The 288,358-nt window shown below is 41.9% G+C and overlaps 9 protein-coding genes across 21 annotated transcripts; 6 read left to right on the plus strand and 3 right to left on the minus strand.

Annotated features, from left to right (window-relative positions):
* The first annotated feature begins 3,380 nt into the window (after positions 1-3,380).
* Positions 3,381-23,364, plus strand: mms22l (MMS22-like, DNA repair protein). The gene is made up of 26 exons (XM_080040215.1): positions 3,381-3,481; positions 4,229-4,426; positions 4,764-4,889; positions 5,116-5,168; positions 5,396-5,483; positions 5,623-5,800; positions 5,989-6,082; positions 6,378-6,508; positions 7,104-7,217; positions 7,334-7,510; positions 7,748-7,810; positions 8,105-8,224; positions 8,685-8,920; positions 11,462-11,678; positions 13,518-13,807; positions 17,049-17,230; positions 17,775-17,925; positions 19,013-19,152; positions 19,670-19,812; positions 20,121-20,277; positions 20,433-20,578; positions 20,722-20,933; positions 21,539-21,705; positions 22,334-22,424; positions 22,545-22,712; positions 22,948-23,364. Exons 2-26 carry the CDS (start codon positions 4,254-4,256, stop codon positions 23,021-23,023), a joined length of 3,693 nt encoding a protein of 1,230 aa, XP_079896341.1. The 5' UTR covers positions 3,381-3,481; positions 4,229-4,253; the 3' UTR covers positions 23,024-23,364.
* Positions 23,365-24,096: 732 nt separating this feature from the next.
* klhl32 (kelch-like family member 32) lies at positions 24,097-53,584 on the minus strand. 4 transcript variants are annotated; one of them, XM_080039292.1, is made up of 11 exons: positions 53,439-53,584; positions 51,710-51,837; positions 49,335-49,512; positions 42,103-42,210; positions 37,663-37,761; positions 34,786-35,001; positions 31,117-31,843; positions 30,858-30,916; positions 28,638-28,830; positions 27,485-27,579; positions 24,097-25,254 (listed from the first exon to the last, which is right to left on the minus strand). In XM_080039292.1, the coding sequence occupies exons 2-11, from the start codon at positions 51,730-51,732 to the stop codon at positions 25,093-25,095; spliced, it is 1,860 nt and encodes a 619-aa protein (XP_079895418.1). In that variant the 5' UTR covers positions 51,733-51,837; positions 53,439-53,584; the 3' UTR covers positions 24,097-25,092. The 4 variants fall into 4 exon arrangements, with proteins under 4 accessions (XP_079895418.1, XP_079895416.1, XP_079895417.1 ...); XM_080039290.1 differs by having other exon boundaries at positions 28,629-28,830; XM_080039291.1 differs by having other exon boundaries at positions 49,335-49,515.
* Positions 53,585-54,729: 1,145 nt separating this feature from the next.
* fzd6 (frizzled class receptor 6) lies at positions 54,730-67,812 on the plus strand. The gene is made up of 8 exons (XM_080039026.1): positions 54,730-54,867; positions 56,442-56,874; positions 62,438-62,634; positions 62,736-63,315; positions 63,882-64,301; positions 65,063-65,211; positions 65,309-65,710; positions 66,103-67,812. Exons 2-8 carry the CDS (start codon positions 56,689-56,691, stop codon positions 66,263-66,265), a joined length of 2,097 nt encoding a protein of 698 aa, XP_079895152.1. The 5' UTR covers positions 54,730-54,867; positions 56,442-56,688; the 3' UTR covers positions 66,266-67,812.
* Positions 67,813-68,837: 1,025 nt separating this feature from the next.
* LOC307259469 (collagen triple helix repeat-containing protein 1-like) lies at positions 68,838-74,899 on the plus strand. Of its 2 annotated transcripts, XM_080039327.1 has the most exons (5): positions 68,838-69,021; positions 70,081-70,158; positions 71,736-71,954; positions 72,071-72,287; positions 74,343-74,899. In XM_080039327.1, the coding sequence occupies exons 1-5, from the start codon at positions 68,908-68,910 to the stop codon at positions 74,483-74,485; spliced, it is 771 nt and encodes a 256-aa protein (XP_079895453.1). In that variant the 5' UTR covers positions 68,838-68,907; the 3' UTR covers positions 74,486-74,899. The 2 variants fall into 2 exon arrangements, with proteins under 2 accessions (XP_079895453.1, XP_079895454.1); XM_080039328.1 differs by lacking the exon at positions 70,081-70,158.
* A 67-nt stretch (positions 74,900-74,966) lies between these two features.
* LOC307260048 (solute carrier family 25 member 32-like) lies at positions 74,967-78,901 on the minus strand. Its single transcript, XM_080040173.1, has 7 exons — positions 78,440-78,901; positions 77,910-78,060; positions 77,350-77,435; positions 76,711-76,865; positions 76,261-76,374; positions 75,945-76,090; positions 74,967-75,813 (listed from the first exon to the last, which is right to left on the minus strand). Exons 1-7 carry the CDS (start codon positions 78,642-78,644, stop codon positions 75,687-75,689), a joined length of 984 nt encoding a protein of 327 aa, XP_079896299.1. The 5' UTR covers positions 78,645-78,901; the 3' UTR covers positions 74,967-75,686.
* Positions 78,902-79,691: 790 nt separating this feature from the next.
* On the plus strand, positions 79,692-89,323 carry dcaf13 (ddb1 and cul4 associated factor 13). Its single transcript, XM_080039309.1, has 11 exons — positions 79,692-79,867; positions 80,140-80,339; positions 80,422-80,529; positions 80,634-80,723; positions 80,898-81,053; positions 81,871-81,948; positions 82,049-82,131; positions 82,370-82,534; positions 83,271-83,406; positions 87,640-87,803; positions 88,366-89,323. The coding sequence occupies exons 1-11, from the start codon at positions 79,798-79,800 to the stop codon at positions 88,451-88,453; spliced, it is 1,338 nt and encodes a 445-aa protein (XP_079895435.1). The 5' UTR covers positions 79,692-79,797; the 3' UTR covers positions 88,454-89,323.
* Positions 89,324-91,171: 1,848 nt separating this feature from the next.
* Positions 91,172-235,605, plus strand: rims2a (regulating synaptic membrane exocytosis 2a; the record flags this gene model as incomplete). 9 transcript variants are annotated; one of them, XM_080039830.1, is made up of 32 exons in its annotated part: positions 91,172-91,353; positions 113,768-113,800; positions 114,850-114,936; positions 119,406-119,616; positions 132,357-132,622; positions 158,019-158,959; positions 167,560-167,771; positions 169,316-169,435; positions 170,949-171,048; positions 171,303-171,426; positions 172,930-172,976; positions 173,718-173,830; positions 174,979-175,026; positions 177,170-177,300; positions 177,675-177,867; positions 186,167-186,320; positions 187,320-187,346; positions 188,950-189,018; positions 191,084-191,222; positions 194,451-194,567; positions 197,671-197,856; positions 199,943-200,049; positions 200,425-200,457; positions 209,448-209,548; positions 212,658-212,824; positions 213,403-213,630; positions 220,401-220,618; positions 234,110-234,251; positions 234,653-234,765; positions 234,861-234,962; positions 235,142-235,281; positions 235,396-235,605. In XM_080039830.1, 32 exons carry the CDS (start codon positions 91,172-91,174, stop codon positions 235,597-235,599), a joined length of 5,055 nt encoding a protein of 1,684 aa, XP_079895956.1. In that variant the 3' UTR covers positions 235,600-235,605. The 9 variants fall into 9 exon arrangements, with proteins under 9 accessions (XP_079895956.1, XP_079895957.1, XP_079895960.1 ...); XM_080039831.1 differs by having other exon boundaries at positions 177,696-177,867; XM_080039834.1 differs by lacking the exon at positions 213,403-213,630 and having other exon boundaries at positions 177,696-177,867; positions 220,374-220,618.
* A 4,469-nt stretch (positions 235,606-240,074) lies between these two features.
* dcstamp (dendrocyte expressed seven transmembrane protein) lies at positions 240,075-244,497 on the plus strand (the record flags this gene model as incomplete). The annotated part of the gene is made up of 4 exons (XM_080038852.1): positions 240,075-241,121; positions 241,524-241,856; positions 241,949-242,004; positions 244,365-244,497. The coding sequence occupies 4 exons, from the start codon at positions 240,075-240,077 to the stop codon at positions 244,495-244,497; spliced, it is 1,569 nt and encodes a 522-aa protein (XP_079894978.1).
* A 420-nt stretch (positions 244,498-244,917) lies between these two features.
* Positions 244,918-257,792, minus strand: dpys (dihydropyrimidinase). Its single transcript, XM_080038903.1, has 9 exons — positions 257,452-257,792; positions 255,497-255,655; positions 255,053-255,232; positions 252,716-252,905; positions 251,971-252,127; positions 251,175-251,316; positions 250,253-250,395; positions 247,042-247,249; positions 244,918-245,866 (listed from the first exon to the last, which is right to left on the minus strand). The coding sequence occupies exons 1-9, from the start codon at positions 257,701-257,703 to the stop codon at positions 245,807-245,809; spliced, it is 1,491 nt and encodes a 496-aa protein (XP_079895029.1). The 5' UTR covers positions 257,704-257,792; the 3' UTR covers positions 244,918-245,806.
* Positions 257,793-288,358: the final 30,566 nt, after the last annotated feature.

A 288,358-nucleotide genomic window follows, 5' to 3' on the forward strand; every position in this document is an offset into this window, starting at 1 on the left:
ATAGATGGCTGTCTTGAAGTCAAACTTAAATACCTAACCAGACTACGGCTAAGTGTCGGGCAACGGTGAAATATCCTTATCATTACTGCGGTGCTCATAGGGCAACTTGGAAGGGCATTGGGGGCTGAGCAGTGTAGATCCTTCAACTTGAGTCGAAGTCTCTGTGTTAGCAAGCAATCAGTAGAGTACTTTATTGTCCCACCACAACGGAAAAGGTGCATTCGCCTCACCAATTAAAGGAATACTTCACCCATACGGAACCAGCGTTCTATCATTATAAAATAACTATTATAATATAATGAATGAGGTTTTTCTTCCCTCGGTCTTCCCTTAGTCTTCCCTTGGCCTAGCTGTCCTGTTAATCCTAACCCTTACTGTGATGTCACAAGAAGGAAACTGTAGGGTTAGACAGTGAGACCATAAAACACTCTTTCTGCCTTTTCTCAGGCTAAGATGATCCGATTTCAATTTTTTTTGCACATTTATACCAAATAGGATCTCCGAGTTCAATACACCTTCATATTCCAACCGCTGAAGTAGGCCTTTAAGACAATTAATTAACAGTGAAAACTATATATTGTGTATTGTTCTTCTCTTTGTGTTTATTTTCTGTAAAAATAATTGTCTCAACATGCATCATAAATCAGCTATACAGTATGAGCATTGATACAAAATAATTGAAATATCCCCAGCATGGTGATAATGTGTTGTTAATCATATGGTTTGCACATGACACTTATAATATGTATCTTTTTGTTTGTCTAAGGTGTTTCTTTGTGTTGTGGTTGCAAAAGTCAGTTTAACACACTAGACTGGGTTTAGGACAGTTGTTTAAGTGTCCTGGGTTTAGGACAGTTGTTTAAGTGTCCTTGAGCAAGGCACTAACGCTGCATCCTTGTCAGGAGAACAGTTCACATCAGTCTCCTATAATTTCCAGTTGGATGTATTGGGAGTTTCTGACAGCTAAGAGTTCTCCCACTTGGTGAAGAAAAACGTCAGAGGGTTCAACCAACTGGTTGGGAAATGGCTGCAAAGATAGTTACAGCTTTATCCAATCCAACATTATCATGACACTTATATAATCAATTCAAGTAATGTGTAAAGGAAATGTATTGTTAGTAGGTATCACACATGTTTGTTTGTGTGAGTGTGTGACTATACAATTAGCAGTGAGAGAACCATCTCACAATATAGCGTGAAGTTTGTTGCCCTAAGCAAATTATACAGCTCTCCACTCAGGAGATAAAAGAACTATAGCACTGACTGGTGTAGTTGTATGAAGGACATTAACTCCAGCTGTTTGCATATACCTGTAGATGAAATAACTGGGTTTAGCTGCCAGTGTTTTCAAGTAATCTAGCTAACCACACAGTCCACAGATTGCTCCACTGATGTGACACACATACAGAGAGAGAGAGAGAGAGAGAGAGAGAGAGAGAGAGAGAGAGAGAGAGAGAGAGAGAGAGAGAGAGAGAGAGAATCAGGTCTACTTAGTTCATTTTTGAGGTCTTTACATAGAATTACATTACTTTCTTGGAAACTTACATAACGTGTGTCCCCAATTGCACAATCTGCCTCAATCAACTGGTCTGACGTCTAGCGTGTGTCCCTGAAAGGAACTTAAACAAATGCAAACACACATGTACCCTGGACCAATCATGGATAAATATGCCACTCCATCTCACATCTTAACTGTGAACTTTCTTCAGGATAATGTTTAGTGTATAAAGATTTATGTCTTTGTCTTTCAAAACTTTTTTGATCATTGGGAGTATTTAATCATATTTGTGACTTGTCTGATGACCTCTATACCTTTTGGGAGTGTCTGGGCTCCATACAAAGCACAGGTGTAACTTTTTAAAATGGAAAATAGTAAGTTGTACCAGGCCCTGCTCTTGAGCATGCACCTGAGTGAGTGTGTGTCCTTGACTACCAATTGATTTTGCAGTGGTGCACCATTTTAACAGATGTTTCTTGTAGTTGCCTATATTGCTGTAAATTATTTTGATTATAGTATTCATTTGGACTCTTTGAGTTTATCAGAAAGCCTCAAAATGCTGCAGCCTAATAACAACACCAGGTTATTACCCTAACATAATAAAGTCCCATTCATTATAGGCATCAGATTATAAATAGGCGTGGGTGTATTATTAGAAATGTATGCCATGGTCTGAGTCAAGTGTTTTCACAGAAAAGAAACTCCAAACTGGTCCAGAGTATAACATCCTGAAAACGACACTGTAGCCTACATTTGAGGGCGAGGGGAGGGGGGAGAGAAAGGTTCAAATCCCACTCCCTCCATTTAGCCTGCTACGACACTGCCTAGAATGCAATGAATGGGTTTAGCGTAGGAAAAGACAAAAAGGCATACCTGTCCAATCCAGGCGTCAGGGGCTTCACACAGACGGACTGCCTCCTGTTGAAAGCAGAGCGGGATGTCGATGCATCGCAAAGAAAAAATATATCTCCCGACGCGTCCATTTTTATTGTCTCCACTGACTCCTGGTAATAAAACGTGCAAATTAGGGAATGCACCACATCGCATCCGTAGTGCATGTCATCACTTGACAAGTCATACGTGCAGGAATAACGAACTGCAAGTCGACAAACGACGAGCACATCCACGGTGTGTGGCGGAAGGGGGGATTTTGTAAAAGATGTGAGAATGCATTAGAATGCAAGAAATGGTGTGATGGCGAGGGGGACTGTTGGGAGAGACAGATCTGCATATGGAAATTAAGGTTAGCGTGGATAGAATTCTATTGAAACTGCTGCATTATTTTTGTATTAATTAGGGCTGGACCCCTGCAGTGAGACTCAAGGGGTCAAGAAGTGACTTTGACAGACTTCACACAGTCGGAAATAATGTCATGGCATGGAGCAGGTGCTCAGCTCTGGTTCAATGCATGAGCCTACATCATTTCAGTAGCAACTAAAGAGAATGTTTCATGACGTTTAATTGGTAATAATTTATTGGTCGTGTGTTTCTTCTAAGGACTATATCTGATAGCATTGGCGTGAATTTAACTTCGACTTGAACACCAAAGAAAAAAAAATAGCTTATACAAAGGCTATTAGAACTAATTATTTAGGCTAAAGTCTGGCCAGGGTGAACGTAGCTCATATAGCCTACTTTGCTCTTTTACAAACTTTTTTCTGAAACAGACGCTGAAACAAGCAAGAGGCTGCTGGACAAAAACAAGCAGTACAGCAACACACTTTACCTGGAGAACTAATGCGACGAAGGAAGTTCGCTGCAGTGAAACCTCTTGTTCTGTTTCAAGCGACACGACAAGACCACGCCCACCGCGAAACTTCCGACCAATCACTAGGCGCTCCGGTCAATTGTGCGCATGCGTGCAGTAGACGCGCGGGAGACACGGAAAACCTAAACAACAGAGTAATAATGACAGTGGTGTAACTTCGTTCTTTGCTTTAAATTTGACTGCATTTCACACTGGATAAGGGGCCGAATAACAAGGTTCGTAGTTGATTCAATACTATTTGGCGTTTGTGTCTTCGGGGGCTAGTTTCAAGTTACAAATCCTGCTATTTCACAAACAACTCTGCATTTAACACATAAAGCAGGTTACGTTACCACTAGTTTACCTAACACCAACCAAATCACGATGTCCCCTTATTTACCGACATACACAAACACATACACACATTGTAGAGATTATATGTTCTATTTGTACTCGCCGTAAGCTGCACCGTGAAGTAGCTTGCTATGTTGTCTATGCGCGCATTAATAGCTTGTTTTGAAGCAAGGCATTATCAAGTCAATAATGTCAGCTGCTGAGTGATTAAACTTAACTGGTCATACAGTACTCGCAAACGTTATTGTGTGTTGTCATGTTCTTCAATGTGTAACAATGTAGCACTAGTACCTACATATATTTAGTATTATCATCTGACAAAGTAGCTATGAGTGTCTAATGTGGACTAAACTATATTACGACCAAGGGGAGAAAGCAGGAAAATAACTAGCTTGGAAGATAACGCAAATGGAGTAGAAGCATACAAGCAGTAAGTACACAATTAGTAGTATAAGATTATTATATAGCTGTATTTAATACTGTATATTTGCTTTGAAAACACAGTATGCTCTTTTATAATCTGCTTTTATATTCTAAATCTTTTCTATAGTATTTCAATGCATGCTAGTGTAACATGTTACCTCTATTCAGTCTAACAATGTCTCCACACCATGTTTTTGTCCTTACAGGTGACCTCCATCCTGCACCGGCAGCATGGCAGAAGACTTCAGCCAGTCCCTGACCCCACCAGTGTCTCCCTTTGCAGGAGACAGCCTCTGTGAGCTGACTCCATCCCAGCCGCCATGTTTCCGCTGCTCTGAAACAAAGGAGGACCCCGCTGGAGCTCTCTGCACGGAGGGATACGCTACAAGAGGCTCCCTGAAACGGTACAGTCACTGATAGTTTTATCATTAAACCTAAACAACAAAGACATCTATCCACACTAAGGTCAACAGTGTACACTCCTAACCTATTCTGTCCCAGAGAAATGGTCCCTATGAGAACTGTTGACAGCACTGACTGACTGTGAATTATCCCGTGGAACTGGTTCATTTTTCTGAGAACACACACACACTGCTACATTTATTTTTTTCAAAGGTCAGAATTTGATGCTTTTGAGCACAACAATGGAACTCCCAGTCATATCCATTGTACTAGGCGTGACAGCAGAAGTCACAGCGGTAAACACAAGTCCTAAGCGGTGTGACTGTGTCCTCTCTGTAGGCTCCTGTTGCGTCTGGACCCGGCGCCTGCAGAGTATGAGACAGACACAGTGGAGATGTTTGGCTTCCCCTGGGTAACAGAGACGGCACTGGTGGAATCTACCAAGCTACTCTTTGGTCTGTTCAGGTAAGACCAGATGGATCTCTCAATTCATTTTGTGTGAAAGATACATTTTAACTGAGAAGTAATTTGTTCCAACCAGTCCACTTCTATGAGGGCATCAAAAGCCTAGGAAAAAAAAAACTTTCCTATAGCTTTTTTTTTGTTAACTTATGAAGTATTTTGTTTTGAAACAGTGTGTGTCCACCATGGTTTATTTATATACATGTCACTGGTCTTTGTTACATTCCAGACAAAAGGTTTACAGGCTGGAGACCTTGGTGCAATCCAGCTCACATGACTTCGGTAAGCGGGTGTAAATAATACGTATTCAACAGTCTACTCTACAATCAATAATTACACTGTTGGTTTGATTTCACATAACGCATAACATTTTGAAGTTGCATATACAGTATGTGTGTATCTGATTAACCCAAGAAGTGTTAAGTCATTTCTGATATGTGATAGAGTGGAATCTTGTACATAGGAATTAGGAGTTTACAACCCACAACAACACCCCTCATGTGTCGTAGGTCAAGCAGGCAACCTCCACTATGAAGCAGAGGACCTCAGACAACAGTGTGTTTCATTTCTTCAGTACGTCAAAGTCTTCTTGCACAGGTAACTCTACGTATTAATGTCAAAACTGCTACAAATGATTTTTTTTTTTCAATTATCTTTGTGTCATCATGATGTCATGTCTTCATCTGCTTTTTGTTTGGTTTTTTTGTTTATTTGGAAATGCATTGAAATGGTTTAGGTTTGTGGACCAGTCTTGCTCCCTAGACGCGGGTCCCTCTCACCCCTATGAGAAGCTGGAGGCTCAGCTCCCCTCTGCTCTGCTGGAGGAGGTGTTTGGTATCACTCTGCTCATAGGACGCCTCAAAGACCTGCCTGCCAACGTCCAGAGTGCCTTCACTATGTCTAACCAGGGAAAGGTGTGTGTGTGTGTGTGTGAAATAAATAGCCATCAGGTGCTGTTGTAAAGGAGACAGGGCGTGGAAACAGTGTGGAATGCGTATGTGTAATGTTGCTTTACAGACCAAAGAAAATAATATAAATATAAAACTTAAGAAATATTTATTCTTTTAATGTATAACTTGGTGCTCTGTAATTCCTGCCACAGATTTTCCCCCCCTCTTGGCACTTGTTACACCTCCATCTTGACGTCCACTGGTCAGTCTTGGAGATCCTTCACCTACTTGGTCACAAGATGCAAGGTATGTGTGCTGTCCAGACAGGAAATGGAAATAAGACATGGTGGCTTGGAATCCAATCCATTGGAACCACTTTCAAACCTATTATGGAAGGGAAAGTGTGTCATAACGCTAAAGTGTGAAATGATTGCATAGATACTGCTGCACAGGCTGTATATTCTCTCTTCCTAGAACCCACTTGTTATGCCACATCCAACAACCAGCACAGTGGGCAATAATCTCCTGGCTCACAGTTCATAGTGAGTCATTATAATGGAAACAGGCCTTTTGAGTCATTTTACCTGTTCTTTTCCTCCAGGCCAGGTGGTGTACGCCCACCAGTTTGTGAACCTGACGGGAGAGAACCTGACTGATAGCAGCCTGTTTGAAGAGCACCTGTGCAGTCTGCTGTGTGACCTCACTGGCCTGGCCATTGGCAAATACAGCAAGGTGGGCGGCTCGCCACCGATCATCTGCCTTTTACTGTTGTTATGTACCAGGGGTATCTCTAGGTGGTTATTTATCTGGAATAAAATGTAATTTGGGTCTGGCTTTGGCTTATCAGAATATTATTGTTTTAAGGGTGGAAAGGAACCCAGTATGCTTAACACCAGGACTGAATAATATTATTAAGCCTTATTTTTACATGTAGATTCAATCAAACTAATCATATAATCTGCCAGCGATAGATCCCATAGATTTATGTAGAATAGAGCTTACTATGTTTAAGGTGGCGTCAGCAATATTGGAGAATGCTTGTTGTCACATTCAGAGAATATCTCGAACCATTACCTATCGTACTGTGTGTGTGTGTGTTTTGAAAAAAAAATCTGGTGTTGATAGAGAGCCAAGGATCTGTGAACAGGCACGTTGCTTGCTACGGGGGGAGGGGGGGGGGCATTTGTTTACATAGGGGCCCAAGCAGTACACAGACAGGTAGCGGATCATGAGGAGATATCCACTGATTTTGACAAAAAGTGATATTGACAGCAAACAAGTCCAGAAATGGCTGACTTCACCTTTAATGTTTCCTGTTGAGTTGTAGGTGAGGCCCACAGAGGCTCTGAGCAGCCATCACTACCTCTGCTCCTGCACCAAGGAGCTGTGGGTCCTGCTCATGCACCTACTGGAACACAGGAATAAAGTGTCACACACACAGGTAAAGCAAACACACTCACACACACACACACACACACACACACACACACACACACACACACACACACACACACACACACATCTAAACTAACTTCACCAACATGTGTTTCCCTCTAGTCTTTCTGGAGCTACATGAACCTGTTGTTGAGGCCTTTGGTATCAGGGAAGCCAGCAGCAGAGCAGTTCAGTGGCCTCCCCGTGCACTGCAAGGACCCTCTGGGATTCACATGGTGGCTGCTCACTCATTTAGCAACGTTAGGACAGTACAGCCGAAATGGCACCATACAGAAAGAGGTAAGAGACTTGAGAGGCACCATATTGAAAATACTCAAGATATGTTAACTCTGTTTTTTTCTGTGTGAGACGTCAGAGAATTTGAAAGATTTTATTTTCACTTGAATGGTGACACACTGACTTTTCACCAGTTATGCCAATATCACGGTATGATTTATTAAAACTTAAAAAAAATAAAAAAATAAAAAAAATCAGTTTTGTTTTATAATGTTTCTTTTATTTTTTCCGCACTTACAGAAACATCTGGGAGATAATTGGACTTTTGTGGAAGAGTTGTTAAAGTTGACCTGTAACCCTAAGGTCAGTACTGCTTAGCTGAACATGACATTTTAATCTAAAATATTTGTTTTATTAGTAGCAATGTATTAAACAGTACGTGTGTGTGTGTGTGTGTGTGTGTGTGTGTGTGTGTGTGTGTGTGTGTGTGTGTGTGTGTGTGTGTGTGTGTGTGTGTGTGTGTGTGTGTGTGTGTGTGTGTGTGTGTGTGTGTGTGTGTGTGTGTGTGTGTGTGTGTGTGTGTGTGTGTGTGTGTGTGTGTGTGTGTGTGTGTGTGTGTGTGTGTGTGTGTGTGTGTGTGTGTGTGTGTAATGACAGGGAGGTCTAGCAGAGGAGCAGGTGAGGATGCATGTCCACTGCTGTCTCAGTCTGTGTCTGCTGTGGGAGCCCAGCACCAGCGCTGTGTCCACACTCTGGGAGTACTACAGCAAGAACCTGGTGAGCAAGAACCTTCAAAATGGATCTAGGACATTAAATGCTGTTGTGTCTATCTGTTGGTGTGAAACTTCCAGCCTGATGTGTTGCTTAATTTAAAGTATATGTACAGTACAAGAAACAGACTCTCCATCCAGAACCTTACCACCCCTTTCTTAAACTGAGCTGGCATGGTCTTTTCTTTGTCTTCCATATTCCCCTTTGCTTTTGTTGTTGTTTTTTAAAGATATATAATGGTGTAAGAAAGTTAGAGGTTATTGCTTATCTGTGGCCTTTTACATTGTTGCAAGTGGCATCATAAAGTTGCGTCATACTCGTTTCTTTTTACGACAACCTTAATGCTATTTTAAAGGTTTCTGTAATTTCATCGTGCTTCAATAGAGACAAATCATGTAGCACATCTTCCTCTATAGATGTATACCTGCCTGTACAGTTACATTATCTTCCATCTCTTCCACCCCAGAGTTCTTCCTTCACTGTACCCTGGTTGGGGATGTCTGGTGTGGGCACGTTGTACAAGACGCCCCTGGCTCTACTGGAGCAGGCCCGCAGCTGCTGCTCCCCCTCTCCCCTCCACTCCCCGGGACACACCCAGCTCTACCGCTCAGCCAACTCCTTCCACATCTTCCTCCGAGTGCTGGCCCTCTGCCTGGCACAGGACAGGGCAGGAGGCGTCCCACAGAGACAGATCAAAGGAAGGTAAGGACCAATCCATCCCTTCACTCAACACCGGATGTATAGCATACACAGTTTGTATAGGAAGAAGACAAGATAAAAGGGACATCGTAGAGTCCAAGCTGTGAGAAATGATTACTAATCAGAACTAGGCTTTGTAGGATCCCCCTTTTCCCCTTGATCTTTCTAATGTGTGATGTGTTCAGTGTGCCGTTTGGATTTGCGTGTGTGTGTAGGTGCATACTTGCATGAATACACAAACAGCATGTGTGTTTGCACACTAGCATGCATTTCGGTCTTGTTTGTGTGCGTGCCAGGTGCACAGCAATCTCCCAGTGCTTCTTTGATATTTACTCAGGCCCCCCAGTGGAGCAGGTGTCTCAGGAGTCAACCACCTGCTCTTCAGCACAGACCAGAGCCAAGGAGCCTCCTACTGATGCACACACACACACACACACACACACACTGCACCTGCTCCCCAGAGCAGTGACATGGTTTCACAATGTACTAGAGGCCGTTGGATGGAGGGAGTGTGTGTGTCTTTGTGAAGGAAAGTAAGAAATAAGAGAGGAAAGATCACAAGCTAATGTGCGCATGAGAAGAAGCGAGCGCTGGACCATCACCATCCTATATCCCTCTGCGGCTGTGCGCCAGAGAGAGGCAGCCATAGATAAATCCGCCTAATGACTTCCCTCTGTCTGGAATGTGCTCAGTAGCACCGCAGACATGGGGGCTAATTAGCTAACGAGCATGGCGGTTAATTCGCCTTAACGAAGCTGTGGTGGTTTCCAACACGGATAGCGAGGGGAGCTTTGGGTTGTGGGGGAGTGGAGGGGGGAGAGATGTGGGTGGTTGGCAAGTCTGGCAACAACCAGACTGGGCTGGGACAGGTCCAGATCCCCCCCCCCACACACACACTGCTTCCTCCTCCTCCCTCAGGAAGCTTACAGACTATATCGCTCCAACGTTTCAGCAGCGTTCCTACTCCTGGCCGGGCTCTGCAGGACAGCCCCGCGACAAAGCGCATTAATGGGATGGACCGCGGCATGTCGACCGCGGGAGTTAGGAGCATCTGCTCGCCTCAGGAAAAAAATAATAAAAATCTGTCCGGGATAAACAAACAGACAGACAGGTTGGGAGAACACAATAATCCCCACTGCTGCCTCCCTGTGCACTGCTTATATCCCTGTTACATATAACCCATTTATCTGTTTAAATCTCCCTCCCCTCTCAAACTGACTGCAAGCTTGGCCACTTTCTCCTTTCGTAGTCCTGTGTGGGTGTAACTAAGCTGATTCTGGTGTTAACCTGGCCTTTCTCAATTGCTGGGTTTGTCTTGGGATGCTCACTGTTGTGTGTTTTGAACCACACAGCTTCTCCACTCACCTATGTGTGTGTGCTGCATGTGTGTTTGAGAGGTGGGGGGTTTTACAGAAGACGGGTTGGGGGGTGGGGATAGGGGGGTTCCAGCCTTCTGTGTTTACCTGACAGTCGGGCAAACAGCAAGCTAGATGTGCAGCAAATCATGTGTGTTTGGGTTTTTTTATTGATCCCTCTCTGGTGTTGCAGTAAATTGGTTTGGCTGTAGAGAGAGGGACCGAGCGCCTACCGCTGTGTGTCTGAGTGTCTCTGACATTTAACATGATCTTTAAAGGCATTTCTCCACAGTGCCCGCAGGAGCTAACAGCGTGCTGGGTGGTTCTCTCACCCGCTTACTCCCTCGCCTGCTTTTTCTTTCTCTCTCAACACACACACACACACACACACACACACACACACACACACACACACACACACACACACACACACAGGCCAGCCCAGACCTCTCCCCGGTGCTGAGAGGGCGATGGAGGCAGGTGGTGTGGTGCACGGCGGGCGTCAAAGTTCAGTTAGTCAGCATTTTAAAGTCGGGGGTTTCAGAGGAACAAATCACATGATCTGAGAAAAAATGAAAGGTCACATAGTGTGCTCATTTTCAGGTTCCAATTTGTAATTTGGGTTTCTGCTAGAAACTGTTTTCATTCGAAGAATCCCTTTTATAATTCTTACAGTGCCATTGCTGAATCTCCTATTTCAGCCTATGTCTGAAACGCTCCATTTTTGACCATGTCTCTTTAAGCCCCATCTTGGAAAATGCCCAGTCTGCTCTGACTGGACCTGAATCTTACTGCCGGTTTCAATGCCACTGGCAGATGGATTCAGTGGTATCTAGGGATGTCGCTTATCACAGGTGGAGGTAGTGCTAGGTTAGGTCGGTATTGAGGGGGCATGACTTCTCCACTTATGATCTCATAAGGGGAGAGAAATCTTTCCTCAGGTTGTCAAAAAGGTGGTGGTGGATTCAAAAATTGTTTCTCTCATGCTTTGGGAGACACACCGGTGTCTAGTCACACTGGGGACCCATATTAGTGCTGAAAAAACATTCAAATGAAGAGTGCATTTTGCACAATAGGTGAATATAACCTTGAGCCAATATTTTCCTCTAGCGGACTCTCCTGTTTTTCCTCTAGCTGACTCTCCTGTCGCACATTTATATTAAAAAGAAAACATCTCTTGTGCTTCCAGGATTTACTCCAAGTTCTCCTCCAAGAAGATGCAGGAGCTGTCCGAGGCTGGGCTCATGAACTTCCTGCTGTTGTTCCTGGTGGTGGGCAGGCGGGTGGAGCTGGAGGATGTGTCCAGCAGAGCCTGTGAGCTGCTGGGCTTCATCCCCTCTACCTGCCCCCCTGGACACCGCACCCTGGTCTGGAGGGGGCAGCTTTCTCTGCTGCTCTTATTTCAGGTTTGTTCTTCATACCCTGGTGATACAGAATATTCTACATATATTCTGAAAATGTATTAGATTTTTCATATGTTATTATATATTGCATATACAGGGTTTTTCCTGGCTCAGAATGAGCCTTTGGGGGGTCAGTACGCGACCAACTTTTTTTGGAGTCGCGACTATGTGCAACAGTAAAGGCAAACGGTTTGTGTATTTTAAGAGGGGTGTGGGGTTGGGAGAGGGGAGTTTCTGTCCAGCTCAAGAGCATTTCAGTCTGCCTGTCAATCACTGCGTAACCATGGAGCTCACTGATGCTTATGAAATCACAATAAACAACCTGTAGATATGAAGTCAAAATACTAATAATGACTGGGCCTACCTATTTAATAGTTTAATTGTTTCTAATTTATCTAAACCATGGAAATTGCAAGAAGAAAGAAAGAATCATAATCATGATTATTTTTAGTAATCACATTGTGTTATCACGATTATTAAAAGACAGTTAATCATTGATTTAAGAACATTATGCATTTATTTTACTTTTAACAAGGTTTTTTTTTCTAATAACACCATGACTTTGGACTTAAAACAAAGGCCTAATTGAACTGAAAACAGGGAGAATAGAAATAGGCTAAATAAGTGAAACATATTTTTAATAATTGAATAAAATAAATATGTCAAAATAAAAATAACCCGTTGTAAATGGTGTTGATAGGGCACACCTTTTGATAGCATTAAATGTAAGGGCATGATTTATTTATGTCAAGGAGCTGGGTGGATAGGCAGTTGCACTGTAGTGTTGACAGTTGTGGTGGCAGGAGTCAGGAGCTTTAAACTTCCTGTGTTTTTTATTCAGTGATTGCTTGGTCATAGACCACTATGATTCGACTTAAAGTGAATAAACAAATTGGTCGGGATGTTTAGAGGTGCAGATCAGGTCGTATACCATTTTTTTTCTGTCTCTCGCTCTCTCTCTCGCGGTCGCGTATGTAACGTTACTCGCGTGTCCGCACGTGACAAATCTTGCACATTATTTTAGTTTGTTGTGAGTCTGAAGTGTTTTCAGACAACACAATTAGTTTTACCTTTTATTCTCGTCATCTAGAAGTTTTTCAAAACACCCGGCAATGTGCGACATCTCCCTCCTACTCTCTGCCGATAGCTAAATTATCAGGTGAGGGAGGGGCCGAGCGAGCGCACCGCTCGGCTGAAAGGGTTCGCTGCATTTAACAGCCTGCATGCCCCGGCGTGCGGAACAATGATAGTTTAATAACGATTATTTTGTTTTCATGATTGAGGGAAGCCGTAATAGTAATCGAAAATTAAATTCAAGTTATTGCCCAACCCCTCAAGAAGGATGACTTAAATTGGGCTGAATTTGGAGAGGTTTTAAATGGCTATATTTATTCTCAATCTTTATCATTTTGGCGCTCCTGATTTTCCTTTGGCGCTGGATAAATCCGCTTTGGCGGGCGCCAACATTTTCTCTATGCAGGAAAAACCCTGCATATATTTATTTGTGCATTATTTATGCGGGGTGAAATAGACAACATTATAGCTTACTATAGTAATTACAGTAGTCAAGTGGTTTAAGTAAAACCGTTACAGTCCATCACAAGTTAAGTCTCTGTGCAAAGTGCTTCTTTGAACTCAAAATGGAATATTATGCTCCAGCTTCCACTGTTTCTGTATCACATTCCATTTGAGGCATAAGAGGCAGAGAAGTTTTGCCCTTACACATGTATGTCCAAAACCATGTGTTTTGTTACATGCATATAAACAACAATGGTTATTTAGATTGAGAGATTCCACCTGTTTGAGATGTGTTAACATGACCTGATATTTCTTTTGTTCCAGGAGAGGGGTCTGGATGTTGGTGCACAGGCCGGCTGGCTGGCCTCCTCCTTCAACGAGACGGCCAAAGAGTTCTACAATAAGACCACGGAGATGTCTCGCAGGCTGGCCCTATGGGGGCCTTTGGGCTCATACCTGGAGGGCGTGGCTGAGGTGTTTGAGACCAGCACCAGTCTCAGCCTATCAGAGGAGAAGCTGCTCAACGAAGGCTTTGATTGGCTGCTGCCTGCTTGCCGCATGTCGGAGCTGAATTCTGCCCTGGGCTTCCTGCAGACTGCCCTCGCTCAACTCAGGTGAGACAGCTGTTGTAAATACCCAGCAGCTCTCAGATATCTCTCACTGTTTCTCACTTTGACTTATTCTTTTTATTTCATTGATGGCCTCTTCCTACCAAGATAGTGGACACACTAAGACAAATGTTTTCTGGCCAAGAAGACCAGGCTCAGCTTTTTTTTTATTAAAATCTGATATGTTACTACTGCAGAGGAGAGTGATCTTTTCTGCTCTTCCCAAACCCAGGCCCTAGAGTCCACTCACTGCTCATGCTGACAAAAGGCAGATTGTGCTGTCAGCAGGAATGAGTGTCTGTGAGAACCGCCATGGCTTTCAGCGTTGAGGTTTGAGGCCCCTCTGTTAAAGTCTCAGTAGACCTAGTGGCCCCCAGGTCACCCTCGCCAGGTGTGAGTAGAGTTACCGGCTCCAGGGACCCTCCATGGAGCCTCCTGTCGTCACGGTGACGGCAGGTTGAGAGACTATGGTCAGCGAGGGTTCAGTGGTAGGACACGGGTGTGGGTTACGCCATCGACCCCCAGACGAAGGTCACAGAGACACAGCTAGAACACTGTCTGTTTATGTGAGGAGAGAGAGAGAGAGACGGAAACACCGGCCACAGTAGAGACACACCATCAGGTGAGACTGGGGAGGAACCATGTGTGAGCTTTCCCTTGTAGATTCCCTTTTTAAATATGGTGTTAAAGAGCAGAGTGCTGGCTAGTCGTCAAGTTTGAAACAATCATTTACTTTCCAAGGAACCATCATTATGGCAAGCAAGAATTAGATATGCTTAGAATGAAGTAAAGAAAGGGCTTTACACTTTTAAAGCAATATAATGTCGTTGAAATCTCTCTTATTTCTGCGTTTCTGTAGCGACACATAAACAATACCTTTTTTGTTCCCTTGTTTTTTTCTTAATGATTTTTCTACAAAACCTTTATTTTATGAGCAAGACGTAAGTTAGACTTTCTATATACTGTACATCCCAGGTGTTGCTGCATTGTGCATGTGGCATCTTAAACCGTTTCTACAGCTTTTTAAACACACTGTTTTTCGTCCGGAGTTTTACTAAGCGCTGAGAGTATTACTTCCCATTTTTAAGCTTTCCCTCCTTATGAAAGATTAAGAAATACCATGTCATTTAGCAGACCCTTTTATCCAAAGTGACTTACAACTGCAGGTAAATGAGCTGAAAGACTAGAATAAGGACACTTTAAAGTTAAGTGCTAACAAGCCCTCTCACTGATTCATGTAGGTGTATGATTGCTTTAATTCTCCAGTGTATACATTCCACCCTCTCTCTCTCACACACACACACACACACACACACCTGCCCACACACCCAAAGTGAAACACTAACCTAAGTGTACTCCTCTCTCATTTCAGCACCGGGCTCCCATAACATGATATCTCGTTAGCTTAGCTAATTCCCAAACTTCCCATCTCAGATCTCGGAGGTTGAAGGGCAGACATTTGCACATTAATGGCTAAGGGGAGGGAGGGAGGGAGAGAGAGAGAGGGAAAGAGGGGAGAACTCCCAGAGGCCCCTCTGTGTTATGGCCCCGGACCACACTGACCCACTTAACCAAATTTAAAAAATATAAAAAACCACCCTGCTCTCTCTTTCAAATCCGTCCCGCCAAATTAAGCATAATTCTTCTGCCTGGCAATTCTCTGTATCTCTTTGTGATTAATGCACTTTCCTGTGACACAATTAATGGCCAATTATGAAGCCTGGCAAATTTAGCCCGTGCATCATTAAGTCTACTGAGAGCTGTGTGGAATCTGCACACATTAAGAGAATTATTCTGCCACTGGCTGAGACGATGGAGGGTGTCCGAACCTTCACTCTTGATAAGCCACGATACCCTGGCATAATTCCTCACTTTCATTCCTTCCCATGACCCTCTGCTGTGGGGGTGGGGGTCACTGGTGGATGAGGTGAGCCGTCGTTGGCACACCACGTTGACTGTGTTTTCGGTACAAACAATTAAGCGCCATCTCCTAGGTTTGAAAAAGATATGCCTCCCTGTGAAGCGTTTTCCTACTGAGCATTAGAGACCTTTAAACGGATATTGTGACTTTCTTTTCAAAGTCAAGGACTACCACTGTTAAGTTGAGAACATCTACACTTTACAGAAATCATTGGGTAAGTTGAGTTTGTGCTTGGGTGTGTTTGATGCGTGTCTGTCATTATTATGATATTACCATCCATTTTGTCATGTCTCCGTTTCATGTATGTTAGATGCAGCTGGGGGATGGATTAAACGGGGTTCCTAATTGTATGTGTGTGCGTGTGTGTGCGTGTCTGTGTGTGTGCGTGCGTGTGTCTGTGGAGGATTAAGTGGGGTCTCTGACGATGTCTTGTACAATGAGGCTTGATGGGTGTGAAAGGCCCATTCCGCAGTAGTAACGAGGCTAATGAATTCAGACTCTAATCGATTGTCTCAGCTCTCTCTGGATTAGATGCAACCTTGCTGGAAGGGAAGGCACCGCTGAGGTGTGTGTGCGTACGTGTGTGTGTGTGTGTGCCATAGTAGCAGAATTGTGCATGGTTGAGGATGGGATAGAAAGGTGGGGAGGGGTAACTAGTTCCTCTATTCTTTCCCTCCTCCCCGACACACCTAAAACCCCTCTTCCCCACACCCCCGTCCGGGAGAGAGAGGGGGACAGGAGGATCATCTCCAGTCTAAATGAGATTACAGCTCCTTCAGCTGCTTATCTGGGCTAATGCCAGCCACTGTGGGGCTGCTGTAGCGGCTGGGGCCAGGGCCAGGGATGAGCCACAAGAGCCAAAGTATAGTGTGTCTATGTGCGTGTGTGTGTGCGTGTGTGTGTGTGCGTGTGTGTGTGTGTGTGTGCGTGTGTGTGTGTGCGTGTGCGTGTGTGTGCGTGTGTGTGTGTGTGTGTGTGTGTGTGTGTGTGTGTGTGTGTGCAGAGGATCGGCATTAGGCTCCACTCTCTGCCTATAATATCCTCCTCTCCTCTCCTTCCCCACCTCTTGCCTCCACACTGCAGCGCACCGCCGCACCCAGTAATCCCCCCAGAGAGATGAGTGCAAAAACACATGAAGAAGAAGTGAAAGAGAGACACAGGGGAGCTAAAGGATTGGAGAAAAGTAGAGGGCGGAGCTGGAGTTTGAGTTGGAGGGGTGTGGGTGATGTACACAAGAGGGAGCGCTGTGTTTTGGATTTAGCGTGGGATAGATTTGTTTATCTGCCCTTTCTTTGTGTTTGTGTGTCTGTCTGTGTCCCCATCCAGACGGGTCCATCAGCGCAGTGTCCAGTCGGCCCCCTCCTCTGCCTGGGCTCCCGCTAGCAGCAGTGTGGTGAGAGAGCGCCACCTAGCGGTAGCAGCCGCTCTCTGGGCACACTTCTTCCCCTTCCTACGCAGCCTACGCCTCTCCCAGACCCCTCCTGCACAGCTGGCTGATGCTGCTGCAGGTCAGTAAAGGCTCCAAAGTGTTTTCTAAAGACAACCACAATGCTGATAACTTTTAAATGAATGCCACCACTTTACATGAAGGCAGTGAATTTGAATGGCAGTTTGGCAGACAGGAGAACAGTAGGAGGTCCATATCAAGGTTCAAGGTTCTTGATTGTCATTTTGCATAAATAAAGTAAAACGATATACACCGTTTCTTCCGTCCAACGCAGTGCAAAACAAACAAACATTAGACAAATAGTGCAGCACTAAGAAAGTTCAAGTGGAACACATAAAAAACATTTAATTTTTTTTTCTTTTTTTTTAGCGTCAGGATAAAATGAAATGAGCGACAAAACCGAACAGTTATGAATAATAAAAGGAGTAAAAACAATTATAAAGTGCCACAGATAGCGATGGTAAAAGTGTTAAGAAGTGGAGTGAATAATGTGTCAAAATAGCATCTAGACGAATAACTCCGGACACTTGCTCTCACATGAATCATGCATGCATCAACCTTTCTGGTGAATTCAAAGAAAACTGAAATCCTTTGGTCTTCCTCAGGCTTCACCCTGTTGGCCTTTGATCTGCCCGGCTCAGCCCCCCAAGACCTGCAGCCCAACCCGGTCCAGTCCATCATGCAATGCTTTGGCTGGGACGACATGGTTCACCCGCTACTGGTGACTCGCTACCTCCCCCATCTGCTCCAAAACAGGTACACTTCACCTTGAAGATCCAACCACGCTGCCTATACCACAATCATAAAAGAAAATGAAAAAAATCACTCCTTAAGAAAAAAAAACATGAGTTCATTTCAACACGGATGATGTATCATTGTCAGCCATCAAGCTTCATCAACAATGACTTGACAAAAAGGAGCGTCAAGTCCTTTAGCTGCAGTGTATTGGGTAGTGTCTAAATAATTCATTAGACAGCGAGTGTCCTTGGTGTCCTCAAAATAGCTTTTAATGAAGAAACTGCACTCAAGCCTCTGAAACAGAATACAAAATGTAGTGCATCTTCAAAACGACACTCAAGGGGTGTAAAACGACGTGACTATTCCACCCTGGGAGGTCCTCTTGAGACGCTGCCAAGTGATATTAAGTTGCTACACCTGAATATAAAGACAGAACAAGGACACTCTTGGTATTTATTGTTTAGAAGTACCAGCGTGCCAAGCCTCCAGTCACTGCTGTTTTGGCATTTATAAAATGAAGTAATGACTTCATTCTCGCAAACATGTAATTCATTTAACCACACCTTTTGATAGGCATTTTCACCTTCCCCCTCCCCTGCTGGACTCCTCATTAAAGACTGTTAGTCAAGTGACTGACAGTCGCCCATCAGAATACAAAGAAGTATGACCAGGTCTATGAGGCATATAAAGAGAATTTGAACATTGACATGAATGTTAAGGGTGTTTACAGAAATGGACGAGCTTGTGACAAACCCTGTTGTGCAGGAAGGCTCGCTATGACAAAAGCCTGGAGCCTGCAGCCATAGCAGCCCTCAACGAAAGGCCAAGATAAAACCACCCCCCGTCTCACCCTGTTTATTCTGTCTGAATGTTATTCTTGTGTCTTTGTTGTCCATGTGTTATTGTCTGTCGGCGTGCGGCCCATACCTGTTATGTGATGTGAACAAGAATGTCCCCTTGGAGATAACACAGTCTGAAGTCTAAACTTGCTGCACATGTAGTGAACGTTTGATACTTCATTGCAGTAAATCAAAACGTCGTTGGTCATAACTACACTCTAGTATGCACGTACTGTATGTGTGAAATCAATGTGTGTCTTTTGCAGTGAGCTGGTGTCGTCACTGAGCAGCGACCCAGCCGTGGTAGTGCCCGGTTCGGCCCAGAGCCTGTCAGTGAGAGCCTGGATCCGCTGTGTTCTCCAGCAGCACCTTCACAAGAACCCAGATGGCTCCGACAGCAGGACAGGTACAATCTACAGTGTGATGATGAATACACAAACATCCTCTGTACACAAAGGCAACATTTACCTAGATTCAGGAGTGTATGGAAGTTCTGGCATGTTGGTTGAATTCAGTGAGGTGTTATCCCAGGCAGTAAGAAACTACTTTGGGTGAGACAGGAGGGGCGAGACAAATTTAGTCTACTTACTTTCCGTTTAACAATACAGTTCAGCTCAGCAGTTTAGTACACTTTGAAGCAGGATTCCTTTAACTTCTTCATCCCAGAACAAATCGCAATAAATAGCCTGTGTCAAGGTTTTCGCACAAACAACAGATTTGATCAATGTTGCTGCATTCAATCACAGATACTAATCCTTCATGAGCTTAATTCTGTCTAGAATTGATTAGTTGTTGTCCTATCTTTTAGGGGAACAATCTGAGGCTTGTTATGTGTGTCTTGTGTTAAAGGTGATAAATGATACATTCTTACTGAAATACTTATTGTGTGTGTCTGTCTGTCTGTCTGTCTGTGTTGCTTCCAGCGCGGGCCGTGGAGGAGCAGTTGTGTGAGCTGACCCGGCTGGTCCTGAGGCTCAGTGAGGTGGACAGTCTTTTACAGAGAGCAGGCCTCCAGCCCACAGGCACCAAGCTGGAGCCCACTGCAGCCCTGGAGATGTTTGTCAAGGTAACACATGCTCACAGCCAGGTGTCAAATACACTGTGGTTTATTGATGGTGTCAACAAACGTAAACCCCTATGCCTTTGGGTTTTTGTAGAATTTAGTAATTGGATTTACTGTTAAAATAAATACTACAGCTAGAGTGAAATTTACACTTTTATGTTCCTCTTATGTGCTCCTTTCCTTAGTTTGTCAAGGCAAGACCTATAGCACTCAGTCAGCACACATCTTATTCATTTCATCCCCATGCCTTTACTCAAATATTCACATGGAAAAATGGCAATATTTTTTTTCTGTTTTTTTCATGTGGTCAGGCTGTGGGCAGTGTGTACAGTGGACTGCAGCTTTTGTCTGAGCGCTCGGCCATGCTGGCCAGAGCCCTGGACTACCTTGGTGACATCATGAAACACATTAAACCCTCTCTGGTCAGCAAGAACCAAGAGGGACTGCAGCTGGTCTACTGGGCTGTTGGTAGGTGCAAAGACCATGTATTTAGACCACAGTATACAATAGACAAAACTGCTAGAGTACGTTGTTTCTATATTTGAATTTTTCTATAGTTTTAGTAGTGAGTGCTTATCACAGTTGAGTATCTCAGTAGTATGGTTGTGTCTGTTTTGCTTCAGGTTGCATAGTGAAGCACTGGAGCCCCCTGCTGGCCACATCTAAAGCCCAGCAGCTGCTGTTCCGCATTGTGGACGGGCTGCTGCTTCCCCACAACCTCACACAGCAGGACAAAGCGCTGAGGGAAAGCCTGCCTCTGTATCTACAGGTTAGGACAAACATATGTGTCGTAAACACACACACTGACACACAGCAGGCCTTAGAAGGTGTTTGGTGTTATGAAACCCTAATGAAAACCCTTTCATCACCACGAATCACCATTCTGACACTTTTAATTTACCCCCCCTGTAGGGTCTGTCAGTGGCTTCCAGTGTGTCCCAGTCACGGGGTGCATACCTGAGGCAGCAGCTCCGCTCTGTTACCCGCAGATACCTGGAGCATTTCCTCCCTGCCTCTCCCTCCCTGGGCATCATAGCCAACCACCCCGTGCTGCTGAGCGCCTGTGAAGCTAACCCAACAGCCAGGGGGGCAGCACTGAGGAGGAACATCCTGGAGGTGCTCTGGTAGGTCTCTAGGACTGGGATGCTGAATGCCTGCCATGGGGCCTCTCACGCCCATGGCTTTGGTAGTAGTTTAATATCCACATTGGGTGTGGACATGACTCCTGTCCAGCAAATCAACATGTGCCATGTTTGTGTAGTATAAAGGCGTTTTCACATCTAAATGTCTGAATCTTTGAACAGCTTAGGTTTGGTTTCACATGGTTATATCATAACCATGTCAAACCAAACCTAAGCACATGTACCTAGGTCCTGTCGTCATCTCGTACGCGGGCTGTTTCTGTGTCTGCCTAAACTTGACATTGATTGGTTTGTAGATGAGCATGCGTCTGACGTTGTGCGCGTTTTATTTTTACCGGTAGTCTTCATCAGTTTGAAGGAATGAATGAAGAAAAATGTATGAACAGAATCGAGTTGCATTAAATAGTAAAACAGGGATCCCACAGCGCGTTATAGTCAAATGGAAAAGTCCGGTAGTCCGGACCAAACAAGGTAGGCGTGAAAGCCCCACTTAGTGTGAGTGGAATAGAAACAACTCCAAGCAGGAATGCCATGCGATTCTACTTGAGAACTGAGTTCACAGAAATGTCCCTTTGTCATTTTTGCAGTGAGAGCTTCCTGCAGTTTAAAGGTCACGCCCCTCCACCTCGGCTGGCTTCAGTCTTGATGTTCCTCCTGGAGCTACTCAGAAGAAACAGTGACTCAGACCCCGCCCTGCTCACTCTGCCCCTCCCCTCTCTGCTGCGCTGCGTCATGCTGGTCAACGAACCCAACGGTGAGATCACACTCGTGAATATTACAACACAAAATTGTCTGGAAGTTTTTTTTCTAAACTGTGTGTGACTGTCCTCCACATTCTGACACAGAGGGCGTCCTTTGACTCACACATACTGTGGTCAGATTGGTCTTCAGAATATGTCTAGCAATCAGAGTGAGCAGTTCCCAGTGGAAGAAACTAATTGAATGCTATACAAGTGAACTTTCAGTTATCTACGCAACCACGGCTATCGCAGTAATTTCTTTGAGTTCCTAATGTAATGGTTCAGTGTAAAAACCTGAAGTTATCTTAAACTCGGTGATGACTTGTCTTTCAAGGCTCACAGGCATACAGCTAGCTTGCCATTTACATTTTTTCACAGATAGTAATGTCCCCTTTTCTTATTAATACATCTGATACAGGACTGCATTTATTTATTGCGATTTGTACCTTTTACTACCAGCTCAAAGGGTGTTATAATCATGGTACTTACAGTCAGTGAGATGACTGCCAATGTTTCCACGCTGCGTACAATATTTTATCATTCTTCACCTCGGGGAAAATTACACAGAAAGAAACCTAGTTTGCAAATGGAGTTTGCGTTTCTAGTAATGACTGAAGGGCTGTTATGTTTTCCTGTTTGCAGTGAGGAAGACCAGTACAGACGCCTTACAGCTGGTGGTGGAGCGCTGTGCCGCTGCCTCTACAGAGTGTGACCAGACCATCACTGTCTTACGGTAAAGTGACCATAATGTCTAGCAATAAATATCTCCACCTGTATTAGTATAGAGCCCCCATTGCAGGCACACAGTAAAAAAAAAATATATTTACTGTTTGTGTAATCCCAATGCTGGCAGGTCGTTTGTGGAGGAGAACGAGGGAGTGTACGACAGGCAGGTATACTGTGTGCTGGAGACAGTGGCTGTTCTAGATCCCTCCGTGGTTAAGGCTCTCATCCCCAGCCTGTCTCTGAGTCTGAGAAACACAGAGCACAAGAGAGGACTGGGCAAGAACATCGCCTTGAGGTGAGTCGCCACCCGCCGCACACCATCATGAAGTTGTCTAGACAATAAACAGGTGTTACGCACTGAAGTGAATACATATTCTGTGTGTGTGTGTGTGTGTGTGTGTGTGTGTGTGTGTGTGTGTGTGTGTGTGTGTGTGTGTGTGTGTGTGTGTGTGTGTGTGTGTGTGTGTGTGTGTGTGTGTGTTATTTTACTGTGTCCACTAATGTGACTTCTCCATCTCTCTGTGTAACAGGACTGCGTATAGGAAGTTGCTGGGCCTCCTCGGGGAGAGTGGGCAGGCAGAAATGACCAGTCTGGAAGCAGACTGAAAAGTTTCTCCGGGGAAAAAGTCGCAAGCTCCAAGAATGTTACTGATAACATCCTTCTTTTTTCTTTTTTTTTTTTTTTATCTCCAAATGTCTTAATTTGGTCTAAAAGAAAAGAAAAGAAGATTCGCAGAGCTGCATTGTACATTGCATTATTTGGTAATGTAATGTTAAAATAAGCACATCTTACAAAATGTGAAGGTTTGGTGCATTTCATTAGCTGTGATATAAACCTTATCTGGCTGGTGTAGCATTCTGTGAAAACATAGATACATGTAACTGATTTTTTTTAAAAGGGACTTATCAGCTGTACTTTTCTCAATGAGTCTGATATGTTTCAAACCAGGTTGTACATGATGTATATATTGTAAAATAAATGTTGGCTGTGAAATAATGTAATGAAATAAAATGTGACGATAAATGTGAATGCGCCTCTCGTGTCTTTTCATGTCTGTTCTGTTATTTAGAAAAAGGGAGGAATGAATGCACTAAAGTGAAGCACAGACTATTTGTAAATATACCATCAGGTGTTGAATTTGTCCCTTCGGAGATGGTACTGCGAATTACAGATTTGATAGTGATAGATTTTGATAGAGATTTGCTCTGACAGTCGTGGACAAGCCAAAAGTGTTCACTTGGAAAGGGGGAAAAAGTGTACAGTACAGGACTGTTCCAATACTCTCTCTCTCTCTCCTTTCCCTCTCTCTCTCTCTCTCTCTCTCTCTCTCTCTCTCTCTCTCTCTCTCTCTCTCTCTCTCTCTCTCTCTCTCTCTCTCTCTCTCTCTCTCTCTCTCTTTTCCAAGTCTCAGCAATCTCTTGCAATCCGACTTCAGCATGCACCTAATCACGCAAAGTCTCCCTTCTGTCTACCACAATCACCAAGTCCCATTTTCTGTCATTGCCAGTCATTTTTTGCGGCCTCATCACACAGCGTCACTTCCCCTTCTTCTGAGCACCTTTCTGCTGTAGTGTTTTAAATTAGTGTTTACTTATCTATTGCTGCTATAAAAAAAACAATCCACATGTATACACTTATAAAATCACATCCCAGTGCCATTTCATTGATGTAGCTTCTTTATTATGAAAATGTTAATGTATTCTTCTGGAAAGTGCAGGAATGACTCTTTTCTCTTTTTTTTGGTCAAAGTAAACTCATTTTGATTTGAAAACCAGCATGAATGCATTGTTAATTATTATGTCATATACACACTTTGGATAAGATTTCACTTACTGACCAGACATTCATTTTGAATATAAACAGTCTTGATTCCTGGGTATAATAAAACGTGTGCAGGTCGATGACACACATACATGGTAGAAAAGTAATCTTTACCAATTACATTTTTTTTTTTAAATGACTGGGTCATTTATGCACTGCTGAGCTTCAGCCCCAGGCTCTTGACACTTGCCAAGTCATTTCAAAGTGCATGCGAGTCAAGGATAACAAGGGGTATGTCCCCTGTGTCATAAGTGATTATAAAGGTTTGATGGAAATGTAATGCAGTGATGTTAGTTGGAAAAATTACAGCCCTATAATGGGTTACAAAATAACTGTTTCTTTAAATTCCCATCGAAGATTGAGCAATTCTGTAATGTATGCTCATTGCTTACCACAAGTCACTTAGTTGGTAATAAGATTGGCATTTTCTTTCCGTCTTCTCAGGGACTTGTTATCCCTCCGGTGTTGTTTTTTACTTGTTCGTCCCGTTTTCTTTACTGAGCATCGTGCATGGTGCCTCGCCTCAGTCGTTGGGGAAATACAGCAGAATTGCCGTATTATAGACACAGCTGCTTGTCTTTATTTTCAGTTCCCTCCGAGAGTCTTGCAGAATAGCATATCTCTTGTAGATCAGGAAAAGTATTTCTATTACATTTGGGTCTCAGAGAAATCCCTGTGTGTGCGGAGATGGCAGCGTCCACAGTGATTGCTATGATGATTAGGTTCATTTTTGTCAGTCACGTTTTTTTTTTTTTTTTTGCAAATTTATGACGCTCCAGAGTTGAGTTGAAGCTCTTTCGGTCCGGACAAAGTTTTTAGCTTTTTTTTTTTACTTCTTTTGTTCATGTGTGGTTCAAACAGCACCTATCCTGTGATGGGGTACTTGTAGAGTCTGTAGGTTTGGACAGGTGAAGTACGGAGCGGGCAGGAAACACGTGGCTATCCCATTGGAGGCAAACGGCAGTGTGGGCCCGTAGAAAACTTCCTCTTTCCCCTCTGTGCTCAGATCCAGCACCTGGGAAGAGGACATGTACACATTGATATATATATAGTTTTCGACAGGTATATTAGCACATTATTAGACTGGAATATTGAATACTGTTGGTAAAGGCATTCATGAAACCTTTAGGGTAAATTCTAATCACTTTGGTGACTTCTCATGGAGTGCCATCAAAAGGTCAAAGTTTCAATTGGGCCAATGTTTAGCTTTATGACAAGCCTCATCAGTGACTCAGCTTACATTACACATAGCTAACTCTCAAAGCTACACCCTTCTGCAAATCTGTCATGGATTTTTCTACGAAAGGCTACTGATCTTCCCTACGTGTAGTAATCACACTACAAGGTACTTGCCGGGTTGCCAAGGTTGTTTTCTGTAAAATCAGGGGTCGCCATGTATTTAATATTGCATACTTTTCAATAACTTTTTTTTGTTCGCCAGATCCTGAAATTCCTCTCAAATCAAAGATGGCGCTGTCCATGTTGAACTTCCAGTCTACATGGACACAGCCATCTTTTTGAGAAGGAATGTCCTGTACAATCATCTTTAGGCTCGGCTTTGCTTTGTATTTTCCGCTCATTAGCAAACACACTAACTAACATATGAACATGGTAAGCATTATACACCCGCTTAGCATCAGCATGCTAGCATTGGCTATGTGATTATATTGAGTTAACCAGTATTCCAAAGTAAGAATTTAGTTATAAAGCACCTAAGGACAGACAAGGTGACCAGTGGTAATACATATGTTCATACATAACAGCACTGCTGGTCTTGTATGTTAATGGTCACTTTAGCATTTTCACAGAAAAAATATACATGTTATTTTAGCCTCTGCCACCTCAAACAAAGTCCCCAAACTCTTACAGTACATTTTTCAACCTCTTTTAAATAAATACAAAGTCAGGTTGGGCGTTCAATTAAGGACACTTTAAGTCCATTACAACGTCCAGTTACCAAGCGGGATTGAAAAGACAGAATAGCCCATGCCTACTGTTGCCAGCTATGCAAACAATCCCTACAACCGTCATTCATGCATTTACACAGTGGTGAAGGAGGAAATAAAGTGGTAAATGGACTGCACTTACAAAGCACTTTCCTACCATAACAGAGAAAGCGCTTTTTAATTTGCCTCTCGTTCAACTATTCACACAAGCGCCCACACACAGGTGCTGGACTGACCACAGGGAGAGACTTCAGAATCAGGAGCAGTGCCTTTCTTAAATTACACTTGAGCGTACAGCTACAATCTTGCACAAGAAAAGCGTGCAAGGACTATGACAAGTGGGGGATGAGGAAAGACATATACTTTACATGAGGGAAAGAGGTATTTCATTCTTCCCCATTATTTCTATTCCAAGGGAAAATCGATACCATATTTTACATTAAATACTTTACATTTCTTTTATCTTCAGTATTCAATTCTATTTTAATTGGAAGCTCTCTGACCATCCTCTTCTTAGCTATACATCCTTTGTTTTAATGCTAGAATTGATATTTGTCACACTATATAACTTTGGTTGGTACATTACCTAATACAAAAGGTTGTATGATAGAATCACCATTCTCCAAAACCAGTATTTTTGTCTGTTTCCAACCAATCAGGTTGGATTCTTGGACAATGCCAAAATATTTGAAAGTGATCGCTCTAACAATGTCCACATTCTGGTCTGCCATTTTAACAAATACTTGCTTCCCAGGAGAAATCCTTCCACTCACCAGAACTGAGAGCAGTGGATTGAATTGTATACATGTTCAACAGTGTTTCCTTTTAAGTAGTTATGTCTGCTTCCTTTTCAAATTGAACTTTACCATAACAAAGTTAGCGTTTGTATGCATGTTCACGTGCTTGATACCAATTCAGATGAGAGGAGGATGCCTTAGCATGTGTATGTTGGGAAATAGATCAGGCAGTTTACAGCAGAACACTATGTATTACTTTGCTCAAACACTTAAAGACAGCATTAAAGTAGTTAAACATTGTTATACACCTTACTTACTTACAGACATCTTCAATGCTGCTTTTTAAAATATTTGTATTTTATTCATCACGTTTATTCTTTATGTGTAGGTTTAGGCTGATAGAAATAAAAACAGTCTCAGCCCTGGCCCATTGTTTGAGTGTTCAAGATGTATGGTCTAATTCAATTCAAAGGCTATCTTTAATGTACTTCACTATACACACTGAGTTCTGAAGTGTCACAACTGTTTTCTGAGACTAAATCTATAATCTCTCTCCGCCCACCTGAATGCACGCCAGAGGCTCGTTGGTCCAAATGGAGTATCCTCCCACCACATAGATCCTGTCATCATGGACCGCAACACCGGACTCATTCTGACCTGGGGAGAACAGAGCAGACACAATGCTTCACTGTGCCAGGCAGAGCAGAGGGCATTCTGACATTATGACTCCCCCCCCCCTCAGGGAGGCAGGGGAGGGAGATAAATAGAGAAAAGTTGTGCCAAGGGCGGGAGGCAAGATTGAGCTTTGGTTCTCTTTCCCGTGACTTTGGATAGAAAAGATCCTAGAACAATAAAGGAAAGTCATACAGGAGTACAGAGGGAGGGAGGAAATAGCAAGGTCACTTGAACTTTAAACCCTGTAAGCCCTCTTTGAAGACTGCAAAGTGAAATGAGAGAATGTGAACACATCCTATAGTACGTAAAAGATCAATAGTGCATAAAGTATATACAGTAGGTCCATGATGGAGGAGGGGGTACTCCATCCCACCTCCACCAGCCTCTTGGCTTCACACTATGAAGCATGCCCGCAGGTCCATATATGGGTTTTCATTGTATATCATCATACCGCCTACTCAGGGAACACTTAAGCGTTATGTTTTTTATCTAATGAGAGGAGGTTAAAGCAGATTTACTCAGCCTATGATTGCATCACTGCAATTAAACATACAAGTCTCACCTATAGCCAACTATTTTCACTGTAATGTCCACCTACTTTTATTGTAGGCCTAATGTGCACCTATGTTTCTGTCTAGCAGCATTATAGGGAGAGTCAGTGATTCTGGTGAATGCTTGTTGGCAAAATCACTTTTTGTCAAAACCAGTGAATATCTCCTCACGATCTGCTACATATTGTCCCTACTGTGTGTGGGCATTTTGCTAGCTATGGTAGGCCCCACCCCTTTCTTTGTATACCAGTTTACAGAGCCTACGCTGTGTATTAACACCAGCTTTTTGAAGTGGTTTTGACAACAATCGTTCTCCAGAATCGCTAACTCCACCTTTAAAAGGAAAGAAGACAGTGTTGCACACTAGATGGTGGACCAGTCGGGTAGCCATACTTATCAACTGATCAATCATCTATCTCCAGTCCACATCTTGTAAGTGTATGCACCGTTATATACTGTATGTGTGTGTTTTTCTTTTACTTTGCCCACCCGTGAGCAGGCTGAAGGAGCAGCGTGTCCACTGGTCCAGATCCATGTTGTAGGAGTCTATGTGTCTGACTAGGATGCGGTCGTTGTTGTAGTCCAGGTCGTTCCCTCCCAGCACATACAGCTGGGCCCTCACCGCCGCCATCACATGGTACACCCTCCTCTGTAACATGGAACTGCGGGATAACCATTGGTCCTAGAGAGAGGTAGTACAGGGAGAGAGGGAGAAACAGAGGGGAGGGGGTGGGAGAGAGAAGGTAGGATGAATAAGAAGATTAATATTTAAGCATATCCATGCATGGGTAATTGATGTATGCTCAGTGCTAGATAAATAACGTGACACCGGAGCTCTGGTTTGTACTAATGACTTCCCTCCCTATTTTCTAATCATATGTTTCAGCCACTCCATTTTACACCGAGAATCTCCCTGCTCATTTCACTAAGTGTGTCGGAAGCTTATTTTGTGTCAGTGTGTGTGTCTGTGTGTATGTGTGTTTGATTGAGGCAAAGAATGAGAGAGAGTGTGTGTGTGTGTGTGTGTGTGTGTGTGTGTCTGTCTGCTGGGAGCTGACGGGTGGCCATCTGTTGAGGGTAGAGTGGGTGGGGGGTTGCTGTTGCTCTGGCAGGTGAATGTAGATTCATGGTGAATACAAATGAGACTCATTTCTCCTCCTCTCTTTTCGCTCGCTCCCTTCTTCGTTTCCCTCGCTTCCAAGCCTAGCCGACGTTGTAGAAACACAGACCCGTATGGATGTGCACCTTGGACATACACACACACACACACACACACACACACACACACACACACACACACACACACACACACACACACACACACACACAAGCTGCATACCTTCGTAACATATACGGCCTCGCCAAGAGCATGCATTCTTCAACAGCTGGCTCATATACATACACAAACAGAGACGGCTACCTCACTGCATTCCACCACAGTCAGCTCTGTGTGAGCAATGCAAATACAGAATTCACATTTAATTCAGTTCTTTCTGATGTAAGATGCACTAGAAAGGGCAACTAAATCAATGTATGTGTAACATATGATTGCTCACTTTGTATTTAGGATAACATATTGAAACCTTGTAGAGGCAATATCGGTATAATTGATTGTTGTTCTACCTACGAACATGGATCATTAACTAAGTATGTATAACATACTTAACTGCAGATCATTTTCTAAAGAATCGACTTTGGTCTGCTGTTTTCCTATTTCCCACCGTGCCATTGGTTTCCATTACCTTCCATATGGTGTGAAAATCAATTAGTGACACTTGACACCTGCCTGTTGTGTAATCCATCAGAGTGAACACAATGTCTGCATGACGTTATCTGAAAAAAAGCCATTAATTCAACCCTGGGGCTGCTCAAATGTCCATTCGTTTTCAGAGGTATTCACGGCGTCACCTCACAAGAATATGGTCACAGTATATTTACCGCAAAAATGAATGCAGAACAACCATTAACCGTCAAGTCAAGGCAGTTGTTTGCTTATAAAGCCCCAAACACAACTATGTCCAAGAAGGCTCTACAAGCTGATTTCTAGAGGAAACACTCTTTCCTTACCACCTTATAAAGATACTTCCACTTTCACAATGCAGAGATAGTTTTCCCACTATGGACAGACATGCAATCAGACACTTTGTACAGCACATAGCTGTGTGTACACAGTAGATTTGAAAAAACAGTGGTAAAATTACAATATGAAGAATCCTAAATTAAAGTAAAACATTTCTTTGGTTTTTAACATCAGTTACACAGCGCTTTAGGTCTGACCACTGACTGTGAGGAACCAAATTAACATGAAAGATTATGTGGAGGGGAAAGCAGCCTTAAAGACTCAACACTACAGAAAGCACACTTAACATCAAGCGTTGTCCTGCTCCACGTTTAGACCATGATTGAGGCCACTGTTCAAAACACCTTGGTTCTGATGATGACTTTTTTTTTCTTAGTGCAAAAAGTGTTACTAGAGTTGCTAACCCTTTCCGTATAGAAATGAATGAAAACCAAGCCCAACGAGCTGTAAGCACAACACTGACATTGATACAGTACTTTATAAAGCTGATGTGACAGACATGGTCGCAAACAGTTACCTGTACACATCCAGCAGACACCTTACAACATTAACCTTGATTTGAAGCCAAGGTTCTCAAGCATGTATGGTGTCACAATCACTATTTAATGGACACACAATATCTCAGTTACCTGTTCTGGGTCATACACCATCAGTCGGTTCTGGTACTGAGCTGTGTTTGTCACCCCACCTGTAACACAAAGGAACAGCACATTTCGCTAAGAGTAAAAGATTTTGGTACAAATGTGCATAAAGCCATGCCTATGTGAACTCCATGTCTATAGTGTGTCTGTGCATGTTGTGTAGAATCCCAGTAAGTGTAATGCATACAGTATGTTAGAGTCTGTGAATATCTTGACTAGTCCTTCATTATGTCTGTACAGTATATACCTGAGACCCAGAGCAGGTTGTCAGCCACACAGCCGGCGTGGCAGGACAGGGAGCGGTCGAAGGGCTGGACAAACATCCACTTGTTCCTCTTGGGGCAGTAGCGCTCCACAGAGGGCAGCACCTGCCTCAGCTCATTCCTACCCCCCACCGCGTACAGGTACTGGCCCAGAGCGCCCAGGACAAAGTGTTCTCTGCAGGCCTTCATGGGGGCGATCTCAGTCCAACAGTTGCCCCGGGGGTCGTATCGACACGCGGTCCTTACCGCACACGTCCTGCCGGTGGCGTGCTCCACCTCTCCTCCCACCACAAACAGAAAGTTGCCCATCACGGCCACACAGTGGTGGCTGCGCCCGGTGGACATGGGGGCCAGTTCACTCCAGTTTGATCCGCCAGCCACCCGTACGTGCTCCTGGGCTGCCGGGTTGAAGTAGCGTAGCTCCTTGACGCGGCTCACCTCCCTCTTCCTCCCTCCAGCGATGTAGAGGGTGAGCGACTGGAAGCGAGGCCTGGTGCGGCCCGACTGGCAGAGGGGCTGGGCGAAGGTGGCATGGTGGTAGTCCAGGGCCTCCTCCACCAGGGAGGCAGCAGTGGGGCTGGACTGGACCAGAGGGTGGCCCAGGGACAGGTGGTGCAGTGTGGGCACGTCCATCAGGCCGTAGCGCACGTGCTGGAGCAGATCCTCCGTGTACTGGTAGCGACAGTCGTGTTCCAGCCACAGGACCACCAACTACAGGCGGATGGAGCAGAAGTGTGAGAACTGTGTCAAATAAAGTCATATAGCCGATAATAAAAATTCACTATTACCGTATGGGGCCGGTTAACTCATAAGAATAATAAATGTCTGCTTAGGGGTTCATCATTGAAAAATACAATATTCACCATTTTGATTTGGCATAACATTGGTACATGCCTGTAAGTTATTGTAATTTATTTTGTCCCCTATTATGCAAAATGTTCTTGTTTATTTATTTCTAACATTACCATGGGTCTCCTGTGTGCCTAGAGACTCCGAAAGAATGAGAAAAAAGCAACTCTGTCTTTCACTCCAACTACACCTTTCTGAAATCTTGTGTTCAAAAACCCCCAGTCGAATTTCTCTCCCCATATGACGTCATAAAGTTTTTTGGACACTACACCATTAAAAGAGTTTCTAGTCGAATCCCAAATTACAATTTTGAACCTGAAAATTATTATGACATGTTACCTTTAATGTACAATTTAATGCCTGTATAAAAACCATTGTTTCAATGAAACATGGTTAAATTGGGGTACAGCGTTTTAAATTATATGTGCTTTGCTAATTCTCACAGTCCCTAAAAAGAGTAGTGAGATGCAGGAAGAAGAGGATGAGAACCCAGAGAAGAGAGAAGTGAAGAGAAAAGTGAGTGAGTGACAGAAAGCATTAGGAGAGCATGTGAGAAAAACTGCTGTAGGACTGCTAATCACAATTATGTCTCTAGACACCCACAGGCTGTCATGGCAAAACTGGGGCGAGTCGGCAATGCATCAATATTCGCCAACAGACACACACAAGTACTTATTAATCAGCGGCATTCAATACGCAGACTGTAAATATCCATGGGCACGCTCCTTTGTCTAACGCAGGCCGACTGCTGGGATCTAATTGAACTTGAGAGCGGTGGAAGGTTATTTAGTTGCGACGAGGTGTTGATGTGTGCGAGATGGCCCGAGATCAGCGATACCATTATCAGGAAAACAAAGTGTTTTTTTTTTTACCATTATAGGTGCATGGATGGAGAACATACTGCAGTAGGATAAAGGTAGCTGTCTGGGGCATTGGAGAACGGGAACATATTTTGAGACAAGGATGCCTGTGGATAAATCAGAAGTCTAAACATAGCTTTTTGTGTACGATTAATATAATACAAATACTCAGTGTGTATCAACCAGCCTATTTCCTTTATTATTTTACCGCTTTCAATCCACTCTGAAGGTGTGCATATGCAACCAACATTCATGCCTGGATTGTCTTTTTGTATTATCTGTGCCACTCTCCTGTCTCAACCTCCCTTTCTCTATCGTTCAACCCGCCTCTCTCCTCCTCATTGCTCTGAGGTGACAGTATGCATGTGTTCCTGCGTGTGTGTGTGTGTGTGTGTGTGCGTGTGTGTGTGTGTGCGCGTGTGTGTGTGTGTGTGTGTGTGTGTGTGCATGTGCATGTGCAGTTCGGCAGCCGACTGTGAAGGTCACGCTGCATCACACAACTTCCTCAGGGCACGGAATAAATCAACTCCTTCTCCCTTCTTCCCCTCCGCACTGAAAGGGAAAGTGTGTGTGTGTGTGTGTGTGTGTGTGTGTGTGTGTGTGTGTGTGTGTGTGTGTGTGTGTGTGTGTGCGTGCGTGCGTGTGTGAAAAGGAGAGAGAGGAAGATCACAAAAGGGGAGTTACAGAAAGGCAGAGCAAGGGATGGCAAGAAAGAAGAGAAGAGAGAGGAGGAAAAAAACTAAAAACAAAGGCAGGGAAAATGTGATTTCCAGAGCACGAGAGAAAACTCAGAGTGACAATGATTGACGGCCAAGCTATATCGGTCCACTATTGGGGCGCAGACACCCGTCAATCCCACCAACACCACCACCCTTTCGGACGACGGCCCCCGCTTTTGCCGCTAGCTTCCTTCTGATGCCCAAATTAACCTTCTGGGCGAAGTGAAGGAGGCCTAGAGCAGCCTAATCAGAGGCTGATTATGGCGGCGGCGGCTGGCTAAAGGGTCAGGGTAATTGTGCCATCAGAGGCCTGATTGTTTTCAATCAGACGGGCGGCCCGAGTGACAGCTGGGGGATTGGGAGCCCTGATGGAGCCGCGGTGGGCCTAATCAGAGAAGAGAAGGGGAAGAGAGAGACGGAGAGGGAGAGAGAGAGAGAGAGATCGGATAGGGGGGAGGGGGGGGCTGATTGGTGCAAATGAACAGTCAAAACAGTAAGTCCCAACCACGCGCTGCCGCTTTGCAGCAGTTCACACCGCAGTACGCATACTAACGTGCACACTCACATGAATGCACATCGCCCATGTGTACACAGTCAGAAACAATCCTTCCTATTGCATATCCCAATTAATATAGAAACACAGTAAGAGATGCAGATGGCATTGTTACATTTTGTTGTTTAGTAGTCTGTGTGTGTCTTGTATATGTGTGTGTGTGTGTGTGTGTGTGTGTGTGTGTGTGTGTGTGTGTGTGTGTGTGTGTGTGTGTGTGTGTGTGTGTGTGTGTGTGTGTGTGTGTGTGTGTGTGTGTGTGCATGGGTGCATGCGCGTGTGAGTGCCCGTGTGCGTGTTTTGTCTTATGCAGAATCCTTTGGTCCCAAGATGCAATGTGTTCACATTTACAAGCTGAGATGATTGTTGTTTTACTTTTCATCAAATTATTTAGCCTGGCAAGACCAACCTGATCCCCAGATCAGTCTGGCCTTAATCCAATCTCCGTTGGGAGGAGTCCAGTCACAAAATGACTGGGCCAATCTTGCTAAGCTAACAAATATAACCATTGCACTACACTTTGACATGTTCATACTGCATTCTGTGCCTCTACCTGCATGGGAAACCAATGGCCCAACACACACACACACACACACACACACACACACACACACACACACACACACACACACACACACACACACACACACACACACACACACACAGTTCCATCACCTTCCATATCTCCTCCTCACTGAGGGAGGTGAGGCGGTCGCTCTTGAGCACCTCCCTGAGGAGGCGGTAGGGTAGCTGCAGGGCCTCGTCCTGCCGGCTGTGGCTGAGCTCAGACAGATGCTCCACCAGGAAGCCCACCACAGCCTCCTCTAGGGCGGGCAGGTGGAACAGGTCGGCCACGCGGTAAAGCTCCAGATAGTTCACACTGCTCAGCTCCTGACGGGGTAGGATACATAGATATACAAATGTTTGAATGCACAAAGTCCCCAGCAATGTTCTCTAGGAACATACAAACAGCAAAACGATGACAACCTTCAGAAATTATAAATTTGTGAGAATTAAGGCTATTGTGAATTTATGAAAGATTCCATGATGTTTCTTATTTCACCCCATATCCATCATTTTCTTAGATTACACCATATTAACACATTATTTATGTTTCTTTTAGCTCATGTTTAACCGTTGGATATACTCACATGACTTATCTCTGTTACACATAGGATGTGTGTATGTAAACATAAGCCTAATTAACATTTTGTAAACATCACTGTAGGTTGATTTCAGTTTCATATTGAAATAACAACATTACAGATGCCCAATGCAAAGACAGAGAGAAGAAAGGGGTGGACAACAAATGAAAATGAGACCCGACTAGTGGAATTAGACTGCCATCTTCTGGCTGTCTTTCAGAACATACAGTACATGCAACTTGCTTCCTATTCGCCTGTTCAACCTGGAATAAAGTTATGGATGAACCAATCAGAGGTTTTAATTTAGATATTTTACACTGAAATTTCTGTTTCACTCTTACTATCGCTACTTTACCATGTGTGGTGTATGTAGGAGAAGTATGGAGTGTGTATTTAATTTTTTTAAATCTCAAAATGAGTTATCAGAATCAATACACAAATTAAAATAAAGGCAATCTTCACATTTTCAAGTTACATTTATACAAATAGCAACAGTGTATATGGCCGGTAAAGTGTGTCATTACTATGATTTCAAATGAAGGAATCACAGCGCCTCACACATCAAGTGTAATATCGATCAGCTATTCAATACTCTGAATACGGCAGAATCAATCATATTGGCAGTGGACTAGTATAGGCTATCGAATTAAGGTCATTTGTCCTCCTTCATGCAATCTAACCACAAACCAAATAAAACAGTTGGCTGACATGCGCCCTGCAAACAAGGAGGTTAGCAGGTTAGAATATGTAAAAACAGGAAACTCAATGACCCACTTGCTGCTCAATCTATAGTGAGACATGGGCTGGTCACTACAAATCAATGGAGATGAGGCAACCACCAGGTGGCACATTGGAGCTGAGTCTGCTATTAGTGATGTAGTGCTAAGGACTCAGTATGTATTCACATACATGTATAACCATGCTTTAAAGTACTATTATTTGAGGATAATTGCTTGATTAAGTCTCTGAAATGCTGTAAAAAAAAATTAAAATGTATGTCTGCATTTAATATGTACAATGTGTTAAAACTTGTCACTGGCTAAATTGTAATGAGATGAACTTTTTTGTAACATGATACTAATGTCTGTGTTTGTTTGTATATACGTATTGTTTTTTAATAAAGTTCTATAATAAAATATCTATATTATGTAATGAAGCATGAACACCCTTGTTGCGATACTGTGCTACAACAACCTCTAGCTGATGTGTCTTCTTGTCTAGGAGCTCTTTGGCTGCGTACCCAGAGGACAGTAAGGCTGGCTTTGCCTCTGTTCCAACAGATCCATCTTACTGTAGTGTAGAAGGTGACATACATGAAACAAGTAGCAGAGCGGCCCAGCTCTCAGGAGGTCTGCACACAGGCACCTTGACTGACAAGCAGCCAGCCCCACTGAAAGGTCCTGGAGTCAAATCAATACTGGCTCAAGGGTTTCTGTTGTCCAACTGACTCTTTGACCTTTAGCCTCCACGTGTAGGATACACACACTAGACTAGTGATTACAGGTAGACTGGACACTGTTAAATTTGATTGTTGAAGTCACTTTTCTTAGTGCAGGAATTTATTGTACATATATATAGTATAGTTGTTTGTGCAAAGTGCAAAGTCTCTATCTGTAGGCTAAATGTAAAGCTAGAGGGAGAATACATTTAGCTGAGCTCAGGATTTCCAGGATTTGTCTAAAGTTAAACAAGAAAATGAGAAATTGACCTCAGCTCCTTTGAAGCCTAGTCTTTTACTCTTCCAAGGGTAACACGATGAAGTCGCTGAGTCAGTATTTTTGCCATAGTAAAATTACACCACGTTCCATTACAGAGACAGAGCCAATTCAGAGACTCCTGGTCCATGCTGTTGTATTTTGTTTCTAGTGCGGCTGAGAATTGGATTCTGATATTAATAAAATGAAGGCGAGAAATAAGTAATACTATAAAAGATATGCCACTTCAAGTTAAGTTGCCCATTTGTAAATGTCCTTGCTATCCCCTAATCCAATCAGCTCGACACACCTTGAACAACTCCATGATATTACAGGATTTCTATTAACCTGACGGGATGTAGTGTGAAGGTGTCATTCCTCTGATTCCTGTTATTATGCCTCCAGCTCACAAAGTGCTGTGTGTGTGTGTGTGCGTGCATGTGTGCATGCATGCGTGCGTGTAATGTGTGTGTGTGTTTGTGTGTGCGTGCATGCGTGCGTGCGTGCGTGCTTGCGTGCGTGCGTGTAATGTGTGTGTGTGTGTGTGTTTGTGCGTGCTTGTGTGCGTGTAATGTGAGTGTGTGTGTGTGTGTGTGCGTGTGTGTGTGTGTGTGTGTGTGTGTGTGTGTGTGTGTGTGTGTGTGTGTGTGTGTGTGTGTGTGTGTGTGTGTGTGTGTGTGTGTGTGTGTGTGTGTGTGTGTGCATGTGTGTACCTGGATGAGGTAGTGGGAGCAGAGGCTGAGGAGCTCCAGCAGCTGAAGGTGGCTTCCTGCAGACAGGACGTCTTGGATCACGGCCGGCTCCAGCAGGATCTGTCCACAGGGGAAACACAAGGTCATTGGGTCAGATTTAGTTTACATTGTTTCACTGTTCCAGTTTCACTGTAGTTGGTTATCAGACTTACTGACTTAAAAGCACACAAGATGTCTTTAAAAAAAACTGCTTGTTGAGCTTGTTTTCCTAATGTTCATACTGTATGGTTTTATCTATTTTGGCGGGTCTTTCCATAACCATGTTAGTTCCAGTCTGATTATACAGTATGTATACTGTATATGTTTTCAATAAACCCCTCAACTCATTTCCGGAATGAAAATGAAGCTTTGTGTTTTTTTTAAATGTGTTTAGGGCCCGTAGAGACCACCTAGAGAAGTCAGTCAGTTGGGATGCAGCTTTGGTCCGGACTGAAATATCTATATCTATTAGATGGATTGACATGACATTCATGGCAGGTTCAAGTCAACTGACTTTGGTGATCCCGCTTGTCCTCTATTGCTACCAGGAGGATGTTGTTTATTTATGTATTTATTTAGTTAATTATTTTAGTGAAATGTCCCAGCAACTGTTGGATGGACTGAAATAACTAATATCTCTGGGGGTCGCTGTGGCTTTTCATCTCTATATCTAGGTCAACATTATAATTTGTTAATTAAGACTGTAAACATGGTTAACATTATACCTGCTTCATACAGCCTCAAAGAGCAGCTAGCTTGGTTGTCGGCTCTCAGTCCTGTTTATTCACTGTATGTATCAGCATAGCAGGTCCCCTTTCTTGTTTGGCCTCATGCTGAGAATGCAGCCTTCTCTCCAGCCTATTTAAGAGAGTTTTATGGTGATGATTCTGCCAAAATGTGTCCTGTAGAGCTGGAATGATCATACCCACCCACATGCTTACAACATAAAACTGTACAGCACAGCCAACTCACGCGGTGCTCTCAGGAGCAGAGCCAGGTATCATGTGCCGTATGGAGGGCAGACTGCTCCTTTGAGTGTCTATTCTGAGAACCATAACAAAAACCACATGGAGCTAAGTATTCCATTAATCATTGGAGTAATAGCCCAATCAGAAGAAGAAAAAATGCCCAGTGCCATCTCACCCACTCCAAATGCAATTTGGTTTGGTTTAAAAGGGCATGGAAAAAACCCTTTGATAATCCATCCAGCTGCACTGCCCTACATAGCCACAGAGGCGAGACTGCATCAGTACTGAAAGTGAGAAAAAGGTGACTTCACCATTTATCTCTTTTGCCTTGCGCTGTTGTTGATGCAGTCGTGGGCTGAGTATTATTCGGCAGCACTCATGGATGTCAGTCTTTCTACAATGTCTAAGATTTTTCAAATCCAGAAATCTCATCTGGATTTAACTGATCTAACTTGACATGTATTACCTTCTTCAGGTGCATATTTGTAGAAAAAATAAATTTTCCTCAGCATACACACATTAATTGACCACTTCAGCATGCATGTAAAACCTTCATTGGAAGTCATCGAGCAATTTGTTTACGATAGAATAATTTCACTGTAACTAACACCACAGGAAATCTCAGCAAGCTTTGCTGCTAGATTTGTTTTCTTCCTCTCTGTAATTAACTGCATCTGCACATCATTGATCACAGTAGGGTTTCCTGGCAGCCATGGGCAGGGGTCCAGTTTACCATCAGCACAATCTATGAGTTTCAATAAGCGTACAGCGTGCTCAAAAGCTGCAATTAGTCATTCTTTGCTTCCATCTTTTAAGATCTGGAAACACTGAGCCTCAGTAAGAGAACAACGAACAATCTAAGAGGAAAAGCCTAAAACACCTATTTCACCACTTATTACGTAAGCACACAATCAAAAGCCCTATTTGTTTTCTTGGTCTTTTGACTCATTGCCTGGCAGGGAACAGCTGCAGTAGAGGCAAGGGAGGCAACCCAAAATAATAACTGTAATAACTGAAAGTGAACGCTCTTCATATCCTGCTTTCCTCTCCACTCCAGAGGCAGACTGCAGTTAGAGCACTTTCAACCCCACACAGCACCAGTCACCTCTCTAAGGCGGGGGCTGGTTCAGTGTGGGAGTACGGACAGTTCCTGTACAAACCATCATTTATTGCAATTGTTGGTTGCAGGCCTTCACCTTGAGGAAAACAGAAAATGAAAGCCAATTTGCCCGTTGACATAGAAAAAGTACGTTTCCCAGTATTCGACCCTTGCAGGCTCACGTCCCTTCTCTCTCAACTCAGAAAAACAGAAGATTGATGGTGGAAAAATGTCATGACTGTGGGCGATTAAACAATGGAGGATGTTTCCAAAGTTTGATGCATTAAAACGCTATTAAAAAAATCAGATTGAAAATAAATGATCATTAATATTATAAAACTTAGTTAAAAACATACCATTTGACAGGAGTGTGCGGGCGTGGCAACAGTCATTATTTTTATAGAACATTCAGGATTGGTTCAAAATACTTGAACCAGAGCATAGCTCGCCTAATCTAAACCAAATTTCTATAAAGTTTATCAAACTAAAATGACAATATCTTTAATGTGGATTGATAAACATGCCTAACTCATTCCAGATGCTTATCATCGTGCAACTAACTCCCCTAATCACATAGTTGGAGGGATATTGTGGATTTGAGTTTACAGGGGCTTTACAATTCCATTTTAGCTCCAAACTGACTCCCAGTCCAAGAGCATCCTGTGTGGCAGCATGTGTCCTCACTCGGGCTGCTGGGCCTATGACATGTGGCGGAAGGATTTTTTAGTGGGTGATTATCTACGGTGTGGGGATAAGCATATTGCCCTCATCTCATCTGCTATCATCTCCTCTGGTGCAGACGGGAGCTGAGCCAACCAGAGCATGGACGGCTTGCGAGCCTGCTGTTGACCTACTTATGCGGACTAACCCACTCGCTCTTTGCTCATTTCCACTGTGGAAATAAAATTAGGAGTAATTACAAAGTTCCCGGCCCTCTCTGTGCACTGCGTAAGCCACCGGGGAGGCTTATTGGATCGAGCATCGACGCTGGAACTATGGCACTAACAAGGTCAAGGAGGGCTATTAGAAATGATCACACACCCGATGGAGTAAGAAGAGAACAACAAAGGCTCTGTAAACAGGCATGTTGCTAGCTATGGTGTGCACCTATGTTTACATACCCTTTGTTTACATGCCAGTTTACAGAGCCTATGCCGTGAATTAACACTGGATTTTCTTTGTTGGGGCACACACAGTACGGTCAGATAGACATCGTGAGGAGATATTCACTGATTCTGATAAAAAGGTAATTTTGACAACAAGCGTTCTCCAGAATCACTGACTCCACCTTTAATATGGAAACCTAAGACTGTGTTCTCTACTTCTGCTTTCTTGCATTTCATTCTGTTTCTTATTTAAATCCCACAGCAAGCAACTATCAGAGAGTGTGTCCGGTGTGGGTCAAATCTGACAAATGACCTGCACACTCCTGGATAACACTTTATCCAAGGGCATGCTGCAGTGCGCTGCTGCTGTTGAGATTAAAGTGGTAATCTGCAAATGCCCTGCTTTGATTTATTTTGGTGACATATTTGGCATGGGTGAAAACTAGCCTAACTCCTGTCTAAAAGTACGATTATGGTAAGTAGTAAGCTAAGTACTTGACTTTTTTTTTCAAGCAAGTTTATAATTACCTTCAACTGCATTTTAGAGGGATATGCAGGACTTTTTTTTTCTGCTAATACAATCTCTAGTCACTGGTTGGTAGATTGAGTTCTTACATGCACTACATTATAAAATATGAATCACTGTTCTATGAAACAACAGGCAATATACAGAGTAGTTCAAATTAGCCAGCATCTAGATTGCCATTATACTTACGCATGAATGCATCCACAATAATCGCATAATAGAATATGATGAAACACAGTGAGGGAAAGGGGCTATACTGCTCAAAGAGACTCGCTGCCAGTGCTGGAAAAAAGCGAGTTGGATTATCTTAGCTTGTTCTATGCTGAAGGTGCTTCTTTTTGTGTGATGCCCATTTCATCATGTGTATTGAAATAATTGTGCTCATATTACCTCTGTACTATTACCTTTCACAACATTTTGAATGCATGGCTCTGAGTAAGACAATTTGTACTTTCCTTTTACTCAAGTAAATAATAATAATAGTAAATTAGATTTATATAGCGCCTTCCATGAAATCCAAGGGTCTGAGTCATTCTTCCACCACTGCTATGAAGTGGTTTGTAGGCGTACTCCAGTGTTATTTCAACAGCCTGGGATGTAGGCTACTGCAAAGCCTTTTCCTAAGACTTTCTGTGGATCATGACATCTTAAAGTTTCCGTAAGCTATGCCTTTATTTCTTTTGACTTTTTCGACTGTAGTGGCTAAAGCTCACCGAGACTCACCTGTCCAGTGTAGGCGAAGTCCAGAGCGTGCTTCAGTCCAACGTCGGTCACTCCTTGCAGAGTCACTTCGTCTGCCTCACTCTCCACCATGCACAAGCTGAACATAGCCTTAAGACACACAGCAAGAACACAGTCATATTAGTCATATTCTAGCTGGCATTTTCTGCACTTGGTTCCAAACAGAAAAAAAAAACAATAACAAAGATGAGCAAAGGGGACACTGGTCATTAAAAAAAATGACCAATGATCACATATAGCACAGAAGTACAGCCGGGAGGTCGTTCTTTCTCTCCTTAACTGTGGACTCTGTTCCATCTGCAAGTTGTTACAGCATGTACAGACGTCATTTGTTTTTGTTTGTGACGTGTACATCCTCAAAAAAACAGCATCCTAGTTAATCAGAACCTGCCAGACAGGACAGTCCTTCTGTATTGATGTACCTGCTCCAGCCCCAGAGGTCAGCTGTAATAAATAGCCCAATCAGTACTTTCTGTTATGCAGCCTCTCTATCTTTACACTTCCTCTGTCACACGCACACACACACACACACAGACACACACACACACACACACACACACACACACACACACACACACACACACACACACACACACACACACAGGCAGCGTCTGAAGCCTGGCCCTGCTGTGCATGAGTCCAGCTTGCTGCCCGCTAATCAAAGCTATTGACTGCTGTCACACCATGAGGGGATGACAGAGCCATCGATCAGGGCCAACTAGCAGCACTGTGGAAGTTACAGTAAGCAGGAAAGGTGGGTGAAGGGTTAATGGTGATGGACATGTTTTTGCACTGTATATTTCTTCTGGACCATAAAGTGACCAACAGACAATACCAAATTGTGTTTGGGAAAGTAATCCCAGCTGCTGTAGACCATTTATTTCCCCACAGAGTTCCTTTGCATTGTGATCTAGCAGCTCAATTGTATTTCCCCATATCTTTTTAATCACAGCAGTGCAGTCACTCGGCACTCTCTCTGCTCAGAGATTGGTGGTGTGTCACAGCAGTCTGAGTCTGTTGGGCCCTCTGGCTGGTCAGTTAGCGTGACATCTCCTTCTGTTACGAAAGCAGGGTTCATTCCTCCCATAAACCGCATCCAGTTCTCCCTGATTCATTAGCGCCCATGATCTTTGACCAGGCACTGACCACTCCCCCCCCCCCTCCTCCTCTGGCAGACAGCCCCCTCTGTATTGGGATGTGGTGATGTATGACAGAGGGTGGACTTGAGGCCGAGCTGAGCTTTAACTAAGGCTTCTTGCACGTCCCTCCCCAGCACTCTGTCTTGTTGATTCACCAACCGCGCTAATTAAAAATCCACCGGTCCACTGAGCACAGGAAGACCTGTGGCTAAACATGTGGCGTCATGGAGGCTCAGCAGTGGTCAGTGTTAGGGCTGCACAATATACTATATCCAAAATGCATTGTTATCGCAATCTCAACATCTGAGGTATATATACGTACTGTATATCACAAAGACTGCTTGAATTGCAATAAATGGGAGCCTATTCCATGTGCCATGCACTCACACTCTGCAAGTCAATAGATTTGGCTAATTAAATGTAGCCTAACAGAACATTTTTCAAAGGGGGACATGAAGGGGGGCATGAATAGTTTTGTTTATGTGATCAATAAATAACCATGTTGTTGATATGGATTTATGTGTTTCATTATGCATATGCATAAGCTACTTACTGTCTAGGATCTATGATGTCAGCGAACTCAAAGCAGAAATACATTAACAATGTATATAAAAGTATTTGTGATACCATCATGGCAATATTTAATGTTATGGCATATATATCGCATGTTTTCCTGATATCATGGAGTCCTATTCAGTAGGTTCATGAGTGTAAAACACAGAACACTGAACACAGAGGCATGGGCAGAAAGTCAAAATGCAATACATGTTAAAGGGAAACTGCACACGTTGCATGTTTGCTTCCATGTTAGCGTGTGAGGTTGATTAAGGGCAGAGCTGTTAGCCTCCAGCGTTAATGCATGCTGACTTTGGTGGAAGAGCCGGGGGAGAGCTGCTGTTGACCGATGGCTCCTCTGACTTGGTTTATAGATCCAGTGTCGAGACGCATTGAGCCACCGAGCCACCGCTCACTGCAGTCCTTTAATACGACTGCTGCAGTGGGGGATGCAGCGCTGCAGTTAGCCTGACCTGCCAGCACAATTCATGTGTGTCTGCTGCTTGTTGTGATCACACCACAGAGGGCTTGTGACTCCCTCACACGCACCAAGTGAAACATTACAATGCTCACTTAGGTTGTTTACATGTCTGAGTGAACTGTCTCCGAGGGCCTGTATCTATATTCACAGGCAGTTATGTCACGGAAATCATGATATCTTACATGGAAAAGCTCCAGGCTCTGCTCTCTCCTATATTTAAAAGACAAGAGCAGATGGTTTTCGACTGTGGCTGCTGGCGTTTTGTGCCAATACGCTGAAATGTTCTTCCCAATTATCTTAATACTTGGTTGTCTTACAGGGGTGAATGGTTATTTTGTAGAAATGTTCTTAGAAAAACCACAGCTGGACTGTGACACAGCCTTCAGAGATGCTACTAGCTGAACCGATTATATTCTGGTATGTTTGTGTGTGGTCTTGATCATGATGTTGCATGATGTTGCATGAATTAGTTGAATTAAGTACTTTCAAAGGGGTACTTGAACTAAGGCTTCCCTTATTCAGGCTAAAATGTTATCAGGCTGGAATCACATTATGAAAATGTTCTCTTGTTTTGAATACAAGATGTGCAGAAAGACAAAATCATGATCATATGTTGGGCCGAGTGCTGCTCATTTGGTTGCACTTCTATGACTTTAGCGTTTCAGCACTGTTAGTGATATCACAGTACTGCACTCCATGCTTCATTGTTGTTGTTACACAGTTAGTAACACCAGCGGAACCAAGCCAATGATGTGTGCAAAATTAGTATATTAAGTTGTTGTGTATAAGGAGCCCTGCTTAATGGCAACAAGTGCTAGTTAACTTTCATTTGTTTTCCAAGTCCGTACCTAGTACCTTCATTATATCTAATTCTAGCCAGCAACATTATGTTAGCTGAATTATTCTACTTTAAAAATGAAGTTTGGCAAAAACATTCTCATAATGTAGATTACTGATGTGGTCATTTTGCACTCAATGGTTTTAATATATTCTAAGTGAATGCACTTATCTACCTACACTTACTGTATGTATCACTGGGCTATCCTTACTTTTTTTAGTGGGCCTATTCTAGTGACAGATAAACAACATAATGTCACAGTTAATTGTCATAATAATTGTATCAACATTTTTCATCATCCACCTGACAAAAGGAGTCTACGAGCCTTCACCATGATCAAGCTAACTCTGGGTAAGCCTGCCCGTATTTGAAGATTGATGCTCAGGGGATTTATTGCTATGACAACAGCTACAGATAACACAGGGCCCTTCATTTTAATCAGCTACTAGTGTATTCTGGACTAATTCTATATTACCCATATGTCTCATTTTAAACGCTAAAAATTAAAGTCAGTGAGATAAATGTGTAGGTTTTTATTCCTGCACATTTCCTAAAAAAAAATATTAATTTGAGATGTGGAACTGAATAACTTAAAGGGGAATGTAATACAGACAATTGTACACCAAATGTCCCTTTGTGGATAAATGTACTGTATGCCAATAAAGCTATATTAGAAGAAATAGAGGAGTGATCTTCTATAAGTCAGACGCTCAAAGCGCTGTACCTGTACGGTTCATCATAAACTAACATTGTCTTTTACAGAGGTTAAAGCAATAACAGAGTCATTTGTAGCAAGCACACGTTGTACAGTACATGGAGCGTGAAGTGCTTCTCTGAGACAATAACAGCTTTTGAAACGAGTTCTCGCCTGACTGCAGGGGCTAGCAGACATTATTTCTCGGTATACCAAAGAAAGCCAGGAGAGATTTACTGTGTGTGTGTGTGTGTGTGTGTGTGTGTGTGTGTGTGTGTGTGTGTGTGTGTGTGTGTGTGTGTGTGTGTGTGTGTGGAGGGGGGCTTTTTTGCCTAGGGTGTTGTGGCATGCTGGTGCGAATGAGCTGTCCAAAAGTCTCAGCGATTGTGAGGCCATTGGAAAAAGGCGGCTGACTCATTCAGGCCAAGTCTCAGGTATTTATTTAAACACAATGGCTCACGTCCGGCGATGCTAGATAATGTGTTATAATCGCTGCTACTTGTGACAGGGAGAGAGATAAAACTCAATCGCTTTTCTCTTCAAGTCATTCAGACAACAAAACCGAAGTTAAAGGAATAGGCTACTTAAAAAAAAATATTTTTACATTGTTGCCTCACTCTGGGGTTCAATACAAGACAACAGAAACGATTCCTGTGCGTGCATTATTGAAGAAGAAATGGGCAAAGCTTGCTCATCGCTAAAAAGCTCATCACAAATAATGGTAAGGCAAGGCAAGGCAATTTTATTTATAGAGCACATTTCAGGCACAGAAATACAATAGAAAGTATTGGCCCTTTCTCCACTGACAATCAAAAAATACACTTTACAACATCACTAAACGGTCCAGCGTGCTTGTCAGGACTTGTTCATTTACCATTTGTATGTGCACACCACTGCTGATGTGCTCGTCAACCAAACCAAACGTCTGTGTTTACGAGTAGATGCAAGCGCACTGTGCGGTTTCCTTCTGGTATGTATTTGAGTGTAAAAATAACATTACAGTTTTTTACGATTGCTAAACCACAGTGGGCACAACTGGAGCGACATGTGCAAAACTCTAACAACAGTATGCAGAGAAGCGGTTCATTCGGACCAAACTGTAGCTCGTTTTTCATTGCTTAAACACAATTTTCAAAACTCTAGACACCTATCTCATGGCTTAACCACAGCCTGCACAACACTGTGGATTTCCAGCACTTTTTTCAAATGCTAACACACTGCTGCCACAACTGTAGACCACACATTCAAAACAGAATGAATGCCTAGTGCATTTCAAACACTGCGTATTGCAATTTCAACTGAAACGCTACAGTAAGATGTCTTGTTTTAGACGTGTTAGTGAACATATATACAGTATAAAGGGAAATGGAACAATGAAGACATGTTGATGGAGGGAGAAGAGTGGCAGTGAGAGTGTGTATGTGTGGAGGAAGACCTAGAAGACATAGAGCTGTAATGTCTGATGAAATACAGTAAGGGCTACACTGATAGACCCTGTTGTGAATCATGGTTGCTCATTGAGAGAGGCAGGGTTGAGAGTGCAACCCAATCTGCAAAAATCGAAATTTGCATCTGTAATACGAATATTCCAGCAAACAAACAGCTTAGAGTTGCATCCTTACAGTAAATGACAACATTAGAGGAATTGATTTCTGTATTTACAATGATAGAATATTTACACAGATACATACTACATTTGGAAATGTTTTCAATAAAATATACAAAATGTGAAGCAAACTGCTGATTTAAATTTATTTTAGTTTTCCTAAAAAAACTGGTAAGTTATAAAATAAACAATTTCATGTAAAATAATTTCACCCTTTCATCAAAGAAAATATTACGTAATTTGTGTGAAATAACTCAAATTATTCAAACTGTAAATATTAAAAGTTTGTAATTTGTGTATTGGGGTTTGATGCTAGTGTTTATACTGTGAGCATGTTCTGAGTGACAGTGTGTGTTATCTCAATGAGGCTGGTTTATAGTGTTTGCTGCACTGAACCTGTTTTGCAGGTGAAGTGAACTGTTCAGCTCAAGTGACTGTTGGTAGTGCAGACTGTAGTTTGAGTTTTGCACATTGAGCTACAGTTGTGCCCACCGTGGGTTAGCAATAAAAAAAAACTGTAAGTGCAAAAAATATAGAGCGCAACATAAGGTGATGAATAAACAAGTCGCAACAAGCACACGGGACCCTTCAGTGATATTGATGTAGATATTAAAGTTTATCTCCTGACCGTCGGTGGCGGCTGGCTAATACTTCCCATTGACAACCAGTAGTTTGTGATAAGCTAATTAGCGATGAGAGACCTTTGCACATGTCTCCTTTAATAATGTGCACACAGTTCAAATGATTGTTTTTGACGCCTTGTCTTGAACATTAGAGTGAGGCAACAAGCTAAATATAAAAATAAACTATTCCTTTAAATTACTACTGAGGAAGAGGGAAGCGGAGTGCTATTTCTTCTTTACTGGAGTCTCTAGTAATCTGAGCGCTTGAACACCAGCGTTGCTCAACTCTGCTGGGACTGTGAAAGAGCGCCATGTGAAAACAGAGCCCGAACAACAACAAAGGGAGAGGTAAAGTGAAGAGGATGACCAAAAGGAGAAGAGGAGTGAGTGAGTCTCGCCCACCCTCGACTCTCTGCGGAGAGAAGTAAAAAATAACCTTCACACACACACACACACACACACACACACACACACACACACACACTCTCACGTAGCCTACACACGAAGAGTAATCCCTGGGCAACTTGGACGTATTTAATCTGCCTCTCAATTTCAAGTGGGATTAATTTCCGATTCCTAATCTGCTCAGTGCCCCTAGAATCAAATCTCATCAGTGGACCTTCTACCTAGAGTTACCTTTATGACTTATCTAGAATCAGACTGAAGACTTGGCAAGAGGCCGCACAGACGCTGAACACAGACGCTTCATCCAGGTGGGATGGTAAAGGATGATCTGCCATGGCACTATGTATCCATACCCACACTATCAGTGCTTCAGACACAATCTCTCTGTATGAAGCACTTCTTTATATTTAAAACTGAACGTTTTTCAGGTCTAGAAAAGAGCTTTTTTTTTGCTGCTGCTGCTGCATGCCCCTGAAACACAATTAAGACCATCGTGGGACCCTGTAACCATCCTTGAATAATCTGTGCTGATGCTGTTAGCAAAGTAAAACAGGTTGAAAGACAGTTTTAACACTGCAAGCCCTAAATGTGGTTACATAACGTGTTATTGTCACCTCAATCCCATCAGCAGCAGGAAACACTACCTGACTGATACAGGCATATTTGGCTGACCTTTTTTTTGATACTGACAAATATGATTTATATGATTTACATTTATATGACTCTAATGATTGTGTAAAAATACAAAACAAAGGAGATGTATGATTGATCTCGAATCCACAATCTTTCTGTTCAGCTACAAATGAGCGGCTTATAAAACATACTGTGCGCTTCATACATCATCAAGCTATCTTAACATGGTTGGGAACTCACCCTGAAGTAATCGCTGCAGGCTGCCAGCACGGCTTTGTGGGCGTAGAACTTCTGCTCACCGGCCACCAGGGTGATGTCACACAGCAGGCCATCCTTCCTCTGCTGGTTGAGGGCACAGAGCACAGAGTCCTGGTGGGACTTTGACTGACAGAGCTTCTGTCCTGTCAGCATCTCCCTACTGCTACACACACACACACACGCATGCACACACACACACACACACACACACACACACACACACACACACACACACACACACACACACACAAAATATTATTGCTACAAACACTTGAAGAACGCTCTCTGGCCATCAGTATGTGTCTCGCTGTTCTCAAATCAGAATCCTGACAGTGGGCGAGACTAATGTACACCAGCAAAACATGTCCATGCAGCGCCAAATGTAGCAAACCCAATTTCCTAAGCCATCCCTCAGCCCCTTTGCGTGTGACCCATCCATCAGCAGCCTCCCACCCTGTCCATCCAAATCCATCTCTGTCCACTTTACACTGGGCGGCGGTCACTCTAAATGCTGCTGCCTGCCAGGAGGTTTGCTCTGTCACCTTCACGCTGATGGGGTCTAAGACAGAGGAAATAATGGGATTGTGTGTGTGCGCGCGCGCGCGCGTGTGTGTGTGTGTGTGTGTGTGTGTGTGTGTGTGTGTGTGTGTGAGTTTGTGCTAAGGGTCCAGAGGTAGGATGAATGATGAGTCAGGCTGTCTGTTTGGATGTGGGACTCATGCCGGAGGGAAGAGCCATGGGAGAATGAGGACAAATTTGCTGGACTGGATGAAAGGGAAGGGAAATGATAGGATTTTATAGCTCGAAGAAAGAGAATCGGCATGGGGGATTTAAGAAAGGGATGTAAGCAGTGGATGCCCTTTATGATAATGAAAACATGAAGATATACAAGGATGAAAATATAATCGTATAACTTTGATGCTGTACAGTCGAATGCGATGCATATTGAAAGGGCTACTCAAGTGATTTCATATTTGAACTTTCATAGAACTGGTTGATTCACGAGAGGCATATTTTTGTTTAAAGAATGATCAGAATTGAAGGGGCAGAGGATGAAATAGTTTCCCCCTGAATGAAACTTAATGGCTAAATTCCTTGCCCACGTCTTTCAAGCTTCATGCCACCCAGTTTGAACCACAGGCTTACTGTTGCAAAAAAAAATGGTGTTCTCCAAGCTATAAAACCAAGACAACATCATCATAAGTGATTTTTTGTCAGCCACTGAAGATAGAATCCAACAGGCTGAGTAGCACCGCTCACGACTTGAAAGCTGACTTTGATCTATACAATTGGTGGATTTTCCCACTTTAAAGCCACGGAGTGATTACAGCATCTCCCAGCAGTCGAGCTATGCTGTCACAGTGCCTTTGTTGTATTTCCTTTGTTGGGGGCAAACAAGCCAGAGATGTTTAAAATCCTACACATGTTGGAGGTATAAAAAAAAAAAACTAAAGGCCAATTCTAGTTTACAAAGGAAATGATGGAAACATCAATTCTAGGTCAGGCAAAATATTCTATATGTTTCTTACTGTCAACAAATCTCATTAAAAAAAAGACCAAAACAAACAACTATAGTCGACCCAATTTGCACTTGTGTACCCAAAGCCTGATACATCTTATTCCTCTGTGCAATACAGCTTTCATTGGTTACAAAATCATAAATAAGCCACAGCATCGCAATGGGCTGACCAATACCTTATCACGACATGGGCAGTGTTATTTATTTCTAGTCATTTCCCACATACGCCTTTTACCGCTGCTGTAAATACTCACTTGCACACAACATCCACAGAGATTGGAGAAAACATTCCCCAATAAATACACAATTTACTGTTGTGCCAGTGAAGCTTGCTTAAACCTACAATGATCAGCTGCCTTTAGAAGTGATATATTATCATGACAATATATTTGTGACTTATTTGTCTCTAGAGATCTATGTCAGTGATAAGAACGTTCGGTACTAATAAATTCGCTGGAGGAGGAGAGCTAGACGGTGCTTACAACCAGTTTTGAGAACGTTATTAGTTTAGGTAATTTTACATTTGTCTAAACTCCCCTTTGTACACACAATACGTTGGATAACAAAGCCAGTGATGTCTACACTTTCAGAACGCCTTAATTCAAAATATTGATCTTACATGGATCTTCCTCAGGTTAAAATAATCGGGCTCTCAGTCCTATTAGCAACTGGCTCTTTATCTATCTACATTTGCTGAAGTAGTCAGCACATTTGCTTTGAGCGTATCCGGTAACAGCTATACTTAACGATTTATTTATTTTTTCTTTTGTGCTATATGCGCCTTGAGCATGCATGTGGATGTACAGTAAATGTATCGGACAGACAAGGCTGCACTTACCTGAGGCTGGGTTCAGAAGGCATGCCCCTGGACAGAGGGAGAGCAGCAGATAGTGGTGGAGGTGGACTGGAGGTGCTCTGTGGCTCCTGAGGACTGTAGTAGTCTCCTCACTGGGAACATACATCAGCCTGATAGGACAGAGCACAGCACGTCAGCTTCACTCAATCACATGCACTGTGACTGGACCCTGCCGCACTGTGACAAGCCTCCTGTGCCATGTGTGTGTAAAAAGGAGGGCAGGCCACCCGCCTGCATGTCAAGACTAATGCTGACTTCTCCCTTCTCTCGGCTACAACTGACATGGGCTGCCATGACGTTGACAATTATTTTTAACAGTTATTCCTTCAGGCCCTTTTTTATTTTACATCACAGCGGTTTAGAGAGCCACGTGTGGGCTGAGACTTCAGAGAGAGGAATAAACAAGCTCTGCAAACAAGCTCTGGGAGTCCAAATTACCCCTAAGTCCCTCTGGGTGTAGCTACAACCTTGACATAATGTGCTACACACCTAAATCTGATATCCCCTATGTCTGCTGAAATATAATACCCAGCAGCACAAGAGGGAAACAGAGGTCAGCACAGATGCACTCTGAAATTCAAGCTGCTCAGTATACTCCCGATTGGGGAAAAAATAATCACTCACATGTATAATAAATAAGTCATCCCAGGTCCTCTCATTATGGCTAGCCTATATGACAGACTTATAAGCCAGTGTGTATAGCCTACTGCTGGCTGCTCTGGAGTGTAGGATATACTTCCTCAGCAAAATATCTAACGGTCTGTTTGTCAGTGACCTTGAGACACACTGGCCACTGCTACTGGCTGATGATGAGGGAGAGAAGGAGCTTATCCTGTGGTCCTCCTGTGAGTCCAACACCAAACCAGGCCAACACATGCTGCACACATTTAACAGCTCTGGCTTAATAAGCTTTTGATAGAGTGTTTTTTTTCTGCACAGTTCATCACACCAGGAGTGCAAATCAGGATAAATATTCCATCTCTCTCTCTCTCTCTCTCTCTCTCTCTCTCTCTCTCTCTCTCTCTCTCTCTCTCTCTCTCTCTCTCTATTTGTCTATTTGATGATGGCCTATGTTCTGGGAATTTCTCCCATTTTCTCCATCAATGTCCTTAATAGAGATAGCTTCTGAGGTTTTCTTGACAATTACATTATTCAGTAATCTATCTCGTGCATTCTAACTTAGACTAATGCGCTCGCATCATTCTGGCTGGGAAAGAAATTAAACGTAGGTTATCTGGAATGTAGATATATTTAGGATGTGATCATCTCAACAAGTAGGCCATTGTTCCTTGCAGAACATTGGAATCTCCTGACTGAAAACAACCACAGTGGTACATTTCTTTTTACGCGCGAGGGGCAAATAGGATTCACCCACGACCGGAGCGCAATGAGCGGCTGAACTGGAGAGAAGGAGGAAGGTTTGAGTTGCCAGATGAGCAGAGAACCTTTAGTGCATTAACTGTCACTTTCCAAAAGCTCCCGGCTGTCAAAGAGTCTCCTAGCAACAGGCCAGCGCCTCGCTCCAGAAAACTATTGGGAAGAAGAAAAACCCTCCTCCGTAGAATAATCCTGTTGCATCCATCACAGTGCCCACTCGCACTAGGCTATAGGCTACTACCCGTAGGGCATTCTATTTAGAGCACCTTACGGCTTTAAAGGACATTGCTCTGTTCAGCTCCCCACTGACTTAATATGAAACGAGCTTACGAACCTCATATGAATGTGTTATGAGTCAGTCCCGTTCCCGTCTAGCGGCTCATCCGTGACAAATAGCATGTGATGTCCGAGGCTGGTCTCCGGTAGTCTACATCCGCGACGAGAGGGAAGAGGAGCGCAACGGCGAGCAGATGTGCTCAGTTATCACGGACACTTTGTTGGTACCACAGTAGCACCTAACTGTCACATTAGGCTATAACCCCGCCTCTACACGGCGGTCACATGTATATTATGGACATAGAGGGGAGACAGCGCCGCCAGGTGGATAATTGGGACACAGCAAATTGTGTGCGCCTGTAAGTTTATGGCTACAGTGGGATGAGCGTCGGTAGGGACCAGATAGGGACACCAGGGGTCCTCGTAGAGTTCCCAGGGACAGTCCAGCTAAATTAGGACTAGTCTAATTAGGTCTAGCACCCTTTAATTTAATTTAAGAACGCGCGCTGATCCATTGGCTGACAAGGAAACAAATTCCACAATGACTATTATGGACTATTAGTCTGTTTCGATGTTATTATACCCTAATAGCCTATTGCCAGCGACGGCTCTGTAATTGTTGTGCATATGACAATAAACCATCTTGTATATTTCTTGGATACTTCAATTGAGACATTCAATCTGTGTGCTATTGCTTTAGGCTAAAGCCTAAATGATTTATATTTGCATTGCCCCTATAGTCTAGATATTTGCCTATTTTTATTTTATATTTTTCATTATTTTTGTAGGCCCCTGTTGTTTTAATATTTGTTATGTGGGCCTAGTAGTCTATTCTTCTCTGAAAGGGTTTAGTTATTTTCTGGACTTAATTGATAAATATGGCCTATGACTTCTATGTAGGCTATTAAGGAAACTAAACCAACATCCTCACCCACCAATTACCAATCTCTTTATCTTTCCATGTAAAAGCGAAAGCACCTCCGGTTTCTTCTCTTGAACAAAGCCTTAAATCAAACTACTGTTAGCCTATGACACAGTTTGGAAATGGACCCTCTAACCTTGTAGTTTTAGCAATCATTGATGAGATCCTTCATCTGCCCATCTGCACAAATGCTGCGTTCAATGGCTCCGCTTCAGTGCTGCCGGTGCTTTTGGCCTAAATTGCTTACCACGTTGTTAAAACCTCATCAGACTTTCAACTTGTAAAAGGGCAGGCCTTAACACAACGCCACGTATGGGTGTAACGTTAAAAAAATATGTCTCTTGAGCGTTGCCTTTGACATCGGTTCCTAACAAATAAAAAAAGCATATCCACATTTACGACCGCATTTGAAGGCAGCTTCACTCCACAGCAGCCAGACGAGAATAGACCGAGGGACTTTGTGGTTGGAGTTTATCGCAGGAAACGGGCGACCGAATCCCCCACAGAATTTCTCCAACTAATGTGCATGTAGTCAGCTGTTACACGATCTCCTGGGCAGTTGGGGGTAAGTGTTAATGTTTCGTTTCCGACTTTTCTTTATTTAACTTTCTTGTGCCGAAGTTTTTCCGGGCCCCCGTCCCGTGGCAGCGACGGAAGCAGGGATGTTTACTGTAGTCTCTCCCCGCATTTGGTGACTAATTTACGGGGAAACGGCTTTCCCTGCCGATAGACCGACGTGGTCTGTTATTTCCTTAAGAGCGTATTCATATGTTCTTACTCGCTTGTAAATGTCTGCTTATTACATTGAAACGGTGTTGTTGTTGGTAACTGTGTCAAATATTTGCTTCGCCAGCTTGTGTTGTCTCTCTAATGGTTGCTGTGCTAACAGTAAAGTGTATGCTAATAATCAAAAGTAAATGCTTTACCTTGGTAGCCTACCAATATGATTTCACTGGAGTTGTAGTAACTAACAGGCATACATTATGTATGCACTGAGATTGCTTTACACATACAGTCGTGGTAATAGAGCCTATTAGATAAACTCTGACCACGACTGATAAGATAAGATCAGCATCATCCAGGCATTCAACCACACTATTCTCTTTACTCTTAAAACAGCATATCGTCATATAGGCTACATAATCTTCAAATACTACTTATTGATACACAAGTTCATATGTGTTATAGTCGAATATAATTATTATTATCCCAAACTAGACCTGTACAAGCCCTCATGCAAACGGAACCTGCTGATACTTTGCTATTGTATTCACAGGAAGACTGGTAGGCCATTACATTCTTTTAGGCATTCAAGACTCATGCACGTAGGCTACGTGATACTGTGACATTTTAATGTGAAGTTTAATGTGCATGCAACAAGCTGAGACTCATTCTGCTGAACCAGCAGCCTGGATCTTTTCTAGCATTCCCAAACCCTCTTTAAATGCACACACTTCAAGTCTGCACTGGGATTGACTCAATGCCTCTCAAACTGGAGCCTGAGGACCTCAAAGGACTTCAATTTGCCTAGCTTAATTTCAATCTCTGCTTGATGCTGCAATGATAGACTGATTTAAATGTTAGGGCTTTAATCTATCTCTGCCCCGCAATGCCATAATAATAAATATGGTAATAATAACCATCTCTTGAAGGTGCACTATACAGTTTATTTTGGAGGGGGATTTGTTTACATTTGCAGAGCCTGCTGTTAGTTTACAAACCATACTTACTCTACATGTAATTCTTAGAATTGAATAATTCTCAAATCAAAATTATTTTGATGGAACCTGGAACCAAAAGTAGGACTAGAATATGTTTGTAAAGCAAACTGTGGGCCCTGCTGCTGTAAACAATACCAGTGAAACAGGCACTAGTGTGGTAGCTTTCTAACTTCAAACAGTGTTCCAGGGATCCAATGTTCCCGTGAGGATAATTGGTTAAGTTCAGTTATGAACATTTACACTTCTCTGACACACCCAAAGTTAAATAGTGCATCTTTCTCTGTTTAGCTGAGGTTCCTGAAAACAAGTCTTAATGAAAAGTGGGCCGCGGTTCAAAACGAACCTCTGAAGATTTGATTTAATCGTTAAGGAGCTGAGAGTTTAATCCCATTTTCGCTGTAAATATTTTTATTTTCAGGGATCTTGGAGGCCTATCTGTGAGCCAGAGGCAGACGCTGACCAACGATGGGAACATGTTACCTGCTGCAATGCGTGACCCGCTCCACTAAGATGACCCCAGGTGGAGTGATATGTGGATAAGGGTGTGAGCCAGGAGAACTCATCATTTGGGCCAAGATATCCTTCCACTGAGCCAATAAAAAAAATCTGTTGTAGTTTAACACACAAAAAAAAAAGCATACACTCACTCCCAATCCACCGCTGCAATGCTGATGCCAGGACCGTTGTGGGCGTGCCTGGCTCTGGTATTGGTGGGAAGCTGCAGTGGTCACAGCCTGTTTACCTGCGAGCCCATCAAAGTGCATCGGTGCCTGGGGATGCCCTACAACATGACCTTCTTCCCCAACATGATGGAGCACTACGACCAGGATATCGCAGCCAGTAATATGGAGGTGGGTCCTCATTGAATGACATACTGTATACCCACGGTTTCTCCCCCATAAATGTTGTTCTGCATCGTGGCAAACTGGCAATAGCCGCGCTACACTATTTGGTAGTTTTGAAATGTGTTTAATTTAAAATTTAAAACATAAAAATAATAAGTAGTAGCATTGAAAATATAACAAAATAAAGCTTGTACACAGCCTACTGTTTTCAAAATTACGTAATAATAAAAAAATAAAACGTGTTTTTATTTCCCCTTGAAAATAAATGCATTCCTCCTGAGTGAAAAGACTGTAGCAGTTTGACACTTCTGTAAACGTATGCGGCGGAGCGGAGCCTTTACTCGCATGCGTTCATCATACTTTTCTCTTAAAAATCTTTGTGTCAATAATAGCCTGACCAATGTGTTTCAGAAGTATTCCAGACTTTTTATTTGTGGTATTGGGTGGGCCAATCGTATGAGTTTCAGTGACAGACTGGAACACATACAGACTACATCTGTGAAACTGTCACTGTGACAGACACACTCATTTAGGGAGAACACGTAATGTTAAGGGCTTTCACAGCTGCTTGACCCACCGTTAAGGATCTCATCAGTCTGGGTTTCCATGTGGAGTTGCCATTACATTGGCCTGTGATAGAAAATCAAGCTTTCTTAGCTTAGACATTTAAAAAAAAATGTAAACATTTATGGTTGTCAGTGGTATTATTATTGCTGCCAGTGGCTCCAGTCTATAAATGTCTGTGTCTGTCAGCCTTCAGAAGTGCATATTGATTAATCCATAATTACCATTCTGTAATGGTCATCAGCAGGCACAGTCACACACAATTTATCAGCCACAGTTTCTCCACACATCATGCCTTATTGGAATAGAACACCATCTAGTAAAAAAAAATACATCCTTTCCACATTGCAATTTAGTGTGGAACTCATGGAACTCATGTTGGGTTGTCTTTGATGGAACTATAGCCTATATAAGGTTGCTTTAACAAAACAATTGATTAAGAAAGAAGACATTTTTACTTACGTCAACAACTTCCTGTACGAGGGAGTAATTATTTATCTGCATCTGAAGTTGTCTCACAGTTCAGTTAAATGCGTGTTGTGAAACATATCAGCGAGTGCTAAGGCAACAGGACTTGTTGTTGCTCATCATTTTCCATCACTACAAGTGGACACATGAAATAGATGCAGCTAATACTTAACCCGTAGAATTAACACAATGCTGAGTGCGAGGAGTTGCCAGTGACCCGGCATGTTTGGAAATTTACCAAAAGCAAAGGTAAAGCTAGCTAGCCTAGATTGATGGTAAGTAAGCTAATTGCCTAGCATTCTGACTTCCAACGTCCATGTAGGGGAGAACGGGGTAAGTAGGCACACTTTTACTCTACTGAGAATTGCTCATCACCTAAACATCTTTCGATAGTCATTCCTACATTACATTGAAGCTTAAAGTGTTGGCTTGAAATGTGTACCCCACTTTTTCTATCTTATTGTAATAAAGAAGAAATTAATCATCAAAGACACCCTTACACATTGTGACAATCAACCCTATCAAGGGGTCGGTTGTCATACACTATGGGGTTGTTTGTCACAATGTTATCTTAATGGGAATAATCTTGAAAAGAAGGAAAGAAAGTAGAACTAAATTTGAAAATGCAATTGCATTGTCAAGTTGACAAATAGGCCTATATACACTCAACAAAAATATAAACGCAACACTTTTGTTTTTGCTCCCATTTTTCATGAGATGGACTTAAAGATCTAAAATTCATTCCAGATACACAATTGTACCATTTCTCTCAAACATTGTTCACAAATCTGTCTAAATGTGTGATAGTGAGCACTTCTGCTTTGCTGAGATAATCCATCCCACCTCACAGGTGTGCCACATCAAGATGCTGATCTGACATCATGATTAGTGCACAGGTGTGCCTTAGACTGTCCACAATAAAAGGCCACCCTGAAATGTGCAGTTTTGTCTCACAGCAAAATGCCACAGATGCCACAAGCATTGAGGGAGCGTGCAATTGGCATGCTGACAGCAGGAATGTCAACCAGATCTGTTGCTCGTGCATTGAATGTTCATTTCTTCACCATAAGCCGTCTCCAGCAACTTCGCACAGCCATTGAAGAGGAGTGGACCAACATTCCACAGGCCACAATTGACAATCTGATAAACTCTATGCGAAGAAGATGTGTTGCACTGCATGAGGCAAATGGTGGTCACACCAGATACTGACTGGTTCTGAGTCTCCAGACCCCCAATAAAGCAAAAAAATGCACATTTCAGTGTGGCCTTTTATTGTGGACAGTCTAAGGCACACCTGTGCACTAATCATGATGTCAGATCAGCATCTTTATGTGGCACACCTGTGAGGTGGGATGGATTATCTCAGCAAAGCAGAAGTGCTCACTATCACACATTTAGACAGATTTGTGAACAATGTTTGAGATAAATGGTACAATTGTGTATCTGGAATGAATTTTAGATCTCTAAGTCCATCTCATGAAAAATGGGAGCAAAAACAAAAGTGTTTATATTTTTGTTGAGTGTACCTTAATGTAGCCTTGGCAGCTTGTCTAGTTTGGGATGCACTGGGTTGTTTTGATTTTGTTGCCCTTTTTTCCTTTGCATGCTAGCTGCCTTTTCCTGCTCTATTCTTTCCTTCTGTGGGGTGTCAGTGAGGATACAGCTTGACAATTTATTTTGTTATTGGGTTCCTTTTCTGGCTGTAGCCTTTGGACAACTTGTGACAACCAACCCCCACAAAAATGTGACGACCATCCCCAACTTCAATTTTTTGCTAGCATCAAGGCCAACAACCATCTGACAACTAATTAGCTTGCTAACCACAATCTAAACTATAGTTTACCCTTCACACTTTTTATGGGTAACAAGTGTTTTGTTATAAACCCATTCTGTAAAAGCCTAGAAGAAAAATACTGAGGAGCTAAATATTTTCAATTTGACATGAAAAACACAAACAGTCCTCTCACCTCAAATTCAGCAGTCTAAGTCCAAGGAAGACTATGTAGGTGACCTCTGATCCCAATTCTGGATATTTACATACCAAAATTTCACAGACAGCGCCTTCTGGTTCCGAGATATAACGATTGTGACAACCAACCCGTGTGACAAATTACCCCGTTCTCCCCTACACTACAAATGTGATAAGTCATCCCAAAGGTAAAATGTTGCCAGGGTAAAGCAATGTAGCAGCCAAAAATGGCTTATAACGTAATAACTGCTCATAGCATAATAGTTTTTATTTTGCAATGTAAACAACTTAGAACTAACTTAGAACTGCTATGGGAATTGCTCATCCAGCAACTTGATGTTTAGACACTGTTTCCACATTCATGTCCAAAAAAAAAGATTGTTAAAAAAAAAGCACTAGTATCATGCAAACAGTATACTCATAATGTTATATTTTTCATACATGCAGTAAGTCATTGAGGAGGGGTAAACTTTACTTTTAGTTTTGTGTTAAGGCGAATCAGCAGTTCTCCCTGTAAAAAAAATTGTTCCCTAATGCATCTTTAGTCAGTGACTATGTTTGTATGGACCAAGTGTTGTCTTTTTGTCTCTCCTCACTGTGTGAACTCAGTGTCAGTAGCTGTGGCCTCCTGTGTCCTGGCATTCCTGTAGGCCAGGGTTTGGGTTACACATATGCTGTGTCAGAGGGTTGAGCGTGAACACTGATCTGTTGAAGGAGTCTTTTGTGTGGCATCTGGCAACGGTAGCAGGTATAGGGTTTTTGATTTCACAGCAAACTTGGCCACAGGCAACTTCATGGACTTTGTTGTAAGGGGGCCCTTTGATTTGTGGAGGAAAGAGGAGAGGCACACCCAGTCTCACACAAAGCCTTAACCCTACATACCACAAGCAGTATTCTCTCCCTGTTAATCACTCACTCATTTCCCCCCCCCCCCCCCCCCCCTGTACCCGGCCTTACCTACACACAACTGTCTCCCGGGTGACAGGCTCACACTCTTTGGCTTACATTCAACATGACACACACCTATGGCTCTCTTTTGAAAGTGTGTTGTGTTTTACAAAGCCCTGACATGGTAATCAAGCAGACCGTCGCTTCGGTATGAGTTCAGTCCGGCCTTTCAGTGGGATTTTTCCAGAGGAGGGCTAACCTTTTTCTGCCCTTGGTCCAAGATTCCACCCTTGTTTGCCAGCTTTAGAAATAACAAAGTCTGAAGTGTAAGAATAGAAAGATAACGGAAAGACTAATTGAGGTACTGTAAAAAACAGTTAAAGTGTTTGTGCAAAAGTTTTTTTTTTCTACTAATTCTCTTCCAATCATTTAATCCCCAAAGTGCTTTGCTATGGAATTCCCTGGCAGAGGATTTTTTTTGCCTTTTTAAGGGCAACCCAGCTGGACTTGTACCAACCAATCCTGGTGGAATGTTTGTGAAATGAGGGCAGTTTTTACAGTAACTCTGCCGTAAAGCAAATAACGCTGGGATTGTTGAGCAACGGGGAGCGCATAGAGAAGGAGTCCCAAGACCTCCGCGGGAGAGGAACAAGGACACTTACTGTCAGCCCCAAGCCCCAGAGACACGGGCCTACTGTCAGCCCCAAGCCCCAGAGACACGGGCCTACAGCCAGACTGGATTTCAGAAAAAAAAAACAACACAGAAGAGGAAATGTTGAATAGTGAACTGTGTTGGAATGTATGTGTTGTTTTCTATACAAATATTAGCACTATACTGTAGACTGATAAAAGTCTGTTAGTGCATTTTGGTCTGATAGAGATTGAAACAAAGAGTCCCGACAACTCTAAAAGTCCCCATGGTTTTAGTACAGGTCTGAGTGAACAAAGTGTGCAAGTTTGAAAAGTAAACACTCGCTCAAAATCCAAAGATTTAGAGGTATGAGCAGGGGCATAACGTGGACATAAATTGGAATTAAGTTGTCTTGAGTGTAAGCTGTATATGTATGCCCCTGATAAATCTCCCCGTGCTTTGATGTAGACGCGCTAATACTGTGGCTCATGAGCAGCCCAGCCTATCAACAGCGCCACACATTCCAGGCTTCCTCTGCCGGTCCTTGTGTGTTTCCAAACGTCCGTGCGCTCATTTCCTGCCACCTCAGCTCTTGACCAGTGTGTTGAAAAACGGAAGAATATGGTTCCAAGCCTGTGAATGGGCCCCTTTGTGTGGCGCTATAGATCTATGTTGATCTCAAAATGGAGTTCAAACTCTATCTAGGGCAGTGGTTCACAACCTTTTTGATTTGTGATCCCTTCAAATGGAGCCTAAGTCTATATGACCCACCTACAGTATACTGCTTATACTGTTTATGGGTCATTATTACCAGATCAAACAAAACGTATTTTTTTTCTCCTGTTTTATCCTTCTGGCCTAATGAGACAATAGTATCAAGAAATAACAAGAAAGTAAGCAAAGATTGTGGAATTGTGTAGTATGAATGCTTTTTGCCGGCTTTACTGAGCAAATTCATGTATTTTCAGATAAATGTCAAACATGGATCCCAACCTCTCCTGTTGACAAAGTCCTTCTCTATGTAACGTAACTTTTCTCTCTGCCTTCAGCCATTCATGCCCCTGGCGGCCCTGCACTGCTCTCCAGACGTCCACCACTTCCTGTGCCAGGCCTTCATCCCAGAATGCACTGAGGAGAACCAGGTGATCCGTCCATGCAGAGAGCAGTGTGAGACCGTTCTGTCCGACTGTGAAGAGAACATACGGATCTTTGGAGTCACGTGGCCTCCTGAGCTGCAGTGTGACAAGTAAGTAAAAAAAAACACACAACAACAGACAATCCACAAGAGCAGTTGTTGTTCTCGATCAATCCATTAAATCAAATTGATCTTTTCCCCCCCCCAACTAGACTGGACCCATGTGGCTCACCTGATGGTTCGGCACTTCCTGCCACCACCCCAGTGATCTCCTCGTCGGTCAAGAGAGAACTGGGCTTCTGGTGCCCACTGCAGCTGAAGACCAAGCCCGGCCCTGGGTCCTCATTCCTGGGCGCCAAGGACTGCGCTCCGCCTTGCTCCAACATGTACTTCAAACCCCACGACATTGAGTTTGCCAAAAGCTTCATCGGCGTGTGTTCCATCGTCTGCCTGGGTGCCACACTCTTCACCTTCCTCACGTTCCTCATAGACGTCAAGCGTTTCCGCTACCCCGAACGCCCCATCATCTTCTACGCAGTCTGCTACAGCTTGGTCTCGCTCATATACTTTGTGGGTTTCCTGCTGGGGAACAGTGCAGCCTGTACCAAAGCCTCTCACCCGGCCGGCGTGGACACAGTGGTGCTGGGCTCTCAGAGCAAAGGCTGCACTCTGATCTTCATGCTGCTCTACTTCTTCTCCATCGCCGGCCTGGTCTGGTGGGTCATTCTCACCATCACCTGGTTCCTGGCAGCAGGGCCCAAGTGGAGCTGTGAGGCCATAGAGAAGAAAGCGGTAAGCTTTTAAAGGTCACATAATATGCTAATTTTCAGGTAAAATCTGGTCATTTGGGCTTCTACTAGAAATTGTTTTCATGGTGTAGTGTCCAAAAAAAAACTATATTTGTCACAGTGCCATTGTTAAGGGTCCTTTTTCAGCCTCTGTCTGAAACGCTCAGTTCAAGGTTCTGTCTCTTGATTCTTGAATCTTGAATCAAACTGCCCATTGAATGTAACTGGCAGTAAGTAAGTAACTGGCAGCTATTTGGGGGTGTGCTTATCACCGGTGGAGGTAGTGCTAAGTTAGGCTGGTAATTGAGGGTGTGGCTTCCGCCTTGTAGTGTCATAAGGGGAGAGACATCTGAATGGGTTTTTTGAACACAGGTTTCAGAAATGTTGAGGAGGAGGAAAAAGAGAGAGGGTTGTTTTTTCTCATATTTTGGGAGTTTTAAAAAACATGTAAAAATGCATTTTGAATAACAGATTACCTTTTAAAACAAAATATAACAAGCAAAGAAATGTAGAATATAAGTATAAAATGAGCAAAGGCGAGCTGAATCCATGTGTCCTTTCTGTCCTTAGGTGTGGTTCCACTCTGTTGCCTGGGGGATCCCCGGGGCGCTGACGGTCCTGCTGCTGGCTCTGAACAAGGTTGAAGGGGACAACATCAGCGGAGTGTGCTTCGTGGGGCTGTATGACCTGGATGCCCTTCGTTACTTTGTCCTGGCCCCTCTGTGTGTGGGTGTCATGGTGGGCCTCATCTTCATCCTGGCCGGCATCATCTCCCTCAACCACGTGAGGCAGGTCATCCAGCACGACGTGGGCAACCAGGAGAAGCTCAAGAAGTTCATGATCCGCATCGGAGTGTTCAGCGGCCTCTACCTGGTCCCTCTGCTCACCCTGCTGGCCTGCTACACCTACGAGCAGAGCTACCGCAGCACCTGGGAGAAGACCTGGATCAACGACCGCTGTCAGGAGTACAGCATCCCCTGCTCCTACAAGGTAACTGGGGCGTATTCACTTGCTGGAGGCTATAAATAAAGGGCAAAATAAATTCAAAAGGCCTTAAATTATTTGCAAGCTGTAAACATTAAACTAAGATAATAAAAAAGTAATACAATGTAAAATTAAGCTCTAGATGAAGTCTGATCACATCAATTACCTAAAAATTGTCAATTATTCTACCTACATTAAAAATGTCTCTTACAGAACATACCACGGTGTTTAACTGAGAGGACATTTAGGGTTAAAACAATAACGGAAACCCTGCATTTAAAAAGTCTAAAAATTGGTAGCCAAGTGGTTTTTCGCGCATGCCATATAACCACAGGTTATAACTGCTGGTACTTCGCTGGTTCGACTCAGCCAGCTGCATTGGTTGCATGTCGCACCCCACTCTCTTTACCTTTCCTATCTGATTCTAACCTCTCTCTCTATCTAATTAGGCAAAAAATATTTAAAAAAAGTCTAACGATCCATGACAAAATTGGCTCTAAAGTCAAGAGCAAAATTATTTTAGCAGCACACATGCCTAATTACGTTTACACTTGTATAACAGTCCAGTCTAGCATTTCACAAAGTGAGCATAGTGTGTGTATTGTGTACTGTCAGTATAAAATGATATTTAACTTTTGTTAAATGTCAGTACCTTAGTCTAAAAGTTAAAAAGTCTCATTTTGTCCCACTCAGACACTTGTTTGTACTTTTATGCATATTAAATCCAGAGGATTCTATCATGGTGTGTGTATGTCTCTTTGTGTCAGACAACAGAGCTGGCCCGTCCTGACCTCTCCTTGTTTCTGGTGAAATACTTAATGACGCTGGTGGTGGGGATATCTGCAGTGTTCTGGGTCAGCAGCAAGAAGACCTGCTCTCAGTGGGCCTACTTCTTCAACCGGACCCGCAAGAGAGAGTAAGACCTTTTAACCCCATCCTGGTTCAGATGTTGTTTCCCTGAGGAGTAAATATTTAGTGTGACTCACTACCCTGTCATGTGATCTGCCCCACAGTCCCATCACTGAGAGCCGCCGGGTGCTCCAGGAGTCGTGCGAGTTCTTTCTGAAGCACAACAGCCGCGTCCAGCACAAGAAGAAGCACTACAAGCCCAACTCCCACAGGCTCAAGGTCATCTCCAAGTCCATGGGCACGAGCACCGGCGCTGCAACCACCAATGCCTCCGCCTCCGCCACCACCACCAATCAAGGAACCTCTGCGCTGGGCAATCACGAGCCCCACCTACAAGGTTCTCTGTCTGACACCCTGGCCAGGGAACACCTGGACCGCTGTGCCTCCAGCAGAAGCTCCAGGAGGGGCGAGAGAGAGAGGGAGGGGGGAGAGAGACGCAGCAAGGCGGGGAGCTCCAGTAAGATGAGCAGCCGCGCAGAGAGCATGCACAGAGTACCAGACGGGAGGTAAGAGAGACAAGTGTGAAATGGCTTAGCTAGAACTATAAGGGTCAGGTTGAAAATTGTAATTGCAATCTGGGGGTGTGGAGGTAGTATTTAGTTAGGTTGGCAGAGCTTCTACCCCTATGATGACATATGGGGAGAGAAATCTGACTGGGTTTTTGAACACAGGTTTTTATAATACTTAACGAGTCTCATATTAATGTTTAAAAAACAGGAGAAATGCTTTTTGAATAAAAGGTGACCTCTAAATGATTTATCTTTTATGTTTGTTGAAAGCACAGACATAACACTTTTACAAGCTGCAGTAATTTACACATTGCCATTTTTGTAGCATTTTTTTTTTATAGAACTATATCAGTACAACAATAACCTCTGAAGTGTCCTTGCCGGTTTAGGATGACTCCGAGGAGTGAGTTCTCAGAGGTCAGGCAGCTCCCCAGTGGCCAGCCGCATCCAGCTTTAAACCAGCAGCACAGCAGCAGCATCCAGGACTCCACCCAGAAGCTGCTCAAACAGCTTCCTGAGGAGAGCAAGGCCGCTAAGGACAGCAGCTCCTGAGACATCTCAACCCCCCAAAAATGATCTGTGCATCCATCCACCCATCCATTCACTATCCGACCATCCATCCATCCATCCATCCATTCACTATCCGACCATCCATCCATCCATCCATCCATCCTTAAAAGCACTTAGACAAACGCCACTCTTGATGTTTTATGATTCATGTATCTGTTTAAAACCACAAAACCCATCAGTGTCTTATGTCCTATAAGCTTCATACACCAACAGATGATTGTGTCGGTTACATTGTAGTCGGTGAATTGTTCATTGCCAGAAAAATGTAAAGTACCTCAAGTTTTTCAAATGTGGCTCTTTGGACCAGCATGTTGGGGTTTTAGTAGAGAATAGTGTAGTTAAGGTGACCGCTGTGTCTCTCAGCTTTACTGAGCTACTGGCCTCACACCTGAATGTTACAGCAGCACAGCTGTGTTTCCACCTATACTCCTACCAATGATGATTTAACTTTATAGCCTTGCATTAAACACATGGGGTCCACTGCCTTTTAGATGTGTAGCTCAGTGGTTTAGAATGCAAAGTAGTAAATAAATGTTTATGTAAATATATATTTTTTTTTAGAAATGAAGTCTGTCACTGGACTAGTCGCTACACTGAGAGCTTTTGTAAGAAAGGTCATAATGTTGCTAAACTTTCAACTTAAGGAAAGTCTTCCTGTGGTAAACAGTTTTTTGAATGTCTTATTGTTCTTCCTAGAAAGATGCATTGTTTTCAAACCTCATATTGTAGTACACAGTATGCTTCTTTATTTCTCCTTTGACAAAAAGGCACATTCTTACACTTGATCTAATAGATTTTTTAGACAGTGGTAATTTTTTGTGGTTTTCATTTTCTTTAGAAAAACTGTACTTTTACCTCCTGTTTCTGTTGTACATACACTGATTGTGCAGAGCTGTCTTCAAAGAAGTGTCCTGAGAGTTTGGATAAAGTATAGCTTTAAAGATGTCTCTAAGAATGTGCCTTCCTTTGAGTAGTTTCATATCTTCAAAGGACTTCAAGGAATCTACAGATGTTTTCCATGCACCGTGTTTTTGTATAAATTCTTAATTATGAGTCAAATTGGAAAAACAAATCAAGCAGACTTTGCACTATTTGTCACTAGAAGCACAAACCACTAACTGTGTATGAATAGTCATAAAAAACACAAAAAAAGAGGACAATTTGGGGCTTTTTTCAGGGCTTATTTATAACACATGGGTCACGGACCTTATATTTTCCTTGGAGTCATGCTGAACTGTCTATTTAGCTGTGTAAGGAAAGGGATTGAGTCTCCTTACCTTTTTATATCTGGGAGTCAATTCCAAAAACACTAATCAAAAGGGAAACCTCGTGAGTGTGTGTATGTTGTACATGAATTATTGTAATGCTGGCATATGGACGGGGGTCTTGCTGGTGACGTACCTAGATTTAGTGCAGTGTATCAAATGATCTTCACACCTTTTGTGATCTGTTTTTTTTACTGTATTTTTATGTAGCATATGTTGTCAGTTGAATTTTGTATCAAACCAATTTCATTTGAATAAAATCGAATAGAAAATGAATTTGTGTGTCAGTCAGTAATTATACAATTTGTTTGTTCACAGACCAACGATTGCATACAAACCTGGCCTAATAATACAAATTAGAACATTAAAGCTCCCATATTATACACTTTTCGGGACTATTATACACCATATTATATGGTCTTAGTGGTCCCTAATATGTTTTTCTTTAATTGTTTGCTGAAAAAAACTTTCAGATAATTTATTGTACTATGCTGATGTTCAGCTAATCTCTCAATGGCCTATTTTTCAAAAAGAGCTGCAGCTCCCCTCGTAAATATACAATCTTTGAGCTTCCCCCGCCCCCTGTCCGGAAGCGAAGCCAGATACGCCTCGCCCTCTGTCTGTCGGGGCCGTGGACCAATAAGAAATAGGGGCGTGGGCTGCACAGTGGAAGCTTCTGGCTTTCCAGTTTGTGAGGTCAGAAACGAGGAGAATTCTGACTGGAGTATATTGGGGGGGAGGGGGGGGGGGTTTCAGAAAGGGGGAGAGTGAGAGAAGGAGAGATCGTTATTTTTTTAAATATTTTGGCAGTCTCTAGGCACACCGTGGACCCATGGATATGTTAGAACACATTTAAAAAGTGCATTTAGCATAATATGTGACCTTTATAGGTTGTTCAGCCTCTAGTATTCACATGCATTTTCTTCTGGAAATGCTTTTTCTAGTTACTTACAATTATGCAATTTATTTTACATTTTGCAAAGGTCTGCTATTTTTCTCAAAACAAAAATTTTTTGTGTTTTTGTGAAGTGTTTGATTATCGGTGGCATCGATCACGGCTGGAATAGGGCCTTCTTTTCTTTTTGCTTGTTGGAGCTCCTGCCCCATAAAATGTCTGTGCACGGCCCTGCTGGCAGGCTTGTATGCTACAGTCCATGTGGACATCATAAGGATGCAATGAAGCTTTTTTTTTTCTTTTTTTCTTTTTTTTCTTGTTACTGTGCAGTAACCTACGTCTCTGCATCTTGACTGGCTCCTTCCTCCTTCTAGTCCTGCCCTCCTCTGGACTAGAGACTGTGTGCAGTTGGAGTGGGAGCGTCTCCTCCAGTCTCTCACAGGGCGCACACAGCTGTCCATTGTATGATGTCTCCCCTTGTGGCCCGCCTGCTGCTGCTTGTCTGCTTGGCGTTACCTCTTTATGGCGTGGAAAAGGTGAGAAATAGAGGAACCCGAAAGGATCCTGACGCCGACAAGGTAGGCCAAAGTGACAGTTTGCCGTAAGGTGATAATGATTTGCACAAGTAGACCATGTGGCATTCCCAGGACAGATGTGTGTGTGTTGTGGACATATTTTGTAGCTCTCCCTAAAAGAAAAAAAAAAGTTAAGAAAAAGACTGGGGTCATGTGAAATAAATATGTATTCAAATAGGCCTAACTCTTATATCAGTTAGCGTGCTTTTTTTGTATTTCTTAGATTAATATGTATTAACATTTGCATGATATATCCGCAAAACTGCATCTGGGATTACTTTTTCTTGTGGCATGGGTTGCTGTTTATTGACCCGAGGTAATAATTTTCCTCAAAAGATAAAAAAAAATGTATATGCTTATTTATGACACTATCCATGTGGAGTTTCACAGTGCAGTGAGTGTGTGCAGTCATTACTTGGCTCCAATATGATGAGTTTCATGCAGCAGATGAGAAACGTTACTTACATAGCTTACGTATGATCAGCTAGTTCTCTATCAGTCCAGGCCACAGGCTGAGTGGACACAAAGAAATCCCCTAACAGGAAGTTTGTGTCTGGCTCACACATTCTGTGTCTGTTATTCATCTGGCTGTCTTTTACAGAGAGGTTTTAGGCAATATGATTTAGATCATTTTAAATGCGATGGATTGATTTAGGCTTTAGGTTGATAATTGTGTTTTAATATATTTTCCCAAAATACCTAAAGCAAGCTGCAAGTCAGTTCTACAGCAACCTATTCACACCACCAGCCCCCCATCTTAGACTATGTTTGAATAACATTGCTCAACCCCTCTACCCTGTAGGCACAGTGTGAAGGAACAAAGTGGATACACATTTCTCTCCATAATCCCTTGGGAGTCAAATGAAAGCTAAACTGCTGTTTATTTTGCTTGGACTGTGTGGACCCCCCTGAGGGACTCCTATACCCTACTTTGAGAACTGCAGAGATCTAGCAGATAGATTAGTTTCTCTCTGTCATCCTACCAAAAGACATATTCCACACATTTAAACTACAGCAGGAGGATGTTGATGAATAGCATTTGATGTTACCATCTGTATCTAGTGCACTGGAAATGATGCAGAAAAGCCCAACTGCACTAGACACTCTGAAGAAGGAAGGCCTGCCTATTTGAACAACGTGGTAATCTATAAAAAAATCCTCCTCTGCATCCTCTACAGATCGTCTGAATTGAAAACCGTCTCAAAGCCAAGCATTATGTCCGCGCTCTGCATGCTCCTTGAGAACTTCTGTGTTGACTAACGCATGAAATACTACTGATTCCTCAGCACTTTGGGCCAAAATGCAGCCTTTATGCAACAGTTACAGTAACGGACTGTGTGTGCTGCTAATATTCAGGAGGGCTGGAGTGTAATTTGTGCAGGCAGGCAGGCAGCACCGCTCTAGAAACAGCAGACTGTAAGCTCATATATAAAAGTCAGCCGTGTGGCTATAAGTAGACAGAGGTTCCATTCATTAGTCTGCTTTGAAACGATTCCCACAAATCCAACCCTTAATAAAACACTCCAATGTTTCCTTCAGTATCAACCAAATGGGCTTGTGCCGTTGTTGCGTCATTGCCACATTTTGCCCACCACTATAGCCAAGGCGCTTTGAAGCGTTGTCCCTTTTCCTTGAGGACTGATTCCACGTCTTATTACAACCCATGCATGCATACCAAGCCACAATCTGCTGGTTTCATCACAGACGTCTCAGTTTTCCTATGGAGATGACGTCAGACCTAACATGTCCAGGTTGCTCCAGAAAAACCACATAATGACTCAAACAGACGCTCCAACCATCTGTTTCCCAAACAGCTGACATTAAAATACTGTAATTCTCCCCACATTCAGGCACCATATAGATTGTTCTACTTCAGCCCAGGGACTCAAGCCGAGAAAAGATGTTGAAACTGGAGTAAAGGCTCTTTTGTTCCTCGCCTGTAACTGCTCCACAGCTGCATGCTGAGCAAAAAGGGGCAGAAATGACCCAGCAAAAACTCAGATGGAAAATTCCTTAAGCACCATTGTTTACTTTGGGGCGAGAGTTTTTAGTCTCTCAGAAATCAGATAACTAGAATTAAAATATCAAAACCTGCTAAGAAAAGTTTCAACAGATGTCATACACACTGTAATTTGTAAGGTTGAAATTTCTATTTACAGAACGTATACTGCCAACAAGCTATCTTGGATCTTCTATCTCTCTATGTGGTAGGGCCGTTTTGGCAAGCTGCCCCCGTCTCTGTTTGTATTTGAGTCAGCTTGAGTAAGATCTGTTTAAACATAGCAGGAGATCTGTCTGGACAATGAATCACACAGAGTCCCGTGTGGCCAGACACCCTACTCATTTTAAGGGTGTCACCAGGCCTTCAGTTCCTCATTAACACATGGTCTGTCATTCACTCACTTCACGGTGGCTCCCTAGTTATTTGTTCTATTGCTTTGCCTTGGTTTGGAACACATCTGTTGTCGTTCTTATAATCAACCCCCATGGCAGCGTATGTGTTTAGACGAGATGTAATCTTGACTTCTTGTGTGTGATGGTTGGATGAACGGCTGCGTTGAGGTGTTTGCGGTGCATGATGTGGCCCAAACTTTGCTCTCGTCCTCATGAGTAAGGATAAAAGAAAATAAGAACCAGGAAGTTGGATAACAATAGACTCTGATTTTCATTGTCATCCTCCACACATGTCTGCTTCCCCCCTCCCCATGTTCCTCCAGTATGGCAGCTGCATGCAGGGCCCGGCAGGCAACACCGGCAGAGAGGGTAACCCTGGAACCAACGGCATCCCGGGCACTCCAGGCATCCCCGGCCGCGACGGGCTAAAAGGTGAGAAGGGCGAGTGCATCAACGAGATCTTCGAGGAGCCCTGGAGGCCCAACTACAAGCAGTGTGCCTGGAACTCTCTCAATTACGGGATCGACCTGGGTAAAGTAGCGGTCAGTATCTCACATTTCAAAAGGGACTTCAGTCATTTTATACAAACTTGCTGAAATGCTACAGGACCACCATAGTGCACTAAAACGAGGCAATGTTTCTCCATGCTGTGCCGCAGGACTGTACGTTCACTAAGAAGCGTTCAGATAGCGCCCTCAGGGTCCTCTTCAGTGGCTCCCTCAGGCTCAAGTGTAAGAACGCATGCTGCCAGAGGTGGTACTTCACCTTCAATGGAGCCGAGTGCACAGGACCCCTGCCCATAGAGTCCATCATCTACTTAGACCAAGGAAGTCCTGAGCTCAACTCAACCATCAACATCCACAGAACATCTTCAGGTACGACTCATGTCCACCAAGGCTTTGTTTGGCCATAAATAACCTGATTCAACATTGGTTTGTTTTTTTGCCAAGGGATATTTAATCATTGCAAAAACTGACTTTTTCATATTTTTTCAACAATAATATGGGTCCCCAGTGTGACTAGAGGCTCCAAAGTACAAGGAAAACAACTCTCTCTTTCTCCACCTCCACCTTTCTGAAAACCTGCGTTTAAAAACCCCAGTCAAATTTCTCTACACTTATGATGTCAAAAGGAAATAGTTAAAAAAAAGGGGCTGATTTGTTTTACTCCATGCCCCTTATTGCCAACATAACTTGACACTACCTCCACCTGTGATAAGTATACCCCCAGATCTCCCTGAATCTTTTTTTCATTTCATTTATTTATTACGGCTCACGGCCATAGCACATGGCATGGAGCACACAATTCAACTGAAATCATTACAAAACAAAACAATGGTGTACGGAAAGGAAAAACAAAACAAAACAAAACAAAACAAAAACATCACTTAAACAATGGCAAAACATTTCTCAAAAAGGCACCTGTTTTAACAATAACCCCTGGCCTACTTGCCCTCAAAAGTGAAATCAATTTGGTCATGGATGGAAAATAAACATAATAATTTGGCAGATACTTTTTTCTAAAATACATTACATCCACATTTTTACACTCAAAAAGTACATGGTATTCATCTCCAACACAATTAGCATCACAAAGGTTGCATATTCTTTGATCTAACTGGCAGCAGTTCAATTCAGGGCCAATCAGAGCACACTGGGCTTTTTGGAAGGCGGGGCTTAAAGAGACAGTCTCTAAAATCGATATGTTCAGACAAAGGCTGAAAAGATTAGATTTAGCAATGACCCTGTGAGAAATATAGGTCTACACATCTTTTTGGACAGAAACCCAAATAAAAAATGTGGAACCTGAAAATGAGCATAATATGAGACCTTTAAAGCAACAGCTCAACATTTTTGGAATTACGCTTATTTGCTTTTCTCATTAAGAGTTAGATTTGTGTAGAATTAACTGTAGCTAAAACCAGCAGCTGGTTAGATTAGCTTAGCATAAAGACTGGGAGCAGCGGGAAACAACTAGCTTGGCATTGTCCAAACTGTACCCATGTTGGCCTGGTCAAGTATAAAATTGCGCTTCCAATAGCCAAAAGCACAAGTTCATAAAGTTTTCCCTCAGGAAGTTACAACAGCTGTCCTTACCTATGGACACAGACGGACTAGCAGCTTAAAAAAAAGAAAGCTATAAAAGCTATTTGTGCTATAAAAAAAGCATAAAAGCTATTGTGTGTTACTTTCCGTTACCTCTTTGGACCAAGCCAAGCTAACCTTTTCCATTTCCAGCGGGAGTGTATCAATGTTCCCAGGGATCTGTGGCATAATATGTTTGGGAAAAAACTAGTCCACATGCCCGGAGTGAAGTTTTTGTCGCTAATTTCCTATTAGGAGGTGCACTGAAATGGCATACTATTTAAATGTTAGGCCTTTAGTGGATTTTTTTCTTCTTCTGAGTAACATAACACAACCAAGTGGTATAGAGATGAGTCTATCAAGTACAGTAAATTATTGTATCCTGCATGTTAAGGCATTGCTGTTTATTTTGCAACTATATCTTATCCACAAAACATTACATTGGTAAAACATCCCATTTGGTGGTGCCATATGCATCTTGGAATATCAAGCCCTGTTCATATTGGGATGACCCCTTTCCAGTCTTTTTTGCTAAGCTAAGCTAAGTTAAGTGGCCTTTGGCTGTAGCTGTTTAGAGCAGTTTTATTCTTTACAAGCAACTCTCAAGAGAGAAAGATAAGCATATTTTCCCAAAGTGTCAAGCTGCTCTTTTAAGTAGTTTTTTTAAACGGCTGTGGCTCTGAGCAAGCCTTGACGACAGACTTTGAAGTTACAATCTTTCAAGTTAGATTTTTGGAAAGTTCATCCTTGTGTCAGACACACTTATTAATTTGCGCTTCTGGAGGTGGTTTGGGTGTTCCCTGAACTTAATTTGCACTGTTTGTCTCCTCCTTGTCTTCTCTCCAGTTGAAGGGCTGTGCGAGGGAGTTAAATCGGGGCTGGTGGATGTGGCTGTGTGGGTGGGGACCTGCTCCGACTACCCTAGGGGTGACGCATCTACAGGCTGGAATTCAGTATCCAGAATTATCATTGAGGAGCTTCCCAAATAAATAAATAAAAGTTACAAATAAGGGAGGCAGCCAGTCCTGGTGGTGTAACAGTATGTATGCAACAGAACTTTGAGTTGCCTTTGTGTACAGATGTGCTATATAAAAAAAGTTGCCTTGCCTTATGTGGCCCTCCTAAATCATCAGGTATGGTTAGCTGAGGCGTCACAGCATCACTGATTCTAACTTGAATGTTTTATTTTATTTTTTGGTTTAAATACTTTACCAGTTGACAGGCCGATAAACAAGAGTACTGTGTCATTCTGACTAGCAGAAATCAAATTTGTACTGTAGCTTCTCTGCCTAGGCAGTAGCCATTTAACAGACATTGTGACAAGAAAGTGTCATACATATTTGAACTATGTATTCATGTGACCTGTTTATATTCATTATAACTGTTAATAAAGCCATCTTTTTTTTAAAGAAGAATTGTGTGCATACTTGGTAAGGAGCTATAAAATACAATGCACTTAATTGAATGGAGCCAGAGAAAGGAATTTATTTAAACGTGTAATGTCTGTGCGTATCAAACACCAACAATGCCGGTAAAGCACAGTTTGGATTTCACAAGGAAATGTTACAAAGCAGTGCAGGTACAATTTGATGCCAAGAAACAAGGAAATTTGAACAAAAGCATTAAAGATTATGGGAATTATATCCCCGTTCTTGATGCGGTTTTAAATACCGAAATAATTTAAGGAACAACTAATGTTACACGTACATGCAACTGAAAACCTGAGAAGATAACAACATTGATGAAGAACAGCTTTTTATTGTTCAGCCTTCAAACCTTTCTGTTGCCTCAAAACAGAACATGTAAACACAGTCATAATAAAACATTGATCCTCTCCTCTGAAGCATGAAATACTGACCTCCACAACATTGAGAAAAATAACATCACGGCAGCATGTCCTTTGGCTTGCACACCACCATACTCTTTACCCATAAGTCAATGTGTTTCTCAGGCACTGAATCAGTACATTCTTCATCGCCATCGCATTGGAGTGAAATACAGAGTTTGTATTCAACAACATGTCCACCGAGGATTCCACTGGTCCATCCATGAATCAATTCTTCTCACGTCGGCCCGTTTACACACGCGCTGTGTGGCTGCGGTCTGGTGCTTTACTGTCTGCACCTCTGAATGGCACCATAGTGTCAGTGTGAGACTTCTGCAGCGTTCCATGCCGTTCTTTAAAAGGCCTCATTTACTTTGTCCCAGTAGGAAGCGAGACACATTCTCATAAACTAAAAACGTAATGCAGCAGGCGGGAGTGACACGAATCATATTGGGGACGATGCCTTTATAGAAACCAACGGCGCCTTCGTTCCTGCAGAGAAAGAGACAAAAAATAAATGAGCATGACTCAAAATGGAAATGTCTTTATATGTTTTAACAGCCAGATTTAGAAACAGACTAGGATGGTGTAATCGGACCCTTGTGACTGAATCAGTAACGTACCTCCACGTCCGTCGGATGACGTCCATAAGTCCGTCGTATCTATTGTGATGGTCTTGAAGGCGAGCCCGCACCACCTGATATGGGTACGTCGTGGCCACGGCAAATATTTTGGACAATGCTGCCATTGTGATATATTCCAACGGATTCTGTTTGCACAGATAAGAGACAGAGGGAGAGAGGAGTGAGTAGGAAAACCGATGATTCACTCAATGCCAATTAGAAAAACTGTGGGCTCAGTCTTATTAAAGTGAAAACGTTACAAGCTTTATTAAACACTGAGCATGTTTTTCCAGACCCACAGGGTCGACTGACTCACCAGCTTTGCATCTGAAGACGCTTTCCTGTATTTGTTGTAGTCTCTCTTGAGCTCTTCGTAGGCCATGAACTGCAGTGCCCCGTGGGATGTGCCAAACAGACCAGGAACATAACCCTTTGAAGAGAACAGGCTTTTGTTAATAAATGGCAGAGCCCACTGCACTGAACCTGTAGCTCCCTGACCATTAATAATGTGTTTTACCTGCCAGGCTAAAGCCAAGGCATTCACATACAGTTCATGAAGGGGTTTAAAACACATCTTTGGAAATCCTGGGTGTTATAACAATCAATAATGGCTTACGAGACAAGCTAATACAAGCTGGTGATGCCCTCTAGTGGTGATATAGCTTAATTTGAACAAAACAGCCTCAACCTGTCAACTGGGTAGAATAAGCATCTCATGTGTTGCTGCTGCTGCATATTAAAGTACAAAGAGTCACTGATGTCTCACCTTGTATAGTCCGGGCACTCCCTCGTGGCGGTAGATCTTGACCAGAGCGTCAACCATTCCCTTGTACTGTTTGCTGGTTGGGTCAGCATTGTACTGCAGCACCAGCCTGGTCTTGGTCACCCAGATGGGGTTGGTTAAGGTAAGTGTTAGGGTGCCTATGTGAGGACAAGCAGGCATTGTTTGAATGAGCAACTCTGAATGACATCCAGTGGATAATACTTTGTTAGTGACACATGATTGTTCACACACACTCTCACACACACAGCTGATTTAGAAGCATAAGTGGCTCCCACCCAGTAGGCCTAACTAGTCAGGCGTTTCTAATTAAAACCTTAATGCCTGAAAAATGGCTTGTTTTCCTGTAGCAATAAACTTAAACTAAAAAAACAAAATGGTCACTTTTGGCATTCCTTGTTTTTTCTTCCTGAAACCTATTTAGAGGCTTCATTTGTTCAGCAGGAAGCCGATCCATGTGACCCCCTCTCCATGTGACCCCCTCCGTGAGACTAAAATTAACTCAAGTCCTGAGTGCAAATGTGGGTCTGCCTCCCGTCTGTTGAGGCCAGCTAGGAGCAGTACTAGCTGGCTTGTTGTTGTGTGCTATCGTGTGTGAGTGCAACAGCAGTTAGCAGTACTAACCTGCTGCGGCTGCCGACAAAAGGTGCTCCGTGGGGCTCAGTTCAGTTTGCCGTCCCTCACTTGTGTAGCCTTTGATCGTATTGTAGCTAGAAGGAGGGAAGGACAGTTATTTTCAAGCACTGGTCAATTTTGAAATATTTGTCTATTTTGTTTCCATAACATGTCTTCTTTCATACTAGTGTATTAAAAAGGGTCCAACACATACATGTAGGTGTTTATTTGTCAACCATATACAACTATCTTTAACTTCTATACTCTGAACCAAACATTTCATCTTCTAAAGCACTTACTCAACTAAACTTTCCATAATCATTCCTGGGACTATTCTGACGGTTATTACAGAAGGATTTGTTCATATGTTGTTGATTGTCTGACTTTTGGAAGGTTTGGAACTAATGTTTTGTTCTAAACATCCCAAACATGCATTTTTAGAACCTGTACATAAATGTCACTCTATTCTCCCTCAGTGTCTCGCCTTAAAAGGTCAAAGCCATGAATGGAAAATACCACGAGGGAAACGTGATCCAAAGGGGTTAACAGCAGTCATGGGGCTTACGTACAACAAGAAGTAGAGACCCCAAGATGCTCCAGCGCCCCAGACATTGGGAGTCACTCCTTGGTAGAGTCCTCTCAGTCCCTCCTGCTGCCAAACACTCTTCATACAGTGCATTATGCCACTGTACTTGGGTCTTAACTCCAATCCATCACTCACTGTGTTGACAGGACAGATAATACCTTTGTTAAGTCATATCATTAGACTTTAAGACATCAATAGAGGCATGCCCTCTACCCTAACCCTCAGCCCAGGGTTAAGGTTGGAGTTCTGAGCATATGATCCAATCAAGGAAATGACACCACAGAACTCTTAACTGGCAATAAACTTGTATTACTTTACATACTTTTAACCAGTACCACTCTTTATGACTAAATTAAAATCAAATATCGTATGTTGTCTATTTTAGTTTTAAAATGTGCAATGAATCTTTAATGTACGTTTGTATTTTGATGTGCACCCCAGGAAGACACGCGTGGCTTAAGGAACAAATGGCGATCCTAACAATTAATAACTTAGATAATGGTATGACAGTACCTGCAAACCTGATTTTGACCAGATCCAGAGGGTGAAGCACCAGCGTCGACACCACGCCTCCACTCAGTCCAGCGACCAGGTTTTCTATCTTCGCATGGCTGAAGACCTGCCGAACATGCCCGACTATGGAGGCAGCAGGGACGGCTTTAGTGGACAGGCCTGTCCCTGTGCCCTCAGCGGTACCTTGGTTCGTAGCGGAGCCCATGTTAACCCTACCGGGAGCTAATTTACTTTGCTAGCTCCTGTTGGCTAGCTGTGTTTACAACGTGAGCACTACGTAAGGTATGGCTAAAATCTCACCAATGACAGGCAGGCACACGACAACTCATTGACTCTATTGTAATATTAAAATATACAGCTTGGCGCCAACTCCATGAACGTGCTCATCTCTGTTCCATTTCGGTAAGTGAACCACGTTTTGGACATGCGGCGGCACACAGTTTGGTATCGTTTCCAGCTGTCAAGAAGCAATGCCTCTGCTCGACCTTGGTGATAGTATTAAGTGAATGTCAGTCAGTTGAAATTAAGAGCAGTGTTTCCGGCTGTCAACCTTCAAAATAAAATAGTTTTAGGCGAACGCTACAGTTCAGTGAAGTTCAGTTAGTTTATTTTGTCCCGACCCCAAAAAAAATCAAGGGCTTTAGTGTTGTCAAGATTTAGCACTTATTGTATGCATGTAATGCCCTAAGTAAAGAAGACCATTAACAGTTATTTGAGCACATCATCAGGGTTTATTTCCGAGCAAAATATAAAGGTAAATTCCTGATTAAATCAAGGTAATACAAGTCAATGTAAAAGTCGCTGTCAAGTAGGCTACACATTGGATTATTAATCATACAACAATTTGGTGAAGCTGAATCTGAATCTATTTATTGGTATTCATTAATTACTACAATAATTTGTATCTTGATGATTTTACACTTGAAGGAAACCAGTGTTAAGTGTGTCTTCCTCATTTTCACATTGTCCAGGTACAGGCGATTTAAAACTTACTTTAAATAGGCCTACCGGTCCGTTTATCATAACCTCTATTTCGGCCTTAAGTCTCTTATCAGTAACTTTTCACACTTTAAATAGTCTCGCAAAGCCAGACCAAACACACTGGAAAACATTTAAGTACGTAGTTTGAAGCCCACGTCGTTGTATTTCCGGTCTTTATTACACTAACCTTTGTCACTTGACAGCTGTTTCTTTAATTTTCCCAGTGACGCAGTCAGGAGGACTGGACATCCCACAATGCAACGCGGTCCAGCTCTCTTCTTCATCAACACATGGCCAGCGATTGCTAATGTTTTCCTTTTTTTCTAACTTAAACCTAACTGCATTTTTATAGTTTTCATTTTCACTCTGCCACCAAAATGAAAGTTAAAGTCCTCTCGAGGAACCCGGACGATTATGTCCGGGAGACAAAGTTTGATATTCAGCGTGGTAAGTGATACACATTAAACTTGGGTATGCTAACACGTTTAGCTAGTGGCAATGCTGGTCAGTTTGTCACTGTAAACAGCAGCTACAAACACAGCATGTTTCGTTCTTATCAAAGATTTACCTTGTGACTAATATAGACAATGTTAGTATATGTTGTTATGCTGTCTGTCTGTTTGTCTGGGTTTGGCCTCAAGACAGAGTAGTCACCCTAGTGCAGCTCGTTCTATGCAGCTGACTTTAGAGCTCATTCAATTATCAATCTTTGTTGCCAGTACCCAGAAACTACGACCCAGCGCTTCATCCCTTTGAGGTGAGCAGAGAGTACACGCGGGCCCTGAACGCCACCAAGCTGGACCGGGTGTTTGCCAAGCCTTTCCTGGCCTCTCTGGATGGACACAGAGACGGGGTCAACTGCATGGCCAAGCACAGCAAGAGCCTCTCCACCCTGCTCTCTGGCTCCTGTGATGGGGAGGTAACTATCAGCCAAAGGAGAAATACATTACCTAAGCACTCATTCTTGACATTGATGGGATGTGTTTATTTTTAATCTTTAGGTGAAAGTGTGGAATCTGACTAAACACGACTGTGTCCGCACGCTCCAAGCACACGAAGGGTTTGTCCGGGGAATGGTCGTCCGCCATTGTGGGACGTCTTTCTTTACGGTGACTGCTGGCCTTCCAACAATTCAAGAGAATACTTTTTTTTTCAGAATGGTTAGTCACTTCATAAGCAGACCTTCTAATGCAGTTACTTGTCCTATGTTTAGGTGGGCGACGACAAAACCATCAAGCAATGGAAAATGGAGACACCAGGTTACGGAGAGGAAGAGGAGCCACTCAACACTATTCTGGGCAAGGTATGACCATTGACCAGTGGGCATCAGCTCTAGTGTTGTTGTTAAAGACTGTTTTGGTTGCATAATGTTAACGTGAACAAATATCTAGCTCTAGGTGACCTGCAACTTCTAACTCTCTTAAGTGTCAGTGAAATCTCCTATTTTATATTTAAAACATATGTTTTCCCGTTGCAGACAGTCTTCACAGGACTGGACCATCACCAGAAGGACAATGTGTTTGCAACATGCGGCCAGCAGGTGGACATCTGGGACGAGCAGAGGAGCAGCCCAATCCGCTCCTTCACCTGGGGAGTGGACAGCTTCAGCTCTGTCCGCTTCAACCCTGTGGAGGTAAAGACACCACGGATCTGTCCCAATCAAAAACAGGCCTTGTGTGCGTCGCCTTAAATGTTTTGTTTCCATGTTCCATCTCTCAGCAAAGTGGTTACACTAGACTTGTCTAAGGCCACATTCACACCAGTCTTGTTTAGTGCGGTTGAACAGAAGCCTGAAGCATGTAACCCTTTGGTAGGGGTCCTTTGGGTTGGTTTGAACTCAGTCCCAGACTCTGGTGGGAACTAAACAACCGGTCTCTAGTTGGCCATAAAGAGGAAGTCTTGGGCAGCTTGCAAGAGAACTCTGGAGTGGCTCATCACTGGTGTGATCTCCATCCATACCAATCACAGGGAGCGTTGTATTTACGCATCATTGTATTGTCTCCTGCAGAATGTCTTCCATTAAAGCATGTGTTATTAAGTTGATTAGTGCACGTTGTCAGAGCATACACTCACATGCTGGAAAGCTAGTGGCTGCTGATGTTGTTACATTTGCTGGTGGAGGAAAGTAGTGGGGATTGTAGGGAGCTCCAGCTAGTTAACAGAGTAGGCATACAAGTGGATTTCTACACTGCGATTGTTAATTTAATAGACACCGGCAGCTTGTAGGCCTACATACATTATGCGCTCATCATTAGGACCAGTATGAAAATAACCTGCTGATGCTCCATGTTGTAGGCTATGGTAGAAATGACAAGGGTTTTGCCTTTACCTGCAGAACTATCTGACGAATAATTGAACAGCATTTCAACTCACATCTGGTGCGCACACCGACAAAGCGGGCCTATTAAGTGTGAACTCGACCGAAGTAAACAATTGATTTCCTTCCACAGACTGAACTTCTTGCAAGCTGTGCCTCTGACAGAAGTATAGTACTGTACGACATGAGGGAATCTGCACCACTTAAAAAGGTAGGCTCTGCCGTTCAGTTGCTCCAGGAATTGACCCCCTCCCTCTCCCTCCATCATCTTTCATTGGATTAATATTGACTGTGTGTTATCCTGTCTGTAGGTCATTATGACCATGAGGAGCAACACATTATGCTGGAACCCCATGGAAGCCTATTACTTCACATGTTCAAATGAGGACTACAAGTGAGTTGATGATGTTTAAAGATTGTGACATTGCTTCTCACATCACATCATGTTATATCTGTTGACACTCAATAACGTCTCCTGTTTTACGTGCTCAATAGTTGATCCTTAAACCTACGTCCATCTCTGCAGCATTGTTTGACTTCCACACCAAATGGTTGACAATCCACAGTCTGATTTGTGTACTTTGTGCAATGTAACCTGTCCTAATTGAAGTTTGTCTTGTTTCTCTTCCCAGTCTCTATACGTATGACATGAGGTACCTGGACCGGCCCATCACGGTACACATGGACCATGTGTCTGCAGTGCTGGACGTGGACTATTCTCCCACCGGAAAGGAGTTTGTGTCGGCCAGTTTTGACAAAACCATCCGCATATTCCCCAAGGACGGTGGTCACAGCAGGTTAGTATGTGACCCTAAACACCAGTGTAAAAAATATGAATCATTTGTCATTGTGTCTGCTGTTTACGCTCATTGTATTGTTCATAATCAAGTGTTATTTTTGTTCTTCTCAATGAGCCACAGTATTACATTGAGCTTTGTTTCTGCAGTCTAAAAGTAACCTCGATTTACTTTGTTCTATATATATCCATTACCACCGGATGAATGTTTGATTGTTTTTAAATCTTTAAGTGCATCATTGATATTTAAGATACATAGTCAGTAACTCCTCATGTGTTTTGTCGAACTTCAACCAGTCCAAATGTCTACTGTGTAAAAGTCAGATTGATGTGCATAGCTGATAATAGGTAGTTGACAAAGCTAATGTAGAGATGCTAATTGTTGTTGCGAGTGACCCTCTCAAACACCTAAAACTGCCTTTGTTTTGTTACTATGTGACGTAATGGTACACGCAGTATCGTTTGGCCATTTGTAAAAGCACCACAACCAATAGCCACAGTTGTGTTACAGTAAATGAGGGCATGTAGCTGGACAGCATCACGGCTAAATATGCTATAAAACGTGTGCCTCTCAATGGGTGTCAGATCAGAACATGCCTGTTTTAAAATATATTTGATTTGCCAGTCCTTTGAACATTATACAGTGAGTAGATTCATTCTAGTTTATACATGTTGTGTTTTTTGAACAGCTATGACTGCTTTATTTAATTGCTCTTTTAATCTTTTTTGAAATGTAGGGAAGTCTACCACACCAAGCGCATGCAGCATGTCATCTGCATCAAGTGGTCGGCAGACAGCAGGTACATCCTGAGCGGTTCTGATGAAATGAATATTCGACTGTGGAAAGCCAACGCAGCAGAGAAGCTAGGAGTGGTGAGTGTTGCATGCTCCTCTCTAGACTCTTTCACACTTGCCTCTGAAAGCCGGGAATATTCCGTCTTTCCCCCCCCCTCACCCTGCAGTGTAAATGGGTCAGACGCTGAAAGGCGCAATAGATCGATCCGGCAATCTTACTCCCTCCGTAGGTAGTAATATTCCCAGAATTTTCCTGGATCATTTGTACAGTGGACAGTGTAACATTTTTAAGAGACGTGCTAAAAGTCTGAAATCAACCAGGGGATTTTAATATCTGAGGGAGCATGGGGCGCAGCCGGGGAGCAACCTTAGACAACAAGAAGCAACTGTTTTGGAGACGAAGAAAGAAAGTAAAAAAGTATTTTTTAAATGCACTGACCAGCGCAGTGTTATGTCACATGTCACTCGTCATGCACAGCGACGCTGCTGCGTTACACGCCTCTTTTCTCTCTGTGGTTGTGGAACGGGTCTGAATGCACACACTGCTCCGACAATATGGCTGCTTTGCTTGGTCCAGTGTAAATGAACAAAGCTGGCATACTGGCGGTCGTCTGTCATTCCTACTTTCACTAATGTTCAGCTACAGTGTATGTCATATGTAAGGGAACAGCTTCTTGGTAAGCACTGATAGCTGATCTGTGTTTGTACTGTTGGACAGCAGTATTTTCCTCAGCTGTCAGACGTAGCACACTGTATCTCTCTTTAGTATTTTCTGAGTGAGCTGCGTTGTTGGACACGGCCGTGGCCCTGGGCCCACCTCAGCAGGGTTGGAGCAGGGGGACTCTGCCAGGAGCAGCCGCTCTGCCAAATGCCCTGATGGATGCTGACTTAGGGGAGCATCACTCTCAATAAGTACAAAGTACCAATTGGCACAGTGGCTCCTGTGGCAGGTGGAAGTCCAAATAAGGCAAAGGCTTGTGCAGCTGTTTGAGAAATCACCAACAAAAGATTTCAGCTACAGAACTGTGCTTTCCAGACACATCTCCTCTGACTTATTAAACATCTAGTGTAGTGAGCACCACATGTATTGTATTCAGATAGTACAGGCTGTGTTAGCAGAGAGGATGGCCTTAATATTACGTTACACTCAACTGTCAAATTAAGCTCCTGTAAAATGCTGGGAAGCGTTCCAGTGCCCCAAATCCCAGTTATGGCTGAATAATAAAGATGGCATCTCATGTGCCGTCTCCAACAGCCATCCCTCATTCCTAATCGGATTCTCTCCCTCGCTTATTCTCTTAATGCAGCTTCAGAGTGGAGAATTGGCCGGCTTTTGGCACTTGTTTTACTGTCACTGTGTGGGTTAAGATTTATTCGCAAGCTTTGCACTTAAAGAGATCAGACAAGGGCTGCTCCTATCAGCAGTTTGAATCGGCCAATCACTTAAAGCGGGCCACTCTGAACATAATGAAGCATCAACAATCAAATTGTACTGAAAGGGTCTTTAATTATCAAGAAATGCTGAATGGAGGCTTTGTCTATTCTGAAGGCATCCTCTCTGAGCTGCTGCACAACACTATTTAAAAAATAAATGATCTTATAACTTTTTCAGCACTTCCTGACCCCAGTGTGAACTAGAGCCTATATTTTAATCCAAGACCTTAAACATGTTGAATATATAAACTCCTATGTATTTCCAATCGGGGGGAAAATGTATTTCCTCTTCTCTACAAACCTTTTCTCATCACTACCCACCCATTGATTTCAGGGTGGGGAAAGCCAACCGAAATCATTAAGACAAGTTAGGACTGGTTGACATAGATGTTCTGTGATACCATTGATTTAAATAAAGAGGTGCCATTTTCTTACTATTATAATGTCTTTACGGTCTGATGAAAGAGAACGTGTTGGCTTATTAAAGGATAATTGAGGATTGTTACAATATGGGTCTCATTCAGTTTGATTCAGTTTGTTTCTATTGACTATGACAACATTGAACCTACTGAATATGATTGCTGACATTGGGTGTCCTTTTTTCAGTCCTCCATTATTGTGTCCATTCAAAACTGTTTAGCCACTGCACTGATCTTTGGTCAGAAGAACCCAGGAATCCATGTAGTTACACAGGTAAAACGAAAGGAAAACGACTTGACCCCAAAACAACCCAGATGTACAAGTGAAACTCAAGCCTTTACACAGCCGGTGTAGACAGCTGTATTGATTTTAAAATACAAGTGTATCCGTCCCGTCCCCTGGACACATGGAATGTTGCAGAAATGTCTCCTCTGTGAGCTGCTTTCAACCAGAGCGGTCAGATAATGTTAAGAGTTGCCTTCAGCTTATTCAGCATTGTGCTCCTGTAACATTGTTAGCCACTCCCATGTCGGCTAGTTTAAGACGAGGATCAAAACTGATGCTGTAGAACCAGCATTTAAAACAGTTTTCACTCAAATCGTTTTTTCTTGTTAAAACCTGTCAACCATATTACCCACAATGCAGCTATAGTAGCCTTAGTTCTGTTTAAGATTCAGGTGGGTTGCTCTACTACTGCAGTGCTGTACTTGTCGTAGTCTTGCATTCTACAGTTTCCCCTTACAGAAAGAAATGACTACAAACATTTTGAACAATCTCACTTTTGTGTTTCCTTTTCCAAAGACTTGGCTAAACTTGGTCTAGTTTCTAAGCTGTATAACCTGCATCAACATGACTGCTTGTATCTCTCCCCATCTGACCATCACAACAGAATGCTTTAGTTCCCTGCCACGGGAGAACCATCAGTGGTGTTTAGATCATGCAGAGCAAGTAATGTTTTCATCCAGACCTGAAGTGCTTTTTGTTTTAGTTTTTGTCAACTCTGCAGTGGGCTGTGTACAGCTTAGTTTGTCTGATCCAGTTTTAACACAGCATCAGATAGATTGCAGTCACTAATGTCACCTTCCTGTGGTCTGGTTAACTTTTCCATCCAACATATGACAGTAGTAGTTTGAGCTATTCAGTCTCTACAATACAAATAGACAGTCTCTCCATGCAGCTGCCGTCTATTAGTTAAGTATAAGATGCAATTGATGCTCCACAGCAGTTTTTTTGTCACTGAGGTGCCTTGTGGTTGTTACACAGAGTGCACCCTGGCCAGAAGTAAGCCTACCGTTTTGAGTCCACCATTTCTGTAATTTTCTTGGCTCATTAGGTGCATATATCCTATGAACCCCACTATCCAAACTGAATCAAAGGGAATCATCGTCCTCCTCCCTGCTATCTCGTTGAGATTATACAAAAACAGCATTTAGCTGGCTAACCATGTGTGTATCCGGGGGAATCAGTTGTAGTCCAACGAGATCAGCGTCTACCAGCTCTTTCAAATTGAATCTGAGACAAATCATTGCTCTTAATTAGAATAAGAGCCTGTGAGCAGGGCAGCCTCAGCCAAGACCAGTCCACCTTTCTGCTGCTTTTTATGGGATAGACAGAGAGGGCGGGATGTGGTTGAGCTGGGGTCTTCACTTTTTTTAACAGACATTGATTTAGTTTTGAGGGAGCACGTTGTCGGGCTGCAGTTTTACAGCTTACTGTACTGGCCAACGCTTTATGATGTAGGAGAGCAGATTGTAACTGTCAAGTGATTGATAAAACACCAGCCAGAATACTTTGGAGCTTGTGGTCAGCAAACGGACTCCAGACTCACTCTTCAGTCCAGACTCTCACAAACTCACTCTTACTGGAATCCAGAAACACCCTAGATAACACTGCTGTCAACATGGGAACATGGGATTGTTTTCAGATATCTCCTTCCACTCATCTTTCTCTCCTTCATTTTCATTTGTTTTGTTTAGAGGTCACACATTTAGCTTATTTTCACTTTCATAAGTGCACGTGTTTTCATGGTTTAGTGTCCGGAAAAACGTTATATTTTTCAGTGCCATTGATGAATCTCCTCTTTTCAGCCCCTTGTCTGAAACTATCCATTTCAGAGCCTGTCTCCCCCGCCTTCCAAAAAGCCCAGTCTGCTCTGATTGACCCTGAATCTTACTGCTGGTTTAAATCTATCTGCCAGTTAGATTTAGGGGTATCTAGGGGTTGTGCTTATAACTTGTTGGTAATAAGGGGGGGTGGCTTCTCTTATAACATCACAAGGGGAAAGAAACCTACCTGGGGGTTTTTGAACACAGGTTTTCAGAAAGGTAGTGAAAAAAGAGAGGATCATACTTCCTTATACAGACCCATATTAATGTTGGAAAAAACCATGAAAAAGTGCATTGTCCTCCTTTTTTTTTATTCAATCTTAACTAACTCCTCCTGCCTTGTGTCATGTAGCTGGCCCCCAGAGAGAAGGCGGCCGCCCACTACAGCCAGAAGCTGAAGGAGAAGTTCCAGCACCACCCCCAGGTCAGACGGGTCAACCGCCACAGACATCTGCCCAAGAACATCTACCACCAGAACAAGGAGCTGAAGGTCATGAAGGAGGCCCGCCGCCGGAAGTACGTATTCAACACTGTTATCTGAGCTAGTTCATGTATCCATAGGGGGGTGGCATCAAGAGCCCTCTGTACCCATGTGGAGGTGTTAGTGTGCAGGGCTGCTGTTGCTAGGCCCGGCCTGACCTATGCTGTCACACCACCTAGTCTAATGGAAAATCTCCCCAGGTGGAACTGGCCTATATGAACATGGGCGTCAGTAGGTCTTACATACTCATTTACAGCTTGTTTGGTAGGATTGATTGTCCCAGTTTGCCCTGCCAGCCCAGTGATTCATAGCTCTTGTCTGCGGCCTTTTTTCTCCCCAACAGGCAGTATTGTCACACGTCAGACGGGCCTGTTTGGGCTGTGAATGATTTACTATTCATGCTTTATGCATTATTTTCACATTACATGAGTGTATTCGGTGACGTGGGTATTAGGTCAACACACTCATATTCAGTCTCTCTCTCCTTGTTTGTTCATCTCTCTCTCTCTCTCTCCCTCTTATTTCTCTGTCCTCTCCTGAATGTTTTCAACAGCAGATTGAGTTATTCACACGTCCTGTCTCTCTTTTGTTTTCCAGGGAGAGGAACGTCCGCAAGCACAGCAAACCAGGAAGCATACCAGTGTTGTCGGAGAAGGAGAAGCACATTGTGGCTGTGGTCAAATAGACAGAGGCGGAGGAGAGAACACAACCACATCGGACATGTTCAGACTCTCTCACTTAAGAATAGAACTTTTTTATTTTGTCAGTTGTTGGAAGAACCAGTTGTGGACACAGACTGTAAATACAACACATTTTGTAGAGCATCCTGTTCCTTCCACTAATACTTGGCCTTGAGCGAGTATGCGTTTTTCATCACAGGACCCACAATCTCCACGACCATTTGTAACACTTGTACACAAATACTTTTTTAACATGGTTTCATTATATAACTGTTCTTTCCATGAATGAAGTAACATGCTAAAGCAGATTATCAAAACGACCAGAGATGATAGAAAGGTTTAAGTATGCTTTGAATAATAAAGGTGTTCCTGTATGAGTCTCCACAGTTAAAGGACTGTATCAAACCATGCTGTGATAGTCTCATCCCAACTCCATCCGTGATCCCTCTCCAAAAGCTCTGTGTTTTGTGTCTCTTCTGTGCAGATGACGCTCAGAGCTGTTTCAGCACCACGGCGCTGTCCACTCTGTCTCTATCATTTGAACTGATTTAGTCATGACAAAACAAAGCTTAAGAGGTTAAATCAAGCTCTTTCTAACATACACACCTGGCCAATTGCTTCATAACCTGTTCAGGATTATCAATGTCAGACCATTTCTTTTAAAGCATACTGAAGCCATTAGAAACATTTCCAAAGTGTCTGCAAGGCAAGGTGTGCTTGCGAACAAATGGCTTTGAAAATATTTTGAAGCGTTTTTTTTTCCCCCACTCAAGTTTTGAAATATGTAATTACCTATGGGCTAGGTAACAGTTCTGTATGTGTATGGGACAGACACACTTTGCTTATGTGTATTTATAATAAACTTCTAAATCTAAGTTTTTTTCTGTGAAAACATGTAGTTTGTAAGAAATCGTGATCCTATTCATTGGAGTTCTCTTGTTGTACTTGTTGCATCAGATCACTGCAATGGTGCTAATTCACTTTACAGGTTTAAAGAGGTAGAGGCTCCATCCTCTTAATGTTATCCTTCAAATCCAATCAACTCTTTAGCTCTCTCTCTCTCTCTCAGGCAGCAGATAGAGAGAGGTATGCCTGTCTTAGGTAAAGGGTCAGGGATCACGAGGTAGGGACTTTACTGAGAATTGAAGAATGGGATCAAAGTCACCTCACTAGTTTTGGCAATGAAAAGGGTTTGCAAGTTGGCCAACACAAACGAGGTGGAATATTAGAGGTATTTTTGGATTTCTCTGTCCGACCATGGATACATAATTATTTTTGATGACTGAATTCTTTGACATCAATTTTCTCAATTATTTGCAATTATTTGTTCTATGAAAAGTCAGATGATAGAAGACTAACTTTTTTTTTGCAACATTCATTGCAAAGAAAAATTAAATAATTAGCTCCAGCCTTCCAATGTGAATATGTTCCGTTTGGTTCTAGACGATCATCTTAAACCAAACGGAACATGTTCACATTGGAAGGCTGGAGCTAATTATTTAATTTTTCTTTGCAATGAATGTTGCAAAAAAAAAGAAAAATCGCTTATTTTCTTCCATTTATCATTACAAATTCCCACCACACAAAAGCCAGTGTGTAGGCTTAAGCTGCATACAAACAGGAAGCACTGCCACACCTGCAGTTACTGTCACGGTCACTAGTCATGGTCTGTATTTATCTCCCCACTGCCCTCCCCATCACAGTGCTCATGATCTGGTTATGAAATATGCACCATGCTCTTCCTGGTACTCCAGCATCACACACTCACACGCACACTCACTCACGGCCCTCCAGTCCGTGTTTTCGCGGCGGCTTGTCTGCCTGCCTGCTGTCAATGAACATCCAGGCAGCGCGTCCTCTCGGCTTTATTCTTTCATCGCTCCGCCTCTTCTTCCTATCTGGATTTTTCTCTCTCTCTCCATCTCTCTATCCCTCTCTCTCTCTCTCTCCCTCTCATTGCATCCATTTTTGTGCATTTAAGAAATCTCCAAGAATTACCAACCTGGAGGAAGGCGAGCTAACCAGAGTGACAGAGGAGGGGGGTTAAGGACTCCAAAGGAAAACAAACAAGGACGGGGCCGGGCAAACCTTTTTTGTTCTTCCTATTCCAACATGCGAGTAAAACCGGCCTAAAAAGGATGCCAGCGATGGGTTAGACAGGATATACCATGACTGCAAAATAAAAGGCAAGGTTGCTTTTTTAATTTTTTTTTACATCATATGTTTTTCTTTTGATTTCCTGGATGGATGGATGCTTGGTTTTGGAATACCTGGAGGTTGTAGGCTATACCGTTGCTGCTTCTTTTAGGTGCATCTATTTCTAATCCAGTGTTTGCTAAATCATTTTCATGTGTGAATTGTCGACATTTCAGCCTGCAACAGCTCAAATACTATACCCACGTTTGCAGGCAGCATTCATTTGGCTGCAGCAGTAACTGTACTCGATAACCCCGCTATGAGCATGTAAGGATGAATGCCTTTAATGAATTTCTTGACGCTTAATTCTGCAGCACGATGTGAATAGTGCATGCTGTAGTATAGGCTACTCCCGACCAATATGCCATGCCGTTTCTGAGCCTATACGGTGCCCCCTCCAGCAAAAAAAAACGACCACTCTTATATATTTTTTGACGGCATAACATGTAAACTCGAATGCTCGCCCCCCATGCAGAATGCACTGGTTGACGGTGCTTTTCTCGTTTTTTAGCCACTGTGTGTAAAAGATGTCTGCTCCACACGGGCCCCGGGGCGGCCCCGGCCCTGCTGCCGCTGCTCCTGCCTCAGCGGCCGGCGACATGCCGGACTTGCCGGACCTGAGCCACCTCACTGAGGACGAGAGGAAGATCATCCTCGGTGTCATGGACCGACAGAAGAAGGAGGAAGTGAAGGAACAGACCATGCTAAAGTAAGAATAGAGCGGTTGGGGTAGCTAGCGGGAGCTGTTGGCGCTCTCGGCGGCGTTGAATAAGCCCATGGTGTTTGTGGGCTGTTATTATTATTACAGTGTGAATTTCTATAGCCTGATAGTCTCTGTGTGAGATGCTAGCGGGTCATGTTGCCTCTTGGCATCCAAGCTAGCTAGTACAGCTCGAATAGTCGGCTGCTAATAGGAACCAAGGTGAAGAAGAGAATGTTTTACCCTCGCCTGGCTATCATTTGTCGACTACCCCCTTAGGAAAATACGTTATTGTTTGAATGCCTGACAGATGTTATAATGCGGCAAAGCATTTACATCACAGCCGCTTTCCCCTTCCACTTTTGTTGTAGCTATAATGTAATAGGGTTGGGTTAGCACCATAGACTGTATAAAAAGGTTAGCACAGCAGCAACGGGCGCCATTTTCACGCAAAAAGCACGCCAAATTGCTTAACCTTTCCCCACGAACGTCACCGACATTACACAATATGACACCGGGAAGGAGCATTTAAGGTATCCTTTGTGGCGACGGCGCACAACGTTAAAGATGTGATTTCAACGTTAAAGAATCCGGTAGAGTCCCCCCTTAAGACCCCCGAGCCCCCTCCCGCTCCTCTGTTGTACAGATGTCGCTCGGAGCAGTTTCAGCACCACGGCGCTGTCCACTGTAGTATTTTTTTTATTTTTTTTTATTTTTTAAGGTGGACCGGGGTTGTTCTCTCCCATCATCGCTTTAACCTTTGCCGCGCTAGGTTATAACTCTGCTTTACGGTGGGCTATGGCACTCTGTCGTCTCGCCCTGGCCCGTAACAACACACACGATGATGTATTGTTAATTACAATTTTGGTGTGACCTTCTCAGGCAAAAGCGCGATAATGATAAGAACAAGAGGTCTCTTTTTCGGGGGGCGGTGGCCCTTAAATATTTCCATCCTGTTGAGTTTCTTGCAGTTGTCCTCCTTCAATGAAAAATTATGCACATGCTTGCACGTTCACGAAGATATTCTGTTTCTGGCCATTTGATTTAAACGCAAGTCATACAGTTAAGCTACATTTGAAGAGACAACTGTCCACATTTCATTAGAGATATCTGGCAGTTTCGCTGTTGCTGCAGCCTCTCAGCATGGCTAGTGACATTAGTGTCACCGAGTGTCACCATGTGTGTGTGTCTGTGTGTGTCTGTGTCTGTGTATGTATGTGTGTGTGTGGGTAAGGTTTATTTAGAGGTTGTTGTTTTCCATCATCAGGTTAATAACGGCACTGAGGCAGCATTCTTAATGGAGTGAAATTTGTGCAATCCCCCTAACTAGTGCTGCTGCATGACAAACGTGACTCATGTTCTCCACGATATGGCTACCTCAGTCACTGTGCTGCATACAGTGTGAATCATCCAGGCCTTTGCTGGCTTTTTTCCCCTTTCACTACCTCCCCCCCCCCCACACACACACACTCCTACCCCAATAGCTGAGAGTTTATTTTTCCTATTTCTCTTTCGCTGAAGTCAAGGGGGATTGTCAGTTTTAGTCACCCTTAGTCTGACAGTGATGTCAAAGCACTGTCATGACTGAGCATGGGCAGAAGAGGCGGCTGCTCTCTGTGAGGGACATGACTGACTGACTGACTGACTGACTGACTGACTGACTGACTGTCTCACTGTAACTTTAGGTAATTGCTGGCCACACAAGCTGAAAGTGTACAAGATGTTGGGAGGTCAAAGGGACACTTGTATCGATTGCGTGTGTTGTAATTTGCACAAGAATTATGTTTCAAGCATGGCCTGTCGCCTGCATGCCTTGGTTACATGGGGTTTTATCTCACCAGCAAGGTTACACCGCAGAAGTTTAACAGCTAAGAAAATACATCGAGATAATATTAAGACTGTTTGCTACAAATTTTGTTGCGTTTGAGGGATTTTGATTGGTCAAATGTGTGAGACCTCTTCTTGACCCCTCCTAGGCCTCAAAAGGCAAGTTTTTATTTCAGTATTTCTTACAGCAAGACTAAATTGGTTAGTTTGACTGTGTCTGTGTCTGTCTGTGTGTGCAAGGTGACTCATCATGAGTCATGGAAACTGTAAATCCCCATTTTCCTTCCCTATGATTCACACTAGCATAGCATATCTCCTAAAGCAGCGTGAGCATGCTCAGCCCTGGCATAGGTGGAACCGCAGTGGATTAACTTGTCATTGGATGGTTTGTAGCATTTATTTTTCAGCAGCGTCGGAAACTAAACACCCATACCGCCTCCTACATATGATTCAACCCTATAGCCTGACGTGCATCAGCGCTGTCGCAGTCACGGTTTCATCCTACAGCAGCTTGGATGGCTGTTTTTCGGGGGGGAAAGTGGCAGTTTGAACACTGAAGTGTGTAATCTAACAGAGGGAATCCTGGGAGGATGGAGGGATGGAGAAGAGAGAGAGAGAGAGAAGCCTCCGGCTGCAGGGCTTGCCAACTTGCTGTCATCTCACTGGAAGGTGCCACAGAGAGCGAGGGATGGAAATCCAGTGCTGCTGACTTGCATGTAATTAGCTGCTCTCTCTTAGCCTGCTCATTCTTAGCACTCACGTCTTGTGTATGTGTGTGTCTGCTCTGCAATGTAGAAAAATGTGCTGCAGCAATGACTGTTGCTTTCCTGAACGTCCTTTAGGTGGCGCGCTACATATCTACAGCTCATTCTTAGAAATGATGTCCCTAGAAAGCTCATCAAAGCTGCAGCCCTGAAAATGTATATTTGGGGTTCAGAATCTTAACATTTCTACGTACAAAAAAAAAACATTGCCGCTACGATTAAGCATGGCTCCAGGTGCATTTGTTTCATTTGGACTAGTCTCACACAGCCAGACCAAACTACAGCTAGTAGTACATTTGGACTGAACACACTGGAGCTTTAGTGTTTTTCAGCTATCTTGGCCTTCCATGCATCAGTAAGCCTCTGAGCAGTACAGTAATGATTGTGATGGGACCCCCACCCCCACCCAGACACTGTGTATCCTACAGGCAGGCATCAGCTGCCTGTGATGGGGGTGACCCACACAACGCCCAGGGCTCCACTTCTCCTTTCTCCCTGCTCCTCTACTCCTCTAGGGCTGCTCCCTGGTTCTGCTTGGTGGCCTGGGAGAGGGGGAGAGAGGGAGAGGGAGAGGGGGAGAGAGGGAGAGGGAGAGGGAGAGAGGGGCTGGGGGTCAGGAGGAGGGGGTGTAATGTTCTCTATCCTCAGTCTGACTTTCACACCTATGCCCTGCTCTGACGCTATGTTATTGTTCCTGTTTCTCTGGCTGCCTACAGTGCTACCTGTATTATTAAGACAGGAGATGTTAATGGAGTAAGATTCAGGATGCGTTCCAATCCCATAATATATTTCCCTGCTATTTAGTATGGTAGAAAAAGATTTGGGATGTCCCATTACATGTATGCAGCATGCTTAAAAATACCCGGATACCCTACTACATCCGGTACATTATTAGTGTGGAAATTTGCATGCTTGTTTGGCAATTCTGACACAAAGTCCACTGCACATTTGAAGTTAGGTCACATCGAGTGAACTTTCGTGTGAAAACAACCAGCAATGCAACGGACATACTGTATGCAAGAGTCAAGAAAGTGGGATGTTATGATGAAATAATAATAAGTAAATGTCCCAATTGTATGCAATTGCTTGCTCACTAAATACTGTTTTATTAGGAGCCTTCCAGTCTTCCCAGCCATTCATCCATCATAAAATAGATCAACAATAATTAAATCAAAGGAAAAAAAACAAGGGCATAAGACAGAAAGAGGAATAAGTTCCAAAAATAACTATAAAAAGAACAGTAAAAAAGAATAAATGATTAACAGTCATTTAAAGTGAGTGAAGTCTGCGTTCAGCACCTTAATAGAAGACAGATTTGTTCTTGTTAGGGGCAACATTCTAAAGTCGGCATGAAGGCATTTCAGAGAAATTTGAGGAATGAATTTGGTCTGGTGTGCTGATCTTTTTTGTATCCTCAGCCACCATACTATCGCACATATACTACTGCATTTCAAAAAGATACTTAAAGATAAAACCTTGACCCTTGTATCCCAAAACATATCTGTTTGTGAATCATGCAAACATTATTAGCTCTCCTTTCAGATTTGAAGACCACATGACTACTAGCCACTTGGTTATATATCCCAGTTCTTCTGCTTGATTGTAACAGTGTTCAACAACTCTTGAATTGGGGGGACTGTGTCATTTGCTCAGGGACCTCCTTTGACAGCGCTAATGATACTGGCTGCCTTGTAGCAGGGACTCCCACTGAGATGCAGCTATTCCAGGGCTCAGAGGTGTCTGCTGCCATCTACTTGGGCACTCCCCAAATTGTATGTGTTGCTTCAAGAGGAAGGATGCCTTTTCTTCCCCCAGAAACCCTAATATTGGATATTTTATTGACTTTAACATTATTTTAAATGAATGTTTAAGAATCATTAGGCTATCGTTCAACATTATGTCTAACTATAGAGTGTAATCATAAATTCAGACCCCAAGCACACTGTCATTATACTCACGAAATGAGTTGTTAAATTTGTTGGCTTCATTTCATGATGTACAGTATAACACACTGTTGTTATTCTGTGAAACTACACTTTTTTTTTTACACTACTCAGTTGAATTGCTGGGGTTACGAGAGAAGATGTTATACAACTATTTTCACAGGCTGAGCAGTCCAGTTGGAAGCGAGTCAAGAGATCTTGTTGCATGATATTGGTGTACTGTCCCTTTTAATTACAGCCTTTAATTTCACCTTGTTGCTATGTACACTGTTATACTGTAACTATTTACAGTAGTCCAATTGCCCCTGTTTACACTAAACTACCCTGAACACTGGGAGGCTATAGGGATGAGAATCTAATATCATTTTCAACCTGGACATTTCATTATGAATGGAACCATAATGTACCTTAATGCTTTATATGCTAATAAAGTGGTTAACTTAGGAACTAAGAAAACAATATTTTGATGATTCCTAATATAAACACTAAACATGGATTGACCAAGTCTCTATCAGCACTCTCCACACTAATTTGGATGTAATCATGTTCCTGGTTAGCACACAGCAACAAAGCTATGACGAGAGGTGAAGGGGGTAGGTGTGAGTGTGTGTGTGTGTGTGTGTGTGTGTGTGTGTGTGTGTGTGTGTGTGTGTGTGTGTGTTCAGCATGAAGAGCACTGACCTAGAATTAGCTGTGATTGATCACATCCCATTTCCTTTTTTCTTTTGAACCCCCTCCTTTCCCCCCACCAAACATGCACGCTCACACACCTGGTCCTGGTCATTTATCTGATAGTGCTAGAGAGCTCTGTGTACCAGCCGGGGGTTAGAGCTACAGAGAGGCCTCGTTGTCCCATGAGGCTATACAGTAGGATGTCAGCCCCTATGAGAGAGTTAGCAGTGTTAGAGTACATACACACGCATTAAAACTTCAATAGTATTTGGCACTGGACAGACACAGTATACAGAATGAAAGGTTTTCTGGGCTATTGTGAGCGACCAGAAAACTACCTTAAAGGTACAGTCAGTGATTCTGAAGAACGCTTGTTGTCAAAATCACTTTTTGTCAAAATCATATCTCCTCCGCTACCTGTCCGTACTGTGTACGCACTGAAATACAATCCAGTTATTATGCACAGCCTACGCTCTGTGAACGGGCATGTTGTGATAGCTGGGGGGGCCCCCTTTGTTTACATACCCTTTGTTTTCATACAAGTTTACAAAGACTAGGCTGTGTAATAACACTAGATCTTTTTCCAGCGCACACCCAGTATACAGTATGCAGGTAATGGATCATGAGGAGTTATTCACTGATTTTGACAACAAGTGTTCTCCAGAATCGCTGACTCCACCTTGAAACTAAATTTACAGATTAAGTGACCACAACTTGATGGACCTGGCAATCCAAATAAAAGAAAACACACAGTGTCAGCTCTGCAAACAAGAGACAGGCAGAGCAACACTTCCTGCTAAAGCATAACAAACTCTAAGACCAAGACATGTATTTGTAAAAAAAAAACTGTAACTATCAGTAGCAACATATGTGAAACGGCCACCTTCAAAATGTGATTGCATCTGTGTAACAGAGTATTCGATATATAGTTCAGTATGGAGTGTGTTGTATTGTACTTATATTGTTAACCTTGCTCAACCTGTAGCAATACTGTACTTATGCCAGTAAAGCAAATTGGAATCTGAATAAAAAGATACAGAGAGAGAGAGAGAGAGAGAGAGACCTATGGTTGTGAAATGAGGCGAGGCAATGCTCAGGAGCTTCCCATTGGACAATACACAGTAGTCTATACACTCTCTATCTCTCTCTCTCCTGCCTTCTTCTTGTTCCCCTAAGCTCACTCACCCATGCTTGCTCGCCTTCCCATGCAAAGAGCAGATTCTGTCATGAGTGTTCCAGGGACTCTCCCCTCCCCCACCACTTTCCCCAGGGGAGAGAGGGAGAGAAAAAAGTGGGAGAGTGGATGCTGTCTTGACTTTGTAAAGCACGAAGGCACGCCAAATGAATACATCATCATGCCAATTAATGTAACATTGTGTTTTGGTCGTGAAATGCCGGCATGTCAGCAAATAGTTTGGCTCAGCCCAGACAGGAGATGTGGTTAGAGTACAGCAGGCCATCGTTGAAATTATATATATTGTATTAAATAACATATTGACAAGTAAGCTGTGCCATTGTGGGAGTGAGGTTGCATTACTCTAGTGTCAGGGTCCTTTAGTGCTTCCCTCCGCGGTCCACAGTTTTCTACATTGCAGCCATTAACCTATTGTATCTGTCAGATTGCCTCTAGCTAGCCATGTACTTGCATGTGCTCTTTGTGTCCCTATACCTTCCCAGTTGGCTAATAGCGTATTGTATAGGCTAGCAAGGCTACAGATTTACTTTGGCTGAATCATATGCGATAAAGCAGAGTGTTCATTTTTTTTTGTATTCTCGTTGTCAACTAATCCTGTGAAAAGACCCAAGCTGTGTTCACTCAGCACTCTGACTGACTTCCATGCCCTGTCTGTGGCACTGAGACCCAAACACATTTGTAAAAAACAGGTCAAAAATATATTGTTTTTTTAAGTGAAATTAATATTTTTTTTAATGCCACTGGATAAACCCCCCCCCCCCCCAGAACCCCCCAGACACTGCTAACATCACACACATGCCACATGACGTCTTTACGGCTAGCGTGATATCGTGCAGGTTCCTACTTACACACACGTTTTGATTTAAGTGGATTTAAAGAAGGCTAGAGTATTTCTTAAAACAGCTGCGATGGTCATTTTTTTAGCAAATGTCAATCAAATAGGATTAAATGTGTATTGGTCAGGGGCTATTTTTCACCAGAGGGAGAACTAGAGAATATTTATGGCGGCAGCACGGTGCATGTGCAAAGATATACAGTGCTTATGTTCAGGGCAAACTTAAAAAGTTTTTTGGACATGGATACAGACGGAAGTTCAATCCAGCATGCAAAGGTTGTTTGGTGGGTTCAGTTTATTGTTGGTTTTGGTTGTTGAAATGTAATTAATCTTGCTGGGATTTGGTTTTATGTTCTGACGAGTCCTTTACAAATTGGGGTGGACAAAGGGCTGAACAAGAGGACAGCGTAGGACATGGTAGCATGGGACGGAGTGGAGGACAGGAAAGGACAGGAGAAGAGAACATCACAGAGTAAATGAGTGGAGAGACACTGACGTCTGAGATTGCTATCAGGTCCTGTTGCTGATATGACAGCCTCGCTCCCCCATTGACAGAGCAATCGGCCTGCCATCTCCCATTGCCTGCTATTCTCTCGCGTGGCACAGCACAGCACAGCACAGCACAGCATTGGCCTCTATTGTCTCTCAGTGCTTTGTTCTAAATAACATCTGCATTCGTCAGCATAGGTTTTCTTCTCCTCCGGGCTCTTATCCCTCAAGTAAAGTTTTGAAGGGATTTTCCAGGCCGCCGGCTGAGCAATATGAGATGCCCTTGGTGAAACATGACAGGAGGAAAACATTTCAGAGTGAGACGTAGGATGTGTTAACTAGTACAAGGGATGGGTTTATTTATAGTAACTTGTACAGGGTAACGATCCCTTTTTAAACTGTGTGTGTGTGTGTGTGTGTGTGTGTGTGTGTGTGTGTGTGTGTGTGTGTGTGTGTGTGTGTGTGTGTGTGTGTGTGTGTGTGTGTGTGTGTGTTTGTGTGTTTGTGTGTGTGCGCGTGTGTGTTAAATATTAACAGATTGAATCTTATGTAGGCTAATTGCTTGATAACTGTATTTAAGGAGTTAATGTTGGGCTAGTAAAATCAGAAGTAGATACATATTGATGTATTTATGTATTATTTTAAGTTCCCATCCCCAGCCGGAGACAGCATTGTGTAAACACTCCAGTCTACAAGTAAAAAATGTGTGTTTAAAAACTCTGATGCAACGTATGACTCTCCCCAGACAGAGAGATGTTAACAAGTATACGATTGCAACATTAGCGCCCAGTGATCCTGAAATGAGTCAGAACAGAACCCAACCTCTGCTCGGCTACTAGAACATCTGGCCTGCTGTTACATAAGCCTCCCAGCATGCTGTGCACAGAGTAGCCTGAATGAGACCGACACAGTTTAACCAAAAATGCAGATGAAGCTTGAATAGTAACTTTACAAAGAAAAAAAAAAGCTTAAAAAAAGAGGGAGATGCATAGAAAATCCAAGAGGTATAGCATAAGCCAACGGGAGCAGAGATAGTAAAAACACGAGAGCCAAAGGCAGGGAGAAGGGGCCACTTTATCACTTTTTATTGCCCATCCCCCGTCCCCCTCCACCCTGAGTAGAGTCAATGTAGAGGAAGATATACAGCATCTGACCCTCTGAGGGAAGCCTAGTGCTTCTGAGGAACATATGTGGCTGCTATAGAGCCCAAAGCACTGATGTTAAATATGTCTCTTAAAACCGTAGAGCAGTGTGACGACACTGTTGAGACAAATCCAGCACTAAAGCAAGCGAAACAGGAACAGACATTTGTTGGTGATTTCTGGAAGAGTAAAGGAGAGGCTGTGGTGCAGGTGCTGTGTGGATAGTAAAGCTGGTGAGGTGTGGCACCTCTTCTCTCCCCCTGTGACTTTCCCTCAGGGTTTGTTTTTATGATTGTTGAACCCACAAAGGTCAGAGAAAAGACATGTCTCCACTGTGTGCAGCAGATGCCTCAAACCACGTTACCATGAGGAGCCTGAATAACCCAGGTTTTAACTCTGACTCCACTGCACCAAAGTGGTTCCCTTTCTGTGGATGTATATGATGTGTGCATGGGTTTAACCTGTGACCAGGGTTTGTCATCAACACTGCTATGCAACAGCTCATTCTAGTTTTGCATGTTTGTTCCTTGTTATGATTCTCTGTGTATCGGTTCGTAGTGTGGCAGTTGTGCAAGCATCCGGCATCCTGGTTAAGGTGGAGACAGCAACACACTACGGGCAGGTAACGGAAAGTGATTTTGACAACACGCATTCTCCGGAATCTCTGAGTCTACCTTTAAAGCGGCTGAGAGAAGCGCAGAGAGAGAGAGCAGGTGAGGGAGAGTGAGAGAGAGACAGTGAATGGCCCTCCTCTACTAAAGGTAGAGCGAGGCACCAGGTCATTTCAAGCTGATTGCACTCAAAGCGTGAGAACCCTCATGCTGCTGGTGGGACTATTAATAGTAGAGACATTCAGCTTTTCTGCAGCGGGCAGCAAGCAGCCAGGCATTAAATACAGGCAGCAGGGCCCGCAGTCATTTAGGCGTTCCAGGAAAAAGCCAGGCAGCAAGGCAAAAGGAAGCTTAGAGGACAAGGCTTCCACCAGCGGGGAGACAGAACCCCTTAATAAAGAGAGAACATTTATAGTTAGTGAACAGAGTGAATGTAAGAACAATGGGACATACAAATGTATTCTCTTCTATAAATGATATGTTTTGGTGCTTTGTTAATGACATAACTTATTTATAATGTCTGAACCAATTAATAAAACCAGCCTTCAGATTTAAGCAAGGGCCACACCTCAGCAGGCTGCAACAGCTGAACGCACATCCTTAGATATTCATTAGCTCAAGTGACTGTCACTGCTATTAAAGGTGGAGTCTGCTCTTCAGTACTGTGTGTGCAATGAAAATAAATCCTGTTTTAATGCACATTCTAGGCTCTGTAAACTGGTTTGTAAACAAATTGTATGTAAACAAAGGTGCCCGTCGTAGCTATAGCGACATGCCCATTTACATGCCTAGGCTGTGTATGAACACTGGCTTTTTTTTCAGCTTCACAAACGGTACGGACAGGTAGCAGATCGTGTGGAGGCATTCACTGATTTTCACAAAGAGTGATTTGACAACAAGCTGACTCCATCTTTAAGGAAGTAGTTATTTTCTTATTTATTTTTTTCAACCAGGACACATACCAAGTAAATTTAGACTTACCGCAGAATGCAAGTGCAAACATTCCATGTGGGCCACCTTAATAAGTCCTATTTTTGGAACCCCCCCAACAAGCTTGTTTGCATGTTGCAGATTCTTAAAAAGAGACACAGCAAGGCAAAGCACAGATCCTCGTAAGGATTTTTTTGTCCTAGATTTTGACCCTGTAGCGAGAGAAACTAAATAGAAAACTGTATTGCATCATGTTTGTTTTCTCATTTAAATGTTGGTAATGAGTGAGATTCATCGACATACAAAACAACTTAACCCAACCCAACCCAACCCAACCCAAATGAATGTTAAAAAATGGAACAGAATTCATTTACAGCAAGCAAATACAATGACTCGTGATTAGTCCTCCGCTGCCCCCCGGACATGCAACACTCTGTAAGGTGTATTTAACAGCGGTAGTTTACACAGGGCGCTCTAATCTTTTCCTTTCCTGTGTGTGTGTGTGTGTGTGTGTTGTGTGTCTAACCGCGTTCTGCTCATTCAAGACTCAGCTGGTCGGAGCAGGTGCAAGCCGGTGACTGGAGCACGTGCATGCTGCCGAGCCGGTCCCTCCCAACACAGCCTTTTGTGTGGCCGAAAAAACTCACTGTCCAGGGCCTTCTATAAACAATGCATGCAGCCTCCCTGAGTTGACCCAGTACACACACACACACACACACACACACACACACACACACACACACACACACATGGGCAGGCACACAGAAGTACTACACTCTCTCTCTCTTTCTCTTTCTCTTCAATGAAACACCCACACACACACACACACACACACATATCCGCTCCGTAGAGGCCTCACAAGCAGACAGTAGAATTTATTATGTAATGACTGCAGCAGTGATCCGGTTGGAAAACTTTACGTTTGCTTATGCAATTCCTGCTCACATTTGTATTTTTGTTTAATAAAATCCTTTTTATATATTTTTTAAATTGCTGTGAACCGTGCAGGGAAATCTATTTCCTGTTTGCCCTCCATATAATACTGTATATATTCTAACTTGTATGCGTCTTTGTAGTTCTCCTCCTGTCGCCTTGAATTGGTTCTTGTTCTTAGGGCTTCGACACCAAACGTTTAGTTGCATTACAACAGTGGTTCACATGTACAGTAGATGCTGCTGTAGGTAGATTACGGGATCGGCTGACTGACATCAATAAGGGAGGATAAAGAGCAGGCGTTATCATAATGTTGCTAATGCAGCCGCAGCCCTTATGTAAGCCCACTGTTTGAACGCCACACACACACACACACACACACACACACACACACACACACACACACACACACACACACACACACACACACACACACACACACACACACACACACACACACACACACACACACACACACACACACACACACACACAGACAGAGTCACCGCCGCGTAACCTACACTAGAACATACCGTACACAGCATATAGAACCACTGCCTACGGCTGGAGGTGGCTTTGTGCGCGCTTTAAATGCATTTATTCCACGCATTCGGTATCTGTATGTGAGCATGCGTTAGTAGTGTGTGTTCACGCTTGCCCAGCCTTGTGTAGTCTTGCGTGTGCCCCTCAGCATCTATCTACCATGAAAATAACAGTAGAGAGAGAGAGAGAGAGAGAGAGAGAGAAAGAGAGAGGCCTGTTTTTCATCCCCATCATCTGACAGTGATCAGGGGGGCAGAGGGAGACACACACACACACACACACACACACACAGAGCTGATGTCCTGATCCCAGGGATCGTGCTCCTCGAGCGGAGTCAGATGGAGGATCTCCTGCTAATCCCTTAATATCACTGGTCCCTGCTGAGATATACTGCCGCCCCATCGCCATGGTGACGGCGAGCTGGCCTGGATGTGTAGTAGTAGTAGTGGAAGGAGGGGGGGGGGGGGGTGGGGGGGAGAGGTGCTTTATAGAAATCCTCCTTTTGTCAAAGATAAACACAAGCATTTGAAGTAGTAGTATATCTTGAGGCAGGGCGAATGCAGGCGTTTTAAAGTCACCAGGCATTAGGCATTAGGCCGTGTGTGAGTGTGTGTGTGTGTGTGTGTGCGTGCGTGCGTGTGTTTGTGTGTGTATGGCTGCGTTTGCTGTAAACGGCGAGTTGATAAGAATAGCTTGTCGCCTCATCCTGGTGGGGGCGTCTGCTTGGATGGTTGGTTGGCTGGTTGCTTTAAATCTGTGCATGAGAGGCGGCTAATGCAAGGGAATCCTTTTGATTTGGGATTTCACAGCAGCCAAACCGAGTCAAACACACAAATCTTTCCCGCCATGGGACAGATGTTGGTAAGAGGGCGAGTTGGAGTTAATGACCATCAGTACAGTGCTGTGCTCACATCTGTTTTGATTTGGCTGTCTGTGGCAGTATTTAAAGCCCCTGCCTATGACGTGCCATGGTATGTTTGTTATGTATGAAGACTTCCCGAGGTAACAGATACCTCAGTTCCAAGTCATGTAACATCATCACGTGGCATCTCCAGCTATGTTTTTAGCAAAGTGCTGGGTGTAACTAGTTTGCAGTGAGGTGATATCAGATCCCACCACCCTCCTCTGCTTGTTTGCCTGTGTGTGTACACTGTACGCAGTTTAGTTAAGCAAGCTAATAGCCAATCGGGACAGGAAGGAGTAGAGCAGGTCTCCGTGCCAACAATAGGCAAGCTATCTATTACCTCTCTATTGTTAGCCATGGCCGGGCTATTATTATAGATAGGAGTGAGACATGGGCAGCTGACTGCAGTTTCAGTACGGGCCCAACCTACTGCTCCCAGCAGGGAACAACAACACCATGGAGAGGGTTTTCAATGTGTTTGTGGGGTTTGGTTGAGTGTGCGGTCTACATAGAGTTGGTTTATGATCATGATCAGCACTAATTCTGTGTCAGTTTTATTTTATTTTTATTTTGTCTTATCTTTCGGGGAATTAAAGGTGGAGTCAGCGATTCTTGAAATCGCATGTTGTTAGAATGACTTTTTGTCAAAATCTGTGAATATCTCCTCACGATCCGCTACATGTCCACTACACAAACAACCTGGCGCTAATACACAGCCCAGGCTCTGTAAACAAAGGGCATTTTAACAAATAGGACCCACCGTAGCTAGCAACATGCCCGTTTGCAGAGCCTTGGCTGTGTATTAACACCAGATTTTTTCCCCCAGCCTGCACACAGTAGACTATGTACCGGCAGCGGATCATGAGGAGATATTCACTGATTTTGACAAGCCTTCTCCAGAATAGCTGACTCCCCCTTTTAAACCTGACATTTTCCAGAGTTACAAGATAGCCCCAAACTGAGCAAACCAGGGGGAAACGGCTCAAACTAGGCTTTCTGCTGACCATGAGAGTGGAAGTAATATGGCAATAGCGAGACTGGACAGAATTGGTGCTCAAGGATGCTTCTCCGTGTATAGTATAGGGTTAGAGGAGGACATGGAGCTGCATCCATCCATCCCTCTCTCTCTCTCTTCCTCTCCCTCTCCCTCACCCTCTCTTCTCCCTCACCCTCTCTTCTCTCTCCCTCTCCCTCTCCCTCTCCCTCACCCTCTCTTCTCCCTCACCCTCTCTTCTCTCTCTCTCTCTCTCCCTCTCCCTCTCCCTCTCCCTCTCCCTCTCCCTCTCCCTCTCCCTCTCCCTCTCCCTCTCCCTCTCCCTCTCCCTCTCCCTCTCCCTCTCCCTCTCCCTTTCCCTCTCCCTCTCCCTCTCCCTCTCCCTCACCCTCTCTTCTCTCTCTCTCTCTCTCTCTCTATATCAGAGCCAGAGATGGGGCTAACGCAGAGGGCGGTGGCCTAGCTGTGTGGTGGTGGTGGGGGGGGGGGGTTAGGGCTGAGTTTCTACAGTATTCCCAGTGGAGCTGTTGAGCCGTGCATGGGGAGGAGTTGTGACGTTAGAGCGGGACAATGTCAGCTTCCAAGGAAGTGCTGATCGCAGCCCGAATAGAATGTATCTGTGTCGGGGAGAGTAACGTGGGCTGACAGGAGAGGCAACCAAGCATTCACGTACGCGGAGAGACATGTTCGCACACACAACCATTACCAAAGAACACAAACACGCTGCATCACTATACCTCTGACTAAATGTTGCCCTTGTGGTTGAGACGCCGTACAATAAAGTAGCTGTATATATCAAACTGAATACTGTGCGTAACGTTTCCCGTACACCCTCGTATGGAAATACACTGTGTGAATGTGTGGGCTGCCGGGGTGATTAGCTGACTCGTTGCCACTTGGAAATCTCTCAGGAGGGGGAGAGAGATATTGAATCCTGGCAGGTAATCTAAGGAAACAGATGGATTTGAGTTATATTTGGCAGCAGATTATCCACTTCCCCCGGTTGCTCAGAAAAAAAATAAAAATAAAAATCTGCTGTTGCCAACTCTTGTTTGACAATCTGAATATTAGTCCTTGGTCAGGAGGTCTGGCTTCTTGTGCGTGTGTTAGATTGCCCATTCTGATGAGTGTGCCCCGCGGATTCAATCGTATCTGTGCTTTTCTAAGGCCCAGCTGTGGTAGCCGGCCAACCCCCAGCCCCCCCCCCCCCCCCCTCCACACCTCAGCTGCCTGCCCTCTCCACGTCCCTCCTGCCTTGCCTATCGCACAGTGCCAGCGCCCCGTGCCAGAGGAAGTTATCAGCTCTCTCTATCCCCCCCTGCCCCTAATCCCCTCCGAGGTGCAGAGAAAAGCGTTAAGTAGCACTTCTTCTGGCATTTATTGGAGAGGTGGAATGAACAGGTGTCTCCAGACCTAATCGTCTGTTTTAAATGAGCTGCTATTTTTAGCCCAAACTCTCTCCTTTTTTTCAGGGAGCTTTGCAGGGAGTGTACAGTAGAGGTGGTGGTACAATGGGAGATTTCTGTTTTATATAATCTGCTGCTGGGATAATGCTGACACGGTCATACACGGTGCATGTTGACGTTCTGTCTGTGGCTAGTGGGGAGGGGGGGTTTCTGCTAGATTTGACAATAATTATTTGACTAACTATCCAACGTCTTATTCCTACACTTGTTCTTTCCACATGTAGGTCATTTTCTTGACAAGTAGGGGAGAACGGGGTAATATGTCACACGGGTTGGTTGTCACAATCGTTATATCTCGGAACCAGAAGGCGATGTCTGTGAAATGTTGGTATGTAAATATCCAGAATTGGGATCAGAGGTCACCTACATAGTCTTCCTTGGAGTTAGACTGTTGAATTTGAGGTGAGAGGACTGTTTGTGTTTTTCATGTCAAATTGAAAATATTTAGCTCCTCAGTATTTTTCTTCTAGGCTTTTACACAATGGGTACAAAACACTTGTTACCCATAAAAAGTGTGAAGGGTAAACTATAGTTTAGATTGTGGTTAGCAAGCTAATTAGTTGTCAAATGGTTTTTGGCCTTGACGCTAGCAAGAAATTCAGGTTGGGGTTAGTCGTCACATTTGTTGGGGGGTTGGTTGTCACATGTTATCCAAAGGCTGCAGCCAGAAAAGGAACCCAATAACAAAATAAATTGTCAAGCTGTATCCTCACTGACACCCCAGAGAAGGAAAGAATAGAGCAGGAAAAGGCAGCTAGCATGCAAAAGAAAAAAGGGCAACAAAATCAAAACAACCCAGTGCATCCCAAACTAGACCAGCTGCCAAGGCTACAGTAAGTTATGTAGGCCTATTTGTCAACTTGACAATGCAATTAAACCTTCAAATTTAGTTATACTTTATTGCCTTCTTTTTAAGATTATTCCCATTAAGATAACATTGTGACAAACAACCCCATAGTGTGTGACAACCGACCCCTTGATGGGGTTGGTTGTCACAATGTGTAAGGGTGTCTTTGATGATTAATTTCTTCTTTATTACAATAAGATAGAAAAAGTGAGGGGTACACATTTCAAGCCAACACCTTAAGCTTCAATTTAATGTAGGAATGACTATTGAAAGATGTTTTGGTGATGAGCAATTCTCACTAGAGTAAAAAGTGTGCCTACTTACCCCGTTCTCCCCTATGCACAATATTGTTGAAATATGACACAGTATATAAAATGACTAGAAGTGTGTAGGGATTGAGCTAGAATGTCCACAATACTTCCCCAAATCATCATCAACAAACACTGCTGTGCTGCTGCTGAATTACAGACTTAAGTGAAAGTTGTGTCATACAGATTTGTAATATACTAGTAGATATTAAGTATACAAATATAAAAAATGTACTTCAAAACTACAGATATTTACCCACCTCTCGTCTTTCCATTTCCTTTAATAAAGGGTTATACATATGTTTTAAATACTGCAGTATTATAGCTATGCTGTTATGGTCCTAAGTCTGATGCATGGCCTTTTATAGGTATTCATATGCAATACTTAAAGATGCAGTCAGTCAGTGATTCTGGAGAATGCTTGTTGTCAAAATCAGTGAATACTGTATCTCCTTGCGATCTGCTACCTGTACATACTGTACAGTAGCGCTGGTAGCCTGACAAAAAGAGATTTTGATATGCATCAGGCACTTTTTGAACCATTTAGCTATCAGATACATTGTTAAGTAACCCACCTAGCTAGGTTACTAAGGTGTGGCCTTTTTATCACAACTCATTTGTGGGTGACAGTAAAAGAAAAATCCTTCCCTTAATACAGCATCATTTCTTGCACCAACACACTGTTACAGCCAAGACAGGGACAGAATTCAGCAGTGTGAGATTCCACTGTAGGTGAGTGGCCTCTGGATGAGTTGAGACTAGTGACATTAACCTCATCTCCTGGCAGTACTGACTGGCTGGGACGGTGTTAATGATGTATGTGGTTGGTATTTACCCACTGAGCCAGATTACTCCCTAATGATCCAATTATCACTCTGTCTGTAGTGGACTCTGCAGGGTCACCCGCTTAGCCATGAGATCCCCTATCACAGATTTTCTGCTTAAGTGTCGACGCCAACGTTTTAAACTGCCGGGCGTTGTGGGGTGCCAGCTTACTACGCTCAAATCATTTGAGGAGGCATTTGTGATGTTCCATTGATGCGCTGTCAAGTCGGTTTGGCCTGCACTCTGCGTGAACGGCCTGAAGTGCAAAGTGAACACACAATAATCCCAACCTACACAGAAGCCTGTATTCATGTTTTTTCAGAGTTTGTTTAGCCGCTGCTGAGTTGGAAGCCATGTTTGGGCTTGTTTGCCTCTGTTCACGATAATCAGTGTAAATGCCACACATTGTCACATGAGAGGGAAATAGAAAAGGTCCCCCTGAGTAGCAGTGTGTTCAAAGACTAGGATTAGTGCAAGAGAGAGAGAGAGAGAGAGAGAGAGAGAGAGAGAGAGAGAGAGAGAGAGACCTCAGAGTGACTGGCTGAGCATGCCCGTCACACTTTGGGCAGGTTAGGTAGTGTGATGTAATGGAAGGTAATTATTTCTTGGGTGGCATACGTGGAAGCTGTGTGTCATACTGTGTGTGAGTCTTCTATTACAAATGCTCAAAATGAACAGCAGTATATTGTTGTTATTGATCTACTGCTTGCAGTCTGATGGAAATGCTTGATCATATAATTTTTATTTATAATTAGATATTTGCAGCAGGTTGTGCACAATAAATGTAGCGTCGCATTAATTAAGCCATATTATTTGTTAAACTTGCGTGGAGTCATTTTTGGCCACTTTAAGGGGCAGTGCAACAAGCTATATTACAGTTATCTGTTTAGACATCTAGCAGACAGAGAGAAACATAAGCAATCACTAACGAGACATGTTGTGTTCCATCTGATAAACTTAAGTCAAATATTTCCTCTCCTTTTGGTCTCCATCAACTGCAGAGGGAAATGCATGGCTCTGTAACAGCTAGATGCTCCACTATGTTCACGTCTCACAAGCTAATCTGAAACGTTGCCTGTCTGTCTGTTTGATGCTGGGCATACAATGGGCTTATCAGAGCTTCAGCTGCTGGAAACAAAAAGAACTTAGACTGAACCAAAACAGTACATTTCGTGGCTGAAAAACCCAAACAGTGACCTGAAGGATACTGCAACGTTTTTTTGTAGCTGGGTGTGACTGCAGATTTGTGTGATAAGTTGTTGATTAAATCTTTTAATAGGCATTCATTTTTTTTAACCAAAACTCCTACATTGTGTCGGCTGATTTGATAGTGCTCATACAGGCTGTTGCTGGACTTGATGAGGTGCATGTGACATGTTGCCAACCTTGTCGGTGTTATGGGGAAATGTGATGACTCAGGGCTTGTTGTAAAGCTGTCACATCAATGTATTCCCAATGTAACTCCTCCTCTGCATTATACAGAGATATGTTCAGAGGGATCAAATTAGTTGAATCTCTGGCATCTTACTAAAATGTCCAGGTCGTGGTGTGACAGCATACTGTGTAATTGGGCTTCTGCAGCATACAGAAAGAGGTGCATCAGTCCAGCTCTCCTAATGATCTCGCTTCCATCTGAGTTGAAGGCAATCCTAACACAAGGGCTGCTGACTTGTTTGCACTAACAAGACATTTTTTGAAAGGGGCAGTGTGTGTGCTTCAAGTAGATTTTTTGATTTTTACCAAAAGACTTGGTGCCAAGCAGTGTAGCCTCAGTCCAAGACCATGTGGACAGTAATGACGTACCTTTACTCTCAATTTCCTTGTTTGTCCATACTGTTGTTTTTGTCTCGTCTACCATGGTGGCTATTGCTGCTCACGCTAACACAGGTTTTTTTGTGTTGTTATTATGTGCATCACCTCTTATACAAATAACACTTTTTATACCAATATAGTACCATCTGGTGGCACGCAGCTACATATGAAAAGCTTTTATGAACTGCTTATAGTTTCAGCCGCTGTTCAGTTTTGGAATTTACAACAATACATTGATAGTAAAGACTATAAGAAAATATTCAGGCTATGACATTGAAAGTCATTTTTACATGTGCTTCTGTGCAACACCAAGGTTTATTTTCTCATGTCTGCAACTAGCTATTTTTGTCCTTATAATGATCTCACTATTATGTTTTCAACTAATTGTTTAAGTTGATTAGTCTATTAAAGAGCCCCCGGTGCAAAATATGCTCAGTGTGTAACAGATATTCAATTCAAAACAAGCAGAACATGTTATTTTCCTTTAATAGGCTGGTACCATCGAACGTTTGGCATTTCTGCTTGAAAATGGACTAAAAGGATTGATCAATCAATCAGAATAGTTGTCGACTAATTATCTGTCAATTGACCTATTGATTTCTTGACTAATTGTTTAGCTTTAGTTTGTAGACACAACCAGAGGCTACTTCCTCTGGTTTGTCCTGTCCTTTAGGACACACTGTGCTGCTATTGCCAGCTGCTTATTTGCATTTGCATATGACTAGGATCAGCTTCTTTTTTAAATGACTCACACTCTTCTTTTATCTGTCACTATTTTCTATTATATCAATGTTCAAATGCACAGACACTGAATACAAAAAGCATGACAAAGGACTTGTTACACATTCCCTCATAGCACACACACCAGGAATCTAGATCTTCGAAGTTCATACAGCACATGTGTCCACTAGAGAGCAGTGCAGCATCAGTCACTGTCAAGCCCGGCTGCTTCCCTACGCAAAGCCAGCCAAGCAGAGGAGGTGGAAACCCAAATACAGAACACAAATAACAACAAAGGGCTAAAAATAACAGCAGTGTGTATAGCTTATTAAGGCTTCTAACCGCCACACTCTCATGGAAAATAATTGGAATCATGATGCTCCTTTTTCCAAACTCTGTACCAGACCCTGTTTTGTGTTTGTGTATGTATTAGGGAGTGTGTATCATGCAAGGCAGAGTGCTGGTTGAAGCCATGGAAAACAGAGACTGTGTATCTGCCCTCCAGGCCCGCTACTCCAGCCGCCAGGATACTGAATACGTCACTTGTGACATTTTACACCCTCGTTGTACAGCCTCCGTGTCAAATAATACACTTGCGCACTCACGTATGCGTACAGTACACGCATGGATAATGACACACATACACACACACACACACACACACACACACACACACACACACACACACACACACACACACACACACACACAGAAGGAGGCAAATTCACAGACTGATACTCATGCACACACACTCTAGTCCGGCAGCCGTCCAGGCAGGCAGGCAGGGAAGGCTGGATCAGATAAATATGAGGCTTGTAATGCGACCACAGAGACGGGGCTGATGGGATCAATAAAGAACGGCGCTGCAGGTCATCGGGAGAACACAGCCAGAGGATAAATATGGACTGGCTCATCGGAAAACAGAGCGGCCAGACTGATGGGTACACAGACAGGACTCTATTTTCTCTCTCTCTCTCTCTCTCTCTCTCTCTCTCTCTCTCTCTCTCTCTCTCTCTCTCTCTCTCTCGTGTTGTTCTCTCACCTGGCCTGACACAAGATCAGACAGACAGATTTCTCACTCCGCTGTGCCTCTATACCTCTAGCTAGAGTGGACTCATGCATGACAATGGTTTGTTTGTGGCCTCAGTATTTGTTTGGGAGTTGTTGGATGGCAAGTGTGGATATACAGTTAATCTGAAGTATTTGACTTTCAATTCAATTCAATTCAATTCAAATTGGCTTTATTGGCATGAAAGTTACAGTATTGTACAATATTGCCAAAGCACATCATCAAATTAATAAGTAAAAATATTCTCACTTGATGGAACGTCGTTTTCGGTGGACTTTTTAATTCATATCCTAGATAGATTTCGTGAACAAATTCTTCATTTTTAGGCACCCAGGGTATACCCCGAGGAATCTCACAGTTTAATTAAAGAGTTTTTAATACCTTTTTAATGCCACTTAATATTGCATTTCAATGCCAACGTCATAGCCATACTGGCAAAAGGTAGCAAGGATATGATGGAAATTCTGACACATTTTAATGTACTTTTAATAGAAAACATTTATTATAAAATCTCATTAATGAACTCACATTGATATCCTGTAACAATAGCTTTGTGAAGTGTGTGTATACTCTTAATAACAACATCAAAAAGTGCTGATTTTTCAAATAACAACCCCTCTCAAAGTGTGTATTGTATCCTACTAAAGGGCAATCAAAAAATGTAAGACCTTTGTAATGGAAGTTCAATACTGCCACTGAAATACAATAATTCATCCCGGTCGGCACCTTGTAAGCTGTATGTGCTAACTGTAGCATTAGCATGACCATTAGCATCACATGGTCTAAAAGCTTCAGAAAAAACCCCCCCAAACGTGAAAGCGTGCTGCTTCTCCGTGTTTTAAATCACCGGGGTCGAGTATAAGACCACGTGTACAGAATGAGATTGGTAAATGTGTCTCTGTCCCCGTCTAAAACAAGACAAAATCAAATTCACACATTGCATCTCACACAGCTATATAAAACCATGCACTTGACATAGGTGGTAATGAGGTGTGTGTTGTTGTCACGCGGCGCCTGCAACAGGTCTCTGCTCTGCTCATACAGACAGGGGGGCATCGTAGCTAGCAAACTTGTATGGCTGCCTATATACTGTATATTCCTTGGAACTAGTGTGCTTATGGTGATGGGGGGCACACTATTAGACAAAAAGTCAAACTGACAGAAGGAGGGTGGACCGGCACTCCTGATCCCACCCTCTTGTTGAAGAAATGTTGTCCATGCCAGTACATTCAGCATGACAGGGTGCCTTTACCATTTACTGTGAGGACAATGATACTCACATGAAGCAGCCATTTTTTATCTTTAGGTTTGTCCAAACCATTTACTTTACGTCATATTTTCAGTCATTCTAAATGTTCTTTTTTTTGCACGTTGTTTTTTACATCATTTCCATTGTCATCAAAGCATCCTCTATAATATCTTGAATATTATTCATATTATAGTTGCAGTATTGTTTATGTCATGCACACATCTTCAGTGATATCAGTTGTGTCAGTATTTTGTGTCTGTCAGATTGTTTTCCCCATCTCTTTGTGTTCTGTATATGCACTGAGCTGTGCACACCTTTTTGTTTTTTATTTCTTTTATGTTTTAGGATCAAAGAAGAACCAAAGCCTCAGCCAGCACAGTAAGTAAACTGCATTACCCAGAGTGCTCTAGGCTTTGACACTTCTTCTTCTTCTTCTTCCCGTCAGTCGGTGCTGTGTGCTTCATGTGGCTTTCACCTCTTTTTTTCTTTTTCTGGGAGAAATGTGAAAGAAAATGTCACTAATGTCATGGAAAGCCGCTTGGATAGCATAGCACACTGGTGTTTCACCTTTCATAAGCTTTAAATGAGTACAGCATTGACCAGATTGTCGATTTTCTGGGCCGGACACTAAACAGTGGACTTCCATGACATCAATGACAGCGGCTTTTCCTTTTCTACCAGCTTTGTTACAGCCAGGCCCCTCAAACCCTTTCCCCCTTTTTGTCCCTGGTCTCTAACGTGCTGCCCCATTCTCATCCAGTGTGTCATCTGCACTCTGATCGGCTTGTGCGACCTTGTGATTCTATCACATCTGTGGTCAAGATGCACCTGCCCTGCTCTACTGTACCGTTGCTGCATTTTCGACTAAATCCACCTGTAGTAGGCCTTAGCAGTCTGATGACATGACCCTTAATGCACCACCACCGCCACCAGGCTAGAATACGTGACACTCCTGTTACCCTCAGCTGATCGTTTGATACAGCTCTCATTTCCATTGGCTGTAGAGCTTTCTCCTGCTTTTTTCTCTCCTTCCCTCGACTGTGAACTGTCCGTATCATCTATTTTTCTTTCTTTCTTTCTTTCTTTCTTTCTTTCTTTCTTTCTTTCTTTCTTTCTTTCTTTCTTTCTTTCTTTCTTTCTTTCTTTCTTTCTTTCTTTCTTTCTTTCTTTCTTTCTTTCTTTCTTTCTTTCTTTCTTTCTGTCTGGTTGTCACTGTTCCACTAAAAGTGCCGCTCTGCCCGTCTCCCGGCCTTCTCCTGTCTCTGCGCTGGTTGTAGTGAATGTCCCTGCTATTTGTTCACTTCTTAGACTTTGACCCGTCTCCTTTAAGAAAAAAGAAAAGAAAAGAAAAAAGACTTTTTTCCGGACAGCCTGTTCTCTGTCCTACCGTTGTGATTGTTCCCGTCACACTTTGCTTATTTGAACAGGTGGTTTAGTGGGATCACTGAGCTGGTAAATAACGTCCTTCAGCCCCAGCAAAAGTCCCAAAATGACAAGGAGCCAGAGCCAGACGCGTAAGTAATAGCACAGACCCCCCTTTTGATCTTCTCCCAGCAGGCACTAACACACAGTGGTGGCCCCCTGCAAGCTGGACACACAGTATGTCTGGCCCTAGTGGATACTGAACTATATTCTCAGTGTGTCTGCTGAAGCGTACGAGGAGAGAGTGCTGGTGTGGAATTGGTGTGCCATTATTATTATGACATAATGGTCGTGTTTTGTGACGTGGTTCTAATACCAATATATATGAAGTCAAGAGGAAACTCAGCAGACATTGTTTGCTGTATACTGTATTTACCGTGATCAGGACTTTCATACTAAAGTAGCCTATGTATAGCCGTTGCGATCAGGGCTATTCCTTGTATGCAATAGAAAATAGCATGGTGTAGGATATTGTTATACTGCATGTTGTTACATATCACATTGAACAATATTTCATAATTCTTGTCATTATTTGATCTATGATTTAAAAATGTATAAAAAGTAAAGTTGGCTAAAGTTAAATAAGGTCATATCATTGGTAGAATTAATGTTTAAAAAAAATCATTTTATGTTTCAAATCAATATAAGATAATATTAATCAACTGTGTTTATTGTGAAACTCGGCACATTTTAGGCTACAGCCAATGAGAGTAAGAATAAAATAAAGATATAACCTTTATAAAAAATAGGTTTAAGTAGAGATGTAGAGTGACTGTGACTATAACCAATCTGCTGTGAACAAAGTGTATAAGGCTGCACAGCATTTAGTTTAGCTAGTTCCAGGGCACTGGTATTAGCTAACTGGTACAGTATAGGCTACTTAACTGTAAGTGAGCCATCGTTAATGTAATTAGCTACACCTGTGCTTTCCTCACAGTGATTAGTCACAATGTGAGCTGTCAAAAATGTTGACAAAGGAAGGTAAAGGGGTTGTGTTATAGATCAAAGCAGCCATTAGAAGACAACATGCTGGACCGAATGGACTTTAGGCAACTTTAAGTAAGTTTTAATTGACCTAAAATACATAGAAATGTACCCCTAAGCAATATTTTCGTATCAGTTTCATATAATGTAAAAAGGTTTACTTAAGCATTGAACTCTGCAGCACTTAGCATTTAGCCTATTTTAGCATTTTGTTGGTTTTACAGCCAGAAAAGGTAGGCAGGCTGCTTACGGTTTAGTGTAAAGGCTTTTTATCAACCTCATTTTCAACAGAAATGGTCATAATTTATTTAAAGCTATTTATTTGTATACACTGAACTGTACTTGGCTCCAAAAGCCTCCTGGACAAAGCTAGCAACTACCTTGGGCAATAAGTGGAGCAGAAAGAAAAAAAAAATGTCTGTGGAGACCAAAATACAAATTAAATTTTAAATTTAAAAAAGATTCAAACTGGACTCCACATGAATGGTAATGTTTTTTGTCTGTTAGAAGTGGCTACTCACTCAATTAAAATAACCTAAGCTTTCAGATAAGAGCTGGCAAATTTGTTTCAGTTTGGTTAAAGCTGCTAATGTCTCTTTTTATGGATGCTATCAATACCCTACATAGGCCCCAGTTAAGGCGAGACACTGCAGGTGAATAGTTTTTAACCGACAGATATCATCATGACATTGCCAATTGATTACTAACATCGCAACCATTATTTTTGGATTACAATTTTTCAGAAATGTTTTTAAAAAAATCTAATTTGGCAATATCTTACTAATGAAAACATTTTCATTTATTTAAAAAAAAAAAAAGCTGGATGTAAGATACAGCCAAAGTTAAAATCATTTTATTTTTTAGAACATATAAGTGTCTGAAGTTTTTACAGAACAGATTTTGTGTACATATTTTTTTTCTTTTTTTTATAAATCAAAAAATACTATGTCCAGGTCTTAGAAATGCACTTTGGGCATGTTTTTCATATAACAAGATCATAAATCAGACAGTGAACAACATATGAACAAATCCGTGTGTAATAACCTTCACAATAAAGTTAATAATGATTATTAATTATTATTATTATTATTAATGTTGAGATAATGGCCGGTCGTTAAAGATGGTCGTATAGGAGAAGAATAAAGACACAGACAATGTTTAGTCAAATAAACACTTAAATGTGCATTTTGGACCTTTGATTTATTCTAGTATGAAAGAAGATATGTTATGGAAAATCATCAACATATCTCAAAATTGTCCAGTCCTTGAAAATAACAATGTTTTTGCCTGCGGTGTCAAGCCTTAATACACCGCCACGTCCATGCTTGCTTTGTGTTGAGGAAAGCGAGGAATTCATATTTTCATACAGTTTGTGGCCAGAGAGGCTTGTGGAGAGCTTGTAGTTGACCCTGGCTGTTGATATGTTGGGTCTGTCATATGTCCAAGAGAGAGGCTCAGGTTACCGGCTGTGTGTACCTGCTCTGGTGCTTCCCAGAGGAAAGAGAGCTCCGATACGCTAGCATGGGATGGGACAATGAGCAGAGTATGATTACTCGTCAGTACTGTCACCTACATTTGACCGAATAAGTAAACCCTCTGGAAGGGGCACTGTGTACCAGCTGCCTGCTGCCACTGAAAATCTGCTCTTAATCCATGTTACTTTACGACCACATTTGTTGTATTTAAGTAATATGAATACTTGGATTTACTTGCAAGCACACACATAGTGTGTAGTATGTGTGTGTGTGTGTGTATATATAAACTTACAGAAAGTAAGGAAATTTGTGTTTGGTCGAGTATTTCTTTGTTGTAACCCTTTTTCTTTACGATTTATCCCAGAATTTATTCCAAGAAGAATTGTTACAACAAAGAAATGATCGACCACACACAAGTGTCCTTACTTTTTGTCCTAAGTTTATACAGTACTATACATGTACATGAGACAGATATCAAGGAGCAACATATCCATGCCAGTGTGCCGTTGGAATCGACGTGTGGAACTGCCTTTTTTAATAACCTCTGTGTAGCCCCTCAAGAATGTATTTCGCGTTACAAGAAATGACCTTATAGGGAAAGGTTATCACTGGTTACCTTTAACAAGGTCTCACTGACTGTGTCCATCAATAGAGCAGGGGCCCTTAGTCCATGTAGTGGCCCAGGAGGGAGCGCATGTGTCGTAAACGTTTACGATTAATCGAGAACATGATTGTTTGTTGTCTTATTTTGTTGATCCCCGGATACTGTGGCTTTACCTTTTGTATCACAGTCTTCATCATTCTGTTATCAGGCCTTATGTCAGTAAATGAGATTGGGTGGGATCTGTTAAACAAGGTTACATACTAATCTCTGCTTGGTAAACACACAAAGGCTGTGAAACAATTAGACCTTTAATCCTCCAATGGGTGCAACGAGGGGCATGCCAATGGCACCTTGGCTAATGTTAAGGTGGTACACAATCACACACACAGGTTGTCTTCAGCTGGGGGTGTTGCCATTGCATTTGGGCTCTAAAGGTCTTGTTTGTGGGTAAAGGGAGCACATTTATCTCAAACGCAGAGCTGTATGTGGTAAAAGGATAGCGCTGCTCAATAATTCACAGGTGCTAATGAATGTTGCAGGGGATATGTGGGGTGAAACCAATTCTAATCGCCATATTATGAAGTCAGCCCAGTGTTTAGTTTCCAAGGAGACGCTCAATTGACATGTGTCATACAAAATGCATGTGAAGAGTCCACTTTTTTTTCAGTAGCCTCTTAGGACCTGTTAGGAGTTAAGGGTCTACTACTGTGTATAGTCAGGTGCCATCTATAGGACACAATAGACATTGCATTACACATTCTAGTGAATGGTGGGCTCCTCTATGTGTGACCTCTAATTATTTGCGATATAATACATCAGAGGTATATTAATTGTGTGTATTGACAATTACATTATTGCACAGTATGGTTATAGTGTGTTCTCAGTCTCACATTATGACCTTCCTGATATTGAAACAAAGGTGCAAGTGAGTCATCAAACACAGTGGGAACTTGAGAAAGTGGAATTAAGGGATGTTCTTAACTTGCAAAGCAAATGTGATTCCCACCCCTCCTGGTGTGGGAGATGTGTGGTATCAAAGGACTAGCTCAGCTGTGAAACTTGCAAAACCTCACACACTCCACATACAGTATCTGAGGTTATATCAGTTGTTCAGTCAATAGTAGAGGCTTATTGTGAAAGTGGGAGTTTGAGAACAGGCCTGAATGCATGAACCAGGTGGTGGCGATAAGAAGGATAAGTCTGGTGCAAAAAGTAATGTGTACCTTATGCAAATACATATAACACATTGATTTGAGTTTGTGTGTTGTTTCAGGAATAACATTTAAAAAAAGAATAGTATAGTTATGAATGTTTATGGCCTATTGTAAATGTGCTTAGGCTATTATTGCTGTGGTACAGACAGTATGTATCATTGGTTCAGGCTTTATACTTGTTCCTATAATATTCATACACATTTAATAAATAAATCAAAAAGTATCCTATAGGTCATCAAAGCATATCTCCCTTTTCCTAACCGTTGTTCTTCCCATGCTTGCAGGAAGTTGCACCAGCAGTTTGAGTCGTACAAGGACCAGGTCAAGAAGATGGGGGACGAGACCAAGCCGCCTCAGGACCAGAAGAGTGAAGCCCCCATCTGCGGGATATGCCACAAAACCAAGTTTGCCGATGGCTGTGGCCACCTCTGTTCATATTGCCAAACCAAATTCTGTGCTCGGTGCGGAGGACGAGTGTCTCTGCGGTCAAATAAGGTAATACTGGCTTGCATGCTAGGTGCTCTTCATTTATATATGTACTTATACACGCACACACACACACACACACACACACACACACACACACACACACACACACACACACACACACACACACACACACACACACACACACACACATGCAGATGTCCCACCCTCAGGCAAATTCCTCCCTACGCCATTTGAAATCCAAGGTTATGAAACATTGCAGTGAAATCCCAATCTGGGAATTGAGCCAACAGTGTCTCTAATGACAACTAATGTTTGTCAGATTATCAGCATCTACTCCAGTTAGAGCCTCTCTGCAGGCCTGTATTCTAAATCTCCTCTCCCATGTTTTCCTTCACAGCTGTAGATTTCCTACTCATCTTTACTGTAACTTACAATTGTTCTACTTCTCCACTGGAGGGAAGTGTTCCTGCTTTTCTTTTCCAATAAAAGGAACCTGATAGCTACTCTTGTATAGTGTGGCACTCCAGTGTCTAACTAACCTCTGTAAACTCCTCCCCACAGACTAAGCCAAAGCTTTTAGTATTTGACTGCTTAAATTTGAATCATGGGCTTGAGTGTTTTTATGCGATGCCATCCAATCCTCCGCTGTTGGAGTATGTGACAGTTCTACCGGGACCTACTAATGCAACTCACAACATCTCTCTCTCTCTCCCTATCTTTTCTACTTCTCGTTCTCCCCCTCCTGTCTCCCTCTTTCCTTCTTTCTTTCTTTCTTTCTGCTGCATTCCTGCTCTCATGGAATTGCAACAGGAGGACAAAGTGGTTAGCAAATTATTTTCTGTGTTTCTTGTCTGAACACAAGCATTGTTCATGATCAGCTGTGATATGGCTATATACACATACAGCAGCCCACAACTACTGTACATGAAACAAACATGAAAAGTCCTGATTAATGTTGTCTGTGAGTCTGCCATGTTGTGCTGAAATAAATAGATGGTTAAAAAACATTGTTCATCCTTGAAGGGAAAGTATGTAATGCAAATGACAAACGATCATTAATAACAAATACTGGTTGCTCAGACTGTGGAAGCAGTTATCACAATATCTTATGTAGCTCTGGAGAGAGCTTTACTAAATAGAAAGATTTAAAAGACTTAACATGTTTAATAGAAAGTGTGTATTACTGTACAGTGTTTTAAGGCAGACAAGGGAGGGTAGGGTTATGGAGACCACTGTGGTGCATGCTGGAACTTGTAGCCCTCTGCTGCACAGATTTTGACATTCCTCTTTTTAAATTCTTTATTTTATCAGCCTCTTGTGAGTCTTTCAACTTCATGTCAGTACAATACTAAAATACTGGAGTACCACACTTAGCATAAATTGGACCTCACTTCAATCATAAAGGATTATTGCCCCATAGCTGATAATATCTTGTAATAATACTAACTTCAACAAGCAGTTGAGGGGAGTAGCTTTTCTATCCAGATTTTTAGTATAGAGGGTTTTTGATCGATATAAAATCCCACACCCAATCAAAACTTTTTAAATGAGATAACTGATGTAGTCCTCCATGTAATGTAGTGTGTAACAGTACAAATCAGGGGAGGGAAAGCTATACTGACTGATTGCAGTATTGAATAACTTTAGGGTCTATATCTGTTCAAATAATTAAACTATTATAACGTCACAAAGACAGCCAGAGGAACACATCACATGGGTCATATCATTGTCTTTGTTCATGTATAGCACATATAACATAGCTGTCTCTTCTCTACATGCTTGTGTGTTACTGTTGATTGTCAAACAGTAAGTTAATAGTCTATGCAGGCCACGCTGGAGGGATGCACATACCAGCAGGTTTGATCCAAGCAACTGAGCAGCAGGACCAGCGGGAGAGACCTCTGCCCTGCTGCTCCCTCCATTGCCAAGACCCCAGTTGTAGAGGCCGCCATTGTTCACTGGTAGATAATAGATGGGAGATCGGTTACCTTGTTTTACAGATGGTGTTTAGTAATAATAACAGTGGCAGCAGGCTGGCGATGGATAGTCAGGTTATTGGCAGAGAGGCCCTGGGATGTGCCACTGAGGCAATGCCCCCTATTTACCTGGTGGTGCCCTGGCCTCCTGGCACTCTATATGTCAATCCTCCATATTTTCCTGCTGGAACACAAATGGAATAACACATTATAATTGTATATATTGAGATACAGATTGAGTTAACATTTGAATCCCAGTCCTGAGGAGCATACTCTATATGCTCCTTTGTCAGCACTTAGTCACTCCACTATCTCTGTACTTGACAATGGTGCCATATTTCAAATATGTATTTATTTATTCTATTTTTTGCAGATGTGCATTCAGAATCAGTTGAAAATACGATACATAGCTTACTTGTCTTGAGCAGAGTAGCAGAGTAAGCATTTGTGGCAGGATACATACGTTTGGATGACAGCGTAAGAGAAACGGAGAACCAGCATGGAAGTAATTAGAAGAGGTGGAGAGGTCATTGTGATGTAAACAGAGGTGGGTCAGTTGACTAGTCATTTTGTTGTATTACACAGTCTGTTCTCTATTCATCTGGTGAAGAGTTCAGTATCTCCAGGCTGACGGGGCTTATGAGGAGCCAGTCAGCAGGGGCCAGTCAAGACAGGGTTGGCCTGTGAGGAGGAGACGCCATTGACCTCAAGTGTAGGTTACCAAGTAAACCATGCCAGCATAGGTGACCTGGGTTGGACCTTTTTTTTTAATTCAATGATTTATTATGCACTATTTAGTATGTGGCATTTAAGTCTATCAATAGACAAACCAAAAACAAACCATTTAAATGTTAATATGGGTGTTCTGGTGAAAGTGTCAATGTTAGAAAGTAAGTAGATTTTATTTTAGAGATGTGAAAGTTGTTGTATGCTTACTGAACTGTATTTGCTAATACAGAAGAATACAAGGCTTAAGTTGAGTGAGATTTGTAATACAGTAAAGGCACATAGTCCGCTGCAGGACTATTGGGATATTGCTCTCTGATTGTTTTGAGTGTTAATGCTTGTAGTCGCAGGTGGACAGAAGCTTTGATTACTCTGCCAGGAACAACGACCCACATTTTGGTATAGCCAAGCAGCTTGTCTGAAAGCTTGTGTGTCAGTGAAAGAGGTGGCGGTGGTGAAATCTGCCCTTTTTCCATCCGTCTAGTCTTTCCCTCTCTCACAGATGGTGACAGCAGTGGCGAGAGAGATCTTGTTCTGTGAAACACCATTGAATATTTACAAGTCTCGATGTCTAGGAGAGCCAGCAGAGCTATGGTACACTGGAATATGATATAGAGGGACTGAGAGTTAAACAGCTGGTAAGGGAATGTAAGCTTGTAAAGATGGGCCCATGTCTTCTCAGTAACCACGTTTAGTTAAGTCTATGACCCATTTGATATATAGTTAAAATGAATGGCTTTGCCTTATCACAACAAGCTGAATGATACATTTAAAAACCCTACGTTGATAACAGTCACTGCTTATTGATGTGCCAGGTGGCTTAGCCTCAACAGTATATAGTTGAAGAACAAAGTACAGAGGGATGTTTTGGGGGTTAAAAAATCCAATGCCTTTGATATAAATAAATTGTGTTATGAAGTCGTCAGAATTCCTGCTTGTCGCGGTGAAGCTCCCCACCATTTCCTCTGATGTGTCTTCAGAAGGGCCTGAGGAATCAACAGTCTCTGGGGGGAAAGTCATTTGTGATTAAAGCAACTCTTGAAGATGTTACATGTGTTACTTGTCCCCTCAACGTCCCTGCCATTAAATTGAAGGGGAAGTGCTGCTCTTTCAAATTCAAACAGCATTTAAGTGAAGAGCAACGTTTTAGTAAATTGATAAGATTTGTAAGTCTTTAAACAGCACCACCAAAATCATTATTATTGATTAACATGTAGTAATCCTAACACGCAATGTTAATGTATATAACTTTGAACTGCATGCAATGTTACAGTATCTTTGTGCCAATGAAGATAGTGTTAACAGCCAGTAAGAAACAGTTGTTTGTATAATGTGATCGAAATGTGTGGTGCACATCATTAGCATCTATGGTGCAGAGCTTGAGAACATTTGGCTAAGTATACATGTTGCTCACTTGTATTTGGGATTTTTATTTTTGAAGAATACTGCACATCTCTGTATTTTCTGAACTGGCTGTAATTCCACTATTATTGCTTATTGCACATGTTTAGCTGTGTTTTCACAGATAAAAGAAATCCTGCAAATGGGAAAGATAACTGGCATAAGCTCACTTGAAAATGCTGTTTAATTTGCATTTCTGAACCAATATGCTCATTGTAAGAGCCTGTTTGTCAGGTATTTTAAAGCTACAATCATCAAATGAGAAATCCATTCATATTATGTAGAATTGAATAAATACATATTTAATAAATATTTTCGGTGATTTTAATCCACATGGGCCAAGCAGCTATGTTGTAATGTCTGGCCCCATGCCATCATGGTCCTGCAGCTGACCACAGGAAGAGAAATGCATAAAGCTATCGATGACAAACAGCTGCGTTCTCTGTGTTATTGAAGCCCAATATCCAGTCACAGCACAGACTGAGTGGGACATGACACAGTGTGCTTGTTAACGCTAACACAGGAAGAGCACTGCCAGTCAGTTGTTCTGCGTAACCGCGTTCCTCTCTCTGTCCGTCTATTGGACTGTGGGGGGCAGAGCAGCTTGGACGCGCCGCATATGTAATGAGCTCCCATCAACTCCGGCACAGCACTGACTCTCTATTACACATGAACTAATACAGCGGTGCTGGGGAACAGAACGTGATTTTGACGCGTTATTTGCTCGCCTCACATGTTTTTTCTCCGAAGACCCTACGTAGGGCTACGGGATCGTTTGCACGGTTTAGTCCGATTGGAATCCCTAATTCTTCTCATTGACTGTCGTCTTTGGATGCTGCCATCGCTTCGTTGGTAGAAACGGAGAAGGAGATTGCGATGGTTTGATGGGATCGGATGTGGTCAGTTGAGTCCCCGGTGTAACCTTCACGGTGTTTTCAGCATACTGCCTGTGTTGCCAGGACTGGGAGGGAGCTGTCCGCGGTGCTGAAGGTCGGGGCAGCGTTCTACCCGTTTTCATGAGCAGTCGTCACCACATTATCAGGACTTAATCCCCGGCGATCTTTCTGCACAGACAGTGTGTTCCTTTAGCGGCACAATGGGTAAGATGAGGGAGCACGAGGCTCTGACTGCATTGCCTTTTTCACCGCTCATTTTATTTGCCCTAAATGGGACCACTTCAACACTCAGAGAATATGTACTGCCGTAATTGTGTTCAGAAAACCTGTCTACACACCATTTCAGTCGCATACGCCCTTTTGGAAATAGAGCATATCTGTAGGCTAAATGAATGTATTTATTGAAGTATTTTACCGACATTTATTTTTGCTGTCGAAAATGACATAATGTTGTGTCAGTGAGCGAGTGTTTTTATTTTTACCACGTTCATTTTACACGTCTGAAAGAGGCTGAAGGGATTTCTCTGTCAATTCATTATGCATATCTACAGTATTTCCCCCCTCTTCCATGTGTATGAACTTCAAACAACAAACATAAATATTCATCAATTCTATTATTATTACTAGCGCGCACACTAAAATTAGAAGCTCATTAAAATGTAATTCACCACGTGCAGCCAGTGTTGGAGCATGTGAATGTAGGCGCTCCCCTTTCATTCTCATTGGCTGCCAAATGAATCACACTAAAATGCCCTGTAAACTTTTGATTCTGGGTTACTGCCTCAAAAGCCTAATGTAATCCGTCGCCTCCTGGGCTAAAACAGAACAAAATAAGACCGTTTTTTTTGTTGTTATTTAGGTTTATCACAATATAGACATGTACTGTATACAAACTATAAAAACTTGCTCTTGCATTCAATAACAAAATACATTACTTTATTCACTAGCATACAAATGAATTGTAATGAATGTCATTGTGCTAGTTTTGGAAATAGTATACTTGGTAGGTAGTGTTTAATAGTGTCCCTATTGAATCAGGGGTGTTCTGAGGAACACTCCGCTCCTCCAACAATAACTCTTTAATGAGTGCTTCAGTTCACCTCGGTTCAGGTGAAGGAGAGAAACACCAAAGCAATATGATACCTATGACAGGTCATTTACGGCCACATCAATATTGCAGCCTGTGCCATCTCTGTGCTTTACTTTAGTTCTTTGTAAAGATTATTTTCTGCTCTTTCAAGCTCTATTACTTAGCTGACAGGATACTAGGTGAAAGCAAATTCAATGAAATGTGGTTTTGGACTGGAATCAAAGCAAAGAGGTTATCGTTACATGGTATGCATCTGGCTACTGCCTCACCAGGATGTCCAGGTAATTTCATCTAACTATCAACGTCTAACTTTTAAATGAATGGAGGAAAAATATCATTAATTGAATATAACATTGGAGATGGCTTTCCATTTGAGCACACTGTGCCTGAAAGGATACTGCTGATTCACTCTGGAGCCTCTGTTAAGTAATGTTGTAGTGCAGTTTAATGGCCACAAGAGAGAGCTCAGTGCTCTCTCTTACTGCAATTCTAGTTGGTGTGTTTGAGTGGATGCAGGTGCCTGTGTGTGTGTTTGTGTGTGTGTGTGTAACTCCCCAAGGAACATTTTGAATGGGGCAGGCCAAAAAGGGCACATGTAAAATGCGGTATTGAAGCAAGCATGTTGTTTTATTATATATATGTTATGTTAGGACTATTCTATACAAAACAGGGTGTCTTCAAAATCTAAATCACATATTTATGAACAAGGTAAAATGGCACAAATCATTTTGGAATAGATACATTATTTATGTCAAATAGTCTTTCCTTCAGTGGCATCCTTGGCTGGTGTATATTTTGTTATTTCAAATAAGCAGCATTTTTATTTCTTATAAGCAGAGCCACAGTCTTTGTAAGATTATTTTTTTGCTGCTATCCCTGAAAACACCTTCATTCTGAGGAGAAAGTATTAGAAAGGAAATGATTTATTGATCCCATGGCACTGGGTGTTTGTTTCCCTTAATTCAGTGCCTCAGTAAACAGCCTATAGCACAGTTAATAGAGTATATATCTTCCTGGTATGCAATGTGTGGTGGTGCTAGGTTTTTAGCTTTCTATTTTTAGCTGCAGGTTCAATGACTATGAAATGTGCAAACACAGGGAGAAATGGCTCTGCCTGAGGGCTGCAGCCCCCAACCCCCAGCCTGCGCTCAGCCGTGAAGAGTTAAGCCGAAGGGGTGTGTGTGAGTGTGTGTGTGTGTGTGTGTGCGTCTGTGTGTGCATACATGCATCTGCTGTGCAGTCTGTGTGTCTGTTAGAGAATGAGGGATGTTACAGTTTCCCATCAGTGTGGGTTGTCATACTATCTTCCACAGATGTACTGTCTGTGAGCAGACTCATGCTGTGTGATGCCTCTGCCAGTTTGACTACAGACAGAAAGAAGTGTAATGACTGAAACAACATGTTTCTGTTGCTGTCACATGGTACTGGGATACAGTATGATTACACATTTCCCTGAATTTTGTTATCTCTAAGATCTGATGAATTTAGAACAGCATTATATAATATTAAATCCCATTCAGCCTGGATGAGACCTGAAAAAAGCTTTTGATACTATAAATCATGAGATCCTTCTCAATAAGCTTGGGAATTATGGCATTCGTGGGATAGCACGGGACTGGGTCAGAAGTTATTTACAGGACAGGAAACAATATGTGAAATTAGGGGAGTTCACATCGAGATGCTTGGATATTGTTTGTGGGGTCCCTCAAGGGTCAATTTTGGGGCCGAAATTATTCCTGCTTTACATAAATGATATATGGAAAGTTTCGAAGGTCTTAAAGTTAATTTTATTTGCTGACGACACAAACATCTTCTACTCGGGGCATGATCTGAATAATATGGTTGAGACTGTAAACATTGAATTGACTAAATTACATGGGTGGTTAAACCGAAATAAGTTATCATTAAATTTAGAAAAAACTAAATTTATGTTGTTTGGTAGGAGAGCAGCAGAGGTCACTGTGAAAATACAGGTAAATGGGATTGATATTGAAAGGGTCAAGCAACACAAAGTACTAGGGGTAATAATTGATGACAAGCTAAGTTGGAAACCACAAGTTAGCCATCTTAGGGGCAAAATAGCCAGGAGTATTTCTATACTTTGGAAATCACAATATTTTTTCAATCAAAAGGCCTTACTTGTTTTATACTGGAGTTTAGTTTCCCCACATCTGCATTATTGTGCTGAGGTGTGGGGAAACACTTACAAAGGTAAATTGCACCCCCTGGAGATCCTTCAAAAAAGGGCAATAAGAATAATATATCAAGCAACTTACAGGGCACACACCAATAACTTCTTTATTGAAGGTAGAATTCTCAAATTACGGGACGTAGTAAGTTACCACACCGTACAAATGATGTACAAGGCTTCAAAAAAAAGCCTTCCTGTCAGTTTACAAGCAATGTTTGAAGACAGAGGAGTTTCGCATGATTTAAGAAGAAAAAGAAGATTCACAGAGAAAAATATACGGACCACACTTAAATCATTTTCGATTTCTGTAAAGGGTATTAAATTATGGAATGAACTTGATGATGATATCACAGGGAGTTGCAGTTTGCAAAATTTCAAAAAAATGTATGTCTCTAAAACTATGGAAAAATATACACTGAAAGCCGAGCACTACTAAGCGGAGTAAAGGTGAATGGCACTATCATAACATTATTGTAAAGGAGAGGTCAGGAGAATGACTTGTTTGGGTTTGAATACTTTGGCAGTTGTGTTTAGACTACCAGATAACTGACTTTGAAAAGGCCTGAATAAAAGGGCAAAACTAACTCTGCATTGTACAGAATAATCAGAACGGAGCAGAACTGATCTTAAAAGCTGAAGCAAGTGGATTAATCATGGAACTACTATCTTGGTCGCTGAATGCCATTGACCGCGTGTTTTCAACCAGAAAAGCGGGAGCTGGAGAGATACCGTGTCCTGATGGCACCTTCCTGTCCGGTTACGCACTGGATAGCTGGAAAGAATGGAAAGTGGTTTGCCTGGCTGCATTGGACATTGAGGATGTTGAAGATGTATACATCTTCGCTGGCATGACGGTGGGGATGATTGCTTTGGGAATTGCTTTGGGAACTGCTCTGTATGTCCAGTATCGCAAACTGAAGAAACTGATTGTTGCACAAGCGGATGGGAGGGACGGAAGATTTACAGCGCTGAAAGATATGGATGGAGCAGCTGTTCGGGAGGGGATAGCAAACCTTGCATCCAGTATTGCATCTATCAAAGGAGACATCACAGTTATCAAAGGAAAAGTCGCTGGAATCGATGGCATGAAAGGAGACATCGCAGATATCAAAGGAAACATCCAAAAATTGGCTCCAGTGGATGGAGAGGATATCGATGAGTAATTAAATTCATCGGGAAAATGGAAAGCATGTCAGTTGTGCAAGGTCAATGGATATGGAAAATGAAAAGTTGACTGTGTATTGGACTGCAGCTTAACAGACAAAAAAAAAAATAATAATATGCAAAATTGTGTTTTCTTCCTTTTCCTTTTCATTTTCATTTTTTATTTTTTATTTTCATTTTTTATTTTTTTTTACTTTTCTATTTCTTTAAAACATTTTTTAATTTTTAATTTTTTCTGTGATCAGTAAATGTGTATCTGATTCTGAATCTGATGAAATTGGGGGCGGGACTCGATAAGCCTTAGGCTTCTTCCGTCACCCTTCGGACAACACAAATTAAGATGTATGATGTGAAAGAGATAATTGTGTATTGTGTGGAATTGTCCGAAAGAATAATAATAAATAAATAAATAAAAAAAAAAATGTCTGAAACCATTTTGCGTCATTAGCTTAGGCTACTCTTTCCTGCTAAGACGAATCTTGTAGCTTATATTTCACATGATTTTTCTATCAGTTGATACAACTCTTAACATCTCAAAATGCAATGGCAACCTCAAAATAAGGTTGCTTAATGCAGTTCATGTAATGTTTATGTAATGTTTTGGACATGTGAGGATTCCAACCTGCAGGGCATTTTCCTTACTTTTGCCCCTCCTGACATAACTATTATATAAATATCCATTTTTTAGGCCTGTTTTTTGGAATACTAATTTGCTGTTAGGTATTCACTGATGAGATAAAAGAGCTCGACAAGTGGAGTCCAAGGGCTGGAAACGTGGTTAATTATTATTGGCAGACCGGAGAGGTACAGAGAAACTGACTGTTGAGTGCAGTCTGGAATGGTAAATATGTGGTAATTAATTAGAGGTATAAAATAATCAGTTTTATTAATAGAGCTCATACTCTGAAATTCACCTTACATTTTGTTATTTCTTTTGAGGATACATGATGTCTTGGATAGAATTCCTCCCATTAAAATATTTCATGCGAAAGTCAGATTTAGGTTAAGGTTCGATCCTTTGCTTGCTGCTGAATAGGGAGATCTTTGGCAAGGGGGAAGAATATGATTCCAGGAGGGAATATTTTTCATGTGTTGGGAATTTAATTAGAATTGTTTATGGGTTTTAAGTAGATTAGGATATTATACCTTGGTATGTCCACCATCCTCCTCCACCATTTTTAAATAGGTCCATTTTGGATGATTTCTATGTAGAGATAAGCTGTCTGATGGGATTTTAGCTAGAACCTTCCCTGCCTAATATGGGGAACCTGCGACCTCTGGGCCCCCAGTATCTAGTAACTTATGCCAGCAGATCCTCCTGTCTACTAAAATAGAACTAAAATAGCCAAGCAGGAGGAAATAAGTGTTTGAATCTAATGACACTCTACATGTGATCATTCCATTTAGAAATACATTTATCTGAAATCTTTTCTAAGATATACTGTTACCAACAGTCATACCTGTGTAAGTATGTACATGTGTGTTACTTTGTAGTACAGGTAGTGAGACATGTGGTTGATTAGCAGGAGAACTGGCCTTGGTGGCTCCCGGGTCTTAGCTGATGACTCATGGTTCACTGCTGGGCTCTCACCATGACCCCTGTTAAAGAGGCAGTCATGGCCTCACTGGCAACACTCCCCTGGGACAAATAAAGCAAAATTTGTAGCCTCCCTGCTTCCATTGTGTGTCGGCACTGTTATAGCCTATCTGTAACATTGATAGCGGCTCATGAATACCTCATTTGTCAATATCACATTGGCCAGCACATGCTGCCTGTGGTGTGAAATGTAACAAAAATTATTCATAATTACTAGTGAGCTAGATGTACAGTATATTGAAATCACAAATACTGACTTTCAAGCACATTGTACATGTTGCTGCTCTCACTCTGTTATTCCTAAGAGGAGTACACAGCTGCCAGATGCTGCCAGCTTTATACAATTCCTCACATATTTTGTACAGGCGCCCTGCTACTGACCAACCAATAAGACCATAGTTCAGTGACAAAGACATGATGTCTTCCCTGACTTCCTACCCATGACAACTGACATGTTTAAAGTCCTTATCTTGAGTTGTGTAATTGGACAACTGTTTTTCCCCTGCTCCAGCCAGGGATCCCATAATGGTTCTTATATTTGCCATTGCCAATACTTTACATTTTGTGCTACAGGTTGTGATCCCTTTGATCATTTATTGTGTTTCTTCTGCAGCAGTTACTATTATTAGTCTCTTTTATTTGATTAAAACTTCCTGAAAAAATATGGCAAGCTGCAGACCAACTTATGGTGGGGTGAGGCAGCATTCAGAGCCCGCTCGCACTAATAACAGTAATGCACTGACTCAGCATTGAGAATGTAAAGGCGGGGAGTGTGGTGGGGGGGATGCAGTAGTTCTTGGCCGCTCCACTCGTTGTCTGGCCTGTCAATCATTTGGCAAGATGTTAGTCTTCTTAAGCACACAGGGTTGCTAAGTCTTAACAGGACAGATGTGGTCAAGGGGTGCAGGCAGGAATGAGATCCCTGTTTTTCTGTACAAGCAAGGTATTAATTGTAGCAGATTTTTGTCTGAGAACGTGTGTGTATGTGTGTGTGTTTGTAGAGTGATCAGGCCTCCTTTCTGCTCCTGGATGTATGAAGCTAATGGGGTAGGCTGGGTGCTGGGGTGCAGATAAAGGCACAACATCACACAGCAGTTAAAACATCCATCTCTTCAGTGCTTGTAGAACACATCTGGAGTAATACATTATTTTTTTCTATTTATCTTAAGTGTAGTTACAGTTGGATTATCTCTCCTTAAAATGCTAATAATCTCTGCAATAATTACACATGTATGCTCTGCACTGTTGCAGTTTGCTTTCTAGAAACAAGAGCTCAATGCACTGCATCATAACGAATAAGAAAAATGATCTGATGCGCAGTAGGGCAAGATAAGCACATTTAATCTGTACTAAAATCTACTGGGATAATTTGGACTCACAGACTCAAAAGGTTCAATAATAAAAAATAAGATGAACCCATATGGGTTTACCTTTCGTTGGTATAAAAGGCTGCTGCATGTGTAAAATATTTCATCATTCATTGCCCACCTCATCAACTTAAGTTCAAGTGGAACTCTAAATGTTGATTCCGTTTACAGTTTAATCTCCATTTGAAATATTGTTAGATGTACTTAGTATCTGAAAGGCTGCCATTTTGGATGTAAAATTATTTTCTCCAAGCAAAAATGTACAGCTTTACATAACACAAACACCAAAATCACTCCATTACAGCTCTCATCATAGGTTATATAAGACAACATCTGCCACTCCAAACCTACTAACACCTCCCCTTTCTTCCCTCCAGGTTATGTGGGTATGCAACTTGTGCCGAAAACAACAAGAAATCCTCACCAAATCTGGGGCGTGGTTCTATGGCTCGGAGCCTGGTCAGGTGCCGGGTGTGTTTGAGGGCGGGCCACAGGGGAAGAAGGCCAAACTGCAGGACCAGTACCGGGGATCCTCAGGGGACCTGACTGCAGCTTCAGACAGAAGCAGACATCACCTCCTGCCCAGACAGTCCTCACTGGACAACGGTTCGGGGCTGAGGTACTCCGACGCATCCATAGACAGGTCAGTTCTATGTGTGAAAAAAATGCATACACCCACTATGTTTTCCATATTAAACTATATCTTCTTCTTTTTTTTTAATAATGTGTTAAGTCAAGCAGGTTGTTTGATCAGAGATAATGCATCCCAGAAGTAAAGAACTTGCATATGATGCCTCTTCATTAGTGTGCATGGATTTAAATCCACAAAAGCCTATTAACAATAGCGCCTATACATGTGGACAATGAATAAGTTGCTCAGAAGAGTGACTCAAGCCTAGCATAAGAACGATATCTCCTAGCAAGCCGGTCAAGTTCCCATTTCAAATGGGCCACACAGAAACTGTATCTGGCATTAACTCAGCAATTCTACAACAGTCATCCACCCACTCATCTTCTCTCTTCTTCACACACACACACACACACACACACACACACACACACACACACACACACACACACACACACACGCACACGCACATGCGCGCACACGCACACAAACACACACACACACACACACACATCACATTTCAACACAGATGGTTTGAACCATATACAGTAAGCTTAGATGGGATGCTGGGCGGTGAAGGGTCTTTAAAATGTACACCTAATTGCAATGCTTACAGTGTGTTGCATTTGTCATATGCACTTATTGCTCCATACAAGTAGCACAGAGACTGATGATGCCAACATACTGTGTTAGTGAATATTATATCCAGTTGCCTATTTCTTGATACTGATGTCATATAAGGTAGTTTATTTGATGTCCACATGGGGGCTCCTTCCTCTTTGGTCTTCCAAAGGGAGAAAGAGAAGCATCTAGTCAGTATCTACACACACTCTCTATACTGTAAATATATTTCCACATCAGAAAGGCAGAGAGCCAGTTCAGAAAACCGCTGTCTTGTCCTTTCAGTTGTACGGTAACTAAACATGTGCGCTGCTACATATGTGCACAACAAAGCTGGTATCTGTAAAATGAATGGCCAAGGTCATTTTGGGAGCGGTGAAACTCTGGAAGAGAACACACCTTGTATTTCTCTCTTGTTACAGTAAGGCTGTGATATCAGGTTTTGTTTTCCATAACCCTCGGCCCGTTAAAGCAAGCAGAGCCCACTGGCTAACACATGGTTTGCCTCTCTGCTGGTCTTCTCTGTCCACACGGTCTTCCCAATGGGGAAACTGAACAGTGGTGTGCTATGTGGTGAAGAGAAAAACCCATTAGGTGGCCTGAATCCAAAAGGTGGGCGGGTGGCTGTGTGTTAAACCTGAGTCATATTTAAATTCCACATATACTGGAGAGGTGCTGGGGGAGAGCAGGTCAATTTGACTCACGATCCAGCTCCTGTGCCTTTTCTCTGATGTCCTTGTATGCTTGGTCAGACACTTCCCCACTTGTTTAGTGCAGTGAACAATCAGCATGCACTGTGTCCACAGTATGTTGAGAGACAGACGGTGTCCTCTCTCTCACATTGAGATATTGTATTTACTTTCAATTAACACATGGGAGAGACATCTTGAGAAATTGGGTTTAATTGACTGATATGTAGCTCCAAATGGATTTTTTTGACGGATATATCCAACATATCTGGCTATTCACTAGCAGTGAGTGTTGGAGATAAGTGGACATAGTGTCAGTGCTTTCACAGTGGAATAAAGCTGCTATGCAACTGTGACACACACTAAAAAGCATTTTTATAACTCCAAAGTAGAGACATGTTTCTCCCCTGTCTTGGTCAAATTCTGTTCCTGTGCTCTCCTTGTTAAATCTCTCATCCATATTGTTTCTATACACTCTGCAAAGTGGCGTAATAAAGAGCAGAGCATCCTCTGTAACTGCAAATTGTACTTATAGCTACACTACCATAACGCTTTAAGGGTGATGCAGGAGAACAGTATCTTATGTCTCAATGCAACTGGGGTACATTATTCTTCTCAAATGGCTGGCTGATTTAAGTTGTGTTTTAATAGATGATCAGATCGACTATGGATCAGACTGCTCCACATATTCGCATTCCTCCAGTCCCTTCCTTTTGTAGTGCAGGCCCCTTGACACTGTATAATAATTGATTGCATGGTTGGAGAGGTGGAGATGGTGGAGATTGGCATTGCCTACATTCGCAGTGACACAACAGGAAAATGGCTGTCTGAAATGCAAGGGATAATACTGATGATGGATAGCAGAGAGTCCATAAATAGAACTCCCACTGCATAAGCACCGGACCCACTTTCATTAATCTTAAGGAATGTTTAAATGAACTCCTGGATCTGTTCTGCTGAAGAAAGGAGGGGAAAAAGCTGACAGTCTGTTTATAAGGAGAAATAACTTGGGAAGGCTTCTAATTTATCTTGCTCTCGGAGGTGTCATTTGAATGAACACACAGATACCCTGAGACAGCTGCAGCGTTTGGGTGAGGCTGATGAAAAAACAATGATAACACTGGCATTGGAACATAGTCACCAGTGACATTTTTTTCAGATTCTGCATTTTTCTTAACACATTCAGCCAGGCCGTGTAACCATGGGGTCTGCAAGACATGTTACAAGGGAAGAGGAACAATCTGCATGGACTGGCCCCATAACATCCAACCCATGCTAGTCATGTATAGAGTAATATGCACAGTTAAGTTAATCATTGTTTAGTCTAACCTAGTCCAATTCAGCTTTACCCAAATCCGATGCTTATATTTCATCAGTCACTGAAATGAGCCTTCAAGTAGTAAGGGTCATCTGAATATTCTGCATTATGCAAGCAACACAAGAAATCTGATACTGGGAAAAATTTGAAATAAAGCTTCAGTTAATCAGTTTGATTCTCAACCACTTATTTGGAATTAAGACCTCAAGTGAGCATACTTGAAATGTCCATTGACTTTTGTTTTGTATTGTATTGTATTGTACTGTTTGTGTGTAGAACTACAGTAAGCATTGGAGCTGAACCAGGAATTACATTGATTGATTGTCTTTATTTCGAACATGCAAGCAATATAATTAAAAACCAAAATAGTAATAGATGAATAAATAGAAAACTAAATGCAAAAAAAATAAAATAAAGAACAGATATCAAAACTCGGTAGGAGGAAGTAAAACAACTTATCTAGTCCTACATTACATTGTCAATGTAATGGATTGAACAGTAGGGGTTATATGTTAAACTTTCAAAAATACAATTAAATAAGGGGTTTGGAAAGTATGATTAGTGAACATATTTGAACCGTTTTGCTTTTATAGTCGCCTTGTGTACACGGTTGCAAAGCGGGTTCCAGCAGCTTGTCGCATCACCAGATCTCAATAGTTTGCAGACAACATTTTGACATGTCACAGCAGTAAAACTAGAAGAAAAACTTCTGCACACCGTCGGAGGGAGGTGCAGTAATACTATCGGAAAAACTCCTGCACACCGTCTCGTTCTTTCCCTGAATTTATTTCATAAGCAACGTTTGGGTCACAAAGACCTTAATCAGGGGTCTCTGTGACCCAAACGTTGCTGATGAAATAAATCTATCAGTGAAAGAACGAGACGGTGTGCGGGAGTTTTTCCTAAAGTGTTACTGCACCTCCGTCCGACGCACCTGTAGTAAATAATAAAATGAATGACGGCTGAATTCCACACAGCTGCTTCAGTGTCAGGGCCATGCTCATGGTATGCTGGGACACTGAACTGGAACAGAGCCATAGTTTATTAGCAGCACCTGATTTTATAATTTGAAAAGTCTGCTGTAAAAAAGACCTATTTTATTGGTCATTGACATCATGCTACAAATTGGTTTCATGGCAAACCCCACAACAATAAGCCTGCTGGTATTAATCCTGGATCTTATTTTGATATTTATCAGTATTCAAATTGTTGTGTTGTTTCATCTAAAGGTTTTAGTCTATATGCAAAGGCCTGAGCATTTTGCTCTAATTTTGAATTGAGTACAATGTTTCATACAAGAGGCTGGATAGCCAGCAGTTGATGGTTATTTAACCGAACACATCCATGGAGCTATGCAGAGATAGAGATGTGAGCCATTATCATCAGAATGATAACATTGGCACAATCCTTTCAATATGTTCCTTACACTAGTTGTCTAACATCCTCGTAAGACAAGGCTACAATAGTGTACTTACTTTGAAGCCTTCTTATTATTTACCGCTTGGGTAGGATTTGGCTGTTAAAGATCTGACTGACACACATACAAACAGGTCATCTTCCTGATTAGGAAATTGATTTTATATCTGTAGCAGAACTCTTTCATAGAATACCTTCAGCAAGGTTTAGAATAGTGATACATATTCAAGTGGTACCCCAAAAACCATGGAAAGCATTGAATGAATAAGGTACCCCTTGGGAACCCCCATCCATATATGTGCATTTCCTAACAGGCAGACCCTCCTCATTTCAGGGCTATTTGACCGCCCTGTTATTAGTGATGAGGAGCTGATGCTTTTAAGCCATATGGAGTATAAGGATAAAAACTGACGACCGCATCGCCTCTCTGCCTTGTGTGATATTGTGCTGTGCTCGTCCTTAAGAGTGCACGAGAGAGGATGGAGAGATATGGCAAAGGGTGCGCACGATCCCATATCAGCTACGTCTGTGTGTGCGTGTGTGTCTGAGTGTGTGTTTGTTAGTCAGCTTCTTTTTGTGCGTGTTAGCGCTGGTGTGCACTCATCATAGGCGACGGCACATATGAGTTGAATGTGAGGCAGCAGCTGATGCGCCGGTAAGGGATGCTGCTGCCGCTGTTAGCTTCCGTGTAGGATGCTTCTCCGCTCCTTCTCTCCTCCGGGCGCTCCTTCGCCTCTCCCCGCACACCAACAAGACATTTCTGCTACAGCGAGAAGAAGAAAAGCCTCGTTAACGGCACCGGCACTACCTCATCTTTCTGGCTTCAAGTCCGAAGCATTATGACCGAAGGATCCCGCCCGGATTGCGACTCATCTAAGGACACTTTTTACCAGGAGCGGCAGGAAAAATATGGAACTTGATCGGCTTCTTTTCTGCGTTTAATGCGCCCCGGGGAGATATTGATCAGAAAAGACTGAGAAGGTATACTGTATGTGTGGCGGGGGGCGTCCGGAGACAGCACATGCTTTGGGATGGATTGTTGGTGAAAGGAATAAGGGTGATCATTTACAGAGGATCAGAGAAAACGGAGGGGGAAAATGCAGTTTGAGACATTGCGTCAGTTCTGTAGCTCGGTCTTTTCACATTTCAACGGGGCTCTCTCGGCGCCTCAGAACATCTTGCAGACGGAGCTGTTCGAACAGGCGTTGAGCAACATCGGGTGAGTGATTCCTTTGTAAAGAAATGCCCTGATTAACGAGGAAGGGCTTCCCCGCCGTTGGTATGTCAAACGAGTATTGGGGTGGAGGGGGTTGTTGCGTTTATCGATCGGCAGCCAGCCTGCGTAATAACAACCTACAGTGTAGTACTGTTGCCGCTGCAGATATTTCCTGGCTGGATGATAGGGCCGATCATCGATGCTGCCGCGGTTTGCTGTGAGCTCGTGCGCACACATGTACCGTGAGTTAAGGTAGACTGTGACAATGCCGAGGTGTGACTGTGCTGTGCGCGTAGTCGTGTGTGTGTGTGTGCGCGCGTATACCCCAGCGCGCCTCTGCTGCAGCATGTGTGCTATACTGCCTCTGCTGCTGCTGTGCCTGGGAGGAGAACATGGGGGCGAGGATGAGAAATGTACATTTTTAAAAGAGTTCAGTGCTGTATACATTTGACACCCACCCCATCCCGACACAACCACACACACACACACGCACACGCACGCACGCACGCACGCACGCACGCACACACACACACACACACACACACACACACACACACACACACACACACACACACACACACACACAGAAGCCATTATGTTTCGGTAGCAGCAGCTATGAGTTGTTTTGTAAAATTGGATCTAAACTGCTGAAAACCGTTAACAAGCATGCACATACTCTTAAGCACATGTCTTTACACAATGTATTGTGCTATACTTTTTTATTTTGACAATCTAACATTTTACTACCCTTTTAACACACACTTAATAACACAGTATTACTAGAATCATTAGTACATAATACATATTTTGGATTAGGTTTAAAAAGTGCTTGGGTGGTGTAAAGAGAGTGAGAGAGAGAAGTTGGATCTCACTTAGATGCATTGGAGCATATTATGATTAGTCCGCTAAATGCTCCATTCCCCCAAGGAGAGGACCCTGTTCATCTGGCTAGGCATAGCTGTTAGACACATTATGCAGACTGCAGAAGGGCTCCAAACTTGCAAACAGACTCACGTTTGAGCAGCCGCAGGGGCAAAAGGACACGTTGTCGTAGGCCTCTATTATGTCTTCCTATAGACGCAAGCCCCGTATCTCCACACCATGCACTGTCTGTCTCTGGGGACTGCGAGTCGCTCCCTCTTGTCCCCCACCCTACCGTCAGAAATAATTTACAGCAATGCTGGGCTCTCTGCCACCTCACATTACATGGCCAGGACACTCAGCCACTGGAAGGGCTGGATAGGGGTCTCCGTGATCCAGCAATCATCACATCCATCTGGCTAATTAAATTGAACTTATTTTCCATCACTTTTTTTCTAATCCAGGCAGGACTATGCCTATCATTTATTTGTTTTATTTTGTTGTATCTATATATTCAGCTACTTGGTACAGCTAATTGGTATAACGTGTGTCTTGATTTTTTGTATTTGCTGTTCCAGTGTATAGAGGCCCATGTCCACCTGTATGTCCACTCATTTCTGTAAGTAGTACCGTTTAGCTCACTGGCACAAAAATGCACAAAACAAAACTCTTTGCAAACCAGCAGTGTGCTGTTATCAGTGGCTAGGCAGCTTGGCCATCCATTCGATCAGGGCTGTTTCTGTGTGAGTCTCTTTCTTTCTCTCTCCGTTTCTCTGTGGCCCAGGCCAGGTCTGCTAATGGGCTGTATGCTTTTAGATCCAGCTTCCATGTATTATGCATGTGTGCGTCAGCAGAGGTCCTAATGGGGTGTGGGGATCTGTTCTTAGAAGGCTTGAATGGTTTTGAATTGAGTGGTCACTACATTTAAACTGCCCCCCCTCCCTCATCTAATATACACACACTGCTGCTATGGCAGCTCTTTGTGCTTGCTTCTCTGAATAGCCCCTAGACCAAAATGTATCTGTTGTCGGACTGTTGTATGAAGCGATAGAGGGGATGTTGTTGAGTTTGAGGTGCACATCATGTTGTCTATTCCCAGATGAGCCTTCTGCCAAGAGTGATTTTATAGATGGGATATGAAAGACTGCACTTGTTCTGAATAGATTCAGTGTTTTGGAAGCAGCATTGTGTTTTCAAATCCAGGATATTAAATAAAACCCATATTGCTCCTGTTTAATGATTCCAAACCGGCCGCACAATCTTGGGTGTGATTTTAGTGAGTCATCCTCATACTCACAGCTGTTCACTTCATCCCACAGTCTCATATATTGTCCTCCTGCAGTGACACCATACTTGCAGCTGTGTACCTCTTCATTTGATAGCATATATGTGCAGTACAATGTGCACAATCACAGGTAGGAAGAAATCCTAACTGTTTCCACCACTGTCAGTTTTTTTCCCAAAGTTCCTCTGAAGTAGAAAACCCCAGCTTTCTCCCCCTCCCACGCCCTCCTCCGCACTTGTCACCACAAATTATGGAGTCGCCATAGTGATAAGGTGTGATGTTTGATCAATAGAAATTAGGATGTTTTCCCCATGTTCTTCTTGATGAAAGAAAGGCCTGATTCAAAAGATGGAAAAGGGCATTTCAAATAAAAAATGACTACAGGTGTACGAACAAGACAGCAAGCAAGTTCAGCAAGTCACTATTGATTGGCTAGATTGCTGATTTTGATCTCAAATCCTACTCCCTGATATGTCTGGAGGCATACTTTTGCTGGAATGTATTGCTTTCACATAACACATTTCAGGACTACTCATGATTCCAATACAATAACATGCGCAATACAGTTAATGTCAGTTATTGTACTTTTGAATAATTCATTATTTGCATTTCTCAAAGTTTATGCCAACTAAAGGACTGATGCAGTTAAAAGTGAATTTGAAATTGGAATTAGTTTGACTCATTGGGAATCATGGTGATTTTACGTCAGTTCAATGAATGGGGTTCCTTAATGGGATATCTTTACACCAAGAGCTACATTTGAAAGCTAAATTGTGTTTACCAGCTGTAGATTGGCATGGATAGGCAATGTATGTTTGTCAGTGCAGTACCTTTACTTTTTTGCCAGCAGAGCAGTGTTACATAACAAAGTCATTTGAGTTCAGGCAATCAAACTAGTTTTCCTGACAAGCTTTTACATGTTATCTTTGATTCTTGTCAGTACATCATTTTGAAATATCCAGTTCTACTCATATGATCATAGGCAGGCATAATTAAAGCACATACAACATCAGTGACAATCAAACATCGCAAAATAGATGTGGAGTTTTTTCCTCCGCTGTTTTGTGCATGATTGTTCTACATCTAAAGACCTTTCGAGTAACTTAATTACACACTGACATCCATGTAGCATAGGATATACACACAAGCACACGTATAGTGGGTTCGAGGTGACACGAGCTCAGTGCAGAGACAACATGATGAAAGTAAACTGAGATAGGAAGACAGAAAGTAGCAGGAACGCCAGTGTGACAGAGCTGCAGACCAGGCAGACATAACGGGCTGCAGCTTGTGGGACTCTGAACCCCTGGAGCCCCGCATTCATGTTGATGTGACAGAACTGGGAGAGGAGGAAGAGAGACTGCAGACCTAGAAACCGCAAGAGACAAGGACATGGCACCACAGCAGTCCCTCCCTTGGCTCTTCACAGTCCTCCTGGGCCCCTGTGTTTCTGTGATTGGGGTGTATCCACCTTGATATATCATTGGCCACATTGTATTATATACAACATTAACCCTTACCCCCTGTTTTTACCTATCTGCATCTTAAAGTAGGGTATGTTGACCGAGTGTATATTTAGTTTTTCCAGCAATGCCCTGCTTCACATTCCCCCAGTTACACATTCATGCCCCCTATGTAAAACTGGAGAAATTGGGAGGTAAATGGCTTGCTTGAAGGCAAGGCCTACCCACATTTTCCTTCTTTTTACTTCTCTGTGAGTACTTAGAAATAGCATCTTGAGGGTTAGATGTCGGAGTCAGAGTGAGGCCACGTCCACACGTACACATAGGCTATAGGGGAGAGTGGCCTAAGTTGTGCAACTTTTTACTCAAAGTGATTTTAAAGTGAGGCCTTGACAGTTATGTCTCCAACTCAAATATGTACATATATTTCAGGATGTTGTGCATCCCTGGCAATAAAAACTTTGGATCTGGAATAAACTGTTTAAGAAATATAGCTTTCGGAAAAAAAGTTGTCTTGTGGCACAACTTGCCCCCGGTGTGGTGTAAGTTGTGCCACAAGAGAGAATACCATGGGGTAAATTGTGCCATTGATATATATCTCATAAACTGTAATGCAAGACAAATCCATAAGACAATTACTTATTTAAGGTTTATTTAAAGTAAATAAAGTAAATATTTTACAAAGATTGAAGGTAAATTTTCTTAAACAAGGCCTAGCAGATCTAGGTGGTTTTGCCTGCAAAGCTCACAATGACAAAGTCACCATTATCATCTTTCTGGCCATCTGAACTCTCATCAGTGGTGTCGTTAAGTGGAACGGAGATGTCAGTCTCTTCTGAGCTACTGTAGACAATCACTTTCTTTTTGGTGACCAGCGTATACAGCCATGCCACTGGCACAACTCTCAGAAATGTACTTCGCACTAGTTGCTCCGTGCTTGTGACTGCCACCTGACAAATGTGATTCCCCCTCCATTTCTGCCTTTAAATCAAGGCTCAAAACCCATCTGTACACCCTGGTTTTTCCTCCCCATTAACTATCTTACCTCTGCACTATCTTTGTTTATATTTATGGATATATGGGCTTTATGTATTTTATTTTTGTTATTGTTATTTTACCTTCATTGTTTATCTACTGAATGCACTATGTACAGCACTTTGGACAGTGCAAACTGTCATGAATGTGCTTTTATAAATATATTTTACTTACTTACTTACTTACTCACATAGGCCCTTTGGCACAAATCACCCCAACCCCAGAATTTTGTATAATAGGCATGATGCAGCAGTTTAGGGCTGACATTGTGCTAACCATATAGACACAAAGTGTAGCATACTAAAGCACTAAAACATGTGTCAAATGTTTTCAAACGTGTCTATAATTGTTCAGACACAATAATCAAAAAACCATGATCATGGAAATTTTACTTTGAAAGGCAAAAAACAGTTTTTTCAGCTTAAATGTGCTTATATCTTATTCCATGTTTCTCCCTTCTTTACAGGATGAGTCAAATGGATGGCTCTTCTTAAATATGTGGTCACATTTCCAATTTCTTCTATGGTTTTCTAGAAACAAGGGATGGCACACTTCCCAAACCGCACAACTTAGGCCACTCTCCCCTATTAAAAAAATAAATATTTCACTTTTCCATTTGCAGAAAAATATACCTCCACTAACAACTGTGTTTTAGAATATCTCTCGGTTCACATGACAACCCAAAAAATTATGAAAACTTTGACGGAAAAATGCCAGGCGAGTAGGTGGCGATAATGTGACTTCAAACACCACAGAATAACATTGTCAGCATGAGTTCTTCTTGAGTGAGGGTGGCACATGGTCAGTAGATTTAAACAACTGTTTGCCATGCGCAAATTGAGGTCATGATGCCAGCGTTTCTCGAACCTCCGATTTTCTAGTCCCCACAAATACAGAAATGACAGTTTTACGAAGTTTTCAAAACGCTCCGGTTTTGGTGTCAGGCTGTGATTTTTGCTTGTGGACAAAAGACCATAGCCACACGGGATAAGATAGGGTCAAATACTGGTAAGTGTGGACATGGCCATTCAAACTGTCTCCTAAGTAGTTCTTAAGTGACCTCCGCCTCCCCCCCAACATGGCGTCACAGCTCGCCCACACTCAGCCCACCCTCAGCCCCATGGTGTTGTACCCGGGTGTTGGCGGCACTCAGCAGCTGTAATTAAGCCAGCCCTTTATTGGTTTTGTCCTCGCCTAGGGAGACGTGTGCAGGAAGAAGGGAGGCCCTGCTTTATTGCCTGGGCGTCTAAGAGAGGGGTTATTATGATTGCACACTGGAGAGAGAAAGAAAAATAAGAACATAGAGAGAGAGAGAGAGAGAGAGAGAGATGAAGTAGAGAGTGCTGGAATGAAACCAGTGAAGAGGTAGAGGGGATGAATATGCGTGAGAGACAGTGGAGGCTGAATCGATATGCTCAACTCCTCTCTGCTCTCACCAAATCATATCTCAGTTTCAGACCGAAAGTGGGAGAGGCCCAAAGAAATGGACTGAGGGAGAGAGAGAGAGAGAGAGAGAGAGGGAAGCTAGCAGTGGACTGCGTAGCAAGATAAGCATCAGGCTAATGTCCCCAGCCCCAGGCCTGCTGCCACTGCTGCTAATGATGATGCCCAGAGAGGGTTACGGGTTCCCATAACCCGGTCTCATGGCTAGAGGTACACCAGTGTCACCTGTTAAGAAGTATAAAACAAATAGGTTCAACTGCCCAGCCTGTTCTCGGCAATGAACAAGACAGGGACGGTAGACAAAGGAAAGATGGAGAACTTTTCAACAGAATTGCTGAGCGTTGACATCTGGGCTCTTTTCATGCTCGTGGAGCGAGACTGATTTCCTCAAAGGCTGAATAGGTGCGTGTGCACATGCATTTGTGTGAGTATGACCCTCAACCTTAACGTGTCGTTAATGGTTGAGTAACGGTGGGCACAGTGTCCTCCCAGTCAAGCTACTATTTCAGTTTGGGCATCAGAGGCCACTTCCAACCCCGCCTCAGGTCCTTAACTGCTTCCTCTCTCTCCAGTCACTGATGGAGTAAAGAGAAGGCTGCTGAGCGGCATAAATGTGAGACTCAGCTCTTCTGTGTGTCTGTGTGTGTCCTTGTGTTTCTTTGTGAGAGTGCATGTGGTGACGCTTGCATGTTCATGTGTTTGAAGCCCAGTCCCTAGGAGGTCTTTCTCTCTCTCTCTCTCTCTCTCTCTCTCTCTCTCTCTCTCTCTCTCTCTCTCTCTCTCTCTCTCTCTTAAAAAGCCTCTTTTCTTCTGCTCCCCAACAGATGTCTGATGTCATCTTGTTTTTAAATAGCCAAGAGAGGAAAGAGAAACTGCATACGCCGCATGGATAGTGCTTTGCTTTCAACTATACGCCTTGATGTGTGGTGCTATTTGTCAATGTCAGTAACCATTTAACTGTTTATATAGGGGTTAAATTTAACTACTTTTGCTGCAGTAGCTTACCATCAGTGTAGGACTGCAGGCAGTATGCCGTACATTATTCCACAGATCCTCCTATGCCCTTGATGGTCAGTGGGGTTGCTAATTGAAAACCAAAGCTCTCACCTCCTAATGGCACTTCACAGCATCATCATTCTTGTTTAACATTTGATTTATTGATTAAAGAGGCTTATAAGGTCAGACCTTTGGAAGGTCAAGAGGTGGACTTTCTTAGCTAAATCTCTCACTGCAGTAAAGTCCACATGACACAACTGAACAAACAGTAGAATCAATTTACATGAAGTCGTTTCTGTGTGAATGGATTCCATTTTCAATCCAAATATTAGTTTAAGAGAATGTAGGGTCTCTAAATGTACAGGTATTATGTTCCAGGAATCTGTTTAAGTGATTGGGTGATTCTCCTATTACTATTTCCTCTCCATATGAACAATTGAACGGATGTGCATGCATTGTTTCATGAACTGCTTTATAAGTAATCCGGTTGCAGTGCCCCAAATCCAAATCTATTTCATGCTCCAATTTATTCAATTACCAAAAATACACTTGGAGAAGCTTGTATGATAAGCCATAATGAAAAAGCTTAATCTAAACATCTGCGTCTATCCAGCCCAATGCTATCATCATCCGTCTCAATCCCTAGCCTGTGCTCAAATCCTCTTTTGCAACACTGATGGTATTTCATAAACTCAATGAGATTAATTATTTCCATATTTTGCAAACATTGCACCGGCGTTTGCGCAGCTCCCCTGTCTCCTTGCACGTGTACAATCAGCTCAGTTCATTTGTGTTGCAAATGAAGCGGCCCTGGCAGGTCTGGGCGGCCTCCCCGGGCCTCTTCTGCCAGGCAGTGGAGAGGAGAACCCAGCCGAGGAGTGATCAAAAGCCTGTAAACACACAGCACAAGAAGCTCCAGTAACGCCTCCACTCCTAGCCTTCATTATTTCTTGGAGTCTGCTGGCTGGAGTTAATGAAACCCCATGTAATATTCATTTCATTCCCACTGTTTACTAGTTCATTAGGTGTTAGGATGGTAGTTGATCTGATCTCCAGGGGGTGGCAAGGAAGGGGAAAGAAGCTGACTTTGAAGATTTTTTTTCTGTTCTCACTAGATGGGCTTCCTTCCATTTATTCATACGTATGTCTCTGTTGAACCTGTCAGTAAGAAGACCATTCACAGTCCCCTCCTTGCTCATGAACTGTATATCATTCTCCTTTGCCCTCATCTCATTCACCAAACTTAAGTACTAAAGTTGGGCTCTTTTGGATTTTGGTGCAGTGGTACAAGACAACATAAACCAAGGAACTGCCTGGTAACATCTGTATGAAACATCATTTAAAGACCATGTCTGTACAATACAGACAAGGACAGTGCCACCAGTGTTTCCCCCATCATTGTCTTGAACCTCTGCCCTCCTGAGATTCTTAAAAGAAATCATAAGCTATCTCTTTTTTTTTTAAATGCGCCAACATAGAAACAGAAGTAATTTATCTACGGTCTATTTTCAATAAACAAAACGCTTAGGTTATTTATCAAATTTATGTGCAGGGAGTGTCTACTAGCCTGCTGCCTTGCTTCGCTCTCTCCTTTTCTCTGTTTTGTTAAGGTAGGAGCTCTACCGACGACACACACACACACACACACACACACACACACACACACACACACACACACACACACACACACACACACACACACACACACATATTGTTGTGTAAAACAAACCAAGAAACAACAAACTTTTATGACAGATTTTTGTAACAAAAAAGAAAGTTGTAAAAAGAAGCATCTGTAAAAAATAAAATAAAAGAAATGCAAAAGGCATTGAGCTGATAAGAATGAGGTTCACCATCTCCTCCCATCACTAGTTGAAGTGAACTGCTGTCAGAGCCGTGCCCCTCTGGCCAGTTGAGCTCCCTGGCTCACGGCATTTGTTACAGACGCTGTCCTATGCAATTACAATTAACCCACACAGCCCTTTGGTCTGGGGCTGGCTCTGCAAAGGTCTGACTGTGGGTTCATCGATTGAGACGTTGGCTTGTCAATGCCATTGAGTGCAGGAGAAAAGTTCTGTCTGCTGAGCACACAGGGACACAGCAAGTAGCTTTTTCACCAGACCAAAGGCAATACTATGCTACAAAGCTCACATGGTTTTAAATTGAGGAAAAGGTTCATGAGATAAGCTGCATGGGAACAATTTCAAACGTAATCAGTATTTTTGCATATGAGCGGACATTTTGAAGTACATTTTCAGTTTTGTTTTTAGAGTGACCTAGCATTGCTTTAAATAATAATTTGTCAACCTCACAGTTGTTGCATCTATCTTCCATTATTATTTTAAATGGGTTTTTCATACCATTAGTTTTTGGGGATAAAGCAACAGTGTAGCTCTAATGAAGTAAGCACTAAGATGGTCATTGAACAAAGACATATAGATAGCTTTCCCTACATCTCATTATGTGCTAAAACTTTAAAGCAATTTACATTTTTCAGACAAGTATCTTCTTCCATATCTACAGTAAGTCTTTGTTGGCTTTCCCAATCTTTTCAATCCTTGTACTTAGTAGAGCTGCACAATGTTTCTTTGATCTCGATGTGTGTGTGTGTGTGTGTGTGTGTGTGTGTGTGTGTGTGTGTGTGTGTGTGTGTGTGTGTGTGTGTGTGTGTGTGTGTGTGTGTGGGTGTGTGTGGTGACATCTCTCAGACAAGGAAAGTGTTTGCGAAAACGAGCTACGGAGGCACTGTCTTCCCATAATGCACTGCTTCCTGTCTGCCTCCAGGCAAGCCTTCTAGCTGCCGATGTGCTTGCATTTAACTTAAGAGAGACATGAGGGGAAATGCTAAGAAACTGGAATTGAGAAGATTGAGGGAGCAGAAATGTATAGATTTTATAAGATTGCATGGAAAAGAAAAAAAAATTGTGGAGGTAATTCAGCATTTTCACTACAAAATACGATAATTGAATATGGTTGCTCCAGTGGAACCTTAGTGCAGGTTTCCTTTTATTATGCCTTTCTCACTTTCTCAAATGTTGCATGTCTTATTTGGCACACTGTTGGACAAAGCCTGTAGCAAGCACACTTTTTGTACATTTTGCTGGCATAAGTGCTGTCCTTTGTCACTCAACTTAAGAAGGCACATTTAGTACATCCTAAATCAGACCCTTAATGGATGATAGTTCTGAACGTATACACTCTGAGCAGATAGAGATTTTCAAAGTCTGCTCCCGGATGTGAGGTCTGCAGTGTGTTGCTGTCAGTTCTTTGCAGTCAGTGCATAACAGAGTTTGTTAAGATGGGCTATCAGTGATACTGTAGGTAGCATGCATGTTGATTTGATTATGCACAGGGCGTAGATGTAATAGCAGTACTTAACATTCAGTGTTTCTTCTAAATAAAATACTTGTCACCGTTTCAACTTTATCAGCATAATGTTTTACTCAGGTACTCAGTATCTGCTGATGAAATGTATGAATTGTCCAGCTTTCTAACTCTCCGTCTTTATAATGTGCCCAGAAACGACTTGAGCGTGACTTGGCTCTCATCTGAAATGTATTTCTTTTTTAAGAAATGAACACTTTTCTTGAAGTGATGAGAAGTTACATTCTGAAATCAAGTGACCAACACATGTCTGTCTAGTTTGTGTATTGGGTCTGTTTACTGAGATGTCTTCTCTACAGCAGGTTTTTGGTGAATGATTCCACAGGAAACTCCTGATATGACATCACAATCCACATTCTACTGAGAATGTTTAATGCACAGTGTTCCATATAACTCCTTATAAGGCAACACACTGTATTATAACACTGTTTATAACTTAACCCATTATAATAAGATGAACTTGGTCACTACATCCCCCCCCCCTCAAAGTTATAACCAATCAATAATCATAAACAAATGTAAGCATAACTAAACTTAACAAATCCCTATTATTATTATGACCAGCTCTAGTATAAGCATACTCAAAATAATTACACAAAATGGATATATTTGCAATTGAGCAGCGTGCAATGGCCAGCAGGGCTCGCTTTATCATCACTGTATGGCATACGATAACTTTTGGCCCAATGTGACACTTTAAATAAGTAAAAGAAGAAGAATTTTGATTTTGTTAACCGGGCCAGGTGCCTGGCAATAAAAAGGCTGAAGCATACATGAGCAGGCTAACATGATTAGGGGTAATGTTAGCATGTGTATGCTAAATGTTAGTAACCAACTGTAACAATCTAGAGCTTAGTGTGAGATTTTTCATTTTAAGCCACTGCCTGCAATGAGGATAACTCCTTTTCACTTGGGTAGCATTATGGTCTTCTTTTGATGTAGCTACATGAAAGGCAGGCTGCTGTCTTTTACTGTCACTGTCTTTCAGTCGATATTGGGTGGAATTTAAGAACGTCAAGAGAGTCCATTGGTTTTATGGAGAGATATTAGATTGGCCTTGGTGACACTAGATTGCACTAGAGTAACAGGGTTACTTTCGTTCTCTATTCACATAGAATGAAGGCCCAACCTTGAACCCAACCATAGGAGCTATTTAGGGCCTGGGCCCATCATAATTTGTCAGCAATGATTGGACAATAAAACATGCTCACCTGTGAACAGACCCCACACTCCTTCTTCTCACTGACTAGGTGATACTTCCTGTCTGCCCCCTGTGCACACACACCCTCCACCCTGCTTAGAGTTGTGCTACATTTGGTACAGGGAGGGCTTGGCTGTGTGCCGCGTCGTGCCGTGCTGCAGTCTTATCTGTTGACAATAATAGACTCAGAGGAGTTGGAGAAAAAAAGAAGAGAGAAGTTTATAAGGGGGTAAATGAAGCGGCCGGTGTGACGAGTCCGGACCAGCTAGGGCTGCCGCTGGTTTCCCAAGAGTGTCTTCAGTCCACCAGATATCTTATTCTGGCCAGTAAGGATTATTAAAGCATCCTCTGACTCACCCCCTCAGCTTGTTTCATTACCTCCCCACTTTCTGTCTTGCCAGACAGCCACGCAACATCACTGCCTTTGATTTCAAATGCAGCCTGCTCACTGGAATGAAAAATGCATAGTAAGCAGACGCAAGAAGAAATGTTTGTGAAGAGCAAGAGAGAAAGAATGAAAAACAGAAGGAGGGTTCAATTACTCGTATGTCAGAAATATAAAGATGAGGAGACCTCGTTTCTTAAGAATATTTTTTCCCGTCTGCTTACAATAGAACCTGTTTGGTTATGAGTAGCTTAACACATTTCAATATGTTCTTTAAACGAAACCTTTGTGAAAATAAAGAATGAATGACAAGAACTGAGCAGTCAACATGTTAATGCAGAGCAGCAGGCGAGGGGGGGGGGGGGGTGTCTCTCCATACATATTCTCCATGGTAAACTGCAACATATTTGTAATGTGTTTGCTTGTGGGGGATGTTTTAGTGTGGAGCTGTGATTGCACAGCAGGATGATGCACGCGAGCTACTTTGGAGCAATTATGTTTTTTGCTGACCCACAGTGACATAGCAGAGCACTCCACGGGGTGTCAGTACACACAGTGTCTTGGGTGTAGTTACGTGTGCAACAAAGCACACATTTGACCACACACATTAGTGATGCTGGATAGAGTCAGACGTTTAACAGACATGAGACTTTTAACCAGAGAGCTGTGATGAGCTCCGGCACTGATTACATAGGATTGTTCTAGGTATTTCTGGCTGCATAATGCATTTTTCAAACATTTGCTAAATAATTATTTCCAAATGCTTTTTAAAATCAGATATTTTAACTAATGGGAAAAAGCACATTCTAGCACAGCTAGGTTCTTTTCAAGTGTCCCAGTAAGCCACATAGTGTAGTCAGCAAGCACAAAAGAACCCTCGATCTGATGTAGCAAAATGTAATACAACCATTTAGTAATATTTATTTATTTGTAATGTTTCATGACAATATGTGGTCTATGAAAAGTACCTAAGGATACAATGAGAGTCGAGCTTTCTTTCATTCAGAGCTAGACAAAAGTTGTTATTTTCTCCCATATTTTGTGTTTTCTTTTTCTTTCAGAAGGGATGTGGAGATTTAGCAGTTAGGTTTGGTCAGACATGAGTGGTGTATGGCTGCTCCACAGAGGTGTTTGCTTTATTCAATTCCAGTTGTGACGTGCACGTTTATCCAACTGTTTGTATGATATGATACAAAAAAAGTCTGCTTCTCCTCTAACCTTTCTCTGTAGAGAGGGGAGAAACAAACAGCAGCGTAACAGTCCTCACTTGTGGCTAATCTTAATGGCATATTCTGTTGGGGCTTGGCCTACATAGAGTGCTAGCTAGCGTTGCCTCTTCTTAAAAAGGAGACCTAACAGGCGGTGCAGTGCGGAAGATGTTTTAACCACACACAGTATAAACATGAACACAAAAGGCCAGCGTTCTGCTCCAAGACAGGACGATGAAGTCTGTGTTCTCACAGCCAATTAGTGAGTACACTGTCAGCTCCACTGATAGATGTGGGGCTGCACACTTTGTTTCCACTTGCTTCACACAAAACTTTCCATGAGCAGGGAGACTGCCTGCCATCTGTTACTGTAAATGAAACTGTGCTACCTCCGAATGTTGAAATGTGTGTGGCTCATTGTTTATTAATAGTCAAATTTATTAGTGTTTATTTTATTGATCATAAAACAGGTAACATATTGGTTAAAACATGTCGGAACATTCTGTATTTTAAACATTATTTGCTTTATTACTGCTGTTGCACAATTGGCTGAGAACGTTTTTCTGTGAACTGTTGGAATCAGTATTGTTGTTTTATGTTTAAGGGTTACAGTGGGAGACAATAGTCTTTTTTATAAAGAGATTGTCTTGGTCTTTATCATGGATAAGAGCATCAAGCTTACACTATCAAGTGTCCTATACTCTTTCCTCTAAGTCACCTACAGTATATGCCTCCCTGTTAAACAGATCAGGTCGGACATACTCCAGTCCAGAGGGTGGTGGTAGTGCACCAGATAATGTTAGGAAACTGCCCAAAATGCATGCTCATTCATTTTATCTGGGACACTGGAGAATACAATATGTAAGATTTGTAGCAACAGCTTTCTCTAAAGTAACAAAATAAAAATGTAAATCATCAAACTGCTGAGTTATTTTAAATGAGACGAGACTGGTGGCTTATAGCTCTTGCACAGCACTTTTTACATACTAAGACAAAGGGTCAATTTGGTGGGAAATCTGTTGGACTTTACTGTATAGCATTTCCCAATCCAGTCCTCAAGAGCCTGCTCTCCTGCAAGTCACTGGTCCATCTTTTCTCTTACAGTATGTCTCAGTCTTAATACATTTATATCATGTATATGTTTTTTGAAAGAGTAAAAGCGGATGTAACTGAACACAGTCAGCATCAATTGTGTGCTCTTGACTAGATTTGATATTCTGCAGTGAAAATACAGAACAAAACCTTTACAGGACAAGGTGTACTTGACTGAAGTGGGGGCACAGGACGATAACGGTTTGACTCTTTCCACTTTTTGAAATTCATAAATTTGAACAGATTTTTAGCTTGACTATGTAGAATACATGTGTTGACTCTTCATTTTTAGTTCTATATACTTCTCAAAACATAGTAATGCCAGGGAGGGTGAACAGGACATGCAAGTGGATAGTGTTAATTCAAAATGCAGTTGTAAATAGAACTGGGAAAGGCAAACATTCCATTGTAGGGGTAGCATTGTGAGTGAAGGGGAGGAATAAATGCTTCAAAAACACCCAATACAGTCATAATACACCCACACACACATAGGCACATAGTAGACTTATCTAACCAGGTCATCAAAACCAGCTATGTCATCTTGGTGCAGAACAAGGCAAAAAGCAGTTTTGTAATGCACATAAATTATGGAGTAGAGAAATCTCTCTATACAATGCCCTCTCTCCATCCCTCCCCCCATCTCTCCCTCCATCCACTGTATTTCATTTGATGCCTGGAAATCCCCCCTGTGGAGAGAAAGAAAGAAACTAACATAAACCATGTATTTGTTCAGTTTAAGGATCATAAAACCTTAGGGCTGAATGAGATTAGTTGAGACCTGCTCTGCCTGCGATTGGTCATAGATGTCAGGCATTAATCAACCAAGGAGCGTAATCCTTTCCTAGGTAGACCGGCCGGCCGGTAGGGATGGACGGGGTAGCTGCTCCAACTCCAGCCCAAAGTCATGTGGCTTTCAGGCCCCCACTTAACTGTGCCATCTGTATCCACATCCAGCAGTGTAGCGGGGCACTGTGGGTGCAGCGGACTATCAGAAATAAAGCAGGTCAAGCTGATGCTACAGTATCATATGGATATTAGGACCTGCAGCTGTAGGGTTGTCTTTTTATTTTTACCTGGCTTGATAGCACTTTGTAACAGGCATTACATGTGGCATCCCACATACCCAGTGGCTGGCTGAGTGAAGTCTTTGAAGGGAGAATGATGCTGGAATCCTAAATGGACCATCAGAGGCGTTTTTCCTCCCCTTGCCTCTTCTTCTGTGATTGCTCTCGTTCGAAACACGCACATTCAGCTTGTTTTTCTTCTGCTCTTGCTTTTTTTTTTGGTTATCTCATTCCAATGGAGAGCGGTCCAGGATGTATTGTTGTCATTAGTAGGCCAGGTTCTCTCTAGCGGTCCAGGATGTATTGTTGTCATTAGTAGGCCAGGTTCTCTCTAAGCTGAAAGATCTGCAACTCTGCACCACTCATTCCTTTCCATCGGACTTCTCTCTATTTTCCGCAGAGTAGACGTGGCACAATCCCCATGTGGGCAGCGTTGCATTTTCACCTTGATTGCTTTTGGCTTTCTTATTTAACATGTTTTTAGAACAGCACCAGAGGCAGAGCGCACAGAGCTGGAGTCACACAGACAGTCTGAGAAAGCTTTGCTGCAGGACTACTTTTACTGCCGCTGTGTGAAGATCATCTAAATCTCTAGAAATAAAACAAGCGCTGGAGGAGAGACCATTGGAAAATCAACACGGGCCTGGTGGTAGGCTGTGAGCCGGTCCTGTGAATAGGTGCTTTGGATTGGACGGAAATGCTTTTGTGAACGCTGTGTGCACAGAAGGCTGCGTGTTTGCGAGGCAGATATTTCAACTGAGCTACAACCAAGGATCCGACACTTACTTTCAGTAAGGCTGGTTACATCTCATAATATAGATAGTTTGGATGCTGACTGCATGATGAGGCAATGTGTTTCAATTGCGTATTTGTTGATCACAGGACAACTTTACCACTCACACACACACACACACACACACACACACACACACACACACACACACACACACACACACCATACTTTTCATTACACCACTGTGTATTGGGGAATTTCACCAATTGGTTATTGTGTGCATGCATGAAATAAGAGCATACAGTTTTTATAATGTCGAACATTTTGCGTCACTTCTAATCTTTTAGGGTCACACTTTTTAATCTGGTGGTCATAGTGTAATCCCATGGTTTTTGTGAGACATGGATTTAATACATTATGCTATGACCATGCTATCAATGTCATAGTTGCGTGAATCTTTTTACCCCTATGTAAAAATATAAAAGTCATTTTGCTAGTCACTGTTATGCACTATGAATTGAATCTTATAGTGATCGCTGTCCTTGTGGCCAACTGAAATAGCCCTTGTGTCCTGTCACAGCTGAGGATTTCTATAGTTAGCTTGGAAAGGACAACAGCAGTAATGAGGGCTGCTGTTATTCCCACAGCAGGAATGTACACAGCTGTACTCAGCACTTGCCTGTAATGTATACTGTGTGTGCAGACAATGAACATGCCTCTCTGTTGTGGGCCTGTTAAGATGATTCACTGCTGGTCGATCTACTGCGCACCACGCTGCCTATACTGCGGCTCAGTGCCATGTCTTTGGTGACATCAGACACGCATCACGCTTTCTAAAGGGCTGATGGAGGGAGCGCGTCACTGTGCAGCCAGGCTTCTGCGCAGCATCACAGGCATCCTGATCCCATGGTGTCCCCATCCTGCTGCCTTATGCCTAAGCCTGACACGTGTGGCTGAATGCACCATGCTCAGTCACCAGCTGCATGTTAAGCTATTGCTCACTGTTAGCTATCATCTTTCCCTGCGTTAATTTATTGGCCTACTTCTAATTCACCTACATTGTTGAGAATCTCTCCCCCTTTCCGTTTTCATGTTTGGTCGCTCTCTCCTCCATCTCTGTCTGTGTGGCTGACGATGGAATGCAAAGCTAAGATCAGTAGAGTGTGTCACTTGGCAGAGCTGGGGAGAGCTCATATCTGCAGAACGGTTATTACAGTAGCAGTGGCAGCTGGAGCTATGTATGGGGGGAATAATACGAGGTACAACATTATGTGCTGCACCACTGCTCTGTTGTACTCACTGAAGGCTGGTTTAGGGCTGGAAGTGTTAGCATTATGATCTATGCTGATTGAGCGCTGTTGTTAGCTTTCTTGCTAGCCGCTATAGACGTTTCATTGTTTGGACAGATAAGAAACACGAGGCTAAATAGGAACAGGGAAACAGGATACTTGTGTCAAAATGAGTTAAAGACCCGCAAAGGACAGTTTGTTAATGTTTGTTGTAGTTGCAATGTGTATGTTCTATGTGCGTGCATGTGTGTGTTCAGGGTGTAGGATTTCAAGACAACATTCCCAGAGGGGACAGAGTTAAGCAAAGTTAAGCATTTCTTAGGCAGCCAGTGTAACACACACACACACACACACACACACACACACACACACACACACACACACACACACACACACACAAGTGTACACAGGAACCCATATGCATGCACACAAATAACTAACCCCTCCATTATCATCAAGTCACTATAAGGAGATGTTTCTCATGCTGATCACACATTCATCCGACCCCCCCCACTCCAGATTGTCCCCCATCCAAGTCCCCTCCTCCAGCATATCATTTGTGCTGTCGCTTCACTTTGGATTTGTGAATGAAGCGCTGCTCCGTTGGTATCCAGGAGCAGATCATGAATAATGCAGGGGCCCTTCCCGTGTTCCTCCAGCTGTGTCTGATCACTAGTGAGACTGGGCTCGGATGCTAAGGTGATTTGAGGCATTTGTTTTGATGTGAAGCAGAAAGAAGAGGTCACTTGTGCAAGCTAGCTGCATCACAGAGGCTTTCTTTGTTTTAATTAAGGATGTGTTCATTGTGCACATCCATAAGTCTTGTTTTTGTTGTTTGCATGTGTCCACTTTATCTGTAAAAGGCAGCAGTAAAGTGAGTTTAGCCTTTGCTGAAAATAGTTGCTAGCTGCTGCTGGAATGAAAGCTGAAAATGCCCAGTGAGAGTGAATCTAACAGTTCACTAGGTAAACAAAACAATAAGCTTAAAGAGTGAAAATGTACTGCTGCAGAGGAGCACATGCTTACAAAGACGGAAGAAAACTTGGTCAATCATTGACTTAAACTATGTCTGTTGGATTTCTGGTCTAGTATTTTCGGGATTGTTCTGTCATTGACCCCCCCCCTGCTATCAAACCTCCTCTGTGGTTCAGTGAATCAGCCAATCACACATGAGGAGTCCTTACCTTGGCCACCGAGCAAGACTGGCAGCAGTGATTTATGAAGCCCTTTGAAATTGTTGTCACGTACAAATTTAGAGGGACGCTTCACAGAGCTTTTTCCACACCAATATGTCATTATTATTTCGTAAAGGAAAAGTGGGAGGAAAGTGGCCTATGAATAATTGATTCTCAACAAAAGAATGACTGCATTAACGCACAGTTAATCAAGCTGCCCGATTGGTTTCCTTTTCTGAGAGTCGGATGATTGATTAATTATACTATTCTTTAGTCTTAAAACACAGATGAGTATTTTTTTTTATCAAGACTAGGACACATTATTTTAAACAATGTTTGAATCAAAGGGATGAAGTATGCAATGTGTGTGTTCAATTATTTTAGTGTACACCCTTGCTGCCAATGCTAAGCTATGTGCTTTGTTAGTTCTGAGCGGCATTTTCGCTAGAAGGATGCACTCCAGATAGTAAGATGAATTAGTGTTACCATCCTCTGAGGTTTATAAATTCAGACTGAACACAGACACGTTTGTTTTTGTCCCTCTACATTCCTTCATATCCATTGTACTGTGCACACAGATACAATCTATGGCACTCTGAATCATTTATCAATGCAATACTCTCAGTACACCGACTGTCTCCTCACTCCTCTTCCCTTGCAAACACACACACACACGCACACGCACACGCACACGCACGCACACACACACACACACACACACACACACACACACACACACAAAATCACACTACTAATTTGGAAATACAAATAGGTCATATCCAGGCAGGCTGTGCTGTTAATCTTGTGTCATCCTGCTGTTTATAATGCATTGGAAATAATGAGGATTTGAGCTCCTATATCAACAAAGTAATCAGCTCCTATCACATGAAAATGAAGGATTGCTTATTGCACTAAAATAGTCAAATATTGGATACAACATTATCTGGGTGAAGACTATGCAAACATTTAAGTCAAATGAAGTAATCAAAAATAATTTTGCATGTATTTGTAAAAAGCAAGTCGCAAAACTATTTGTATTGAATGTCAAACTGTTTACTTGGGTTAGCTCAAGAAGTATCTATTTCCTTTGATAGCTGCTGTAAAATGTAAAGATAACATGCCAACTGCATGCAAAATGGGCTTTGATAGCATTAGTCAGCCATGTTAAAGAGCATAGAGTATATTGCAGGAAGAAGAGGGGTGTGACAGACAGATCATGCTTTCATCAGGTGTTGACAGAGATTGAGACATATGCAGTTCAAGGCAAAGTAAAGTGAAGCTATAGACTACGGACTCAGAAGAGTTGCACATAGATGTGTGATAAAGCATTATGAGACCTGACTGATACCTCACATTTCCACCTTTAAACACTGTATGCTCAGTGGAAATGGAATTAGGCTTTATCGACATGCACACACAAACCTCAGTTAATTCAAACACACGATTTTTATCAGCCTCAGAAATAAACAAAGATCCCTGTTAAAAGTGGACCAACCACTAAATTCCACTCTTTTTCTCCCCTTTCTTTGATCTACAGGAAAAGAAGCCCATCTGCATCCAGGGATCCAAACCAAAAATACGACCAAAGGGAGGGGGGCGACCACTCGCAGTATGCCCCGACGGACGGTGGCATGCCCAGATCACCGTCTGACTATGGTGGGGATAGGGACCCCCGGCGGGCTCCGCGGGGCCCACACATGTACCCAGATGCGGATGCAGCACGGATGGGCTACAGGGACCGGCGGGGCCCTGGACGTTGGCACTCCCAGGATTACCCACTGGACCAGGACCTAGACGGACCACCCAGCGAGTATGACCTCCAACGGCAGCGCCAGGAGGAGTTCCAGACACGCTACCGTAGCGACCCCAACCTGGCACGCTATCCGGTCAAGCCGCAGCCCTACGAGGAGCAGATGAGGATGCACGCGGAGGTAGGCCGCATGAGGCACGAGCGCCGCCATAGTGATGCCTCCCTGGCCTACACCGAGCAGGACGATCCGGGCCCCGTCCGGCTGTCCCGACAGCATCTCACAGAGCGCCGGCCGCCTATGGTGGGACAACGCTCCTACTCCATGGACCGCTCCTCCCCTGGGCCCATGGGTTCTAGCCTCGGAGGCCACAGAAGCTCCAACCACAGCCCTCCAACGCCACACCGGAGCCCCGTGTTGGGGGACAGATCCGGGGACCTGCGAAGAGGGGACCTAGGTGATCCCATGCGGAGGCAGCAACACCACCTGGACCCCAGCTCAGCTGTCCGTAAGACCAAGAGGGAGAAGATGGAGAGCATGTTGAGGAATGACTCTCTCAGCTCGGACCAGTCGGAGTCGGTACGGCCGCCGCCCCCCAAGCCCCACAAAACCAAAAAGGGAGGAAGGAGGCAGGTGTCTCTGAGCAGCTCGGAGGAGGAGCTGGCCACCACCCCGGAATACACCAGCTGTGAGGACGTGGAGATAGAGAGTGAGTCAGTCAGTGAGAAAGGTAGGGGCCACATCAACCGCCAACCTCACTCTTTTTACTACTTTCTCTGTGTATGTGCCGTTTTAATTAGTATTACTTCATACCATCTGTTCTCAGAAGATTTTTAATGCACTTATAAACCCATCCGTTTCTATTGTTACAGGCAAAATGATGTCGTTAGGAAGGACATATTTCATTTAATTTTGGAGTAATTATTGTTGCTGTCTCATTTTGATATTGATTCTTACAGCTTTTGACTCAGATATAACCTTCAGATACCCCAGTCTACTGTCTTTGTATGTGCGTTGTATGTCTGTATGGTTATGTATGGTTATTATGTATGTATTTATGTGTAGGGCTCATTATTTTCAAGAATTATTATTTGACTACTCTTTTGTTATGTTGGTAAGAGTTCTTAGAGTGAATCTGGCGCATAAGCGGTCACTCATTTGTATTTGTTTTCTATGTTTCTGAGGTAAGAACTTTTTTAAATAACTTTTTTACCTAGTGAAAAGCAAACTGTTTCAGCAGAAAATACAGCAGCTTTTGAGATATGGGATATAGTTTTAAACATACTTTATCAAATCCCACAATTTTTCGAAATCTTTAAATAATGATATAATGAGTCTTACACATACACAACGCACCATGGTGTTTTATGTGTGTTATCTATCTAGCTTCTGTAGCAGCTCTAGTGCCTTTATGGACGAGGCTTGTGCCCTCGTGAGCCTGTCAGATACTGTATGTCTGAGTGGATGGCTGTTTATGTGTGTGACTGCGATTTGAAGTGAATGTAAAGCCACTGCTATCAAGGGCTTCACCTATTCCTGTATGGTAGACATTTTTAGGTCCTACCACAGCCAGTTCACATTATCAGTGTGTTCTAATGGATGTAACCCACAGACAGAGAGAGTCAGGGAGAAGGCTAGGGAGTGGGTGTCAAGTGAAACAAAATGATCTGAGTTATTAACAATCGCAGCCTGTTTTATTGAGTCATCACCGCTGCATATGAATGAATGGATGTCATTAGTAGAAGGCTAATAAAAGAGCAGAGGGTGATTATATGTTTTCCTTGCGGTATCCTGTACCTCCTCCATTAGCCTTGACTTCAATACCATTTGGTCACCATGCCGGTGATTCATGCGTGGTACTGTGGCTCATTACAAAGTGGCAATAGGATTAGGCTTCAGTTCAGTGAGGAAGGGAGCATAAACTGATTGGGAATGGTTGGGAATAAATTATAAAAAAGAATGTCAGAACTACATAACGGTAGTTTAAGGATATTTTATGTTCTGCTGTGGATTTTTGGAATAAATGATTTATTTTCACTGTCAGTACCCGACTATTGTTTGAACATTTAAATAATAATGTGAATTATTTCATCAGACAGAGAGTCCAGTGTACGGCAGTGTACCTCATTGGGATAATATGCTTGTTATTGGCTCAGCCTGGCCTGTCCTGTTGTCTAACTATAACAGTCAAATAGAAATGGACATCAGATCGCTCATGGCAAATGTCCTATACCTGCTTGTAGACACGAGTGCACTTGTCCAAGTCTATAAGCACGCACTGGCAGGCATACAGTCAGAGTGACTGAATTAAACGCCACTTTGCATAGAATCAACAGCAAAAGCAATTGTTTACGCTGTTAGCTTCTTGACTGCTCCGCCTCGTTGACAGTTGTCGTGATTACAAATTGATTCTTTTGTCAAACCTATAATTACGGAGGCCTTTACCTTTTGAAATGTGAAAAGCAGAAAGAAGGAGGCACAGTTGACAAATAGAGGAATGATAGATATAAAAGGAGGAGAGTACAGTCAGTGGCACAGTTTGCTTTTGTAAGTTTGTAGATATAGATACAATAGAACAAAGCACCTGCCACGTGCTTGAAATGTTTAAACTAGAAGTAAGGGGAGGAATTCACTTGGTGTGCTTCCTTATGTAACTGCTGTTCTCACTAAAGGAAGCAGTCCAGCACCAGCGCTACATTATTGATGTGGGAGTTTCCAGGTTTCCAGGTAGCTACTGAACTAAAATAAGGAGAACACAGGTTGTTTTGAGGGTTGTTTCTGTCTGCCTCCTCCACAGGTCAGCCTATGTAGGAGAGAGGACATACAAAGGAACGGCTTGAACTGACCTCAATACGTATAGCTTTCCACACTTGCTACAAAACATCTTCAGACAGCTGGTTATGAAGAGCAATCTTTGATATTTTTTTTATTTGTTAGATATAATTGGTCATTCATTTAGGAGATAATTAGGGTTCCATAATGTGTTGCGTTCAGGAAGTCTGAAAAAAAGCAGAAATAATACTGAACCATACATTGTGTTTTAAACTAGAATGTCCTTGTTGGCAATCTCAGAGATCGTCTTAATTATGTCATGGACAGCAGAGGAGGGATAAAAACTTTAGTCCCTAGATTTGTACATATGACATTTTTGAGGGTATTTATATAATCAATAAAACCTTATACAAAACAGTCAAGTCTGTATTCTGAAATGCAATAATCTGTTGTGCATAGATTTACAAATTGATCAAACTTGGCATGAATGGAATTGGCATAGCTGAACCAGGCTGCAGGATAAAGTAGGATAAGGCCTTGTTTCAGGGTTTCATTCTGGCCGAGCCTAGGCCCTTTGCTGCATTTCAGTGTATAAGCCCAATAAATAAATACAATACTCTTTAAAAGAAAATCTCTCCCTGGTCCTACTACCTGCAAACCAAGCACTCTTTAATGACCCTCACCAGGAGTGAGGAAAGGCAAAAAAAAACAAAGCCAGAACAGACAAGTAAAAGATGACATCAGCTGTAAATGTATGTGAAGCCAGAGCAGGAGAAGTTTAAAAGAGGGCAGAGAGCACCTTGTGTGTGCCATATGTGGCCGGTCAGTGTCTTGGGGTTTGTGCACTCAGCTGGACTGGGCTAGGAGATGGGTGTGTAACAGCAGGCCAGGCAGGGTGCATGTCCTGCTCTCCAAACTCAGATACCCTGAGGGGGGCCGGTTGAGGGAGGGGGAGGAGAGAGGGTGCGCCAGCTGTAATGGGCCTACTTCGTGCCTGCAAGCAATGGAGACTGATTTATAGCGATGGTCCTTTCCCCGTGTTTTCCTCCTCATTGATTTCCTTGACATGCAGTCTCATAATAGTGCAGAACAGACAGAAAAGGAGAGGGCGGCTGGCTAACTGCAGCAGAAAGCTGGACATTGTGTATTGACAGCCTAAGTTACATCCTCATTAATGGCATTTGGGATTAGTTTGTGCACCTCACTAAGTCTGTTGGGTTTGTAGTCTGTGCTTTCAAGCTGGCTATTAGGAAAACTATTCTTATTCATTTAATATGTTGTACTTTATTGGGCCATGTGTTTTGTGTTTAATAAGAGAAGTTAGTTAGGCCTTTAAGTTCATGTTTTAAGATATGCCTCCACCAGGGGTTTAACATGACACTGTATCACCTTCCTAGCATGGTGACTATGTTTAAACATACACACTGTTTCACCCCTGCCTCCTCTCTGCTCTCACCCCCTTGAATTGTAGTAAAAACAGCATCAATAATTAATGATCCAATTAATAGTTTACACTGGTTTTTATTGAGCTGTCAAAGTGATGGAGAGCCTGCCGCTGGTGAACTCCGCCACTGCCTGTGCTCTGCCTTGGCCCTGAATCAGCACTTTGCGGGTCTTTGGTAGCTGGGGCGAAGCGGCAGGGCCGGGCGCAGACTGCTGATGCTCACAATTTATGGCTGTGATGAGTTTCCTGCTCCCTGAAACACCACACAGTGCTTCGCTGGGGGATCAGTGCACAATTGTGGTGTGCCACTGGTAATAAAGGCTGGACGTACCTCCATGCTGGCGCCCACTCAACGACTCAGGAACTGACGGTGGGCAGAGAAGGGGGGCTAGGCTGGTGGTGGCAGAAGAACACAGGTGAAGGTTAAACTGTGACTGACATAACCTTGAGATAAACTATTTAGAGCATATAAATGCGGTCCATCCGTAGACGCTAAATAGACACATACATGCAAACTTATTATTGTCTTAAAATAAAGTGATTTAAATCATATGTTTATTCCTCTACCTGATCATACATTCAGGCCTTAAGCTGTTTGGACTATCAGGGCCATATTAGGCCTGTGACTTGTTTGGTGAGAGTGTCGACCACGCTGAACTGGGCTCCAGTGTTTATGCTGCCGACAGAATAGCAGCTAGGAGGCTAAGAGGGTAATCACTGTTGTCAGCTGTTGGTTAGTGGGTCACAGAGGGCAAAGCCTGTCTGGGGACATCCAAAATGTTTTAACACAGTGCATAACTGTGTACAGTAAGTAGTTTTAGCATGCCCTTACGCTGATGTGGGATAGTTAAGGAGAGAGGGAAGGTGGAAAGTTTGTTTGTTTGGCTCGGAATTACCTTGCAACTTTGTCACACATCTTAAAGGTGAAGTAAGCAGTGTATTTATGTTAATATAAGTGTTAAATTGCTCTTTATTCATACAGTGATCACTTACATAATGTGCGCGTTTCATAAAGCCGATCTCTCAGTCAGCTGCTTTGCATGTAATCGGCAAATAAACTTACTGGAGGATCCCAAAATGTTTATCCAATCACAAGAGAGAACGCTACAAACCGACACCCGTCTCACTGCCGGTGCACGCCAGTGCAACAGATCTGTGAATGTTTATGTGCCTACAATGGCGGAGCAGGTAAAAATCCTTCCCAATGTCTGTTTCGATGGTTTTTATCATGTTGTATCACACTTATGGATCTGAGATGATGCTAGATAACTCGCTGCTTGAAGACCACAGTGTATTAATGTGGTGACGTAGGGACGAGCGAGGGGACTGCTAACTACAGTAACTGACAGGAAGTTAGCTAAAATAACCATTCTGCTTACAGCACCTTTAAGATAAAGGAAATTATATTTGTGGGAATGTCATTAGAGCGCATTTTGCATGGGTGGGTGTGGATATTAATATTATTAAGTTGAAAGTGACACAATCCAAATAACACAATCCAATGAGGCTTGTTATAAGTGCGCAACGTCTTTACTATAATTCTAAACTATATGTCAAAAATAGCATCAAAAGCTAGGTCCTAATTTGCTATAGCAATGCTACTAAAAATATGCCAAATTGTAGGCAAACCATGTTTTTTAAGGAAGGATAGTTCCAGTTTATTGCATTTCTACTTTCATAGTTTTTGCCATCATTTCTATGACTAATTATCACTTTGTATTTAACACATTATTTGCTGAGTAACACAATTCTCACTGGTTGGGAAACATGTACGCTCAGACTATCAGACGGGCTTTAAACAAACCTCCATGTTGGACAGAGTTGGGCAGCTGTGTCTCAAGAGGAAGAGCAAGTGATACATTACAGGGTTGGTGGTTTAATACCCGGCTCGTCCTGTCCACATGTTAAAGTGTCTTCCAGCGAGATACTGAAATGGTTCAACTGCTGTCAGGTTGTAAAAGAACCTTTGACAGCAATTAGTTTGGTTAGTACAATACATGTTATCATACTATAGTGAGTAACCAAGGACAAAGCTATGAAAATAAGACTTAAATTGTAACAAATATGACTTTTCAGTATTTGCTGTCAGTTTGTTAGGCATTGTATTTCATATTGTTAAGCCTATTCATTCGCAGGAGCATCTCTACAAAGCTTTTTCTTCCACGCAGCTTCTTTTTCCATGTTAAAAATCACTTCCTCTTGACCCTTGTATGCTCCAGCAGCCCTATCACCTCCCCTCCATCCAAAGGCATATCCAGTCTATTTTTATGCTCTTCCATCCTGAGCTCCCTGCTTTCCCTCAGATTGAATCCTTAGCCAGACAATGCCTGAAGGAGGCCTGTCCTGTATAGATCCATTAGGTTTGCAGGGGAAGTGAAGTGTGCTAAACGTGATGTATATGACCCAAGGGTTTGCACAAGTGCAGTGTTTTCAGATGACCTTACCTGTGCCTAAGCTACATTAACTCATTTAAGCAAGTTCATCAACAACGGCACATGTACAAGATGAGGACCAGGGTGTGCTGAATCCCTGTCAGTACCAAGAAGGTTTCCTGTATTGTTTGAATGACAAGTCCTCAGCCTCTTAAATGTTTCAATAAGGGACATTTCATTGGGATTGTTTCTTAATTCACTTTATTACTCAGTTGTAAAATGACTTGTCAGTGAAAGCGAATAATTTTTAAATGCCCATTGCCTGTTCATAATGGGGTGTAAAACGCAGAAATATGCTGCCCACAAAAGTCTCAAATGACCAGTTTCTCTGCACTTTCTCTCCAACAAACTGAAAGGATTTATCTTTATCTTTGGACAGCCTAAACCTTCAGTCTTTCTACCTCCATAATACTCACAGAACAGATTCAGAGTATATGTTATTCACTCTTTCTAATTAGCTTGGCTTTTTAAGCCTTTCAATCAAAGAACCGTTGGTTTAGGCATGTAGCTTTCCACCAGATCAAATGCTTGTAAGTGAGTTGGTATTTGTTTTAGGTCACCTATTGTGCTCATTTTCAGGTTCAAAATTGTAATTTGTGTTTCTACTAGAAACTGTTTTCATGGTGTAGTGTCCCTTTATATTTCTCACAGTGCCATTGCTGAATCTCCTTCTAGTTCTCACCTGCAGAATGCGTTCTTTGTGTGCGCTGATCCTACATTGTGACCCAGAAGTTATGAGAAGTGCAGACAGAGAGAGTCTGTATCACTACAGCTGTTGGCACTGAGAGAGAACTCTCCTGCTGCGTTTGATCATACGTGAAAAATCGGGAACTTCAGACACATCAGCACACACAGCGTGCTGCAAAAAGACCGTTTCATCAATTTTGATAATATGGGACCTAGGACCATGTTTTAAACAAACCATAGACTGTATATATAACATAAAAACAAAATTACAGATGTAACAGATGTACTGGAATGCAAACAGGCCTGAAGTCAGTACTACTGAGTCTGAAGCTCCCATGTCCTGAGTAAAGGAACGCACCGCTGCAGCGCGGTTAATACGGCATAGCTCCTCCTATAACAGGGCAAAGCAGCAAATACAGGCGCTTTCATCAGTGAATCATATGCTCAATCACCATTGTTTTAACTCACTATTTGATAGATAGGAACTTAAAATACAATACATTAGCTGTTAATGCTGTGGATTATATTTTTAAGCCCCACCTTCCAAAAAGCCCTGTCTGCTCTGATTGGCCCTGGCTCTAACTGCTGGTTTGGGGTATCTGGGGTTGTTCTCATCACATGTGGAGGTAGTGCTAAGTTCGTTTGGTGATTAAGGGGCCTGGCTTCTCCCCATAGATGTCATTAGGAGGGAAATCTGTCTGGGGTTTTTGAACACAGGTTTCCAGAAAGGTGGAGGTGGAGAAAGAGAGAGAGTTGTTTTCTCTCATACTTTGAGAGTCTCCCTACAGGGACTCATATTGATGAAAAATAATGAAAAAGGGCATTTTGCATAATAGGTGACCTATAATGAAAGCATCATATCTGCTGCAATGCATAGGGTTATATAGGTCTCCCCCCCCCCCCTTGGTGGTCTAACTGGCTAAAACAGTTCAAAATAATCTTCCAGTTCCACCCATCTCGTTACAGCATTATAGTTGCTTGCCCAGCCTGTATGTCTTGAGGCTGTGTGTCTGCTGGTTCTACTACAGAAGTTGTAATCAGAGCCTCATCTTAAAATGCTCTCCCTGGTGCACTTTAGATTGAGGTCAGTTAAGGCTGTGTGGCACAGCAATCTGAATCCCCACTTAAACACATCAGAGATCTGCCCTGCTCCCTCTTTCTTCACACTCAACTACTGTAGGATAAGATAGGATAGATGTGCTATCTGCTCATTAGAACGTCCAGATGGTATAGCAAATCATTTTTTAAAGACTCGTTGTCAGTTTCCTTACAATGGTTAAAGATAAGTGTTGAGATTTAATTTATAACCCTCTAGAAAGACAAGGAAAAGAGGTAGAAACAATATGTGGTCAGAGATTTCAAAACTGGAATTGTGTGTCTGTACAGTGTGGAGGTCCTTTATGTATAATGACCTGGGCTGCATCTTTCTTTCTCCACAGGGATCTTAGAGTTGCACATGATGATCAGTGAGATTGTGTGTGTGTGTGTGTGTGTATGTGTGTGTGTGTGTGTGCGTTTGACAGAATGTTTGGATGGTCTTGCTCAGTGCTGAATGTGTCTTATGTGTGTGTGTTTGTGTGTGTGTGTGTGTGTGTGTGTGTGTGTGTGTATGTGTGTGTTTGTATGTTAATGTCTGTACATTGTGCTTTGTGGTGTCCTCACCGGTCCCTCTTGCTGTCCTCTCTCGTGTACGTGTGCCCTATTCCCCACACCTTACAGGAGATTTGGATGGCCATTGGTGGGACCATGCGTCTTGGCATAGCAGCGAGGCCTCCCCAATGTCTTTGGTGAGACATGTGGAGCCCTGCCTTGACCCCCCTCCCCTCCCTCCCTCCTGCCCCATAACCCCTATCTCTCTCTCCCTCTCTCTCTGTCTCTCTCCTCCCCAATCCCTCCTCCCAGAGTCTTTTGTCATTTCATGTTTCCTTAGTTTTATTTACACCTTTGCATGTTGTTTTTCTGTTTTTCTTTCTGTTTTTTATCCCACACCTGTAGGGGACAGTCAAAGGGGAAAAAGAAAAACTATTGAGCAGACATATATGTCCGAGCCGACACACACCTTATCTGAGAGGCAAAAGAAAATGGTGCGCTTTGGGGGACACTCATTTGAAGAGGACTTGGCATGGTGTGAACCGCAGGTTAAAGACTCGGGAGTTGATACGTGCAGTAGCACTACCCTAAACGAGGAGCATAGCCATAGTGAGAAGGTACTGAGACAATCTAGCCTGCATTTTGTTATTATTATTATTTATGACCTACCCATCCAGTCTTTGTATGCTCTGTCACTAAGTGTAAATAGGTGAGATGTTTGTTTTTTGGAATTTTATTTGACGTTGTATAAATGGTTTTTTCTTGCGTTTTCGTTCCTTTTTGTTTTCCGGTTACCTTTGGCCCCACCTTGCTCGGTGTTGCCGAATAACTCTTTTGGAGGGCACCCTCTTTGCTTGCTACTTGTACTTGCTGTTTTTGCTCCCCAACCAGAAATGACACATCTTACAGTAGTTGTTAACAGAATAGCATTGACACACAAACCTCTCTGTTTGTCATGGCACACAGGAATGTGGGTTTCTCCTATAGTTGCATGCTCGTTCTCCTCCGTATGTTGTGTTCTTGCTCTGTAGCGCTCCTGTTTAGTGCAGTTTAAAACACCTTTACTCAGGCCCGTCCCTATCACTCTGCTGCCCTAACCCCACAGCACCCAGTCCAGACAGAACCTGCCCCCCCCCGCCCAACTTTCCACTCACTTCTAGAGCAAAACCCAGATGATTGTAAGCACACACAGAATCAGGGAAGACTGGATTTGTTTTGCACACAGAATTCAAACATTTGTTTTTCTTTTTTCCCCTTTCACTGCGCGTGTGTGAATTCACCCTATATGTGTCTTATGGCTTTATTCTGTGCTGTCTATATTTCATCCTTTTTAGATCTTTAAACTCCACCCTTATTCTTTATTTTATATGGATCTTTTCCCCCTTTTCGCTGTCTGCTTTCCCCTCACTACTCCACTTGATGGTGAATGTATGTGTGTGCGTAGTGAAGCTCACCTGAGTGTTTTCACAGCTGGTTTGAGGTGGAGTGTTGGGGCTGCTTGCTTTACTGCATGGGGCGCTGCATGACGCTCACTCCACCCTCTCACTGGCAGCTTCACACAAGCTCTGGAAATAACACCTTACACTACATGTGCATCTAAAAAAGAATGTAATATCATGGAAAAGTTCATTCAAAAATGAGACTTTCATATATTCTAGATTTCTTTACAGAAAGTGAAATATATCAGGCCTTTCTTTTGTTTTAATTTGGATAATTACAGTTTACAGCTCATGGAAAAAAAACAGTATCTCAAAATATTAGAATAATACATAAACCAATCAAATCAAGTGTATTTCACTTTGAATATAAAATATATGAAAGTTTCACTTTTTGGTTTAAATTACAGAGAAAAATGAACTTTTCATTGATATTCTAATTGCACCTGTATTATGCTAGGTATTATTTCACATCAATAGTTTTGTCCATGCTTAGCTTAGAAATTGAATATTCAATCGATTTAATAATTGAGCATGTTAGTGTCTACAAATTCAACAGTCTGGATGAGTCAACAGAGTTTGTGTGAACTGTTTTCCCCTGAGTGAATAAATACTTCCCTGTGCCCCCTCTTCACTATGGACAGTTGTCTGCTTTGGTCTAACGTGATTACATTGGAGTGGATGGGTTGTTAAACAAAAGGTGTGTTGTTGCTCTGACCTTGTAGCACCCGGTGACGTGGCAGCCGTCCAAAGATGGGGATCGCCTAATAGGGCGTATTTTGCTCAATAAGCGCATGAAAGATGGAAGTGTGCCTCGAGACTCAGGAGCTCTACTCGGTCTGAAGGTGAGCTCATCACCATTCACTCTACATGTGTCTGTGTCCCACAAAGGTATGATGCAAGCACATATTCAAATACTTACCATTTAAAACACTGGAGCTGCACCATAAAGCTTTCTGCTGTAGCATCATCCTTTCTATTCCAGAAAAGCAAATTAGGGTATGCAAATGTAGCATACATAACATGAAAGATGATTGTAATACACTTAAGTGTACAGTACAATTTTATATAAACATTTATGTTACCATACAGAAGAATAAGCTTTGTGGCCTCTTTCTGTGCATGTGCCACTGATTTTCTCTTTGTGTTCCAGTTATTGATTACATCATCGTGCTACTCATCATTAATATAAATGAAAGACTTGATTATGTTGATGAATATTAATGTGCAGTGTTTGCTATTGAGCTGTTTCATTTTCCAAACTCACTCACATTGGAGTACTTAATAATGAACTGCAGTCAGTGGCTCTGAGGAAACAAGTTAGTGCAGAACCTGTTAGAGTTGTCATGCCCATTTGACAATTAAATAACATCACACTCCCGTACATACATTTACATTCTGTGCTGGCTATGTGTATTTTTCTTGCTGACCAGCCTATTTCTATAGGTCAATTTCTTGCTTCACATGATTCAAACTTTTTATTATTGCAGTTTACATTGCCCGGGGCATATCAAAGAATTCCTGTTGTGGTAGATGCTTTGGTTCCCTTTTCACTGTTGCATAAATGTCTATGTGTTGCACACTGATAAAACAGCTGAGCAGTCAGAGTCCAAAGGAGCACGCTGGGCCATGGAGAGAGAGCGGAGAGATGGGGAAAAATCATTAGTGATTGAATGAACCTCCTGAAATGGCATGTTTGTGTCTGCTCAGTGCCTCTGTGCTTTCTGTCTGCTCAGCAGCAGCAGCAGCAATACAGCCAGTCAGTCCATCAGTCAGGCTGCCAGCCTCGCCCTCACTCTCTCTCTCTCTCTCTCTCTCTCTCTCTCTCTCGCTGTATTTTTCTTCTCTGGCTCCTGCCTGTTACATAAAGCCATTTCATTTAGACTTCCCTAAGCTCCTTTGTATGTTGGCATTCAGCTGCCATTAAGAGGGATTTTTATTTGTATGATGCCCATGTAAGCTGAGCGGAGTGGAGTACAGCAGCTCACGACTGTACAGTACGGCTCTAGCCAAGGGGCCTGCACTGTTACAGAAGCACAGAGCAGCAGCACAGTGTGTGTCCCTGGGGAGGAAACACACAGCCCTGGACATATTCAACAAAAAGATGAGGCACTTTTACCACTGACCCTCTTATTGTAATGCTTTTATTGTGGATGCAGACCTCGCAGGCAGAAGCTGAAGCCATGGCATCAACAGTACTTCAAAGAGGCTGTCTTGTGCAAGCTGCAATAGGCGTGATACATTTTGATCGGTTTTGACATGAAGAGTTAGCATGGGCAGTTAGAGTAACAAGACCAGTTCAAGTTTAATTTCCACATTTATTTCAATGCTAATTGAGTTACTTCTCTGTTTCTACAGGTGGTGGGAGGCAAGATGACAGAGTCTGGCAGACTTTGTGCTTTTATCACTAAAGTGAGGAAAGGAAGTCTAGCAGACACTGTTGGACACCTCAGGCCAGGTACTGCACACACACACACACACACACACACACACGCACACGCACGCACGCACGCACGCACGAACACACACACACACACACACACACACACACACACACACACACACACACACACACACACACACACACACAGGAATATATAGGAATCTAATTATGTGCAAAATAACATATGTAGGTATACTGTGTATATAAATAAATAATATAAGATGTTGAAATATTTCATGTGACATTCAATATCTGTGGTGTTTTTGCAGGTGACCAGGTGCTGGAGTGGAATGGGAAGCTTTTACAAGGAGCCACATTTAAAGAAGTTTACAATATCATTCTAGACTCCAAGCCTGATCTTCAGGTGGAGCTGGTGGTCTCAAGGCCTATAGGGTGAGAGCTCACAATCACTCTCACACTGCACAGACAGTCCAGGTCATTGAGCAGTAATGGCCATTGGATGACAGGAACTGAGGTGTAAGGCAAAACCAAAATGTATTTTAGAGATTTAAATGTATATAACCAACACAGCAGGCACATAGGGGCTTATTGATTAATTTAAATTATGGCGTCAATCTTTTTTTAAATCAGTGTCAAGCTCCTGTCTAGACTATCTACCCGACTGCTACAAAGTGAACATGGGATATATTCTAGGCCCCTGTCAACCTGAAAAAGGTATAATCATTCGAAGAGGATGTTTGTATTATAATAAAATTACAGTTTTTGCCTAATGCTTAGACACTAAAAGTGGTTGCTATGCCCAAAGCATCACAACCTCTAACTTTGGTGACCATGCCCTAAACACAAGCACCAACCCTACAAACAGAAAATATGCTTTGCACTGTGTTTGAAATTCTGCAGCACACTTTTTGCAAAACACTACACACTGTTTTTTACACAAGACACATTTTTCAAAAAGGAAATCTCCAGCAATCATTGGGAAAACACATTTATTTAAAATACAAATCACAACTAAAATTGGAAAAACTCACAGACTCACCCACATGTAAAATAAATTAAAACTAATTGAATACCATCATTGTGAACTTGAGATGTGATTCAGTCGAGCAGAACACAGATGTTTGTTTGTTTTTAAATAAGTATTTTCTCTTTTCCTTATTGAGCTAAATGCATGTCCCAAACTGAAACCAACTAAAGCAGCATTTTATTTTTGAAATAGGGACAATGCAGCTTCACATAGTTCCAATACAGAGAAGGCAACTGATGTCCTGCACAAAGAGCTTATAGCTTTAGCTAATTCATAACCCGTGTCCCTATTTGGGAAACTTAATCAACGTATCAACACAATAAAGCCATAGTACAATATAGAATAAAATAGAATGCACATACAGCAACAAACATTGTGACTACATCACTTCCCAGGCATTATAGTATGTATGTCTGTAGGCTTAGTCAGGCCTCAGCATTACCATACCACACCCAAAGAAACTTTGGATTGAATGCTCCGTAAAGTGGATAATTGAATAGGGAAATCCAAGAGGACATATATAGCCTTGTTCTCACATAATGTGTTGGTTGACTTTCTTAATCAACCTGTCTTCCTCCTTCCAGCTCTGTCAGCTTCAGCCTCATATTATTGGACCAAACAACGTCGCCCGGCAAAATAGAAATCCTGCCGCCTGGCTATTACTTCTGCAAATGTTTTTAGAGAGGGTTAACTGTAAGGTAAAAGAGGCAGCACCTTTGTTGTCAATTCCTATCTGTGACCTGCTTTGTGCTGCTGGGGGAGAGTCCTGCTGAATGAAGACTAATGCGCTGCTTACAGTCATTAAAGCACAGTGCAGTCAGCATTAGCTCAAATTGATTCTTTCCATCCCCTCCTTCTCCCCTGTCTCACACACTCACGTGTTCTTTCTGATTTTTTTTCTATTTCAGAGATATTCCAAGGATACCAGACAGCACACATGCACAACTGGAATCAAGTGAGTCTTGTCATGGTCTGAAGCTGATTTCATTACCCTATTAACCATTCTAGAAACATCGAATGAAGGAAATGCCTATGAGACTTTCTTCTCTCACTCGGTCTCTCTGTATTTCTGACGGCACACTCTCTTCATCTTTGTTTCTCTCTTCTTGTAAAAGTTATTCTACCCTCCTTTCTACCATCCCCCTTTTTCATTAAAGGCAAGACATGGCAGGCAAAAATATAGTTTTGTTCAAGCAATGGTCAATTCTGAGATTTTTATGTCTATTTTTCTATACATTTTGTTTCTTAAAAAACATGCCCAAAATGCATTTTTAAGAAGAGTAACATAGTATTTACAGTGTTTTCTGATAATAAAGAAAAAGGCTGTATCCCAAATCTGTTCTGTAAAAACCTTGAATTTTAATAATGTTTTCAAAATGAAATACAGATTTAAACTCTGGCTTTGTCCAACATCTAGATTTTTGGTTTTTAAAGTCATGCATGTCTACACATAATAAGTTAGATATTGCCAAATTTGCATATTTGTTCAAACTTTTCTGAAAATCTTTTATATAAGAAATACTTGTTCTAACATGAGTAATCAAATGGTCACTTTTCATGATGACATCTACAAGTTCAAAATGTTTCCCTATTCACCTGCAGTGTCTTGTTCTTAATCTCTTCATATTACTGAAACAAGAAACTGAATCCAAAATGGCTTCCAAACATTGGGACTGTGTTATCTATGCCCTGTCAGGTTCGAGTTCTTTTGAGTCTCAGAAGATGGATCGCCCGTCCATCTCTGTTACATCCCCCATGAGTCCCAGCATGCTGAGGGACGCCCCCCAGTACCTGTCAGGACAGCTCTCAGTGAGTGACCTCAGCACCACACACACACACACACACACACACACACACACACACACACACACACACACACACACACACACACACACACACACACACACACACACACACACACACACACACACACACACACACACACACTACATGCAATATCCTCAGCTTTTTGACATTGGTTTGGAGTTAAATGGGTAATGTGTTATTGAGAACATATGACCTTATTTTGGAATATACTCTTCACATGAGAGTATAGAGGATACTTAGATGATACATTCAATCCTGGTTCCAACCATTGGTATACCAGGCGAGGCTTCTCTCACTCTGCCTGTTCAGCTGGCCCTTAACCAACCCAGCACAGGCTTGTAGATCAGGTTACTGTGTTGTCCATTATCCACAATAAAAACCCTCCTGGGGTAAGTGGGTTAAAGGCAACAGATAAATCAACTCTCAAATTTAACATGCACAAGGGAAATAGCATTAGCATCTGGGTAACACTTCCAGGACATGTTATTCTCACAACATTGATATGCATGAGAAACTTTTGGGGTTTGACTGACAACGGACATTTGAGGCTAATACATGATTGCCAATCTTCTTAATCTTAAGATTTGACAATTTTCATTTTTTTTGGCATTTGGGGATAAGAGGTTTAGTATATAAGGGAAATGGCTGATTTTAATTGCTTTTGTTGACTGTAATTTGCCTCACATGACACCAGTTTACTTTAATATAGCATGTAAGACCCACTGTGCCTGATAGCACTGGGTAGTTGTACACAATAAAGAACTGTCAGTATGATGTTATTGTAGCATTCTTTATCTTGAGTGTAGGGATGGCAAGAGTTTAAGGTCACTGTGACGCAAGCTTTCAAGCAGAGTACAAAAGGTCCAGAGTAGGAAGAGAGATATTGTTATCAAACATTGATCATTTCAAAGAGCATGTGCAGAACAGAACAGGGGATAAGGTATCAGTAAAGCAGAAAAGCATAGATGTAAGTGAATAATAATAAATCTCCCTTCTGAAACTACAATCGTGTGTTGTTGTGTTTAGAGTGTATTGTGAGTTTGTGTTGTTGTTTTGTGGGGTTTTGGTTTTATGGCATTTTCTTTTCTTTTTTTTCCTCCTTTTTTTGCTGTTTTTTTTTGCTTATCCAGAGCCAAAGCCTTAGTAGAAGAACAACGCCTTTTGCCCCTAGGGTCCAGGTAATGGGCCCTGTCTGAAGGGCTGAATCTCTATTTGGTCTTTGCTCATTGACTGTTGACTGGCCTTTTTTTCTGTTTCCATTCTTTGGGAAATGCATTCCCCGGGGGAAATAGCAGCTTCAAGTTTCCCTCTTAGTGCAGTGCATTTTGTCATACTCAATTTAATTTTGTTGGTATCATTGTTATAATGAGAGTTATTATTCCTCATTCTAACCCATTCACATCATTAATACTTGGTAGTGCATGCTCAACTAATCTGACCACATTTTAAGAGACACTCTTCCATTGCCTGATTTGACACCAGTTAACTAGCCTTTTTCATACATTTAGGATATTTAGCAATGAAGGAGGGTGTCTCCCTGAGCGTCTATAGGACAAAGGACTTGGCTTATTTTCTGCTTCAGTGTGACATGAATCCAGGACTTGACAACTCTAACCCTATATGCAAAAATATTCCTCCATGTGCCAGTTTAAGTCATAGCATCTTATGGTCTGCAGTTTCATGTTGCAGTGAAAAGATACCAAGTTCACCATTGTGCATTGGAAACCAAATTGCATTTTCCCTTCCAGATGAGAGTTATAAGCAAATTGTACCTCCTAAATAACACACTTCAAACCAAGCAAAGCTTTAAATGTTTTGCTTCGCTCTGACAGTCTTTTTTTAATCAGTTGTTTTTAAATATCAGTCCGTTCTTTTGAGTTTTTCTTTTCAGGATACGCAGTAGAATCACGTATATTTTTTTATTTTTGATTATGTTAGCTTGAAGGCTAAAACCCTTGCTTTTTACAGTGTGTTGTTCTGAGAACCCCTTTGCTCGTAAATTTATATGATGTGAGAAATTTTTTCACATGATATGGAGTAATAATGGAGGTAAATAAGAAGGTTTTCTAGGTGTGTGTGTGTGTGTGTGTGTGTGTGTGTGTGTGTGTGTGTGTGTGTGTGTGTGTGTTTGTGTGTGTGTGTGTGTGTGTGTTCATATGTGTATATGTGAAAAGCTTGTATGTTTCAGTTTATTCATTATTAGATGGACACATTGTCAAGCCCTTTGAATGTGTCTTTGATAGTTTACTTGATAGTTTAATATTGATTTATTATTATCACGGGATATAATCATTACGATTCCAAATTGGATGTTTAATCCTTTCGTACATTCATGTTATCATATTAACAGTATCTTTAATTGTGGGTGGCTGCTAGTTTAGAGGTTATTTGAAAGGTTATTTGGTACAATTTGTTTCCCCATAAGCCCTCTGCTCTTAAGTTTTACCTTTTATAAAATGTATTGACTTGAATGCTCTTTCCTGCATTGCTGCATGTATAGCTGGTAATTGTAAATGGTACAGAACCTTTCCATAATCATAATTTTAAAGAAGTATGGACAAGAGCTTAGAAGTTTTTTTCTCATGTCATCTACTTTCTTTAAGGCCTCTTTTTCTTCTAAGTGTCTTCTTTGGGAGTCCATACTTCCATTGTGTGAACTGTCTTTGATTCCTCTCGCAACAGCATGATTGATTTTTCCATATAAATGAGAACATTATTAGAGACAACCTCATTAATGGCAGACAGTATCATTTTAACAGAGCACACTGTTCTTTATAGAGTATGTTGCCTTTAGCATTTCACTTTAGCTCACCTCAGTCAAAATGACTTTCAGAACAATTGCATTCAGTTCCATTGAATAAACATTGATCATCCCCTAGGGGAAGTTTTTTAAACGACCAACACATACAATTCAACACTTTATGTAAATGAAAACACTCACATTTTATTTTTTAGTTTTTTCGTTAACCACACAGTCATACATATTTTAGTTAGTATCTTATTTTGCCATTTTAGCATTATCATGCATTAACACTGATACGCTAAGTCAGTGTTTTAATGATCACTTTTGCTCTGATATATTGTCCCGCCAAGCATGACACCGGACATCCTCTTAGCAGGCAGATATCATTTCTCTCTTCCATGAAGGATAAATACAGGAGAAGACCTTATGCTGTAGTCAAAAACTGAGACACAAAGGCTCATGGAACCACGTTCTTTCCAATTTGATAAAGTTGTCTTCTCCTGCATTCTTCCCTCTGTGTGTTTTGACTGATGTTGGCCCTGACCAGTCTCTCAGCAGGCTGTCTGTGCTCCCTACAGGTCAAACTGTGGTATGACAAAGTGGGCCATCAGCTAATCGTTACCATCCTGGGCGCCAAAGACCTGCCACCCAGGGAAGACGGCCGGCCCAGAAACCCTTACGTCAAAATCTACTTCCTCCCTGATAGAAGGTAAGAGTAGAGACAGTTATGTCTTATCATGTCATTTCACTCACAATGGACATTAGTCAACCAAACTGAGATATTATATAGTTTAGAAAAAGTTTTATACTTTGTGGATTTTTTTTTGAAGATTGATGTGACATTGTTTTAGCTATTAGCAGCTGCAAAGGCTGTATGGATATACATGCATGTGGGTGTGGTTAATTACTTTTTAGCCCTTGTTTTGCAAATGTTATGAAGAACCCAGACAGTGGAGATAGTAATTTAATTTTGCCATCTCAGTCTCATGGACAGCATGCCGCGGTGATGTGCTCTGTGCTGTGCTGTGTTGTTGATATGTTGTATTCGTGGCTCTTCCCCATCATGGTTGTAAATAAAAACAGTTTGAATTATTGTTCCTCCAGCGACAAAAGCAAGAGGAGAACAAAAACGGTAAAGAAATCTTTAGAGCCCAAATGGAACCAGACCTTTATGTATTCGCCGGTGCATCGGCGGGAGTTTCGGGAGCGCATGCTGGAGATCACGCTGTGGGACCAAGCCCGGGTGAGGGAGGAAGAGAGCGAATTCCTGGGAGAGGTAAGAACACCCAACCCCACCCATTAGGGACACTATCTCAGCTTATCCTCTTAATAAAGCTCTTGACCTTGACCATTACAAGGTTTTGGTGGTCAAGTCCTACCCCAACATGGACATGGAGCTTTGATATGTATTGTTTTAACGTGTTAAAACTATTACGATAAATACATACTTGATAAGTATATTGTGGCACATTAAGGAGAACTAGAACTGCAAGCAGTTGTGAACGGGGGCCAAGCCTCCCACGCGACTCGGGATCGGGCGTCGTCGTCCGCGGCGCCGGCCCCTCGCTTCACGGAATCCGGGGATGTAAAGTTTTTGAATGTGGGATGTTCGGTTTGGGAGTTATAGACCAAAAGGCAAAGAAATTGCAGAGAAAGATGCTCAAGTGGATAAGGAGATTTATACTTTTTTAGTTTTTGGCGCCCCCTTTTGGCGAAATTTTCCAAAATTTTTTGAGGATGTTCATTGGGACAGTACGACCATATTTCTAAAATATTGTCATGATACGATGTATAGTTTTGGATTTATGATCACTTACGTACAAGGTATTACAAGGAAGCTAATCGGCGAATCTTTAAAGCGCTAGCGTTTGGTCTTCCGATGGTCGTAGAAAAATTATTCATCCTCATTTTGCTCGTGGGAGTCGGTAGAGCATAATGCTTTTGGTTCCGTCCAAATCGTGCGAAAACTGTAGGAGGAGTATGTTTTGGTGACTGACACAGTTTTTGCGATGTAGCAAAAAACGTATATATACGCAAATGGGCGTGGCCTATCCCAAAAGATGCAGCTGACTTGCGGGCATCTGTGGATGTAAAGTTTTTGACTGTGGGATGTTCGGTGTGGAAGTTATAGGCCCAAACGCGTTTCCTTTGCTTTTTGTGGTTTTGGCGCCCCCTATGGATGACATTCGCGAAACTGCGTTAGATAGAAAGATGCAGCTCAGTGTACCAAAGAAGTGGATGTCAAGTTTGTGAATGTGCGATGTTTGGTTGGGGAGTTATGAGTAAAATCAAATTGTCAACCTCTCCACGTTTTTGAATTTTCCCGCCAAATAGTTCGAAACAGGAAGTGAAAGTGCAAAACTAATTTGTTTAATAAATCCGGCATACATAGGAATTTCTTGCCCATATTTTTTGTATAGACTCAGGTACGCCCCATGATAGTGTCCCTTGAGTTTCAAGAAAATCCCTTTATTTTATTTTTTTAAGGAATTTTCGCAAATCTTTAAAGCGCTACCGTTTGGTCTTCCGATGGTCGTAGAAAAATTATTTGACTTACTTTTGCTCGTGGGAGTCGGTAGAGCATAATGCTTTTGGTTTCGTCCAAATCGGGCGAAAACTGTAGGAGGAGTATGTTTTGGTGACTGACACAGTTTTCGCGATGTAGCGAAAAATGTATATATACGCAAATGGGCGTGGCCTATCTCAAAAGATGCAGCTGACTTGTGGGCATCTGTGGATATAAAGTTTTTGACTGTCGGACTTTCGGTGTGGGAGTTATAGCCCCAAACATGTTTTTTTATTGTTGTAGCGCCACCTAGTGGCTGGCATGTCTGAATTTTTTTGTCTGCGTACCAGGCACGGACCTGGATAAGCCCTGCAAGTGGCATGTCCCAACCCTTTACGGTTTGGGCTGCAGCACCACTTTTACGTAAGGAAAAATAATAATAACTAGAACTGCGAGCAGTTGTGAACGGGGGCCAAGCCTCCCACGCGACTCGGGATTGGGGGTCGTCGTCCGCGGCGCCGGCCCCTCGTTTCACGGAATCCGGGGATGTAAAGTTTTTGAATGTGGGATGTTCGGTGTGGGAGTTATAGCCCCAAACGCGTTTTCTTTGCTTTTTGCGGTTTTGGTGCCCCCTATGGATGACATTCGCAAAACTGTGTTATGTAGAAAGATGCAGCTGACTTGTGGGCATCTGTGGATATTAAGTGTTTGACTGTGGGATGTTCGGTGTGGAAGTTATAGCCCCAAACGCGTTTCCTTTGCTTTTTGTGGTTTTGGCGCCCCCTATGGATGACATTCGCAAAACTACGTTAGATAGAAAGATGCAGCTCAATGTACCAAACAAGTGGATGTCAAGTTTTTGAATGTGCGATGTTCGGTTGGGGAGTTATAGCAAAATCAAATTGTCAACCTCTCCATTTTAAAGACACTTTTTTGAATTTTCCCATTTTCCCGCCGAAAGACTTAGGAAATGGCGAAAACAGGCAAAAAAATTGAAAAACTCTTTTTTTTAATAAGTCCGGCCCACAAAGGAATTTCTTGCCCATATTTTTGCCATAGGCTCAGGTATGCCCCATGATAGTCTCCCTTCAGTTTCAAGAAAATCCCCCCTTTTTTTTTTTTTAAGGAATTTTTGCGAATCTTTAAAGCGCTACCGTTTGGTCTTCCAATGGTCGTAGAAAAGGTATTTGACCCACTTTTGCTCGTGGGAGTCGGTAGAGTATAATGCTTTTGGTTTTGTCCAAATCGGGCAAAAACTGTAGGAGGAGTATGTTTTGGTGACTGACACAGTTTTTGCGACGTAGCAAAAAATCTATCCTATCGCAAATGGGCGTGGCCTATCTCAAAAGATGCAGCTGACTTGTGGGCATCTGTGGATATAAAGTTTTTGACTGTCGGACTTTCGGTGCGGATGTTATAGCCCAAAACGCCTTTTCCTTTGTTGTAGCGCCACCTAGTGGCTGGCATGTCTGAATTTTTTTGTCTGCGTACCAGGCACGGACTTGGATAAGCCCTGCAAGTGGCATGTCCCAACCCTTTACGGTTTGGGCTGCAGCACCACTTTTACGTAAGGAAAAATAATAATAATAATAATCCCTACAAGAACAATAGGGTTCCCTGCCCCGCAGGGCTTGGGAACCGCGTTGCTCTGCAAAACGCGGTCCCAGCCCTACTCGGGCTTGGCCCCCTAACTAGAACTGCAAGCAGTTGTGAACGGGGGCCAAGCCTCCCACGCGACTCGGGATCGGGCGTCCTCGTCCGCGGCGCCGGCCCTTCGCTTCACGGAATCCGGGGATGTAAAGTTTTTGAATGTGGGATGTTTGGTTTGGGAGTTATAGACCGAAAGGCAAAAAAATGGCAGAGAAAGATGCTCAAGTGTGTTTTTGGCGCCCCCTTTTGGAGCAAATTAAGAAAAAAGTAGGACCAACCTGTGAACCATAGGACAAACACATGTGTGAAGTTTGGTGTTAATAGGATGAATCGTTTTGGATTTAGGAGCAGTTTGGTACAAGGTAGCTAATGTGCAAATCTTTAAAGCGCTACCGTTTGGTCTTCCGATGGTCGTAGAACAATTATTTATACAACTTTTGCTCGTGGGAGTCGGTAGAGCATAATGGTTTTGGTTTCGTCCAAATCGGGCAAAAACTGTAGGAGGACTGTGTTTTGGTGACTGACACAGTTTTTGCGATCTAGCAGAAAGAAATCCCATACGCAAATGGGCGTGGCCTATCTCAAAACATGCAGCTGACTTGTGGGCATCTGTGGATATAAAGTTTTTGACTGTCAGACTTTCGGTGTATGAGTTATAGCCCCAAACGCGTTTTCTTTGCTTTTTGTGGTTTTGGCGCCCCCTATGGATGACATTCGCAAAACTACGTTAGATAGAAAGAAGCAGCTCAATGTACCAAACAAGTGGATGTCAAGTTTTTGAATGTGCGATGTTCGGTTGGGGAGTTATAGCAAAATCAAATTGTCAACCTCTCCATTGTAAAGACACTTTTTTGAATTCTCCCATTTTCCCGCCTAAAGACTTAGAAAATGGCGAAAACAGGCAAAAAATTAGAAAAACTCTTTTTTTTAATAAGTCCGGCCCACATAGGAATTTCTTGCCCATATTTTTGCCATAGGCTCAGATATGCCCCATGATAGTCTCCCTTGAGTTTCAGGAAAATCCCTCTTTTTTTTTTTTTTTTACGGATTTGCGCGAATCTTTAAAGCGCTACTGTTTGGTCTTCCGATGGTTGTTGAACAATTATTTGACCAACTTTTGCTCGTGGGAGTCAGTAGAGCATAATGCTTTTGGTTTCGTCCAAATCGGGCGAAAACTGTAGGAGGAGTATGTTTTGGTGACTGACACAGGTTTTGCGATGTAGCAAAAAATGTATCCTATCGCAAATGGGCGTGGCCTATCTCAAAAGATGCAGCTGACTTGTGGGCATCTGTGGATGTGAAGTTTTTGACTGTCGGACTTTCGGTGCGGAAGTTATAGCCCAAAACGCCTTTTCCTTTGTTGTAGCGCCACCTAGTGGCCGGCACGTCTGAATTTTTTTGTATGCTGAGAGACCGGGGGTCTGAACTAGTGATGCAAGTGGCATGTCCCAACCCTTTACGGTTTGGGCTGCAGCACCACTTTTACGTAAGGAATAGGAATAATAACTAGAACTGCGAGCAGTTGTGAACGGGGGCCAAGCCTCCCACGCGACTCGGGATCGGGCGTCGTCATCCACGGCGCCGGCCCCTCGCTTCACGGAATCCGGGGATGTAAAGTTTTTGAATGTGGGATTTTCGGTTTGGGAGTTATAGCCCCAAACGCGTTTTCTTTGCTTTTTGTGGTTTTGGCGCCCCCTATGGATGACATTCGCAAAACTACGTTAGATAGAAAGATGCAGCTCAATGTACCAAACAAGTGGATGTCAAGTTTTTGAATGTGCGATGTTCGGTTGGGGAGTTATAGCAAAGTGAAATTGTCAACCTCTCCATTGTAAAGACACTTTTTTGAATTTTCCCATTTTCCCGCCTAAAGACTTAGAAAATGGCGAAAACAGGCAAAAAAATTGAAAAACTATTTTTTTTAATAAGTCCGACCCACATAAAAATTTCTTTCCCATATTTTTGCCATAGGCTCAGGTATGCCCCATGATAGTCTCCCTTCAGTTTCAAGAAAATCCCCCTTTTTTTTTTTTTTAAGGAATTTTCGCAAATCTTTAAAGCGCTACCGTTTGGTCTTCCAATGGTCGTAGAAAAACTATTTGACCCGCTTTTGCTCGTGGGTGTCGGTAGAGCATAATGCTTTTGGTTTCGTCCAAATCGGGCAAAAACTGTAGGAGGAGTATGTTTTGGTGACTGACACAGTTTTTGCGACGTAGCAAAAAATCTATCCTATCGCAAATGGGCGTGGCCTATCTCAAAAGATGCAGCTGACTTGTGGGCATCTGTGGATATAAAGTTTTTGACTGTCGGCCTTTCGGTGCGGAAGTTATAGCCCAAAACGCCTTTTCCTTTGTTGTAGCGCCACCTAGTGGCCGGCATGTCTGAATTTTTTTGTATGCTGAGAGACCGGGGGTCTGAACTAGTGATGCAAGTGGCATGTCCCAACCCTTTACGGTTTGGGCTGCAGCACCACTTTTACGTAAGGAATAGGAATAATAATAATAATCCCTACAAGAACAATAGGGTTCCCTGCCCCGCAGGGCTTGGGAACCGCGTTGCTCTGCAAAACGCGGTCCCAGCCCTACTCGGGCTTGGCCCCCTAACTAGAACTGCAAGCAGTTGTGGACGGGGGCCAAGCCGTCCCGCGCGACTCGGGATCGGGCGTTGTCGTCCGCGGCGCCGGCCCCTCGCTTCACGGAAACCGGGGACGTAAAGTTTTTGAATGTGGGATGTTCGGTTTGGGAGTTATAGACCAAAAGGCGGAAAAATGGTAGAGAAAGATGCTTTGGCGCCCCCTTTTGGAGCAATTTAAGGAAAAAGTAGAACCAACCATAGGACAATGTCAATTGTCAATGGTGTCAATAGGATGAATCGTTTTGGATTTAGGAGCAGTTTGGTACAAGGTAGCTAATGTGCAAATCTTTGAAGCGCTACCGTTTGGTCTTCCGGCGGTCGTAGAGAAATTATTTACTCAACTGTTATTCGTGGGAGTCCATAGAGCATAATGCTTTTGGTTTCGTCCAAATCGGGCAAAAACTGTAGGAGGTGTGTGTTTTGGTGACTGACAAAGTGTTTGTGGTTTTGGCAGCCTCTATGGATGACATTCGCAAAACTGCGTTAGATAGAAAGATGCAGCTCAATGTACCAAACAAGTGGATGTCTAGTTTTTTAATGTGCGATGTGTGGTTGGCGAGTTATGAGCAAAAGCAGATTGTCAGCCTTGACAAAATGGCGGCCGGAGCTAATTGCACAATGTAATGTCAATGGACATGCTAGCATTCCCGCCTTTTTTCTTTGACGGAAAAAAAAAATCTAATTGTATTAAAAAGTCCCTTAAACATTACTATTTCTTGGCCATATTTTTTATATAGACTCGGGTATGCCCCTTGATGGTTTCCCGTGAGTTTTAAGAAAATTCCTTTGGCCAATTAGGAGATATAAAATTTCCTCGTTTATGGCGCCACCTTATGGCGAAATTCTCCAAATTTTTTATTTAACGCAATTAAGGGTAGCCCCAACATATGTTTAAAATTTGGACTTGATCCGACTTATGATTTTGGATTTATGAATTTCTACGTAAAACGTAGCTAATCAACAAATATTTAAAGCGCTACCGTTTGGTCTTCCGACGGTCGTAGAAGAATTCTGTATCCAACTTTTGCTCGTGGGAGTCGGTAGAGCATAATGCTTTTGGTTTCGTCCAAATCAGGCGAAAACTGTAGGAGGAGTGTGTTTTGGTGACTGACACAGTTTTTGCGATGTAGCGAAATAATTTCCCATACGCAAATGGGCGTGGCCTATCCCAAAAGATGCAGCTGACTTGTGGGCATCTGTGGATATAAAGTTTTTGACTGTCAGACTTTCGGTGTGGAAGTTATAGCCCCAAACGCGTTTTCCTTTGTTGTAGCGCCACCTAGTGGTTGGCATGTCTGAATTTTTGTGTCTGCGTACACAGCAAGGACCTGGATAAGCCCGACAAGTGGCATGTCTTCACACTTTATGGTTTGGGCTGCAGCACCACTTTTAGGGCGACGGAATAATAATAACTAGAACTGCAAGCAGTTGTGAACGGGGGCCAAGCCTCCCACGCGACTCGGGATCGGGCGTCGTCGTCCGCGGCGCCGGCCCCTCGCTTCACGGAATCCGGAGATGTAAAGTTTTTGAATGTGGGATGTTCGGTGTGGGAGTTATAGCCCGAAACGCGTTTTCTTTGCTTTTTGTGGTTTTGGCGCCCCCTATGGATGACATTCGCAAAACTACGTTAGATAGAAAGATGCAGCTCAATGTACCAAACAAGTGGATGTCAAGTTTTTGAATGTGCGATGTTCGGTTGGAGAGTTATAGCAAAATCAAATTGTCATCCTCTCCATTGTAAAGACACTTTTTTGAATTTTCCCATTTTCCCGCCTAAAGACTTAGAAAATGGCGAAAACAGGCCAAAAAATTGAAAAACTCTTTTTTTTAATAAGTCCGGCCCACATAGAAATTTCTAGCCCATATTTTTTCCATAGGCTCAGGTATGCCCCATGATAGTTTCCCTTCAGTTTCAAGAAAATCCCCTTTTTTTTTTTTTTTAAGGAATTTTTGCGAATCTTTCAAGCGCTACTGTTTGGTCTTCCGATGGTCGTAGAAAAACTATTTGACCCACTTTTGCTCGTGGGAGTCAGGAGAGCGTAATGCTTTTGGTTTCGTCCAAATCGGGCGAAAACTGTAGGAGGAGTATGTTTTGGTGACTGACACAGTTTTTGCGACGTAGAAAAAGATCTATCCTATCGCAAATGGGCGTGGTCTATCTCAAAAGATGCAGCTGACTTGTGGGCATCTGTGGATATAAAGTTTTTGACTGTCGGACTTTCGGTGCGGAAGTTATAGCCCAAAACGCCTTTTCCTTTGTTGTAGCGCCACCTAGTGGCCGGGATGTTTGAATTTTTTTGTCTGCGTACGGGGTACGGACTTGGATGAGCCCTGCAAGTGGCATGTCCCAACCCTTTACGGTTTGGGCTGCAGCACCACTTTTATGTGGAGAAGAATAATAAGAATAATCCCTACAAGATCAATAGGGTTCCCTGCCCCGCAGGGCTTGGGAACCGCGTTGCTCTGCAAAACGCGGTCCCAGCCCTACTCGGGCTTGGCCCCCTAATAATCCCTACAAGAACAATAGGGTTCCCTGCCCCGCAGGGCTTGGGAACCGCGTTGCTCTGCAAAACGCGGTCCCAGCCCTTCTCGGGCTTGGCCCCCTAATAATCCCTACAAGAACAATAGGGTTCCCTGCCCCGCAGGGCTTGGGAACCGCGTTGCTCTGCAAAACGCGGTCCCAGCCCTACTCGGGCTTGGCCCCCTAACTATGAGAGTTTGCAAGCATTGGAGTGTGGTCATTTGTGAGGTAAGATACATTACCTCTGTCTCCTTCCTCTGGCAGATCCTTATAGAGTTGGAGACTGCTCTACTGGATGATGAGCCACACTGGTACAAGCTACAAACCCACGACGTGTCCTCTGTCCCACTCCCACGTGCCTCCCCAAACACACAGCGCAGGCAGCTCCATGGAGAGAGTCCAACACGACGACTGCAGAGTATGTTACCCCTCTGTCACGCACACATCAAACAACAAGCCTAATAACATCTTGTAAAGGCAGAGTGAGAGTGGCCACCCTTTTGATGAAAAACACATTCAAATAGATATAAATTATATTCACACTGTACATGCTATGAAGTGCACATCAGATCCAGCGAAAGCTGATTTATTTGAATTGATGGACACATGTTTGTAACTAAACCAGTAACATCCCCTCAGTCTAAATAATCTACCAATCAGTAATAGGTAAATCAATATTTTGCAGTGCAGCACAGGCATTACATGTGAGCATTTTAAGTTTATTGATAACTCAGTTGTGACAAAAGGTTACCACTAAATCTTAACAAACCAAAAGCTAATGACTAAGGTCACAAGTCAAATAAATCCCTTAACTAAAAGCAAACACATTATATTATGTTGTGGTTTTTGAAACTTAATTTAACAATCTTGTGTACACACTAAATGAGTACACATTCAAGGATTGGTTTAGAATTATTGAGATCTATTTTAATGTTGTTTGCCCTGCCCATATATACATTCTCTTCTATACAGTAATTCATCATCATTTTCTTCCTGATCCTGCAGCCAATTTAAGAAATTGCGCACAAATGTGAATTATTGTTATACAAAAGACAAGTGTAGCTACTGTGACAATCCAACCGCAAGTAACTGAACTCAGGATACAATCAAGATAGGCTTAAATGATTCCACATTATTTAAATGAAGTGAATGATCAAGCTTTGTCACTAAATATATTGTAGTAGTCAGACACAGTCAATTCTAAAAAATGTAATACCTATGATTTTCAAATTACAGTTCTTAAAAATAAGGGTCAACTTACAGTGTATTATACTTATGATCAATGTTCCAGCCTGAAAGCCCACTGGTTTCCTGTTCCCGCACTAGTTTATTGAGGCTTTTAACAACCATTGCAGTATATGCATATTTTGTCTTTGTAATCCGTGTCACATCAACCTTACTACTTCTGCTTTTACAGATAAAGGCTCATATTCATACAACTCAGGTAAAGGCCCCATGCACTCGCAGGCTGTGCAGCTCTATGTAGCATCTGAGTGTTCTCCTGTACTCTTCAAACACGCATCCTTGTGCCCTGATTCTCTGTCCCCCCTTTTCCATGAAGGATGCATGTCTCTGATGTCATACATGGATTTCAATGTGGCAAGCTGCTGTACATTTGACACTACCTGTTTGAAATCCACACAAGGTATCAGACACGTGTGTGCTCCGGGGTAGCAGAGATTTAGAGCATAGTGGCTTCTCCCTCTCTGTGAATTTACCTGAACTATTTTACAATCCCAACCCTCAACCATATCCTCCAAAATTGCACCAGATTCTAATCCTAAAGTGATGTTGTAAAATCCCAGGCCAACAGCCCATCCTGCCAGACACAGTATGCTTTGACTTTAACCACTTGCTTTCCCTCTGTGATTTATATTGTTTATTATGTTGCCCGTTACCAATATTTCCCCTTTATAAAATGCAAGTGCTTTTGGCAAACTTTGCAGCCCATTCTGCTTTGCTTGTGTTTCTGTGTAAATATATGTTCCTGAAATTGTCAAGGGAAGTGGTAGATGAGTCTGTTGCTGATTAGATACTTTACTTACTATTTTTTAATCTTCCAGAACAGTGGTGGTATATTTACTCAGAGAAACGCAAAAGAGAACATTCTGATCATCTTTATGCATCATACATTATTTTCAAGCTTCACATTCCCAACCTAACCAAACCTCTAAATAGCTCATGTTATGGCCCTTCTCTCACCACTGTTACATGGTTTGAACAGCTAGTGGTAAAGACGCTTGAGCCGACTGTACGATAGTGTGCGTTACACAGTTTACTGCTTGACTGTACTGCTTCTACTGGCTGGCTTTCCCCCACCAGGAAGATTTTCTGGGCGTTTGTGTTAGTGTGAGGTGAAAGAGCTGACAGCTGTAAAAAGTCTCCTGCCAACTGAGATGAGAGTTTGGGAGCGGCAGTGCCAGAGTGCAGCACTTGTCATTTCTGATAAAGCACACGTGTCCAGTTGATTTAAGTTGACTGAACGGTGAAGTTGGGGGGGGGGATGTGCATGGAGGGGTTCATACTTTAAAGAGAGGGGGTAAGGGTGGGGATATAAGAATACTGGGGAAGATGGAGAAAGAGCTGCAAAGCCATATCACTTGTCCCACCCTCACTTACACATGCAAATTGAATGATTGAGTGTGTCATTTTAAAGTGCCAGCGTTCAGATGAAAATAGTTCTGCTGTTTTTGTTGAAGTCGAGCAGTGAAATGCAGCATTATTTGTCAGAGTTGACGCCTACTTTCACATATATTACCCAAAGCGCTCTCTTGCGGGACTTTTTTGGGTGCGATATGACATGCGTTAGAACCTGACAGTATATCAATTAGGAGTCCTTCAGTTTAACCAATCAAGATAACATTCAGGCCAATTAATGGTTGAATAAATGAACAAAGGAGTGAAATGACTTCTACTCCTCCCCACTCTGTCTCTCCCTTCCTCTTCTCTTTGGATCCTGCACCATCTCTCTCTCTCTCTCTCTCTCTCTCTCTCTCTCTCTCTCTCTCGTGTCTGTTAACCTCTGTGTCTCTCTCTTTATCTCAAAGGATCCCAGAGGATAAGTGACAGCGAAATCTCAGACTACGATTGTGAAGATGGTGTTGGGGTAATAACAGGTAATAAATATATTAAGGTCATTTTTAATGCATTACCTATTAGTGCATGTAATGCATTTTTTGATCACACAAGTGGATCAAATGTTAAAGACAAACAATGCCAAAGAGACAGTCTAGAGGTGTAGTAAATAGTTTCAAATGTTAGCGGGATGTTGTACCAGGCTACATAGTCATTTTCAGGGGATTTTTGTTTATTTTTTGTGGCTTTAAACTTAGCTAGCCTCCTCCTCCGTGTTCATTCCTTGGCTTGAACATATTAGAAATACTGTTCTATACAATATTAGCAGGGTAAAATGCTGCAGCCCGTCAGCAGTAGCAGCACCGATTGTGTCTGCCTCTGAACTGCTAGTTGCTGTTGTGCTATCTCACCAAGGAATCCAGCAGCACGCCTAAACCGCACCTAAGAAAATGAGAACCAGAGCTGTTACCAGCCAAAGAGTGCGGAAAAAAAGTATGCTGGAATGGTTGGCAAAGCAATAGAAGAACATATAGGCATCATTATTTTTTCCTCATGAAAAAGATATTGTTGCTCTTTGCTATCCTTTTTCAATAAATATCCGCCATTTGTTTTACATAGAGAAGGATTCTATTAAAAATAGGAGAGATTCACCTGTCAGACAAACAGACAGAGCAGGGAAGAGGGAAATCCTCCTCCAGCCTCTTTAACATTCTCATCAGCCCCTCACTGCCTCACTATGCCAATCCCCTTTGCTTCAGTCACAGTGAAGGGAATACCCCTTTGCTTAGCTGTGGTCGCAACTTATTCTTCACTTTTCTCCCCACACTTCAGTTTATCCTGCAGCCTTTGCATTACACTGCTGACTTTGAGACACTGTATTTTATTGTATTGTACAGTTACTGCGAGGTTTCTGATGAACTCTTTTGATGCATTATAATTCTAAAAGTGAAAAGTCTCATTTTTAACATTGGCGCAGTGTATTTCATCTCACTTTGAAACTCATGTGTCCTGCTTCTTTATTCTGCAATGATGAAGCCCACTTCTCTCATTAAATCCTATTAATTGTCAGTAGAGGTTCTCCTCTTTGTGTGTGCTTAACAGGCAGGCTGTACTCATGCGTGAAGCAACATAGGAAGAATAGATTTAAATTGTAATTTGGCTCTGCATGGAAATGGATGCTCTAAGGATCGCTCTATGTTGGAGCTGCTGTTTAGAAATAACCTTTCTTTCGTAAAATCTCATATGCATCGCAATTGGGCAAATACATTGTTATTTTTGTACTTCTTTTTTTTTAATTATAAAATGTATAGAAAAATAGTAGAAGTGCAGTATATGACAGTGTACTATTTGACATTTCAGAATTCGACTTGTATCCACTTGCAATCAGGGTGGATAATATAGTCTGAAATATTCTATTAAATATGTTTTCCAACAAATATGCCCAGTTTCCTCACATCAAAAAGTAAATCTGATCATAGTATTCATATGGCAAACATCCTCAAATGAAGGTTAACATTTCTTTATTATTAGCTCAACCCAATTTTATCTTCCTTTTCTTCTTTTCAAACTTTTGATTCAGGGTTTTCCTTTTTCATTTTAATGTTCTATACACTCTATTGAATATCAATCAACTTTTATAGTGCTAAGCATTGACCTTAACCATGGCTGTTAGCCATGGCTGATTATCGGTTAATGAACTCTTTCAAGTTCAGTGGACTAGTCTTGCAGTGAAAATTCATTATAATCTTTCAACATTTTTAAAGGCTATTTTCATTTTTAATGCAAAATGTTAACATAGCATATTAATTGCACCTTTATTGAAATCGAGTCATCATTTTTGGAATACCCTGTAGATCCAAAGCATAATGAAAATTGCTGATCTGTGCTTGTGCAGGTTGGCTTTTAGCAAGTTTTATAAAGTTTGGTCTGTTTCTATCTGAAATTGTTGAAGTACAGTATGACTATTGTATTTGTTGTGTCATTTTAAAATCCGCTAATGCAATGTTTTATGTTTTTTAAATATTTATAGTGACCTTTCCAACAGCCTCTCCTTCTTAAACTTGTCTCTCCATTCCTTCTTTCCTTCATCCATTCTTGTCTTCACAGACTACCGGCCGAATGGCAGAGACTTCCAGAGCTCCTCGCTGTCTGTCCCTGATCAGGTCATGTCGTCTAACCACTGCTCTCGCTCGGCTGATATGAACCGGGCGCGGTCGCGCTCGCCCAGCGTTCCCCCGCCTTCTAGGTAACTATTGTTAAGTCCAATACAAGGTGGACCATTGATGTCTGGATATAGTCTGCTTTTTTCCCTCTGTTTTTGATAAGGTTGTATCCAACACTGTTGATATATTTTATAAAACCACTTGTGTTGAAGATGGACGACTTAAGGAACCTCAAAATAATGATAGATGAAGGCTCATTTATGCTTTACTAACTCTGTTCAGCAAAATGTCACTTCAGGTCATTCCAGAAAATGAGACATTTGAAAAGAGCCAGTGATTTAGTTTGAGCAGTAAGCGTTTGCTGTTCTCATTCTGCCTTCCAATACCACATCACCCCCATGTAGGATGCAGTAGATCTCGCAGTTAGTCTGAATGCCTCAAATAAAGATGAGGCCATGTGCTCCCTGGTGAGTAGGGGGCAGAGTGTGAAGTACATGAGGGGTGATCCAGTTCACTTCTGTCACACAGCAGAAGCCTGGACCCGGCCTTTGACCTTAGGCCTTCTCAGTACAGCTCCTCCACTAGAGTGGACCACCACAGTGTGTCTGAAGATAACTACTCACCTGACAGGTACACACACACACTCCAGCTTACACATGTGTGCAGTAGATGCATTTACATATGCGAGCATGCATGAACAGCTGCTGACAAGCACAAGTGGGGGCTGATGAGCAGACATGCAGGGAGGTTTTAATGCACGCATACGCTTGTGCACGATGCCATTTGCCTTATACTCTCATAAATCTGACCTTATTTGAATCTTATCTATGTAATCCTGCTCTGAAAGAGCAGCTTTCTCCATTCTTTGGAAATATTTGATTCTAATATGTTTAATCTGATGTGGTGTGGATTCCCTATACCTTGATGATCGCTTCCTCTATCTTGTTCAGTTGTGACCTCACACATTCTTCCGAAAAGTATCACAGTTAAAATCCTAAACAGCAGACTTGGGTAATAATACACTAACAGTAAGAGTACCTATGAGTAATGACTAACAATTAGGTTTTTCCATCTTACATTCAGGAGGCTGAAATTATGCAGCAAGCATTTGGAGCCAAAGCTGCAAAGGCTCTTTACAGTTTATCATATCTGCATGTATCTTACTATCTTTATGGGAGTTGTGGTCAAGGGGAAGTGGTCAGTTATCTTGCGTCAGCACTTATTTCTTGTGAAGGCTGGGAAATGTTGCTCCAAGAGTCCAATCATAGCCTTGGCACTGCCAGGCCACAGCCACTTTCCTCCGTCCAATTAACTTTATTTGATACTTCTGAGGCCAAGCCTAAATCAGTGTCAGATGCAGAAAATGCACTTATCTAAATTGTCTGGGACAGTGCTCACTTGAGTTTATTTCCGCTGCTTTAATTAACAGCATCCAGTTATTTATTGAAAACAGTTGAAAATGACATTTGGAATTTGGACCCAGAACTCCAACAATATTCAGTATTTATATAGATATAGATATTGTTTTGTGATGTACAGTATGTTAAAATGTTCTTGAATTTCTCTGTAGAAGCAGATACATAATGTATGTCTTGGCATGGTCTTAACTTGTTGAATCATCTACAAGTTAAGACCATGATGTGACACCAAGCAGGTTTTCTGTTTGGACTGTTCTTTGTTCCGTGAATGCAGCCGGTGTGTTGGGTGCACCACTTTGATCTGTGTGTGTGGTGGAGCTGAGGAGGACATCTCCCTACCATCCCATCTCTCAGCCTCTCTTATCTTCTTCCTCTGTGTTCCTCTTTGAAACTGTTACACCTACCCTTCCTATGAGCTTTCTCAGTCTCGTTACAGCCTATTTCTTTGAGAAATCTCTCGTTCTCTCTCTCCTTGGTTTCCTCAGCCCTCCATCTGTCTGCCTATGATTCTCTCTCTCTCTCTTTCTCGCTCTCTCTCACACTCACACTCACACTCACACTCTCACACACACACACACACACACACACACACACACACACACACACGCACACACACACACACACTTTCCTCCTCTTTCTCCTTCTCATCTGCTTCTTTTTCGGCGCCATCTCAGATCCATCTCTGTCTTCTCTCCTCCCTCCATGTGGTTGCAGCCATTTTCTCACCCTACCTCGAACCAGACATACTCAGCCTGTTGATGATCCTCAAGAGGACCCCAGGTAGACTTTAACCTGAGCATGCATGAAGCCCATCTCTGCACCTCCACTTTCCAATCCAACACCTCCTCAACTCCAACCCACAACCCCTTTTTTTTTGAGAAAGTCTTTCACTTGGATGAAGAACACATGGCACAACCACTATGGCTTGTTTTATATAACGTCAGTTTCAATCTCCTATCACTGCACATTAAGTCTAAGCCTAAGTACACTGCATTTAGGGTTGTGTTCACACCCAATAGTCCACTTCCTTGGTGCACACCAAATGGGAGTTGGATACTTTGTTTCCTTTTTTAGATACAGTAGTTCGGGTTTGAGTTAACAAAGGCAAAATTCAAACGGACTTTACATGCTAAACAAAAATCACGTGCTGTCAGCCAGTTTGGCGAGCAGGTGGAGCATATGGGTGTATGCTCTGACAATTTAATAACTTAATAACACGTGCATTTAATGAAAGACTTCCTGTGATTAATGCGGATGGGGTTCAACCCAGCGACGATCTGCTCCAGACTTCACTTGCAAGCGGCCCGAGACCACCTCCTTAAAGTGGAGCACAGTCCGGTTTAGTCTGGGACTGTGTTCAAACCAACCCAAGCCAACCGCACCAATCAACCGCTCTAAACATTAAACAAGGCTGGTGTGAACAAGACCTTAGAAGGAAACATCGCAGCTACCTGGCCTTTATCAGGGCCATCAGTGCTGTGTTGTTTAAAAGTATGTATTTGATCTGCAAATTATCAAAAATATTCAAAAGTACATTGTTACTATTCATCTTCCCAGTATCAGCATTGGGTATTCTATCTTTTCATTATTTCAGTCATTCTCATAGAAACATTCCTCTCACTTTGCTCCAAAAATGTGTTGTGACTCATTTGTCATTATGGCAATACTGAAGATGGATAAGTGTTCTATTGTTGTGAAGTTTTGTCCATGGCTGTGGACTTCTGGGATGAACATAGGTTTGTGCTCAGACAGAGACCACGCGCTCTTAAGTCTGTAATAGGAATCCCAAATATCTACTTCCAGTTCAGGATCTTAAAAAAAAATATTATATTAGATTTCCTCCTTTAGTGCAAAAACATTTAATGCTGACGAGTTGTGATATCTTTTCGCCAGCCGCAACCATCGCGTGCCCCCGATCTGCCGAGAGGAAGCAGTCAGGTTACTGCGTTCTACTAGGATGGCCCGTGCCTATTCTGAGGGTGCCTACTCCTCCGACAATGACTACGAGAGGTATTGACATGTACTGCTGCTGCCTCTGTGCATCCGCCATCTTGTGGTCTCCTCAAGTTGTCCCTCGTCCGTCTCTGATTTATCCGTGATCCGTACGTGTGATGACAGAAAATGATATCCTGTCAGATATCGCTTTTTCTCTAATAGTCATCACAGCTCTGAAGTGGTTGATGTACATAATAATGCACAACTGCCTTTGTATGTTGGGGCTCAGAGCTATATGTGTTGCTGTTGTCGGCTGTATGTACACTGGTTGTTAAGTGCAGGCCAGCACCTGACTGTTTCACCGTCTATGTCCTTGTTTATGTACCCAAGTGTACATTATGCCAACAGTATATATAGTATGTATATATGTTGATCAGTGGTGTGTGTGATTTTTAGTCTTGTCCTTTTTTACTATTGGCAGCTGCTTATTGCTCACCTATGCAATGGCATCTCTGATGCATCGCTCTGGGCTGCACAGTAGCTTTATATATATAATGTTTGCCCTCTGGCTTCTTGTGTCTGGCCAGAATAGACTAGTGGGCTGTTCCAAGCATGCATACAAAGGCCTGCTGACACCCTTCCATTCCCAGGACCAAAGCCATCCGGGGACACCAATAAAAAGAGAGAGCCCCCCGCCCCCCCGAGGGAGCCGCTTTATGACTCCACTTTTCTCTGTCTTCAATCTTGCGCCTGCTGCCATTTGGCTTTCAGTCAGGAATAACGTGACGTTTGTGCCATTTCTCTCCTCTCTAAGCTGAAAAAAGTGATGAGTTTTCAGAACGCAGCCCGAGAGCCTGACTGACTTTATTATAGTGTCACAAAGTTCCCTGAGGCCGCGCTTGGCTCCACTTCAGGCTCAGCCTATAGCCCAGATAGCTATTAGCCAGAGCTCTCACTCTTTTTTCATGTCCCTCTGTTTTTTGTTCTAAACCGACAGAGAAAGGAAAGTAGCTAGCAGCTCAGTGTTATCCACAGGGGAAAATAATGGATTTCCCTCCTCTCTTTGTACAGATAGTGTTTGTGTCTGTGTGTTAAAGTAACAGTGAAAAGTTAAAAGGAAAGAGGGCAAAGCAAAGAAACAAAGGCACATGGAAAAGGAAAAGTAGACAAAGATGAACAATGGAGAACATTAGCGGAGTTTGAGCCTTTGGCAAGTCTCTTAGTTTACATGATTTCCCCCCAGACCATGAGAAAATGTTTGTCATGGTTATGTTGTTTAAGTGCATAAGCCCAGAGTGTACCTTGAGTGGGACAAAGTCTGCAGCGTACACACATCATAACAGCAGCTTTTTCAAGCACTGAAAACAAATGATTTGTTCTCAGTTGGAATCCAGGGAATATACAGTATTAAGCAGTGCTATACCAAAGTACAGTATGTTTAAGTCATGGCTATATCCATCAGATTACATAGCCCTATAATGAGAAGCTTGATTTGTAACAAACAAAGGCCTTAAATTACTCACAAATCCTTGTCGTAATAACCTCACAACAGGAATCCACTAATGTTCATATTGCCAATCACGCTAATTGACTGAAGATAAATAATGTTAAAGTCTATTTAAGGTCCCTGACTGATGAACCTTTGTTTGTTATTACTGTAAAGACAAAATCAGACATCTCCTCTCCTGGACAATTGTTTTGTGTTTCAAAAGGCTACAGACACTACAAGGCTAACACGGTTGACTCTTAAAATGATTGAAAAATGTAAAAGTTAAAGCTTTTCGTCCACACCCTCAAAAGTATTCAACAGAGTTATGATTTAAATAAGTCTTTTGTTGTCTCTTAGCATAATTAGAAGCAGCTCCCATCTATTTATATTGTGCCGACACCACCATGCGTTTGCGCTTTAGTAAATTGGTAAATGGTTTGGTTAAATACTGAAATGAACTATTTCATTAAACATGTACACTTATGATAGGCCAAAGACTTATGAATGAAAACCCAAAAGAATGGTTATTGTTTCCCAACAGTGTGCATGCATCTTAACCTCTGTACTTGTGACAACTCATGGACCAACATGATTATTGTCTTCACTCTTTTTGATATGTCAAGTGTGATGAAACATTGTTTTTTCTTTTCTTTTTGCAAAGTTCAACAATATCCATGTCAATGATTTTCCTAGTTCAGAAATCTCACCTGCTTTTTTCCCCCAGCTCTTGAGATCAACAAGATTTGCCTTCATCCTCACTGTGCCAAAAATACATGTTTTAGGAATCAACAAATTTAACAAGCCAAATGCAATTTTAAGATACACTTCACGTGTCCTTCACTTTTCACTTTGCAAATAAACACTCACCCACCACCTGTAGAGAGGCAACACATGGAGGATCCACATAGCCCTCGGTCCATACTGTCCACTGTTAAAATTAAATAATGCAGCTACTGACAGAGAATAATAGACAAAGCTATAATGTTAACATTGGTCATGAATTGCATGTGATTTGAACCATATACAATTTACAAAATCCAAAATGACAGTGGTTGTTACAGCTTGAACATGTCCTCTTTTAACATTAAAGTGTTGTCTACTGTTCTCTAATAATTCCTCAATAATTTTAATTTTGTCACGGTAAGGGCCATACCTGTATGATGCTTGTTTAAGTCAATTTACTGCAAATATATTTGCAAATCATATACACTTGACATTATGCAGGCCAGTTGTATAGTGTTTCATATTTTGTGATGGCCTTTACTACTTTAAATTTCAAGCCTGATGAAAATCAGTTTATGGAGACACTTATGGTAATCACTGAGTGATTATCATGTCAACTGTGGATAGATTTGATAATCTGTGTCACATTACAGTGTAGTTGCATTTGACATTGACCAAAGTGTACATGGTGTAAATTATGTTTGCCTGCTTTGAGCAAGTGGTAATTTAATTCCAATACAACATAAAAAAAATGACTAGCTAAGAAACATGATGAGTAAATGGTCAGAAATAATGTCAAGTACTGTATGTTATTGGTAAATTGGTTAAAACTGTAAAAAAGGCAGGTATGTTACTTAAACACGTGCATCTGGGAGAAGTTTTGAGGATGCAGCCTTTTCTTTACCCTCCATACTGTCCATACTGCCAGGGCCCCACTGAGTGCCTATCTCTCAATAACCTCTGTAGGAACCACGGATCCATGGATAGACACGAGTATCACAGCAGGTCCCGCTCTGCAGACCAACGGCCCACTATAGAGCGGCCCACGTCCCGCTCGCGCTCCACTGAACGCCCCCACGACTCTTCGCACATGAGGTCCATGCCGTCCCTGCCGTCTGGGAGGTCCGCCCCCACCTCACCTGCCTTGACGAGGTGTGACCCAGACCAGAAACCATAACCAGCTTAGCACTGACGCAGACTGCAGTTGTAGTTGTACAATCATTGCCCTGTGGCACATCTGCTCTGGAGGCAGAGATAATTTAAACATTAGCTTAAATCATCAATACGTACAGTTGAAAACGCTAATTTTTAGCTTTGTAAAATTATTAGACTCAAAATGCAGGGAATGCATTTAAGCTAATACTATGATAAGTGAGAACATGCAATAACGATATAGAGGTATTGTGACGTACAGTTTCTAGGTTAGTTAATTACTTGATAGCTATGTACCATAGTAGCTTACCCTAATAGTAAATAATATGCTAATTAGATAAGCTAGGTAGCCTGTCACAGCTTTATACATTTGGAAGACATGGTAACAAATTAATCAAAAGTTTTGACTAAGTATTCTATAGCTACTGGCTAGAAGCTTACTTTGTGATCATCTTTGGTTCTGTAACTTAAATGCTGAGGTTTGCTTCAGCCAATTAGATTATTTCTGTCCCCAGAGCAGCTCTGCGAAACTAATTTACCTAACTACAGTAAAACCTTTGTAGAACTAAACCAGTTCAGACCCTTACTCATGAGCCACCACCTCCCCCTCCCCCAAGCCTGACTAACTCACAGAATGAACCTGAAAACCACATCACTACCCCCCTCCCAATACCCTGCTACCCTGCCTCACCTCACCTCACCCACCTCCTCCTCACGACTACTCAACTCCCCACTCAATCCACTTTCTGTTTTGGCCCCAAAAGCACTGGTATTGTATTTTCTTTTCACAACAGTCCTGACGCCGTAGATAGCGTGCTGACTTGTTTTTCATTTGGAACACACTGCTCATACGCTTGCGTGAGTATAGCAGTGCAGGGCCAACATTTTTTTTTTTTACTTTGATTTCATTATTAACATCAACTGACGCTGTTTTTATCCTGTGACTGCATTCTGTTTATGTCCTTTTTTTGGTTTGTTTTTGAGTTGAAGCCTTTTGGGTACAGTCTGAACGCATGGTCGCACACTGGTCTGCTGGCTCTGCATTGAACTCTTCTCTCCTTGCAGCTTGACGAGTGGACTGTACATGCGATTCACACCTGGCATCTTTTATTGCAGCTCAGTTCCCCACAGTTGATGTATCCCTCCACTCCCATGCCATGTGCCAAACATCAGTGATCCATGCTTTGGTTTTATATTTGAAGATTGAAGACACCTTTTAACATTTTAAATAAAATAGCAAATCTCCTTTACAATGTTACTAAATGCAAATGTATCTGCATTAGTAGTGTCAAATAGAAACTTTGGCTTTGGATGGTAAACAAATAAGATCATATCTCATTTGTGCATTGGTACAGTTGCTGTCACTGGTTATCTTTAATTGATCCTGACAGTGACTGAAACAAGTACATTATGATCTAACATACACTACATTATTTAGGCGAGCCACTGCAGGTGCATAGGGTAAAACATTTTAACATATTTATATCATCATGAAACTTTGCCAGATGATTATACTACTTGCACCAAAATATAATTTTTTTATATTAAAATTTACTGCTGTAATAACCTTTTAGAATAGTCCTAAAAACGATCATGGAAAAGTTTAGTTGATTTAAGTGCTTTAGATGTTGCAATGTTTTGTTCAGAGTTGTGAAAAGAAATCTAATGTTGAGATAATAGCCATTAAAGATGGTTCTATAGGAGAAATATACTAATGCAAACAGACAAGGTGTAGTCAAATAAACACCTAAATGTTGGACTTTTATTTATAATTGTATGAAATATGAGATGTTATGGAAGCAAAAAAAAAATACCAACTTGAAAAAGCAATGTTCTTGCTTGCCGTGTCTCGCCTTAAACTCATCCTACATAATCTGATGAAATCCTCTATCAGTCTCCTTTAATAATAAATAACATTATTCTTTTTTTTTATATGTTAAACTTTCATTTCCGCCAACTACCCTTTTTCTGATTGCTTGACTTTTCTTTAACTATGACGTGGATGCTACACGGTCAGGCCCTACATCCACCCATCAAATCTTCTCCTAATTTATTCCTCACCGTACTGTCCTGTGTTGTCATGTAGGGCGCATCCTCGTAGTGGATCAGTCACCACCAGTCCCACAAGTACCCCCATGTCCAGTAGGAGAGGACGGCAACTACCCCAACTTCCACCCACGGGGAAAGAGAGAAGTAAGTCACTTGATTGTTTGATAGTAATTCTGTTTGTGTTACAGGGTTACTGTCAATGAAATGTCCATTCAGTGAGGACGTATTTTATATTAGTGCGATATTGTGTCTGTGTTGTATCTTAAATTATAACGCTTTTATTTTGTTGGCCCAACTGATTGGGGGCTGAGGATGAGCTTTGGCTTTTATAGCAGTTCCTCTCTTTTGACCGAGAGAGGACAGTGCATTATGTGTTGACGTAATCTCTCAGTATAAGATATAGATCATGTCTTAAATGCAGGATTTTTCTTTGTTGTTTTATGATTTATTGGTGTTTACTTTTTTTTGGCGTTCTACCCATAACATCTGTGCTCGGTTCCTTTTCCATTTCTCTCTCAGAAGATGGAGACGAAGGAACAGAGCCTGGTGAAGGTCTGTACCTGAATGTATGGGTTTAGTCCTTCAGACTAGGAGTGTTGGTTGAGCCACACCTTACCCTGAAGGCCCAAACCTTGTCTGCAACGCAGGGTGGCTGGGTTTACTGGAGACTATTCTTACTCTCTGATCCTTGAAACCTCCCTGTGTTGCAGCTGTGCAGCTTTTGTGTTGTAATGACCTGCAGGCCTGTCCCAGTCATACCATTGGTTGTACCTCTGTTGTGTTTAAATGTACTGCAGCTTCCCCGTTGATGTAATGCTTTAATGTCTTCATATACTGAACAGTGTAAGCTCAAGGCTTTGAACTAAGATTAAGGCTTCTTCTTCTTCTTGCATCTTCAGAACTACAACCTGACATTAGAAGTCAGTTTTCTTCCTCAGCACTTCTTTGACTAATGGTATGTGTTGTAGAAACTTGTGGCGTGTGCTACAAGAAGATCTGTGATGAAAGCAATCATTATTTTACTTGTGTCTTTGAATCAGCACAGTGAAAAAACAAAGACTAGCGTAGCTTTGCTGTGATTGGAGGGAAATGACTGGGACGGAGATAGAGAGAAGGCAAAAAAGTTTAAGTTCTGGAGAACTTGTCTTAACACTTGCAAAACTCTTTCGTCATTGTCAGAGTCCATGAGGGCTTTCCTTGTCTTCTGTACAGCAGCCAACTAGCTTATCTCTCTCTCTCTCTCTCTCTCTCTCTCTCTCTCTCTCTCTCTCTCTCTCTCTCTCTCTCCTTTGCTCTCTCACTCTCTATCCTGCCTATCATTGAAGCAATCTCTGTCTGGAACTCTCCGTCACTTCTTTCTCTCTACTTTTCCTCTATCTGTTTTGCTACTTTGTCTATCCTTTCCTACTTTTCTTTCTGTCTTTCCTCTCTCTCTCTCCACCATACCTTTGAGGCCAGCGTCAGTGTGTGGGCGGGGGGGGGGGGGATATAGATCTGACCTTGTGCTGTAGCTCCCACAGAGCCGTATGGCACATGCAAATATCCGTGTAAGTTGTGTGTACGTGGCTTTTTTGTGGACTGGATCCATATTATTGCCCCCTTGCTGATTACAGAGAAAAGCTGGACTCTTTATAAACCTGCTGTTGTTGTTTTTTTCTCGCTGCTGTGCTTCGAAGTCTAGTCGTACCTCATACTTGCATGAACCTAATTGTTGTGTATGTTATCTGTTTATGTGTGACAACCCAGAGGGAGCAGGGGAGGAGCGCGGGGCACCTGAACCCCAAAATGGTTGCTCAGGTGTGTTTATTGCTACATATGCAGCCTTTAAAACTGTGTTTCCTTCACTTTCTTCATACTGTATATGTATTTCTCTTGGATCCTTCCTTTAGAAAAAAAAGTCCATGGAGAGTTTGAAACAAAAACTAATTGGAGCTCATATTTAGTTTTTCTAGACGATAGTAATGTACAGTTAGTGTTGCAGTACAGTACATTCATACACAGGCTTGAATGGACAGCCAGACTGTTGGCACAAGCTGGAGTTTCCCACAGTTTCCACTTCCTACTTTCCCATCTGTTAATGTGGCGTGCTTCTTTTCCTTTTGACTGTGTGGTGCTATTACTCAACACTGACATAGCCCTTGTGCTGACTGAGGGAGTGCATAGGTAGTGTAGCATTTCTAAAGAAAACGACATTCTCTTTCCAACCTTCTGTATTGTTTGTGCTCTGTGTGATTATCTGCAGGCTTAATGCTGCTACAAAGTGGTGTGTTTTATGAGAAGCACAGTAATGCCTGCTTCTATTAACCACACACATGTACAGCAATATAAATGGAAGTTTCATAGTATTTTTGTGTAGTGGCTTTTATAAGCTAACTGCTATTCAGTATGTTTGGCTAGCGGTGTGTTTGTGTGTGTGGATCTGTGTGTGTTGATTCATTTGTATTGTTGCACATTGGGCATAGTAGAGTGGTGAATGAAGGTGAGCAGTGTAAGGCTTGAGAGCGCCATCTTTTCATGTGCCTCCATCTGTCTCTCTACTAGCAGCAGACTGGGGGGAGAAACCCCAGGGCCCACCGGTAAACGGTCGGAAAGGCAAGTCCTCTGATAGTGTGGTGGTGTGACTTTGCTGTGTGGGTTATCTCAGTCATCACAAGTCATTTGTGTGTGACTTCTTTCACTGGCGTCTGTGACGCTCCATACTTTGCTACTCTTAGTGACTCTTCCTCCTCCTCTGCCGTAGCACATTTATACGGCCTTTTTTTCAAACTTGATTCCCCTTTGTGCTAATTTCATCTATCAATTCTTATTGAGCTGATTTGAAGTGATCACATTAGAGAGTTGTATTAAGCTGGAGCTGATGTTAATATGTACAGAGTGCTGTGGCTTTGGGATCTCTGCTCTGTCCTTCTCTGGCTCCATTAAGGCCCTGATCTTCCCTCCATTTTGATAGAAGTTCAATTCTGCTCAGCTCCACCTCACAGCGACAGCTCTCCATTTCAATTGTGAAATCATTCATCATTTTAACTAGAGATGGATTATTCAACACACTCACAGCCTGAGTAGTACTCCCTTAAGACGGTCAGTTACAGTCGAACATAATGTTTAGTGCAGTTTTATCTCTATATACTTCCAAAAATAGTCACAATATAATTTATCACCTTAAAAAAAACAAGTGTAGTATTTTTTATGAACTCTGCATTTAAGTTTGCTGTATGAGTATTGCAGAGTATAAGCTTTAATATTTAGAACCTTCTAGACTGTTACCCCTGTCTGCCAGCAGATGGAGCAAAGTACATTATCTTTGAGGAGCTGTCCATGACTTTGGTGCTGAAGCAGCAAAGAGGTCTTTTTCTCTCTTACCAATCCTTAACACTGTCTTCCGTTATCTCTGCAAATGATATGCATTAGTGTTTCAATATGTAAGCTTTTAATGCACTGTTTACATATTGAAACAATTATTATTGTTATTGTTATAATTTATTAGTAACAACATATTGTTTTCAGCACATTGTATGTTCCAAAAAGTTCCCTATGATTTCGGTAGCTTGCAGATCAGTTTGTGCGTGTGTGTATATGTATGTGTGTTATGTGTGCATCTTGCTGTAGAAGTGACATGGGAGGACCAGCAGCGGGGGCTGAATGGCTCTTTGTCTGATGGAGGGACACAGCCACACCCCTCCCTTACTGACCCAGGTTGGTTTGCCTGGGTGTGGAGTTTTGACACTTTGGTCACTTTGATAGAGTATCAGACTGTATTCACAATGAATCATATTAGTGCAGAAACATTAAACAACTAATTGAAACGGTCCTTGTAGTTTGGTCACAACAAAGAGAAAGGGGCACGCTACCTCTTGATGAGGTTTAGCTTTGTCATTGCTTCAAACATTTAAACCCCCTAACAAATGCTGTGACGGGTCCATGTTGTCCAGGCTATTTGAGTAAAGTGTATGTTATCGCCTTGTGGGATCTAATGGTGAGGACTCAAGAACAGCATGATAACATGTCCTCTAAAATAACATATTGAGAGCTGCTCTAAAGGGATTTTTCATCTCCAAATGTTCAAAGTAACTTGATTGTTTCATATTCATGGATTCATGGACAAAGGTAATAGCCTCCAAAGTCTGAACAATATTCTACCAAAGTGATGTTCCAAAGATGTGCGTGCTGTTTTCAGCTTGTGTGGGCTTTTATCAGCTCTCTCCAAAGTCAGACCTGGACAATGTACACTAAACGCTGGATGTTTATTTAAAATCTAAGGAGAGCTCTCTTCATATGTTTTGAATTGGCCAGCAGGATTATTTAAAACAATGATTTGCATGAGGTTGCTCAGGTCAGCCTCTGGATGGCGTCCTTCTGTTTTTCTGTCTCTCATTCCTTGGTGTGGTTTTGCAGTGACACTGATCTTTTGATAATTCCAGAGTTTAAAAAAGAGATTTAAGCACATTTTTATCATACAGCATTGTCTGGACATGAGATGCTGTCATACATGGATGTATTATAGAAAAACATGACATGTGTTGCTAAGGTAATGACACTGCCGGTGTCTTGAGGTGCTGTGTGTGTGTGGTGCTTGCTGTACTGTGCTGCCATAGAAACAGGTCTTTGCCTCCCTTTGAATTAAGCCTCATTTAAGTTTAACTGTTATATGGTTGGCCCACTGGATCTAGTTTGCTTAACTTAATTTAGAGAGTCACTTTTTAAATGTGAAACAATTTCAGCAAAGAAGCAACACAAACAGCTACATGTTTGCACCTAGGCATTTTATGAGCATATGATATACGTTTTATTCAAATGTATATTTGTTTTCTTTCAATGTGAATCACAAGCTTTGACTCTTCATTTGTTTTCAGTGATACATTTGTGGCAGTAGAACTGCATGTCATGTGTGATACGGACTAACACTCTCTTTAAATGTCCCAGTTCCATATTGCTCTTTTTGTCTTGTCTCTTCATTCTATTTTCAATATTTATTCTGGAAAGGTATGGTAAGAATCTGAAGGTTGGCCAGGGCTCCTCAACAGTGTTTGTTTTTAAAGAGGACATGTAATCACACCCCTGTTGTGACCTACTTTCCCAAACCAGTAACTATGCTTTACACTATTTTTAGTCAGATAAAAGCAGAAAAATATTTTTCAGACACTGAAAATTGCTTTTGCTGTTGACACATAAGACACATTTTAAGTGAGCCTGTTACTTGGAGATACCTGGAGATAACAACAACAGTCCCCTTTCAACTCTAGCGTTTGTTGTCTTTTGCCATTTGGTGCATGCTTTATCAAAAATGGTAGACATTAATTGATATGACATATACAGTAATACTGTAATTGTTCCTTTTTCATAAGAGTTCCTTCACTGTACCTACATGGGAATTATATTTTAGCTTGACTGCTCCAGTGTTTAGCAAACCTTTACATTTTTTCTGATAGTTTGGTCACTGTTTTTCACAATGTAGAACTGTAGTAGTTCCTCTATTGTGAAAATGTGGTTACATACATAGTGTCAAAACTGAATTACTGAATTACACTATGATTAATGATGTCATGCAAAGGTTGTTGGGCTAAACTTGCTGCACTACATATTGTTCTCCCATCTCCCTCGTAATATATCACTCTCTTATCCTGAAGACTTACATGATGCAGCCGAAGTAAGGCACAAAAAAGTCCCTTGTTCTCTTGATTATCATTTGACTCTGTAATGAAACGATGTGAGCTGACACAAAGAGATGAAAGCCAGTGAGGCAGATGTCTCCCATTGTCTTTTTATTCATGTGGCACTTCATTATTCACCCTAATGGAGTACTAATTGAGCTAAATGCAAATTCTGTGTAAGGGGGAATGAAAATGAATTCTGATCGATGTGGGCTTCACTTGCCCTCCCAGCTGTCACTGTCGGTTGTGTGTTACGTTCAGACTCCTGGCCTGAGATCAGAGAGGAAGGTTGGAGAACAGAACGCTAGACAAAGGGGGCAGCTTGACTCTTTATCAGGGGTCAGAGAGGCTGCTGATTACAGTCTGACCCTGATGTTGAACCCAAGATCTGGGGTCATGCTGCTCCACCAGTGGATCCAAACACGTGGATCCAAACACGTGGAAGTGTCTTGATTGCTGTTAGAGAAATGAGAGCACGATTCATCTGTGCAGAGAAAGAGACGCGAAACAAGATCCTCCTCAGAATATGTCAGGGTCTAATCAGGAAGCAAAGAAGGACATATATTATATACTATGAATTAAGGGAAGATATGTAATTGAAAGCAGCAGAGATGCTAGAAAACAAGCAACCGATCTTGTTGTCGTATGACCTTCTTTTAGTAAGATACTGTAGCCTAGCCTGTGTGGGTGTGAGTGCATGTGGGTGTGTGTGTATGCAATTTCAATGTGCACTCTTGCATTCTACTCAGGTTACATTGATGTTTTTCTCAACTTTCCTGTTTTTTTGCTGAAACTTTGTGAGGTAGTTGGCTCTCTCTTTTGTGTGCTCGCTGCTCTGTGCTTTTTTTCTTTTCTTTTTTTTTAAGTTTTCAGGCTGACACAAGTGACATCCACTTCTCCTTTTCCCCTCCTTCCCTCTCTCACCTCTCTCCTCCTATTCTCTTCAGAGGGTCTCCAGTTTCTACCTGGTTCGGTACATTAACATCACTTTACTATTTCAGATATTCTTTTCCGTTAAAGCACAGAACCCTCACCTTCCCAAACCTTTCCCTCCTTTTCTGATTTCCTAATAGCTCAACTCTTAGCCGCTAGCTCCCGGCCTGTTCCCATGGTGGAGTTTGTGTGTTCTGTGCTTGTTGTGTTGTCATTGTCGTGTTGTACTGTTGTTGTGTTGTGTCCTCCCCTCCATCCATCCTCCTCACTGTCACTCTCCCAACCTGGCGTAGTCGGTGGTACCAGTGACGGTGACGCCCCCCTCCCTCTGTGTCCCCCCCCCCCTGACCCTTGGTGTATCCTCTTACATCCATCTTCCTCTCCTCTGTCTGTGTCTGTCCATTCTGTGATGTGTTCCCAGAAGACACGGACTCACCAAGTTGGACGAAGTCAGGTCTGTCCCTTCTTTCTTTCTTTTCCGTTCTAGACTCCTCTTCTTCTTTCCAACCTTTTTTCACTCTGTTCGTCTTCCTCGCTTGCCCTTCCTCACCTCAACTCCCTTCATGGCAATTTTCTTTTCTTTATTATTTTTATTTGTTTTCCGCTTCGCTCGCCTCCATTCTCTTTTGCTGTTTTTTTTGCACTGTGTTCTGTAGAAAAGGCTTGGCACGTTAATTACTTTTTTTGTTGTTGCCAAAGACAGACAGTTTCTGCTTACAGTTCATAGAAACATGTTCACTGTGGTTTCTCTGAGACTGTGTTATTTTCTACTGAGAAAAGGTATGCCGCTTACGACAGCAGAAATCCTCTGATTTGGATTACTCTCCGTATACTCTCTTGCCTAATTTTCAGTATTTCCCTCATTGAGTTTGCAGCCTATTTAAGTTTAAAAAAAATTTAACCAATCAAAAATAAGTATAAAAATGTTATTATCTACCTACTACATTTCCTTTAAAAAGAAACAATGAGGTAGGGTAGCTGACATTCCAGAAACATAGTCAGTTTTATTCATAGTCTCCAAATTATAGGACACTCTTTGTTTCCCTATGAGGTTGCTGGCCACTAGCAGACACTATAGGAAGACTCTGCACCGGCCGACATGTAAAGAAAATAAGAGATATAACTAATAAGTGAGCTTTACAGGTGCTGTTAAGCAGATTAAGTTACCTTTGGACAGAGCCAGGCTCTGTGCTTTTCTTAAATAACAAACTGCTGACTCCCACTACATATTTACCACTCAGGCATGAGAGTGGTAATAATCGTCTTACCAAAGTCCCAGCACAAAAATAAATAAGTGTATTTTGCCAAAATGTCAACCTACTGTGTGATCACTTAAATCAATCACCTTAAAATGCAGGTGCCATTTATAAAAAGGTCAAGAAGTCCTACACCATTCATCTAATGTCGCTGTAAAGACCCTCACGTCACAGTAAGACTCAAGTTGCAGGACTAACTCAATAGCCATGTCTTCACATTATCCAATACTAGATCAGTTGATCAACAAAATTGAAAGTTCTTTGGTAAACTGTTGTTGAACACAATGACTGAAATAACAACACGTAGCTTTCTGAATGCTGGAAAATACCCTTTTCCTCTAATTTACAATGTGTTGGCTGTGAGTAGCAGCAGTAAACAAATACCTAAGAGAAGAAGAGCATTAATACCATTGTGATGAGAACAAATCACTTTGCCCTACTTATGCAGTCATTAATTTGCTCTTAACTTGTATTGCTTTTATTTGTCTTTCTCTGTGTGTGTGTGTGTGTGTGTGTACAGACACACAGTATGTGCGCATGGCACCGTTATGTGTGCATTCACCTTCACTTTATCATTGCTTTCATATGACACACAAGTAGAGACAGAGAGCAAGTGGAGAGGATGGAGATGTAGGTGCTGCGGGAAAGTCCTCCTTTTGTAGCGATTGCAAAATTGTTTTTTTGGGTACTCAGAAACAAGTTGCAGTTTCAGCAGAAAGTATTTATTGTGAGGTACTTTTTGGATGATAATTTTATTTTGTATTTCCCTAAAATGTGCCTAGTTCTTATGCAGGGGAATTATAACCTCAAGAGAACACTGTTAAGCTTGTGTGTCGATTACGGTTTGGTGTTTGTACAATGCAAATTGTAAAATGAAACAAAGAACAGTGCTTTAATTGAGTTTAGTAGGAGATGGGATGGGTGAACAAAATGACATGATGATTTTACAAGGCATTGAAATGAGGAAGAAAAAAGTGGATTTTGTTAGCCTTTCAGTTTGAGCTGAGGGGGATGCGTCGACCAAGGATCACTCAGGCACACAGGCATTGCTAGACCCCTTTTACAGGGGCATGTGCCCCAGTGTTGATCTGCTGTGCCCCAGTAAAAAAGAAATCTGCACCTTTAATTTCACCCCAATATCTTCACATTTCATGCACAAATTGTTCGGGGGGCTGTGTCCCAGTAATAATAATAGTAATTGATAAGATTTATATAGCGCTTTTTTGGAGGTCACTCAAAGACGCTGAGTAGAGATGTATGTCTAGCAACACCCCTGCTCAGGAATATGATTGCTGTCAGATAATTTGCATGTATCTACAATCTCATGTACAATGTGTCCCAAAAGGGGTCACAAGCATTGTTGGAGGTCGTACATTTTATTTACTGCAGTATTAGTGTCCTAAGCCTCTTTACAATGTAGTAGGAATCTATTTATTGTTCTATTGATTATTATGAGGTCATTTATAAATAGTTAAAATGAGCCTGGAACTGGCTAGAAATGCAATGGTTTATTGTGTTATGCAGCTTCCCTTTACCAGTCAGTATTTTGGGGTTCTGCTTTTGTTTCTTTGTAAATGCAGGCGACCATACAGCTTTTCCCCATTAGATCTGTCCTTGTCATAGCTCACCATGACAGTCTGTCCTCACATCAGACCTTCCTCACTGCATCAGCCCCCCTCTGACAGCATGCTGTCTCTGTGCTTAGGTCTGGACATGGAGGAGAGGACCAGGCAGATGAAGATGAAGATGAACAAGTACAAGCAGGGAGGGGGCTCTGACTCCAGACTGGAACAGGACTACCACAAGGTAAAACAGCTCCAGATATGCCCCACGGTATGCGTCAGTACTACAGATTTAAAGAAAGAAAAACATTTTACATATTGTTTAAAGTGGTGAAAGGCACTGCGTAAAGGCCATATGGCACACTTTGCAAGCAGTCATGCATGTACACATGCACATAACAACATCACGTGCCTGGCTGTTTGCATAGTGAACATACTGTAAACATGTGGGGTAAAGGCACACAAACATACCAAAACACTCAGTTCAGCTCAGTTTAAAGTATACGATAAACACTTGTTTTTCAAAAGGCCAGTTAAAGCTGTACTAGGTAACTATGTAACAGGAATTTGCGATCTCTTTATTGAATGCTCTGCCATGTCTAAATAATTAGCAGACTAGTTTTGAATACATTTAAATGTACAACCCAAATCACAAAAGCACACTATATATGAATATTCACTCACTTCTTGAGGCATTGAGCAATGTAGATAGTTTTGATTTGACATTGCAATGACAAAGTACTACTATCCCTTCCCAGAAATAACCTTGCAGTAACTCGGGGCAATTCCCAGAACAGACTTTCAACAGCTATTGTTGGGAATAATTTGAATTCTAGATAGGAAATAATAAATAATGATTGATGCTTACAGGAAGGTATGTGGTTTGTCTTGAGTCACTAGGACAACATTCCTGGCAAGACACACACCTTTTGGGAAGGTCATTTTTCATTTAAGTCATACAATATACTTGGATATCTCCAAACCCTATCATATCATCTGCAATTATTTTCCTAGGTTCGATAAAACCAGATGTAAGCAAGGACATGTGTTTTCTCTTTGTCAGTTGGGTGAACTGAGCCTTTAAGCCTTTCATTGTGAATTCAAGGAATGTGACAGTGAGTGTGTGCAGACTGGAGTGTTTACTACTTTGTTCGGGAGAGATCCTGGACATGTTTAGATTCTGGTGTCTCGCTGCAGTCTGGGCCAAGTCGCATGAGACAAAGGCTCTCTGTCCGGCTCTCCTTCTGTGGTATGAAAACTACTGCTTTAAGAGCAGCCCAGGCTATAAAAAGCAGATACAATTGTGTGTTGCCCTTGTCTGTTGAACATTATCCTCGTTGGAAGTGCCATTGACAAAACAAAGCTCTCGCTATTATTAAACAAGACTTCTGAGCCATTGCTTTGAAAACACAGTGTAGTACAAAACAAGTAATTGTATCACTCATTTCAGGTTGTTTTACAGTAAACACTCCACCCAAAAAATACACACTGGATAATGTACACACATCCAGTTTTACAGATTGTCTTGAACGTGATGTTCCAACTTCTACCTACAAGTATCACACGTACAGTAATTCAGCCGACCATTCATTCAAGCCACTACATAACGAGTGAAACCACATCAACCCAATAACCATCTAAAAATAAAAAGGATGTCTAAAAGGATAAAGGTAAAAAAGAAACATACTCAAAACTGAATCCCGGCAGAGCCCCCATTATGTTACGCCTGGCCCGATAAAAAGCATCAAAATAAAGAGGGAGACAGCACCAGTTAGAGTGCAAATAAGGATAAGATGTATTGAAGATACGAACAAGAACATGAAAATGGTGTTCTACATCTAGGAGGGAGAGAGAGAGAGTGAGTGCAGAGGCAGGAGAGCTGGTATAGACTCAACTCACACCGTCACACAGGTGGCGGGAATCAGCAATGATGGAGCTACACCTAGAACCGAAATACATCTACACACACACACACACACACACACACACACACATAACAGAACAGAACAGAGAAAGGCCCTGCTGATAATAAAGGTGCTGGTTTTTCAAAGCGACATTAGATTGGATTACTTTAATAGGATAAGAACCTTTCGAGATCACCAAATCCAGATAGGCAGCGTGGGCTCACTTTAAATGAACTTATTTTGAGAGTCAGAAAACAATTCTTAACAATGATTATTTTCATTTGGCACTTGAAGTGGCTCTGGCACAGTAATGTGTTCGGTAGTCACGTTACTTTAGACAGCCATAAAGTAGCCTATTTAGATAAGCTCAGGCTGCTGTATAACAGCTAGAATAGCGTTCTCACATCCAGATGCACCGGCTTTAGCTTTTCAGCTTCATTGTTACACACATTTCTGGAAGAAATACTCTCACAGACATTGGAAAATGGAGCATGAGGTTTGGATTGAGAAACGGACCTTGAGATAATCAACCAGCCATATCTTCGCACCACTCCAGCAGCAGCAGGCAATCTGACCATGCTTGGAGCATTTTTTTTTTTTTTCATTTTCTAAATGACAATTAAAATCAAATATGCTTTTTTTATTATGATTGCCTGCTGTTTTTTTATTGAAACCTTATATAGCCTACTTAATCACTGTAACGGTTTCACAAATCAAGGGAAACATTTAAACAAACGTAAGCTGTTTATAATACATTATACAAATGACCAATTTTAAAGTGTAAATACATTTTATTCCTGAAATCTAACCTGAATCCTACATTCAGCTGTGATCAGGATAAACCTGATTTTTAGCATCAAACCTTTCCTAATCTACACTTTAGAGTTTTGAAATACCCCAAATTAACATTTGATCTGGATTGTGGGTAGGATCGGATTACCAAATCCTATCGGGATCATTCTGATCTAGATCAAAGGTTTTGAGATACTGGGTCAAGGCGATTGATTGAGTTCCCAGACATTATGACTCATTGTGAAAACCTGCAAGATTCAACCCTCAGCGTTACCATTTTCTAACACTTGAATGTCTCGTTCTGTATTAGAACATTTTGACCTTTTCAATGGCACACCTAATGCGCCATATGAAATAACTATTTCCCTACCCTCTCTGTACTCCTCTGAGAGCTAAAATAATATGTCTACCTTATTCCCATCCATCAGCCCACTTCTTCAGCAGAACTTATCTTGATTAAGACTGCTCGTCCTTGCAAGGCTTGCGGCCACTATGTTGCCACACTTTCAAGTGTATTCCATTTTTAAGGTTTAGATAAGTATCTCTCTTTGAGCATTTAAAACTGTTCAGTGTTGAATGTTTTTGCATATGGCATCGTATAAGGTACATTTATTTTCCAATAACCATTGATGACTTGTATTTTTTTCTTCTCTGCAGCGTTCAGGCAGAGATCCACGGGGCTCAGATAACCTGTCGGCCAAGTCATCGGACAGTGATGTAAGCGACGTGTCCGCTGTGTCGAGAACCAGTAGTGCCTCTCGGTTCAGCAGCACGAGCTACATGTCTGTCCAATCAGAACGGCCGCAAGGAAACCGCAAGATCCGGTAGGCTGATGTCCACCCCAGGGGACAACACACTTTGTCTCACTATTTCATATCATCAAGCTGTTGTCAGAAACGGACAAATCCCCTTCAGCTGTGAACTTGTCTTTCCGTATATGTTGCCATGTCCAGACAGTTTCAGCTTTGAAATTGTTTGCACCTGGATAAACTTCTGGAGGAGAATGCACCCGCTAGCACTGTGTGTCATTTTCTCACTGTGATGAGTTCAGGTTTGGCTCTGCTTTAGAAAGAATCTGGAACCAAATGATTGAACTTGATCTGACTTGGAGCTGTGGGGGATGTTTGTCCGATTCTGGCAACACACACTGACACATAAAACACATCACATCTTTTTGGGTGTTGTCTCATATCAAAGCAAAAAAAAAACAATACATTTGCATGGCTCTTTGCTGTGAGTCTCCATATCTGTTTTCTGTTATTTTGAATGAGTCTTCTTTTGATCTTGGCTGCTCTGTGTCACTGTGTCTGTCTTTTTCTCGTTGTTGACAATATGCTATGCTTGTTTGGTTTTTCTTTCTGCTTTGCATGTGCTGCTCTCTTGCTTCTGTCTCCACCTTCAGCCAGTTGCGATCGCGGAGCCAGTCTCGTGAGGGGGACGAGCAGTTAGGGGAAGTGCGAGAGGAGGAGGAGGCAGGTGAGGGAGGGGGAGGGAAGGAAGGGAGAAAGGCCAGTAAAGAGGGGAAGACACAGGCAGGGGGGAAAGTAGCCACAGACAAGCAGCATCAGGAGGATTTGGTGGAGGAAGAAGAGGACTTGCACCAGAGGAGTATCTCAGAGACTGACCTCAGGTAACACATGTGTGGAAGCCTGTAACTGTGGACTTCTCCTACTAACAATAACATAGACCCGTATCTCTCCTATTGGCCCACTGACTTTAACAAGTTTATATGACGATGTGCAAAGCAGTGTGTGGTGACTATCCTCCACCCTTTACTCCTGAACATTCTGTAACTGTGGCCCCATTATTCTTCACCTATACTTAAGTAGAGTAGCTTCACTTTTACATAATTGTAGCAAACTGACTACAGTTTGGTAACCAATGCAGCCTGTTTACGTTTGGGATTGCCTTTACTGTCTTAGCTCGCCTCCCGGCACCGCAAAAGTTGATGCACTTTTTGAATTAGAGGGAGGAGGAAGTTCAGCCCAAACTAGGGGAAACCTTTAAGAAGCAGATATGAGGGACAAGGAAACAATACAGCAAGCATTTAAGAGAAAGTAGCCTTTCATCCATTTACCAACAAAAGGAAAATCTATGTAGCCATGCAGAGTGATATATCGTCTGCATTATAACAGTTTGGAGAATAAAGGTCCCTTCTACATATAGAGTGTATGTTTGTATATGGGAGTCACAGTTAGTAGGGGAAGAAAGTGGAATAAGAATGAAGGAAGCTTAACAGGACTATAACCTTTGTCATATTCATAGGAATACAGTTTGCTTCTTTTATTCACCCATGATGATGAAATATTGATTGATAACATTTATTATACATACAAAATAATATTGTTCCTCGTGCCATTCCCAAACTAAATTTGCAAAAAAATTAAAATAGGATTTGTCTTTACTCAAACAATGTCCTGGTCATTCAGCCTTTATCCAGAGACCTCACAGTCAAGAGCAGAAAGTGTAAAGTTGATAGATGTATCTTCGGCTTCTTAAAGGCACATCAATGCTTTAGTTTATCCAAAGTTCTCTTGTTACAAAGAGTCTTTCTGATTGTATTGTGGTTACCTTTGCCTTTTGTGCAACTAGCTCTGACATTTTATGAAGTATTTATAGCATGAAAAATGCTTGTAATTCATTGTGATCCCATACATGGCTACATGTATGGAAATCTTAACGTTTAAGTTCATGCATGCATACTACTTTTGTTTTAATATGTTCTTATTGCACAAGCGAGACTGAAGCACTAGCAGGTGTTAAACGTAATAAGATGTCTTCAACATGTAATCACATTCACAGCAGGATCTAAGTTAGTGCTTCTTACCCACATAAGTACGGCTCAGTGTCAGTGTGCCGGCTATGCCCTCTAACATACGATTAACACTGCATTGCTGTGTATCGCCTGATTAAAAGAAACATGTCACACATGTTGAGTAGGTGTCAGGCACATGTGAGAAAACGTGAGCAGATTCATACAGGTTAAGTCCGTACAAAGTTTATTTCAAGGTAACAGGTTCTAGTTCATGCTAAGAGTAGATGCAAAAATCCTGAAACAGTCTTTTCTATTAAGTCTGCAGTCTGTGTTGCTTTACTGTTTGTGCTTCTCTGTGGTTGTACATTAGTATTGTGTCAGTGTTGTCTGTGTTTGTCACGTCCCAAAGTGTTGCTCTGCACCTGCAACTTGTCAAACCTCCCACATTCCTCATATGTCAACATTTCCCTCATACCATAACCCTCATACCCAGACTGTCTACTAGAAATCACTTCACTTTCAGTCAAGTGACTGGAAACTATAATTAAAGTGAATAAAAAGTCTGCCTTAGCAAGGGCATTGTAAAGATACATTTGAATTTCAAACACTCCTTGACTGAAAGTGAGCTGGAGTAGTCCTGTTTTTAACAAGGTGACAGCTCTACTCTGTGTGATCGAACCCAATTCCTTCATGACAACTACAGTATACATCTATAATATACCTCTTTTTCCAACATGAGTTAACGCACATTTCACTTCTCTGGGAAAACAACACATGAGGAGATATATTCAAAAATGACAGACCGCTGTCTTCAATCACTCCTTAATGTTTAGTGAGGACGTTCATGGGAGTGAAGCTGTACAGTCAGTACATAGTAAATGATGAGCCTCAAAATGCTGTTTTACAGCTAAAGAATGAAGAGGATTTGTGTGCTAATGCAAAGCTATCATAAAGTGATGTTGACACAGTATATAAAATATCTCCAAATGAACCAAATGTTTTACAATAATCATAGGAAGATAAACAGATACTTTCAAATAACTAATTCATCTTTTGAGGTTTTTCTCCCAAAAGATATTCCATTGATATGCACTGGTATGAGAGACCAACTGTATCGGTTTTCTTTGTGTTATGTAAGCTCTGCCATCAGCCTGTGCAACACACAGTATAAAGAGGAGTGAGCCTTACTAAGAGAGCCTCAAGATCAATACTAACGCTGAAAATAATCAATACTATGTCTAGAGACCTTTCAATGAGAATGTGCTGTGTAATGGATACGATGCTACCTGCCTCAAGTGAAATAAGATTAATTCACTGTTGTGCTTGTCTATGTATGAATGCTACGAGGCAGTGTGATTCTGCTTAAACATCCCTACTAGCTACATTTGCTTCTGACTCATCTCCAATGTATTGAGGTCGCAGTGTAAACACACATCTGCTTCATATTAAATATGGCCGTTCCCATTGGCTTGGCATAAGAACATCATGATAGCCACGTGTGTTTTTACTTCATGTGCGCTCTCACTGCATAGAAAATGCAAATGCACACTCGGCTCCAAGCTGACATCTTATCCAGTGGTCTCTAGGATGTAAGAAGCTTTCCATCAGCACTTTTAAATCCCACCTCACCTTTTCTACCCCACGTCTCTCTCCTCCAGTAGCGTTGCCTGGGCAATGGCTCATTGATGTGGGGGAGAGAGCAGCAAAGACTGCTGTTTATTTACAGCCCCTGATTGGCCCATTCCATTCAACAACAGCTTGTTTACCGAATGGATAGAGAGAGAGCAGGTGTGATGATAACCCTGTAATATGAAATTCAGACTGGAATTAATTCCTTCATCCACTGATGAAACACTTTGGAGCGGTGTTTACAGGTATGCACAGTTGCCGAGGTAACCTGTTTTTCTGCCACACGATGAGGGGTTAAAAAGGACAGGATTCACTTTGGATGATGCCAGTCATGACACAGCTGTTAAAACAGCAGATATGTGTTTGTCCTAGTTTCGTCAATGAAATGGCCCTTTTAAGAAGTAAATTAACCTAACGTAGGAAGTTGTTTGGCAATCATATGATGGGGTTAACAACAGTATTTATTGGGTCTTTAAATGATTTGACCACATTTAAAAAGCACTGCAATGTGTCTGAATCACTTTGTACTAACGCAGCTAAATGCTAGTATGTTATGAATATTCATTTTGCATGTACTGTTAACTGAGGTCTTTAAATGGTTATAAAGTGAAACTCAAAGATTATATTTATTTTTATCTGGGCGATGTATGGTATTGTTATCTGACAGTATAAAGATTGCCCCATTTACATACAGCATGGTGTTGTCGGATTTTGTTTTGCCTTGGGAACATCGTGGCCCAGATGAAATTGCATGGAGATCAATGTGCGTGGTGAGGAACAATATGTTCCTGGGCTGAGGTTGACAATGAGAAATGAGTCCCAGTTTTCCAAGCAGGCACACTGTCATCATGCCAGTGTCATGAGTGCCAGGAGAGAGTGAGAAGGGGTGGCAAAGGAACAGTTAGTTGATGTTGGTTTACACTTATTTTACACAGTTATGTTGATTTGAAGTCAAAGTGCAGTCAGTCAGTTTGATTTGTACAACGTTTCCATTTGAACCAACATAATTGGCTTTGGTTGAGATGGAATATGAAACATATGAAATTGTATTATTGGCCTGCTTCCTGGACACACATCTAGGGTTTTCCTACAGCATGGGGACTAGTATGTGTGTTCAGTTAGACTAGAAGAACGTTTGTCCAAAACATTTAATCTAATAATGCATCACGCAATATCTCATTCTATTTGAAAGGGTCCGTGCTCATGAGTCTCTGCTCATCCATTTTAACCTCAGTAATAGTCAATCATTTGTAGAGGCAACCATTTCCCAGTCCCCCTGGTCTTGCCCTCTTTACTGTGCTGATAGTGAAAGAGCATATTTAAGAATGTCACCTGAACCACATTGGCCCATGGTGTGGTCAGGGGTGGAGGTGCTTGAAGTCTGCTTCAAAGCTTCTTGGCTGAACTAATCCATTAAGCATTCAATATTTATGTATTTAAGTACATGCTGATCTATTGCAAAACCCACTGGCATTAGAACTACTGTAGCATAAACAAACCTGTGTACTGCAGGCTGAGGTACCAAGTGTGCGCTTTCCTCTAGAGCACATCTGATTAAATGCAGGACAAGCAGGCAACCAAAATAAGATGGAGTGATTAGGCTGGAGTGTTTTTGAGAAATCAAATGTAGCAGTGCAGAGTGTTCTTGTCAACAGTGAGAAGATTGATATGAGCAAGTATTACTGTGTTTTCATACACAAAGATTACTTTGCAACTCTTGTTTATTATTTAACTGCTTGAGAACATGAGCTGCTCTCTCTCTCTCTGTCTGGCATCATGAGACTTGAAACACAGACACCAGGCGTTTAGTGCTTTGGCACATTTGAACAGGCAGATTGTTGAAGCTTAAGCAAGGGTTAACATTTAAATTAAAAGCATCACTTACCTTTAATCTCAGTGTAATATTTTGTGCCTGCACTTGAAATCCAATAACAATGTCAGATTCAAAGTTCGTAAGACACGCGATCAAGTTCTTCATCTTATAAAATGGAGTTAAACACTAATGACAAATATATCAAAGTGCTAAATTTAAAGGAGCCTAATTGAAGTAATTTATGGAGTCACTTGTCGAAATGCATTGATTCGTCTCCCATTTTAGTCTGCATGTCCCTCCATAAGTTGTCTTCATAAGACAGTTACATGGTCGAGGTCAGGCACTTTAATTAATGAACAGTAGCCTTAGGGCGCTGCACGTAACTCATCCCATTAAGAATGCAGAGCCTGTGATACAGAATGTAATTTGTCTCTTAAAAGATAATTGTACTAGCAGAGCTAAAATAGGAGCCTAATTTGAAACCTGGCCTATTTCCTCTCAAACTGAATGAGCTGGAGAACAATGCGGATGACGGACAACTTTCTTTTGTGTGTGTCTAGTTTAGTGAAGGTACTGGGTCACGACTCTGATGCAAAACAAAAGTTGCATTGATCTCATGGTGGGTTGAAAGAGATTGAGAGGGCACTAGACGTTGAATAGCATGGACCTTCTGAGTTCTTATTATCTCTGTGATGTGTGTAACTGGAATAGCTATATTTAACATCTAACACTGACACTAGGTCACATGTATGCTCGGAAAACGTTTTACACTTGGTATAAATAATTTATAACAGAAATAATGTCTGAATGCATAAATATATTGGTAATAGTTTAAAACAGGTTAAATAAAAGTTCAAACAGCAGATGACAGAGCAATCATTACTAGGTCTACTGCTAGCTGTTCTGGAGTTGTTAATCATGTTAACAATTCTTAATCAGCAGTTGAAGTTTTCCCAATTGTTGGAACATTGTAGATGTTCAAATTTCTATTTTCCATGATCATTTAAAGGATGCCTTGTCCATATTGACTTGAAAGGTACTTTGTGGAGTTTTTAAACATTAGTAGAACCATGGAGAAATGTTTTTGTACGTGGGTCCTTGTTTTGTTTGTTTATATTGATGTACATAGAGAACACAGTGCTATGTATAAGTGTGTTCCACAGGTGGCAATAATGGACAAGAAACACAACAATGTCCTAGGAAAGCTAGTGAAGAAGAAGACTGATAGCAAGTTAACATGGATATGACAAATTCAGGTTACAAACTTTTCAGAAGAAAATGCATTACAACTCTGCAGATGTTTTGTAGACCTCCTCAAGGAAACACACAGTACATTTAGGTGATAAGCACCGAATGTTAACAGAAACTCTTTGTTTACCAGAAAAACTCCACAGGGCACCTTTCATTCTGGAACTTGTAAACAGCAGTTGGCAAGACAGTTTTACCACACGTAGTGGTCCTGGAGCATTTGATCATATCTCCCTGTCAACTGTTGTTCCCACGCTCCAGAATAAACCTTCAGTCTTAACTTCATGGCCAACGTGGACTAGAAGACGTCACATACTCAAAAGATCAAATTTAGTAAGTGTTGTTCTGCTCACACTCACCCTGACGCAACAAGTGTTAAAATAAAGGAATAAATATTATACTAAAATAACACTAGAGAAAATATCAAGAACAAACAAACAATATGTATAAAGACTCATAAACTAAGCACAAGAATGAACTAAGATATGAATACTAAGATTACAAACAATGGATGTGGTCATTAACTTAAGAAAAATAAATAGGGCCTTTTAAAAGTTTCTAATTGTGTCACACCATGGTTCAATTGTAAACTCACCAAACAAAACTGTTAGATAGAATATAATACTATTAGAAAAAAAAAACTTGAAATGAAAAAAAAAATTTCACTGCATGAAGATGCGTACATCATCCGCTTCAACACCCTAAGCCCAGCTATACTGTAAGTCATGAGCTCCTGTACCTGAACTCTGTCCTTCTCTCCCTTTCACCCCACACCTTCTCACCTGCTGTCTCTCTCCTGTCCTCTACGCTGTCTCCTTCTCCACCATCTCTCCTTTCACACTCTCTCCATTGGCCTCCTCCTGTCCTCTCTCCTCCTCTGTCCTCTCTCCTCTGCCTTGCCCCTCCTGTCAATGGCGGTGGCTGACAGTGACTTTGCATCCAAAATGAAAAACAGGCAGATGGGCTCGTCGGGCGGGGTGAACATGACCAAGAGCAGCAGTTTGAGCGGGGACATGTGTAACCTGGAGAAGACAGACGGCAGCCAGTCGGACACGGGGGTGGGCACGGTAGGCACCGACGACAAGAAGAGGCGCTCCAGCATTGGTGCCAAAATGCAGGCCATGGTCGGCATGTCACGCAAGAGCCGGAGCACCTCTCAGCTCAGCCAAACAGGTACGGCATCCATTGTATACCTGTACTGTATGTTTCTATGTGCATCTGTCTTGTTCGGTCCGTGTTGGTCTCTCTGTGTCTATGTCTTCTTATAATGCTGATTCCTCTCCCCTACTTTCCTTCTTTATCTAGAAGGGACTTTGGACTGGAGAGAGTGTGACTTTTTCCCCTAACTTATTTTTCTCTTTCTTCTAGGTAACAATTCTCCTCGAAATTCAATTTTCTCCCTCTTTCTACCTCCCTTTTTTCCTTTCTGTTTTTATGACACCTCTTCATTGTATAAGGCTGATGATTCATTGTCCTTTGGTAATTGCTTGTCATTTCGTTTTTCAAAAAATATGTTGGGAATAGCTTGCACTTCCTTCCACTTTGATGACCTCAGCAGCTGGTGGTGGGTCACGCGTCGTCACTTTTGTCATCATGTTGTGATGCTCTATTGACTGTGATTCTTCAATGTAAAACACTTCTTCAAACTGTGGGCGTCTGCAATTGTTTGATTGTGTTTCTATGAGTGCATGTGAGAGTGTGTGCACATCCAAGATAGTGCCATAGGAGGGGTGTGTTGTGTTTTTTGTTTTTAAACCTATTTTGTTTTTTGCTATACGCAGCAGTGTTTTGCAGTGGAAGAGATTACATTTTGCAGAACATATGGCTATTAGGTTTATTCCCTCTTCGATGTAGGATTTTGCTTTCTCTTAGAAAAGCGCTCAATAATGACTTGAGAAGGGTTGAGCTTCATTAGCTGTGCCAGACAGTCTAGCAGGTGGCTTGCTGTGATGTGTCCGGCCGACAAATGAAGGTCATTCTTGTGAAGGTCAGTCGATTAGCCCACTTCACCTCCACAGCCACTTCTCTCTGATGCATCTCTTAAGTATTCAGTGCATAAATCCTCTGTTTAAAGTGGTCAGTCTCTCCTCATCTGTCCAGATGGCAGTGTGGAGGAACGCAGAGATACATGTAGAACGGGATGGTGAGGTGAAATTACAGTGCAGTGAGGCGGTATGCTCACGTGGCAGAGCGCTGGCCTGCTGGCGCGTGCTTTGACTGGCACATGGGTGGCTGCCTTCTCTCTGTGTGGGTAATCATTTCTATTGACTTTTAATCACATCAATATGTAAATCAGCAGTTTTTTTTGTAGCATTATGGTATTGTTTAGGATATAGTTGCTCAAATAGACAGAAGTATCTTTTTAAAGCTGTTCAATGTCATGTCATGTGATAAGCAGTTCTCCAAGTCTTGTGTTGTCGACTATAATAATAGTTATGTCGCTGGATAAAGTGATTTTTTACTTTTGGGAACAGACAAAAAATAATTGACATTTGTTCACATATTCATTTAAAGATACCCATTGAGTAGTGAAACACTATCGCAGAAACAAAGTTACACGCGCATGCACACTCTCTTTTTCCACATGGAAAGACATCACAAACCAAATATCCTGGATCTCCTACTACAGCGATTAATATTTCACTTGCTTCTTCTAAGTGCATCAGATGGGGTTCGTGAGAGCGTGCATACATCTGCCTTTCAATATTTGAGATCTGTATTTGATTGTGCACCGGCACAAACACTGCCAAGCTGCCTTCTGCCCTACTTTGCTGTGTGCTGTCCTGAGAGGCTTGTCACAGATTGAAGGGCACATTTAAAGGATGGTCGATTCTAAGAGGCCGCTCCACAGTGTGTGAGCCCTGCCAAGTGATGGTAGAGGATGGGCAGATCAGCCAAGCAGCAAGACACTGGCTTTGACAAACAGAGGCTAGTCAGGCGGAATGGATGTGCTCCCAGGTGGCCGCCATGAGTACAGGGAACACAGTTGGCCAGCCTACGCTCTAGAAACTGTTGGTTTTGTCCTCTCAGTCCTCAGTTGAAGGCACTTAGTGATACAAGTGTCTTGAACAGAGTGTATGAACAGTAACAATTGCTTGGTTTTGTAATGCAATTGTGCTTACTTTGTGCATGAGTTCATAATTCCATAGCAGGACCTGAGACTGAGTCCAAGGGTGCAGTAAGAGCAAACAATGGAGTGACTAGACATGACGTGTCCTCCTGTGTGCATTCAGCACGTAACAGCCTATGTGAACAGTACAAAGACACCAGGACATATTTTTTGGATGGAGGATGGAGATATTCATTGAGACTTATTCAGTTTATGTTGCTTTGATTTATCGTACTAACAAAAAAAGGATGCTGTTTAATGAGGCTGCATAGCACAAGGCAAAACACACCTGTAACAAAGAAAGCAACCATATGTCCAACAATTTGTGTACTTTTTAATCACTAGTAAATAATTATCTTTTATTTTTTTCTTCTTTAAGAAGTAGAATCATTTAAAATGTCTTCCACTTTGGTATAGACATAACAGATTATTAGAAAAATAATGTCAAGCTTATGCATCTGCTAGTTTAGGGGCTTTATTGGTGTAACACTGGTCGGCTTGAGTAAGCCAAAACATCAAGTTGATTTATTATGCTCAATTGTCCCATCCACCAGTCAGCAGTCCTGTGGTCCCCATTAAGTTTGAAGCTCAATAGAGAGCCGCTTTATTCTGAATAACCCCCGACTAAGCTGCTACACAGCCTGACTCAGCAACACCTCGCAGTAACTATCAAATCTTGCAAGCTTATTGAAAATCCATCTTCATGCATTAATCCGTGCATTTCTTTACATTATCTTCCTCTGATTGGCATCTGAAAAAGAGAGCCATTTTCTCTGCCTATTCATTGCAGTGAATTGACTATCTGTGCTACATATTCTCAGTAGGAAGGTTGTTATGAAAAACAATATGATGAAGATGTCATCAGCTGTTGTTTACAGTCTTTTCCTTCTGCTCACATTTCCCGTTCGGTTTTACTGAGAACCATGATTGCCTGTGGTGCCTTCGTATGCGTGTTGCTTGAAGGTTGCTTTTTCATTTTGAACAGAATTTGCACACTGAATTAAACAAATTGAATAAGGTGGATTAATAATAAAGCAGGCAGCATTTTACCTGATCATTCATTTCAGTTATTTGACCTCATAATGGCCTCTGTCTAAGAGTCCTGATTGTCTTCCAGAAACATCATCAACACCAAGCTTTACAACACAGCACCAACCTATTGAGGCCAAGGTGATAAACAGAGCAGGGAATACAGGAAATTGGACTTTGATAGTCAAGCGCAGGCAAGGCTGCACACAGTTCTCTGGGTAAAAGAAAAAGATGGAATCAGTTGGGAGTGGTACTCTGAGAATGTGTATAATACATTGCCTGTAGCAACTAGTTTCCTGTTCTCCTGGGTGCAGCTGTGTTCTAACGTGATTTTTCGTTCGGCCTACTTTTCTGTACCGACCTTGAAAGAAGCCCGCTATTTGGACCAGATTGAACACTCTCTCAACTGATAATGTATCTGTTAGATAAGGATAAAAATAATACATTTCCCCCAAGGCTGTTAGATGGAGGTGTCTCATGATGGTGACAAAGCATTGGTTCTAACAGTATCATGTAAGCAACCTGTCAAATGATTGTCTTACTTTAGCTTCTTTTCTTGATGAAGAGTTGATGCATCTCACTCACACTGTTTATCATGGACACTATCCAGCAGTTACTGACATTCAATGTTCCCTCTGTTCAATGATAACATCAACACTTTACTAATAATGAAATGTTTTCTCAATTATAGGGAGTATGTATGCCACCTATCTCACTATGCCCAGTATAGCCAAATGTTACAGAAAAGAGAGAGCCATGCATTAACTTCCCCCCACTCTTCCTCACTCCTCATACCTACACATAATACTGACAGTCTTGTACCTCCAAAGACTGTTCTGTATGTGGTAAAATAGCTGAACTTTGAGCTTTTAGCCGAGGTGATTTATCTTGTTTGTTGAGTTGGGTGCCTATCTCAGCAGCTCCAGCTAGCGGAGGCTGCTAATTAATCTCTTAGGAGGCCAAAGCAGACTTGCTGCTCTCAGGATGATGCATGGCACAACACAGCAGCATGTACAAGGCCCTTTTACTTTATCCCCACCACTTTTTCTACTTTACATATTCCCTCATTCCCTCCTAACTGGCATTTGCATCTTGCTATCATTATAACCATCCTGCCTTTTTCTTCACCTTCTTATTTCACCTTCTCTTCCCTCCTTCATTTTCTCCACCAGATCTAGTCATTTTTCTTCTCTGTCTCTCCTTCTCACCCGGCTTCTCTCTCCATGTCTATTATAACAATTCACTAGAGGACTCATGGCTGTTAATTAGCCTGAGCTCTCTGATGAGCCGTCTCTGCAGTGACCTAAATATGTGTGAATGGATCCACTGCAATATACCAAGAATGCATTGCATCATAGTGGTCAGTGGTAAAATCACTAACCTATATGCACTTATATAGATTGAAAATCCGTGCGACAATATCTCACATACGTAACATTCTGCTGTTAAAACTTCACTGTGCAGACACTAATGCTCTTTGGTGCAACTGCCCAAGATTGAATACGAGGGACTGTATGTGCCACATTGTTAATGCAATGTCTCCTAAACGCTTCATGAGCCATTCCTAAACGATTGTTTCACAGACACCAGCTTTTTTGTGGTTGACAGTGGTAATGTAATTGAGAACCAATGTGAACCATCTATGTCATTAATGCTTTGCTGTAGCGTTAAGACTTGATCTAATAGAATAGTCACGTGAATAGTCCCCAAACTGTTTCTTCAAGCTATAACCGTTTTTTTTTTCACAATGGTGCTACAGTTGGAGCTTACATTTGACTATTGCTGATTTTGAGTGCAGCAGTTCTCCAAAGTTGGTCGTAGCATCCCTCAATACTATTGCCTTCCTGTCATCAATCAATCAAACTTTATTTATATAGCTCTTTTCATACAATCAAATGTAACACACAGTGCTTAATACAAATACCACCCCCCCCCCCCACCCCCACCCAGAGATATGCATACACGCAAAAACAATCCCCCCTCCCACCCATCCATACCCTAACATAAGAAATTCATTGAAAACAGGAAGGAAACTGCGCTGAGGAAACGCCATCACCAGTGAGAAAACACTAGAGACTGTAAAACTAAAACAATTTAAAATAAAGAGATAAAATAAACACTGCGTGTTCCCGTCACGAGCTCTACAAGAAAGTGACTTTTAACCCTGTTTTACCCACTTTCAAGGACACACTTTTAAAACCTGACTGGTTTTAACAACATATTTTATCCAAATACGGGCTGAAGTCCTCTCGGACGTCACACTGCCTGGCATTTGGCATTTACTTGAAAAGCCCGGAGCCATCTGACGTTTCTTTTATCCACCAAGAGCAGCCAAAACAACTGCTCTTGTTGCCTACAAGATGATGCCTAAATGCAGTGTATTATATGTAAAGCACACTGTATGTCATGTATACATGCAAGACACAACCTAGTTTTGCAGGTATAGGGTTTCTGTTTCCATGGTCACTGTAGACTTTTCCCAGGTACGGTGGACCTGGAGCAAAACCTACACACATTAGGTAAGAGAATATTCAAGCCTGTGTCTGGAACAGACGAAGCCTTGTATTAGAATCATATTCTTATTCATGAGCAGTGATGTGAATATCATGCAGCTAATGACTTGGTGTACTAAATAATTTGTTTTCATGCTGAGATCAGCACATGGTGTGACTCTCCCAGCAGACAGTGTTGCATTATCCAAGAAATGAACCAATGCTCTTGTTTTTTAGACGTTGTTTTATTATGCATTGTGCATAATGTCACTGTGAAAACATTAAGACATATTAGTCTTAACACTGAGTATGCATGTACAGTGACCCAACAAGCTGTGAATGTTAGGTGGACCATATCGTTCTTCTTTAAAATGTTTTATTTTTATTTTTATCATTTTAATATGCTATGAAACAGAGTTTTCAGAAATTCATTATGGCAGATATTAATGATAGCCACATTTCACCACAGTATCACTTTAAAAATGAAATGTATCTCAGTGAGCTCAGCCTAAAAGCTGTTGATTCATACTGTAAACCCTGCCATGCTCCACCAGCTGCTCAGTGGTTTGTTTCCTGCAGCGTGTCTCATGCTCCACTGCCATATGTCTCCTTTGCCTCAGTTTGAGGCTTGGAGTGTGTCTAGAATACACTTGTATTATAGTTGTGTTCCACTTTTCAGTACATTCTTGCCTCCCATCTGAACTGGACTAAAAATGAACTTCCACTTTACAATTCATATTTTGAACTGTTGCTAAAAATAGGACTTCCTCTTTTTTGTTGATTGTTTTGTCTTCTAATGGTGACAGCAGCACTCTGGAGCTGTCAGAGGAAGAGGAAGCCAGATGAGACATGCACTGTGGTCAGTTAAGTCATGGAGCGTGGGCAGGAGGTGTATGCTCTTCATAGTTTAAAGCACACTTATTTCCTCTTTTAGTGTGGATGTAATCATGCCGTGGTGACATGTTTTGTGTGGCAAATTTGACACACCATATGGGCTTTTCACATAGGTTTGTTGTGATCAGCTGAAGTGAGGTCTGCAGTTTCTTTCAAGATTTTTCTTACACACATATAAGGCTTGGCAGTATTTAGCTCTCCATCTGTTGAACTTGCAGTGTTTGCCCCAGTGAGTGGAGGGAGACAGTCAGGGGACGGACTGTTCCAGCTGTCATATCTCCTGTGTTTCACAGTTCATATATGCCTGTCTTGCCTCACACCTTCCACTGAAGGTGTCAAGCTTTTCCGGCGAAGGTGTGAAGTGAACGTCAGCTAACAGTGTGTGCACGTGTTTGAGCTGGAAAGCTTTTATATGAGACATTATCTGTACTTTTAATTGCATTAACAGAACATACAGTCTGTTTTTCTTTTTCTTTTTTCTTTTTTTATATACAGTTTCTTATTAACCTCTTCACACAGCATCAAGTAAAATAGTCTCAGATTAAGACTGTATACCACTTTATTAGCACCAAACTGAATAGCAATTAGCCAGTGAAGACAGTGGCGCATCTAGCAAGTTCCCTGATATTAAATGTTATATTATTTATGTTGTATTATACATTATGTTATTATTTTATTGTATTATTGAGGTGGACACACATATGAGGCTAATCTTAGGTAACTGATAACTGCTGGCACGTTCAATGTAAGAACTTCATGAAGCGGTAATACATCAGGATTATTTGTCTCACATTTGGTGGCTTAATAATACACCAGATTCATAAAGAGCTTTTCCAAATAGTCAAAGATGCTTAACATGATGGGGGCGCCCTTAGGTCAGTTGGTAGGGCGTCCCCCTCCCCCCCGGGCCGGGCCCAGCAGCAGACCCGGGTTCGATTCCCGTCTGCGGTCGTTCTCTGCATGTCACTCCCCTCTCTGCCCCATTTCACCACTGTCTCTCTGCTCTCTCAATAAAGCATAAAAATGCCCAATAAATATCAAAAAAAAAAAAAAAAAAAGCTTAACATCTATCAATGTTGCTTCTAGTGTTGTGAAGTGAGATTAAAGCAAAGTAGTAAGCTGGTGATATTGCACCCTATTTTTTTAGTTGAAGCTATTTCCCTTTATAATGCGAATGAAATGTGAGCCAAACACATGAGAGGAGACTTCACTTCCAGACAGCGGGACTGGCATGCATCAAGGTTGGCAGCAGAGAATGTAGACTGAGAGAAGAGAGTGTGTTTTTGCCTACCTTTGTGTGCACGTACTGGTGTGTGCGCGTTGAAGAGCTCATGTGTGTGTGTGTGTTTGCTTACATCCGTGCATGTGATTCTCAGGGTCAGAGCCTTCCATTAAGATGTGTTTACAGTGCGTAGGGCCAGAGCAGCTCTCTGACGCTTGGCCTGGCCCCAGTGTCATTAATCATAAACACTTCCGAAGGCTTCCTCCTTTGATCCCTGCTGCCTGCCAGACCCACCTTTACACAGGACTTCTGGGAAATGACGCTCTCTCGTTGTTGTCGTACAATTATCCAGATTCTTAAAATTCTTACGGTCTGAGGTGCTTGTGATTTCCAGTCGGTTGGTCACTCATGTAGTTTTGTCATAGTTTGGAGTGAGACCAGATATGTTGCACAATCTGGTTTTTGAAAGTGAAGTGACGGGTTACCTATAAAGAGATGTTTAAAGAAGAATCGCTCAAAGGAATGCACCTATGAAGAAACCTACTGTAGATTCCTTCTTTTCTTTAGTCAAAAAAGTGTGCTTGAATGAAATGCTGGAATCCTTGATAAGTAGGCCTTGTGTTTAGTTTGTAATGCTGAATATAATCTAGCAAATTAGTTTCAGGTGAGGCACACACTGTATTTTTTCATGGCCATTTTTCACAAAGCCATGTGCTTTCAAAAACACATTTGCTATTTAATTAACCTTTATTCTTTCTTGAGGCGTCACGTGTCAGTATCAGTGGGTGTGTGACGGTAAAGAATGTTCAGATGCCTCCTTTTTGCCCTCTGCCATTGTGCACCAATGTTCATAATATAACTCATGGACCATTGCCACGTGTTGTGTGCAATGACGCATAAGCCGGGGTATAGACAGGCGAGACACGATTGGTCATTTTGTTCCATGTTTTGGTTAATATTTAACAATTGTATCAACCGCCTTTCAATCCAGAGCAGTTAATAAGACAAAACACAAAATAAGTAATGTCTTTTTCTTCCTGCTAATTAATATAATCAGCTACTGTGATGATTCCATGTTGGAGACTGGCTTTGTGCTATCAATTTGATCCTGATCACATTTATGATAACAAGGAATCGGCCAGGAGAGGATTGTTACTTTGCAGCTCAGTGAAAGACTTACACAACAGGTGATATTGTTTAGGTGAAGAATGAACTAAAACCGCTGAAAGTACTTCGGTACTGGTAACAGAATCCACAGTAGCTAACATGATAAGAACTTTCACCTGAACAACAAAATGGCATTTCCATCCATCCCTAGAACCACAATGTTATTATTACTAAAACACATAAATCTTTTAAAAACAGGTTCTACGCTCTTACTCATTAAAATATACAGAACCTGTGTGTTATTATTAGCAGTAGCCCTATAATTATCTCTTCATTAAGAACGACTCTTAGAGCAGCCATTTAAAAAACAAACCCAATCGGTTGCCTAATCGTAGCCTAGTGTGTTTGTCCACTTTCCCCATAGCTCAAGTGTTGTTTTTGGTTCTGCTGACCTAGATGAAAACTGCAAATGGATTCCATGCATTTAAAAGCTTTTTCAGTAAAGTAGGTTACAGTGTCTCTTAGATTTGAACTTAGCCTCAGTTATAACACTATAGGGAGCTTTGCTATATTTATTACGTGCAGAAAAGCAACGCAGTTGTCTTGTGCTGTACCTATTCTGCCAGATACAGTTCAGAACAAAAGCACCACAGTTGGTTCTGTGGCAAAGTTTCAGAGCAGCACAGTTAAGCTTCATCTTTTACCAAGCTGCAGTAGTGACAGGGGATGACGTGTAGTTTAAAGCCATACATTAACTTTGTGTGTAACCCTTCACACACCATGCCAGCGGCACATTTATCAGGATTTAAGGGAACACGTATGAACAAATCTCTACCCTTAGATTACCCCTGTTATTTCTTTCTGCTCTAGACTGTCTATAATAGGCTGTCCTCAGGTAGCCACCAGAGTAGACTCACTCAAAAAAGGTCCATGTTTGGGTGGATTTGACCCAAATTCAACAAATCTTGTAGGACTGTTTGAAAGTGTGGTTTGTGATTTAACAAGGGACACCGAATTTCAGTAACTATGACAATAGCCAGAATAATAGTGAATTCCTTCCTACTCATTAGTATAGTTGTTATGGAGACAACCCTTTACAATAAGGGTACATAATTAACTTAGTTAATGCTATTAACAGTTAGTTAATGCTAAGATAATGCTTGTTGTGCATTAAGTAAGCAGTTATAAATGATTAGTTAATGCTAAGATGATTAGTTATTATTAACTAACAGTTCATTAATGTACCCTATTGTAAAGTGTTACTGTTATGGATGAGAGAAAGTATCAGAGTTTAACACGTGCACTTTGAGTGTCTGCTGTGTATCCGCAGGCTTCTCACAGAGGAGCAAGGTCTGTTGTCAGACCTAATGAAAGCTTGTTTTCACTGTAGAACAGATGGGGGAGAGGGGGGGGGGGTGCTGGGAGAGGGGATGGAGAGAAAAAGGGAAATAACAATGATGATGAATAGCACAGAAGAAACAAAACGGCACAGGGAGAAAAAAAGAGTAAGTGAATGGTAAAAGAAGAGGTAAAAAGCTAGTGAGGAATGGGAAGTGGGGATGGGAGGGGGGCTCAGTATCTCTGGGTAGAGCTCGTTCACCCGCAGAGCCAGCCGAGGTGCGCCTGAGCAGCCGGGCCCTCTGATTGGCTGAGAGCGATGCAGCTCTTTCCCCTCCCCCCTGAAGAAAGAGGTGCAGTGGAGAACGTCAGACAGAACCAGACGACACAAGACTCTGCTACTGAAGCAACGTGAGTGTGAAGCTGTCCATGATAACATGCAGCCTACAGAGCATCTCAGGAGGGACTAGATGAGGACCTGATCTCCTACAACATAGACACTTCCTCTACCGCGTTGAAGACTTTATCACACAGATTAGACTTGAGTTGTTTCTAAAACCTTTAACAGTCAAATCAACTAGAGACGGGCAAAGCGTACGCATAGTGCATTGCATTCACTCCATTGAGAAGGACGGCCGGCGGTCACCATGGGCAGGCAGGGGCACGACACCTCTGCTGCCGGGATGCGAATCCAGCGCTCCCAGAGCAAGATGAGCCTTTCTGCATCGTTTGAGGCTCTGGCAGTCTATTTCCCCTGCATGAACTCCTTTGATGAGGAGGACGGAGGTAAGATGACAGCCACGCAAATGTCACCGTAGCAGCTGCTGGCTGGGGGGTCAGCGCCACTGTTTAGACTGAGAGCCAGGAGATGGGTTGAGGATTAGTGGGAAAGATGCAGAGGTATAGATTGAAGAGAGAAGAGTGACAGGAGGAGAGATGTAATTAGTTAAATTGGAATGGCTGTGTAGTTCAATGGGAATAATACTACGATGCTTGAGTTGTGCATATTTTTATGAAATGAAAGTTGATATTTATGAGTGCAGCTCAATAGTAGTCAATGCAACATCTATTTGTATGCTGTGAAACACATATACTGCTTTTGCTGTTGCTAGTTCGAGCAATTATGTATATACATATATTATTATTAACAAGGATGTCGATAATGACCTGTCTGTTTGCTGATACATTCTACTCATGCAAGTCCTACCAATCTCATCCTGATGATTTTCAATCTGACCGAATGAAAACAAAGGATTTAGTAACTGGACTGAATCATTGTTTACTAGCCTGTGGGTGGTAGTGTTTATTTAGCCTTGAAATACAGCCTTACTCTTTGGTTGTCACTTCAAATTTCCTCAACAGTGATGACGCTTTCTGTGTGCCTTAATTTGTATCTCTACCAAGATCCGCGCATCATTTCCTATTGTAGTGGCAGGGATTACTTGAAAGGATTAGCCAAGTGGTAGATTTAGTATTTGTTTCCTTATCTGCATTTTTTTAAGGCGATGCCATTGTTTAAATTCCAGCTACTGCTTCACACACACTTTCTACTCACACTTTCACTGATGGCCTCAGAGCAGATCCACTGTCTAGAGGACACCTGGTGATGAGCCAGTGTGCCTAACTTTGGAGCACTGCTGCTTCAAGCTTGCCAGACAGTTTACAAAAGGGCTTGTCCTCCACATTGTCCAACCAGTGTTAATGAGGCTCCTTTCTTTGACACATTGACCTCACCAGCCATTGGCCAGGTGATGTCAGACTCATGGGTTTTAAAGTGTATTCCTGGGTGTGTTAATGGATCAATCTATTACAATCTGCAGTGAGAAATATTTCAGCAGTTTATGGTCATAGCCACTCATGTAAAGTTATTATTTTGATACGATAACCATACATAAGACATAGAAGAATTCTAAGGTATTATATGGACTTTGAAACAGTGCTTTTATTGAGTAGTACAGACATGCATCTCAGACAGATACACAAATCTCACATGTTACATACTGTACAGTAAATACATATGCATGTCAATATTTGTGCAGCAAACCAGATAATCTTTTCCCTGCTTGAATGTTTGACTGTCCATTGATAACATCTGACTTGCCACTGATTGGCAGAGGAGCTGTGGTTTGCTGCAGACGTCAGAGACAACCTCTGTGGCTTTGTATCCTATTGTAATAGTGTGTGAAGAGCAGGAAGAGGAGGCGGAAGCAAGCTGAATAACTGAGATTTCAAGGTTGAAAGGAATCATGTGTGTTATGCCTGTGTGAGTGAGATAGGACACTGGATGATCCTCAGAGAGAGACTGAAGACAGACAGAGCTCCAGACGATGCTCCATCAAGGATACTGTAGTCTAAATGGGATTCATCCATTCTGACTGAAGTTATTTCTTAAAACTGACATACCATCTATTGATAACCGATTCGTGGCCGTCCCTTTGCACCTCGATATTGCAAACTGTGAGCTGAAAATAACTCCTCCCTGTTATTACTTTTGTCTGACCCGTGGGAGATACCATTGTTCACTCATTTAGCATTCATTTGATTACGGATAAGAGAAGTTCCTTAACTATAATAAGTGCAACCACATTTAATAATGCTTGGAATGATAGATTTTGAGCATAGCCGTGCATGGTTTCATGTTTACACTTAGGGATTAGAGATATATTTCAGGTTCTAATATACCAGTTTAACTGAGCTAATAGCCAAACATGTCTATAATATATCTAATACAATTTAGCTTATTTGCTTTATGTTGTGATGACACCCTTCTATGACAAGAGTGAAGCAGACTTGAGTAGCCTCTTTCTTGATGGAATATAAAATGATACATATACTGTAGTAGTGATGCTGTGTGTGCGCATGTTTTGGGGGATATGTGTGGGACGGCTGCCAGGTGTTTGTCTGCTGGTGGAGCTTTCGAACTGTTGTGTAGGTATGTGAAAGTATCTGTTGTTCAGCCACGTGGCCCCACACACAGGGAGGCTGTGTGGAGGGGTGATGCATGGAGTCAGCTGTCCTCTTGGATCAGCTATGATCCAGGGGGGGGGGGGCAGATGCTGGATGTTTGGAAGTGAAGGCTGGACTCACTACAACTCCCACTAGACCTCGGTAGGCAGCACAGAGGTTGGCTGTGCATGTTGTTCTGTTCAACAGATACACACAGGAGCTGTCATTCTGTGGAGCTGGTTGAAGCGACCTTGTGAGAATGTCAGTGAAAATGATCAAGGTCCATTTCAGAATAAACCACGCAAACGTTTTTTGCACAGAGATGAATTTTCATTCACACAGTTGTATTTGCGTTTTGATTATTCAATGAGCGAATGAAAGCACAGTTATGCCAGTGCAAATCTCCGTGAATGCAACTCGCCGTATGAGTCACAAAATGATGCAGTGACATGAATAGCCAATCCTCATCACTCTTTCTCTCCCTCCCCTTTCTCTCTCTCTCTTTGTGTGTTTCTTTCTGTGTGCAGAAGCGGGAGGCAAGAAGTTACGCAGCACGGTCCAGAGGAGCACAGAGACGGGCCTGGCCGTGGAGATGAGGAGCAGGATGACTCGGCAGGCCAGCCGGGAGTCCAATGACGGCAGCATGAACAGCTACAGCTCAGAGGGAAAGTAAGTAGACACACCTAGTCAAAGCAAGCACAGGCCTACTGCACATACGCGCTTACTGGTCGCAGTTATGGAGTTAGCATCCCATATTTAACCAACAATGAAAGCAGAAGCAGATTAAATCTAAATGTGAGCAGGTTGAGTGTGAGGGCAGAGTTTTCGAGAAATAAATGCAAAAATCAGAACGTGAAATCAATAAATCATGCCCTCAGACTGAAAGACCACGCTCTTGAATAAAGATAGGATAATAACTCCATATGGGTTCCTGTGCACATACACAGAGGTCTTACTAGGCTTCACTCTTACTGATCCACAGAGCATTCAACAGGCTACACGTTTGTATTCTATTAGCAAAACCTCCCTCTGATCACCATGGTAATCAGTGTGTCTTTCCCTTGTTCCAGTCTCATCTTCCCCGGTGTGAGGCTCTCATCAGACGCCCAGTTCAGTGACTTCCTGGACGGGCTGGGCCCCGCACAGCTGGTCGGACGACAGACATTAGCCACTCCACCCATGGGTGAGAACCACAATGCCTTTCTTCAGTACATGTACACGGTAGCTTGGCCTAGTATGTCAGCAGTGTGCTAAAGGTCAGCTTCTTTTGCTTCTCAGGCGACATCCAGATCGGTATGGTGGATAAGAAAGGAGCGCTGGAGGTGGAGATCATCCGAGCCCGTGGCCTTGTGGGAAAACCAGGTTCCAAGGCACTGCCAGGTAGCTTAAGCTCTCACACTGGTGTTACCACAGGCAGCCAGTCACACACTTCTCTCATTAGTTTAAACGAAAAGCTGTGTGAGGAATATAAAGGATGTAAAAGCATGTTTCTCTAGGCTTGTTGGATCATAAATAAGAGGTTATGCATGTGGTTACATTTTCCTCTCCTCTCTTCTCAGCACCATATGTAAAGGTCTATCTTTTGGAAAACGGAGTCTGCATAGCCAAAAAGAAAACAAAAGTAGCAAGAAAAACGTTGGACCCTCTTTACCAGCAGCAACTGCCGTTTGAGGAAGCCCCGGGAGGGAAGGTTTTACAGGTAAGAAAGGTCTCACAGTGATTCAAGCTGAAAGTCAGAATCAGCCTCAAAGAAAAACTATGTTTAATTCTCACATTTTAAACTTTATTGTTTTCTCTGTCTTCGTCTGTGCAGGTCATCGTTTGGGGCGACTATGGACGCATGGACCATAAATCCTTCATGGGAGCAGTTCAGATACTGTTAGACGAGCTGGACCTGTCCAACATGGTGATTGGCTGGTTCAAGCTCTTCCCCCCTTCCTCCCTGGTGGACCCTACGCTGGCCCCACTGACAAGAAGAGCTTCCCAAACCTCACTGGACAGTTTCTCTCGATCATAGCAGCGTGCGGACTGATAGCGTTGTTGTAGCAGCCAGTGTTGCGATTACAGGTCACGCCCCCCGGTTACACTGCATGCTTGATGTTGTGTCTTCTGAGCCTGTTTCTAGGGGTGCAAAACGTGATCCTGTTGTTTTAAGCAAAAACGTCGCGCACATTGTGCACGTGGCAAAGCGTGCTACAAAGCGCCCGGCGGCCAGGGGGTTTGCCGGGCGCTGTTGTTGATGTTTGGAGGAAGCTGGAATGAACTCCTTAGCACGAGGAATCCGTCAGTTCCAGGTTTTCATCCAATTCGAAGCCATGGGGGTCAGCACTGGGAACCGCTAACACGAGTTCTACAGAAGCCCTTTTCGAATGAAAAATAAATGTTTTGCTTTGATTGATTTCCTTTTTTTTTCTTTTTTTTTCTTTATATGTCAATGTAGTTGTATCAGAAGGGGTGACAGTGTTTCTAACCAGATGCTTGGTCACGCCACGCCAACAGACCTAGCCGTGTAGATGGAGTTTTGGAGACCATCACTTTGGGTGAGGTGTGTCCCAGCTCGTATCCACACTCCTGCGAACCCCAAAAGAAATGCCCTGCATACTCTAGGTTTATGTACTGAATCAAACTGTACTGGTAAATTACCAGAAAGACTTCAAGGTTTATCAGAGGCAATATTGAAGTGGCTACCATCAACACTCCAGAATATACAGTAACAATCCAAACCCCATGAAAAGATGTACAATCTACCATCATTCTTTCTCTGTTGATATATTGTATGAAAATTTAAATGAGAAAAAAATATTTTTTTCCTTTTTAGTTCATTTGCATGGACACAAATTTAGCTGAATTTAAAAAAGAAAAGAAAAGAAAATTATTTTCTTGAGGCTGTAACTTGCAAAAAAGATGAAGAAAAATAAATAAAACAGATCAGCCATTTTCAACAATTTATATTATTTTTAAAGATAAATTTCACTAGTGCATGGTTTTCAAGGGGAGTGAATGCAACATCGTGATTAAAAAAAAGACATTGTTTATCATTCTTTAGACCATTCATGAGTCTGTTTTGCAGACATACAGATAAGGGAAACTTAAAGGAAACTTTTGGAGTTATTTAACAGAAAATGTTTATGTGACAAAAAGTGATAATGAAAATAAATGTAAATGATTTATTTCATTGTAAAAGGCTCACGCCTTCTAAAGATAAACATCATGTTTCTCTTTTTCTTCCTTGTCCCAGGGTACTTCTCATTGCTACCATTGTTCAGTCCCCTGATAATGTCCAGAGTTTAAGACTGTTGGTTCTTTTACAGTTCTGTATTGTTTCAGTATGTATTTTAATTTGAATTTGATTTGTTTAACAAGCATGTTGAAAAGGATTTTCTGCAACATGGCTTGGGCACACCTTACAGTAACTCAGCATGTTTTGATAAAGATGATATTTGGAATTTTTGCAGTTTCTTGTACAGTGCATGTCAACTTCATTACTTTTCTCCCTCACCTTGAATTGAAATCTACAACAAATGAGTTATTGGTCAACCAGGGCCAATTATTGAAATTTTAACAAAAACATTCCACCCCCAAGGTCATATTTTCTTTCAGGTTTTATGAAGAAAAAAAAGTGACAAGGAAAATATTTTATATTTAATGGAGGTTGACAAAACAGTGATTGCAAGTGTATTTTATTTCAGTATTGTTGACGAACATGCAAAAATGATCTGTACTGGTACAGCAAGAGGTCTATACCTAATCAAGAGGCAGCAAACATGCAAGAGCTGTGTGTTGCTGTAGTTCAATGCTACAGGCACTGTTTGTGAAGATGAGCTAATCACAAGTTCAAATAACAAGGGATATTGCCACAGAAAATGTTTTTTTTTCTTGTTTTAATGAAAATGAAATTAATTTACTATATTTTTGTTAGTTTTATTTAAAAGCCAAGACCAGTTTATTTTTTATTTTCTATTTTTAGTAATTATAAATACTTCTCATGTCTGGGAAGTATATGAATCTTATAGTTGCAGTATGTCTGAATGAAATTGAACTGAGGCATTATTCCTTTTCCATTATGATGACCATATGTTTTAATGTCCAAGAAAAACCTTGTGGCTGTAACAAGCGACAGTAGATATTTTCATTTTCATTTTTCATTGTACATACCTTTAGATGTCAGAATTTAAATAAACAAGCAACCATGAATAGATTGATAGACTCTTTTGGATCAGGAAAAATGCCTCACATGATGACAAAGACATATGTTATTTATCCTTTTGAATGCCTTTTTATTTTCTCTTTTTGGTGCAATGTGTTAATGCCAAGGCTATGTCTTGGTTAAGTATGGTTGAGTACAGAGATTTATGTAAGTTATTTTTCAAATTAAAATAAAAAATTGATATTACACTGATGCCATGTGTTGGGTGGTGATAAAACATACACACAATAGTGGAACATATCTACAAACTTTGGAATGGGTTTGCCAGAAATAACGTTTTGGTGCTCAGCAATTTAGTATGACACTCTCTCAAAGTTTTGGAGGCTTGTTAGTGAGCGACTAAGAGAGATTCCACAACAAGTCGAGCAATGTTGTTTTCCCGACTTTGAAATATAGCTTCCTCTAAAGAGCACATTATGCAACTGTTTCACAAACTGAGTGGTAGGCCTACACCCCACACATACACTTATTGAGTGAAACATGGAACATGTAAAGAACAATTCACTTTTAGTTTCCAGCATGTTCAAGTCATGATACAATCATTTCTATGTATCAAGTGTTTGATAGCCATAGTCCATGATTCTGTAACATGGGTTTTACATCATGCGTGATAACCTACAGGAAGAAGGCAAGAGCAAAGATCAAATCTATCATGATGATACCATGAAGAGTACCTCTCTTGTTTCTACTAATGTAAAATGACTAGCTGAGCTTCCTGTTGCCTTACAGGTTCAAAACGTACAAGCCTGTACTGTAGCTAATGTGCTAGGCAAGATAGCTTATTTTCCTTGACTACTTTAAATCAGGCTTGGCAAATTGCTGTTTCTCTTTTTTTTTTAAATGCAGGCTGTGTGGCTCCACCAAGGTTCATCCTAAATACTAAATTGTATTTATATAACAGTTAAGAACTTTTCTCACTCCTGTAAGTCAAACAGTGAACATAGGCTTTAGCAGGTTTAGGGTAAAAAACTAAAGCATTTGACATTTGCATTAGCAAGTGAGACATTGCTCTAGTGATGGCTCTAGACTAGATAAGAAGTCAGAGTCAATTAGCTACAATTCATCTGGAGGGGGCAGGAAAGTTGCTTGCAAAGTTTTTGTTATGGTAAGTGGCAGACAGGCAGGCAAGTAGGACCCAGATGCAGACAGTTAAACTAGAAGACTATTTATTATCTCCACGAAAAAACTCCAGACATGCAAAAAAGGCAAGGCACATGGAACACAGGAACATACAGGGCCGGACTCACCAACAGGTACAATACTCGGACAGGGAACAAAGAAACACAGGGAGTTATATACACACACAAGACAGGGCAGACAACGAGGGACAGGTGCAACACATTAGGGGAGGGAGCAGCAATCAAACAAGAGGGAAACTTGACAGGACATGATGAGGAACAAGACAGACATACCAAAATAAAACAGGAAACACGGGGAACCACCAAAACAAGACACAACAAAGACAGAACATGACAGTTTTGGAGATATTTCAGTCTGGATGACAATGAATGGTGGAGGGACCGATCAACAGACCGTCATTGTCATCCCTAGTGCAACACAGCTAGCAAGGCCCTTGTGTTTTTGATATACAGTAGCCTATATGAGGACTTTTATGTTGATGTGCAGTAAATTTAGGTAGTTTAGGTAACATAATCATGTTTTCAAAGATCGTTCTTGTTTTGAAAGTCAGTCATTCACTCTTTATTTGTTTTAGTTAATGTATGTGACCATTTCACAGGGTTTTCAGAGACATGTTGAATGGTCACATTCACATGATAAAACTGAAACAAACTGGTATGCCTACACACTGACTCAGCGTATTGTGGTAGAGCTGCTGACATTATGACTTAACATTAAGTTATTTTCCCTTTTGAAAGATCTGACCGGTATTTTCCCAAAAAAGCAATCTTTTACATGAATTCAGTCTTGAATATAACAGATTACAGATGGACCCTAAGTCTTGAATGGGCTTGGCCCTTAGGTTTCATTACTGTTGTTAAAAAGAGTCTTCTCTACCTAAAGAAGTTGTTGTAGAAATGTTATCAAGTTTGGTGTATTTGGAACGTCTCAAGGCATCTGAACTCAATTCAAGTTTCCAACACTGTCATATTAGCTCTGTTCTCCTTCTGCTTTTGGTTGAAAAATAGGGATGACTTGGAAATGACCAATGGCTGAGGTTTGTGGGCAGAGAACACTTCCTGTTTTGGCTGCATTTAAGGAGACTGCAGACTACATGCAAGAGAATACATGTCTAGCTCTACACGGCACCGGCAGGCTTGTATAGGATGTTGCTCTCCAGGATTGCCATACAACGGAGTCTCGAGGACGCCGGTTATCTGGCTGTGGACGTTTTTGTAAGCGGTAAAAGGGATGGCTTTCAAAGAACTCTCCTCCTCCTTCTTACCTGTGGCCTCTCCAGCCTCCTGCTCAGCTCCTTGCTCCTGCTCTACCTCCTCTTCACACTGAACTATGGCCTTGCAGTGTCCGGCGGTATCGCTGGCTGCTTCGGGACCCTACTGACAGGTGCTCTCTTCATCTCAAAGAGGGTACGGTGTTTGGGGACTCTCTTCGTGATCTCCATTTTCATGAAGAAGAGTCGTAACCTTCTCCTGACAGCTGGGACCAGTTTGGTGCTTCTCCGAAACATCCGCAACACCTTGGAGAACCTCACGGGCCTGGTCAGGAGTATGATGTGCAACCTGAAGGCCAAGAAAGCGGCCATTGTAGCCCCGTTCACTAACTATATTGAGATGCTGAAGTGGCTTGGAAATGTTCTCAAGGGGGTGACGGACTTAGGGGTTTTGGACCTTGACTCCGAGCTGAAGGTGTCCCTCAGACTAGAATCAGGAGAATTCAAGGATAGACTCGTAGAAGCAGAGCAGAAGCTGAATCAAACTGTGAAGTATGTCCAGTCTGTGATGACCACGGTTTCCTCTGTGTCTGATAGGATGTTCCCTGCACTCAGCTTCCTCGTGCTCATGATGTTCATAGCACTGCACATCAAGAGGTTCTGCGGTGACTTGAAATACCAAAACAGGTTCATTGGTGGTAAATTTGTCCGCTTTGACGAGATGCAAAGGGCTGAGGGAAAGCCCCACGTCCTCCCCATGACGCCGAAAGAAGAGAAGCTGTACTTAGCCATCCCCTCTGCCCGCCCCACCACCAAGGAATGCAGAGCTATGCTGAAATTTGGGGCTCCAGTTGTGTCCCATTCTGTAGTTTGGATCCTATGTATAGCTGTAGATGCCTTATTGTACTGTTTAATTGATATAGTGACGAGAAAGTTGTCGGAGCTGGAACCGTTCCATGTCCCACTAGTAATAAGCATCAAAGTAAGTATGTTGGTTAAAGGTGGAGTCAGCGATTCTGGACAAAGATTGTTGTCAAAATCACTTTTTGTTAAAACCAGTGAATATCTCCTCACGATACGCTACCTGTTCGTATTGAGTGTGCACTGACCAAAATCTTGTCTTAATACACAGCCTATGCTCTGTAATCTGGTATGCAAACAAAAGGGGCCTACCGTAGCTAGCAACATGCCCGTTAACAGAGCTGTGTAATAACACTGGATTTGTTTTTCAGCATACACTCAGTACAGACAGGTAACTGATCGGGAGGAGATGTTCTCTAATTTTGACAAGAAGCATTTTCCACAATCGCTTGTCCATCTTTAAAGTACTGATACATAACGGTATTTGTTCAGCCACTGAAGACTTTTTTTTTTATCTTGTCAGGGTGCTGCAACTTTGATAGGTATACCATTGAGTGAGGAGAACCATCAAAAAGACTTTTCCTACTCTGTGACTCTGTTTGAGACCAAGTGCCTTCCCAAACCCAAGCTGCTGCTCTACAACTCTGTGGTTCCTCTGGCTGCCATCCTACTCACTCTGCTCATTATGACCCTGGTGGCTGCCAAAGTGTCCCAGCTCAGGCTCCTCGTCTGTGAGCGATTCTTCTCCATCGCGGCCGAGCAGAGAGTGGAATACCTGCACGCCAAGATCCTCAGGAAGAGATTCAAATGGAGGAAGGAGATAAAAAACTGCAGCCCAAAACCGTTCTATTTTAAGGTTTGTAAGCACAACTATATACGTAACTAGCAAGTATACATAAATCTTTGTGTAAAAATGGCCTTTTTTCATTTTTTGTTTCCTCTTTTCAGCCACATTTCTGGTGCCCTCTTCTCTTCAAGCCTAAAGAGGATCCACAAAGTGATGTGTGAGGAAGTTCATTTTTGACGCGGTGTGATGATTATTTTATCCTGCGAATAAGAAAGTAGTTGGGTAAGGACAATTGTGATCTATTCATTCTACGCCTCAGTGATACTGTTATTACAATACCTATAGTTTTAATGAAACTTTTACTTACCTCCATATTGAAATAAGCTCAGGTTGTTTCATTGCACTAAGATGATGACACCTAAACAGCTATCAGCCTACAGTATATCTAAGCTGTTCTAAGCAGGCAGGTTTTAGACCTGGTCCAGCAATAACTAGTGCTAACTGCTGTTGTGGAAAATACAACATTGTGCTGCAATGATTGTAGATCTCTGAGGCTTTGTTATACTCTTGATCATAATTATCCATTAAATAAGCTGCTTTCTGTTATTACTGATGATTCTGTTGACGTCCGAGCACTGTTGTAGATTGTTTCCGTTATATATTCCATACAATACGCAAACCACACCTCCACCAGGTTACAGTTGTCCTGCAGAATGATCTCTTTCATTGACTTGATCTAAACTCCAAATAGACAACATCTACACATTTCCCAAGAGCACAGAGCTTTGTTATGTAAACTTTAATCTTAATCAAGAATAGAGATGTAATGGATACAATGCTTTTACTTCCCTTCAAAACTAAAAACCATTTAACACTGCACAGGATTATGCAGGTATCATGTTTCATATATGACACAAGACCACAGATTAGGATAGATGTCAAATTCTCCATAACAACTTTGGGAGGACCGGTTTCCAGTACTGTGTATCTTACAGTTTAGAAAAAAACTGAAATTCAACAACTTCTACTTTTTGATATTTATTATAATATTTGTGACAATTGTATTGTATTGTGTCTGTGTAACTGTTTTATGAATAAATCGTGAATGTGTAACTGCAGTCTATTAACTGCATATGAACCTACTTTTTTCATATTATGAAATATTTCAAACAATAAATATGGGCTTATCTAACTCTGTCTGACTACTTGTCTATGTCCTTGCTGTAGCTTATAGTTATCCGGCATGCTAGTAGTTCATTGAGTTGTATCATGACATTACTGTTCATTGTGTCAAATTGACAATTATGGTAACCATGGTGAATGATATAAACTGGGGAGGTACCACATGAACACCAATTACAGACTGTAAATCATAATTTATTCAATTTAGCTTTGCTCCACTGAGCACACTGTAGACATTTAGTTTAAATTGTCAGACATATAACATGTTACATCATGTTCATTATATAACAAGGAAGATGACTGTATTCTATGATGAATCTACCCAAAACTGTGAGCAGAGGATATACTGTGTATATTCAGGGTGGATGCCACAGTTATGTCAACAAACCAAATATATTTAAAGCGTTATATTAAATCCAATAGGCACTGAAACACACAGATTAGATTTAACATTTCACCTCTGATGTAATCTATGGAGTTAATGATGTATTTATGATGTAGCAGATAATTGTATCATGTATTCAAAGCACGCTACTTGGTTTGTCTGAGATAATAGACAGCACCAAATGGTTTCTAGTAACCTCAAACAGAGGCTGGCTTCTCCAGCCCGCATGCAGAGTGTATGGCAGTGATATTTGCTTACATAATGTGCAGCGGACAGAACTGACCCCTTTTTTACTTACGCATTGTCACTGTTCATTAACATCTCAGGTGTAAGACAGAGGTGCATGTTTTGATTTACCTTGTGGTACAGTTTTTTTTCTTACTTTCTGTATACTGGCTCTTGATTCACCTTGACTTCAGTTTGTTGTTGTTCATTCAATAAATTGTTTTCATTTTATTCATCTAAAAAAATGTATTAATGTACTCTCTTAATGTTTTTATTTCTTATTATATTTAATATTTTTTTTATTATAGGGGAGGGGGTTGTTACATTGCAGAATCCCAATGTAGGCTTGTGGGAGAACATCCTTAAGATTACAAAGTCTTCACTGTTTCCACATTTCTATTGCTCTGTTACTTTGAGTTATCAAGAGTGAAGGCATAAACAATATTATTGTGTGCATGATTGCCCCCCCCTCCCCCATTGTTTTATAATGGAATTCTCCTGTTGTCATCAGTCAGAACGCTTACACTCAAACACTGCTCTTTTGTAGAGAAAAATTACATATTTAAAAGAAATACACAGTGCTCTCTCACAAGTATTTTAATAGAAAAAGGGTAAGGTAACCTTTCTAGTTTAAAATAATATTCTTTCCATCCCATCACTGCTGAAGTTATGAGAATATGTTAATACATTTTTTAAATCTTAACCTCATTTTTAAACTGAATCAACATTCTTTTCAGTGTTTCTTGTTGTCTACTTTCTATGTACTCCAATTCTAATCTGATCAGATTCCAGCAGGGCATATCTTCTAATTGTTCAGTGATACTCAGTCTGGACAGCACACTCCCCACACCTCTCTATTGTGTTCACACCCGGGTCAGAGGCAAGAGGAAGGAAGGGTTGCAGCTGCAGTATGAGTAGGCCTTCTGTGACTCACACGTTGCCACTGACCCGTGTGGTAAACCTGATAAACTCACATTATGTCTCAACTGGCCCCGCGGCATAATACCACCGCAGCGTGCAAACCCAATAGGAAGCCGTCACATGATGCTTGGTGACAGTTGCAGACCCTTTTTTTTTCCTGTGCAAAGGAATGAACACAGTCTTCCTTACATGGGCATAGAGTGAATAATATGAGATCCTGCTGAATATGCAAATACAGAGTCAATCTGGGTCAAGTTAAGTAAATCTTAATGCTTTCACGCATGACAGTTCATTTGAATGAATATTCCATCGAAGGGAAGGATGCTTTTGGGTGAGAAGCATCAGACTTGTTACCTTAACAACAAACATTGAGGAAGGCAGAGGGCTGAAAATCATAAAAATGCCCAGTAAAAGAAAGATCAGACACATTCACAACTGAGGCCAAAATTGTTTTCAGAACACAATTAACACAATAATACGAACACACATTAAAGTCGTGAAAAAAACTCTATTTGAATCAAGGCACATTAGTTTTAAACCATGGATTCATGTATAAGCCATATTTTCCTTCCTCACATTGATTCATTTGATGACATAATGTATATGTTAGAACAAATACAATTGTTAGCAGTACAGTGATCTCTACTGACCTGTGTACTGAGCAGAGCTAACCTGGAAACATGACACAGTTGAGCAAATGTAAGAAATGTATGTGCTGCCAACAGAGCATTGACCTAGCATAAGTGTTGATAAAAGCCATTTAAATGACTGGATCTAACTATAGAAGACAGATGTTAAAGGTGCAGTGTGTAGTTATGGTGTTTTTGGGCTTCATCTAGCGTTGAAAAATCTAGATTCCGACGCTCCTTGTCTACCTTTCCTGTTCTAAGAATTTACTGAAGCTGCGGTGGCCTTCAAGTCTTTCCACAATATCAAGTGATGAGGTGAAGATGTATTCAGTTATTGATTCTATAGTACTTATTCTTCGTCTTCCAACAGGTGCATTTCCCCAGGACAACCACTATAGAAACCTGGAAGGACCTTGTGTTTTTTTCATACTGTGCTACTGTAGAAAAATGGCTTCGCAACATATAAAACGCTGATTATAATGTAATAAAACAAACAACAACTTTTATTTTAAAGCGATTATACACCAATTAAGACATACTCGTGAATATTATATTTCATTTCAACCAAGTCTGTTCTGAAAAAAAAGCCAATTCCCTTGAAATCCCGTGCCTGGCTCCTGGATTGTCTGATTGAAGGCACACGGCTGAAAGTGCCTTTCATGTTGTGGGTCTGTTGTTCATATAGAAATGACTTTGCCTTCATAGGGCTTTCTGATCACAGCTGTAGGTTGGCCCACCTGCAGGCACAGTACAAAGCACAAAGAAAGCTTTAGTGACCTTTGTGTACACTACCACATCAGGATCTGCTTGCTTCAAGTTAAACATATACGGTGTATCTGAATCTCAATCCTATTGAAAGTTGCCTTGACATGAAAACAGTCTCTCTGTGACCTATTTTATGATGCTGGGCTTGTAAACAAAAACTTATGAATGAACATGGTCAGTAAATAAATTCAACCCTAGCTATCTTTAGCTTTGGGCTGTATTGAAATCACCCACCGATCGACTCATTCACTATTCTCCCAACATTTTGGTAAATAGACAGTTCAGTGAAAAGGTCGAAACCACTCTAAATAATATGTAAATATGAAGCTACAGCCAGCAAGAGCTTAGCTTAGCTTAACTGACAGACTGGATCATGAGGAAGCAGCTGGCTCGGCTCAGTCTGAAGGTTAAAAAAAACTCTAGCACCATTAGAGTGAGCTAATCAACATGTTGTCTCTCCTTTAAATACATGGGTTTTCAGAGCATATTCATTTAAAACAGGTGCCTGCTGTGGCTGGCAATGACCCTATGAGAGTGGCGAGGGAGAATTAAAATGCTAAATTTGCGGGCCAGAAAACCAAAACATTACATGTTTAACAAACATGCTAAAATGTTGTTAACTAAGGTGTAATGTAGAATCAGGTGACAACTTTGTGTAGGTTTGGCTTAACGAGCAACTTAAAAGGTAGAGTCAGCAATTCTGGGGAACTAGTATGTAAAAAAAACAAAGCTGTAGCACCGGGGTCAACATACCAGTTAACAAAAGGCTAATGTTGCTCTGTAACACAGGATTCATTTTTTTGCGCACACACAGTACGGACAGGTAGCAGGTTGTGAGGAGATATTCACTGATTTTGACAAAGCGTGATTTCGATAACAAGTGTTCTACAGAATCACTGACTCCACCTTTAACTCACATTGCAAACAGTCTTCTGATCCATTTTCAACATAGATATATTGATTATAGCAGCTTAAATATAGCTTAAATATACTGTATACAGGCCCAAGTATTTCACATGCTATTTATGCTACACATTGTTTCATTGTTTGTTTGTTTTGCCTGTCTGTCTGCATCAAGTAGCAAATCACAGTTCAAGGAAACCAAATGTGAGTGATACCACATTGTGTTGTGTGGGGCTTGACTGACCTGATCCCTCTGCTTGATTCTCTTGTAAACAAACTCAGCGAAGGGTTTTCTGTGGATGAACCTGCCGTGGCCCGGTGAAACCTTCAGCTGTCCGTTCTGATACACCACTTGGCCTCTGGAGATGGTGACGAGTGGGACGCCATGACACTCCATGCCCTCAAAGATGTTGTAGTCTACGGCCTGGTGGTGGGTCGCCGCTGATATCTTCCTACACAGACACACACACAAAAAAAAAAACAACGGCAGGATTGCAAAGAGCTTCTAAAAACACTCTGTCAGAACTCAATCTCTTCATTGTGGTGAGGCTTTTTGAATACCAAGCTGGAAAAAAAAAGAAGGAATCATAGACCCATTGTTAAACTGTAATGCGTTCCGTTAGAAACTGACTGAATCAGGCCAAGATGTTCTCGTATACAGCAGCATAGAGCTACTGCAGCTCACTCACAATGCAGCAAAAAGCAATTTAATAATTAATTACTATTTACAATTTCTGCAATCAATTTCATGTGATGCTCTTTTACTGGAAAGGCTGGAGCAAGTATTGTACTATTTACTACATTTTATTTATCTATACAGCTATAGTAAACTTCACATTCAAGACATATGATGAGATTGTAAAATGCATAGTAAAAGAACAAACTACCCCACAGTAAGGTAGTTTAAATGGGCCCTTCCTGGAGCAAACATGGCACCACAATGCTGCTTAAACACTCCTGCCTTAGAAGTAATAATACATTAATATAATCTATTATGATGTACCACTTAATTGGGAAATGTTCTGCATAACAGCATCTAGAGTTCATTTTGACACTACATTTTGCCTGGTTTTGAAAATGTTTTATTTTTTATTACTGTACCTGAGGAAGAGGAGGAAAGAGCTTTCAAAACAACACTGACATATTGCAGCTGTTAAGTAGACATGGGAAACGTTAGCACACATTCAGCATTAGCCTTTTTTTGGAGATGTGTTTCAAGCCACCTTTTTAGCTTTGTTTTTGGTCTCTGTTATCTACTGGGATTTTTTATTTATTTTTTGCTTTTCAGCTAGATGCCGCGCCATGTTTCCTAGAAGCTATAAATACTAACTTTGACTGAATTCCATTTGGTGCTAGGCAAATGATGTATAGTGGGTTTTTAGAGCTATTTTGCTGAAAAGGGCTGCATGTGCTGGCTGACAAACTACACAAGCGAGCAGAGTGAACCAAAACTGTGAAATGGCACATTATGTTAAACCAGACAGATGAGGTTAAAATACATTTTCTTGTTATTTCTCATCACTGAAAGCCGAACCCCATTCACATACAAGAGGTCACGAGATTCATTGTTGTATTTAAAATGATTTGTAATAGCCCCGCTTTGAGTAAGGTGCCTGTGTACTTCCATCAGTGCCTGTATTCACTAAGTGCTTACTTACTGCAGTTTCAAGTATTTTCTCATTAGGGTGATTGAAGGGCTTTCTCGAGGATGGAGTATCTTAGTACCTTAGAGTGATGCCAATTACCACACTACATAGAAAGTAGTGAAGTAAATCATACTGTATCTGTTTGAAAAGACTAAATCAGCGGGAAAAACATCTGACTCGGCCGGATTCGGGAAACACATTGATTCTTTCCACCCAGCATTTTCTCTGTGAGCCCTCCTTCCCCATCCTCTATTAGCACATGCACATTTCCTGTTGATTGTAAAGCCAGACACCATCATGCCTAGTGTGCGTCGACAAATACAAGATGTCATAATTCCAAGTGGCCTAATTAGGAGGCATGAAGCAATTGACTGAGCTTCCTAGGCGTTTCTTGGTTATGCAAGCGGTTGTGGCCCCCTGGTCCCGGATGTTATGAAGCGACACTTGGGCGCTGAGGGCAATTCATTAAGCCGTTTCACAGATGAATTCATGGTGCAGCAATCAAACACAAGGCGCTCTCATGCTTGAAACTAAGGCATTTTTAACATCCGCAGACATATGCACGCGTGGTAAGGACCGAGCACACACACGCACACACGCACAAACACTCACACACAAAAACTAAACACACACACACACGCACACATGCACAAACACTCACGCACATAAACTAAACACACACACACACACACACACACACACACACACACACACAGGTGATGTCCGAAGAAGGCAGGCATGAAGGTGTCAGGTCTCTCACAAGCTTTTTCCAGTGTTACCAGTGAATTCATTTACAGCAAATTACACCAGGGTGTATAATGTGTTTGTTCTCCAATCCACATCAGCAGTTAGTGACTTCCCCGAGGGGCTCAGCCCAGATTCTCCAGCAAATGGAGCAGTGCAGTGCCATTGTGGCTTACATAAGGCTGACTGTGCTATACAGTACTGTATACGCAAGCTACTCGAATGTAAACTGTCCTCTGTGCCTGCATCTGTGCATGTGTGCTCAGCAGAGCAGCACACTGCCTGCCCTCTGCTCTGTACTCTGTGTCTGAATAATAAGAAAGACAGAAAAGAACAATCCTATGCCTAAATACAACCATATGATGCTCTGAGCCGGCTACTGAAAATAGCCTTAACACAATGCGTTCTGTGCTATGAAAATCGGTTTAGCTCCCACGTGAATTATACTCGTCATATTTAAGATCCTAACCGTGACCCATCTGCATTGTCTCGCTGATGCTGTGTAGCATCTGCCTTATGTGTTCGAATCCTAAACTAAAAAAATATATCCAAGCGCGGGAAATAATGAATCATTCTGACAGTCTTTTGTAATGGCCCCTGAATGTGACTCATATGTAAATTATGTTGTGCATAAATTTGCAGCTGTAGATAAGTGTCGACCTCAATTCCAGATAAAGAAAAGACCTAACCAGCTTACGTGTCCGGTTGGTGTGTGCCTGTGTATGTGTGTTATTAGGTGGCACGAGATGAAAGATGGATCACTTTTCTTTTTTTTCAGTTTGCCTGTATCTATAGCCTGCATGCCTTACTTACTGCTAAACTTTACAAAAAAACCTTATCTTACTCAGCCCAATGCTTGACACCCTGCGGACACGCTTTCAAGTCTGCCCAGTGTTTCAGCAGCACCATCTGCAGTTGTAGTTGCTGATAGGGCTGGCGGAAACGTTTTTTTTTTTAACTTAATACTGACAGATAAGGGAGCATTCAGAGTGTGCATTGTACACTGTATGCACACAGCTTTCTCCCATATAATACTGCTGAGTGGCTTGAGTAACTGGCCCTCACCTTGTCATCTTGGGGTCCCATATAACCACATCAGCGTCTGAGTTCTTGGCGATACGGCCCTTCTGTGGGTAGAAGTTGAAGATTTTTGCGGCGTTGCTGCTGGTGACAGCTACAAATCGATTCTCGTCCATTTTGCCGCTGTGCTGAAGGGAAGAGAAAGGCACAAAGCAGCCGGCTGGAGTCAGGGGCCCACGGTGGATGACAACTAAAGCACAGAATTAGCAGACCAGAGGTCAGTGCTTAACTGTGCAGCAACCAAGTCATTTCCACACAAATCACAACAACAGCGTGAGGAAATGCAGCGCCTGCTCTCTCCAGCAATCTGCACATACAACAGTTTATTTCCTTTTCGTATGGAAGAAAAGCAGGATATATCAGGGTTTTTTTTAAATATGAGTGGAATAGAATAATGAGAGTTGATACATTCAAAAGTGCTTGCATTTTTAGCATTACATTACACTGCATGCTATAAATGCATGTATGCACATGGCCCACTAGGGATTCCAAATGTAAAGTGGACCCCTACCCACTGTTTAGTTGATGCATGACAAATCTCTAAACTTTTTATCAGTAAATGGACCCCTGGAGGAGACTTGTGATTTTAAGTTGATAATGCGCTTAAATGATGAATATTCCTCCAATAATTTGTTCTCCATACACATTGAGTAATCAGCCTTGACTGTGCATCACAGTTAGAAGCATCAAGCTGACGTGAGATACAGTACGTGCAAATAGTGACTCATGGCACCATTTGATATGTGATGTTGTTGTCCTTTTCCCTTTTCTGCTGCATCACTGCAAAGAGTTTAATTACAAAGATAATGGTGGGAAACAGCAACAATAGCTTTTAATAGCAGCTCACACTTCTGCTGTTAAGCTTTTTATGTCTCTGTGTTATAAGTGCATTGTAATTGTGGCATACCACTCCTTTCTCCCAGATGACAGACATCCTGTCCTCCACTCCGTTGACTCCGTTAGGGATCTTGGTGAAGTCGTCTTTGCCCAGAGCCTTCTGGCACACGGAGAAGGTGCAGTTGTCTGTCCCTGTCACACTCAGGTCATCGCTATATTGGAAGAAATACAAAATGAATACTTACAGTTGGAATTATTTAGTCTTCATTGAGGCTCAGCTGGCCTATTGGTTTATATTCTAGCCTGAATTACACGGCTATCGATTCAGGTCAAGTCAATTCAATTCAAAGAGCTTTATTAATCCCACTAGGGGCAATTGGTAATGAGCAGCAGGTTGTCTGACACACAGAACACATGGCAAACAAGAAACACAGATACACCAAGGAGGAGCTTGGATGTGGAAGACATCTATAAATAAATAAATGATACATGGTGTTATATTACATACAGTAAGTTAGTGATATGCATAAAACCATGCTAAGATAGTATCTCAGCTTCCGCACATTTCCTTCGGTCCCCCTTCTATACTCCTACAAAAAAAAAATCGCTCTAAGACATTAAGCCTTAAACAAAGAGCAAATAAGAAAATATTGGAAATACAAATCTCAAGATTCCCTTTGTCATTTCACTTAGGCAGTAATCTCTCTAAAATAAAAATAAAAAACAGACATAACAATAAAAAGAGACATATTCAATAAAACAATACAAGCAGACATATTCACCATCACTCTTTACGAGATCTTTAGAAGCTGTGTTGACATTATTGGTTAGACATTACTGGTTGATCCACTCTCTGCTCTACTTACTTGGCCAGTAGGTCCATGAGGTACCCGGGGGTGCTGGGGTCAGGTCTGAGGGGAGGCCCCATGACAAAGCTAGCAGCATGGGCCCAATCTGTGTGTAAGCAGTGAGTACCGTCGGTGCCCAGTCCAGCTGCAATGGGCTCCCCAAACACCACGCGCCCTGTAGAGGGAGGAAAAACAACACTTTGGTTTGATTATGACGCTGATGAACTCCCTGACTTGAAATCCTCTGCACTCATTACTGCTGTGACTGCGTGCAGGTTTTGATGCACCATTCATTCGTTAACATGCTGCTTGTTTTTTTTAAAACTATGTAGGCTATCGTATGTATCATAGGCTTTTAGGTTATTGCATTATTTAATTATTAGCATAGGTTTATTCTTAGCTATTATACTGAATACATTGTATTTATTCTGTACACTGCTAGAATTTGGTTCCTTCATGCTTTTAACATGTTTGAATGACAGATAAACTGAACTACACCGCTCTGGACTAAAATTGTTACACATTTCTCTTTATACTGTTTCAGGGTTGACCTTGTGGGGTTAAAATCTTTTCCACCATGACGAGAGAAAACAAATCATGGGCCAAACTGACTAATTTAACTTTTTTAAACACAAAAAAGAGAAGACTTTGAATAGTAGAGCTAAATATGAACCCTGATATTTGCTCTGGCCTTCAAAATGTCATCATGTCTCAACCTTGCCCCCACACATTCCACAGCAGGTGGCAGCAGGCCCACACTCACCGTCTCTGCGTGCATTAGACACCACCTTGGCTGCAGACTTGCTCATGACGTGGACCACATAGAGCGGGCAGTTGACAGAGTGTGCGATGGTGACGGCTCTCTGGGTGGCCTCTGCCTCCACCTCCTCTGGTCTGCACAGCATATGGCCCTCTGGCCCTGTGATGCCCAGAGAGAGCATCTTCTTAGCCCCCTGAATAGACACAGCAGGGAGGGGGATGACAAGGCAACAGAAAGGTTAAAAACCACAGCATCTATCTATATAATAAATAATACAGCAGTTATAACTAAACTAATGTTCCAATGAGCATATTTCAACATGAACCAACAAGTCAAAGCAGTGCTGTTAATAAATACTTATTTATTTATCTATTTGAAACTGGCTTTGCTTGATTTTTAGAGGGCCTATTGACACAGAGGACAAACATATTTCCCTGTAAATATTGTATGCCTTTGTTCTAGTTGTTAAATTGTTAAAAGTGGTGACCCTCTCCTTTGCCACAACATACACCATCCAAGGGGATCGTTCAAGTTTTATATGTTATATACAGTATATGTGCTGTGTATGTATAAATAGAAATTCATTACGTTTTGCCAGAAAGTCAATTGCCGACAAATCGGCTCAAAGTCATGTTTCTTAGCAACTGTGATGACATTAAGAAAGTACATGATATATCAAGCTGATAGAACATTGTTATGTGTCTTTCTTTTAATTAAGCCATCAAAGAGGGTCCACAGGAGTCCACACATAACATTTGGGTTACCTATAAAAAAAAACATGATTATTACACCTTAAACATACTCTGTAACAGCATCAGTCATGTGTCCCCACCAAAAGAGAAGACATGCCTCACTTTTTTTTTGGCAAAGGCTTCCTCCTAGTGGTACATTTTTGTCACAACATGGTGATATTTTATCATGTTGCTTTCCTAGACAACATGTCTCTTCATTCATGAGTTTTACATATTCTTAGATTAAGAAAAATGCAATTTATGCATCGCTATCATCGATACGACTGAATTTAATTTGTCTACCACTGTCACTGTCTATTCTTCTGTGGTATATAGCAGAGTCGTGCCTGGAGACACTCTTTGCTATTATGGTTAAACATCATCCCATGGCTGTCTCTGTGGACTGTGCTTTTACATAGTATTTACCTAAGCAAACCTTTCCAGATAAGGATAAAGGCAGGACATACAGTATGCCTATGGGAGGATTAGGCCTGATTTTGCACAGATTTTATCAGTGTGGGTCAAAGTCCATGCTCAGAGGAGAGACCACCAGTTCTTGCTAGATAAAGGTCAGCGATTCTGGAGGAGGCATGTTGTCAAAATCAGTAGGTCTCTCCTCACCATCCACTACATGTCATTACCGTGTGTGTGCTGAAAAACATTCCGGTGTTAATACACAGTCTAGGCTCTGGAAACTGGTATGTGAACAAAGGGTATGGTAAAGGTGCTGTAAGCGGAATGGTTCTTTTAGCTAACTTCCTGTCAGTTACTGCAGTTAGCAGTCCCCTCGCTAGTCCCTACATCACCACATTAATGCACTGCGGTCTTCAAGCAGCGAGTTATCTAGCATCATCTCAGATCCATAAGTGTGATAAAAACATGATAAAAACCATCAAACCAGACATTGTGAAGGATTTTTACCTGCTCCGCCATTGTATGCGCATACATTCACCCATCTGTCGCTCTGGCGTGCACCGGCAGTGAGACCATGAGTGAGACGGGTGTCGGTTTGTAGCGTTCTCTCTTGTGATTGGATATTAATTTCGGGATCCCCAAAAAGTTTATTAGCCGATTACATGCAGAGCAGCTGACTGAGAAATTGGCTTTATGAGATGCGTACATTATGAAAGTGATCACTGTATGAATAAAGAGCGATTTAACACTTATATTAACATAAATAAACCGCTCACTTCACCTTTAACAAAGGGGCCCACCGTAGCAAGCAGCATACCAGTTTACAGAGCCTAGGCTGTGTATTAACACTGGATTTCTTTTTTCAGCGCGCACACACAGTACTTACAGGTAATGGATCGTGAGGAGATATTCACTGATTTTGACAAAAGCGTTTTTGACAACAAGCATTCTCTAGAATCGCAGACTCTACCTTTAAAAGCTGAATGCTTACTTAATAATTGTTATGTCGACTTAATACTGCTAAAGCATTGTTTGCATTATAAAACCTCAGCAGGAAGTCTAAAGCTTAAGAGTGGAAATCACATACATTATAAGAATAAGGAAATCATAGCATAATAAGCAACTCTTTCCTTACTGCCAGCTTCAATTCATTCACTTTAGTTAAATACCATGGTTATCACAATTGCTTCCTTACCTCTGCGATCAGGTCTCCATTCTCAGCATGCACCTGAGCTATAGCTCCTATGTCCTTACAGTGGGAGAAGGCCCAGTACAGCTCAGAGTCCTGCAGCATGAACACATCTTTATAGGCCATGAACATCTTAAAGGAGTTGACTCCCTTCTCTGTGGTCAGGGTCTGCATCTCTTCTTTCACCTGGAGGAATGAAAGGGTCGGAGACATGCATGAAGAATCAGCTCGGAATAAATGTGATTTTCATATCTGTCTGTTTAAAAAGTGGTGGGTGAATATGGGAAATACTTCTTGCCAATGCGATTCTTAACAGATGCTTTTGTGTGCTGTGCGGCCACCTTAATTCATTTGGAAGAGCCAGAAATACATGTAATCTAACACTCTTTCATAAATCATTAATAGCTTTTTTTAATTATTTTTTATATTAACAATGATGTGCTCATTCACCTTGTCACTCCACCAGGTGACAGCCACATGCAGTGAGTAGTCACAGCAGACTTTGGCGTCAGCTGTTTTACGCCAACGTTCGTAGGCCTCCAGGAGAGATGTTCCCTTTTGGGGGATGACAAAGTCCAGGATCATTGTGGTCCCTCCAGCAACAGCCGCCTGCTCAAACACAGACACACACACACACGCACACACACACCCACACACCCACACACACACACACACACACACACAAGTTAAAGACTAACTTGCAATATACGGGGCACAGAGGCTTAGAATGCAAATATCTCATGTTACTTCAAGAACGGGCTGATTCCTGTGGGGTGCTTATTGTCTGCAGAGCCCCGAAAAAAAAATTCATAATTGACTTTTTATGTAACCATTTAATTTTCTTATTATTATACCACTTTCTGTCAGAGAAGATAAATGGACACAATGTTATGATAATGAATCGCCTACAATGACGGAGCAGGTAAAAATCCTTCCCAATGTCTGGTTTGATGGTTTTTATCATGTTTTTATCACACTTATGGATCTGAGATGATGCTAGATAACTCGCTGCTTGAAGACCACAGTGCATTAATGTGGTGACGTAGGGACGAGCGAGGGGACTGCTAACTACAGTAACTGACAGGAAGTTAGCTAAAATAACCATTCCGCTTACAGCACCTTTAAAACAGTATTCTATTCTTGAGAGCGCTAGTTGTAAAAATCATTTTATGTCATAATCAGTCACAACAAGCGTTCTCCAGAATCCCTGACTCCTCCTTTACAACTACCAATGAGAAGCTTCTTATGTTGGACTTTTGACCAGTGTATTCAAAATGATGGCCATGGCATTAGTGAGGCAGTGGTTTAAGGTTCTGTTTGATCAGTGTGGGTGAATTTGCTGTGACTGCTTCACTTTGTTACATCACAATGCACGCATTTCAGACACAACATTTCGCAATGCTGGATTTGATGAACTTAGACAGTCACTCTCTGGCCTCTCTTTTCCTCTGTAGGCTGCTTCATGTCCCCTGAAGTCACAAATATAACATCGTGTGATGGTCATACTTCTAATAAAGCATCATGACACCAGCATCATGATCATCTACAGCAGCCAGTTAAACTGTAATGTGCAAGCTGTGGACAAATTACAAACACATAAAGGACTAGGGACCAACTGAGGTATATTTACATGCTTCTTTGATTCAACATACTGTACATTTGTATGTACCTACCAGATGTTGTGTGCACACTTTGTCCTCTGGCATAAATGTATGTTAAGTTGGACAAGTTCAAAGTACACTTCTGGTCACAACCTTCAAAATAAAACACCATCGGGAATTGTACTTAATAGCTTGTTGAATAATGAATGTGTTGTTGAAGCTTCAGAGTGCTTATAACCAATCAGTAAAGATGTAAATCGAATACTAATGGCACAAGGAGATCTGACAGACAGTGTGGAAGGTCTGGCTGTTGCACATGCAGGGGTAGAAATTGTACTTAAATGCCAATTTAACATGCTTCAATATTACCCTATTCTACAACTCCACAGTATTCTCTCAGAGGCAAATAGTGCATTCTCCAAAGCCAGATTGCTAGTTAACAATCAGATTCAGATGAAAGGATCATAAGAATTAGAACCAACATGAATGAATGATGATGCATTATTATACATCAACACTTTAATGATCACTGCGGGTTGGACATTCACACCTTATCCAGCAATATAAAGTTAGCCTACTTTTATTTTTGGAACCTTGTGTATATTTTGATGTTAAAAGCCTACTGGTGCCGCATTTTGAATGCAGATTAGAGCTTTTTTACACTGTGGGAGGCGTACTGCTGCTTTTAATATGAAGGCATGATTGCTTTGCGTTATTTTTCTGTCTGTCTCTGTCTGACTTGACGCACTAGTAGCAACCCGTCCTTTCCTGTCTGAGTAAGTGTGTAAATGAAAACATCTTCACCTTGGTGCCGATGTGGAAATCGTCCACAGCCTTGGTGCCCATAAAGGCCAGCTCCATGTGTGTGTGCGTGTCTATGCCGCCCGGGATCACCAGTTTATCCGTGGCATCAATGACCTGCACCCCCGTTGGGATCTGAAGGTTCTGTCCAACTGCGAGGATTTTCCCATTCTCTATGTAGACGTCGCTGATCTCGGAGCGGTCCTCGTTCACCACTTTACCTCCCTTTATCAGGATCCTGCCGGACTCTGCCATCCCTGCTGTGCTGAGAGCGTGTTTGTAAAAAAAAGTATGAACAAGCGAGAGTGTAGGTAAACTGAGCAGAAATAGGCCTTCTGTAGCGCGCTGACACTCTGTCTTGCCTGTGCAGTAACTGTTATAACTGGTTGGTCGTCGGTTCCAAAGTCCACGAGATAGCCTAAAAATCCCTACATTCACAGAGTTAGACTACTCTGTAATGAAGTAAACAGTCACCGCGCCCCTTTCTCATCCAAGTGGGACCATAATAAACCCAACGACACGCCTTCTGTATAATCATTTGCAGAACCTTGGCTGCTGCCTGCAACACTTTTTATGCAAGATGGTTTTCATTTTGCGCTCATTCAATCCAGCTAGATCAAGAATGTTAGTAGGCCTATCTGTTATTACCCAACTTCTTAATACATGAATAAATACATAAAGATACATCCCTGTGTACAATGCTGGAAGTCATGGTCCGATTCGTTCGCTAGGGGGCAGAACAAGAGCTGTTGTCCTTCATTGACATTTCCTGTGTGTCACTTAGTTGGTGGTGCATGAACACATGTGTATCAAGTAACGTGTACCCCAGAGGCACGTTAAATATTAGGCACAATGATGACTGGAATACAAAGGCACGAAATTCTACATACTCAGCATATCCACCAAATCAAACAAACACAAACCAAGTCAAATACTTCTCCAGCCTGGAATGAAAGAAAATCATGGGGAATAACACAGATGGATACTCAAAAATCCAATTTAAAATGAGTGGTGATAGGATGCTTTAGATCTCTGAAAGGGGATTCCTTAAAACCGGTTCTAAATAACAACTGATCTGCATACTGTGTAGAAGGCCTACATTTGAACACCTGATTGACCTCCATTCACTGATGAAGACATTGGCATATGATTAATGTTTAAACATAAGAGTGTCCAGAGATCATACCTTATAGGATTTACACCCAGCTTTCAAGTTTATTAGGGTACAACAAACTACAACGAATGCAGTTTCAACAATAGCTGAACATTATAACCTTCATGTGAATAGGATGTGGTGCAGGACTGTTGCATAAGACTGCATTCCTTTTTTTTCTTAAGATATGTTTTTGCATTATTATGCTTTATTGATAGTGTAGAGATAGAGTTGAAATGGGGCAGAGAGGGGAGTGACATGCAGAGAACGACCGCGGGCTGGAATCGAACCCGGGTCCGCTGCTGGCCGGGGCCCATGGGGGGGACGCCTTACCAACTGAGCTAAGGGCGCCCCCTGCATTCCTTTTTGTCAGCTAGGCCTCAAGCCATGTTACTCTACCTAGTGTACACTGAGAGGAAGCCCCAGTTGACAATAGAGCGGGAACAGAATATGTTTCTAGACCTGCTCAGTGTGAATCCTGAGCCTATAACAAAAGACTCCAAAGACAAAACCCTGGAATCTGTACTTCAGTGTGTGTCGATGTTCTCCCCCGGCTATCACCACCTCAATTATGCAATCCTACACGTTGACATGCTTTATGAGGGCAAACACAGGTCAAATATTTACTAATGGCTGTGTTCCATTGAAAAATGCCCTGTGACTCCAAACCGCTGTGGTGCATTCGGTCAGTTCAGTCCTGAAATTCAAGTTTGGTCACACCTCCTACAAAGGAAAGTGAAGCTGACTGGTCAACAACAACAAAAAAGGTGAATTATTTGTGTTTCTGTTTTTATTGACTAATTTAACAAAATCCCCCAAACACTCGCAGGGCTTCTGATAACACTGTGATACCCCTGGAGCATGCAACTGCCTCTCCTTTCATGAGGAGTTGTTAGCCACTGGGAGAGATTAGCCTTTTATTTTTTTTTACTGTAGTGGATTGGTTGTTGTCTGCTGCACCGCATCAGTACCAAGACAACTTTTTCTCATCCATTAGTGTATTACGGAAAGAAAAAAAAACAAGACACATTGGAGAGACAAAGATGCGTGCGCTGGCGAGATAAGGCGCACGCACAGGGGCTTAGGAACACCTAACCTTCACAGTTGCAAATAAACAATAACATGTGACTTAAGAGGATTTACATAAGATGAGAGGAGTAATCAGAGGGAGTGAAAAAGCAATGAGGCAGCAATGGCATCTCCTCAAAAAAGTCTCTGCGTGTTTGCTGAATGAAGGAAAAGTTGCCATTCGGGCTGGATTTAGAGCAAGGCTGTTGTTATCGTTTTATATTGCACTGCGAAACCAACACAGATGTCAGTTCAGTTGCCTTCTTTTTTTTTTTTTATCCCCGACTGCATTTAAATTCAGTGTGCACGGCTCCCTCCGAGTGTTGACATGGTAAAACTCTGGCATTAGAAGGGCATAGCATGCACAAAAAAGTGACATAAGATAATGCTCAGGCAGATTATCAGTGCTCTCTCTCAGCTCAGGCAGAAAGAGGCTTGTTTACTGGGGGGTTGTGCTAAACTTCACACATCACACTGCAGCTACGGTAGAAGTGTGTTAGACATCTGAAAGTAGGGGGGGAAAGCCAGATTAGAATTCTGTATAGTTTGGCTATTTCTACAGCTCTTTCATTGCAATTTTGGGGGGATAAACCAGAGAAAGGCTTTCTAGAAAAATGTAATAATTCACTGTTATTTCCTTTTATAATCTATATATAATTAGTTAAATTAAATAGTCTGGCATGCTTGTCAAAAAAGAAGATGATATCTTTGTTTGTCTTCATTCTCTTTTGATGTAACTGGAACAAAGGAAAAATGCCTAAACAATACTGTATGTCTGACAAAACAATTCATGTTGTATTAGCCTATGCACACTACACATCCAATTTCATCTTCAATGCTGAGCTCACGCAGTTTAGCCTTCCAGCCTCCACCTGTCAACTGATCAACCACTTCCTAGCTGAGAAATCTTACATCCAGGCCTGCCCACACAAATGGCTGGACCCTTGAAAACCTCCAGTCAATGGGCCCCCATTACTCATGCTTTACTCGTATCAATGTGTGTGCGTGCGCTCAGCCCTAAATAAACACATACATGTATTTGTAGAGCGACTAACTATCTTATCAACCAGGGACGGCCAGCGACAGTTTGGGGAGCAGGGGCTCAAATGAGAAAAAAACGTCTATTTCGCGATTCTTATATCTGTTTTTAATAGTAGCACATGTCTGATTTACTTACCAATTTATTGTAATACCCTAACACTCACGCAATTGTTAAAACTCAACAGATCTCTACAAAATCACATTGGTCTTTGTTAGTATTCACTGTTTATTACAGGAGCAGGCAACAACAAAGGACAGTGTCACAGATATGTCCTATATGCTGCGTGCAGACCTCCCTATGGTGTGACACCTGGGTCTGGTCTATGCAGTATGTCACGCTCATGGAAAAAATTTCAAAATACACCTGGCTCGTCGTGTCAACCTGAAGAAATAAGACTTTAGACGTTATTGTCCCCAAAGGGAAATTCTTTATCACAAAAATGCATGTTTCAAATTTAAACCTGTTTGTAGCTTTCTGTTTTACCTGAGGGGTCCAAATACTTTTCACAATTCATAGAACAACACCCAGACACTAGTAGCAGAATGACTCAGGTGAAATAATCCAGCCAAAACTGTACACAAATATATCAAAACACAATTTTGTCTCCATATGGCACACAAAAAAATGAAAGGAAGGTAATGCATTATTGTATTAAAGAACTATGTATCTGATATGGAGACACCTGAATTCATCAAATAAAGAATTTTACTGTAACTCAAATTTAACAAAGCTATTCAAGACTAGATTATGTTTTGGAAGTTCAAACTAAATGGATGCAGATATTTCTTTTGAGATTACCACATCCCAAACCTCGGCCACAACTAGGTGGGAAACCTACAAGGCATATGTAAGGGGTCAAATTATAAGTAATACGAGTTACATGGCCAACCTCCATTCCCATTAAGCTCAGTTATGTGGTACCAAGTCCACCTGCCCTGGATTTGGGTGGGGGAGTACATTAAGTTATGTTGTTTTAAAGGCATATAGTTAATCTCCAGCGAACACTTGGCGAATAGTTATACTAACCGCATTAATATTTGCGGATGGTGAGTAGGCCTAGATATTGAAATTTTACTCATTACAATAAATACAATTTTTGTTTTGTTGCTATGGTTGTGCAACATTTAATTGGTTATAGTGAAAGTGTCTTTGAGTGACCTCCAAAAAAGCGCTATATAAATCCTATCAATTATTATTATTATTATTTGCCTCCGAAGACCATTGGCCCCCCAAAGGGCTTCTGGGATCAAAAAGTCCTCTAAGTGGGAGTGGCTCATAAAATACAAAGATGGACTTCCTGTGCCAGCAGATAATGCAGAGTTTAAAGTTATAGTGTGTGACTTCTGTTTCGCCCCATGAAGAATTCTGTGTCATTCCAACAGCACTGTCGACGCATGTACATGAAGTAAGCCTTTGCACATGGATTTTATACCTTCTGCTGTATGTCCAGGTTTTTTCTTCGGGGGGGGGGGGGGGGGAGGGGACCAGTTTGTAAGCGCTGCCATACTGAGAAATACAGAGAGAGTTTTGTATAGCTGATAGGCTGAATCAACTTTGTATTATCTCGTTTGGCACTGGCTTGAATCTCACCGACCTTTATTTATATGAAAACGTTACACACTAAAACCTGCTGAAAGAGCTGCTGATACTGGTGTCTTCTCCAGTAAGTTCGCCCGTGTGAATGGGTTGCTATAGTTTCTGAACAATATCCAGCAATAGCAATGCAATATATTAATTGTACAGATACATGATATACCCACACTCACTCATCTGTACACGTGTCATACAAATAATATAAAATATTGTCTTATCGTATATATCCATAATGCAGGCTATACATATACATATACAGGATGTTTGTCTGTGTGCATGCTCTACACAAAGCAGCCTTTGAATTGATTTGATTTATTGCATCACTAAATGTATACAGTTATTGCCCAGGCTTGCATCCTATTTATAAATTGGACCTGTATACAGCTACTGCATTGTTGTTTGTACTGATGTGTATTACATGTTCTCAATTTCTGAACCTGATTAAATACTTTGAGATATCATTGTATTTTGTTTCCTATTTACCAATTAGCCTTTAAATTCCTTCTGTATGTGTTGTTATAGCCATGCATGTAAGACCATAATACGTATGTGAGCTAATTACATGATTCCGGTCCTGTTTTATCACTGTGAATATTCACACACACAGACAAATGAGACAGGATTGCATTACCACAAATTGCAGCCCAGATGGCAGTGTTCTCCTCAGGTTGGAATGGAAATGTGACACGCAGTCCTCCTGACAGCTGGATTATTTTATTGTGCAAATGCTCAACACAGTTACTGGTATGCAGCAGTACGTTGGTATAGAAAAATAATGCTCTTAGTAAGATTATTGTAGGATCTAATATGGTGACGTAGTATTTTTGTATATGTAAATAAAGTAATGCAGTTAGGACATTTTTGGAAAATGTTTCATTTGAATACAACTCAGATATTTATGTAACATTGTGAAGGGTTTCAGAGATGAATGGTCTATGATGTATTATATTATTTTTTAAATTGCCAAATGATAGATACATTATTTAGTGCTATTTATAACATCGACTGAATAATGTACAATGGTGTAAATGTGCAGCCCTAAATGAGACAAACAAACATCCACGTAATAAGGCTTCAAATGTGTCATGAAATGATGTAAGATTCCTTTGACACTTGGCCTGCGAGAAGTCTGCAGCTCCTTGAAAACATTTGTCAGTCACATTGTTGCAGCTCAAGCATCACAAGGCGGCTGTTAAGCAGACTCCAAAAAATGTTAAGCTTCCAACAATGGGAGGCAGAAAAATGTGAAGGGAAACAATTAAATTACGCCTTGCATGAAGTTTGCTTTTCATTTTGTGAGGCAAATTTAGTGCCCTGGTTAATCATTATGCTGTTGAACACGATTTGCAAAAATATTCAAGAGCTTTATGTGCCTCAGTGCCCCTTCTGTATTGAAAAATAATGGGCCTCTATCCAATTAAAAACTGCATTAAATCTCCAAAGTATTACATGCACTTTACTGGTATCTCTCTGATTAGGCTTTTCTGCATGTGCAGATGCTGACAGCACACCGAGAAAAGGGAGTTTTGACTGACTGCACCCCTTTTTAAAATCTAGTTCAGGAGTTCAGGATTTACAGAAGGGGTGCATGCATGCGTTTATGCAGAAAACAATCAAATAGTTTTGACCCAATACCTTGAAATCTGGGGCAAATCTTTTCACATGAAAACAAATATTAAAGTCATACAAGTCTTAATGGGAACCTGGTTTGTGATATCTGACAGTCAACATTTGATCATGTTCCTGTATTGAAACCGTATTTGACGACTAAGAAATCATTAGAATAACGTTAGAAAAATAGTTGAACAAAATGTCTGTAGATGATGCTGGATATGTCCACACATTGTGATATGTGATGGGATGTACTAATAACGTGAAGAGCTCTTCACATTCATGGCAGCCCTTATGTTTTGATTGTAGCATTGATAGGCAGTGATTCATTGTTCTGGAACAAGAGGCGCCAGTCCAACATGTGAATGGATGATTTATGTGACCATCTGTTTTGTTTTGATCATAATTTGATTATCTCTTTTTCGTGTGTGATGACTTTCCATGTCAAGACCCACTTTTGTCACACACACACACACACACACACACACACACACACACACACACACACACACACACACACACACACACACACACACACACACACACACACACACACACACACACACACACACTGTACCACACATGCCTCCCATGTAGCCTACATGCACACACCCACACGCGCACCACCAAGTAGGCCTAGCCTACGTTTGGAATAATTGAGCTGCCTCTCGATCACTGTCTTAAAACCAACAACAGTGGCAGACGTTCACACACCCTCAATCTTTTAAAAAATAAATGACCAAATTATGATTAGGAGTAACAAGCAGGATATAGTTTCACAACCCGACTCACTCACTGCCGCTATCTATTTGTGCTAATTAAAAGATTTGCTACTACATGTGTCTGCAGATAATCAAAATGTCTTCCGCAGCAGCAGCGCACTCCCAGATGCATCGGCACTCCAGAGCTCATTTGCTTTTGCTTTGCGATCTCATGTTTGTTTGGAATTAATCAATCTCGGCCACAATTGAATTAATTAATTAGTGTTTTAATGCTACTCTTTATAATTGCAGCCTAGAGATGAGTGTGCCGACAAAAGCAATCACATTAATGCAAATACAACAGATAATTGTTAACCAAACTTCCTCGGCAATAGACTGTTACTGTACTGTAGAGCTGGTGGTCCCTCAAACAAACACTAGATGGCACCATTGAGTTTGTAGTGCTGTTCTCTTGACACCTCCTGGATATTGTTCAATTAACTGTCCTATACTGTCCTCATGGGGGTGGGCGTGCATATGCATTCAGGGGTGTACATGACATGAGGGGGCCCCATGATACCCTCACTTGGAGAATGAAGGTCTATGAAGTGATGCGGCGATGAAATAAAAAGGTCACCGTTTCCAACAAGTGAGACACATACACACACAGCACGTCCTTGTTTGAAGAGACTGAGAGAGATATTTGCATGTATCTAGTCCGAATCAAAAAGAGAACATTTTTCTGTGTCCTTTTCTGTGGCCCCTTGATAATGTTTAATTTGGTTTTTACCACACAAGAGGTATCAACGGCTTGACCTTAGAGGCGTCTGTCACTTAAATGTCATGGGCTGTGTTCTCTTTCAGGATTTTTTTTTTTTTTACAACAAAGGGTTGCACAAGTGCTTAAAGCATATTTTCCTCCATTTCTCACCACATCTATGTGTAGAAGGGACAGTCAGAATGCTCACATTCATGCAGGCAAGTCAGCGTTTATCTCGGTTGGACATAAAAGAGAGGACAATCATTTGGTTAATAATGCATGCTCTCAATGTCATGTTAGGGAATTCTGCACCCATCCAAACAAATGTCTCTTGTTCTGGTTACAGAAAGAGAAGGAAGAATGAAAAAGTTTTTCAACATTGCTTTTGTTGTAATTTTTCCACTCCTTAAAAACTTTCCATCATTCAAATTTGATACACAGCATCTTCATCATCATTATAATCATCACCATCATCACTGCCATCATTAACCGCAGCTCATTTGGAGTCGTGGTGCTTTGTAGAGAGACACAGCTTTTTTTTTGTTTACCCAGTTTCCTGGTATTTTTCAGGAATACGCTGGCGTGGTTTTCGGCATGCAGCGTCTCTCTTTCTCTCTCTCTCTGTCTCTCTCTCTCTCTCTGTCTCTGTCTCTCTCTCTCTCTCTATCTATCTCTCAGCAAGAGCCATTATTATTCCCTCATCTCTTTAGTTTATCTCCTCTGATGATCTGCTCAGATAGATATGACAGCTGAATAAATATGCATAACGTAGTGCACAGCTCCTCACTTCACCACAGAATTTTTCTATTGTAACAGATTTCACATCAACTCTCAGACTTACAGAGAGTGAACAGTATATCCAGATAACAATAGAACTCTTTGGGGATTTGGATGAATGAGTTTTTTTTCTTCTTTATCATCTTCTGATAAACTATATGGATATCAGCAGAAAAAATCAAGACACTTTGTACACCAATGAACTAATTAAAAATCTCTTTTCACAAATTGGCTGTTGATACTCGGAGAGAAGAGATCTCTGGAAATCAGAAGAATAAAGTGGGATGGCTGAAATCATACTTTCGTTAATTAACTTCAGTCAGCAGTGTCATGTATTTTACTTTTTTTTTACCAGCTCTTCTGTGTCCTTCAAAAATCTGTTTTCTTTAAAAAAAAAATCAAAACGAAGTGATGGCATCACCGATGTTTGTCAGTGCTGTGACCTTTATTACCTGTGAGGTCTGTGAGAAAGTGAAAGGAATGCCACAGACTATTATATCATGTCCTTAGCAAAATGTGAAAGTATCATTCAAAAGGAAATAATAATATTGCTTTTCAAATTTCAGTGCACCTGACCTAAAGCTTTCCTTTACTGAGGTTTGAAGCCTGTTATTTCAGTCTTTTGAACGGTAGAACATGAGGAATGATAAGTGCATATTTTTGTCTTTTATCCAAATTATTTAAATTCAAAATAAGAAGAAAAACTAAACAAAAAACATTTGTATTTATAAAAGATCTTCAGAATCACAACATGCACTGATTGGTGCACTGTTGGACTTGTGGGCATATGTTTTGCCTTTTTTTTTATAGCATACTGGTGACTATCTGCAGCTTTAATACTTTGGGCTTTCGCCTGGCCCCCAGCTCCCAGCATGCTTTGAAACATGTAAGTCTCTTTTCAATCAGTTTTTCTGAGCATGGCATCGATATTGGCTACATTCGTGGGCAGAGGAGGAGGCGCTTTGGCAGACTCCGTTTGAAAAGAGAGAATTGCCATGGGAGGGGTCGGCTTGACCCAGCTTTAATGCACAACTGAAAAGGAGAGGAAACAAAAAAAAAACCCTACTATATTTAACCAAATCTGCAGCTTACTCGGAGAACACACGATAATGATATCCTCTTAACACTTCCTTTTTAGCTGCAGAATTACAGCCCCTCACGGCGGCGGGGGCCATGATTCTAGACTAGAGAGAGAGAGAGAGAGAGAAGAAGACGCAGTTATTACAGCACAATCATTTTGTTGTGACTGTGTTGCTGGCCCCCGTTCACCTTACTTGGTCAAAAGAGCAACGCCACCAAATGAGCAATTAACGCAGCAGTGCTACCACTCTTTCCTCATAAAAAGGGTTACTGCATAACCCCTCACATCCTACAGAAGCACTTGTAAAATGTGATTATTTCCTTGTTGGGTTAGTGTCTCTTTTTGTTTCTGCACCACAGTTATGTTAATTGCAGTGCAGGCAGCATCACGTGAAGTGGTGCGACTAAGATTTCTCTTAGTTTACTAGAGCAACACAGCTCCCTCAAGAGGAACTGGAACTTCTCTTTGGTTATGACTGAGTGTCCACACACACACACACACACACACACGCATGCACGCACGCACGCACGCACACACACACACACACACACACACACACACACACACACACACATACACACACACACACACACACAGCTGCATCTTCTTCCATGGAATATGCTCTAAAAATAGACAGATCTTCCTGGGACAGGTTTCTTGTTGTTTTTTTTACTAAATCTTAATTAGCGATTAGTTTGAATAATTCTGCTTTCTCTCTCAGTGGAGGATGGTCTGTTATTTTAATTAAGCAAAGGTCAGAATTATTAACTCAGCAGGAGTGAGTGGTGAGTGAAGCCGTGGAAATCAGTAACGACTCTAGACACACACTGTGCCACTCACACTCACACTCACACTCACACTCACACACACACACACACACACACACACACACACACACACACACACACACACACACACACACACACACACACACACACACACACCCTACCCCCTTTGCCAACAAACAAGGGATATACAAGGGAGGAAAATAGTCTTGGGAGGGGAAGGGGGACGTTTGTTTTATGTTATGTTACTCACTGATTCCTTTTGATTACTTTGTTGTTGGTGTATTGCCCAAACACACACACACACACACACACACACACACACACACACACACACACACACACACACACACACACACACACACACACACACACACACACATGCTTGGATGATGATACATCTCAAACCGGACCCCTGATGGGAGCATCCGCTGGGTCTAGGCGATGGGGTGTGGCACGCTAAGAAAAGTTGAAACAATAAGAAAAAAAGAGAGAAAATCAACATTAAAGAAATGCAACAAATAAATAAATAAAACATAAATGTAAGTGTGCTCTGAGAGAAGGGGAAGATGGGATAATTAAAGGAGAGTGAGAGGGAGTGTATCATGCGGCTCACGCTGGGGAGAGCTGATCAGACTATAAATCAAAATGTCCCTTGTTATATCTGGGTTCAGATCTTATGACAGTATATTGCTTGTTTTCTCTTGTGCAACATGGCAGCTGGCTCCACATTAAGGGGACACACTTGTACAGTACATAAAGATTCAATTTTGCCACCTCCTTGAAACATTAAAAAAAAAACACAAATGTTACATAGCCAGTCAAATTCAGCCAGCCTTTGCTTGTGAATTTCTGCTAAAATCCTTTTCTTCTTGGGTTAATTCTTGATTTACAGTAAAGTTAAGGGTTAGGCAGATGATGCACGGTCGACTGCGCATTGCTTAAATTGGGAATCGAAATCCACAGCACGGTGACTCAGTGGTTGTATGTAGATACAGAGAGACGGATGCAAATGTCAGCAGTTCATTATTGTTTTCTTTTATTTGTTAGAAATCTCTGCCGGGAAAAAGATTTACAAAGTGTTGTCTGTGGCCAAAAGGCAATTACTGCCAGAAAGCTTTTGACTCCTTCTGATTATGCGATGCCTTTCAAAAAATTACACAGATTTCACATCACATGCTGAGCATACCTCGGCTTCAGTTGGTGAGCCTCAGAAGAAAATCCTGACATTCATACACACACCACCACCCCCCCCCCCCCCCCCCCCCGCCCCCCCAAGCCCCATATCTACTGTAGGCTTTATGTTGTCTGTGGGGACGATGACAGACACAGAGAAGGGGGTGCAGCCTACACTCCTTGGTCAGCACTGCAAAAAATATCCATGTTAACAAGTCATATACAGTAGATGTTGAAATCCTATCTGTTTAAATGACATAAAGGGAGGGGTTTGACAGCTAAAGGGTATACCAGTCTATATTACAAACCGTGATTTTCTTTGCATTAGTACAAAAATTACACCTTATGATTTTTTAAAATCAATAAAAATTTTAAAAAGAAAAGGTTCCATCTCAAAAATAGATCCTCTAACTTGGTTCTACTCTATAATGTTCCACATTCAAAACACCAAAAAGCGCTTGGTTCTGTACAGTATGTGCAGGAGGACACTGCTCTGAGAATGGGGTTAAAGGAGCTGATGAAATGTTGCTATGGTTTTACTGGAAACACTGATATGAATGAAGAGGGTTCATTTTAATTTGGGGAAAAAGTTTTACTAATAGCTACCTCGCTCGATTAGCTATAGCTTGCACAAGTTTATTATGCAGCTCGTGGTAGAAATTATATTAATCAATTATATTTAAATAAATTATAATGAATGGGACATAGTATTAGTCAACATCTCCAAGATGGCAGCAGTGAAAGCCAGGGTGTTTATTGGGTGATATAATCAAGGTTTAAAGCTGCTAGTTGCTAACATTTTAGTGACCTGATGATCCTAACTTTACTGGGCTGCGACTGGGTTTGTGTCTTGTTCAGTTTGTATTGTACTTCCTCTGACATACAGTGAAGACAGTTGCTACATTCAGAGCTCACACACAGACAGTGAAGACTCCAGCTTGTCCTGGCAAGAAAAATAAGATTAAATCCAAGCAGAAAAGATGATGGCTAGAAAGGACAACAGCAGCCAGATGGACAGTAGCAAACAGAAAATAATGTAGGCGGAACAAAGAGAGAAATCAAATCTGCAAATAAGATGAGAAACATTTGTATTGATGTTTTTTTCATATATTTTTTAGCCATGTCGTTGGTTCAAATCTGTCAGGGAATATCTTTCATGTGACCAAATCATTTAGTGTAAATAAAACATTTAAAAACTAAATTGTTGTCTGTGCCCAGATACTGTATTACTCCCTTCAGTAATGAATACATGAATTGTGTGTAACCCTAAAAAGAAATGGATAAATACGTAGAACACCAGTGTCAAATGTGTTAAAACAGTGGCCTTCTATGACGAGAACATATACTACTAAAGATCATCCACCACTGCCTTAAGTCTAACACAATATCAAGTGATGAGGTACAGATGTATTCAGGTTTTTTTTCTATAGTACTTCTTCTAGCGGACCCCAGTACTTAAAATTGTTAAGTTTGTCCATTCTGTGCTGCTGTAGAAACATGGCTGTTCAACATTGAGGCCTCCTTGGAGGCTCCTATATATAAAATGCTTATTTTCATGCGATTATACACTAATTAAAACATGCTTATGAATATTATATTTCATTTCTACCAAGTCTGTTCTGAAAAACGTCAATTCCCTTTACACACGTTACCTTTAAAACATTTCCGAAACAAGTGAAACTACAAAGTTAATCTGATCCTTATGACTGTTATCAGCTACTCCCCGAGACTGAGAATTGCATGAAATGGGCTTCTCAAGCTGGGATATTTCTTGCAGCGTGGCCCCCGTCAGTGTTCAGGTTGCACCAGCGTCAGTCAGGGGGCCTCAAAACTGACTGACACTCTGTGAATGATAGTGAAATCTAGCAGGTGCATTTGGCTTGCATACCTCTGATCAGTACACCACTGTGCTTGTCTTCTTAGCCTGCTCTGTAATAAGCCCCTTCAAAAGATCAGCATGTACAACCTCCCCCCTCCTCCCTCTCCCCTGATAAGATCTGGAATATGTAGTTTCTCTCCTTTGCCTTTATTCCCAACTCTTTTTCGTTTTCTTAAGAAAATGTCGGTTTAATCATATCTTTAATGCTTTGATAATGGGCTTCTTTTACACGGGCGCAGAACAGTCACTTCAGTGTCTTAAAAGCCCAGGATGTGGAGGGAAGGAGAGAATGTCTCTAAATTAAATTTGCTCGGGCCCTGCCTCGGTGCTGTGTGCGTGTGAGTGTCTGTGTGTGTGTGTATGTGAATATGAATGTGTGTGTGTGTGTGTGTGTGTGTGTGTGTGTGTGTGTGTGTGTGTGTGTGTGTGTGTGTGTGTGTGTGTGTGTGTGAATGTGTGTGTGTGTGTAGCAGCAGCGGAAAACCGAGGCTCTGTTTCAACGCCTCTTGACAATCCCACAAAACATGTAATTGTTTCATGATGTGCGCAAAGTGGAGACTATTAATATTTAAATGTCAACTTGCTTGATTTAAATAATTGTGAAAGTTGAAGTGACTAAACCAGGGAAAGTCGGTGTGTAGGCCAAAAATAAAAACCTTCCTCTTTAAATGTATGTAGTGTGCTTTATATCTGCACTGCTTTACTCTAGTGCTTCACATAATGAGGTGCAGAAACAAGTCACTTATCGTATGAGATTTTGTTAAGCTTTTTTTTTAACGGCATATTTATATCCGTGCTGGATTTTTTTCAGCGACAAATTGCCAGAAGGAAATGGCAAAAAAAACAAAAGTGAACAAATACACTATTTGTAAAGAACGCCATGGTCCCCAAATGGAAGTGTGTGTGCAATTGTGCAGGTGTGGAGCCAGCTGCTGGGGCCCCCACCATTTCACCTGTCACTCACAATGACAGGCAGGTGAGGCAGTGAGCGCACACACACACACACACACACACACACTCCCCCCCAACTACAAGTACTCAAGCGGTAAAGTGTGTGCTACTCAAAAAACATAAGGAAAGTGAGCTCTGAACTTATGCTGCTGGGAGTGTTAGGGAAAAAAATCAAGTCAACTTTATTATCAATTTCTGCAATATGTGCCAGACATACTTCACTCTCTGACCCATGGTGCATAAGTACAACATGATAAAATAAGATGAGATAAGTAATAAATACAATACATTTATTCTAAATTAAAAAATTAAGGCAAAACTAGCGGTAAAGAAAATTAAATCAATTGAACTGTGCAATATGAAGAACATTATTTACAATATGTGCCATATAGAATATGCCATATACAGTTACATTGGAATTGTACAATTTAAGGGCATAACAATGTGCAGGCTGGGTATACATAGATCAATGTAAAAGTTGCCGCTAAGGTAAAGGGTACATACCACTGCTACAGTGTAACAAGCCCTGACATTGGAATTGCATTATGAACTTGTGGCAGCACCCACCCACTTTCAGCCATTTAGACGAGCGCCAGAGCGGGAAAGACCAGAGGGCATATTTAAACAGCCCTGTGGCTCTTCCATGTTGCTGAGAGCGAGACACTGCCTTGCTTCAGCATCATTGTCTCGACTTTTACTTGTGACTGGTTATTGCGCTGAATTAGAGGGGATGGCCTGACAAAAACAACTCAACAATAAGGGGGGGGGGCAAGAAAACAGCTTAAGAACAAATAGCCATTTCTGGTGGAGTTTTGAGTTTCTAATCAGTCAAGCAGAAGCCAGCGGAGAGAGAGAGCAGGGGAGTCTGCGCACAAAACAAACATTTATCTGCGTCTCAAGATGGATCCTTGACTAATCCCGCTGTCTGAGCTCAACGCTCCCAAGATGCTTTGGGAAGAAGAGGAGGAGGAGAAGGAAGGAATACTGGAGGAGAGGAGGAGGAGGTGGAGAGGGAAAGGGGGAAACACAAAATAGAAGAAAAAGAAATCCAGTTTAGTCTTCCCACAGGCCAGTGGTGTCAGTTCAGGGACAACATTTTCGGGCCCTAATTGCACTCTCTCTCCAACAGCGGCAGATTACGGTTGGGCGCTCACCCTTGTAGACTGTTAGCTGCACTAGATCCTTATTAACGTCACACTCATTTTGGCCCAAGTATTCCAGAATACTCTCCAGTGTTACCATTCTATGAAGAAAAGAAAGTAAAGACGTCCCCCTTTCATCTTTTAATTAGTGAGTTTGCATTGGCTGGTACAGTAAGCGGGGAGGATTTGTTATTTATTTGCTGAAACACACAAGGCTCGCCACATTTATATTGTGTGTCTCCACACAGGCTGCTGTCCTCTTTGATTCAGGCTAATGGAGTCCCCACCAAGCTACATAATATGTGCTGTATGAAAAGCCTTCTAATTCCAAATCATCTTAAAGGAGCGATGCGTTTACAGCAGAGCGAGCGAGGACGTCTGTCTGCACACACAGAGACAGAACACAAAAAGAGAAAAGAGAAAAAGACGGGGGAAAAGAAAAGAGAAAACACAAAAACTCTGTGTGATTTTCGGCCTGGACATGAAACCAATTTGTTCAGAGAATCATTTGACTGCCATTCACAGTCAATGATTAAAGGGGCGAGCTACTTCACACTGATCTCGCTCGCACAAAGCTCTGTAAGCAACTGGAGCCAAACAAGCACAATGCAAAGATTTCGTCGCATTGCTGAGATTTTGACGTATGAGTATTGCAATTCATTGAGCTCACGGCTGCATAAAATGGCCATATTGTAGTCAATGTATTTAGCAATGAGAAATGCATGTTCAGTTAAAAGTATGTCCTTCAATTGGGCTCTCATATTCAAGTAGAAAAAACATATTCCATGAGGAGGGGAGCTGTTGCAGGCTGCTCCTATAGTGCTTAACAGGACTCTGTCACTGGCACTCTGTAAAAGTGTCAGGGTTACCATTGAGATGAATCTAAAACTGGCCACAGGGTTATTTTTAGACTTGGCTGCAGGATAAAAAAGTTTCTGAGCCCCCCATAAGTAGGTCAGGCTCAAGTGGTGTTCAGATTGCTGTTATGTACAATTACTGAAAAGTAGCATCTCCGATCCAGAGAGCAACTTTTAATCCACACACCCCAGCAGTAGGGTATACAGGCATACATTTTATTTTGGATGGGCCAATACTAAAGTGATTGGGCCATATTATCCTAAAAGTAGAAGAGGACAAACTGAAAAATAAACTGCATTACATAGGCAATAACAACAAAACTAAGCTTAGCCGCGTTAGGATATATGGATCAAACGTCATATTTTGGGTCGATTTAACTTCAGATTTTGTATATCAGATCTCATAGTTTCTAACAGCTACTGTGCATTTGTAGTGCTTTTAATGCTAATGCAGAACATAAGATCACCAACCGTTAACACTTGCATGTTCAACCTTTTTTGATTTATTTTCCGGCACTCTAAATGTTAGAATTACGATCATGTGTAGGGTTGATTTGAATTACATCAGTAAATATGCAGGTTTTCCTTTAAAGTTGTATGTTCCCATGTTTACTGCTGGTCCATGGTCATTAGAGAAAACACCTCCCATTTCCAAGTACTTTTATCTTGCCTTTTCTACTCCCATGAGGTTCAAGGGTATGGGTTTCCATGGGCTTACAGTATACCATATAATGAGAGCGATCAAAACCCTTGCTGTATAAAGATCCAATATCACAACAGTGTATTGAATTGCATTAATTGAATAACTGTGGAGTGGAGGAGAGCAGGTGACAGTGCTGGAGCGGAAAATGACGGGTGGCGCGGCATCCGTTTCCAACTTTGACAGGTAAACAATCTAATTGATTTTCCCCATGCCTGTCTTGCTGGACTGTTCAATGCCACATTTTCCCCCCAGTTTTAAAAAACGCAGGCCATTCTCGGGCTGTTTGCAGAACAGACAAGCCCGTCATCTGTAGCACACTGAAAACATGTCAAGTTAGAACGAGTAATTTGTGGTGATGAATGACAAGCGCAGGCATCCTGTTCAGTAGGCTCGGCGCTCATTAGAAAAACACATTTTCAGATGTCACCACCAGGCATTCTGTGGGTTTTTTTTTTTTTTTCTTACTTTTTTTTGGGGGGTGGAATAAACAAATATCACTTGAATCCTGCAATGTCACAGAAAATGAGCAGAAGGAACTTAAACCCCTCAATTGACATGTCTCACGCAGGCGACTTTTTTGAACGTTGACAGCCATCTGTGTGGATTCCTTTTCACTCTCCACTAATGAGCTGTGGGTTGAGGAGACCCAATCTACACAGGCCTGTCCCTGGGGCCCTGTGCAGCTGCCGGGCACACACTTACATACAACCCCCCCGCCACACAGACACACAGACACACAGACACACACAGACACACACAGACACACACACACACACAGACACACACACACACACACACACACACACACACACACACACACACACACACACACACACACACACACACACACACACACACAGCCACCAGTTTTCATCATGTTTGAAGGCACACACTTTGGCTAACTAAGATCTGAAGTCGCACTACTTCACATGGAGTATATGTTATTTTTTCTTGCACCACACACATTCCCTTGTGCCAACTGGAGAGTGAAGAAGTGCCAACACCCAGAGTGAAAAAAGAGAAGTCAACAAATAAATAAACAAAAGTATCCAAACAAAATAAGAATGCTGCATATATTGCTTTGTTTTTGCCAGGAGTGTGATACAACTGTTGATTGTGTTTTTGCAAGGACGTGAGATAAATTATATAATTGTAGACCGTCTGTCTTGGTATATGAATGTGGTGCATATTTTTTCATATTCCCGAACAGTAGAGATGTGTGTGTGTGTGTGTGTGTGTGTGTGTGTGTGTGTGTGTGTGTGTGTGTGTGTGTGTGTGTGTGTGTGTGTGTGTGAGAGAGAGAGAGAGAGAGAGAGAGAAAGAGAAAGAGAGAAAGGGAGAAAGGGAGAGAGAGAGAGCCATGCTACAGACCGAGAGACTTCATGTGTAGAAATGGAGACAGAGCTTAGAATATGTTATTAAGTCAAAGTTTGCGCGGGCTATTCACGCTTTTCCCCTCCCTCACATTCCCGTACCTATAAATGTTGTGACAATGTGTGTGGAAATCTATTTGATCCCTATCAGTGCACAAAAGCAGATGAGCTGGAATGCCACTGATACAGGCAGAGAATGGGAAATGACAGGAAGAGCCTAATCAATGTCCTCCAGCACTGGCAAACCGCCTTGCCTTTGTTTCTTTTTGTAAATACAAGCCTCTTTAACATCACAATATAAGCCATTATCTCGCCTGGCAAGGTACATTTTGGAGTGTGTGTGGGGGTGCGGTGGGGGGGGGAATGCCGCACAAAAACATACATTCTCCCTCAGCTTGGAGCAGATCAGTCGGGTGAGATCTAAAGTCATGCAAATGTTACGGGAGGAAAATACTGGCAAAACTCATTCTAATTATTCCATATCAGCACATTTGCATGGAATGGATTTTCTTCCTTTTTTTTCTTTTTTTTTTAAGAAGGGGAAGAGTTTATGATCAGTGGAGCTTGGGCATGGGGGCTGTTTAGGAATTCACAGCATTTTGATCTAATCACAAAATCAAAATATTCATGAAAACACAATGATATCTCCCTGAAGCAGGCGGCTAGCCATTAATTTTCAAATTCAGGTAATTTATTAACACTTATCAGAGGCTGGAAAAAAAAAGCCTTGCTCTGTGTTTGTAAAGTGGGTGAGAGGGAGAGAGGAGTTCGAGGAAAACTGATTCCAGATGATTTATAACGGTTTCGCCGGGTGCATTTTCAACCAGGTATTCAATTAGAATGTATGTCCAATTTTCTATTCTAGATCTAAAGTTAAAAACTCTATTAAAGCACCATTTGCCTTAGCATACATATCTATTATCGGCATTCACAGCAAATTTGATAACTCTGGCTCTGTGTCATTGTTATTCTTTTCTATGCTCATTGGTCTCTTTCTCTTATTAATTGGAAGATGCTTCACTATAGTCGAACATATGTTGCTTGGACATATTTTTACAATGTGAATACTTTGCCTTTAGTAATTGTTCCTGTGAATAATGACATCATTACAGCAAAACTATTACAAGCTACCTCAATATCATTGAAACTGCACAGCAACTGTAATTTTACCCATCAAGATTACCGTTCGCATACAACACAAATATGGAATTTTTCAGTTATGGGTAGAAAATGACCCAAAGAATTCTTCATTTAAATTTAAATTTAAAATTTTTAAATATCAAAAACAATGGGTTTGATTTAACAAGGCGGCAGATATAGCAGCTACCCATTTCTGGCTGGCGAACACCAACTCTGTCAGCTGAATTGACAACTGTTGCTGGCAGATTTTATAAGCAGCAAGCTAGTTCGCTCTCTATACTGCAAGTTGGTGAGTCACGCCATTTCGTAATAACTTGAAAAAATAAACAATTTCTATCAGAGCAGTTTTAAAACATGTATACGTTACAAAAAAAAAACAGCTTGCAGGAGGAGGACTTATGAAACGATACCTCGGCTAACAGCTTCCATGTTGTGGGCAGATAAAATAAGGTGGTGGATTCAATGCCATTCATTTCTTCCTTTAGAAACTCAAGGTTACTATGTTTCAAGGGTAATTTGTTCCCATGGTCTTTGTTATAAAAACACATTGGTAAGGGCTATCTTCATTATGCATAAGAAAAAAAGCGAGATTAATGTTTCAACATCGGTTTAATGGCAAAACTGTGTTCAGCCACTGTGGATACATCACTGTCTAAAGTCAAGAACACCTGTACGTTTAAGAGCAGAGCTTTCAATCTGTAAATGCTTTGTATCAACATCCCAACACTGGGAAACAAACATTAGATATTTGAGCATGTATGGCATATTATAAGAGGATACTGATTGATGATGAATGATTGAAGCAGACTTTAGAGGAGAAAAACACCCTTCTTAATCACTTTTGCTCTATATTAAAAAAAGGACCCCCCCCTCCCTCCTCAACTCTTTAAAATTCTACACATCTCCCTTACTGCAGCCAAGTGCCCCCCCCCCCCCTCTGAAATTTGGAGAAATCCAAAGCTTTACAGGACATTTTTTCATCATTACAATTTCTGAGCAAGGCTTGGACAAGCACTGTTTGGGGTTAGGTGTTGACTGTTTTGCTTGTAAATCGTTGCTGCCTTTAGTTTCAGTACAAATGAAAGCATGTCCTTTATCAAAAATCATCTTTTGCATCCTTTTATAATTCCGACCATGGTTATAAGATACTGTAGGCTTCATGATCATCAACAAAGCATTCATTTATGTTCAATAGACCTACAAGGAAAATGTTCAATATGCAACAAGGTGAACTGTTGAGCAACAGCTTTAGATAGAACATAGTGACAACTCTGGCCATCTGGGTGTGTGTGTGTGTGTGTGTGTGTGTGTGTGTGTGTGTGTGTGTGTGTGTGTGTGTGTGTGTGTGTGTGTGTGTGTGTGTGTGTGTGTGTGTGCGTGTGCGCGTGTGTGTGTGTGTGTGAGCGCGTGTGTGTGTGTGAATCCATCTGGGTGCATGTCTCCTAAGGGAGTGAGTCAACTTCTCTCAACTGTAGCATATAACTATACAGTTCTTCTTCTTCTTCTTCTTCTTCTTCTTCTTCTTGCACTCTCAATCTTGAATCCTCCTTTGATTCTTTTAAAGCAGGTAGAGAGAGTGAATATCAATGATAATCTTCATTGATATGCGCTTTGAAGCTGCATTGGAGAATATTTTTTTAAAATACAACAGAAATTGTTATTGTGAATTATATCTACAGAGAAATAAAATAAGAAGACATCTTTACAATGACTATTGAGACTCTCATTGCATCACTGGAAAAAATCATCAAGGGGTTTTGTGTGGGCGTAATTTCTTAATCGTTCTACCCCTCCATGGTGCCAAGATTATATCTCATACCTTCCATTGTATATTTAGCCATTGCAAAAGAAACAGCCAGTGACACATCTCACCCACTGTTACTGCAGAAAAAGGATGATCCAAGGACAGGGAAAAGAGAAAAAACAAAAGGGCCTAGGAGATCTCTTTGTCTGCCATAGCGATATTGCCGGCTAGATTCAAACGGCCCCCCCTCAACCCCGTATAGCTGCAGTGCTGAGCTGTGATCGCGGTTTGTGATAACAACCTAGATGGATCAATACATGTGTTGTAAAGGTTAAATGATGTTATGTTGTTCCTTGTTATTGGACATGGCGTGTCACACTACATGATACTGACACCTTTTTTTCTGCCCTCCCTCCTCTCTCTCCCTCTCTCTCTCTGCTCCAGGTTGGGTTGTAGGGTTGAAGGGTTGAGGCCCCACGATGATCCCCAAGAAGAGGGTCAAGTGTTGAAGCCTTCTTCCTCTCAGCCAGTGAACCGTAGCTCAACACAATGATTTTTCCTGCCCGCAGCTTAGAGGTCCAATAAATGAAGAATGAACTGTCCATAATCGAAAAGACCATCAAATATCTGCAAGGAGTTTTGCTCAATATGAATGACCTCACAATTACTACACTAAAATACATTTCTGGCCGTCAATATTATTTTTCTGTCCTTTTATATATTTTGGAACACATGTTCTTCCACCTGTTCTGTTAACCTACACTAGCACATGTGTCTTCATTTTCAAATTGTATCTAATCTACACCATAATATTTTTCTGAATCACAATGTGTGTGAAAAATATGCATATTCTGCACCCCAAATTATTGTGTGTTGTGCATTGTGTGCCAAATGTGAAATGCTAGCTAATGGTTGAAATTAGGACAATAAACTAGGTGGGTTAAAGCCACTATGTGCACCATTTTACATGTCTGAATTGGTGCCTCAACTTGTATTATCAGAAAAGATACTGTGGCAGACAGCAATGCATGCCTTAATATTTTCCCACTATTTTCACTGAGATTTTGCCTTTTATTATACAAGAACTCTTGCCTTTGGATGCATTAATAATACGTTATAATCATACAGTGGCTGTAAGGTCACAGTTAAGATTTGACTGAAATTTTTGGACTGCTATTTGCGTAGGGTTCCTCAGATTCCATAACCAACCATCCAGCTAGTTCATTAAATTCCCCGTGTGCTCCGACGACACATCACTCACTGGCTAACAGGCACGAAAGAAATCCAGAGTTCAGCAGACCAGGATCTAGTAGGACAGGGTTAAAGTTGACTGGCTGAACTATTTATTTAAAGGCCTTGCACACCCAGACAGGTGTTTTCAATTGGTGCTGCTCGTGGTGAAATCGGGGTGGAGCTATAATGGAAGATTGATGAGGTCACTAACATATATGATGATAAGGGTCTAACCTGCCACACCCCAAGGTGACAGGGGAGTCAGGGAGGTGTCAGTCAGACATTGGGAGGGAGACTACACAGCTGGAAACAGTGTGGGTGTCCCCACAGGACAATATTTACTTGAAAAAAAAATTTAACGACCCTCAACTGCAGGTCGGTGGTTCGATCCCCCGTCTCCCTGCCACATGTCCAAGTGTCCCTGGGCAAGACACTGAACCCTAAATTGCTCCAGATAGTTAGCTTGCACCCTGCGTGGTAGCTGCTGCTATTGGTGTGTGAATGTGTGCTCCAGTTGTGAGTCGCTTTGGATAAAAGGGTCTGCTAAATGACATGTAATGTAATGAAGAAGGAAGTGAGCAGCATTGTATAATTGCAGGGCTCTGTGGAAATGTCTTATTATTATGCAAAAGAGAAATTATCAAATGCTTAGTTTTCTAACAATGTAATTATGGCTGAGAAATAATGCTTTTTATGAAATAATAGTCTACTGTATTGTACTGTATACAGTCTATATTGTATGCTTGGCAGTTTGAAGCATTGAGTCACTCTCAGTCTGTATAGAAATGACAACCAATGTAAAAATACTACCTTTGGGTCATAAGGCCAAGGTAAGTAAAAGATGGCCTTCAGCATCTATTATGGAGGGTTTCTGAATTGCATTCCAATGCATGCAGAATACTGCATCAATGTCTACAGGGTTGGTGTGAGCTGTGGTTGGGCCCATTATATATTGATATCTTTTCATGGGTCCTACAATCTCTAGAGGCCCCCCCTGGTTTTACACATCCAGCAGACACAGAGCAGCATGAGCATTTAATTTGACTCATGTATCTGGCCTCCTGATAATTGCTGCTCCAATAGTCACTCCCCATTGAGCTCAGTTTGGTCTCCAACATCTCCTGAGGGAAATGCATGGCTCTCTAAATGTTCCTTTATTGTATGCTCACCAACTAATGGCTAACCTTGTCTGTGTGTCTGTTGCTGGACAGGTGGGTTTATCAGAGCTATTTCCATTTAAAACAGCTGCCTTTAGCTGCTGGGAACAAAGATGGAGAGAGCAGTGAGACTGAACCAAAACAGTAAAGACACAACACGTGTCATAATGCTCAAGGGAACTGCAGTTGTGGGTGATAATTCCTTCTTTCTTGGTTTGTCTCTATATCAAAAACCAATCTCAAATGATCTAATAAAAACATTATTATTGCAGCTATAAAGCTATAGTGCGTAGTCGTTCTCTGCATGTCACTCCCCTCTCTGCCCCATTTCACCTCTGTCTCTCTGCACTATCATCAAAAAATATATATATGTATATGAAGAACTTACACACTATAGCTTTGAAGTAATAAAGATTGTCCCTATAATTAGAAGCAATAAACTATGTTGCACACATTATCACTGCTTTGCTTTCACTTTCAGAAGTTGATTACCTGTAAAACTTTTGCCATGTTACTCATCAACTGTGCCATGTGTTTCCCCCTCTCCATACCACAGAGAGGACCATAGATTACATTACCAGTCACATTACCACACCCAGCAATTAGCAGCTTAGTCTTTTACTCAGGCTGCGTGTTGACGCCGCCGCCGACTCTTGTTTCTGAGGTGCGCATAACGTGGCGGTCCTGGAGGATTATCAGTGCTCCAAATTACATAACTGAACTAATGAGATACATACTCACACAGTTTCAACCCCTATTCCCACCGGGTGCTTCAGTGTTCGGAGTGAAATATTCCCCAGCTCCCTGTGGACTCTCCTCACTACATCCCCAGCCTGTCTGGAGAGAGAGGAGGAGAGAGCAGCCGAGAAAATGGAAGAGAGGAAATAAATGGAGATGTATCGTCTCCAAAAGGTCTGACTGACAAGTAGCTAATACGCTGTAATTGTTTAGCGAGTGGATTGGAGGCTTCTCTCCACAGCCAAACCGAGGTGAAAATGACTTCTTATAGGCTAAGTGTTTGTTACACGGCAGGTTCCCTTCTGTTGCTGATGCCTCATTAAATAAAGGGCTGAAACATTACCTTGTGTGTGTATGTTAGGGATGCATTTCTATCAACACGCCATATTGCAAGGGGGGGAAATGGGTTGTTATAGCCTGTAGAAACCGACCCCTGAATATTATTTCTAGCATTATCCAATAGGCTACTAAACAGTGTGATTGTTGACTTTGTGATAGCAGTGAAACTGAGACCAAACAAGCACTTTGGGGATGGAATAGCACTTAAACGACTGGTTCTCCCTCCACACTCTCACACAGTGCAGAAAATTGAGGTCACGCTGTCATTTGTATTCATGGTAATATGGCACTGCAAATAACACTCTGGGTTTGTTTAAAGTCCCGTGCTCCAGATGTATGTTTATGCTTCTCAACCTGGCACCCAATTCATTTTGCACCAGCGGGCCAGCTCTGCTTGTAAATCTTGACTAAAACCACAACCCATTGATTTATACCAGATAAGAGGGAACAAAGCTATAACATATTGTTTTGGTGCTATTTCTCCCTGAATGCGCCTTGGGCGACATTGGTGTAAACACAAACGCCGCTAGTCACACAGAGTATGTTATATATGGGCCACGCTTGTACCTGTTGTCTGAGTTATTATTGTTATATGTACTCCATTTGACACTGCGATCGCAGGAAACTCAAACACAAGGGCTTAACCCTGATGCTTTTAACAAGGACTCTTAGCTCTTTAACAAGAAGTGAGAGCAACATATCTTCTCATACCCAAGTCTCAAAATTACACTTTGCCTTCTCGAAATCTAGCAGTCCCTACTTCTTATTTATATTCAATCTTAACCACACTGACGACAAGCTAAATGTAACTCAATTTGCTCCAGTACAATACAAGATGTGGCATTAAAGTCCACCCCGATAAAACGAGGAGACAACCTAACTGGAGGGGACAGATTCACTGCATTATTTATCATGTTACAATGAGCTTATCCCATAATTACTGCATGGTAATTCCCTTATGGGTGTCAACTGTGTTTTTTTCTCTCTCCCCCCTCTCTCTCTCTCTCTCTCTCTCCACATCCAAATTAAAATCTACACTGCCTTCTTTATCATTCTAACTACTGTATATTACCTCTAGTGCTAATAATGAGGCTTTTAAAAGACACTTACCTCCAAAAAAGCTAATTGTTTTTGTTTGATTTTGGTGACACTTTATCGAGACTGGCTGTTAATTAATAGCAATTATACATTAACTATTAAAGGAGGCACCTTATTAATTAATGGCCCCGGATGCAATTAAATTACAGATGCACACAGCAATTTAGCAACCAACTTTCCTTAATCCTGCGTAATTTCAAAGGGATTTCAGAAAGGGGGGAAAGTGATTCTGTTATTATGGCTGCAGTAGGTGTTAATTAAGAAATAACTAGCGGGTGCATCTAATATGGATGGAATGCATGCTGTGTGTGTGTGTGTGTGTGTGTGTGTGTGTGTGTGTGTGTGTGTGTGTGTGTGTGTTTGTGGATTCAGGCTGGGTTTTTGGGGGTGCTGGGTATTTACCCAACAGAGGCACAACATGGGAATTCACCCCACACACACACACCAAAGGCCACTTTTCTGCTCCAGTAGCGAGCTCTTTCCCTGATAGAGCTGTTGCCTTATGCTGCTGCTGCTTGAGTTGTATGTTTCTATCTGCACTGCCCCCCCCCCCCTTTCTTTATTCTGTCTGCTCCCTTTAAATCTGTATCTTTAAGGTACAGTCACTATTTTGCTTCAGGCCATGAGAAGCACAGTCCTCGTTGCAGGGCTGTTACAGAATCTCCTTGTTCATTGTTGAATGTGTTTTTGCGTGTGTGTACGTTTCCTACCTTTGCAATGAGGTCATAGATTTTCTCCTCAAACAGTCAAGGCTACACATTACAACGTAACATTTTTTTTTCTTAACAAAGAATAATTATGGCATTGTATTTGCTTTGTTTACCACACCATAAGTGTACTGACTTAAAAAAAATGTTTAAAGCTATGGTACGTAACCTTTTCATATAAAGGAATTTTGGTCAAATTCAAGCTATCCCCAAATGAGTTGACACAAAGTTCATTAAGCATATCAGATACACAAAATTATCTTTGTATTTCTCAATATGGTAGCATTAACAAACTGGTGTCGCCAACCGACACTGGCGCAGGAGCTCAATCCCGGCAATCCCCGAAGGCTTACCACCAGTGTTGTTGTTATGACTCAGAATTCCTCATGTGGCCAACAGAAGTTACACACTATATCTTTAAAAAAAAAAAAAAGGATAATGAGGTTCATTATGCACATTCTGATGATGGTTACAGTATTAAAAAGGTACATGTCTCAAGCTTTGTTTACTAGAACAGACCATTACCAAAAACATGTCCATGTCTATGTCTAACTGTCTTTTCACTTTTCATTTTAAGCCGGTGTAAGTATACAAGCCCCTCTAATAGTCGGGCTGAAGTTAGATCAACAAAGAGCCGCTCATGGGACCTGTGTGTACATTCACCATCCCCTCCTATAAGGTTGAGAGGAGCAATGCAGCTCATAGGGGAATATCCAAGTCAACACGCACGCTGTCCGATTATGTTAATAGTAAATCCAATTATACACTTATGGCATAATGCTTGAGAAGGAAACGAGGCTGGTTGCCCACGGGGTCCTGCAGTAGTGGGACCAGTTTGTGTCTCCTTTTGCAAAATGGTGGAATCGATCATTCTCCCGTGCTCGGGGAGACGTTGAGTACACACAGTAATTACCTCAGTGTCTGTGTTTGTTGCATCAATGTCAATTAAAATATTAGCAATGGTCAGAGAGGTTGCGAATCCTCATTTATTTCTCGAAAATCTGCTTCCCTGTAGCAGTTTGGAGCTGACTGAATTAGATGGATGATCGGTGGGTTTATTGAAAATGTATCAGCAATAACGTTTATAGTCGACTGAAGATAGTATTCGCACAATCCGTTCCTGGTGTAATTTTCTACATTTTTGCTTATGATGCCCTTTATAGCATTTGATAAAATATATGGGAGTTTTGAGCTGTTGGTTGGGAGTGATTTCAAACTGTCACTTTGGGCTCTGGAAAACTGTGATGAATATTTTTTACTCTCTGATTAATAAAAAATATATTCGTCAAATGAATTGCTAATGTAAAAATAATCATAAGAAAGTGTCTTCATTCTAGATATCTAGTCGTTATCATATATGGTCTGCAGCATGTGCTGTTTCATTTGCGTCTATGTATTTCTCCAATAGAAATATTCACAGTCCTGATCCATGTGATTCAGACATATGCTGTTTATGCTGTACATGAAACGCCCTCTAAAATACTCCACTGTGTGTGTCCACGCTAATTAATGTTTACTAAAGTTGAAAGCCCTGTATAGGCTACACTGGGAACCACAATTACAAATGTGCCTTCAACAACAATTTGTTTCTTGGGTGACAGAGAACATTAAAAGTAAAAACATTTAAGACTTAAATAGGCGCACAAAGCGAACAAACACATGTATTTCAACTATTTCAAGCCCATTTTGATCCCCCAAGACATACTATCAGTAACAAGTCCCTGATCAGGAAAGAAAACTGCACAACACAGTCAAACCAGCAATTAGTGCAAATTAACAGACATTTTCAAAAATGTCTTTGCTTAGAAAATGGCTGCTTTGTAGTTCAAAAAATTCCCACTTTGGCCCAAGAGTTGGAGTGTCTCCAGCAAATGCTTAAATCCTAAAATAAGTACTGCAATCTTCTGGCACAGACACACTGTAATGCTTTAAAAACAATTTAGCAACTGTCATCGCTGTAATTACAGTAACTAATTACCATCCTCGGCAAACAAATAGCTTAACATAATACGCAGGCCCAATCAATTTTGAAGAAATGCAAATGAGAGAAAGCAAAAAAAGGATATTTTTTTTTGGCAAACCTGAAAGAATTACAGGAAAATAACACTTTGTTTTATCCACACATAACTCCCAGGGAATATCATATCATAAATATTTGCATTCAGTTCTTATCAGGACATTTGCATTTGCCTCTTATCAGTCAGCAAGCCAGGCACTGGCAGATAGGGAGAGCTGCCTCCACGCCATACACACATTTCTAATGAGTCACGTCGCAGGCTGATATCATATTTTGGCTAGAACTTTATCACCAAAACGAGGAGGTCATTTTCTCCTGGAGTTGGCTCATCTTGGAACTGTCTTTGAGTTTTTTTCCCCTCTGATGTGATTCAACTGAGATTCATTTTGTAAAGCCCACAAAAAGGATTATTTCCTCTCCTCCCCCAACCGCAACAGCCCCGTATCAGTGGCACGTATGCTAGCAATGATTATCATTCTGTCATAAAATATTTCAGTTTTATCAGAGTATTATTTTATGTGCCACAGCATCCCTCGGAACAGAGACTCTGGGGAAGAGAAGAAGAAGAAAAAATAACAAGAAGAAAAAAAAAAATAGCAGAGCTCATCTGCATGAACAGCAGTGGATGACAGGCAGGAGACTCTGCTCCACCGGCTCATTTTGGTATAGACATGTTGCAACAGTTTCCGGGGGGAAAAATTAAAGTAATTGTTTGATAACATTTTTCAAAAAGGTATTCCACAATAACAATTTCATGGTGCATTGCAGAGAATAATTATAAATCAGACTTTTTTTTCTTCTCTTGGACAGCCAAGGAACACTGGGGGTCAAGTAAAGTATCCTAGTCAAATTCTCCTCTCATTAGTGCAATCGCTTCTCTCTGCTAATTATTTCCTCCCTCTCTCTCCCTTCTCTCTCTCTCTCTCTCTGAATTATCCTGAGCAACATGCATTAGGCCCGACGATGATTATACATATATTTTTTCATTTGAAATATGTTGTTCTTGCAAATATGTCTTGCATTAGTTGCCCCTTGATGTGACAAAATGTTAAACACTCTTTTGATGTCACACAATCATGCATACTGCCAAAATGCATTTATATGCATGCTCTGCTTTTTTTTATGCAATCGGGCAGTTGACATAATTTTTTTTTCACGTTTAGTTTTGTATGCAATTAAAAGGCAAGATGCATTTTCCTGCCCACAGTAAGGGGGGCGAGGGGTGGAGGGGGGAGGGGGGGGGGAGAGAATGCTACACCGACAAGGAATAATTGAGAAAATTCAAACACACAGAGCAATCATTAAAAGTGTGCTGTAAGGAACGGATGCCGACACATAAATGATTTTGCTCTCCAAGTAATTCCCATGTAAATCCAAAACAGAAAATGCCAAGGTAAAATGACAAGGGACTTATGATTGTAACGGCGGACAACACTTTTAAACAAACCAGGTAAATGATAGGATGGAGTGTGACAAAAACCCTAACACAGTCACCTCTCTCTCTTTGGCTGAGGGGATGAGCTGTATATGGATATATTGCGGCAGGGAATGTATTCATCTTGCAGCCCTGCCTTGCGGAGGTTGGGTCTCTGAGTCCTCATTATGGCTGTGTGCCGGCTGCAGCTCGGAGGAGGGCAGCTGGATCACCTTAAAGAGATTCTCCTTAAATCTTATCTGGGGCTTTGTTTAAACAGAGGAGGGGAGACATTCCACTAGGGCCCATAGCTCTGAAGATCTATCAAGGCAGCATTCACATAATCAGCAGCCTTTCTTTTCCAAGGAGCAGAAAAAAGAAAAACTAAGACATTTGGATCCCTAATAGCATGCTCTGTAGAATGTCTATGTAGTAATACTGCACTGCTAGTTGTTAATGTCTACCATTTTCAACCAACATGTGACTGCAAGTTTTGAAAGACGTATTTTGTGTTATTTTTTAAAGATATAATGAGTAGCTCTTTCATATGATTGAATGTCTGTTATATTCAGGCCATTGCCAAATGAGTTGACACACAGTTGATTAACCCTATCAGCTCCAAAACACCTTCTCTGTATTTCTCAGTATATCAGCGTTTACAAACTATCATT

The sequence above is a fragment of the Ammodytes marinus genome, assembly GCF_949987685.1.
Source record: "Ammodytes marinus genome assembly, chromosome: 13".
Classification (NCBI taxonomy): domain Eukaryota; kingdom Metazoa; phylum Chordata; class Actinopteri; order Uranoscopiformes; family Ammodytidae; genus Ammodytes; species Ammodytes marinus.

What these genes read in the sequence shown, in the direction of transcription:
- LOC307259469 (XM_080039327.1), top strand. Translation starts at nt 68,908, where the DNA reads ATGATGTCTCCCCTTGTGGCCCGCCTGCTGCTGCTTGTCTGCTTGGCG. An exon ending in TCGACCTGGGTAAAGTAGCG is followed by an intron (nt 71,955 to 72,070) that starts GTCAGTATCTCA and finishes GCTGTGCCGCAG; the next exon opens with GACTGTACGTTCACTAAGAA. An exon ending in CATCCACAGAACATCTTCAG is followed by an intron (nt 72,288 to 74,342) that starts GTACGACTCATG and finishes TCTTCTCTCCAG; the next exon opens with TTGAAGGGCTGTGCGAGGGA.
- dpys (XM_080038903.1), bottom strand. Translation starts at nt 257,703, where the DNA reads ATGGCAGAGTCCGGCAGGATCCTGATAAAGGGAGGTAAAGTGGTGAAC. An exon ending in ATGGAGACCTGATCGCAGAG is followed by an intron (nt 252,906 to 255,052) that starts GTAAGGAAGCAA and finishes GTGTCTATTCAG; the next exon opens with GGGGCTAAGAAGATGCTCTC. An exon ending in TCATCTGGGAGAAAGGAGTG is followed by an intron (nt 250,396 to 251,174) that starts GTATGCCACAAT and finishes TCTTCCCTTCAG; the next exon opens with CACAGCGGCAAAATGGACGA.
- mms22l (XM_080040215.1), top strand. Translation starts at nt 4,254, where the DNA reads ATGGCAGAAGACTTCAGCCAGTCCCTGACCCCACCAGTGTCTCCCTTT. An exon ending in ACAAGAGGCTCCCTGAAACG is followed by an intron (nt 4,427 to 4,763) that starts GTACAGTCACTG and finishes TCCTCTCTGTAG; the next exon opens with GCTCCTGTTGCGTCTGGACC. An exon ending in CTACTCTTTGGTCTGTTCAG is followed by an intron (nt 4,890 to 5,115) that starts GTAAGACCAGAT and finishes GTTACATTCCAG; the next exon opens with ACAAAAGGTTTACAGGCTGG.
- klhl32 (XM_080039289.1), bottom strand. Translation starts at nt 51,732, where the DNA reads ATGCCTTCTGAACCCAGCCTCAG. An exon ending in GCTCCCACTACCTCATCCAG is followed by an intron (nt 35,002 to 37,662) that starts GTACACACATGC and finishes CTACCCCGTCAG; the next exon opens with GAGCTGAGCAGTGTGAACTA. An exon ending in GTGAGGAGGAGATATGGAAG is followed by an intron (nt 31,844 to 34,785) that starts GTGATGGAACTG and finishes ATCCGCCTGTAG; the next exon opens with TTGGTGGTCCTGTGGCTGGA.
- fzd6 (XM_080039026.1), top strand. Translation starts at nt 56,689, where the DNA reads ATGCTGATGCCAGGACCGTTGTGGGCGTGCCTGGCTCTGGTATTGGTG. An exon ending in AACCGGACCCGCAAGAGAGA is followed by an intron (nt 65,212 to 65,308) that starts GTAAGACCTTTT and finishes TCTGCCCCACAG; the next exon opens with TCCCATCACTGAGAGCCGCC. An exon ending in CACAGAGTACCAGACGGGAG is followed by an intron (nt 65,711 to 66,102) that starts GTAAGAGAGACA and finishes TTGCCGGTTTAG; the next exon opens with GATGACTCCGAGGAGTGAGT.
- dcaf13 (XM_080039309.1), top strand. Translation starts at nt 79,798, where the DNA reads ATGAAAGTTAAAGTCCTCTCGAGGAACCCGGACGATTATGTCCGGGAG. An exon ending in CTGGCTCCTGTGATGGGGAG is followed by an intron (nt 80,340 to 80,421) that starts GTAACTATCAGC and finishes TTTAATCTTTAG; the next exon opens with GTGAAAGTGTGGAATCTGAC. An exon ending in CAGCAGAGAAGCTAGGAGTG is followed by an intron (nt 83,407 to 87,639) that starts GTGAGTGTTGCA and finishes TGTGTCATGTAG; the next exon opens with CTGGCCCCCAGAGAGAAGGC.
- LOC307260048 (XM_080040173.1), bottom strand. Translation starts at nt 78,644, where the DNA reads ATGGGCTCCGCTACGAACCAAGGTACCGCTGAGGGCACAGGGACAGGC. An exon ending in TTTGTCGGCAGCCGCAGCAG is followed by an intron (nt 76,866 to 77,349) that starts GTTAGTACTGCT and finishes GTCCTCACATAG; the next exon opens with GCACCCTAACACTTACCTTA. An exon ending in GAGTGCCCGGACTATACAAG is followed by an intron (nt 76,375 to 76,710) that starts GTGAGACATCAG and finishes TTCTCTTCAAAG; the next exon opens with GGTTATGTTCCTGGTCTGTT.